This window comes from Euleptes europaea, chromosome 6, assembly GCF_029931775.1.
Source record: "Euleptes europaea isolate rEulEur1 chromosome 6, rEulEur1.hap1, whole genome shotgun sequence".
Lineage (NCBI taxonomy): Eukaryota > Metazoa > Chordata > Lepidosauria > Squamata > Sphaerodactylidae > Euleptes > Euleptes europaea.
The window spans coordinates 107,254,471-107,475,620 of record NC_079317.1 but is presented as its reverse complement, the minus strand read 5'-3'; the positions used below and the strand labels follow the sequence as shown (position 1 = coordinate 107,475,620).

General features: G+C 45.3%; 5 protein-coding genes across 7 annotated transcripts; 4 read left to right on the top strand and 1 right to left on the bottom strand.

Annotated features, from left to right (window-relative positions):
- Positions 1 to 15,639: 15,639 nt before the first annotated feature.
- On the top strand, positions 15,640 to 21,347 carry LOC130479234 (tubulin alpha-1D chain). The gene is made up of 4 exons (XM_056851598.1): positions 15,640 to 15,728; positions 17,003 to 17,225; positions 18,588 to 18,736; positions 20,359 to 21,347. Exons 1-4 carry the CDS (start codon positions 15,726 to 15,728, stop codon positions 21,340 to 21,342), a joined length of 1,359 nt encoding a protein of 452 aa, XP_056707576.1. The 5' UTR covers positions 15,640 to 15,725; the 3' UTR covers positions 21,343 to 21,347.
- Positions 21,348 to 57,607: 36,260 nt separating this feature from the next.
- On the top strand, positions 57,608 to 76,253 carry LOC130479645 (dnaJ homolog subfamily B member 2-like). Its single transcript, XM_056852039.1, has 7 exons — positions 57,608 to 57,669; positions 59,240 to 59,349; positions 60,594 to 60,647; positions 67,066 to 67,182; positions 72,334 to 72,436; positions 74,039 to 74,109; positions 75,917 to 76,253. The coding sequence occupies exons 1-7, from the start codon at positions 57,608 to 57,610 to the stop codon at positions 76,204 to 76,206; spliced, it is 807 nt and encodes a 268-aa protein (XP_056708017.1). The 3' UTR covers positions 76,207 to 76,253.
- A 4,809-nt stretch (positions 76,254 to 81,062) lies between these two features.
- DNAJB2 (DnaJ heat shock protein family (Hsp40) member B2) lies at positions 81,063 to 160,869 on the top strand. 3 transcript variants are annotated; one of them, XM_056851604.1, is made up of 10 exons: positions 81,063 to 81,083; positions 149,912 to 150,021; positions 151,371 to 151,424; positions 152,070 to 152,192; positions 153,303 to 153,392; positions 153,686 to 153,791; positions 155,859 to 155,929; positions 157,157 to 157,402; positions 159,227 to 159,281; positions 160,665 to 160,869. In XM_056851604.1, the coding sequence occupies exons 3-9, from the start codon at positions 151,415 to 151,417 to the stop codon at positions 159,253 to 159,255; spliced, it is 675 nt and encodes a 224-aa protein (XP_056707582.1). In that variant the 5' UTR covers positions 81,063 to 81,083; positions 149,912 to 150,021; positions 151,371 to 151,414; the 3' UTR covers positions 159,256 to 159,281; positions 160,665 to 160,869. The 3 variants fall into 3 exon arrangements, with proteins under 3 accessions (XP_056707582.1, XP_056707580.1, XP_056707581.1); XM_056851602.1 differs by lacking the exon at positions 81,063 to 81,083 and adding an exon at positions 146,025 to 146,112; XM_056851603.1 differs by lacking the exons at positions 81,063 to 81,083; positions 159,227 to 159,281 and adding an exon at positions 146,025 to 146,112.
- On the top strand, positions 121,460 to 134,858 carry LOC130479644 (dnaJ homolog subfamily B member 2-like). Its single transcript, XM_056852038.1, has 9 exons — positions 121,460 to 121,507; positions 122,911 to 123,011; positions 123,886 to 124,082; positions 125,422 to 125,481; positions 127,119 to 127,235; positions 130,185 to 130,289; positions 131,221 to 131,323; positions 133,397 to 133,467; positions 134,332 to 134,858. The coding sequence occupies exons 1-9, from the start codon at positions 121,460 to 121,462 to the stop codon at positions 134,856 to 134,858; spliced, it is 1,329 nt and encodes a 442-aa protein (XP_056708016.1).
- A 2,326-nt stretch (positions 160,870 to 163,195) lies between the features above and the next one.
- On the bottom strand, positions 163,196 to 192,882 carry PTPRN (protein tyrosine phosphatase receptor type N). The gene is made up of 23 exons (XM_056852037.1): positions 192,855 to 192,882; positions 191,003 to 191,053; positions 190,247 to 190,360; positions 189,911 to 190,016; positions 188,684 to 188,867; positions 187,744 to 188,059; positions 187,492 to 187,608; positions 185,969 to 186,003; positions 185,006 to 185,331; positions 184,360 to 184,446; positions 181,995 to 182,074; positions 180,835 to 180,899; positions 180,153 to 180,365; positions 179,231 to 179,446; positions 178,457 to 178,604; positions 178,045 to 178,118; positions 176,699 to 176,776; positions 175,315 to 175,434; positions 173,890 to 174,056; positions 164,798 to 164,851; positions 164,109 to 164,173; positions 163,798 to 163,871; positions 163,196 to 163,305 (listed from the first exon to the last, which is right to left on the bottom strand). Exons 1-23 carry the CDS (start codon positions 192,880 to 192,882, stop codon positions 163,234 to 163,236), a joined length of 2,790 nt encoding a protein of 929 aa, XP_056708015.1. The 3' UTR covers positions 163,196 to 163,233.
- Between the last annotated feature and the right edge of the window lie 28,268 nt (positions 192,883 to 221,150).

The window sequence follows — 221,150 nt, the reverse complement described above, 5'->3', positions numbered from 1 at the left end:
TATCTAATAAGGGCCTCTGCATCTGACAAAATAGGCTCTTGACCACAAAAGCTTATGGCTGGAAAAAAAAACCCAAACACCTTAGTAGTCCGTTTAAACTCCTGTTTAGTCTTGCAGTAATAGTTCACTGTAAGATTGGCAAACAGAGCACAGGAAGGGGAGGAACAAACGTCCTGTATTATTTTGATGGGCCAAGTCTTCCTGTTTTCATGCATCTCAGTCCTATGCATATTTACTCAGAAGTAAATCCCACTGAGTAGAATGAGACTTACTGCTAGGGAATGTGTTTAGGATTGAAGTCCGGAGCAATCTTGAGGGATTGAATGGTCTCAGGGAGAAAGATATAAATAACGTTTTTTTAAAAATCTCCCAGCTAACCGCTTAAATACAACAGTACTTTTCCACTTATAGGGTTGCCAGCTCTAGGTTGGGAAATACCTGGAGATTTTGAGGGTGGAGACTGAGGAGAGTGGGGTTTGGAGAGGGTGGCACCTCAATGCCATAGAGTCCAATTGCCAAAGTGGCCATTTTCTCCAGGGGAACTAATCTCTGTCACCTAATCTCAGTTGTAATAGCGGGAGATCTCTAGCCACCACCTGGAGGTTGGCAACCCTATCCACTAGTCCTTTGAACAGCGAAACAAAATGGTGAATACTACAAGGCTACATTGCTAGAATGCAGGGGTGCCCCAACAGTTTTATGGACCCTGCCTGCACTGTTTTATCCCATAAGCCACCCTGAGCCTTAGTGAGACGGGAGACTACAAATAAATAAATAACCAAATGAATCTCTTTAGCTGTCTGTTTTTCATGCAGAAGAACCTTAGATTTTTTTAAAACCTTTTGTATACAAGCTGTTCAATACCCTGGATAATTCTGCCCTGTCTCCAAGTATCTTTTCTGAGTTGTTTAAGTCTGTAAATGGCACAGTATCCCTTTAAAAAACGCTTGTTAACTGTGGGCATCAAGCATGGAGGGAAATGTAGTTTGTAAGAGGACATGCTGGGAGTTGTAGTCTGGGCAGAAGTTCCAGTGGTTGTAAAGCCATCAAAACGTGCCTGAGAAAAATCCGGATAGCAGGAAAGGCCTGCAATGAGAGTATATCGGAGAAGATTATAGTCTGAGGAAGAAAGAGAAGGAGACAGTAGTTTTTGTTCACTAGGAATGTATCTTAATACAAAGAAACCCACCTCTGGTTTTAACTGACTTGCCTTTTTAAGAATCATACAATTGGAGGATTGCTTAAAAAAAAAAAAGATCTAAACAAAGTTATAGAAAACTGGAATGTGATTTATGATGGTTTTCATCCCAAAAGTTGGCAAGAGGTGCCAACAGTGAAGGAAATGCCCTATTGTGGTAATTTGTGAGTCAGCTCCACATGCTGCCATAGATGTTCTCTAAAGCAGGAGAGTTGCTCAGTGTCAATATCAGTAATGGTGGGCAAGTTTCTTAAAAGACAGCCTGCCCACCATCGCCACAGCCTTCTCTAGTGTGTTAGGTATACCCACGGTTCATACAGAACAGTGGTAAGGCCCAACACCTCTTGGTCATACTTACTTGTATACTTAGGATGGGGATTGCCATAATACCAGAATCCCCATAGGACAGAAGTTAAACTGCTGCTCGACAGCATCTAGAACTGGCCAAACTGGATATAAATGGCTGATTGACATGCTCCGTTGGAGAAAGACTGTGTACATAACTTACCCCCCAAATCTTCAGCCTCCAGCCTTCTTTTCTTTCCCCTCCCCCTGAGTTGTAAGTTCAGAGAGGTGTGCTATCTCCCTCCTCTGTGCACCATTACCAGGCAAAAATCTGCTGCATTCATGTGCCTACAATGCTCATTGCTTCAGACTGGAATTGGACTCTGCCCTACCCATACTTTCTTCTGCTGTTCCAGATAAGATATCTGTTCACGCAAGCGTGTATTTGGAGGAAGGCAACAAATGGTTAAATCTGTAGATAGGAAATATAGATTCTACACTGCCTGACAGAATTCTCTGTAGAGGGTTCTACCTGGGCTGGGGTGTCTGGAGAGAAGGAATCGCACTGCAATAAGGGAAGCTCGAATGTTGTCAGCTTTTATGGGGGGGGGGGTGCGGGGCAAGGGTTAGGCTCCTGCACATTTCAGAAAAGCATAAAAAAGAGCAATGCAACAACTACAGCTTTTCCTATCATTGCAACTGTTTGCCAGGAAGGAGCTTCACACAGGAGCTTTGTCAAAAAGAAGGGAAAAAAATCATCTGCTGTAAATTCCAGGGATGTAGAGTATAAATCTTCAGCTTTGTTTTGCTAGGCAATACGACTCCCATCAGGAATGTCTCAAGGCACTGGCAAATATCCCATTACTTTTACTGCTGTATGACAGTCAGGAGTTCAGTTAGTGCAACTTTTTCATTCTGACGAATTTCTGCAATTCATGATATTACAAAATAGGGGGTTTGACCCTTCTTGGATTCATCACTGTCTATGAGACCTGATTTGTAAATTGCAGCTGCATTGTGAGTATACCTGTGTGTGCTACATTTGAATTTTATCATCTTAAAAACAGTTCAGTGGACGAGGCAGTCAAATGAGACACCTGGTAGCTGTAAACTGCCAGTGGATGGTGGGAAGGTCCCTCCACCTGCTCCCAGTGAAAATAGCAGGGAGGAGAGGCCGTTCTGGCTTTGTAACTACAAGCTGGTGGCCTGTCTTGGGCAGTTCAAGGGGTTACATGAAGAGCTGCAGCGCGTGCAGGGGCAAGTAGATCTTGGATGGGGGTTGCTCACCCGCTCCTGTGGGAATAGAGACTCGCTGACAACACCTCTTCAGTAAGGTTGCCTGTGAGCTCCTTTAGCTGTGCAAAGCTCCTTTTCAAGCAGCCTCCCACTCAAAGCTTTATCAGCAAAGTTGTTTCATCCCTGTCTGAGTTTGCAGTTAGTTCTGAAAAGCAAAGGGAACCTTGTAGGAAACGACCTTCCTCCCTGTTCTCTGTCCCTGATGGCTGTATTTTTACTGCCATAGCTGACAGATGTGCAGAATCCAGTGTTGTGTAATCGGCCTATTCACCCCCAGCAGAGCAGGAGGAAACTGTGCCCTCCAGCCAGGCCTGCCTATCCCAGAGGCCTGAGCACACAGGCAGCCTTGGAGAGAAGGAAGAAGTGGCCGGGCAGGCTGCCAAGATCAAGGGGAGGGCTCCAAGAGGAAATGATTGATTAGCTAGAGAATTTTGTTTAGTTCACAAGCAAGTAGAAGCAGTAGCTTCTATTACCTGTACTTAGAAGCAGCCTTCTGCAATAATAAACATCTGGGGAAAACAGAGGCTGCACTGAAGCAGGGATCCTCTCTAGATTTAGCCAGAAAAGGCTAGGAGATACATTCCTCCATATGCTCCATGCTACCAGGAGCAAACTGTAAGGGGACAACTGCAGCTGAAGCAGAACAGCAACTGGAAGCTTATTTAGAGTGGGACCTGCAATTTTTTAAATTAATGGTTATTTATTTATTAAAATGTTTATCCCACCTTTCTACCTTTACAAGGGCCCCCACCAAATAGGCTTGCCAAGTCCCCCCTGGCCACTCATGGAGCATCAAGGGCAAGGCAGCTAACAATTTAAAACATATATGATAAAATCACATTTTAAAACCATTACAATCAACACACATCATTAAAACAATTAAAAACAAGAGTTAAAATGCCTACAAGATAATGCTGTAGTTCTAGCCAGTGTAAAGGAATATGCAAAGTGGCAACCATTTTGGAGGAATCCACTCCAGGTTTTGTACTGAACTAGCAAAGGATATGGCCAGGAGTCAGCTCACTGTGTTGTTCTGTGAGGTGCAAGATTAAAGTTGTCTCAGTCTATTTTGTCTTGTTAAGCCTACTGACAACATCATTAGTTTCCCAGGGCCTTGGACACTGGGGCACAGCAGAACTCAGCAAGCAATTCTCCACAGTATCAGATCGGCTGCTTGATTAGCCCAGCTAAACATTGCACTGGGGAACTGGGGTGTTTTTTTTAACCCTGTGTCTTGCACCGAATGCCTTCCTGAGAATTGCTGCTGGTCTCACCTGGAACATCTTCCTTAACAGACAAGTAAGCACATTTCACAGACGTCCAGAATGCTTTGTGGGCGGGGGGGGGGGGGAGCACTAGTTGTGGGGAGAGGAATTGGGTTGCACTAGCCAAGGGCAGGATACCCGTTTCAGGACTTGCCATTGTTGGATAACGAGATCCGTCAAACCCACTGGGGGCTCTCAGCTCATGGAATGCTGCGCCCCCTTATATCTATGGTGGTGGTGGAAAGCGCTGTCAAGTCACAGCTGATTTAGGGCAACCCCGCAGGGGTTTTCAAGGACAGATGTTCAGAGGTGGTTTGCCATTGCCTGCCTCAGAGTGGGCGGAGAGAGTTCTGAGAGAACCGTAACTTGCCCAAGGTCACCCAGCAGGCTTCATGTGTAATGCAAACGTCTTAAAAATATTTTGTATGGTGGCAGCAGTGGTAAAGGAACTTACAGAGGCTCCAGCTTGTACGAGCTGGTTTCTTTCCACTACCATCCCCTTTGCAGCTTGTTAGGGTTTCATCCCATTGTTCCTAGAAGAATTTAGAACCATGTAAAAATAGTCCTAAAGGACCACCTAATCCAGCATCCTGGTGGCTAGGCAGATGTTTCTGTGAAGTCCACAAGCATTCCATGTATTGTTAACCCTCAACTATACATGAAATGAAATGCTGCAGAACTAGAGAGTACACATTTTGTACTCAGGCCCAGAAAATCCTGCTGGTATTTCTTGCTGCTAACGGTGCATGCTCCTTTAATCCTAGTGAAATGATTATTCCAGGTTTTTAATTTACAAAGAACCCCAGAGCTGCAAAGTTTGCCTGCAGGAAAAAGTCAGGGCTTCTCATTTGCATGCAGAGTAGGATCATCGCTGACTTTAGCAGTTACCGGAAACATTCCTTGTGACAAATTACTATAACCAGGCCCATTTTAAAAGCAGCTAGGTTATGACCCTAAACCAGAACTCTGGGATTTTTCTGTTCTTGGGTTAGTCTTCTAACTCTGGGAAGGGGAAAATGTCTTAGCATATAATTAAACTTGAGGTTAATCTAATATATAGTTCATATGAACTGTTACATGGGAATATATGTTCATGATACTGGCCATATTAAAAATACTACACCTATATACTAAATCTATGCAATATTAATGCCACAGTTCTATTTTCTGGTGAGCTGAGATGAATAAGATTGCAGTACCTTGTGCTGGTATAAAATAATCTACACTACCATCCTAAACAGAGTGAAACCCTTTTAAGCTAGGGTTGCCAGCTCCAAGTTGGGAAATACTGGGAGATTTTGGGGGTGGAGCCTGAGGCGGGTGGGGTTTGAGGAGGGTAGGGACTTCAATTGGGTATAATAACATAGAGTCCAGCTTCCAAAGCAGCCATTTTCTCCAGGTTAATTGATTTCTATCGCCTGGAGATCAGTTGTAATAGCAGGAGATCTCCAGCCACCACCTGGAGGCTGGCAACCCTATTTTAAGCCCATTGACTTGAATGGATTTGGAAGGGTGTATCTCTGCTTCATTTCCATATCTGGCTGCTATGCAAAAGAAACAGTGGTAAGGCCCCCATAGAAAAGTTAGCAATCCCAGTCCTTGGTCAAAGATCAGAAGACAAATATACCAAATAAATAAATGTAGTTCGATGTCTGGTGTTCTGATAGTCTTACTGGTAAGCCAGACACTCTTAGGTCCTCCTTTCCACTCCTAGGGAAAAGGAAACGTTGTGGATGGTCTGGCCAGCCAGGGGGCTCTAGTCCCACTGCAGTTCTGTGATACTTCTGCAGTTGCTAATGCCAGGCCTTGCAATATAGGGATGCCCCCTCCCTTGGTGCACACAGAATCATAGCCAATTGTGGTTTTCAGTTTAATATTGGAAGTTCAGACTGTGTGTCAAACTCAACTCTTTTTCTTACTCTGTGACCCTGGCCGGGAGGGAGGCAAGACAGACAAAGGTGAGAGTTCTTGCTAGAAGCTGAACAGCTGCTTTCTTTCCAGCAGGCTGTTGAAGGAGATGGGAATTAAGAAGCCATCTTGACCTCGTTGACCTGACCAATTATACACCAGTCTCAGATTTGAATAGCCTTTAATGTGTTCTTGACCTCCAGATCGGATTCCTGTAAGGCTCTTTTCACCTGGACCTGCCCTTGAAGACGGACTGGAAAATGTAGCTAGTGCAAAATGCCACTGCTCAGTTGGGAGTGAGCTGGAAAACATGCCAATTTTGAAATGGCTATGCTGGCTTCTAGATTGTTTTCAGGCCCAATTCAAGGCATCAGTTTTAACCTTTAAAGCCCTAAATGACCTTGGTCTTGAGGATCTTCTCCTTCCGAAAACTGCTTCAGAAAATCTTCTGTCAAAGCCCTGCTTCATGAGCCATCTTTCATGGAGGCGAGAATGGAGCTCCGCTAGAAAGAGTGGGACTTTTTCTGTTGCAGCCCCAGAGTTCTGCCCCAAGTGAATTTCCATAGGAAATTGACTTGACTCCCCCCTTTTTTCTTTGTGAAGGCAAGAGAAAAACTTTCCCTGTCCAACATGCCTCTGGCAATTGGGGAGGGGGTTAATTTGTATTTTGCTGTGATGTCTTATTCTGCCTTTATTCAGTCATTTTGTTTGTTTGTTTGGTTTATAATTTTGTGAGTTGCACTGTTTTTAAAGTGGTTTAATGTTGTTTTGAACAAAATAAACAAACTAGCAAAAGTAGCTCATTATGAAAATATATAAACACGAAGGGTTGAATCCAAAGTTCAGTTTCTCTTAACGGAAGGCCCATCCATCCACAGAAGAGAACTCTTCTGCCTCCTCCTTCCCACTGATGTCCCTGAAATGGTCTCATCTTCTGGGAGCTGAATTTGGGAGAGAAATTAGTGGGCTCTGGCAGGAGTGGCAAGGCAGAAATTTCCATGCCATTAATGCAAGCACCTTCCATTAATGAAAAATTTAATCTGGATCCAACCCATAGCCCTACATATGCCTCATGTTCAAGTATTTAAGGGGCTGTCATATAGAGGATGGTGCTGAGTTGTTTTCTGTTGCCCCAGAAGGTCGGACCAGAACCAACGGTTTGAAATTAAATCAAAAGAGTTTCCGTCTAGACATTAGGAAGATTTGTCTAACAGTTAGAGCGGTTCCTCAGTGGAACAGGCTTCCTCAGGAGGTGGTAAGTTCTCCTTCCCTGGAGGTTTTTAAGAAGAGGTTAGATGGCCTCTATCAGCAATGCTGATTCTGTGACCTTAGGCAGATGATGAGAGGCAGGGCATCTTGGCCATCTTCTGGTCACTAGGGGTGTGTGTGTGTGTGGGGAGGTAGTTGTGATTTTCCTGCAAATTGCATGGCTGAAGGTCTTGGAACAGATCAGATAGCAGAGCCCCCCCCCCCCCCAGGTGCTAATGCAAAGATGATCACTATCATTGTTGAGGCTTTTCTGGATAAAAAGGTTATATTATTTGACAGCAACAAGCAATGGTGAGCCTGATCTATATACGTAGCAGAATGAGCAGGTATAACAGACTGCACTATTTCAAGTTTTAAAGTGAAGGATGCCAATGTTGACCGCACTCCTAGTTAAAAACAACAACAACACGATAATTTTAAAAAATATTGCACTGTGTGCAAAGTTCTAGCCCGGTCTACAGAGCTAGTTTTCTGTTAGCAGAGAGGTGTTCAATAATGTCATATATATTATCTAACAACATCACCCCCCCAACTGTATTTTGAAGTGGTACAGCTCATTCCATACACACACCCCTTCTGCAGCAGGGTAGGCAGAAGAGTTTTCCAAGCCATGCTATTCCTGCATCTGCTGCAAACATGTAACCACTAGGGGGTGTTACTGGATCAGCATATGGAATATCTCACTGGGACTTTCCCACCAAAGTCCTTTCAACAAGAAACCAGAGTATTTGGAGAGGGCACAGTGAAAGAAGGCCATAATGCCAAATGTCAGACAATCGGTTTCCAAGTTTCAAGGAATAACTTCCTCTTTACAGTACACAACTCTTTCTTTTGACATTAAGAAAAATAATTTTTAGGCACTGACATATAGTACAGCATTTGCCAGGTTGTGAGTGTCCTCCGAGACTGGGTTTAAGGAGAACAACATCTTTACAAGATAAACTCATACCAGCTGATCTCAAGGAGAAAATCTCTTCTACCTTGTCTACTTTACCTGCCGATGAACATAAACATGGACAATGTGCAGTATGTGGCTTATCATTACAGGTGAAAAATTCACCTGTTCCAATACGGGGTTTCATTTCAAGCTCACAAAATTCAGTAATTGTGAATCCAAAAGAGTGATTTATATTATCAGAAGCTCATGTAACTTGCAAAACGACTAGGGCAATTAAATATAGGATAGGTGAGCATAGATCACGTATTAGGAATAAGGTAACGGAAGTGCCCATGGTCCAACATTTTGTTAACAAGGGACACAGTGATAATGATCTTGTCTTCTTTGTTGTATTGCAGCTGCAAACTAATAGATTTACTAAAACGTAGAACGCACACTCCTGAAACAAGAAGCGAAGTTTATCCATTTGTTTAACACAGTGTAACTGAATGGTTTGAATACAGCAATAGACTTTACCAGTTATCTTTAAAAAAGAGTGATGGTCCCTTTAAATTACCACGGGGTTCAACACACGACTATGAATATAGTCACCCAGGTGCTAGCCATTAGATAAGGATTGAGAGTGCGTTTCGCTAATACAGACCTCTATTCTACTAAAGGAACTGTATGTGGAAAGAACCACCAAAAACACATCATATTGTGAGTATAATCTTTATTGTAAAATAGAATGATTGTGTGTAAATACAAAGAGGATCTTTAAATTATGCTATGTATTATGTTTGTGCAACAGCTATACGTGGTCCATCACTATCTTCTGAGGAAGGAATCAGGTCGAAATAGGTGGATATCAGAAACCTGTAAAGATGGACATGGCAATTATGTTGGCATAGAATGCTGAAACACGGACCTTGAAATAACAAGTTTTGTTGGTTCATCTGAAGGAAATTTTTGTTCTATGAATTGAATTTGGTATAATAGAAATGAATTTTGAACTGTAATAGTTATATAGCAATTGTTGAAAAGATTGTGAAGGAAGACTTTAAGAGATATATAATCACTGGATTCTTTAATGTGAATATAATTTCTTGAATGTGAATATAATATCCTGCATTGGAGGGAAGATGAGCTTGGTTTCTCAGCAGCAACCATGAAGGCATGTCTCTGTCTGTCTGTCTGTCTGTCTCTCTCTCCTGAAAATGGGCCTCAATTCTTCTCTAGCTCTGTGCTCTCTCTGTTGAGACTTGCCCGTTGCCTTGGAAATGCAACCAAAGCATGCCTAATTGGCCACACAGCCCAGCAGGGGACAGCATTTGCTGCTAAGCTATTGTCCCGGAAAGAGAACGGAGATAATGCAGCAGAGGTGGGCAAATGATGGTGGTGGGAGGGCACATCTGCCCTACAGGAGCTTTTCATCAGGCCTTAGAGCTGCTTAACTATTTGGAGCACTGCTGGCTTATCTGAATGTTACCTACAAGGGTGACCTACAAATGATGTGAGGCTGCCAGCAATGGAAATAGTAAGCAGCAATGTCCACCTTTGAGCCATCTAAAATGTGCCTATTACTGCTGTGTAAAGTCTTGGTAAGAGCCCCGTGGCACAGAGTGTTAAGCTGCAGTACTGCAGTCAAAAGCTCTGCTCACAACCTGAGTTTGATCCTGACGGAAGTCGGTTTCAGGTAGCCGGCTCAAGGTTGACTCAGCCTTCCATCCTTCTGAGGTCGGTGAAATGAGTACCCAGCTTGCTGGGGGTAAAGGGAAGATGACTGGGGAAGGCACTGGCAAACCACCCCGCAAACAAAGTCTGCCTTGGAAACGATGTGACGTTACCCCATGGGTCAGGAATGACCCGGTGCTTGCACAGGGGACCTTTACCTTTTTAAAGTCTTGGCAGGTACTACCTATTCCTATCTATAGCTTTCGCTGTGACAGCAGGTGAAGCATGCGTGTAGCGGAAGGGGTTTGTCTGTATGTACTGGCAGCGTCTGGAGCAAGCTAGACAGAAAATAAAAGAACTGTTCCACCCCTTCCTCATCTTATCATAGTCTCCATGGCCACAGCTCAGTTGACCAAAAGCTCCATCCTAAACTCCAGCTCAGAAGGGTTTAGGATGGTGACTAAGCCCGGCACTGGCATATCTTTGAGCTGTGCCAGCAGCAAGGTCTAGCAGTGCTGTGCTGGCACCAACCAGATATACCTCTATGCTGGCACAGAAACGGGTGCCATCAAGAGTGTGGCCTTGGCAGAACAGTCACCTTCCTAATCCCCTTCAGCCCCAGGCATACCCCCAACGGGCATACCCCCAATTTTACATCACCAAAACCCCTGGAATATCTTATAAACATCCCATAGATGCAAGGAGGAAAGCCATGAGCCTACCCAGCCCACCATGTCTGTTCCCAAGTAGCTTAGGATACTGACTAAGTCAGCAGCAGTTTGTGCTGTCTCTTAGCCTTCGTCTTCAGAGGAGGGCTACAGAAACACCTCCCCCTTCTCCATCTTACAACTACAACAGCCAAGACATGCTTTCCTGTATCTCCATACCTCCTAGTTTAGAATGCTATCTCTGTTATTTTACGCCGCCTCCTTTCTTACTTTCAAGACAATCAAGAGATCAGATCATTAATAAGGCCGGGCAGTATTTGGTGGACTTATGCTCTAGTCTTAACCTTGCTATTTGACATGGTTCTAGCCAATATGACCCTCAAGGGGAATATACCTATGTTTCCCCTCGTGGCTGCAGTGTTGTGGATTATATTATTACTTCCAAGGAGCTGAAGGATTTCATTACTAATTTTAAAATAGGTGATTGAACGGAAAGTGACCAATCCTACTGTCCTTTAAGTTCGGTTATGATCCAGAAAGCCCTTCTTCATCCTGTTTGGACAATCTGTACTATCACAACCATACAAGGATTAAATGGACATCTGATTGCCAGACTCAAGTTAATCAATGGCTGTCCAGTAATAGTGCTTTCCAGCTACATTTTAAGCTATCTAGCGCAAAGAACATGACAAAAGCTCTCCTAATTTATAATTCATCATCACAAATTTGGAGGCCTTCTCACAACCCATTAGAGTTAACTCCAAGAAAGATAAGGTGTGCCCTTGGTTTGATAAAGAATGCTTTAACACAAAAAAAGGAACTACGTTTATTGTTCCGCTAAATCTGCTCTGGATCATGTACCTGGCCCATCTCCAGATACTATGAACTGAGGAAGTCAAGTCCTTTTAATTCAAAAGAAACACACCTGCTCCTTAGAGAAATGGTCCCAACTTCACATTGCATTTAAAAGCAAAAACAATAAAGAGTTCTGGTCCATACTATCCAGGACATCCATTTAGTGGGAATTCCAATTTTTCAATATCAGCCCAGAAATGGGTCTCTCACTATACTACTCTTTTTAATGATCCTCTTTCTGTTGGTTTCGATAGAGAATCACTAGATTGCCTAGATATTCCTGAATGGCCGCCTGACTCCTCAAAAGAGATATGTGATCTCATAACTAGCCTTAAATCAAACAAAGCCCCGGGCCCCTGATGGTATACCTGCAGAACCTATCAAGAATAATATTGATTGGTGGGTGGATCCCCTTGCTCGACTATTAAAGTTGATTGATAAATATGGGATCCTCCCAAATTCTTGGTTAAATTCTATTATAATTCCGATTTTTAAAAAAGGTAACCCTACAGCGCCTGAGAATTACCGACCAATAAGTTTACTTTCCATATTAGGGAAACTGTATTCTAAACATCTGCAATTAAAGCTATCCGAGTGGATGAGCGCTCAAAATCTTCCAGGGAAAGAACAAATCGGATTTGGAATATGCCAATAAAGGTCATTTGATTTGATTTAAATCGGATTTGGGTTGAATCATTCAACCTTAGACCGCTGTATCACACTGTCTTTCCTGGCTGAAAAATACCGTCACTTCCCCAAAGGGAAGCTATACGCTGCCTTTATAGATCTTCGGGGCACTTTTGATTCTATCAATAGGCCTGCCCTTTAGGAGAAATTGCAAAAATTGCTCGTCGATCAACGCCTTTTATGGCTATTGCGTAAACTCCATCTTTTAAACACCTGTCAGGTTAGAGTGGGTAATAAAGGTTCACTGACTAAAAAAGATTCTGGTGACTAAAGAAGTGAAGCAAGGCTGTATTTTAACACCAGCCCTGTTTAATCTATTTCTCTTTGACCTCCCCTTTCATATGTCTAGACCGGAAGATCATGCTCCGAAACTGAACTGTTATCATGTTCCCATCCTGTTGTATGCAGATGACGCAGCGGTGCTTTCCTATACTAGAATAGGTATGAAGCATTCTTTGTTAGCGTTTACATCTTACTGCGATAAAATTTTTCTAAACATCAATTATACCAAAACTAAAATTTTAAACTAAAATTTTTCCAGATCATGGAAATGGGCGGTTTGGAGAATTGGTGATAGGAAAATCGAACAAGTTAAATCATTTAGATATTTGGGGATGCTTTTTTCTCATCACCTGATCTAGTCTATCCATAGAGAACGTTCCCTTGTCTCAACCAAGAGTAAGTTGTCAGCTATTACCTGGTTTTTCTATCAAAAAGGAAACCAGTTTGTACCAGCGACTATAAGAATTTCCCAGGCCACAATAATTCCACACTTATTGTATAGTATCCCTGTGTGGATCCAGGCTTTCAAGAATGGGGTGGAACGGACAAATTTGACTTTTCTGGGGCGCATACTGGGTATACCCAACTCAGTTGGATACCTTACACTTTGCGCAGAGTTGGGCCTCCCCCTTATTGAATCCAGAGCCTGGATCTCTACCATTTTCACCTACATTTTCGTGCTCCCCTAAACAGCCTCATAGCCGGTTTGGTTGCGGACCCTTATGTATCCAAATGGTCCCAATTTATAGTAAGGAAAATCAGATTTTTTGGTATTGATATAGAGGCATTGGCAAACTCTGGGGAAGCCTATATTCTTTGGATTCTTTGGATTACAGGGAGAATTTGGGACATGGAATTGCAGAAAATAAATGCCAGAGCGAATAAGATCTGCTCACCTACCTTTTTTGGCCTTACCTTTCCTAAAAGAACAATGGCTGAATATTTCTCCAATTTAGTCCATCCCTCCCACCGCAGAGTCTTTATGTTGGCCAGATTAAATACATTTCCATCAGCTATAGTTTCTGGTAGATATAGGGGTATTCCTCGGAACAAAACACTGTGCAGCTGTCAGTTGAAAGAACCAGCATCAGTAGAGCATATTCTCTTATATTGTCCCTTGTACTATAAACAACATCTAGAACTAATTAACCCTCACCTTATGTCCTTAAAAGATTTAGCATATGATGGCATCAAATTTTTATCAGCGGATAGGATACCTGCTGTTTCCGAACATGTGGCAGAGTTTCTGGCGATTGTTATTAAAAATAAAAATAAGAGGGTAAAGGAATAAATAAACAATAAAACCAACGGAGGCAGTCTACAGACACTGGGAAGAATACATAAAAGGGTACTGGTATTCGCTGTGCTGTACAATAGGTCCTGGTTCCCATTTGTCATTTGGGAGAAGGTATTATTACAGAATTTAAAACTGAAGAGTTTTAAATTGATGGTTAAGTTTTGGCTATATTGTTGCACGTGAGACTCTTTTGAGCGAGTATGGAGTTTTATGTATTTCTGTTATACTATTATTACTATTATCATGCCAATAAAGGTATCTGAAACTAAACTAAGAATGCTATCTCTGTTCTATCCTGAATAGAATGTTCTTTCTAATAAAGGACTCCTCTTAGTTTATTGCCCTGACCTGGATGGCCCAGGCTAGCCTGATCTCATCAGATCTCAGAAGCTAAGCAGGGTCAGCCCGGGTTAGTATTTGGATGGGAGGCCACCAAGGAATATGTCAGGCCTAGCCTGTGCAGGAAATGCCAGGCATGGTCTGACAGAGGATGTTGTGCTTTCTCCAGGTGCTGGCCAAGGTCAACTGCCAGCTATGTGTTTTGACTCTGGACACTGTGAAACTATGTGAAACCCTTGCCTCAAGGGGAGGGGAGTTATCATAGCATCCAATGCTTCTGATTTGTTCTATGCCCTTTCATATATGCCCTGCACCAGGCTTTTAGTTCTCATTAGTGCCATCTTGACTCTTAGCTGCTGTAATCCTGTGGCTCTTCCAATAAATCAACTCTCTTTTGGACTACTTGTCTGTGGATGTTGTTTATGGGATTGTCATGGGACAAGTGCTCACAGAATACCAGGGTTGCTATGCAAAGAAAAGCAATGGCAAACCACCTTGCTAGTCTCTTGCCTTGGAAACTCCATAAGGGGTCTCCATAAGTCAGCTGAAACCTGACAGCACTTTACACACAAACATGAGTTTACTAAGAAAAAAAGGTTCCATGTGAATTGTATTTCCTCAAGGAGTCACCTAATGCAATTCCGCTGTGCCATGTGCCCTCTGCAAATCGTATCACCAAGCACTGTATAAACCCCAATCAGGACACCCATAGCCCAGGTGCTAGCATGTGCAGCATGAGGCTATGATACACACTTTAGTGATGGACACCCCCCCCAAAGGGCACTTTGCACAACAAGGCGGCACTGAACACAAACAGCCAAGAGAGAGAACAAACATTGTAGTTGCATATTTCTAACAAGGCTCAGAACCCTTACAAATACTATTTCAGGACAAGGACGCTGAAGGGCAGACCCTGCATCCCAAGCAAGGTTGCAAGGAAAGTGCACCCCACACAGATAAGCAAGGGAGGGGTGTTCTGCCCCATGATGGAATTGCTGCAACAACAACAACCCCCCGTACTCTGTGGCAAACCAGCCCCCCAACTGTTGCCAGTTAAAGCATGAGCCCTGCTGAATTACTATGCTGTGAGCATGAGTCCATGCTGGTGTAACCCATTCCCCTGCGCTGGGGTGGGATGGGATGCAGGAAACTCAGCTGATGGTATTTATTAAGCAGAGGACTTTGACCCTGACCCAGGCTTGTTTCCTTCTTGTTTGCTAAATGGTCATTGTGGTCTACTCAGCAAAGCTGCAACCATGGAGACTACTTTGAGGTGCACAGGGGATGAGTCATTCCTTCCTATGTGCTGACCCAGAGAGCCTGGACTGCTCTTCACCTGCACAGTCTCCTCTCTGCTTTGCCCCCATTCTGCCCTCTAGTCTATTAGCTAGCTTGCTCGGCTGACATCATAACGGATGATGGAGGAAACTCATTAACAAACGTGCAATGCCTATTTTAAAAAGTCCACTGAAATCAGAACTAGCTTTGCTTGGGCAGCTTGGCTAAACAAGGTTTCTGTGCCACACATGAATCTCTGGGGAATCCTGCAAAACACACCCACAGTCACATCATGTCCTAATTATGGATTTGTTTGGTGTAACCAAGGACTCGGGGCGGGGGGAGCTTGCTCTGCTTTCACAGTTGGTGTGTAGCCCAGAAACCATACAGAAAAGGGCTACCCCGTGTCCGTCTCTAACAACAAAGAATCTCGCTTGCAAGGGGTTGGGCTTTAGAAAACTATAAAAACAGCCACTGTGAAGCACCTCCATTCCTGTCCTTCGTCCTCTGAGCTCATTATTGCTGGGTTGAAGAGAACTCCTGCAAGATGGTGAGTCTCGCTGTGGCTGGTTAGCTACCCTGAAGGGGAGAGAGTGAGGCTGTTCCATCTCTCCCATTTGCCATCTCCTTGTCCTTCCTTTGGGAATGCCTGGTGTGTTTAGATCTCTGTGGTGGGGTACATTTCAGAATATTAAAGATACACAAAAGAGAGGAAGGAACCAACATATAATGGAGAGAATCAGTAGTCATGGCGGTAGGAAAGTTGTTGGTTTCCCCCCTAACTTGGTCCACCGTTTGACTAAGCCTCAGTTCTTTAGTATACACTGAAATAGTTTGAGGGAACTTTGGCTGCCTGCTATGCCAAAAGCGCACTGTCTTTGCATACTTTCCACCATGTAAACATGTCCATTTGATTGCTTTAAAGAAAAGCCTTTGTTGTATGGTGGACAGAGTGCTGGATTCAGATGAGAGGCCTGGATTCAGATCCCTCTCGCGGCATGTAGTTGCCTTATTCAAATTTCTGCTTCTCAAGGTTGTTCTGAGAATAAACTTTTAAACCTAATATTTGCCACTGAAAATAACCACCCTGCTATAGAAGAATGGTATATGTTGGCTGCAGTACTGCACACAAGGTTTTTCATTGAACCTCAGATTCAATGGACCTCAAAGACTATAGCTCAGTAACAGAACATTAGTGGTGAGGATCTTTCTCTGCCTGAGTCCCAGGAGACCCTCCTGCTGGTCAGAGCTGACAGTCGTAAATGTAATGGACCAATGGCAGCTCTGTAGGTGCAGAGGCTTATGGTCTTTAAAACAAACAATGAATAAAACAGGATAATCCCATATATACCATCCTGAGTTTCTGGAAGGGGCTGGGGTGGGATACCAATGTGTTAAAATTATAATAATGAAGTAGTATGTCATTTAAAAGCAGGGACATGGCTTCTTTTTTACACTAAGTATGCAACTGGGAATGAGTGTTTCAGCTAGTTGAGAAGATGCAAAGTAAATGGGAATGGGAGTCAAGCTTACAGTCAGGCACAGCAAAGAGTCAGAAAAGGCTATAAGGAGAAGGAGGGGGGCAGCTTATGAAAGCTGGGAGAAAGAAGGTGGTCTGAGGCTTTCATCTTGGGTGATCTGTTGTGAGGGAGCTGCACACATCCCCTTTAAGACTGGGGGGGGGGGAGATACATTTTTTCTTGCCCTGAGAAAGAAAACCCAGGCCCATCACTCTCAAAACCTGAGGTGGAAGTGGCAACACCTTGCAGTCCTAGGGCGGTGTCGTCACTTCTAAACAGCGACTGATTTGTCTTTCTTCTCCAGCGTGAGTGCATTTCTGTCCACGTTGGCCAGGCCGGTGTGCAGATTGGCAATGCATGCTGGGAGCTCTACTGTCTGGAGCATGGGATTCAGCCGGATGGGCAGATGCCCAGTGACAAAACCATTGGAGGTGGAGATGACTCCTTCAATACCTTCTTCAGTGAAACAGGAGCCGGGAAGCACGTGCCAAGGGCTGTTTTTGTGGACCTAGAACCTACTGTGATTGGTGAGTGTCCCATCACAGGAGAGGGGTGAGATTGTCCTAGGAAAGGCTTCTGGGCACTCTGGTAGGATATTTCTCTGAATTCAAACATGGCCCAAGTTATTTTGTTGCCTCTGTGGTGATAAAAATAGAATAAACCAAATGCTAAACCATTGGTTGCTCTTCAGTGGTCTCCCCCAAATCAGCTGCCTGAGTCAGGCTGCTCCACACTATCTAATGCCAGCTCTGTCTGAATCTGTCTAAATAAAACAAAGTACAGGAATCTCTGACACCCATTTCCTAAAGCCCCTGAAAGCATAGTGTTATTTTTTTAAAAAATCAGTAGAAGGTGTGGGGCATGCATGCAAATTTGAGGGCTTCCTAAGTGAAAGTCATGCTATGTCTCAGTGATAATTTCCAACAGCAGCACTTCAGACTGTTTAAAGCTGGGCTCAAGCCTGACCTGAGGAGTACCAGGGAACTGTGTGTAGGCCTCCCCCAACTGTTTCCTTCAGTTTTACTTTATAAACCACAACTAATTCAGAATCCAGATTCCTTCACTGTATTATTTATGATATAGACATGAGCAGGTTTACTAAATATCTGCATAGTGCAAGTTTTATATTGGCTCTGTGTTGGTACATTTGTCGATAGACACATGAGAAGAAAAACGAAGGTTGTGTATCAACTACATTCTAGTCTATAAAGAAGCACTCAGATCCAAACAGTAAGCTGGTATGTCTGCAGGAATAATTGGTTTCCTGGCATCTGCATTTCCTGGTGTTCAGAGCCAGGGGCCTCTTGTTCCATCCCTGGTTTAAGAGGTATAACATCTACTGCGTTCTTCCTGTACCGGAGAGCCAATAAATGAATCTGGGCCACGTGGGACCTGGCTGATTTACATTAATTTGTGCAGCAGAGTGGTGAAGAAAATAATCCAGTTTGGTGCAGGGTACCCATTTCAAATGGTTATGAGCTATGTGTTGCCATACAAGTAAATTTAAAATGACCACGTACTGCCTGCCTCAAGGGTGGCTCAAAGTGACAGCAGCAGATAAAGAACTACTTGAAACCATTGCTGTAGTTCATGGCTTTCTCCAACGAATTTGCTTGTGTTGGTTTATACCTGAGAGTCCCTTCTCTGCGTATGTGTGTTGGGAGGTTTGCTACAAACTCTCAACATCTCTTGGAAAGATTCTCAGAGGAGAACTATGACTCTATCTTTCCTATAACCATGAAGCCCAGTTTCTAGCAAGCCTCAGTCTTGGACCAGAGCAGTCCTTGTAGATACAGAAAAACAGAAGACATATTTCAAAAAGATAGGATGAGACAGAGGAGACTTTCAGTATGCGAACAAGTTGACCTGTTGCATATTATTAATTCTAGATGAGGTTCGGACTGGCACATATCGTCAGCTCTTCCACCCAGAGCAACTGATCACTGGAAAGGAAGATGCTGCCAACAACTATGCCCGTGGGCACTACACCATTGGAAAGGAAATCATTGACTTGGTGCTGGACAGGATCCGGAAGCTGGTAACTGGATTTAATGGCATGGGACACATGGGGAAGTGATGGGGGTGAACTTGGGATCTGGAAGGGGACTCAATGAACTTAAAGTGAATGTCTAGTGTACGTGCTTCAGTTTCCAGTGGCTCATTAGGTAGAGGAGAGGTGAAAGATCAGCACATAGAATTGCCTCAGGCAAGAGCAGAGACAATAGTGATGCAGTAGTCTCTGTCAATGGGAACCAGCATTGATCTCTTGGAAACATGTTTCTGCTCTCCTTGCAAAGATATACCAGGAACTCTGTGGGGGGGGACTATTGTTGAGTAGGAAAAGAGCCAGCAGGGACAGGGGCAAGCTCCCCTTGCCTGCTGACTCTCAGATCAAAGTTGCCCCTTCCCCAAACTGCTTTTCATTTTTAAAATGATGTGGCTTCCTGTAGGTAACATGCAGTTTGTCCATCCAATCCCAGGTTGATGGGCTAACCAATACAAAGCTCTACCTCAACTAAGGTAAAGGTAGTCCCCGTGCGAGCACTGGGTCACTACTGACCCATGGGGTGATGTCACATCACAATGTATACTAGGCAGACTATGTTTACGGGGTGATTTGCCATTGCCTTCCCCAGTCATCTATACTTTACCCCCAGCAAGTAAAGTCAGATGTGACTTGATGGCAAAAACTAACAAAGAAGAATGCAAAACCTGGAATTACTCCTCTATTAGCTAGAGAAATCGATGCTTCTCTATAGTCCTGAGGCCATGTGTATTCTATAGATCATGCCTCATTTACCTGCTGACCATGACATATGGAACCACTAAAAGTATGGCAATGACTGTAGTCCTGGTATTTTCAGAATCTTTGCAGGGCAGCATATGGGGCAGAAATGTTAAATATATTTCTCACTTGATGTATGATATTAAATGAGGGGAAATTTATTTAATTGTATTACTCATCTGATGTAGATTATTGTTCCAGCAGCATCATAAACAGCAGCACATCCAACACTATTAAAACATGAATTAAATTAATAAAGGTTCAAGTATGCACAGAATGTTGGCAGCATAAGAAAAGTCACTACATTAAGGATTAACTATGTGCTCCAGAGTACTTGTATCTGTGGCTGACCAAAGAGGAGGAAAAGAATGGGCATAATCCAATAAGCAATAGGATGGAATTTATGGCATAATCCTATGCACACTTGTTTGAGAATAAATCCTATTGACATACAATGTGAGATTTACTGTAATCTCACGTGGAGCAAACCTCACTGAACTCAGCAGGACTTAATTCCAAATAAACACACATAGGATTGGGTTATTAGTCATCACTAATTTAGTTGTAATTAACTTCAACTGGATTATGCCTTGTGTGTTAAGAAGAGAATAGAGATTTGTGAGAAAGAATAAGAAGAGACTTCTACATGCATAGTAGCAAAATCCACTAAAGCACAAGACTTTTCTAAAATGAAGGATTCTTCCTACAGACTAGCTGGTCAGGGGTAGTACTGAATTCCAGCGCTCAAATTCAGGGATGTAATGATGGCACTTCTTAAAGAATTCAGAAAGAGAAAGAAAGATCAAACAAAACTCTACAGCACTTCAACCCACCACTCCCAATGTCACTTCCTTCCTTTATTTCCTGTTCCACAGGCTGACCAATGCACAGGGCTCCAAGGATTTCTCATCTTCCACAGCTTTGGGGGAGGCACCGGCTCAGGCTTTACCTCTCTACTGATGGAACGGCTTTCCGTTGACTATGGCAAGAAGTCCAAGTTGGAATTCTCCATTTATCCGGCACCTCAGATATCAACAGCAGTGGTGGAGCCCTACAACTCCATTCTCACCACGCACACCACCCTTGAGCACTCAGATTGTGCTTTCATGGTGGACAATGAAGCCATCTATGACATCTGCCGCAGGAACCTGGACATTGAACGTCCAACCTACACAAACCTGAATAGGCTGATAGGCCAGATTGTGTCCTCCATCACTGCCTCCCTACGCTTTGATGGAGCTCTGAATGTAGACCTGACAGAGTTCCAGACCAACTTAGTGCCCTACCCACGCATCCACTTCCCTCTGGCCACATATGCTCCTGTCATCTCTGCAGAGAAGGCCTATCATGAGCAGTTATCTGTGGCTGAGATCACAAATGCTTGTTTTGAGCCAGCCAATCAGATGGTGAAATGTGACCCCCGCCATGGCAAATACATGGCTTGCTGCCTTTTGTACCGGGGTGATGTAGTACCCAAGGATGTCAATGCTGCTATTGCTACCATTAAAACAAAGCGCACAATCCAGTTTGTGGACTGGTGTCCCACAGGCTTCAAGGTGGGCATCAACTACCAGCCCCCCACCGTGGTGCCTGGTGGAGACCTTGCCAAGGTGCAGCGGGCAGTGTGTATGCTGAGCAACACCACAGCCATTGCTGAGGCCTGGGCCCGCCTGGACCACAAGTTTGATCTGATGTATGCCAAGCGGGCCTTTGTTCACTGGTATGTGGGGGAAGGCATGGAAGAAGGGGAGTTCTCTGAGGCACGGGAAGACATGGCTGCCCTGGAGAAAGACTATGAAGAGGTGGGAACAGATAGTATTGAGGGAGAAGGAGAGGAAGAAGAAGGTGATGAGTATTAGTGCAGCCAAGACTCCTTGGTGTGGGAATAAATATTTCTGTTTCTCCAGTCTCGGAGGAGTCTTCTCCCAAAATAAAATATATCACTAATTAATGGTTTTGTGGTTTATTTACTCCTTAAACAACCTTTCAGTTATGCATAGGTACTTGGACTCATGGTCGTCCCCTGTCTGACTCATTCCCTGGAGTTCGGCATGAGTTTTCCGTCCATTAGAAATGACCTCGCTGCCAGCCCTTGCAATGTCCGGATCTTCCCATTCCTCTGTTAACCCTACTCTTCCCTCTCCCCTGAGCTCAGGCTGGCTGAAATCTCTGTGCAGAAGGCAAAGCATTGGATACAGAAGCTTGGCATCTCTCACAGCCAATCACAAAGCAGTGTGTAAAGACGTGGTGATTCAAATACTTCCTGCTTCCTCGGAGCTCTTTCTGAGCAAAAGAAAGGCTTTTTAAAACCGAGGTTTGGATTCCCCCCCTTTCAGATTGTTCCGTTTTGTTTTGTTGTTCTTAAAATGCTTTTTATGCGGCAATTGGGTTTTTTGGGGGGAATCTTCTCTCACAGCGAGTACTGCAAAGTAAGCCAATTACAAAGCAGCATTTAAAGGGGTGGGACTTGATTTGAGTTTGGAGACTGCTGGTGCAGAGATTCCCAACTGGAAAGCGTGGGTCCAGCCAGCAACAAACCTCAGGTAAAATTCCCATGCGTAAATTACCTTTAGTCTGGTTTGTTAGTATGAATGCAGGAGCACAGGAGGTTACCATCTTCTCTCAGACTAATGACTGCCACACCTAGGAGGCCTGATCCAAGGAAAACAGCTACACTTCTCCCTGTGACTTGTAATTCTGATTGCCACTGCTCCAAATTAAAAATGCCAGGATACTTCTGAAGGAAGCCATGATAGTTAAATTGGTATAAATTCAATATACAGTTGTCGTGTAAATAGGTTGTTGTTAATTACTTGAATAGACATAGGTTAAAGAGTGCCGAATGTACTACTTGTGATAGTAGGAACACATCCAGGATTGTGGAAGATAACTTCACTGTCACTAATTCTAACCGGATTCTGCGGAATTCATGTTTTTGTTTCTAGAAACCAAAAGAAGCCACACATGAAGGAATGTGGGAACGAAATGAGAAATTTCTGAGGTGATAGAATGGATTGTACCACTTCAGACCAGAGCTGTAAGGGCACATTTTTAATGCTCCCCTGTGAAATATAAATAGTAAATAAAAATATCAAAGAAAATATACAGCCTTTTTAATTATTCAAAAATGTTTAGATGTTCCCCAGGCCACTGGGATAGATAAAACTATGACCAACCCAAATAATATCAAACCCATTTTCAAGTCAGGAGTAACAAAATAGTTTGATAGGTAAATATAACCTTGGCAGCAGTTAAAGGTGAGAGTGGGGCTATATGAACCAAGAACTAGCAAATAAGGTGTTAACTCATATTTTCCCGAATGAATAGCCTTTTGTGCATTATTTTCATCTCCTATCCTTAAGGAAAGCATAAAGCTCTGATGTCACAATGACCCTCAAATTCCCATTGGCTGCTGCAGCTGTAAATAATCAGGGGAGGGAACAGGATTGGGGTGCTGATGAACTCTGATCTCCCCCAAGACAGTAAGTGCCCAGCAAGCCATCAGGTGGAACTAAAGAACACGGGCAATCTCTGGATGAGCTAAGGTACAGTCACACTAGGTGGCATTTAAGAGACTGGGGCAATATCACATGACAATGGGGAGCACTGAAGTATAGAAAAATGGGGAAGGTGTAAAGTTAAAAGGGGTATGCAGGAGAGTTTGGAGCTTGAAGGATCAAGAAAGCAATGGGTCTTGATGGAAACAGGAAATGAATAAGAAGAAATACCAACCAAGTGGAGCTGTCCTGAGTTAAGCTAGGGTTGGTACTTGCTTTCTGGAAAGGTCCTATCATTGTGGTGTCTTATGCGGAGGTCTTAAAACCCCAGCCCTACTGTATAAAACAACCTCCAAAGCATCTCCATTAGATCCTACCTGTCTACCTAGGCATGGAGCAAGAGTCTAGTAGCCCCTTAAAGACTAACAAAATTTCTGGCAGGGTATGAGCTTTCGTGAGTCACAGCTCACTTCTTCATAACTCTGAAGAAGTGAGCTGTGACTCACGAAAGCTCATACCCTGCCAATTTTTTTTGTTAGTCTTTAAGGGGCTACCAGACTCTTGCTCTTTTCTACTGCTTTAGACAAACTAACACAGCTACCCATGGCTGAGTGTCAGATAGGGCTTCTGACAGCTCCGTCCTCAAACAAGATGGTTCCCCTGCAAACAAGATGGAGTTCTCCGTGCACTCCTTCCCCCCTGGTTTTGCACACGAGCTCCAGTCAGAGATTTACAATTGTATTTGGACCCGCCCGTGTAAATCTTCGATCTGATATCGGGTCCCGCGCACAAAGCCGAGAGCTCGGCCATCTCCTCCACTGATTGCCCATGATTGTTTCTGTTTCAGTTTTACTTAAGTCGTTACTGGCAGGAAACGACTACATTGTCTCTTTGTTTCTTTAACCCTATTGTATCAGCCCTATAAATGTATCCCCACTCCCCCTGTCATGTATTCCAACCTTGAGTGTCTCTTACTGATATCACTGACTTCTGAAATAAATCTTTGAATCGCTGCTCTGCCTGGATTGAAGGTCTATTGCTGAAACACTGTGAAATTGCTGAAGCCTGACATTAGGTTGGAATCCATCTTTTTTATTTTCTACTAGTTAGTTCTTGAGAAAGATCAGGGATGAGGAGGATGGGATATGCATTCTTTTCAGTCACTGCATTGAGACCCCTATAGTCCACACACAACCTGAGGTCCGAAGTCCCCTTCTTCTTTATAAAGAAGCAGGGTGAGGAGAATGCAGCCTTGGATGGACAGATGAACCCCCTAGCCAGATTCTTGTCCAGAAACTCCCGCAACACAGTCTTTTCCAGGGGGCTCATGGGGTAAACCCGGGCTTTGGAGGGCTTCATGTCTGTGGTGAACTCAATGGCACAGTCCGTAGTGCGGTGAGGGGGTAGCAAGTCACAGTCCTTCCCCTCAAAGACATCCGCAAAGTCCTGATATTCCGGGGGCAGTATCATGGGGGTTGCTGTCGGGGCAGTCACCCTCCCCCCATCGGGCATGTCCTCCCGGCAATGCCAGTGGCATTGTGGAGACTCAAAAACCACTTGACGCTGTGCCCAGTCAATGCTGGGGTTGTGGCCCGCCAGCCAGTTGCTTCCCAGAACCACTGGGTAAGCGATCCCAGGAGCAATGGTAAGGCTGATCTGCTCCCAGTGATCTCCCACCCCCAACAACACTGGGTCAGAGCGCAAATGAACGGGGGCCCCCTGGAGCTCGCTTCCTTCCATCTGGCGGAAGCGCAAGGGTTAATCCAATTCCACCGCCCCCAACTGCAATCGGTCAAACACCCCCTGGTCTATTAAAGTCCTGGAACAGCCAGAGTCCAAAATGCCCACTACTGCAATTGGATCCCCTTCCTGGGGATTTTTTAACACCACAGGTACAGGTAGAGTCTCTCCCTGGTCACTCATTACTACACAAGGTGTCTGTTGTGGGGGCAGGAAGGGAAGGAGATTGTAATCTGGTTTGATAGAGAAAGGTAGAGAAAATTGGCATATAAAAAACAACTCTTTTTCTTCTTCTAGTCTGACACTATAACCATTATGCTACGATGGGCTCTCTGCACAGTGAAGAGATTTCAGCTGTGCTTTCAAATGGGACTAGTAGCTCTGGGAGCCAAGGGTAATAAAATGCAGAAAATACAGCTGAGTTGTCATTTAAATTTCAAACGTAGTAAAGAAAAGTACAAGGGCTATTCACAATAGTAGTAATTGGTGATGACTCACAATTTCCCTAGTTTTGCTCAACAATTAATACCTTTAGTCCTTGGGAGATGCTGCCAACTTTCTTGGTGAATTCTGATTTGGCAGTCCCATGCCTGCGTCCCTCTTTTTACTGGAAAATGGTGACTTTTAGATAAGCAGGAGAGTATTCTGGGAAAATAAAAATGCTCTCCCGTTGATTTCTGAATATTGCCTGACATTTTGACTTAAAGTGCTGAATACTGACATAAAAATGGCAATACATTTGAAAATATATAAAACCTGGCCATGTAAAATAAGCAGCTGCTGTGCAAATGGTCTGAGATGAACTTGGGGCACAACCATCAAGGCCATCTGATTAGGAGCTTTGCCTCATGTGTAATTGAGGGAGATGAGCAATGTACGCTTGCCTGGCCATTATTTCCATGCTGAAGTTCACAACTTGCCTAGTCATATATGGAGTCAGAACTGATGCACATTCCCCCCCCCTCCAAAAAAACCCACTGAGATTGAATTAGGTGAAGCGGACCATACAGAAACGGGGTTTTAATGCTCCAAACCAGTGTTCCATCCTCCTAAATGCATTCTGTTTTGTGTAGAGCAGCCAAACAACAATTTTCCATGCCCTGTCTTTTGGACCAATGAATGTGACACTCTCGTCTGGTTTGTGGTGGGGTGGTGGTGGTGCTGTCTCTGGTCTAGAAGTGGGTTAAAAATAAGACAGACATGGATCCTTCTGGGGGAGAACAGTTTGGTGGAAGTTTGAGCTGGTATAAATCAATATCTAGGTCTACCTCTTTGGAGAGTGACCACCTTGCCCCTCCTCTCTGTGGAGTCAAGTGGAGTGACTGGTTTGTCTGGGGCGCCGTTCTGTTCCCTCTCCCTCAGGGCCTGTTGCCCACAGCACCACCTCCTGCTGTGCTGTGAGGAGCAGCACAGCCAAGAGTGCGGCCATGATCAGCCCTAGAATCAGCTCAAGCTCCGTGGACGTCTGCTGTGCCGCCAGAGACACCGTTCCCCTTGCAGCTACTTTCCTTCCACTTTTCTGCTACTGGGTTCTGCACCAGACAGACGAATGGCTGCAGTGCCGGACTATTATAAACTTTTAGAAGTTCCCCGGGATGCCTCAGACAGTGATATTAAAAAGGCGTAAGTCTTTCTTTTGAACTTTTTATACTGTCCTGTTCTGAGATCTTTTCTATGGCCCAAGCCATGACTAAAAGACAGGTGAGGAGATTTCCAGCACCACTTGGAATAACGTACTGCATTAACGTGTGACAATATATCTGTACATAAAGGGCACTGACTGCCTGATTCGATTTATGCCGATGAATGGGAGTTCTACAGATGTATCCTGCTAGACCACTATGGATTCTGTGTATTTCTTCAAACCAGATTCAGTCTTTAAACTTACAGTTGGAATCCAGGGATTTGCACATGGATCTCTTCATGGATCTGGCGAGTTAGCAGTTGTGAAAAAAATGGAGAAATTGGGCATTAGTTCCCCATTGCTGGGCTGTGGCTAGTTAGATGAGATGATGGGTGTCCTGTGATCAGAACTCCTATAGTTTTTCAAAACCGGGGCAGGGAATTCATACCATTGCAGGGGGGGAGTTAATTCTTCTCCCATGCTGGTTACACAATGCACATCACCTTGCCTGGAATTGCTGTTTGCCTTGTGCGTGTGTGTGTGTGGGGGAGGTCATAACTGGTTTTACGTTTTGATTCTTTTTTAGTTTTGACAAGAGTGGTTGATCAGATCACAGAGCACTTACAATCTTATCTAGTTTGTTCCTCCAAATCTTCTTGAAATGGCCAGATACAGTTCTACTTGGCCAGCAAGCTCATCTCCTCAAACTTAACCAAATTCTGAGTTTCTCATACCCAAACAGTAAGGTGCAGCTAGTAGCAAGAGTATGTGCTTCCCTGGAAGGCGCAGTATCTGACTATGACTCCTGAGGAAATAGCTGTCCGGAGTGGAGATGTAAACACGGGGGTGAAGGTGGGGAAGGAAGATATGGAGAAAGAACAGCTAGATTTGATTCCAGTAACAGAGGCCAACAAGATTTTTGCCATATAAGCTTTTGAGTCAAAGCTCCCTTCATCAGACATCCTTTGTATCTGACAAAGCTGGCTTTGACATTCCAAAGCTGACACCCCAAAAATCTTGTTGGTCTCTAAGGTGCTACTGGACTCGAATCTAGCTGTTCTACTGCAGACCAATATGGGGGCCACCCTCTGAAACGATCTTTATGGAGAAAAAAGTCATCCCTCCCGTGAGCTTTTTTCAGTTTTTCTGATAAAAGATTTGGGGGAGCACTGAAAAAAAAATCTCACATGAAATATTTGCTCTTTAAGAATAAGTAAAATACTTCTTAAGGCCAGGTTTTTCAGACTCAAAATATGTATCATGAAAGAGTAATGGAAAAACTGAAAAATTCTGAGAAGTTTTGGGGAGGAACCTCCTATAAAATATTTTTGAGTGAGAGAAACCTTATTTATATTATTTATATTATTTTATTTATTTACATAATGGGTATGCAGCCTTCTGCCCTTACAAGGGCCAGCGTGGTGTAGTGGTTAAGAGCGGTGGTTTGGAGCGTTGGGCTCTGATCTGCAGAACCGGGTTTGATTCCCCACTCCTCAACATGAGTGGCGGAGGCTAATCTGGTGAACTGGATTTATTTCCCCACTCCTACACACAAAGCCAGTGGGGTGGCGCTGGGCCAGTCACGCTCTCTCAGCCCCACCTACCTCACAGGGCATCTGTTGTGGGGAAGGTAAGGTGATTGTAAGCCAGTTTGATTCTCTCTTAGGTGGTAGAGTAAGTCAGCATATAAAAACCAACTCTTCTTCTTCTTCTCCTGGGACTGTGCAGGTACAGGAAGAAAGCCCTGCAGTGGCATCCAGATAAAAACCCAGATAGCAAGAAATATGCTGAGCAGAAGTTCAAAGAAGTTACAGAAGCTTATGAAGTGCTGTCAGACAGTAAGAAACCCCTAGTCTGTTTACTGGTCACCTTTTCTTCTCACTCAATTAGGAATCTTTAGGATTCACTTTATTTACTTATTTGTAATTTGAATTGTTTATTTGCATGTCTCCCTGCACTTTGGGACACTAATTTGCACAATACTTGTTACTCAGGAGCGGAGTGATGGGCTGTCTTTAATGTCCTTTCTGGAATCTGTCCCTTGATCTTCTACTATAGCTTTTTAAGAGGAATACCAATATCTGAGTCTTGGAGGATGGGTGTGTGGTATATATAATCTGATACATAGGGTTGCCAACACCTAGGTGTTGGCTGGAGATCTCCTGCTATTACAACTGATCTCCAGGCAACAGAGATCACTTCACCTGGAGAAAATGGCTGCTTTGGCAATTGGACTCTATGGCATCAAAGTCTCTCCCCTCCCCAAACCTCGCCCTCCCCAGGCTCCACCCCAAAAACCTACTGCCCGTAGTGAAGAGGGACTTGGGCAACCCTACTGATACAACAGGACACCCCAGCCATACCACATCCTGCCTTGTGGATAGGGCTGTTGAATTAAAAAAAATTCGGTATAGTTCGGATTCGGCTGAATTCGGCCCATTTAGATTCGGGATATGCCGAAGTCCAAACTCCCCCGCTTCGGGTCCGTGCAATTCGGCGGCAAAGTTCGGGGAAAAAATTCGGCCAAATAAAGCCATTAAAAACACAACCGCCCCTTTCCGCGGCTCTGGGGGGCATTTTTGGGGGTAGAGGTCCCAAACTTTCAAAGGACGTTTCTTGAAAGACCCCCCAAGTTTTGTAAAGATTGGGTCAGGGGGGGCTGAGATATGGGCCCCGAAAAGGGTCCCCCCATCCTTAATGTGCATGTCTGAGCAGAGCTTGCCACCCACGCACAAAGCTCCCAGCCCCGACAAACAGCTGAGAAGTTTGCAAAGCATTGCAACACAATTGCAAAGCAACACAACTGCAGAGCAACACAACCTTGTAAGCAACACCTTTGCAACTGTGCAAAGCAACACCTGTGCATGGGACTCCAAATGCATTCTTTAAGTCACCATTTGAAAACCAGTTTTGAGCAAGCATCCAAATAGACCTAACCGCTCTTATGAATGAGGGAAAACCTGAAGACACACAACTGAAACCCCCCCTCAAACCAGGGAGAGAGAGACTCCAGGGGGAACACCCCCCCCAGGCAGAACCGGCAAAAGCCCCCTTTGGCTTCCCCCCCACCCACAGAAACTGCTCTCTCCCCACACACACACAGACTCTGCTTTCCCCCCCCACACACACACACAGGAGAAAAATTATAGATTAAAGCCCCCAAAGGGGTCTTACTGTGGCTGTCTTCTGTTCCATCAGGAGGGGCTGGGGAGAACTGGGTAATCCAAGACAATTCCATTTAGGCACGGGACGTTTTGCTCTGGAGATGCAGCTGATCCATTCATCCCAATAGGGAAAAGGGGAAAGGGGAAAGCCCATATCTCGGGACCCCCTGACCCAATGTTTACAAAACTTGGGTGGTCTCTTAAGAAGGTTTGTCTGAAGCTCCACTCAAAGTTTGGGATCTGCACCCCCAAAAATGCGCCCCCTGCAGCCACGGAAAGAGAAAAGGGGGGGAGCCGATATTTCTGCCCCCACTGAACCCATCTTTACAAAACTTGGGTGGTATCTTAAGAAGGATTGTCTGAAGCTATGCTGAAAGTTTGGGGGCTGTATCCCCAAAAAAGCGCCCCCTGCAGCCACGGAAATGGAAAAGGGGGGAGGGAAAAGGGGTGGAGCCCATATCTCGAGACCCCCTGACCCAATGTTTACAAAACTTGAGGGGTATCTTAAGAAGGCTCATCTGAAGCTCCACTGAAAGTTTGGGGTCTGTACCCCCAAAAATGCACCCCCTGCAGCCATGGAAAGAAAAAAGGGAGGGAGCCCATATCTCGGGACCCCCTGACCCAATGTTTACAAAACTTGGGTGGTCTCTTAAGAAGGCTTGTCTGAATCTCTGCTGAAAGTTTGGGGTTTGTATCCCAAAAAACATGCCCCCTGCAGCCACAGAAAGGAGCAAATGTGCACAAGCACCCCCCCCCCACACACACACACGAGGATTTCCCTCTCTCTCTCTTCCCCCGGCCGGGCCGCACATCAGCTGATTCCTCCAGTACTCAATCCTGACTGATTGGCCAGAAGAAGACCCAGCTTGGCCACCGATTGGCCGGGGGAGGAGAATGCTGCTTACTGACCGTTATGCTGCTTACTGACGCCCCGAATTGGCCGGATTTATTCGTGAACTCCCAAACTCGCTGAATTCGGCTCCCCGGTTGCCCGCCATTTTTGAGTTCGGTTCGTCCTGAACTAAAAACCACCGAATCAGGGGAAATTCGGCTGTTTTTCAGTTCGGGCCGAACCGAATCAACAGCCCTACTTGTGGACAATACTAAAATTTACTGCTTGGAACAGCCAAGCAATTTGAGAGCAGCCTTTAGTCTGATGAACAGGTTACAGAGACCGAAACAAGATGTGACTTGTGAATGAGCCAACCTTTCTTTCTTTCTTTCTTTCTTTCTTTCTTTCTTTCTTTCTTTCTTTCTTTCTTTCTTTCTTTCTTTCTTTCTTTCTTTCTTTCTTTCAGAGCTCAAGCGTGAACGTTATGACTGCTATGGCGGTGTTGGCCTCTCAGCAGCAGGTAAGGAATAGCCCTTCTGCCATCCAGTTCGCACACCTGCCAATGCCCACCATTAATCTTGCAATAAGGCTACATCTGTCTAGTCCAGGATCCTTAACCTTTTTGAACCTGCGGGTACCTTTGGAATTTTGAGAGGGGGTGGAGAGCAGCACCCCAAAATGGCTCCACCTCCTGTGGCAAACACAAACTGGCTGCTGCAGGAGGTGGAGCCAAATACATTACCTTTCTCCTCACTTTTCAAAAGAATCACAGAAGGGGAATATAAAGTAATGAAGGAAAGCCTGAGGGGAAATGAGAAAGAGAGGGGACAATAAAAAGAAATGAAGGAAAGCCCAGGAGGAGGAAGAGAGAAAAAGAAAGGGGACTAAAAAAGAAGAAAAGGCTGAAGGGGGAGTTGAACCACACACTTAGGAAAGACAGGGTACTTACCAGTCCACTTGATCCTCCAGTAGCTGCAGCTTCTATTACAGCTACAGAAAACCCTTTCATTTGAATGATAGCAGCCAATAACAAGCCCTGCCTTACAATGGCTCTCTGCCCACATTCTGAAAAACTTAGCAGGCACCAGAAGAAGTACTGGCAGGCAGTGCAGCACCCACAGGTGCTACTCTGGGGAACCCCGGTCTAGCACCTGGTTTTGTACTCAGGACCAAAGCCACAAGAGACCAGCCCATTCTCCTACAACATTGGTACTTGTTCTGGACAACTATGCAAGCTTTGGATGGTGAGTTTAAAAATACTGTCTCAATGACAAAGTAATTGATTAAAAACAGTTGACCACCCTGGACTGTTTTTGGTCCTTGTTGTCCCCAGGATGATCTTGTATGAGTTGGGAGGCAATTTGCAATGAGCTTTTCAGAACAAAATACCAATGACAGGCATACATAGCCCTTATCTAAGGAGACAGCACTTGAGGGTCCCCATGGTAGAACAATTCACTCTGGCCTCAGTTTATGTAAACACCCATAGTGGGAGGATCCCAATATCGTGATGATTTATATATGAATTGCTATCCTTTCCCAATAGTTCCTGAGGGAGAAGATTTGAACTTCACCTTCCGTAGCCCCTGGGATGTTTTCCGAGAGGTGTTTGGGGGCTCAGATGCCTGTTCTGGTAAGTTTTTTTTTTCTTATTAGACATTTGCTTATTCTTTGAAGATGCAGAGTTTTTCAGAGTTGTTAGGGATATTGACCTTGTCTCCATAGGAATAAAGGAGTCCAGGTTTCAGCCCGGCTCACTTGCTAATTGCCTTGGGTAATTCATAGCTCCTTGTGGGTACAACTGGATGAGATACAAGAGATGCACAACTCAATTTCCAGTTGGCACAGCCCTGATTATAACCACCTCCTTTTAGATTGATGCTTTTCAATGAAATGAGACATCCAGGTTGATTTTTGAATCTAGGTGTGCCATACTTTTGTCTAGGAAACTGTGCACCGCACCCACTGGAGGTTATAGCCTTGCTGTTTTTCGCATTGTGGGAGTATCCGATGACCTGCTAGAGTTTACCACCTCAAACATGGACCCTGACTAGGGCTGGGGGCAAGGAATAACAGGGAAAACAAATATTTTTTGGTAGAAACCACAGCTTCCAACAGTCATTTGTTTTTAGGAACCCAGACAATATTATCGTTGTTGTTGTTTGGGGTTAAGCATCCTTCCCCCATTGTAACTCTCAAGATCAAGGGTATTCATTGTAAACAAATAAATAAACTTGCCCAGCAAGGCTATTCTTCCACGATGTAGGGACAATATTATATTATTGGGGAGGGGACATGGCTCAGTGGTAGGGCATCTGCTTGGCATTCAGAAGGTCCCAGGTTCTCCAGTTCTCCAGTTAAAGGGACTACGTAAGTAGGTGATGTGAAAGACCTCTACCAGAGACCCTGCAGAGCTGCTGCCAGTCTGAGTAGACAATACTGACTTTGATGGACCAAGGGTCTGATTCAGTATAAGGCAGCTTCATGTGTTCATGTGCTGTGGACTGGCCATAGGGCAAGCAGGACACTGAGATCATTTATGCATGAGTACTTGGACTCACATTTGCCCCCTGGCTGACTCGGTTGTTCCTTGGAGTTCTGTATGAGTTTTCCATCCATTAGAAATGACCTCGCTTCCAGCCCTCGCAATGTCCAGGTCTTCCCCTTCCTCTGTTAACCCGACTCTTCCCTCTCCCCTGAGCTCAGCCCAGCTGAAATCTCCATGCAGAAGGCAAAGCACTGAACAAAGAAACTTGCTTTCTCTCACAGCCAATCACAAAAAAGTGGGTAAAGAGGCGGGGATTCAAATACTTCTTGCCTCCTGCTTCCTCGGAGCTCTTTCTGAGAAAAATAAAAGCTTTTTAAAACCAAGGCTTGGATTTCCACCCCCCCTCCTTTCAGATTTCTCCGTTTTTTGTTCTTAAAATGCTTTTTTATGCAGCACTTGGGTTTTGGGGGGGTTTTCTCTCACTGAGAAGTAAGCCAATTACCAAGCAGCATTTAAAGGGGCAGGGACTTGATTTGAGCTTGGAGACTACTGGTGCATAGATTCCCAACAAAGTGTGAGTCCAGCCAGCAACAAACCTCAGGTAAAACCTCCATGCATAAATGACCTGAGAGACAAGTGTGCATTTTAATCACACTAAAATGTCCTTTAAGAAGGATTTGAAAGAGAAAGAGGAGATTATTCATTACACTGAGAACACCATGAGGGGAGTGGTCTGAACGGAGAAAGTGGGAAGAATGGAACTTGCATTTATCCACCCCTCTATATTTTCAGCCACAAACGATGACCATATTCCATGGTACTTAAGAGGTCCCTTATTTTCCATCTCTATTTCAGAAGACTCAGGTAGGATATGATCAACCTTCCTTAAATCAGAACCTTTAGTATTATCCTTGTGCCTTTCTGCTGCTCTTGGATAGTTTGCTCTAACTTATTTTTGGTTCCTCTTCTATTTTGGCAACTCTATGTGTTTTTCATTCTCCTCAAACCTGAGAAAGTTACTACCTTGTTGGATCAGGGGAATGCTGTAGACATAGTTTATCTAGATATCAGTAAGGCTTTTGATAAGGTTCCATATAATATTCTTGTTGGCAAATTGGGAAAATGTGATTTAGAGCCTGTTACTGTTAGGTGGATCTGTAATTGGTTGACAGATCGCACCCAAAGAGTGCTTGTTAATGGTTCCTCATCCACTTGGAGAGACGTGACTAGTGGAGTGCCTCAGGGATCTGTCCTGGGCCCTGTGTTGTTCAATATCTTTATAAATGATTTGGATGAAGGAATAGAGGGGATGCTTATTAAATTTGCAGATGAGGGGTAGCAAATATGGTAGAAGACAGCCAGGATACAAGATGATCTTGACAGGCTGGAAAACTGGGCTAAAACCAATAAAATACATTTCAACAGAGATAAATGTCAAGTTCTGCATTTAGGTAGGAAAAATCAAATGCATAATTATAGGACGGGGAAACTTGTTTTAGCAGTAGTGTGTAGGGCTGTTGATTCGGTTCGGTCCAAACTGAAAAACAGCCAAATTTCCCGCAATTCGGCGGTTTTTCAGTTCAGACGAACAGAACTCAAAAAGGGGGGGAAACCGGGGAGCCGAATTCGCCGAGTTCAGGGTGTTCCCGAATAAATTCGGCAAATTTGGCCCTTTTAAACAGATCTGCGCCTTCCAGCTGTAAGGCGCAGACCTGTTCCCCCCCCCCCGGGCGTGCCCTTTAAATAGATCTGTGCCTCCCAGCCCGGAGGCACAGATCTATTTAAAGCCCCCCGCCAGCCCTGCCGGGAGTCCCGGGAGGGGGGGCGGGGGTCTTTAAACCCCTCTGCACTGCCTGCGCAGACAGCGCAGAGGGGCTTGTTTAAAGGGCCCTTCAGGGGGCTTCTCTGAAGGCGCGTGGTGGGCCCTTTGAACAGATCTGCACCTCCCAGCTGGGTGGTGCAGATCTGTTTAAAGGGCCCCCCGCGCCCCTTCAGGGAATCCCCCTGAAGGCACGCAGGGGGCCGAATTTTCCCCCGAACTCCGGATCCCCCCGAATTTCCGGGGATCTGAAGCGGGGAAGTTCGGACTTCGGCACGGCCCGAATAAAAACGGGCCAAATTTTGCCGAAGCCGAACTATACCGAATTTTTTTTTCAACAGCCCTAGTAGTGTGTGCAAAAAGGATCTTGGGGTCTTAGTAGACCTAACACTGAATATGAGTCAGCAGTGTGATGTGGTAGCTAAAAAGGCAAATGCAATCTTGGGCTGCATCAACAGAAGTATAGTGTCCAGATCACGCGAAGTGATGGTATCACTTTGCTCTGCTCTGGTTAGACCTCACCTAGAGTATTGTGTTCAGTTTTGGGCACCACAATTTAAGAAAGATGTAGACAAGCTGGAACATGTCCAGAGGAGAGCGACAAAGATGGTGAGGGGTCTGGAGACCAAGTCCTATGAGGAAAGGTTGAAGGAGCTGGGTATGTTTAGCCTGGAGAGGAGAAGACTGAGAGGGGATATGATAACCATCTTAAAATACTTGAAGGGCTGTCATATAGAGGAGGGTGCCAAGTTGTTTTCTGTTGCCCCAGAAGGTCGGACCAGAACCAGTGGGTTGAAATTAAATCAAAAGAGTTTCCCGTCTAGACATTAGAAAGAATTTTCTAACAGTTAGAGCAGTTCCTCAGTGGAACAGGTTTCCTCGGGAGGTGGTAAGCTCTCCTTCCCTGGAGGTTTTTAAGAGGAGGTTAGATGGCCATCTGTCACCAATGCTGATTCTATGACCTTAGGCAGTTCATGAGAGGGAGGGCATCTTGGCCATCTTCTAGGCATGAAGTAGGGGTTGCTGGGTATGTGTGTGTGGTATGTTGTTGTGAAATTCCTGTATTGTGCAAGGGGTTGGACTAGATGACCCAGGTGGTCCCTTACGATTCTATGATTCTATCCTGTTGTAGGGATGGCCCTCATTTCTGTTGTAGCCTGTCTGGGTGTTTTTTCCAGTCCAGCCGTTGACTATGTCCAAGCTAGCGAGTATGGTGCAGTAGATAGAGTGTTGGACTTGAACTGGGGAAAAGACTGGTTTTCACATTCTTGTTCCTCTATATCTTATGCTAGTCATTCTATTCTTCTTGTGGGGATACAATGCCCTAAGGTCTCTGGCAGGATACAAACGTGTTAGATTTTCTGTGTTGCTAACTCATATTAGACTGTGGTACTCTCATGGGCATGCTTTGTCAGTGATTGTTTTATTGACTGTTTCAAGTACTGTTTCAAGCACTTCAGACCTCTTTAGTCTTGAGATTCCTAAGGCTGTCAGAAACTGGCTTATGGCCAGTGCAAGGTTTGTAGGCAACATCGTTGGCTTCCTTGCCACAGTAAACAGAGGAGGCGGCGGCCCGGTTAAAGGTTTCCTGCTTTTTGAAAGGATTCAAGTAGTATTTGATAGTGTCTAACCATCAAAACAGTGTGATGATCTCTGCTGCTCACAGCCATTGGTCAACAATTAATTAATCTTCTTCTAGCAATTAATTTATCTTTTTCTGTAGGTGTTTCAATAACATTTGGCCCCAGAAGATCACTATGTTTCTTCACTCTCAACCCCAAAGTCTTCAATTTAAAACATCTCCTAAACAGAAGGTATGGTGGGATTTGAGCCTCAGCTGTCCCAAACAGCCAGGAGAGTCAGTTGGTTTTTAACAGTGACAGTAGGAGTGGGATTGGGCTGGGAGATGACCCAGTCGATCAAGCAAGCTTTTGCTAGTGAATACATGTGAATCTTGGGGTGGGGGGTGTCTCTGTGTGCTGTCAAGTCACAGCTGACGTATGGCAACCCCATAGGGTTTTCAAGGCAAGAGACATTCAGAGGTGGGTTGCCATTGCCTGCCTCTGCATGGGCTGAGTGAGTTCTGAGAGAACTGTGACTGGCCCAAGATCACCCAGCAGGCTTCATGTGGAGGCATGGGGAATCGAACCCGGTTCTCCAGAGGCGAGTCTGCCATTCTTAACTACTATACCACGCTGGCTCTCCTAGGCATGCTCCCCCATATCCTCAGTGAATTTACAGCCTGCATTTCAAACTCTCCTGATACTATAACTCAAGCTAGAGAGATGCATGTACATAACACACTCAAGGTAGTGTGAGTATTTCCCTACCAGCAGTGAACCATTTACAAAGCAAAGTGAGCCCTTCTCCAAGCAGCTGGCATCTACATGCGAAGTGGGATATGTCTGAGACCACAAGGTAGCTAGATACATCCTTTTATGCAGCAAAAAAGATTTCTGAAGTTGAAACTAGAAAACACAGTGCATATGACAAGCCGTCGCTGCACTCACAATGACCCCCGCTCCTGCTTCACTTCATTGACTGAGGCTCAAAGAGCCAATAAGTCTCTCGTAGTTGGTTGACATAGTAATACATGTTGTCTTCTACGAGACATCACTAGGAAAACCTACAATGAATGCTCACCAGTAGCAACTTCACATCCCTGGAACATCTAGTTCAGGCCTCAAGGTCAATTTAGAAATACACCTATGAGAAAGTGGCCTTACACTGAATCAGACCACCAGTCCATGTTTTGTCTGTCTGCTCTAATTGGCAGCAGCTCCCCTAAGACCTTACAAGAACTTAATAAGAGCCCTGCTGGATCTACTCCAACATCATATTTCCTGCAGTGACCAACCAGACCTCTCTGGTAGGGTTGCCAGCCTCCTGGTAGTAGCTGGAGATCTGCCACTATTACAACCAATCTCCAGCCGATAGAGATCAGTTCACCTGGAGAAAAAGGCCAGTTTAGAAATTGTACTCTATGGCATTGAAGTCCCTCCCCTCCAAAACCCCACCCTCCTCAGGCTCCACCCCAAAAATCATCAGGTATTTCCCAACCCGAAGCTGGCAACCTACCTCTCTGGGAAGTTCATAAACCAGGCATGAAGGGCCTATTCCTGGTTTTGTCTCACAGGAAGGTACACTGAACTCTTTACATGGAGATTTAATAAGGAAGACTAGGGTGCTACTTAATTATCCTTATGCTGGAAAGAAAGCAAATAAAGGCTTTTAAATTCATAAGAATGATTGTTATAGCATCAAGACCATTGTGTGTGTGTGTGTGTGTGTGTGTGTGTGAGAGAGAGAGAGAGAGAGAGAATTTTTTTTGCCAAGCAGAGCCTGGAATTCTTCCAGATGGGCCAAGGCAATGATTCTAATACTTTCTGAAAAACAGATGACCATTTCAAGTTCTGTGGGAAAAGAGAACCCACCTGTCTGCCATTTGTTGGGTAACCCCAATCACTTAATTTCCAGGAATGCAGAAAAGGACGCTGAGCAAGTGGAAGCTAAAGATGACATTGAGTTGAAATCTGCTGAAGCTTGTGGTAAGGAGCAATGATTTGAGGCCAAAGTAAGACTCGTGGTTCTGGTAATGATTCCAGACCAAATGACAATAGAGTAGGCCGTATGTAGGTCCGTTTAGCTTCATATACAGCACATACCTTTATGACCAGACTTCAGTAACTATCATCTGTTGGCTCTGTACTCACAGTTATTAATCTGAATTAGAATCTCCACTTTCATAAGCATGGGCTCAAAGGGTGGAAACAGACCAATCCTTTACCACCATGTCACCACCCTGAAGTCCATTGTTTCAATAATGCTAGAGCATAATCAAGCTATATTAAGGGATTGTGTTTGCACTCATTGGCATCTTTCTAATTCGACCTCTTAAGAGGGAGTGTGATGAGGGAATGGGCTTGTTCCACTACATTTTTAATTGAGGTCTGGGCTAGGATGGTTCTTTGCAGTGACCTGGTCCATGTATGAAATGATGACATTGTATGAGAGGCAAAGCAATCAAGGCAGCTGTTGAGGCGCATGTCACTTAGTTCATGTCTGGAGGCTTCCTGCTCACAGCAACAAAGGAGCTGAACTGAGCTCTGGTCTGATGGAGCAGCTTATGGCTTGCACACTTTCTTTTGCTCCTCTCAATACCCAACAACTTTATTCAGGAAACATCATTAAGAATGTATCTGCTTGATAATGAAAACTGGTCAGAAGAAAAGCCAGGAGAGAAGTAAGATTAAAACACGGTCAGTCCTGCCTCTCAAAGAGGTAGAGTTGGCAGGCTTGCTAGTTATGGGGCTCTGTTTGTTTTTTTTTAACCTATGGTGGTCTTTCCATTGGTGAAAACATTAGGAGTGCAGAAGTAACATGAGTTGTTTGGGGTTTTCAAAAATAACATCAAATCTGTTGCTTTTTGTGGTTATAGGAGAGCAAGGAAGCAACCACCCAGAAGAAGTGGCCAGTGAGAAAGAGGCAGAATATGAGTCAGCACCAGAGTACAAGGAGCATGATGCATGTGAGTTGGAGCCTGAATGTGACTCTCCTGATGAAGAAGATGATGAGACTCTGGTGGGATATGAGCCCTATGATAGGTGGAACAACCCATGTGGGGGATATGACATGGGGAAGGATGAGGTGCCTTATGACTACTCTTCCATGTATGAATCACAGTATGGATGCCCCTCATATCCTGCTTACGGGTCACCTTGCAGATGCACATCTCCTTCAACATGCACAAGGAAAAATGGGGCAGATTATGAATATGCCTCCTCTGCTGCGCATGAAACACCAAAAGCATACGAGTGTTCTCCCATATATGACTCACAGTGTAGCTGCGAATGCTCTCCTACTTATGAATCACTGTATGAGTATGAATTCTCTCCTACCTATGAGCCACAATATGCACACGAGCCCTCCATGAGGCACAAGTCACAGTGCAGGTATGAGACCTCACCTTACGAGTGGCAATACGGCTATGAGTCCTCTCCTGCATACGAGATGCCATATGGCTACAAGTACTCCCCTGTGTATGAGACTCACTATGAATATGGATCCTCTCCTGTATATGAATGGAACATGGGGCAGACTGAGCAACAGCCCAAACCTGCTTCTTCTCTGAAATATGAGGTACCCACTAGCTGGTCCAAATTACAGAAGGAGTGTAAGTCACATGCTGGGGGCAACGAATTGCATGACAAACTGGAGCCACCTTCTGGAGATGAAACTCAAGGGCTACAGGAGGTAGTTGCTGGATATAGGCCGGCTTTTGGAAGTAAGGTATCCTTGGCTCACAATGACGCAGCACTCAGCTGCATCAGGGTTGGAAGTACGGCACTAGCTTTGCCTTCTGATGATCAAGGCAACAGTCAGCAGAGTCTGCCATCAGATGCAACAAGCAAGCAGTCATTGGATGGCTCGGAGAGATTCCTGGGTGGCATGAAGAAGGTCCTGGATGGAACCAAGAGGCTCTTGTTCAGAGGAAGCCAGCCTTCCAAAGATCTCATCCTGGAAGGAGCCCAGTGGACTAGTGGTGTGAGCCAGCTTCCAAACATCAAAAGCCCACCTCAGAGAGGAATAAAGCAAATGCCGAGTGGAGTAAGCCATCTCCTGAATGGAAGTAATCCCTTTCTAGAAGATTTCAGCTGGCCTAGAGGTGAAATGAACCCACACATGAGCACAGCAATACAGCCACATGTCCCAAGAGGAGCCTACTGGCCACGAGGGGGAACAACTCATCTTCCAGCTATTACTAGGAGCTTTCTGGGCAGAGTAAATAGGTACCCCAGCAGGTACAAATTATCTGCCTTTCCCTCCCATTCTGGCTGCTCCTATAACTCCTAGACTGAGGAGAATCTTATAAATCTTGGAGAGCTGGAGAGATGCATAATAAAAGGTGGAAATGAAAAAAAATTCAACCTGTGTTCTGCTGTCATTTAATGAAAAGCCAAGCACAGAGAAGCAAGTTCCTGGAGGCTTGTCCAAAGGTTACGTAGCCCAGATTGTGTGATCCAAATGGTGATGTGAAAAAAAAATACTAACCAGCAAACGTGCATATGTGCAGGTCCATCTGCATTGTTTGCAGAAACTGCAAGCTGGTTTTTTTTTTTTTTTTTTACTTCAGACTACGAAATGTTGGGTTCGGCTTTCTTCCTGGGACTGGAAAATAAGGTTTGGGGGACATAGGAAAGTGGTTGGGTAGAGATGGAGGACTGGAAACCATGAATAGGAAGTGATGGTAGTTGGGCTCCTCTTGGAAGCGCTTCCCAACATCCCTTCCAGAAGAGTGCCAACCAAGGGGTGAGAGTAGGAGTCTCACTGGAAGGTGTGAAGCTTTGCCTCAGCTATCAGAAAGGGCTAGAACAGTAATGGCTATTCTTCTGCCAGCTTGGAGGTCAGGGTTATTTATTATATTTTTATCCCTTCCCCCTTCCTCTGAGCATCTCAGGGCGGTGTATATAGTTTTCCTTGTTTTATCAACACAACAACCCTGTCAGGCAAGCGGAGAGAGGATAAGTTAGGCTGAGAGAAAGTGACCTAGCCCAAGGTCATATTGTGAGCTTCTTGGCTGAATGCAAATTCGAACCTGGGATTCCCCAGTCCTAGTCTGACACTCTAACCACTGCACTATACTACGCTGGTGTTTTCTAGATGAGAAAGGCCTTTTAGTCTAAGACATTAACACTACGTAATCCTTAGGAGCCCATAGTTGTGGACTGCATGACCTATGTGGCCCAATAAGATTAGCATAACTAGACCAAGGGGAATATACATACTGGCAAGAAACTCAGGCTTATGTGTGGATGCCATGTTAGGACACATACAGTTGATGGCATAGAGATGCTTGAGACATCAAGTTAAAACAATGAACATATAGATCTGCTTAGTAGCCATTCTAAAGCAGTCCAAAAAGTAGAGATAAAGCAGAGACACTGGTTAACAGGGACCAATTGGAGCCAAAGAAAAGTAACTGCTCATGAGTTGGTTCTGAGTGACTTTCCTAAGGTAAGTTCTGTTTGCTAACTCATACTTATTAATGCCCTTCTAAAGGAAACGGGTATGGTTTGCTATGACAAAGCATCAAGCACACTTGCAACAAAGGGGTATTTTCACACAGTTTCCCTGTAGTTTGACTGCAATGGTTTTTCTCCCAGCTCCCTAATCACAATGTTTTCCATTTAAAAAAAAAACTTTCTGTGGTTCCTTTATTGTTTATCCTTGCTTTCCCAAATCTGATCAAAGGTGGTTTGAGAAATTATGGAGAAAAAACAAGGAAACTATGGAAAGACAACAAATAGAAAAGGATGTTATAAGAAAGCTCTGAGAAAAAAGGCTGCAGTTTGGCACCTGAACATTCATGGGAAAACATCCATGTGAAAAGGCCCAAAAGCAAGCCTTCTACAGTAGGGACAGCCATCAGCCATTACAAGCACAACAGTTGCATCCATTTTCCTCTGCTTTTGATTCGCAGAATAACCCTTTCCATTACATCTCCCAAGTTTCCATTTGTGTAGTTGTTAAGTCCACGTGGGAAGGATTCACGAGGGAGTTTAACAAGACAGCTTTATTTGATTTCAGCACAGAACTAACTTACACACTGAACGTGCCCTGCTTATATGCCCCCTTGGCCACCTGATCCGTGATAGGGGGGGAATACCCTCTCGGTGACCAATGGGACATATGGCTTAGGGCCAATAGGATCCGTTTGCTTAGCCAATGGGGCGAGCAGGGTTTAGGATCCTTCATGCAGAACTCAAGCTCCTAAGTCTCCCCTTGCTTACTACCCTACTAAATACATACACAACAGTAGTCATATGTATCAGGGCACCATGACCTGGAGGGCCCAGGCTAGCCTGACCTCATCAGATCGCAGAAGCTAAGCAAGGTCAGCCCTGGTCAGTAACTGGATGGAACACCACCAAGGAATAACAGGGTTGTTGTGCAGAGGAAGGCAATAGCAAACCACCTCAGTCTCTTGCCTTGTAAACCCTACAGAGTTGCCATAAAGATAATTCACAGTGGGTAGCCGTGTTAGTCTGTCTGCAGTAGTAGAAAAGGGCAAGAGTCCAGTAGCACCTTAAAGACTAACAAAAATATTTTCTGGCAGGGTATGAGCTTTCGTGAGCCACAGCTCACTTCTTCAGATACAGCTAGAATGTGAATCCATCTGTCTTTAAGTAGAGGAGAGTGAATTCAGACAAGCATTAGTGTGTAAGTGTTAACAGTATGTAAATGTGAATAGTAGGCGTGATGGGGTTAGGGGTGGTATGCAGGAGAGTCTGTGATGTCCAGGGGAGAGATGGGGGTGGAGAAACCAGCATTGGTAATGAGCCATGAATGCACGGTCTTCATTCAGCCTGGGTAAATGCATTGACTTTAGTTTGAATATCAACAGAGAAACTGCTGAATTACAGTTGATATTCAAACTAAAGTCAATGTCCTTCCGTGTTACTCCTCTGAAGATGCCGGCCACGGCTGCTGGCGAAACGTCAGGAAAGAAAATACCAAGACCACGGTCACACAGCCCGGATAACCTACGAGAACCAACGAACTCTGACCGTGAAAGCCTTCGACAATATTTTAAAGTCAATGCATTTACCCGGGCTGAATGAAGACCTTGCATTCCTTGCTCGTTACCAATGCTGATTTCTCCACCCCCATCTCTCCCCTGGACATCACAGACTCTCCTGCATACCACCCCTAACCCCATCACGCCTGCGATTCACATACTGTTAACACTTACACACGAATGCTTGTCTGAATTCACTCTCCTCTACTTAAAGACAGATAGATTCACTTTCTAAGCTGTATCTGAAGAAGTGAGCTGTGGCTCACGAAAGCTCATACCCTGCCAGAAAATATTTTTGTTAGTCTTTAAGGTGCCACTGGACTCTTGCTCTTTTCTACTAGAGTTGCCATAAGTCAGCTATGACTTGATGGCATTTTACACATGCATGTATATTAATGCATTCATTAAGAGAATAGCACCATGGGCCAAAGGACCACCTCCCTGCCCCCCCCCATCCCCTTGACAGCAGTGGTTAGTTCATAATCTCCTGAGGGAAACATACAAAGAGGTGACATCATAATAAGCTTGAGCAGCTCATTGGCTGCTGCTGCGTTTAATCAGCAGGGAATGCGATGGTAGGCGGCTGCTTGAGCTCTTTTCCCTTTCCCCTCCCATCAGGCAGCAGCTGTGCCTGAGCAGGTGTGGCCTGGCACCTGCAAGACCTTAGAGCTGTGCCCACCATGCAGCCAGGACAGTTTCTCTTTACACAATAAGGTACGGCTGGTGCTACGTTTGGAGGATTTAGAGCAAGTCATCTATTTGGGAGAGGAAGAGCCCTGATACTGGAGCAGCTCTGTCATTGATCATAAAGCAAGGGGTGCTTAGGAAGGAGGTCTCTAGCTTTCTCTAGACATGGAATAGGCGGTTTGCCAATATCTGTAGGTCTGCTCCACCTTGACAGTTCTTTCTATGCAGCATAGTATATCGTGCCAGTTAGGACCATATACCTGTTTATAACGTCCGGCTTAAACTCTTCATAGCATTGTTTGCTGAGAGCTTATTGGTAAGATTTTTTTTTCTAAGTTCACCAGTATAACTGGCTTAAAAAAAAGACCCACCCCCCAAATCTTCTGGAAGCAGTATGACTCTATCAGTCTCCATCATACAGCTAGTATAGTATGGTGTATAATTAGAACACTCTTTTGGGTAGTAGAGCATTGGATTAGGATGGGAAACCTGAATTCAAGCAGATGGTACCAAGATCATGTGTCTCTGCTCCACCTGTAAACTGCCAACTGCAGGCTTGTGTTCGTTTGCTGCAGGGCCACACAAGGAATGGGAGAGGGTGTTTGGGTTTTGCGATTTGAAATGGAGCCCCCTCCTGTGAAGCTGGCACCATCACTCTCTCAGCCTAACCTACTTCACAGAGTTATCATGGTAATATGGACAAGGGCAGAACAATATGTACCATCCTGAGCTCCTTGGGAAAAGGACAATAAAAATGCCATAGCTGAGACAGCAGACTTTGGCAAAATTTCCTCCAGTTGTTGAAACCTGGTTGTGACTAACACTATTGCTCCAATTTCTATGCCCTTCTTGTGAAGCATTTGGTCCTCCTTACTGAGATAGCATACTGTATTTGCCTTATTAAGGTCCAAAGATGGGCCAAAGTTCCCCTGGAAAAAATGGAGCTTTGGACCCTATGGCATTATATCCTGCTGAGGTCCCTCCCCAGGTTCTACCAGGTATTTTCCAGGTAATTCCCAAATCAGAGCTGCTGCCAACCCTATCTCCAACTCTTATAGGAAAGAAGAGGAATGAATATGAGTTTAAGGCCTTCGGCCCAGAGGATAAGATAGAAGTCACAAATAAAACCTAAGGTTTGGAACTTCTTGTTTGCCTTGTGAAAGGGAGTGGGGGATTTGAAGGCGCACTAGCAAATCCACCCCCCTATTTTTAAACTGCCATAGTTCTTCCACTTGTTTGCCCCTGGAAATGTCTTTCAGCCCAGCCTTACCTTACTGAATGCAATTTTGCAACATGCATTTACTTAGATTATATGCAGGGGTAGTCTTAGTGATTCTGGGGCCCTGGGCAAAAGTCTAGGATGGGGCTCCAAAATTACTGCCATCCCCACCAGGGGAAAGCAAGGGGTGGCCCTCACCCTGTGTGAGGCAGGTGGGAGCCATCAACAGAAGCTGGTTGTGTGAGCCCCGGATGGACCAGGCACAAGCAGCTGCCACTGCCCCAGAGGCTCCAACCCCCGGATGGGATGGGTGCAAGTGGTGGTGGTGGTGGTGGTGGGAGCATGCTCTTTTTCTTCTCCCCCCCCACCTTTCACCAGGGCTGTGGGCAACTGGCTCCTAAAAACATGGGGCCCGGGGCAGCTGCCTGTGTTGCCCACTGGCTAATACCACCCCTAATTGTACAATGTTCTGCCCTTGATGTGTGAACATAATCTAATATGAATGACAAAAGGTATGTCCCATAAAAACATGTCTTTTCTCCTTTAAAATGTTAATAACAGACTGGAGAAGCTGATTTCAAAGGCTGAAATAGAGTGAAGGTTGAAGGGCTAACCTCCTTGCATTTTCACACAAACCAGAACTGGTGATTTTTGTCAGTTCCATGTGCTAAGCCATTCTTTTTCAGTACTTTTGTGATCTCACTGTGATAATGAAGTAAATCTATGTACTTACATGAATTGCAGAATGTAACACAACTTCCTTTACTGCAAGTACAAATGAGACTAACAAAGAACTGAACACAAGAAAAGAGAATAGTCCAGGGGATGGCGTTTTCCTCCATCCCATAATCAGGTTCTAGTTAACTCTCTACTATCTATTTTACTACAAGTACAGTTGCTAGATAGTTGCTCTTTAAGCAACTGATGGTGCTGGACAGAAAGCAGCTGAGGAGCCTCCTGTTTTGTTTCACTCTTTACTTTGAAATCTACCAATACAGATGCTGCTGCTGCTCCCTCTTCCCCAAGTCTTTTTATCTGTCCCCCTCCCCCAGCTAGAACTAAAGGTGCAACTTGATACCGGACAGAGCCTAAAGGGCTTAAAACAACATCTTTTTAAAAATCTAGTCTGCTGGAGAGTTCTGACACAGCTTGAAAACTTACACATTGGCCTTTTATGCATGGCTGTTTCCCTCGCGGTCACACCCCCCCACACACACACTACTTGAGGCTTTCTTTTGATTATGTATGCATTTTCCGGCCTTTGGAGGTCGCCTGTTTAGCCAGCATCCTGAAAATGCAGAGAAAACACACAGGGAGAGCTTGGCAACCCCTGAAGGCTGGAAAATGCATGCACAATCAACACAAAGCCCAGAAGTTGTGTGTGTGTGTGTGTGTGTGTGTGTGTGTGTGTGTGTGACCACAGGGAAATAGCTATGCATAAAAGGTTGGGTTGCCAATCTCCAGGTACTAGCTGGAGATCTCCCGCTATTACAACTGATCTCCAGCCGATAGAGACCAGTTCACTTAGAGAATGCCAAAGGGCTCTATGGCATTGAAGTCCCTCCCCTCCCCAAACCCCACCCTCCTCAGGCTCTGCCCCAAAAACCTCCTGCTGGTGGTGAAGAGGGACCTGGCAACCTTAATAAAAGGCCATTGTTTTGTTCTTTTGGGAGGCTTCCATATGTTGATTTTGCTCTGGTTTAGCATTCTTACTGGAGGTAAAGTGTAGATGACTGGGGAAGGCAATGGCAAACCACCCCATAAACATAGCCTGCCTAGTAAACATCACCCCATGGGTCAGTAATGAGCCAGACTACCTTTACCAAGCGTTCAAACCACAGTGGGAATTTTTTGAGTCATCCCTTATCGTCCACTTTCCCAGTTGTCCCCTGCAACAATCTTTTCCAAATCTGTTTTGGTAACTATCTTTTTGGGAATATTGTACTCTAACCACATGTGCATATGCCTAAAGGCAGGGGAAGGTGAACATTTTTGCAGTCCCTGCTCCTTCTGACCACACCTTCCTTGCCTCAGCCTCCACGGTCGACCCGTCCCTCTTCCACCATCAGCCATAGCACAATTACATTATAATGATCTAACACCATGATCTACTAATTCACCCGAATTCCCAGCTTTCATTTTTTTAAAAGTGCCTCTGGCCCTTTTCGTCACACTGCAGGTGTTCTAGCAGGTGCCCAGTGGGCTGAGGCAAGAAAAGTGGGAGGAAAACTGTCCTGTGGAAATGGAGCTACCACTGAGCATGCCTCAAGCTACATGGAGAATCATTGCCACGGGGAAAAGGAAGGCATCTGTGGCTTTTGTTTTTGTACTCTCCCTCCAGTTGTTGTGCAGCTCACCTGCAGTCTTTTTAACTACAGGAGACAGGAAGTCCAAAGGACTTAAGGAGGGGAAGAAACTGACCTGAAGCTGCAGTTCATTTCATTGGCAAAGAGTGAGCTCCAGGCTTCACCCTGCAAGCCTATTGAGGCCATTTTCCAGTCACTATTACTCATGTGCACATTTCAGAAAGATATGGACAAAACTGCACTGTGGAGCACAACAGACGTGCACCAATATATGGACATGGGTGTTACCATTTTAATGAAAGGTTCTCCTATTTCTAAAGCGCCGATAAAGGTTATTTAAAAGGTACACACTGTGAAAAGGGAATTTGTGCACACAGTAATCTAACATGAAGGAGCCAAGCCATGATGAAAGATAAAGGGATGCCGTGGAGGGAGGGCATGGGAGGGGCTGGGCTCAGTGGTGCAGCATCTGTTTGGTATGCAGAAGGTGCCAGTCCAATCCCTGGCATCTCCAAGCAAAAGGATCACATAGTGGGTAATGTGAAATACCTTTACCTGAGACCCTAGAGAGCTGCTGCCAATCACAGTTAACAATACTGACCTTGATAGACCAATGGTATAAGGCAGCTTTGTGTGTTCAAGGATGGGCAAATGGATGATCCGGGGTGTATGTGCAAGTCTGTATTCTGAAGAAAAGATGACCCAGGCCACAGGACAAGTCAGTGAAGATGGGCCTGAGCAAATACAAATTGGTACATATAAGAGGCAGCAGAGAAAATAGGTAGAGTTCAAAGTAATCCAGGAGGCTGCTCAAAAAAGGTGTCTGTATGAGACAGAAAGCTGTGTCATACAAAAAAGAGAAAGAAAGTGAAGCCTAGAAAAACAAGGTGGTTCTTTGTTCAAATTAGCCTGAAAAGGGGTCTAGCTGTCTTTGAACATGAAGAATGGATTGTGACCACAGATCCAAGAACTGACCTAGCTGAACCAAGACACTTGTGGGCCCAAATCCTCCCGGGGTGACTATTTCACAAACAGGAACTATTTCACAAGCTTTCACAATAGCACAAAAAACTCAGCATAGCTTTCAACATTTTACTTCATATTTAACTCTCCCAAAGATATCTGGATGACACCTTCAAGGGCTGAACAGGTGTTAAAGTCAAAGCACCACTCTTGTTATTCAACTTACAATGTTCCCTAAGGTTATTATTCAACCCCATCTCCTTCCAACCACTATTATTAGAGTAACAGAGAACCAAGTCTGTGGCACAAATGAATTAAGGCTAGAGCTTCTCAATAATGTAAGCAAAATGGAAAATCTTTAGAAAGGAAACTATTTAATAAGGGAAATGAGACTATAACATAAATCCAGTAGAGTTACCAGATGCAAAGGAGAACATGGGTCCTGTATCTTTAAGAGCTGGGTAGGATAGATTTTCAACAGATGGAGTTTACCATTATGTACATAAGTGTTATCAAGTCACAACCAACTTATGGTGACCCCAGCAAGGAGCTTGCAAGGCAAGTGGGAAGCAGCGGTGGTTTTGCCATTGCCTTCCTCTGAGGAGCCCTCCTTGGTGGTTTCCCTTCCAAGTACCAACGCTGCTTAGCTTCTGAGATCTGATAAGATCGGGCTATATACATGTCACCTCCCCTCCCATTTTACCATTGGGGGATGAGGACAGCTGAGTATTCCAGCCTTCCTTCTTCTATATTTCTATTAAAGATACAGAAGCCCTCTTCTCCTTTGCATCTGGTCACCTTTAAAATAAGTAAATTAACATTTTAAAGCGTATGTTAAAAAAACTCTGACTTAGAGACAGAAAAATGCAAGTTAAGATTAGTGCTTGGATTTAAGAAGTTTTTACTAATACCTATTTGAATCCAAAAGACCATTTTGCCCTCTGGAAAGTCATCACTTAGTCTAATTACATATGCTTGATGGCCACAGAAGCTGGCCACTTAAGTATGGAAGACTTGAAGTGCCATCCTAAGCAAGTTACAACCTTTTAAGCCCATTGATTTCAGTGGACTAAAAAGGGGGTAATTCTGCTTAGGATGGCACTGTGAAGAACTCAGGGTAGCCAAAAACACACTCTTTATCTATGAAAAAGCACTCTCTAAGATCTGGAAGAAACAAGTCCTGTTTCTTTTAGAACTAGTAAAAAGATTTTGGTTGTTTTCAAAATCATAGGATGCCATAATGGAATAGAAAGGGGCTAAGAGATTCCCCTGTTGGGACGTATCTTCCTAGGGTGTCTGGCCTAACAGCAAACCTGAAGTTACAACACACATACAGAGAACAAATGAGAGTTGACGGCAAAATGCTTTACCTTTATATCCCCCCCCCATATACAGAGAACCTGGCCGCACTTTGGTCAATAAAGAGATCAACATTAATTTACAGGAACAGTGTAGTTCCATTTTCTCCACAGCTGTATTTCCCTTTGAACATGGAGATGTTATATATTTCACTTACATTTGTTGTTTTCCGTGTGCCATAGGAGCAACTGTTCACACTACTGCCTTTTGCTACTCCGCATGGGGTTGCCCAGTCTGGTGGATGGCCATGAGCAACTCTAATCTCAGCTGAGGACCCAAAGACTTCAACTGAACACCTAGAAACAACCTGCAACAACATACTGTGTGTTTACATTCTCACCGGCTTCTGCAGAATACATCAACTCATCATGGTAGAGTACTATGAAGCACTGGGCCTCCCCCGCAATGCTTCTTTAGATGCTATTAAAAAAGCGTAAGTACCACTTGGTCATGTCTAGCCTCACCACTCTGTTATCCTTTCCCATGTAAAGGCTCATGCTGGACCTCAATCAAGATACTCGGATCTGCAGTTAAATAATCAGTTCAGGGGGGAGTATGCATTTCATTTTTTGTAATTCCTTTTTTTCACAACACTCAGTTTTCAATAAATCTGTGTTTAGTTGGAAGCCTTTCAAAGTCAGAAGGTAAAACTTATCCTGTGTGTTGTGTGGGAGGGAAGTATAGGCTCTGTGTTTTCATATTTCACCCATGAAACTCTTTTCTAAAATAATTTTTTTATTGTTTTCTTCATTTCATTAACAATATATAAAAACGTCAATTATTTAAAATCAACAAAATAATAAAAAGAAAATAATTATATCAATTACAATATAAAACAAACTCCCCCCTCACCCTCTTCCATCCTAAGTTAAAATTTTTTTTATACTTTTGCTAACAGCTTTAATTCCTATCCTGTTAATTATTTTATACTTATTCTAACTTATCATCTAATTATTAATTCAATATCTTAATCTTAATATAATCATAATTCAAAGTTGTCAAAGGGATTAAATCAAAGAATATCCTTTAAACGGTCCCGTTAAAAATTGCTTCTCACAATAAAGTCTCCACGCCTCCCATTCCCCCCAAAATTGTACATTATCATCTGATTTATCAACGCCGTACGTTTTGCCATTTATGTCAATTCTAGCATCTTATTTATCCAGTCCATTTTTGTCGGTATCTCGTCAGTCTTCCATTTAGCTGCATATATCAAACGTGCAGCAGTGGTGGCATATATCAAAAAGGTTCGGTAAGTAAATATTGTATCCGGTATCATGCTTAAAAGCATCATTTCAGGTGTTTTAGAAATATTTTGTTGTAGAATCCCTCTCAATTCTTGATATATCCCAAAATTTCTTGGCTTTTTCACCGGTCCACCAACATGGTGGAAAGATCCTACTTCCTTGTTATATTTCCAACAGTTCGGTGACATAGAGGGAAAAGATTTTGCCAATTTCTTTGGTGTTAAATACCATTTATACATCATTTTGTATACATTCTCCCTTAATAATTGTGAGAATAAAAGTTTCAAATCCTTTGTCCATAACCTCTCCCATTTCTGCAACATTGTCATGACCCAACATTTGTGCCCAACTGATCATGGTAGGCTTTATTCGTTCTTGTTCAGTATACAATTCTAGTAACAGCTTGTACATCTTAGATATAAGATGATCATTTGTATCCAATAAAAGTTTATGTAAAGTTGATTTAGTTTTAGAAAATCCCGTTTTCAAGTCTTGTAAATAAACAAGAGTTTATTTGGTAATACTGGAACTACGATAATACATCTTTAACTTCTTCATAGTCTTTAAGTGAACATTTTGTGCCTTCCCATCTCAGAAGATCCTGGTAGGTTACAAATTGAGCAGGTCTTAATGGATGTAAAGTTAGCATTTCTTGTGATGAAACCCATAATGGAGTTCTTACTTCTAGTAGGTGTTTATACCTAGTCCATGTTCTATAAAGGGACGATTTAACCAAATGTTGTTGGAATGATGCATGAAATTTCACTTTATTATACCACAAATAACCATGCCAACCACTTCTGTTATCAAAACCCTCTAAATCCAGTAATTGTATGTTCTTTAAGTCCATCCAGTTTCTCAACAATACTAAAGCAGCCGCTTCAGCATACAATTTAAAACTTGGAAGTGCAAGTCCACCTCTCTCTTTTAAGTCAGTCAAGTATTTATATGCAATCCTTGGTTTCTTACCATGCCAAATGAAAATCCTTAAGTCTTTTTTCAGGTATCAAAATATTTTACTTGGGATACAATCGGAAGATTTTGAAACAAAAATAACAATCTTGGCAATACATTCATTTGTACTGTCGAAATGCGACCTAATAGGGATAAACTCTTATTTGTCCAAATCATCCTATCCCTCTTTATTTCTTCCCAGAGTTTAACATAATTATTTGTAATCAATTCCACATTTTTCATTGAAATTCAAATTCCCAAGTACTTCACTTTGCTCACTTTTTGCCAGCCTGTTGCAGCAATAAATTGTTGTTGCTCTAAACCAGGAACATTCTTAAAGATTGTTTGAGTTTTTTCTTGATTAATTTTGAAACCCGAAACTTTACCGTAAAGATCCAATATCTCTTTCAGTTCAATTGCAGATTGATTTGGATCATCCAGAATCAATAACAAGTCATCAGCAAATGCCCTCAGTTTAAACTCTTGTTTGCTTATTTTTAAACCTTTTACCTCCTTGGATTCACGGATCTTACAACACAAGGACTCCAATACTAAAACAAAAAGTAAAGGAGAAAGAGGACATCCTTGTGTTTTCCCTTTTTGTATAATACAGTCTCCTGACATTGATTCATTTACCAATATTTTTGCTTGCTGTTTGGTATATATAGCATCTATAGCTCTTCTAAATTTTTCTCCAAAGTTCATTACCTCCAGTGTTTTTTTCATATAATCCCAAGACACCATATCAAATGCCTTTTCTGCATCTAGGAAGACAAAGGCTGCTTTATGTTGTATAATCATTAATCATTTGCATGAACACAGTAGGAGCCCCTGTCAATCCGAAAGGCATGACTAAATACTCAAACATTCCAAAGCAACAAGATAAAGCAGTTTTACATTCATCCCCTTCCCTAATCCGGATACAGTGGTACGCTTTCACTAAGTCCAGTTTAGTGAAAATCCGGCCTTCCTTTAACTGGAATGAGAGGAAGGGGGTAGGCATTAGACTGTGTGACGTGTTCAACCTGCGGAAGTCTATACAGAGTCTTAAATCACCAGTTTTCTTCTTCACAAAGAAGGCGGGTGCCGAATCCGGGGCTTTGGACTGCCGTATGAAACCCCGTGCCAAATTGGTATCTAAATAGTCCCTTAACACCGCCTTTTCCTTGGGGTTCATCGGGTAAATCTTTCCTTTTGGGAAAGAACGTCAAACACATCAGCATACTGCGCATATTCCTTAGGAAGTTGGGGCGGCCTTTCGGGCGGATGCTCCACCGCCGCAGCCGCCAGCGCCTTGGAAAGAACCCAGTCCCGCTCATGCCGGTCACATTGAGCTTGCGAGAACATTATCGTGCGGTCTTTCCAATCAATAATGGGACTGTGACCCTGTAACCAGTTCATGCCCAACACAACGGGGGTTTGTATGGGGGCTATGGTGAAGTGGATCTGTTCCCAATGTTCTCCCACTCCCAAGGCAACCCTCGCGGTCCTATGAGTAACAGGACCCCCTTGGAAATCGCTTCCGTCCATCTGGGAAAACTTAACGGGCTCGGGCAGCTCGACCCGTTTCACTTTTAACGTCTGGGCAGTCTCTTCATTTATTAAGGTCTGAGCACAGCCCGACTCAACCAACGCAGTCACCCGCAGAGCTGGTCCCCCTTTGGGCAACATGAGGGTTACCTGAACATACACATTGTCCTCTTGATCGCTTACCATCGTTGGAGCTCCCTGCTCACGGTCCGGTGTGGTCTGCCGAGGAGCCCCCTTTACAGCAGACTGATAGCGTTTTTTGCCTGTGATCCTCCCTCTTCCTCATCGCTCGAGGGGAAGGAATCTGAATTTGTAATCCGTGACTCCGTTGAGTCAGATGGCAAGTTTGTATTCCGCGGTCCCGATGGACCGGTTGCTTTTGGCTGGTCTTGGGCGAGATGAGCTTGCATGGCCGACGGCGTACCCCGCCGTCCTGGCAGGCCGCTGCGACGACGTGATGGGGCTTTGGTACGTGCCCTCTCGGAGTCTTCTACCAACGGCTGGGAAGGTCCCGGTCTCTCAGGTCGGGATGGACAACGGGCGGCAAAATGCCCCAAACCTCTGCAAACGAGACAAGCCTCAGACTCGAAGCGCTTGCGGCGTTCAGCCACAGACTGCCCCCCTCCCTGACCGGGACGGAGGTCCTTCACGGAACCAGGCTTGTCTCCACGGGGTTTGGTGTCCCGCGCTATGCGCTGTTTGGAGATCTGCAGAAGCTGTCTGCGGTTCTCGATGTCGGCTGCGTGCCGCACCCACCCCTCCACATCCGGAGGGTTTCCTTGCATGAAGGCCCAGTGCTGCAACTCAGGATTAAGGCCCTCATGGAAATACTGTACCCGGGTAGCCTCACTCCAGTCCAAGATTGTACTGGAGAGCAGTTGGAACTCACTTGCATACTGCACCACCAACTTAGTCCCTTGGCGCAGCTGCAGCAGGGCAGTCTTAGCCCGCTTTCCCCGGTGTGGATCCTCGAACCGGTTCCGGAAAGCGATCATGAAGTTGTCAAGACTACGCAACACTCAGGAGCGGAGTTCATACTGCTGCACCATCCATGCCGCTGCCTCTCCTTGCAGCAGCGAAGCAACGTATTGAACCCGGCTTTCATCGGAAGGGAAGGTATTCCCTTGCGCTCGCATAAAAACATCCACTTGGACTAAGAAAAAAGACAGCAGGTCACTCGACCCATCAAACGTGATTTTCAAGTCCCATCCATGCACCGGAGTTGGAGCAGGGCGCTCCCCAGGCGGCGGCGCAGGCACAGCCGGCTGCCCGGCTTTTATGGGCTGCTGCGGCTGTGGCGGCCTCTGTCGCAAGGCATCCAGTTCCCATGCCATGTCTTGCATCACAACGTACATAGCATCCAAGCAATCCGACATCTCTTGCCTCTCAAACTGCATGTGCTGACGCTCCTCTTCCCACTCGTGTCGTAAGAGGGTCTCACATCTGGCCGCATCACTTTCCAACTCCTCCATCCTGGAGGGCACCAGCTTTCGCCGTACGGTAACCCTCGACAGGGCCCATGAGGGAGGAGTGTCCAGCCAGGCACTGACCCGGGACACCTTCTGCTTAGTCCCAGTGTCCGCCCCGGCCGGCTTCTTATCCACTGGCTTCCCATCCACCAGTTTCTCCTTCCCAACGTCAGGATCAGGCACACTCGGAGTCATTTTGTCTCCTTCAGCTGGTTCATCCCTGTTCCCTGCCATAGCCACCCTAACGAAAGGATGGGAGCGAGGGCGGAGTATTGATTAGCAGCTTAATGTCAAGTTCTCCAGCCAACCTGGGCAATTCCCAAAAAGCTCAGACAGCCAAGTCAGAAGCAGGTTAACTTTATTGAAAAGGCAACAGGTGCAGCTCAGGTAACTTGCAGAATACAAAGCTGCTAATGAGCTAGCCAGACTACAGAGCCTAGTTAAAACGTGGTAGCATGATTACATCACAGGTGCACATTCTAGCAAGCCTGGGAAAGGAATTGATAACAACACCTGGGGGGAAGGAAAGGAGGATGAGGGAGAGTGGGAAGACACAGCTCGTTAGCTACTCAAGGTTACAGCGATGGGCGGAGGGGAATCGAGGGTGAGATCAGCACAGCAAATATGTAAACAACTGAAACCAGGCCTGCACTCATGCCAGGAGCCTAACAGCTTGTACAGGCCGGCCCCAGCATGAGACACAGGCTAAGGAAGAAAGGACGGACACCCCTGACAAGTGTGAATCATGTCTTGCTGAGTAAAAGGTAAATTCCTTAGCTGTCGAATTCATTGTTCTTCAAATATCTTGTAAATCCAAATCAGCCATCATTTGAAAGAAGGACTTCGGAAGGGTTCCTTCTTTTTCCCTCTTGGCTTGAGTTTTTTTTGTCCAAAAAGGGGGAAACTATTCCATTAAAGTCTCCCATCAATAAAATCTGCTCTTGAGCATGTTGAAGTAAGATCTCATGTAATTGCTCATAAAATTTAGCTTTCCCTTCGTTAGGTGCGTAGATTCCTACCACCAGTGTTTTTTTACCCATAATTTTTGTTCTAATTATTATTATACGGCCTTCTTCATCTTTATATACCAGTTCAGGGCTCAAGCTAGGATGTGCATAGACAACTACTCCTTTAGTTTTGGTTTTTGAGGACACAATAAAGGCTTGACCCAGGGATTTTCTTTCCAAATATTTCCTGTTTTTTGTTGAGATATGAGTTTCTTGTAGGCACATCAGTGTATATCTTTGTTTTTGTAAAAATTTGAAGATCCTTTCTCTTTTTACTTTTTCATTTAGTCCATTAACATTCCATGAAATTACTTTAGCCATGATGATTCTCTAATGTGAAATAATAGTCTTATAATCTAGTTCCTCCAGTTGCTCCCTTCAATGCAAGATCCTCTTGTTCTTCCTCCTCCTCTTCCAGTTGGTCAAGAGAGACATCAGCAAAGTCTCTTTTATATTTTCTCATGAACTTGCCAACGTCTTGTAGTGAGGTAATAGTTGTTCTGACTCCTTTATACAAGAAAGTCAACCCTTGTGGTAATATCCATCTATATTTTATTCCATTTTCCCGTAATGTTGCAGTGAAATCTTTGTAGACATTTCTTTTTGCCATTAAATGTCTAGAGTAGTGTCCCCTACTGTCATTGGCTTGTCATAGCGAAGCTTCATAATTTCATCCTTCATCCTGATATCATAAAAGGTAATCATCACATCTCTTGGTTTAGTTTTCTTCAGTCTCATCGGTAGGGGAATCCTGTAAATTCTATTAACTGCATGGTCTAATGTCTGTTCAATAATTTGAGTTAGGTCTGCCAAGGTTCCTATCAAAGCCTCTCTGGAGTCACCCAGCTCTTCATGGAGATTGCACAAACATAAATTAGATTCTCTGTTTTTCATATCCATCATAGCCAGCTGGTCTTTCACTGTATCTTCTTGGACTAAAATTGCATCTATTTGTCTATCATGACTGTCCCCTTTCTTTTTAACATCCTTCTGGTCCTCCACCACTTTCACATCTGTGGTGATTGTATTAACCTGGGTTTTCACTTGTTTCAAATCTTCAGTTACCTCATCCATTTTCTCAGTCATAGTCTGTGACAGGTTAGTCATCATTGTTGTCATTTGTTCCATCTGTTTTGACAGCTGTTCATGCTGTTTTGCAAAGGCTTCATTTTGCTTTGCAAACATTTCTTGCATTTTCTTCTCCATATCCGTTTCTTGCGAGGTTTCCTTTTTAGATGTTGCAGGCGTATGAAATGATCCAGATCTTTGACGAGTTTAAGACATTTAAATTTGGTGCCCTATTTTGACGGTTTTGGCAAGTCTTGAAAAACCAGCTTTCAAGGGTGTGGGTAGATTAACAGTTCGTACTGAGTTGAATCGGCAAAATATTTTTTCAAAAAACTTCAAAATTCAAGTAGAAATCAACTTTTAAAGTTTTGAGTACCAATGAGTTTTACAGACGCTCTAGGTCGGCATGAAACCGGAAGTAGGAAGTTGGCCGGAAACCATGTAGCCACGGACCGTCCGTCGACCCCGTTCTGTAGTTTTCGATGTCAAACCTTGCATATGGTGCACCAGGGGGACGTCAGATCCGGTCCTGCGTGTTTCGATACTTCCCTTCTCCCTGATGACTAGCATTCGATGGTAATCCTAGATGTCTTCCAGCCCCAAATTTCCAAAGACTTAGCAGGAGGACCGGAGCGGTAAGGTGACCAAGGGGAAGGAGGGGTTTATTTCTCCTTTCCCCTCAAACGTCACAGAGTCTCATTGGTACTTATTCTGTCCGTCAAATGTAGTATTGTTTAGTCTACCCGTAGATGGAATTGATAGAGTCCTTGCCACTTTATCTAGCAGTTTATCTTCACAAAAATGATCTTGCAAGAGGGGGGGGAGCATGCGGAGTTCCCAATTGTTTGCTAGTAGCCAGGTCTTCTATTTATCTCAGTAAAATCAAAAGTATTCTTGTTACTCACATAGATATCCGAGGGTGAGGTCTTCTGTCATTAAATAGTTCATTAAGTGGTTATAGGTAGTGGAAGCCCAAGCCTAATGCCAAAGAAACGCTGGCGGCAATGCTTTCTCCCCTCAATGCCAAGCGGGACAGTCATCCACACCTCTGGGGGACTTAAAAAAGCTCCCTCGAAGAGTATGGGAGTCACACCGCTATCTTCTGGCTGCAGAGGAATTCCTGCATCCCGGTCCACCGTTTAGAACCAGGTTGGTGTAGTTAAAACCACACCAATTCAAGCGTAACTTGGATCCCCTTGGGAACTCTCCCAAGGGACGTCTGCTTAGGGCTAGCTCATTACCCTCACCCCTGAAACTCTTGTCCAATGTGTGTTGTAATACAGTAGGAGATCACAATCATTTTGTTCCTTTGGTGTTTTTTTTGGGGGGGGGGTATTTTAAAACTGCCTGCATAGAATCATAGAGTTGGAAGGGACCACCACGGTCATCTAGTCCAACCCCCTGCACAATGCAAGAAATTTACAACTACCCTCCCCCCACACCCCCAGCGACCCCCAGAAGATGACAAAATTTCTGGCAGGTTATGAGCTTTTGTGAGCTACAGCTCACTTCTTCAGATACCAATCTGGCCACATTGATAATTAAATATATTGCTGATATTGTTAAAATAGCAACATAGATTGAGGCTTGACTACATATTTTTCAATGCTTCTCAACAGTGATTCCCTCCTTCAACTGCAGATTCACCCTTCATCCAGTCTCTGGGGGGTTCCCTGTCACCCAAGAGCAGAGTATTGGGGAGCCCTTTTTGTGCTGCTGCAAGATGAGAGAGGCTAGAAAGTCCCATTCTATTGAAGGAAATCTTTTCTACTGGATCCAACCCAATCTCCAAGCTTTCCACTTTGACTGCAGCTGAAATCATAAGAAAAGCCCTGCTGGATCAGACCAAGGTCCATCATGTCCAACTGTCTGTTCACACAGTGGCCAACTAGGTGCCTCTAGGAAGCCCCCAAACAAGACAACTGCAGCAGCATGATTATCAGTGCAGCTTCTCTGTGAAATTTTGCAGTTTTTGTAATGTTATGTATCTCATTTGTTACATAACATTTAAAATCATTTGGATTCTTTGTGTCATGATATTATTCTTTCTTTTAACATTATGCAATATTTAATGTATTGTTGATTTTTCATGGTCTTTTCTCTTTGAAACTTTCCTGGGTCAGAAAAAGCAGCAGGTTGCTCTTCTAGCAGGTTCATGGTAGGTATGCTAACTAATAATTGAATTTGTTTCATGGTCCCATGAAGGTACAGGAAGAAAGCTCTGAAGTGGCACCCAGATAAAAACCCAGACAACAAGCAGTACGCAGAACAGAGATTCAAGGAGATTGCAGAAGCATATGAAGTGCTTTCAGACAGTAAGAGTTCCACTTCTCTAATCCCCCCCCCATTTGTCTACATCAATGGCCACGTGCTGCACTTTTCTATCCTTGTTGCTCCTATTGTTTTTCAAGAGCTGCAAAAATTATACATTTTCTGAGGATATTTGATAAAAAATTTAAAAGAATATTTTTTTCTGTAATAAAATATTATTTGTGCCTTTAGGAACAATGCCCATATTCAGAATAGTTTTTTAAAATGTAGGAAAAAGCACAATGGAACACTGAGATGCTTATTTGTGAGTAGGTGCAGTAATGTGCAATTTGGAAGATGGGGAATTTAGTCCCTTGTGGTGTCTGTGTTAACATTAAGGCTTCTATGAAGAAGTACTAATTTTCCTACACAGAAATTCTGACATAAAAGAGCAACATTGGAGAGAGATCTCAACAGGAAGCACAGACTGTACCAGCAATTTGCAGTCTGCCCTGCCACTTATCACATGAAAGAAAGGCTGGTGCAGACAGAACTTTGTTCATTACAGGCTTTTCATGTGTTCATTACACTCCTTGGTCTTTGTAGATGCTGAGGGCCCCTTAACATATGGCAGGGATTTTCAGGCACATGTAATCACAGCAGAACAGATCTGTGCAATCTTTACACACAGGGCTGTGCATGTTTGCTTGTTTGGCTAAAACCTGTGAAAGAAAATACTCATGCTTTGAAGTGGATCTTTCTTAAATGCAATGTGGGTAGTGACTTCTATGGCTTCTCACTTGATTCTCAGTCAAGGCTTACTGCTAACTGAAGATGCTGTCTCTACATGTAAAAGGCTGATGGTAACTCATCTCACTTTTCACCTGTCTCTTCTGAAATCTCTTGTTCGTTTCAACTGCAGTTTCTGGAAAACTGTTACCAGCCAAGTAGATTGGGAGATGTTTCCATTCACTCATGTCCTGAACTGAATGCTAAAGTTTGTAAAGATGCAAAAACCTTGTGGGCCAGAAGAGGCTATGTTAGTCTCTATGACAGACCTAGGGTTCTTCTATTGTCCTAGCATTATTCATTCTGCCATGCTTGGTCTATTTTGGCTATTTCTAAGGTTCTTATCAATTTTCAGTTCCCAAACTGTCTGCCATTATTGCTATGAAGCAACCCAAGTAGTCACTGGTTTCCACTTCTGATGTTACTTTTATAGTTTAGGACTGCATGACTGCTGAAAAAAATGCCTTCTTCTGACAGTTAATAATGGGCTGATTGAGTTCTTATCTTTTCTCACTTTCAGAGAACAAACGTGGTATCTATGATCACTATGGAAAGGATGGTCTTATAGGAAGAGGTAAGTGACAGCCAGAGACTACTTTCTCATCATAGCTGTAGAAGGCAATAAGACTCAAATGAGGTATTTAATGGAGTGCAGGGATTCTTTCCTCTGTGGCTTTTTAAAACACAAAGCAGCACAGAGTGGGCTGTTTTATGCAGAAATCTGAGCAGAAACCATTATTTTCCTGCTCAAAATTTCCTCCCCAAGCTGCTGTTTTCACTGGGGTAGGGTGGAGATACTGCAAACATGATTCATTGGGGCTTGGAGGTTTCTCTTACCCTGTGATGGGTTTATCTTCTGGATTTGCTGGCCCAATAATTATCTAGGGTTGAACCAAGTAAAGATGCTAATTTTAGCTCCAGCCAATATTCAAAAAGATCCCATGGTCTGGTGACCTGGCCAGTTGGATTAGGTAAGTCTATTGTTGCTGCTGCTAGACCTATTGGAAGCATCTGATGCAATCAACTATAATATTTTGGAGGATCAACTGCAATCTATGTTTGGAGTAAAGGGAAAGCCTTCTATTGGTGTTACTAATTTCTTGATGGCAGGAAGCAATAAAATATCATAGGAAAGGTGGAATCAGCTGCATAGGGATCCATTTTATTCCCAATGCTCTTTAATCTTTATGTAAAACCTTTGAACAAGAAGATCAGGAGCTTCACTGCTGTCACCAATATGAAGATGACACCCAGCTTTATATATCACTATGTAAGCCTTCAGAAAACAGCTGTGAAGGCCAAGCCTTGAACCTGTGGTCAATTGGCTGAGGGTGAACAAACTGAAGCTTAATCTAGATAAGACAGAGGTGATGCTGGCTGGGATGGCAGAATGATGCTGATCTACCAGCCTTAGATGGGGTTAAGCTGTCTCTCATAGATGAAATTAAGAGCCTGGGGGGGGGGGGCAGGGGCTGGCCCCGATAATAGGTAAGAAAGTCCATGCTGTTTAACTGTGTATTAGTTTAAACGTCTCGGACACACAACTGTGTTTTGCAGCTTTTGCTGTTTTGTTAGCTGCCTTAAATTTGCAAAGATATGGTGAGGTTATAAATATTTTAAATAAATAAAACATTTCCTCAGAAACTTGCCTTCACAATATTCTTAACGAATCCTCCACTTTGGGACACAAAAAACAACAGTAATGAAATATCTAAACATCTGAAAATTCAGCAAGTCTATATTTTAGTCCTACATGATGTGATTATTTTTGGTTTGCCCTAATGTGTGTGTAAAGTGCCATCAAGTTGTAGTTGACTTATGGCGACCCCTTATGGGGTTTTCAAGGTAAGAGACTAACAGAGGTGGTTTGTCATTGCCTTCCTCTGCACAGCAACCCTGGTATTCCTTGGTGGTCTCCCATCCAAATACTAACAAGGGAAATTATTTGGGACATTTGTTTTGCCACTGACTAACCCCTGTCTAAATGTTTTCCATAACATGTGAAGAATTATTGGGAAATATTCATTTCTTCCCCCTTTTGGATGCATACCTTAACGTGGTGAGGGGGGGGGGTTGTGTGTATCAGGGAAGCTGAGAGCAATACCATAAGGGGTCTAGACTCTATCAAGAGACTAGACTCCCAGCAGAGTCACTCAAGATGCAATGGTCTCAGCTGAGACACCAGACAAAGATACATCCACCCCCTTAAGGGATCAATGGCCCCATCCGCAGAAGAGAACAGGCAGTTCCAATGGTGGTGGGGCAGAGGAATCCCTGAAGGTTAGCTACTGGGCAGCAGCAGTAGTGGACGGTGACACTGGCGGAGGATCTTTTGTAGACAACGGCATGTCGCGATCCGTGCCGTTAAGGTAGCCCAGCTCCTAGAATTGACCCCTTCCTAAAAAGTGATCTGTATCTATTCAGCCCATTACCCACTTAGCAGGAATCAACACTTTCCATCTCTCACGAGATAGACTTTCTATTGAATTGTTCCAGTAAAAATATGAAAAGAATATATAGATAAAAATATTATTTATTTCACATAAAATATATGCATGTAAATAATTACAGAAATAAAAACTATATTAGTTAGTTCAACAGGAACAAAATATTATTCTAGGTATGCAAGCAATATTTAGCAATATCAACAATCTCTATAACTTTATGAGAGTTTTCCAAGTATATATTTCATTCAGGAAATAATACAGTTTACAGAAATCTTGTAAAATAAGGGTTAGTGCATTGAATAAGTATTCTACTTCAAAATATTTAAATATAAGACATACTTTACCCAGCTATGTCATTGCAGAGTTTCTGTAAGGATTCTATGAGTTCATTTAGAATAGTTAGATTTCCTTCAGGTATTCTCTAAGTATTATTCTGTTATTTCAGTGCCTTTAGTAGGAGAGATCTCTTTGGTTCCATAGTTTCATGTTAGAGCTGGTTCTATTGCTCTTCCAGCAGACTGTTTGTGACTGAAGTCATGAGACCACAGAGTCTCTGTATATTTGAGGTTTCTGGGTCTGAAGCCCATGTTCAGATTAGAAAAAGCTATGTGAAAGCCATTTCTAAGCATGCATTTGATGTAAGCATTGCTGTATAGCTAAGAGCCACTTTGATGGTTTAACTATACTGTAATTAATCAGTATTTGCTGTTACTATGTGTAAAGCTTAACATTATGTGTAGAGTATAAAACTCTATTCCACAGTCTCTCTGGCAGTGCCAATCTTTAGAGAGATACTGAGTATAGTTCAGTTTAAGAGCATAAGGCTCCATGGATCTCCATCCATGTATTTCCAATTATATGTATTCCAATTAGAGCAATTCTATGTGTAAGCCATTGTTGGCTGTAATGCATGTATATGTATGCATGTGTATGTCAGACAGTTCTGTGTCAGACCTCAGTCTTAGAACTGACTGCGGAACATATTCAGTGCTCTCACCTTGTGTAGAGAAACCCCTGAAATATGCCCTGGTAATGGGCTTCTTTAGAGAAGCTGCATTTACATCTTGTCTATCAGAACTATGAAGTCTGTATATAAGATAGCTCTTATGAGAAGACATTAGTTTTGTTAGAACAAATGAGTTCTCAATGTCACCATATTCAAAGATTCTAATCCTTAGAATATAAAAGCCTTCATCACATTCAGGATGAAGCATTTGTACAGACAGTTACTCCAGACAATCAAGTCTTCAGAAAGACAGACTGTGTGGCATAATAACTCTCTTTGTAAGAGTTCTCCAGAAACAGAGACAAGAATAAATGTAGTTCTGATTCATGCAAGAATCAGTTTCCCAATTCACGCAAGAATTAGGCTGCCAAGAGTTTTACATCTCTGGTAGATGGAGGAAGTCCATAGGTCAGCATGTTCAGACCATCAGGATCTTCTCTAACCTATAGTCAGAGAAAGGTCTCTATTAATATCTTCCCAGTGTCCTTGGATTGATACTGATCTAGTCAACAGTAGGCTTACAAGCAGTACTCGACTATGAGCTTGCCTACCTCCAACAGTCAGCAGTTTAATAATAGTTAGACTATGCACCTAATTGACATCTGCATTGGTTGTCTAACTTAGTGCTTCTAAGTGCAGCTATGACCTTCAGCTGGGTCAATAGTAACATGATTTTGAATGACATAATAGGTTACCAACCTTGAGCTTAATACTGTCACAGGTATTTTAGTTTATTTTAGTTGACAAGAACCTTGGATTTCTTCTATTGAATAACTATAACAGCAGAATCTGGCTTGCTACTTCTAAATAGCAAGTAAGCCTCGAGCTTATTCAGTCCCAGTCTGTGAAGTGATTACATCTTTTCAATACATTTAATTCTTATGAAACCTAATGGGACATGCTTTCATATAAAAATCCTGGTTATATGGTCGCAGCCCATGACAGGCAGTGCCGATACAGCTAACCCTGGTTAGTACTGCGCAGAAGAAGGCACTGGTAAACCACTTCTGACCAACCTTTACCTTGAAAACCCTATGATGAGGCAATCCAAAATAAAAAAAAGATATAGTGCTGGAAGAGGGGACCCCCAGGTCGGATGGCACTCAGTCAGCTACTGGGGCAGAGCAGAGGACAAGGACAAGTGCGCTGTTCTTAATGATGAGATTGGACTAAAGCTGAAAGGACGTTCACAGTGGTTGACATGAATAGATGCAAAAGGAAAGTCCGAAGCCGTTCATCGCATATAATAGGAACATGGAATATGAGAAGCATGAATCAGGGTAAGCTTGAAATTGTAAAACAAGAAATGGAACGTTTAAACATTTCGATCCTGGGAGTAAGTGAACTAAAGTGGACTGGATTAGGACATTCTCAATCAGAAAATTACAAAGTGTTTTACTCAGGGAATGACAAAAACAGAAGACATGGAGTTGCGTTAATAGTGAGGCAAGATGTAGCAAAGGCAGTCACGAGCTACAATGCAAAGACTGACCAAATAATATCAATCAGGGAAAGCCTATCAACATAACCATCATTCAAGTTTATGCCCAACTACAGATGCTGAAGAGGAAGACACTGAAAGTTTTTATGCAAGCGATCAGGAAGAAATTGATCACACACCTAAACAAGATGTGCTGTTAATCTTAGGTGACTGGAATGCAAAAGTAGGAAACAAAGCAGAATCAAATGTTGTTGGCAGATTTGGACCAGGAGCACGGAATGAAGCAGGAGAATGACTCATAGAATTCTGTGAAGACAACAATTTGTTCATTGCAAACACATGTTTCAGGCAATCAAATAGACGATTGTATACATGGACATCACCAGACAGCCAGTATAGAAATCAAATAGATTACATAATTGGAAGCAGAAGATGGAGAAGCTCTATTCTCTCCGCAAAATCAAGACCAGGAGCCGACTGTGGTACAGATAATGAATTGTTAATATCGAAAATCAAGATAAAGCTTAAGAAAAAACACTGGAACATTCATAGCACCAAAATACAATCTAATCAATATTCCTAAAGAGTTTAAAGACCATGTAAAGAACAGATTTGCATTACTGAGTTCAAGTGAATGTAAACCAGAAGAACTATGGGTGGAAACTAGAGATATTATCAAGGAAGAATGTGCAGAGACTATTCCTGTAGCCAAAAGAAATGAAAAAGCTTGATGGATGTCTGAGGAAACTCTTAAAATTGCCAAAGATAGACGAGAAGCAAAAGTAGAAGGTGACAGAAACAGAATCAAAAGTCTAAGTGCAACGTTCCAGTGACTCGCACATAGAGACAAAGAGAACTATTATAATAACCAGTGTAAAGAAATAGAAGAGAACAACAAAAAGGGAAGAACAAGAGATCTGTTCCACAAGATCCAAGAAATCAAAGTGAAATTTAAAACATAGTTAGGCATGCTTAATGATCAGCATGGAAATACATTAACTGAACGGGACAAAATAAAGAAAAGGTGGGAGCAATACACTGAAGAACTTTACAGAAGAGATGAAAGGATGACAGATTCCTTCCAAGAAGAATATTTTGAAGAAGAATCTACAATTATAGAAAGTGAAGTGAAAGCTGTACTGAGAGCAATTGGGAGAAACAAATCACCAGGAGCAGATGGGATATCAATAGAACTATTCCAAGCCACAGAATCGGAGTCCATCAAAATCTTGACAAGAATATGCCAACAGATATGGAAAACAAAACAATGGCCCACAGACTGGAAACGATCCATTTACATTCCAATTCCCAAGAAAGGAGACGTCAAAGATTGCAGCAACTATCGGACCATCGCATTAATTTCTCATGCAAGTAAAGTGATGCTCAAAATCTTACAGCAAAGGCTGTTACCATATATGGAACGAGAAATGCCTGATGTTCAAGCTGGATTTAGAAAGGGAAGAGGCACTAGAGATCATATTGCAAATATATGTTGGTTACTGGAGCATACGAGAGAATTTCAGAAGAAAATCAGCTTGTGTTTCATAGATTACAGCAAAGCTTTTGACTGTGTGGATCATGAAAAGCTATGGCTGGTTTTTAAGGAAATGGGTGTGCCACTACATCTGATCGTTTTGATGCGCAATCTGTACTCTGGACAAGAGGCCACAGTTAGAACAGAATATGGAGAAACAGAATGGTTTCCAATTGGCAAAGGTGTCAGACAAGGATGTATTTTATCTCCCTACCTCTTCAATCTGTATGCAGAACATATAATTAGGAAAGGTGGATTAGATTTAGATGAAGGTGGAGTGAAAATTGGAGGCAGGAACATTAACAATTTGAGATATGCCGATGATACTACATTACTGATTAGCTAACCTTCAAAGGAATCTTCATAGAAAACAATGCCCTGTAAAAAGCACCACCCTTCTGAGCCTTTTTATTCTTGCCAAAGGGCACTGAGCTATGGAAAAGGAGTGGGGACCTTCTGTTCTGATGGACTTCAGGCTATGTTGTCGTACCTATCACTTCTTTTAAAGTTTGGAGTTGAGGTTTTAAAATTTTCTTTTTCTTTCTTTCCTTTTTTTTTCTCCAGCCAGGCCTGAAGAAGGTTCTAGGACCAACATGGGGGGTGTCCCTGAATATATGTTCCATTTCCGCAGTGCCCATGATGTCTTCAGGGACTTCTTTGGGGGACGGGACCCTTTTTTTGGTAAGGCTTAATCCCATTTAAGATTGGAAAGAACCCAACATCCATGTCATTTTCTTGCCATCTATCAGCTCATGAACTCCAGCCCATAATATGTCACAAACAGAGAGCTATGCTACACACTACAAGCAAAATCTTCCAATAACCATTCCAACCTGGTGGGAAATTATCCCCTAGCTCCAAATAATCAGCCTGATTATCCACCAGATTATCCCAAAGCTAGAGAATTTCCTCTGGCTAGGATGGTATATGTCTGCTGAATATGCTTTGCTGTGTTTATTTTATTTTTTCAGTTTATATCCGGCTCAGAGCGGCTTTCAACAGGTTAAAGTATGCATAATAATGTCAGATAAAAACAATACATAACAATTAAATATAGAGTAATAATCGGTAAAAGGTAAAGGTCCCCATGCAAGAACTGAGTCATTTTTGTCAGGCCATTACAGAAGAGTTGGTTTTTATACCCTGATTTTCTCTAACTTTAAGGAGTCTCAAACCGGCTTACAATCACCTTCTCTTCCTCTCCTCATAATAGACACCTTGTGAGGTAGGTGGGGCTCAGAGAGTTCTGAGAGAACTGTAACTGGCCCAAGGTCACCCAGCAGGCTTCTTGTGGAGGAGTGGGGAAACCAACCCAGTTCTCCAGATTAGAGTCCACCGCTCTTAACCACTACACCACTCTGGCTCTCAGTGATTATTTTACTGTAGGGAAACATGTATTTTCAAAGCACATACTAGGAACTGGAGATCCAAGCTCGAGTTTCACTCTTCTACTGAAACTTGAAGAAATTAGTTTCAGAATTGCCATGTTGGTCTTCTAGTAGAAGAGCTACATTCAGGTCCCAGTAGCACCTAACCAAGGAAGTTTTGATTCTGGAGACCTCCGGCCCCCAAAAAATCTTGTTTAAGGTGCTACTGGACCCAAACTTAACTCTAAAAGCAGCTGTACAGCCAAATCAATGACACAAGTAGGAACAGGTTTCAAATTGAGCGTTCTGTTTCCCAACCTCAAAGAGAACATTGATTGGGGGTGGGGGGGGAGTGGGGGAAGAAAGCATGGTTACCAAGCATAACACTAGGGGGTAGCAGGTGAAATACGAGGTATTAGGCTCCATTAACATAAGAACATAAGAAAGGCCCTGCTGGATCAGACCAAGGCCCATCAAGTCCAGCTGTCTGCTCACACAGCGGCCAAGCAGGTGCCTCTAGGAAGCCCCCAAACAAGACAACTGCAGCAGCACCATCCTGCCTGTGTTCCACCGCACCCACAATAAAAGGCATGCTCCTCTGATACTAGAGAGAATAGGTATGCAGCATGACTAGTATCCATTTTAATAGCCATGAATACCCCTTCATGAATATGTCCACTCCCCTCTTAAAGCCCTTCAAGCTTGCAGCCATCACCACTTCCTGGGGCAGGGAGTTCCACAATTTAACTATGTGTTGTGTGAAAAAAATACTTCCTTTTATCTGTTTTGAATCTCTCACCCTCCAGCTTCAGCAGATGACCCCGCGTTCTAGCATTATGGGAGAGGGAGAATAACGTCTCCCTGTCCACTCTCTACAAACCATGCATAATTTTATAGACCTCTATCAGGTCTCCCCTTAGCCGCCTTCTTTCCCAGCTAAACAGCCCTAAGCGTCTTAACCGCCCCCCATAGGTCAGTTGCTCATTAAGTCCAATGAAGTGCCATCATGCCTGGCCTGCTGCCCTATTAAACCTTCTAGCTGGCTGAGATCTGGCTTTTTATCTGCTTTTTTGAAAACATGTCATTATTCTAAGCAGTAAACTTATGTTTTTATAACTAAAAACATTGAGGTCCATTTCATAATCTATCTAAATCGAATGTCTTAATGTGGAGTAAATTGCATATATGAACATATGACACTGCCTCATTCCATTGGTCCATCTTGCTCAGTATTGTCTGTTCTGACCAGCAGAGGGCGCTCTCTCTCTAGATCAAAGGAAGGTTTTTCCTCGCAATGTGCTACCTGACAGCCAACTAGATATCACAGGGTTTGCACCTGGTGCCTTCTGCATGCAAAGCAGGTGCTCTACCACTGAGCCACACCCTGTCTTTGGGCAATTTTGCTCCTGTTATCTTAACCGATATATGATCCTGCAAATGCCTGTGCCGAGTGTGTACAATGTGACTAGCCATTAATTCCAGCAGCTATTAAGCACAGACAAGTCACTACAAACAAAAAACTGATTTACAGTTTGGGCTACAAAATGGGTGTAATAGATGCAGGGCAGATTCCTTCTCCTGAACAGAGATTTTGGAGAGGGGAAAATGAGGAACTGAGGCAAATAGCGGTAACAAGGCAGGAAGTCCTAGAACGTCTAGACAAACTGCAAACTAACAAGTCACAGGGACCAGACGGTATTCATCCTAGAGTTCTTCAAGAACTCAAATGGGAAATTGCTGAACTTCTAACAAAGATATGTAATATGTCCCTTAGATCAGCCTCTGTACCAGAGGACTGGAGAATGGCCAATGTAACACCCATTTATAAAAAAAGGTTCCAGGGGGGACCCAGGAAATTACAGGCCAGTTAGCTTAACGTCTGTTCCAGGTAAATTAGCGGAAAGCATTATTAAAGATAGAATTGTCAAGCATATAGAAGGGCAAGGTCTGCTGGGCAAAACCCAACATGGCTTCTGTAAGGGTAGGTCCTGTCTCACTAACCTATTAGAGTTTTTTGAAAGCGTCAATAAGCATGTGGACAGGAATGAGCCTGTGGATATTGTGTATTTGGATTTCCAAAAAGCTTTTGACAAAGTCCCCCACCAAAGACTGCTAAGCAAACTTTATAGTCACGGGATAAGAGGAGACGTCCTCTTATGGATTGAGAGCTGGCTGACAAATAGGAAGTAGAGAGTAGGAATCAATGGTCAGTTCTCACAATGGCGGGATGTGAGCAGTGGGGTGCCTCAGGGATCCGTGTTGGGACCGGTGCTTTTCAACCTGTTCATCAATGACCTGGAGTTGGGGTTAAACAGTGAAGTAGCCAAGTTTGCAGATGACACCAAATTATTTAGGGTGGTTAAAACAAAATCGGACTGTGAAGAGCTCCAGAAGGATCTCTGCATACTGGAAGAATGGGCATTAAAATGGCAAATGAGATTCAATGTGAATAAGTGTAAAGTGATGCATATTGGGACAAAAAATCCCAACTTCACATATACACTGATGGGATCTGTGCTGGCAGCGACAGACCAAGAAAGGGATCTTGGGGTGGTAGTGGATAGCTCAATGAAGATGTCAACCCAGTGCGCGGCTGCTGTAAAAAAGGCAAATTCCACGCTGGCCATAACTAGACGAGGAATTGAGAATAAAACTGCTGCTATCATACTGCCCTTGTACAAATCTATGGTGAGACCACACTTGGAATACTGTGTACAGTTCTGGTCACCACACCTAAAAAAGGATATTACAGAGCTTGAGAAGGTGCAGAAAAGAGCAACCAAAATGATTAGGGGACTAGAGCAGCTGTCCTATGGGGAGCGGTTAAGACGCTTAGGGCTGTTTAGCTTGGAAAGAAGGCGGCTGAGGGGAGACATGATAGAGGTCTGTACAATTATGCATGTCTTGGAGAGAGTGGCAGGGAGAAGTTTTTCTCCCTCTCCCATAATACTAGAACATGAGGTCATCTGCTAAAGCTGGAGGGTGAGAGATTCAAAACAGATAAAAGGAAGTATTTTTTCACACAACGCATAATTAAATTGTGGAACTCCCTGCCCCAGGATGTGGTGATGGCTGCCAGCTGGAGGGCTTTAAGAGGGGAGTGGACATATTCATGGAGGAGAGGGGTATTCATGGCTGTTAGTTAGAATGGATATTAGTCATGGTGCATCCCTATTATCTCCAGTTATCAGAGGAGCATGCCTATTATATTAGGTGCTGTGGAACACAGGCAGGATGGTGCTGCTGCAGTTGTCTTGTTTGTGGGCTTCCTAGAGGCACCTGGTTGGCCACTGTGAGAACAGACTGCTGGACTTGATGGGCCTTGGTCTGATCCAGCAGGGCCTTTCTTATGTTCAGCCTTTTCCAGGGTCAGAGTTTCTTCTGGACAAGTAGTTTGACAAACCTCACTCACTCAAGCTGTCTTGTGTCAGAGAAGTGATGTAGGAGGGGTGCAAATTGTGTGTATGTAAATTTGTTATACTGTTTTGCAAAGCTAGAAAGTCAGCTGCATTAAGGTTGCCTGGCAATACAGTGTAGCATGCTCACTGCATTGCTAAGCTAAAAGTGAGTAGGGCCAAGGTTGTTCTTGTTCTTCATTCATGAGAATTTTTGTGCTGGGGTCACTCTTTTGGACCCCCCCCCCCCCCCGCCTATGATCCTGCAGTCATGGCTGTGTCATTCTGGACATATCTGTGCCACAGACTAAAACTGATTAAATAGTTAATCTTTCTTCCTGAGGAATCCTGGAAACTGTAGTTCTGCAAGGGCTAGGCATTGCTAGGACAGAATTGTCAACACCCATGCAAAAACTACAATTCCCAGAAATCTTTAGTGGAAGCCATGAGAGTTATATTGGTTTTACATCAGTTTACATGTGCAGTCACTTTGACCATCAGCCATTAAGTAAGGAACCAGCACATTTTCTGTGTGGGGCCTGTGGATGGCAGGTGCTAATAATGCTTCAACAATGAGGCTCTGAGGTTGCTGGGGTGTGGGAGAAGCACTGACTGTTACTGTGTCTCCTTTGCAGAGGCACAGCAGTTCACGTTCTGTTGCCCCGTAGATTTTTTTCTTAATCCAAAAACTGTTTTAGAACAGAGGGTAATGTTACTGTGTCTATCATTATGATGAACTACCATTTCCCCTACTCATTTTACCCCTTCTGTGTGTCCTAATTCTTTTGTTCCCCTGTCACTCTCAGGTTGGATACAGATAACAGTGCTTCCAAATTTCTGATGGTGGTATAAACGAGGGATCATAAGTATCCCCATTCCACTCTTGCCTCTTTGACCAGAGATGATGGGAACAAATGTGTACACCTTGAGAAGCAAAGCTTTCAAACAACTTTCTATGGTCTATCTCAAGACAGGTTTTCTAAGAACAAGGGTCCTAAAGAGATGTGCATACCACTTGGTTCTCTCACCACAAGTATGTGAGGCCTGATTTAGCCATCTTGTTTTTTCAGGGGAGCCGATGCCTTTCAGTGCTTGTGCCAGTGGAGGAAGAGGGTTTCGTTTCTACTCATCATCAACTAACTTCATTGATGGAAAACAAATCACCACCAAAAGGTGAGGGTGAGTCAGCACCAGTTGCAGCAATGACCAAACATTAATGAAGTAAGGAGTTTGCATGTTTCTAACCCTGCTCTTTAATTTGGCAAGTGAAGCTTTTCCTCATAATTCCCCCTGAACGTCATTTTGACGTTTCAGGCTGTTGTGTGGGTGTTCGGTGAGGAATCACACAGGACCAAGGTCACTACAATAGTTGGTTACCCTATGCTCATGGACAAACAAGAATTGAAATATGGGGGATGGGGAGAAGCAATGAGCCACATAAAGATGAGTCCAAGGTCTACGTTAGGAAGCAGCCCTCCTCCTGGCATTTGTCCCGTAAAGCACCTCCGCTTTCTGTGCGCACAGCATCTCCCCTGCCAAAAATCTTCCACAGATGAAAGTGTGTTTCTGTTCGGACGGACATGATCTGTCCTGGTGCCTGCTTTCCTGACTTTTATTTTTCTTATCTGCCTTCTTGAAAAATAGATTTTATTAATTCCTATCACAAGTTACATCAGACGTTTAGCTGGTTTTCTCTATGACTACCATAGTAATAACTAATTGTGTGTGGGTTATATTATGCACCTGCACCCAGATGTTTTGGGATATACATGGGCATCGTGTTAACTGCCCCAGTTATAACAGGAGCTCTGTTCATGTAGGCAGGAGGCTTCTAAGTAAAATGTAAGAGTGGATAACACTGTTCACGTTACTTCCTGAATGTACATCTGTTTGTAAGAAAAAGCCAGCACACATTCACTTTGCAGTTGAAACCAAGGACTAGTTCCTGGACAAATGTGATGTTTATACCGGGTGTTCTGTTGAATGTAACCTGAGAATTATTCAGCACATATTAAAACTATCAAGTGTATGCTGTACATGGATTGTATTAAGTGTGTTCACCATAACCCACGAACAGGCCACATATGATTCAATGGATACTGTTTAGTTTTGATGTGGGGTATGCTCAGTCATAAAGCCACACTTGAAGGCCTTCTGCATCATTATCAGCTGAGCCTTTTCACAGAGCTATTGTGAAGAAATCAAAATATTGTGTGGATACCCTTAATAGAGACTTGGGCCTTTTCTGCACTCTTTTCCCTCATCTCGAAGTTTCTTATTCTTCAGTGTTTTTGTTAAAGTTCTGCATGTGTTTTACACCCTCTAGTGGTCCATTCGATATAGCAGAAGATTAAATCTAGTTTATTTCCCTGCTGATTTAAGCAGCAGCTTTTTACTGTTGGTAAAATCAGGTGTAATAGTGAATCAACTTCTAGAGGGAACAAACCACGTGCGGAACTTAAAAAAAACACTGATGAAACAGGAACTTGGAGAGGAGGAAAAAGAGAATGCAGAAAAGCCCTTAGTTTGCTGCAGCTATTGGTATTTTTTACTTTCTCCAGGTAAAGAGCATGGCAAGTATAGCTAGGTTTTTAATCACAACCTTTGCTTTAAATGTAAAATGGCTGCTTCTCCCACCACCAGTCAGTTCTTCTTGAAGTTCCCTCTATAAATGTGTGAGGGGATGTCAGCATGGCTTAGATTATCCCAAAATTCAGATAGTTTCCCCTTTCCATTGGCCATATAACTGTTAACATGTTGTTACCTCTTTCCCAGAATTGTTGAGAATGGACAGGAACGAGTGGAAGTTGAAGAGAATGGGGAGCTTAAATCTGTTACTGTTAATGGTAAGGAGCAAAACCCTCAAGAACAGAACATGCTTTGATGCATCTGGAGTTAGGAAAGGCCATATAGGGTTGCCAAATCTGAGTTGGGAAATACCTTGAGATTTTGGAGGTGGAGGGTGGGGTTTGGGGAGGGGAGGAAGCTCAGCAGGGTATATTGCCACAGAGTCCAACCTCTAAAGCAGCCATTTTTTCAAGGGGAAATGTTATGAGTTATTTGGAGATCAGATGTCCAGGCCCCACCTGGATGTGGCAACACTAGCCACGGGTGACTAGAGGGTTGGTTCAAATCCCTGCTCTGAGCCCCATTAAAAATCTTTGTTTCAGGGTGATTTTTACCCAGCCTTGAAAACTGTTAGGCTAGTCACTGTCTCTCACCCAACTAATCTCACAATTGTGAGGATAAAACTGGGCGAGGGAAAAGAGCCTTTTGTGAGTTGCTGCAGTGAACCTGGGAATATGCTGGGAGGCTCTTGAAATGCAAACAGAGCATGACTTTGTTCAGAATAACCTAACACAGTGTTTCACAAACTTTTAAAAGTAGAATCCACTTCTACTCTATTTTTCAGAACTTGCGGAGTAACTCTATGTTAGTTTCCCTCTTCACAAATCACAAGAATATCTCATTAGTTAACAGTAAACAAATTTTAACTTTTAACTTTTAATATTTATAACAGGCTGTATTTCATGGCCTTCTGCATATTATGAAGAGCGAAGCCCGAGCTTGCCATCTGGCCTCCCAGGTCACCCTATTTCCGCATAGCTTCCCTGGCCTTGCAGCCCAACTGTGGGAGAGCTTGGACCCACTCTGGTGTGCCCCACCCCCCACCCCGACCCACAGTGTGAGAGCAAGGAACAAACAACAAACAACAACACAAACAAAGAAAACAGACTGAGGTCCACCTCACCCCTTCTTTGCAGTTTGGCTAGAACCAATCTGTGGAGAGCCATATGTAAAACCTGGCTTGGAATTGATCCATATTCTGGTATTCTGTATGTGTGTGTGTGTGTGTGTGTGTGTGTGTGTGTGTGTTAAGTGCCGTCAAGTCGCTTCCGACTCATGGCGACCCTATGAATGAAAGTCCTCCAAAATGTCCTGTCTTTGACAGTATTCTGGAACTATAATAAAACATGAAGGGGATATCTGAATAGTATATCCTATTCTGAGCTCCTTGGAGGAAATGAGGTATAATATGATTGACATATGCAGTAGTCCTAACACAATATGGTTTGTCATAGATTTGGAAAGGATTACTCTTCTAGCTTAATGGAGTTTTAGTCAATTTATGCTAGGCATCCCCTCTGAGAGGCCCAGGGCAGATTCTATGGCTAAGGGAGGTGAAGCAGGTTCACAGAGCAGCCCCATGGCTTGTATACCTTTGAGTATTCGACAGGAAAAAATGTATAGACTTGTTTTCTAAATTTATCATAAAACGAAGTGCCCGTTCTCTTGACCTTGAAGACTGAAGAGCCAGGAACTCAAATGACACAAGCCCAAATAACACAAGCTGAGACACTTGGGTATGCTCCCCTGATTTTGCCCCAATAGGTATCCTCAGCTGTGTGGTTCTTGAGTAAGATTTCTTGAGCACTTTTTAAGGCATTGCCATGCTACAATACTAGCAGCAAGGTCAAGAAAAATGCACCTCCATTATGAATATAGCCTTACAGTGACTTGGGTGGCTATTTGAACCTGCTTCTGCCACATCGGACACTCAGCTGAGGCAGGTGGCTGCCTTTTTGTTCCTAAAGGGCAGCATGATGCATAGTTCTGGATGCTAACAGAAAGAGGTCTCCTCCTTTCTTGCAGGTGTGCCTACTGATAAGGCATCCATTAGGGAAGAAATGCATCATAAGGTTCATGGTGAACCCACCAGGTACAGATCAGCACCTGAGTTCAGTTACCATGATGAATATGACTCTGATCCCATCTATGAAGTGCGTACCGTGAGGAAACTATTCCCTTCCAAAAACAACAACTACACAGCAGGAGATGAGTCCTCAACGGTGGACAATGATTCTCACACAGACAGTGAGTCTCACCAAGAGGATGATGGGTCCCAGACTGGTGATGATGAATCCCACATAGATGAGTTCTAGCAGCATGCTGCATATGAATTACATCCCATATATTGGTGGCAATTCAGGAGGAAGGTATGGTATGTCTGGTATGATGGATACAATTAAGACACTGATGAGGAGAAAGAATCAGCCAGTAGACAACAACTTGGAACTAGGCACCTGTGGTGTGGAAGAGGCTGGCTACCAAAAAGCATGTCATTGCAACCAAGAAGGAGAGGGGAAGAACAGAACATCAAATGTTGAATGCAGCCCCTTGGTCAGGAAAAAACAACAGTCTCTCACCAATGGAAATAGGTTCCCTCCCACAAGCCACCAAATCAACTCCATGATGGCTGAAGAAGGGGAAAAAATGTACTCTAAGTCTACCTGCTTACCAATATAGTGAGAACTGAAAATTATGGGATCCATTGGGAAGGAGGTTTGCAAAGGGCAATAGGCTGTTTAATAAAGGCGGGGAACAGTGATGTTGGTTTTGGTATCTTTGCCACTTGCCAAGGAGATAATTGGGTTCTTCAAAACAAAAGCATACAAAGGTTGAGATTTCTGACTCTGCAGGGGTGGAACGGCCCCTACAATGCAACCTGTCATACATCTGGTCTTCAGACAGCAAAACTAAAGACATGCAAAAGAGATCAGACTTACTTGCTTTTGTGCCAAATTTTATTTGGTACCTTGAGATAGCTGACATCCTTTACTGCTGTGACTTTGTGTGAGTGTGTAAAGTGCCTTCAAGTCACAGCCGGCTTATGGCGACCCCTTATGGGGTTTTCATGGCAAGAGACTAACAGAGGTGGTTTGCCAGTGCCTTCCTCTGTATCGCAGCCCTAGACTTCCTTCGTGGTCTCCCATTTAGACCAATCATAATATGCTTCACACGCTGACCCAGATTAATTAGCCTTGGAAATTAAGAGAGCAATAGGGTATTGTAGTAGAAGTCAGAAGCACCACCCGCCCACCAATCCGATTCCTTGGTATACCAACATAACGTCAATTTAAAAATTCTTTTAAAAAATTAAGAATGAAGGAGCACTTGGGAGATGTACGGGCATTCCAGGCAATGGGGGACATGTTCCAGAGTTTCCCTGAGAGGGAAATGGGAGGGTGGGAGGGAAAAGTGGAATTGGGGAGTGTCGGAAGGAAGGGGAGTCGACCTGCGCACTACATGCACCAGCAAGCAATCGCTATTGCCGCGATTCTTTATTTACTTTCGGGACAAGATGAGATTGGAAAACCAGGGGAAGTCTCACAACGGAAGTGGGTTGGACCCGCAGGCGGGAGACGACCATGCGTTACAACGGAGATTCACTACCTTCACGGGAGAATCGCAAGACAAAACAGCTATGCATATTCGACCAGAGTGTTGGATTAGTCCTGGGGAAACCCAGGTGCAATCCCTAGTTGTCATGAAACTCTTGGAATGACCTTGGGCAAATAATTCCCTTTCAGCCTGTGGAAAAATGCACTCCACTTTGAGCTACATCACACCACTGAGAGTTTTGGGGCTACAAAACCCTCACATTCATTCCAATAAGTTTCTCTGTTGGTAGAAAGATAGGAAAACAGGAAATTAACTGCTCTCAAGCATCCCCATACCATTGATGGATCTTACAAGCATCTACTACTTACATCTTGGTTATGCAAATGCTTCTAGCCAGCAGACAATAATCAAAGGGCCATATCACACCCTGGCAAGAATGTGATACCTAGGAGGTGTCAGAGACTTGGGGATGCCAAATGCTAGATAATATATCTTCTTGGGAAGGACAAGAAGAGAAGGATTGACTCAAGGGTGGGGGCAGCTCTGGATGCAAGGGGAACAGGGTCCATTTGGTGTTATTTCATCTGGGGATAACTTGGAGAAAGGAGTTGTCACACTTGGGCTACATCTTGATGGCCAGCTGGCAATGCATGAAAAAAAATCCATGGAGCCTGTTCACAATTTGCTGAAAATTAACTAGATGGGTTTTGTTTTTGTAAATATCATTTAATAAGATACGTTTTGTCTTATTGGAAATCTCACCTTTGAAAAGAAATTTAGGAAAATTATGCCCATCGACATCTTTTGGCACTGACTTTTCTAGTGTCCACTTTTCAAAAGTCAATGCAACAGACAGAACAGTTTGTTGGCAAATAGAGCTGTTTGTTTGTAGGCTAAAGTCCATGACCTTTGGGGGTGGGGGGGAGGGAACTGATACTGGAACACAACTCTCTCTGGCTTTTTTTGCAAACCTTCTGAATACGGCAGTGCTGATTAGGTATCTTTTCAAAGCATGGGACCTTAAAAAAATCTATGCCCCTAATTAATGTGTTGTTTGAACAAAACTTCAGAAGAACATAAGAGCCCTGCTGGATCAGGCCGGTGGTCCATCTAGTCCAGAGCACAGAGAACCTAAGACAGCAATGGGGCAAACTGGCTTGCACTTGATAATATAAAAGCATTGAAAAAAGCATTCAACAGTACAGTACAGCTTCAAGAGATTACAGATTACAGACAGCACAAAGGCGCCGTGGTTCTCACGGACTACTGTCGGCTTCAAAGAGTCCAAAAATGCAAAACAAATCTTGAAGGCAACTTGGTGGGAAAACGAAACTAACTGAGATACAGACCTGACACAGCTTTGAAAAGAATTTTCCATAGACTATAATGGGCCCGATTTTTTTTGGTAAACCCGGAAATAATCCCAATACTTATATTTACCAGTATGGGTGTTTGACTTATTTTGTGTGTGTAAAGTGCCGTCAAGTCGCAGCCGACTTATGACGACCCCTTTTTGGGGTTTTCATGGCAAGAGACTAGCAGAGGTGGTTTGCCAGTGCCTTCCTCTGCACAGCAACCCTGGTATTCCTTGGTGGTCTCCCATCCAAATACTAACCAGGGCTGACTTATTTTGGGTTTACAAAAAACAAATCGGGCCCAATAAATCCAAACCCAAAATTTACCAAAAATGTTTTGGCACAACCCTAGGCTATTCCGTTCCCTAGCAAGAACACCTCACTGAGTCCTAATATTTGTCCCAATATTGGGATAATTGTGCCTCATGTAGGCCCAGAATTCCCCTCAGCTTAGGAAAGTTCACCATGATGTGGTCAGAGAACTTTAAATGTGGCAAGGTTGCCATTTCACAGAAAACAAACCCCTAGCTCTTTTTTGGGGGGGGGGGGTCATGTGATAATTCTTTTAGAACAAGGGCTGGTTGTACTGTGAAAACAGTTGGGCGATGAATCACAGCAATCTCTGCTAAACTTGGGCCTTTCTGCTTGTAAATGTCATGCTCCTGACTCTCAAGGTAACTTTGAATTGGTCCATGGATAGACAATTTGGACCAGAGATCCCCAATCACTTTGAGCCTGTAGGTATTTTTGAAATTTTGATAACAGGAAGTGTGCTTGGCACCACCACCAAACGGCTGCCATAGGGTGCTGAGGCCATTCACAAAATGTTAGGAAGTTGTAAGGAAAGCATCTTCCTGTGATGGAGTCACCTATTTCTGAAAGGTTTCTCCCTGCAGACCCAAAGAACTCTGCAGATCCTCGACTCTTCTGAAGTGCTTCCATTTCTAATGAGGCAGAGGAAAGCCTGGCTTGGCTCTTTATTTTAGAAAAGAGATGCTTTACCAAAGAAGCAAAAAAACACACACCCGGAAACCCTTTGGTGAGTGCCATGGTGCCTAATGGGCACCATGTTGAGAATCACTGATCCGGACTACTGTTAAATAGATTGCTAGCTTAGCTGAAGCTGTAAGCTTTGTTTCAGCCTATATATCTTTGTGTGGCACTACTGATGAATACGTGTGCAAGGGACTTACCATGTTTCTTGCTTGTTGCTAACCAACCACAAACCATGAAGGCAGAGTGTGAAGCCCCTGACATCACAATTAACTTCCCCTTTCCTTATGCCAGGCTGGATCCTTCAGAGAGATATGGCTCTGCCTACATGGAAAATGGTAAGACAAAAGGACGTGACAATAACACAGTTAAGAAAATCTTGCCAGGTAGGGTGTGGGTTTTACCCAACAGTTCAGAACTTATGATGCTTTGTGGAATTGTCTGGCAAGGCACTTTCAGGCATCACAAAATCGACCTGAGTTGGCTGTCTCCTGAAAATAATTGCCCTTTGATAAATAAAGCCAGATTCAGTGCTGCTAAGTAGAGTAGGAGAGCCAGAGCAGTGTAGTGATTAAGAGTGGTAGACTCTAATCTGGAGAAGCAGCTGACCCCGCCAGCTGACCCTGACCCTGTGCTTGACTCAGCCGCAGTGAGCTGCAGCGTCTCCCAGAGGGGCATGGGCCCTGTTGTGCCTGGCTCAGCTACAGCAAGCCTTGGCATCGCGTCCTCCTGTGTGCTCCTCCTGAGTGCCAGGAGCAGAACCTTGGGCACACCCTGGCCAGCTGCCATCTGCCCCGACAACCCTGGTGAGTTGCGGTCTCGTCGGGGGTGTGTGTGTCAGGGGATAGTTCCAAACTGGGGGCAGTGGCATCTGGTGCAGGAGACAACCTCTCAAGGGTCTTTCTCCAGATCTCAAGCTTTTGTCTGACTATTATAGCTTTGGGCTATAATTCCCAGATGTTTGCATTACTGATGATGTAGGTCAGCTGCTGGTCAGACCAATGACTCAACATGAACCCAAGATGATTTTATAATGTAAAGAAGCCTTCAGGGATAATAATGTGAAGGCCAACTGTCCACTTTCTTCAACAGCTGGCTAGTTATTGCTGTCTTTTCTGTCTCATAGGTCCAGGTGTTAACAGCACCAACCTGTTTCCATTTTGCATGGGTCTGCCAAGACTCCCCACAATCACTTCAAAACTCTCTACAGGATGGGCAAAAGACAATACAGACTATTACAAAGTCCTGGGCATTTTCCAAAGTGCTTCCCAAAATGACATTAAAAAAGCGTAAGTCAGTCCAACATTCCAGCCGTCCCTGTACAACATGTACCTTCTCTGCACCCTTCTTGATGTTTTTCAGTGACTGACACACCCTGCCTACAGAAATGGATGCCTGGATCCCCAGATATATAATTTAGCAGCAAAAAGCCGAATGGATGGTCGATCTGTATTAGGGCCATGGTGCTAGGGAAGATGTGGGGTTAATTCTTTCACAGCACCATTTTCACTGTTGTACATGCACCCTCCCCAGGCTACATTAAGCTCCAGGTGGGGGAAAAACAGGCACAATATAGGCAGATGGGCCATCATTTTCCTTTTAAAGTAAATAACAGCCTGGGTGGTGGTTTTGATTGGTGAAACTACTCAGTGGCTTAAAAACAAATAAGCCCCTTCTGAATTGGGCCCTTGCTACATGGCTTCTATTAGCATTTAAAATTTTTGGGAGGATCTGGAGATGGATTTTTCATCCTCCTCTCTGTTTTGACCCTAAGGGAAGCTTGGTGTGTTTTAACAGGTTGTTCCTGACAGTCTAATCTGTTTGTGGTCTTTCCTGGAACCAAACAGCTACAGATTGCAACTGAAGAGGTGGCACCCTGATAAAAACCCAGATAACAAAAAGGAAGCTGAAGAGAAGTCCAAGGAGATAATGGAAGCATACAAACTGCTGTCCAATAGTAAGGGGAAAGCCTCTTCCTTTCCTTCCTACCCCCCCCCCTTAACCTGGTGTTTTCATGGTAATACATAAATTGATCCTTTCTGTTTAGAGACAGGGTCTTTTTAAGCATTGCTTGGGGGGATTCTTGCTGTGTGTGTGTCTTACAACACTACTTGCTAAATGGAGAAATCTTTCTGACCATATGTACAAGAGATTTATGCATTTTTGCATTCCATTCCATACGATACCTATTTGGAACCATCCCCAAGTAAATGAACCATGGGAATATGTAAGTTCAACTAGGCACGTTGTCATGTTACTAGCTGCCAAGGGCACCTAGTAATTAGAGATTATTAGGGTTGCCAACCTCCAGGTAGTAGCTGGAGATCTCCTGCTATTACAACTGATCTCCAAGCAACATAAACCAGTTTCCCTGGAGAAAATGTCCACTTTGGCAATTGGACTCTATAGCATTGAAGTCCCTCTCCTCTCCAAACCCTGCCCTCCTCAGACTCCTGGAGGGCCATGAGCAATCACAGGAGGAGGGATCTGGAAATCCATCAACTCAAAGATCTGCCCTTCCATGTTTCTATAAGGAGCATTAGTGTTCCCCCCTCCCCCTTCTCTCTGTGTGTGGGTGTGTATGTGTGTGTTCCCTCCTTTAACTGACTCTCAATTACTATTAACATTCCATGCCTTCTGGAGCATGCTCAGTTCTCATCAGGCTGTTTCTCGTGGATTTTTTAAAACTTGTGGTTAAATTACAAAAAAACATAGCTTTCTGTATATCTGGAATGTCCCCAAGAATGTACCGACCCGTACATACATCATGTGTGGGTGGCCTGGTTTTGCTGCTTTTGTACAAGTGATCCTGCCATAAGCCTGCCGGATGTAGTGTCACCCTGCATCTCCAGGCATTTTGAAAGTCTCCTGTGTTGCTGTCTACTATAATAATGTTAAATAGCTTCTCACTGGGAAAGAATACCATGGCAAATTCATGCCTCTTCTGTCTGAGATGGTACTGGAGGGTGGTCAGAATCCTGAATGAAGTGCTTCAGCTTTCAAGTGCACAGGAAGGTGGCTAATCTCAGGATGTATCTTTTGCTTTTCAGAGAACAAGCGCAACTTGTATGATTGCTCCCTCAAGAATAGGCAGAAAGAAACAGGTGAGGGATTTAGTGAGTCAGTCCTCTCTCCTGAAGTCCCAGATGAAAGTGGGGGAAAGTGTGTGTCGTTGTGCTTGCTGGGGTGGTGGTGGTGGTTCTGAGTATAAGGATGTCATGTTACGTGCGTTCTTTAAATTGTACTGGAGAGATGAAGGTCAGCAGTAGCCACGTGTTCCTTGTAATATATACTTTGGAAGTTAGGCACTAGAGTATAAACCAAAAGATAGCCTTGAGGATTGTATTCAGTATTGCTTTAATCTCATGGAGATGGTTTGCTCCCAGGAGGCTCAGTCAATCTGTATTACATCTTGGTTAGCCAGATGCACCCCAATTAATATAACAAAAATTTTGTTGCCTCTGGTTGATAGGATACACAACAGTGATCATCTGGAGCATAATAACTCAATGTCCTGGGAATGCACTAAGTTTACAATGTGAACATATCAAGTTGTTCCCCAACTTGGCTGGAGTTGACATGCTTTCTAGTTCTGCGGAGACCGCTATCTAGGGTTACCAATTGTGGGTTGAGAAATTACTGGATATTTGAGAGTGGAGCCTTGGGGCGGCAGGGTTTGGGAAGAAAAGGGACCTTAGCAGGCTATAATGCCATAGAGTCCACCCTCCAAAGCAGCCATTTTCTCCAGGGGAACTGATCTCTGTAGTCTAGAGATTAGTTGTAATTCTAGGGGATCTCCAGGCCCCACCTGGAGGTTGGCAACCATACTGCAATCACACCTAGCTTCCTCAGGAACGCCATTCCTAATCATTTCAGCTTTTCAGAAGTCATTGCCCACAACATGGTTTGCTCCATCCAGTGCTCTTCCGCTTGCATCACCATTCATGTCTTTATACCCTTGACTATGTAGAATTTCCCTTGAAGACTGTTCTAAGGCTATGGTTAATGTTGAATGCAGCAGCTGGCTCCTTATTGTTTTCAAAGTACAATTCCAATGCTGGTGTGACCCACAGCAAGACTTGAACAGCTGGTTTATCTAACAGATTACCTTCTCTTCCAATGCAATGTTAGTCAATGTAGTGCAGAGATATGGGTTGAGACCCGGGGCTCAAATACCTGTTCATTCGTGAAGGTTCCTAGGTGATCTTCCAAGCACTTCGTCAGGAAAAATTAAATGCCCTTACATTTTCTGAAGCCCACTGAGCCCTCTTTTTGTTCCTGGGGATCCTTAGGAACAGCATAGTGTGGGGTCTGCAATAGCAAGAGTGAATCATCAGAAATCACCACCATCCTCCTAAGAAAACTAAGTGCCCTTAAGTCTTTGGAATGTTGTTGAATGCAGCCCCATTGTCTGCACAACCTAGCTCACAGATCCTTGGAGAAAGACAGGATAAGAATATATGAAGGAGAGAAAACATGAGACATAATGTCCCGTGCAAATAGCCATTCTCAATGGCTGTGCCCCACATATAGAATGCCTCCCTCTGGAGCTTGAGCATTTTCAAGAGATGATGCTGAGAATAGTCTGGTGGTGGTGTATTTTTATCTGCATCTTTAACTATAATTTACTTGTGGTGTTTTAAAACAGCTGTTCCCTATGCTGGACCCAAGAGACAGAAGGAGATAATAAACAAATAAACCACTAGAACTTTCTTGGCCATTAGCACAAATTCTCAACCGGCCCTAATGATTGGAACTCAGTACAGCCGCTGGGTGGGCAGAGGTCTGCTGAGGTAAGGAGCTACTTAAGAAAGGCCTGAGTTACCCTGAAGTGCTCTTCAATTAAGACTGTAATATTCCTAGGCACATTATTTTTGACTGCTCAAATGCTCAGATGAGATGGCTAAAAGTGTCAATTACTTCAGGCCACTGACTGAATGACTTTTTAAAGAAGACTAAAATGCTAGTTTCTTTCAGAAGATGGCAAGATCAGCATGACAGAGAAGGAACCTCGTGCCAAGGCAGACAAGCTAAGTTCTGAGGATGGCAAGTCGAGTCCTGAGAAAAGTAATGAGTCCTTCTCTGCATATGAGGACTCATCCTTTGAAACTTGTTGTGACGAGCTGTATTCAGAGGACAACCTTAGCCATAAGTCTGAAGAGTTATCTGAACAGTCTAGTGAGTCAAGTTCAGAGTCAAGTTCCAAGTCTAAAAACCTGAACTCAGAGTCAAATTTTGAGTCAAGAGATACAAGTCCTGAATCTAACAAGTCCCTTCAGTTATGTGAGTACAGTAAGTCCCATAAAAACCATCAAAAAAACAAATTGCCCCCTAGGAAGAAGGATTTGCCAGGCAAGAAGTACCAGTCCCAAGATGGGAGAAGTGGACTGCCAACTGGGGAGGAAAGCCTACCAGCTATCACAACTGAATTGCATACCAAAGGCAAGTCCATTAAAAAGACTTTTCCTGAGAATAGTGAGAGCTACATTTGGAAGTGTAAGACCCAAACTGAGAAGAATAAGCCCTGCCCAGAAAAGAAAAAGCAGAATGAAAATTGGGAGAACAATACTGGGGGGAACAAACTTCCCAAGTTAAAAACTGAGCCTTGTAGCAGGGAGGATAAGCTCTATACCAGGAAAAAGAAACAACATAATGGTAAGTCTGAGCTGCATGCAAAGAACAAACTTCTGAAAGGAAAGGCTGATGACCACATTAGAAAGTACAAGTTGCAGATCAAGAAATCTCTGGCTATGAAGAACAGGTCTTACACAAGATTTGAACGTATTAAGGTTCCTGATCACAATACTGGGCAGAAAGAATTACTTGATGAATCTGAATCAGGTTTCAGATACTTGAGGTATACTAGGAGGAAAGTTTCGCCATCCATAAGACAAGATACACAGCCTGGGAATACTAAGTGGCAATTCCAGAACAGTGAATTGCAAGCTGGAAACAGCAGAACACATTTCCAGAAGAGTGAGCTGCAGACAGAGAGAAGCAAGTTGGATGTCCAAATTAGAGAATTGCTTTCTAGGAATAACAAGACCAATGTCCAGACAAAGGATCTGCATAAAGAGAGGAACAACAAGGAGGTGAGGCAGTTGCATGATGGGAAGTGCAAGATGCATGTCCAGAACAGTAAACTGTGCAATGGGAGAGCTAACAAAGCTCTTCAGTGCAAAGAACTAATGACTGAGAGCAACAAGCCAGATTATTCGTGGAAGATACCAGCTACTGTTTGGTTTCCTCCAGAAGAAAACACAGCCAAATTGTTCTTTGGTGAAACAACACCACTCTCTGGTAGCCAAGCCCCTCTGCTTGGTAAGAGAAGACCATGTAGAGCAACCCAGACCTTGAACGGAAACCAATGCCCAAACATCCAGGCGTGGAACAAAATATATCAATTGCACACACAAAAAAATCTGCTTCCACATATCAATATGCAGTCTCAGAATAGAAAGCATTCTTTTCCATATTTAAATAACCAAATATTATCAAATACCCAGGTTGAAATATTAAATCCACCAGTTTTATGTTCCTGTTCAAGATGCTCTCAGGGCTGGTTCAAGTGGTTTCCTCATGACCTCTGAAAACAAGCATAACATCACCAGATGTTTCCAATTATAAGTAGGCCATAGCAAAGAACTGTTTAATAAAGGCGAGAACTCATCTTTTTCCTTGTTGGTGTGAGGGTTCCCAACCTCCCTGTGCAAACTCCATAAAATCACTTGCTCAGACGGTCATGCAGAAACAAGGAACTTTATTGGAAGCTTCAGGTAGTACAGGCCTTACACTGGTAAAGTTGCAAGTGCTCACGATTTCACAAAGACAGAATTATAACCCCTACAGGGAAGCAGATGTCAAACGTATATTATGGGAATCTACGAGATAATTGTGCATGGTACAAAAACATCAAAGACCTCAGGGAGCTCGTTAGTGGTATCTACCCACCAAGGCCATAGCTGGTGGGAGGGAGTCAGAGAGAGCAAGGGAGATGGACGTGGGAAGAGACATTCCAACCTGGGGCCTGTCAGACGCAGCGCCTGAACCAAGGAAAGGCAAAAGGCCTGGACTGCTTTTACGAGTCCAGGGGGGGGGGGGAAACACACAAGGCAAAGGCATACAGACCCTCACATTCTGCCCCCCTTAAGGCCCCCCTCCCCCGAGTCCGGGCGGACGAGGCTTGTCCGGATAGGCAGAGTGGAACTCTCGAACCGGGCGGGGAGCCGCCACATGGGGAGCGGCCACCCATTCATCATGGGCGGATCCCAGGTGCTTCCAGCGGATCAAATAGAACAGTTTTCCCTTTTTCAGCTTAGAGTCCAACACTTTAGAAACTTCAAGATGCGATTCTCCCCCCACAACCACAGGAACTTCAGACTTAGGGAGGGGGTGGAACTGAGGGGCAGCGACGTACAGTTTAAGTAGGCTGATGTGGAACACTGGATGCACCCCTCGAAGAGACTTGGGAAGTTCCAACTCTACCGTGACGTCATTGATCACTCGGGTGATGGGGAAAGGACCTACATACTTGTCACTAAGCTTTTTGCAAGGCCGAAGTGAACGTAGGTTCTTTGTGGAAAGGTAAACCTGCCCTCCCACCTTGAGTTCCCACCCCGGAGACCGATGTTTATCAGCCTGGTCTTTGTACTTGCGCTTGGCCCTTTCCAGGTTTTTCTGCAGCCAGGGCCAAGTGGTCTGCACCACCTGTACCCAATCCTGGACCTCCTGCACCCCTTCAAGTTCAGGAGTGATGTTAGGAGAACCAAAGGGCCCAAAGTCCTTTCCATAAACCACATGAAAAGGACTGAAACCTGTGGAGGAATGGGGGGCATTATTATAGGCATATTCAGCAAAAGGCAGTAGGTCTACCTAATCGTCCTGGTGGTAATTGACATAACACCTTAGATAGCATTCTACTACAGCATTGACATGTTCGGTCTGACCATTGGTCTGGGGGTGGTAGGCTGAAGAGAGTCCTTGCTCTTCCACCCCCATGACTTTCAGGAAGGCCCTCCAGAATTTGGCTACGAATTGGGCCCCTCTGTCGGAGAGGACCTTCCTCGGGATTGAATGATGCTTCACCACGTGATTAATAAACAGTTTAGCCAACTTCTGGGCCGATGGTAGCCCCGCACAAGGAACAAAGTGAACCTGTTTAGAGAATAAGTCTGTTATCACCCACAGTACAGTTTTCCCCCGACTTGGGGGCAAATCAGTGATAAAATCCATGGCGATCACTTCCCAGAGCATGGTCGGGGTCTCCAGAGGCTTTAAGAGTCCGGGGGGCTTTCCCATCCGTTTTTTGGCAGTGGCGCAGACGGGGCAGTTGCGCACGTACAACTCCACATCGGCTCTCATACCTGGCCACCAAAATTGACGCCGCAATAAATGCAAAGTCTTTACAAACCCAAAATGCCCCGCCAGTTTGGCCCCGTGAACCATTCCCAGCACCTCTTTTCGGAGTACTTCGGGGACATAAAGCCTACCCCCCTGCAACCACAAGGAGCCCTGTTGGTCGAGATGTGAGGGGAGAACCTGCTGATCCGCCTCCCTCAGAGAAGCGTCTCGGAGCCGCTGTTGAAAAGCCTCCGGGACTCCCTTGAGGGGAGGAACATCCTGGCGGTGGGACTGGGACCGGGTGGTTACTGCAAGTCCCGAGACTTCCCCTCTCTGTTCAGGGGTAAACAAGGAATCCACCGGCCGGTCAAAGTCATTGCGGTATTGGGGGAGCCTAGAAAGAGCATCCGCTAACGCATTGTCCTTCCCTGGCACATGTTTCAGGACAAAGCGGAATTTGGCAAAAAACTGTGCCCAACGAATCTGTTTCGCGGTGAGCTTTCTAGCCCCTTTTAAGGCCTCTAGGTTCTTGTGATCGCTGCAAACCTCAAAAGGGATCTCTGCCCCTTCCAGAAAATGCCTCCAAATGGTGACGGCATGTTTAACAGCAGCGGCTTCCTTCTCCCAAATGGCCCAGTTGATTTCGGATTGGGAGAATTTTTTAGAAAAATAGGCACAAGGTTTCAGCTGACCGTTCTCATCCCGTTGCAAGAGGGGGCCCCCCATGGCAATGTCAGAGGCATCGACCTGGACCACGAAAGGTTTTTCACAATCAGGGTGCGTGAGAACGGGTTCGGACGAGAAAAGCAGCTTGAGCGTATCGAAAGCCTGCTGGCAGTCCGAAGTCCATTGCAACCTAGCAGAGGGCAAGGCGGCTCCCGCCCCTTTCCCTTTTGTGCGCAGGAGCGAAGTGAGAGGGAGCGCTACCTGGGCAAAGTTAGGGATGAAGTTTCGGTAAAAGTTAGCAAAGCCCAAAAACTGCTGTAAATGTCTGCGCGTGGTGGGGGGGTCCCACTCCATTACCGCCCGAACCTTCTCGGGATCCATCTCTAAGCCTTGATGGGAAATCACATACCCCAGGAAAGTGATGGAGGGTTGATGGAAATCACATTTAGAAACCTTAACAAACAGTTTGTGCTCGCGCAGCCGCTGCAGCACCTCGCGCACCAGTTGTACGTGCTCCTTCATGGTTTTCGTATAAATGAGGATATTGTCCAAGAAAACCACCACCCCGCGGAACAATAAATCATGAAGTACTTCATTAATCAATTGCATGAACACACTCGGAGCCCCCGAAAGCTGCAGTACCATCCAGTACTGCAGTACCATCCAGGCGGCTGCCTCACCTTGTAGGAGGGACGCCATGTATTGGACCCGGGATTCTTCCGAGGTAAAAGTCCGGGCCTGTTCGCGCATAAAAATGTCCACTTGCACCATAAAAAACGTCAGCTGGTCACTCGACCCGTCATACGTGATCTTCAGATCTCGGCGGGCTGGTGGAGCGGGACGGATGGGAGGTGCGGGAGCCACAGGTGGGCCTGGTTGCTGCCCTCCGTCCGCCGGAGCCACGGGTGGAGCCGGAACCTTCAGGTCGTCCATGGCTTGAGCCATGTCCAGAATCACCGCGTTCATGGCATCCATCCGGTCCAGTAATTCCTGGCGCTCTTCCTGCCAGCGCTGCCGCTCCTCATCCATCTGGTGAAGCAGCAGGGCTTCCTTTCGGGCGGGATCGTCCTCGAACCCCAACCCGTGAACCGCAGTCCGTCGTGACCGCGCGTTGCTCTGCGGGAGCGACCAACCCCGGGGAGATTCCAGCCAGGTATTCAAGCGGGTAGACTTGGGCTTTGTACCCAGACCCGATCCCGAGTCAGCTCCACTGGGCGTCTTCCCAGTCGACTTCCCTTCCGAAGGGGCCAGGTCGGGCTGCTTGGGTACGGCGCTGTCCTTCTTGTCGTTGTCATCCCCGTTGCCTGCCATAGCTGTCCAAGAACGGTACAGGAGCAGGACAACGAGGCAGAGGACTTGCAACTTAATGTGAGGGTTCCCAACCTCCCTGTGCAAACTCCATAAAATCACTTGCTCAGACGGTCATGCAGAAACAAGGAACTTTATTGGAAGCTTCAGGTAGTACAGGCCTTACACTGGTAAAGTTGCAAGTGCTCACGATTTCACAAAGACAGAATTATAACCCCTACAGGGAAGCAGATGTCAAACGTATGTTATGGGAATCTACGAGATAATTGTGCATGGTACAAAAACATCAAAGACCTCAGGGAGCTCGTTAGTGCTATCTACCCACCAAGGCCATAGCTGGTGGGAGGGAGTCAGAGAGAGCAAGGGAGGTGGACGTGGGAAGAGACATTCCAACCTGGGGCCTGTCAGACGCAGCGCCAGAACCAAGGAAAGGCAAAAGGCCTGGACTGCTTTTACGAGTCCAGGGGGGGGGGGAACACACAAGGCAAAGGCGTACAGACCCTCACAGTTGGTTCATAACTGGCAAGTTACATTTCAACAACTGTGACGGGCATCAATAGAACTCACAATACATAGGAATGAAGTGGACACGGGCAGCTTAGCTGTAGAACCATAGGTCTATCTACTATCCTCCTCCTTTTTCCCTGACACCCGTGGCACGAGCTACCATGCTCAACCCAACCTCTGATTGGAAAATTCCTCAGACTACCTGGGGTGGTGGTGGTAGTGGTATAAAGCCCTTTTAATCTGACAGATGCTATAGAAAATATTAATAATGCTGAACATAAATAATACTGTAGGTGCCAGTGTCTGCCATCATCATTTGATTTCTTGGTTGTTTTTTGGATCAGTTTTATTGGGACCTTACTGGGATTTTTAAATTGTGCTGTGTCCCCTTTATTTAATAATTATTGTAAGCTCCTCTGAGTCCCACTTGGCTTGGCAAGGCGGGAAATAATAACAATAACACATCAATAGTTGGATATAGATCTGGGAGACTTGTATTCAAGTCCCATTTCTATCATGGATTCATTGCATGGCCTTGGGAATGTCTCAATTTCTGTTTAAATATAAAAAGGAAATAATTTCAACAGGATTTTTGAGGAAACCTACAATAAAGTGTTAAAGGTGAATTCCCATGCTAACAGAATCACACCCTATATGATTAAAAATATAAAGATTAATTCGACCACCTCAGTATTAAGTCTGAATTTGGAAGGCATAGGTAGTCTTCAATGAGAGAAAACAGCTTTGGCTGTTATCTAGGACCACCAAAAGGAATATCTAGAATCAAGTCAGGTAGCACCTTAGATACCAATGAAGGGAGCGTTGACTCTCAAAAGCTCATAGCCTGAACATCTTGTTGGCAACCCTAGAAAGGTGGACTCTAAATATAATAAATAAATAAATAAATAAGTGATTTAGGGTAACAAAATGCTTGGCTTTGATTTGAGTAGCATGTAATTGTAATACATTGAACTTGATGGATTTTAGTTCTGAATAAAACTGTGAAGATCAGAAAATACTCTGGTTGAAAGGATTGGGACTCGGGCCTAACCTGGTCATAGGCAAAGTATGATTCAATACAGCCTCTGTTCTTATTTAAATGCAACTATACCAGCCCATAAACGCGCAGCATTCATATGGGTTGGATTGGGCAGATACAATTTTGACATATTCCGCATGCATATAGTTCAGTACCTGTAAGAGCATTAAAATGAGATGATGACCATGTGGTAGGCTTACATGGATAAGTGCTTTGCTTGTGGTCAATGGCACATTTAAATCAGATCATAAACAACATTAACTTGTGCAGACCAAGCCTATTCATACTTATGCGGTTGTATTTTGCACTACATTCAATGTGACTTACTACCCAGCAAAATGGTCATAAATTTGCAGACTTGGGTCAAATCATACATATATTTTTCAAGCACATTTGAAATCACTAGGAAATCTTTCTTGCTTCACCTAGTGCACACTACCACAAGCTATATTTCTCCTGCAATGTCACCATTTCCCTTCAGCTAAGCACAGGACAAGATGCTCATAACTTGCTTACCCTATATGGTAGCCTATAGTGCCCGTGGTTAGAGATTGATGCAATCCAATAGAATAATGATTGGACAAATTAACAATGCATAATTCCCCACTTTCTGCATTACCTTCCTAAACGACAAGGGCAGCTGAATCCTTGCCAATTCCACCAACTTGTTCCCCCCACTCCCCTCTAAATGCTTGCAAAACAGCATTGGTGCACGTAGTTATACTTTAATTTTTAAAAAACTGATTTGGTGGACAAGGATTTTCCTGACCTTAGAGTCCACAAAGGAGGAGAGGGAAGGATATTGTATGGGGGAAATGGCATTTTTTTAATGTGTTAGTTTCACTAAAGACGGGGTGGGGACTGAGAATCGTACAATCATAGAGTTGGAAGGGGCCATACAGGCCATCTAGTCCAACCCCCTGCTTAATGCAGGATCAGCCTAGAGCATCCCTGACAAGTGTTTGTCCAGCCTCTGCTTAAAGACTGCCAGTGAGGGAGAGCTCCCGAGGTAGCTGATTCCATTGTCGAACAACTCTTACTGTAAAAACCTTTCCCCTAATATCCAGTCAGTACCTTTCCACCCGCAATTTAAACCCATTATTGTGAGTCCTATCCTCTGCTGCCAACAGGAACAGCTCCCTGCCCTCCTCTTAAGTGACAGCCCTTCAAATACTTAAAGAGAGCAATCATGTCCCCCCTCAACCTCCTCTCCTCCAGAATAAACATTCCCAACGCCCTCAGCCTTTCCTCATAGGGCTTGGCCTCCAGGCCCCTGATCATCCTCATCGCTCTCCTCTGCACCCTCTCCATTCTGTCCACATCCTTTTTGAAGTGAGGCCTCCAGAACTGCACACAATACTCCAGGTGCAGCCTGACTAATGCAGTGTACAGCGGAACTATGACATCTTGCGATTTGGATGTTATGCCTCTGTTGATGCACCCCAAGATTGCATTAGCTTTTTTTATTGCTGCATCATGCTGGCTGCTCATATTTTACGGTCCACCTGCACCCCAAGATCTTGTTCACACACACTGCTGCCTAGAAGTGTATCCCCCATGTGTATGCATGTCCCTCATTTCTGTTACCCAGATGTAGAACTCAGCACTTATCCTTGTTGAATTGCATCCTGTTCACATCCGCCCACTTTTCCAGTGTGTTCAGATCTTGTTGAATTCTATATCTTCTGGTGTGTTTGCTGCTGCTCCCAATTTGGTGTCATCTGCAAATTTAATGAGTTGTCTCTCCACACCCTCATCCAGATCATTGATAAGAATATTGAAAAGTACCGAGCCCAGAACTGAGCCCTGTAGCACCCCACTGGACACTTCATTCAGATGAAATGCCATTGAAAACTATTCTTTGAGTGTGGTTCTGCAACCAGTTCCTTATCCACCTAACTATCCTAGGGTCCAGTCCACACTCCTCTAGTTTACCCATCAGAACATCATGGGGAACTGTTAGAAATCAGAGTCGATGAATTGTGATTGTGGTTAGAAAGAGTATGATCAGTAGGGTTGTCGATTCGGTTCGTCCCGAACTGAAAAACAGCCGAATTTCCCTTGATTCGGCGGTTTTTAGTTTGGATGGAACCGAACTCAAAAAAGGCGGGAAAACAGGGAGCCGAATTCAGCGAGTTCGGGGTGTTCGGTGAATAAATTCAGCAAATTTGGGGTTCGGCGCAGCAGCATAACCGTGGCCAAGCTGGGTCTTCTTCTGGCCAATCAGTCGCGATTCAGTGCATGATCCCAGCTGCTCCGAGGCCTGGCCGGGGAGAGAAAGAGAGAGTATCTGTTTGTGTGAGAGAGAAATCCCCGTGGGGGGGGGGGGTTCTTGTTCACATTCCTGATGGAACAGAAGACATCCACAGTAAGACCCCTTTTGGGGCTTTAATCTATAATTTTCCTCCTGTGTGTGTTGGGGGGAAGCAGAGTCTGTGTGTGTGTGGGGAGGGAGCAGTTTCTGTGGGTGTGGGGGGGAAGCCATACATCAAACTCTTCCGTTTGTTCATCATCACATTATGGAATTTGCAAAGTACTCCGGTTATAAATTGAACAAAACCTGTTGGGGACAAATCCATGCTGACTTCCCTGGATCACCAAGTTGTCCTTCAGATGCTCGCCGATTGATCTTTTAAATACCTGCTCCAGTATCTTCCCTGGGACAGAGGTCAAACTGTAGTTTCCTGGGTGACCCTTCCTTCCTTTTTTGAAAATGGGGATAACATTTGCCCTCCAGTCTTGTGGCACATTTCCTGTCCTCCAAGAGGTCTGGAAGATGATCTGCAAGCTCTCTACAAAGTTCTTTGAGCACTCTTGGGTGCATACTTTGGTGCATACCATCTGGCCCAGGGGATTTGTACTCATCCAGTGAAGCCAGGTGCTTTTCAACTACCACCCTGTTCATGTCAACCAGAAGCCCAGACAACATGCCTTGCCTACTATTATCTCTAGATGAGCCTGTTCTCTTTTTCAGAGGAAAAACTGAGGCAAAACAGGCATTAAGCCTTTCTGCTTTCACTCTGTCAGAATTTCTCCATTTTCACCCAACAGTGGGCCTATGGCCTCTTTTCCCCTGCGTTTGCTCCTCACATATCTAAAGAAAGGTTTTTTGTTGTTGTAGTGAGCCTCCCTGGCCAGACTCAGCTCACTTTGAGTTTTGCCCTCTCTGATGGCTGACCTACAGTGCCTAGCAACCTGCAGAGGCATGACTTCTTCAGAGGTATGTCCTTCCCTCCATTTCTTGAACATGGCTTTTTCTCCCTTAGCTCATCATGGAGTTCTCTGTTCATCCATATTGGTTCTTGGATCCCCTACCATGTTTTTTTCTTGTTGGAATAGTGAGGGCTTGAGCTTTCAAGAGCTCATATTTTAGGAGAACCCACGCTTCACTTCCTCAGTCTTGCCCATAGAATGATTCCCATCAGGCCTCTGAGTTTGCTAAAATCTGCTCTACCAAAATCTAACAGACACGTGTGTGGCTACGAGCTTCCTTCGTCCCCCAGAACAAAACGAATTCTAAGAGGACACGGTCACTTCCCCCTAAGGTCCCCACCACCTTCACCTCATCTACCATCTCTTGCCTGTTGGCCAATATTAAATCGAGTATGGCTGAGCCCCTCGTAGCTACCTCCACCATTTGATGAAGGAAGTTGTCTGCCAGGCAGGTGAGGAACTTGAGTGACTGTGGTCGCTTTGCAGAGTTGGTCACCCAGCACACATAAGGGGAGTTGAAATCTCCCATAACTATTAGCTCTTGTCATTTGGATACCCTGTCAAGCTGCTCAAGGAGGGCAGCATCCACCTCCTCACCCTGGTCAGGAGGTCTGTAGCACACTCCAGCCACATTACTGCTTGTCCTTCCTTCCCTTATCCTCACCCAGATACTAGGCTCTCACCCTCCTCCTCCAGAATTTCGTGACAAGCAATCCCTCACCTTGCATACACTGCCATTCCGCCCCCTCTTTGACTTTTTTGGTTGTTCTTGAATAACTCATATCCATCCACTACTAGATTCCAGTCATGGGAATCGTCCCACCAAGTTTCTGCAATGCCTACTAAATCATATCCCTCTGACTGCATTAGAAGCTGAAGCTCTTCCTTCTTATTCCCCAAGCTTTGGGCATTGGTACATAGACACCTGAAGCTCCTCACCTTTGGCTCCTTTATACCTGACCCTTCCAAGTGGGTCTCTGCTGTTTGCTCTCCTGCATTTAAATCCCTACATTGATAATCTCCTTTCCCTTGCGGTATCAGTTTAAAGCCCTCTTGATGAATCTCTCTAGATTTCTTCCAGAAACATTCTTCCCCACCCTTGAAAGGTGAATTCCATCACATGCTAGTAGGCCATCATCCAGAAAACCTAGCCTGTGATCCCAGAATCCAAATAGCTCCTGCCGGCAACACCAATGCAGCCAGTGGTTCACCTCCATTATCTTATGTTCCCATCGTATTCCCCTTCCTCTGACAGGAAGGATCGAAGAGAACACCACCTGTGCCCCCATTCCCTTCAGCTTCCTCCTGAGAGCTTCATAGTCAGCTTTAATGTTTTCAATCATGTTCATGGCTGTATCGTTGGTTCCCACATGGACCATCACAAATGGGTAATGATCCTTAGGGATGACCAGTTTTGGGATCCGGTCTACAATATCTTTAATTTTCGCCCCTGGCAAGCAACACAGGAAAGGGAATGCAGAAGATGGAAAAGGACAAAGCATGACCTAACATTTCTGGTTGTTATGCCTGTTAATAGTTACCAAAGAGACACACAAGAACAGGGAAAAGATGAGGGGACAAGCTATTCTCAAATATGTACAACTCCATGGGGGGTGGGGGGTGGGGGCTAAAATATGTTCCACACAGAAAGTTATGTTGACAGATGACATAAAAATCACACAAAATTTGAAATGCAATTATAAATTCACCTTCTTGCACAGTCCTCAATGTTGGAATAGGCAATGTCTGGTATACAAAGAAGAAGAGAAAAAGACCCTGCAAGTGAGCTGCAAGAGGGCAGTTAGACAGGATAGTGAGGTCCCACACTTTCTCTCCTGTTAAGTGTCATTTGTTTGTCTCCAGAATGCTGCTCTTAGGGCAATATTCTCTTTCTTCTCAGAAGTTCCACACTTAATTCATTTAAAAATCTGATACAAATAAATTTAAAACTGCTTTTTGAAGAAGAAGAAGAAGAGTTGTTTTTACGCCCTGATTTTCTCTACCTTTAAAGTGTCTCAAAGCGGCTTACATTTGTCTTCCCCTCCCCACAACAGACACCTTGTGAGATAGGTGAGGCTGAGAGAATTCTGAGAGAGCTATGATTGGCCCAAGGACTTTTATTACATGCACTTTGGTTTTTTATAACATGGATGCTAAGTGTGGGAAAGGCTCGAAAGCTCTTCAAATCTGCTTCCATGTGGAAGATTTCCTTTGTTGTCCCCTTGAAACCGAAGTGGTTCCTTTTGGGGCTTCCGCATGACTTTGCTGTACCATCACCCTCCTTTTGGGTTTTCCCTGGGTCTGCTGGGGGTTTCCCCGAAGCTGTTTGGATACGAGGGTCCGGAAAGATCATACTCAAAGTAGGGTTGAAGAAAGAGGGGATGGGAAGGTGCCTCTATGCCCACATTCACGTGTGCCTCCATGCCCACATTCACCACCATTCACACCCTTCACACCCACCATTCCCCACCACCACCAATGGACTTTGCCAACTGTTTTTTTCTTTGCTTATTGAGATGTCACTACAGTGACCTAACACGATAGAAATATTTCTACTATTAATTTTTCAAAGCAGCAACAAGCTTGCCAGAGGCAGGGAAAGGGGAGGCAGGCATGAGAGGAAAGCAGGGGGATTCTCCCTGTGCAGAAGCTCCACTACTGCTGCAAAAGCCGTTGTATTCACAGCTGCAATAAGATTAAAACAAGAACGTGCAGAAGGGCACATGAACATACATGAAACTGCCTTATACTGAATCAGATCCCAGTTGGTCCATCAGAGTCAGTATTGTCTACTCAGACTACTCTGAAGAAGTGAGCTGTGGCTCACGAAAGCTCATACCCTACCAGAAAATATTTTTGTTAGTCTTTAAGGTGCTACTGGACTCTTGCCCTTTTTGACTACTGCAAACAGACTAACACGGCTACCCACTGTGAATTATCAGACTAGCAGCGGCTCTCCAGGCTCTCAGGTTAGAGGTCTTTCATATCACCTACTTGCTGTCAGGCTGTTATCTCGGTTTCTCTGTTGCCTCTGTTCCTTGGCTGAACCATTCAGACTTCAAGGACAACTTCACATACCAAAGCCTGGGAACGCTACTTCCTGGGAAAGTGTGCTCTGTTTATGCTTTGTGTGTTCTGTAATCACCCGCCTTTTTCAAGCCTTATATTGCCAACTAACGAGCAAGACCCTCATAGCTGTCATTTTATTCTATATGCACTGTAATACCTATTTGACCAGTAAAAGCCATCTGCTTGGACTCTGACTGTCTCTGTGGTGATTTCTGGTTCATTGGGTCAAGAGCTGACATTATGACAGCTATCTCTACAATTCTTCTTCAACGATCCACTAGTCAGGCTAGAGCCCTGGAGGGTTCGCCTGCCACTCGGATAGGAGCTAGGAGGTCGCTCTCCGAGTGAACCGGGACTACTACTTCCTGGAACCCTGGAGTCCTCATGTGGGGATCCTACCCTTCTACAGGACATAGTCGCTGAACATTTTAGGACTACTCTAGAGGCTTGCCGCTTGGAGGGACTAGTACAGACACAGTGGCAATCTCTAGTGAAAGTTCTCTGGATGTTAACCTCGGATGATACTAATACTCGTTTAGATCTCCAGGATTTTGATCAGTTGCTGGATGATGCCCGGCTGGCAACTGAGGACTTACAGGTACTAACCGGATTATTGGACGAACTTATTGCCCATGAGTCTCTCCCATTCACGGCCCCTACTACCCGGGGAAAAGGTACCATGGCAGGAGCCTCAGGTCTTTCCCTGATACCCGATGCAGCTAGTTGTCAAGCTGAAGCCAAGCGGGTCGCTGTCCAGACGGCCCTCCTCTTTGCGGATTGTACAAAGGATACTACGGTAGCCACCTTGGCCCAACGTTTGGCCTCGACATTTGGGGCCGACACACCCGCTATCGCGGTTCGGATACAACCATTGCTGGGCGGGGAACTTGACCCCATACTCTTGCTCCTGGAAACAGAACTTTTGCCGCACGTTACCACAACTGAAGCTCTGAAACTCGAAGCCCGAAAGGTTCTCGAGGATAAAGAAGCTGCTGAAGCGGCTAAGGCAGCGGCCGAAGCCCAAGCCGCAAGGGATAAGGAGTTACAGTTGGCTGCGGATCGTGAGCGAACCGGCGGTCGCCCTAAGGACACTGTAAAGAGCGGCCCTCCATTAGGTCTGTCTTTCTCCCTGGTGTTTGCCCCGTCGCGCACGACCCAACGCGCACGCCGCCTTGCAGACCGACCCCAAGACTCCGGAGAGTCTGCAGACGAGGACCTATATGGGGACAGTTCTCAATGGGCCACGAGTTTCCGGACAAGTAAACCTCATCGTACCGGCGGCCCAGGAGAGGATGTTCACCTGTTACGAGCCCAGAATCGAGAGTTATCCGACCGTGTCGATCAACTCCAAGAGTTAATGGAACAAATGCTGCAGGACAACAGGCAGTTGCAGCAAGCCCTGATAGCCCAAGCACAGCCCGTCCCGGGTCAGGGGGGACCAGTCCAACCTCCTGCACCACCTCCACCTCCCGGAGCTCCCGTTCTACCTGCACCCAGAGCCCCTGTGCAACCGGGTCAGCCTGTGCCACCGGGTCAACCCATACCCGGTCCTTGGAAACAGCTCAAGTTGAAAACTACGTATGATGGATCTCTTGAAGCTCTCCCCTGTTTCTTGCACCAGGTGGACAGTTATATGCGAGAACAGGGACAATTATTCCCTACCGAGGACAGCCGGGTGCGCTACGTAGCTTCCCTTCTGACAGGCAAAGCGGCCGACTGGATGGTGCTCCAATTCGACACCCGATCCTGCTCTATCCGTTCCCTCAACAATTTCATGACTGCTCTACGTAGGAGGTTTGAGGACCCCTTTCTGGGGGAACGGGCCAAAACCGAACTGCTACAACTAAGACAGGCTCGACTCCAGTCCGAGAGTTTGCCGATGAATTTCAAAGACTGGCGAGCAAAATTGTGGGTTGGCCCGAAGCCACTCTAATTCACCATTTCAGAGAAGCCCTACACCCCGACGTCCTGAACTGGTCGTACATGCGGGGCGATCCCGATACTCTCGAGGATTGGATTCTATTAGCCGAAGAAGTAGAAAGCCGCCGGCGCTTCGTTTCCCTTGTCCGCCAAAAACACAAGGAGAAAAGCGCCCCAAAGCCCCAGCCCAAGGCACCACCCCCCGCTATACGGAAGCCGACGCGTCCACTCCAGGATCGCGAAACCCGATTTCAAAGGGGTGCCTGCCTCATTTGTGGGGAACAGGGCCACTTTGCAGCGGTCTGCCCTTACCGCCCTGAACCTTTTCATCCCAGCACGGCAACTCGAGCTAGGGGACGACCGCAACGCAGAGGCACCGCGGCCACCTGCAGCGCAGCGCCGGGAAGACCCACACCCTCTGCACTTCACGCTGGAGACTCATCCGTTCTGCCTGCATCAACTGACCCAGCCGGGTCTCGGATTACAAGTGCCCCATTGGGGGACAACTTTCCTTCTTCGGACGAAGAGAACCCATGGACCTCTCCGGCTTTAAACCTAGAATCTCCCCTTGACTTGTCAAAAAACGGCTCCGGTCTGTGGTGAGTGGAGCGTCTCCACAGACCTCTGCAGATTCTCCTGCTAAACCGACAGCTCCCACTAAAGTAAAGGAAGTAGAAACCACCGTTTATGTAGATGCCATTCTACAACATCACGAAGGTGGCCCCCAACTACCCGTTAAAGCACTTATTGACTCTGGTTGCAGTCGCACTCTCATAAGTGCAGCCACATTTACAGCACTCAGTCGAGTCCGAGGCTTTACCAGCTCCCGTCCAATTTGCCCAAATGGATGGAAGCCATTTCAAAGGGGGTCCAGTTGACCATCGCACTATAGGGGTGGCAATGGGAATTGGCTCCCACTGGGAACAAATCGACTTTACCATAGCCCCTATTCAATTCGAGGTGGTCCTGGGAATTAACTGGATTAAAGGTCATTGTCCCAGTATCGATTGGGACACGAACACAATTTCCTTTAACAATCCCAAATGCGATCAACACCGACAACAAGTTGCGATGCTGTCTCCACCCGCTCCGGCATTACTCTCCGAGATCCCATCAACACCAGCCCTCCCTGAAATATACCAAGACTTCGCGGATGTTTTTAACATTAAAGAATGTGATGCCTTACCCCCTCACCGGGGTACCGACTGTGCAATTGAAGTGGTGAAAGACTGCACATTAACCAAAAGTAAAATCTACCCAATGAGCACTTCCGAGCGCACTGTGCTTCGGGACTTTTTGGACAAAAACCTTGCTAGAGGGTTCATTCGCCCATCGAATGCTCCCAACTCAGCCCCCGCATTTTTTGTTCGAAAGAGGGAGGGCGACCTACGCCTCTGCATTGACTTCCGAAAACTCAATGCAGTTACTCAAACCAACGCCTATCCTAAACCATTAATTTCAGATATCTTGGGACAACTACAAGAAGGACGTATTTTTTCTAAATTGGACCTGGTAGAAGCCTACTACCGCGTCCGCATCCGAGAGGGGGACGAACCCCTCACTGCCTTCTCTAGCTGCTTTGGAATGTTTGAATTCCTTGTGATGCCCTTCGGGTTAAAAGGGGCCCCGGGGGTCTTCATGCAACTCATCAATGAAATCCTTCATGATTTGCTGTACCGCGGGGTGGTGGTTTATTTAGACGACATTCTCATTTATTCAAAAACCATGGACGAGCATGTCACATTGGTCCGAGAAGTTCTACGCCGTCTACGCACCCACCAACTCTTCGCAAAGCTGGCTAAATGCGAATTTCACCAAAGCAAAATAACTTTCTTGGGATACATAATCTCCCACCATGGCCTTAGCATGGACCCAGACAAGGTCCGTTCCGTCCTCGAATGGGCACCTCCCTCCAACCGCAAGCAAGTACAACAATTCCTGGGCTTTGCTAATTTCTACCGCGGATTCATTCCAAACTTCGCCCAAATAGCACTGCCCATCACCGACCTTCTAAAAACCAAAGGTAAAGAAAGCTCGGCCACATTGCCCTCTGCTAAAATACTGTGGACTGATCAATGCCAAGCCGCTTTTGTGGCTCTCAAACGGCTTTTCACATCAGAACCGGTGCTAAGGCACCCAGACCCTAATCGAATGTTCATTGTGCAGGTCGATGCCTCCGACGTAGCCATGGGGGGGGGGGGGGCTGCTGCAAAAAGGACCTAATGGTCTCCTTCATCCTTGCGCGTATTTCTCTAAGAAGTTTGCGCACTCCCAATTGGACTGGCCTATTTGGGAGAAAGAAGCCTCAGCTGTTTACCATGCTCTTACCCTTTGGCGACAGTTCCTGGAAGGGTCCAAAGTCCCCTTCGAAGTTTGGACCGATCACAAGAATCTGGCCGCTCTCACAGGAACCCATAAATTATCCGCAAAACAACAACGTTGGGCGGAATTCTTTGCTCAGTTTCGTTTTGTCCTGAAGCATGTCCCAGGAAAACAAAACGTTCTCGCGGATGCTCTCTCCCGATTGCCTCAATACCCAGCAAAACTCGATCAGCCAACAGACTCTCTATTTACGCCCGCACAAAGAGAAGCCCTGCCCGTATTGGCTGTACAAACCCGATCTCAAACGCTGCCCCAGCGACAACACACAGTTACCAGCGGGCAAACTCCTCCAACCCTACCGGCCACTCTCCTACCTCAGCGACGGGACGCCACGATGGCCCCGGCTCCGACTCCTCCAACTCGACCGGCCGCCCGGCCGCCTGAAGTCTACGCACCGCAACACGTAAGCGTTTCCCCCTCGCCAACCCCCCTACCTGCTCCGACTACTATGTTAAACGAGGGGGGGGGTTCCCATCTCTGATTCTTTCATAAAGTCCCTGCGGGACCACTGCCTTATGGAACGTTCTAAACAAACCCTGCCTCCTGGTGTTATTGAACAAGGGGGCTCTTGGTACAAAGACTCAAAATTGTATGTACCCAAAGCGCTCCGAAAAGACGTCTTACACTTGGCCCATGGAATGAAAACCGCAGGGCACTTTGGGTTTCTAAAAACCCTTCACTTGTTGCGCAGACAGTTTTGGTGGGGGGGGGGGAATGCGTTCTGTTATTGACTCATTTATTCGCAGCTGTCCTATTTGCGCCACAGTCAAGCGATCTCAAGGCAAGCCCCCAGGACTACTGCAACCGCTTGAAATACCCTCCAAACCCTGGGAAGTGATTGCTATGGATTTTATGACGGATCTCCCTCTCAGCGGGGGAAAAACTGTACTATGGGTTATCACTGACTTATTTTCCAAGCAAATACATTTGGTTCCATGCGCAGGGATCCCCTCCGCTCAGAAATTGGCCCGCCTCTTCGTGTCACATGTCTTTAGACTAAATTCGTTTCCGCGCAAAATAATCTGCGACCGCGGCAGTAGCTTTGTTGCAAAGTTTTGGAAAGCTTTTCTCAAATTGGTGAGGGTGGAGCAGGGATTGTCTAGTGCATACCATCCCCAAACGGATGGCCAGACCGAACGTGTTAATGCTGTACTTGAATGTTATTTGCGCTGTTATGTCAATTACCACCAAGATAACTGGGTAGAACTGTTACCTTTTGCAGAATATGCTTATAATAATGCTGTACACCAGTCCACTGGTTTCAGCCCGTTTTATGCGATCTATGGACAGGACTTCGGTCCTATCCCCCCTGTGGAGGATGTGGAAGGGGAGGGGGATGCCGACATTGCCTCTTGGGCACACACCCTCCGCACTACGTGGCCCTGGCTGATTAGCAATCTTGCCCGAGCCAAGCGCTTATACAAAGCACAAGCCGATAAACATTGGTCCCCCGGTGGGGATCCACAAGTAGGTGACCTGGTCTACCTATCCACCAAGAATTTGCGTTCCACCCGACCGTGCCATAAGCTCAACGCTAAGTACATTGGCCCATTTCCTATCACTCGCATCATAAATCCTGTCACAGTGGAACTATCTCTCCCCAAAACCTTAAGACGTGTGCACCCCATTTTCCACATCAGCCTCCTGAAACCCCATATTGCTTCTCCGCAGTGGCATCCAGAACTGCCTCCCGAGCAGCCCATAATGGTGGGGGGGGGGAGAACATTTCGAGGTATCCAAGGTCCTAGACTCCCGTATTCACCATGGAATTTTACAATACCTAGTTCGCTGGAAACACTTCCCCCCTGCCTATGACGAGTGGGTTCGTGCACGAGATGTCTCCGCCCCCAAGCTCGTCAACGCCTTTCACGTTGCCTACTCAGACAGACCAGCCCATTGCAGGATGGGAGGGGGCCCTAAGGGGAGCAGGATGTCAGGCTGTTATCTCGGTTTCTCTGTTGCCTCTGTTCCTTGGCTGAACCATTCAGACTTCAAGGACAACTTCACATACCAAAGCCTGGGAACGCTACTTCCTGGGAAAGTGTGCTCTGTTTATGCTTTGTGTGTTCTGTAATCACCCGCCTTTTTCAAGCCTTATATTGCCAACTAACGAGCAAGACCCTCATAGCTGTCATTTTATTCTATATGCACTGTAATACCTATTTGACCAGTAAAAGCCATCTGCTTGGACTCTGACTGTCTCTGTGGTGATTTCTGGTTCATTGGGTCAAGAGCTGACACTTGCCTAGTACCTTTAATTGGGGATACCAGGGATTGAACCTGGGACCTTCTGCATGCCAAGCAGATGCTCTACCACTGAGCCCCAGCCCCTCCCCAGTCTAAGACACATGTGTAAAATTGGTCTCAGACTCTCAGTCTAATGTTGGTACAGCTGCTTGCAGTTCCCATCCATAAATATATTGATTCCTTTATTAATTGCATTAAACTCATGACCTAGATAATCAGTAGGACAGAGAATTTCACTGCTAGTTGATTGCCTGGACATTTAAAAGGTTTGTTCTTGTTCTTTTCTGCAACACTACATCAATTTTTATGGATAGTTGCCATTTGCTATTCAGCAAATAGAAACGGAGCACAGCAAAACACCACATAGGCGATTATCTTTTTTATAGTCTGACTCAAGCTCCCTTCAGTGTAAAAATTAATGGTACATCATGTGCACTATTAATTATGATAGCTACATCTACAGTTTGACTTGAGAAAACTCATAGAGTATTTTCCCCAGAGATGAACAAGAGCAGAAATGAAAACAAAGACTATGGCCATTAACCCATGGGCAAGATGTCACTGGTTTATCTTTCTCCCATCTCACACCATTTTATTCTGTGATGGTGAAATTAAACACATGGCATTTCCCATCCCACATTATGTGGGCCACCTGAGGCTGCCATGCGTTTGGTACATGGGGATAACATGGGATATGGAGGTAGTGTTGCACTGTAATTTACATCACCACCATGTAACTGTATGTGGTTGATCTCTTCCTAATTTTTTTTTTTTTTTTTTGGTGGCAGTCTGGTATGCCTGTATGCCAACAAACCAATCGACAGGTTCCATAATTTTTTTTTTGCCGGTTTCCCCTGCCCAGGGGAGGACTGACTTTCCCACACACCCCGACTGCCTCCACCCACTTTAGAGAAAGCAAGGAAATGGCGCCCTTCAGGCAGGCAACTTCCCAGAGAACAAGCAACAAGGTGACCGATAAATGTGCAGATCCAGCCCCCCCCCCAAACCACTGCCCTTCATTGCCCTTGTCCCCACTTTACCTTCAGGCAGGCAGCTTCCCAGAGAATGAGCAACATGGCGACCGATAAATGTGCAGATCCAGTTATTTGCCAGAGCTATGTGCCCATTGCTTATACATTAAGCTTCCTACTGCACACTATTATTTGGGATCTAAAAAAATGCTTCAGCAAACTCATTGCCCTTCTTCCCACTTTACCACACCGTACAGGAGCGACACTCAACCCCCGTCCTACCTCAAACGCTTGATGTAAACAAAAGACACTTTAATTGAATGGTAATGGGGGGAGAAGAGGGCACCATGGAAACAGGAAGGGATACACCTGACAATTGGATGGCTAGTCATGGAACCAATTAACTGTTATACTGGCATCACAACAAAAAACACATGACGAGGGTATTGAGAAAAGGGCTGCATTGTGGTGAATGGTAGGCGGCAATGGCAGCCACTCATCTCTGGCAACAAAAGTTGGGAGGAGTAGAGGGAAAGGCCAAAAAAATCTAATGGGATGGGTGTGCCAGCGTGCCGGCCTGATGGGATATTGACCCGGAAGCTCACACATGACCAAACAGCTGGAATTATTGCAAAAGTGAATTCACGTTGGAAGACGGGGTTTGGAAAACACACAGGTAAATTGCACCAGAAGTGAATTGGATGTGCAGACCGGAGACGGGAAAATTGCTACATTGGGGAGGGGGGGGGTCGCAAGACAAATCGGCCATGCATTGACGGCCTATAATGGCACCTTATGGACTGTCTAATTTATTGCAGCACAAGCTTGTGTAGGTACCAACAGGAATGACTGGTTTGGTTATTTGCCAGAGCTATGTGCCCATCGCTTATACATTTAGCTTCCTACTGCACACTATTATTTGGGATCTAAATGCTTCAGCAAGCTCATCTGTTAAAAAAGCCAGCCTAACGCCTTCACTCGTTTTATTTTCAAAATATACCCCTTCTTCACATGTGAATGAAATTCCCAGGCCACTGATGGGACATGTGTAAAAAGATGAATTTCTAAAGCCAGAGAGCCACAGATCAGGCTGACATGGAAGCCAAACCATCTGATTTGAAATCCCTGCTCCTTAGTCCCAGATACAGGGGATACATGGGTGGTAATTCCCTTCATGGTGAGAGGACACACTGTCTGTTCAGAGCACATTCTGTGTTATTAATTTACATATGCTACGGTGAGCCATGTTACTGAAAAAAACTTTTATGACTGGGTTATTAGCACTCGCACATGGTAGGAAGCCAGTGACAAATATATTTTATTTATGTATTTATTTGATTCATTTATACCCTGCCTTTCTCCCAAATGGGGACTCAAAGCAACTTACATAATTCTCCTCTCCTCCATTTTATCCTCACAACAACCCTGTGAGGTAGGTTAGGCTAACAGTGTGTGACTGGCCCAAGGTCACCCAGAGAGCTTCCTGGTGTGAGTGGGGATTCAAACCCAGGTCTTCCAGATACTATTCCAACACTCTTCACCATTATACCGCACTCGTCAATGATATTGTATGGATTTGCATTGTTGTAAGGTCTGAGTCCACCTGTCAAATCCCAAACAACAGACCATCCAGACAGAGTCGTCTAAGAAGCAGTTTATTTGGGAAGCATAAGGTGTGTAGCAGCAACTTACAGGAAAAGGTACGAGGACTCAAGTGGGGGGAAAGTGGGCAGGTTGAAACATATACATCAGAAAGGCACCGTTGGATACCAGGCTGAGCCTGGTTCCCATGATAGATTACACTTATCGCTCTGGGGTGCAGGCCGTCAAAACAAACCTCTGAGCTACTCGACCTTGACTCCAGCTGCGCTCTCAGCCTGGAGCTCACAATTGTAGAGATGATGTTTAACAGTTGAATGTATACTTCAGATTATATTGAACAACACAAATGGAGAGCCAGCATGGTGTAGTATTTAAAGTGTTGGACTAGGATCTGGAAAACCAAGGTTCAAACCCCCACTCTGCCATAGAAGCTTGCTGGGTAACCTTGGGCCGATCACACACTCTCAGCCAAACCTACCTCACAGGGTTGTTGGGAGGATAAAATGGAAGAGAGGAGAATGATGTAGGCCACTTGGGGTCCCCACTGAGGGACAGGTGGGATGAATAAAGTAAATAAGATATTTTCCTTATAATTTCATATCTATGGCAGTGATTATACCCAATATCTAGGTCCCAGTCATCACACTGTGACACCAACTCCCAGACTTGGATTTCCCCTCCCTCAACTACTTTCCTGATAGTTTCCACCTTTACCTTGAGCAGAAGCAGGTATCCTCATACTCCTGACATCACAATCTGACCAAGCTAGCCATTGGCTACAGCCTATGACCATCCAGAGAGAGAATGTAAAAGGATGATGGAGAACTCCTACTGTCCTTTCCAATGTCAACGGTAGCCAGAGGCAGAAACAGGGGGTCTCACAGGTATGAAGCAGCACAATTACTGAGCCCATGATGCAGCCAGCATGCATTCTGTCTCTATCTCTAAATGAATTTTGAATACCAGAGCCAAGAGGGTCAAGAAATGGATCCTGAAGAGAGGGTAGAATAAACCATAAACCTCCAGGGACACAGATACAAAAAAGTAGGATGTAGTGGTCCTAGAATTTCAAAGTCAGCATTGGGACTTCGAACTTTCTGGCTTTTGAGGGGTGTAATCCATAACCATGTTGAAATGACAGTTCAGATGTGAATGACAATGGGTAACTGGTCCAGATATATGCAAAGTAAATGCTCAAACTCACACAGCATGTTTTTGATACAGCTAAACTCTAGATACATTTGCATAGAAGAATGTCTCATTGATTTCAGTGGAATTTCCTTCAAAGTAAATATACTTAGGATCAACTTGTCAGTGTTCTTAGGAATCTCTAACTGTATTTTGTTCTTGTACAAAATGCATAATATGAAATACCACCATTTCATTGCAGATCAGTGGTCCTGCTTTGTGTTTGCATCAGTATAACTTTTGTGTATAAGGCTTGCTAGATTTCCAGGAGTTGCCTTAACAATAAATAAATCAATTATCTTTTCCAGTATACAAGACTCCTTTCATCCTGTACATAGAATGAGTGTGTAAAATGCTGTCAAGTTGCAGTTGACTTATGGCAACCCAGTAGAGTTTTCAAGACAAGAGACTAACAGAGGTGGTTTGTGTGGGGCCAGTGTGAGCCAGTGTGGTGTAGTGGTTAAGAGTGGTGGACTCTAATCTGGAGGACCAGGTTTGATTCCCCACTCCTCCACATGAGCGGCGGACACTTATCTGGTGAACTAGGTTGGTTTTGCCACTCCTACACATGAAGCTAGCTGGGTGACGTTGGGCTAGTCACAGCTCTCTTAGAGCTCTCTCAGCCTCACCTACCTCACAGGGTGTCTGTTTTGGGGAGAGGAAGGGAAGGTGATTGTAAGCTGGTTTGATTCTTCCTTAAGTGGTAGAGGAAGTTGGCATATAAAAACCAACTCTTCTTCTTCTTTGCCATTGCAAAGCAACCCTGGTATTCCTTGGCGGTCTCCCATGATTTGGAGATCTTGTCAGATCTCAGAAGCTAAGCAGGGTTGGCCCTGCAAATACTAACCAGGGCCAACCCTGCTTAGCTTCTGAGATCTGACAAGATCAGGCTAGCCTGGGCCATCCAGGTCAGGGTGAACATAGAATACTCAGTAATAAAACTGTTCTCATCCCTTATTCTTAATTAATTTTCTACCCCCTATAGAGCTATTGTCATCTGTGCATTGATGTGAGACTGAGAATCTTACATCCTTTCACTTACCTTCACCACTTTCTCAATTCTCTCATGGTCTACTGGTCATAAAATCTGGCATTCTAATTCAAGGCTGTGGCTTCAATTAGATGAACTTATTCTTAGCTTTGGGTCTATATGGAGAAAGGCAGAACAAAAATTAGTTAAATACATAAAAATATTAAAATTCTTAATTTGTTTAGCTTCCTACCTCACTATTCTACTAAAATAATACTCAAGACAGCTTGCTGATAAATGTTTTTAAAACTAGTACGATAATATAAATATTTCATACTTAAAAACAGCAAAACCCCAGTAGGAGCAAAAATCAGTAATAAAAACAGCCATCAGCTGCGAATTCAGAAGATCAAGAGAAAGCACAAAAGGATGAGTTTCCTGGGCAGGGAGTTCTGAAGACTGGAGGCCACAACTGAAAGAGCCCCTGTCAGGTGAGTTTTATTGTGCTTTTGGTTTTCTTGGTGCAATAGCAGTTCAAAGAAGGATAACTTTGTAATTTTCACTTGCATCAACATGCAGTGGCGAGACCTGGGGAGCAACTGGGCTGATCCTTGAGGATGTGGTTTCTAGTGTTGCACACTTATGCACATCCCTCGTTCTTTTTAAAGACATTGAGCACTGCACCTCCCTTTACAGTTCTTTTATCATAACATTGACATTTCTGCAAGTATACAAATAAAAAAAATTAAAAGGCTGGGAGAGAAAATTGATACAGACTGTTGCTTCTGGTGATGCTGTAGCTGATTTGAATTAAAATGAAGGAAACTGAAGCAGGGAAACCTACTCCTTTAATTTATTTATGGCATTTGTATCTCAATCTTGCTCCAAGGAGCTCAGCATCAGGTTTTCTCCCCACAATAATCCCAAGAAGTAGGTTAGGTTGAGGGATATGACAACCCTATGTGTTTTTCTGATTTTTCAAGCACTGGAATCGGTTCCCCACTGTTTCACACTAAGGAGCAAATACTTTTAACACCAAGTCCTCTTAGTACAATGCATCATGGCATTGAGGTTGTATGGATATGGTTAGATATGTACAATACAGGAAAGATACAAGATGGATGTCTGTTGCAGTGCAGATCTTACAGCACTTTGCATCATGTTGCATTAAATGGCCAATGCTGACATTGCCAAGAACCGCCAAGTTCTTTAACTGGGAGATTTGTTGCCAGAGGATGTTGTGACGGCCACGGCCACAGATGGCTTTAAAGGGGGATCCAATGGATTAATGAGAGACAGGTCCATCAATGGCAGGGATGCCAATTCCAGATTGGGAAATTCCTGGAGATTTGGAGAGGAATTTGGAGAGGAACCCCAGTGGGGTATACTGTCATAAAGTCCACCCTCCAAAGCAACCATTTTGTCCAGGGGAACTGATCTCTGTCATTTGGAGATCACGTATAATTCCAAGAGATTGCCAGGCCCCACCTGAATATTGATAACCCAAACAATGGCTACCAGCCCAAAAGACTAAAGGGAGTATCTATGTTCCGCTTCAGTGAATGTCTGGATACCAGAGTTAGGTGGTAACATCAGGGGAAAGCCTTAGCCCTTATGCTCTGTTTGTTGGCCATAATTCAATGGGAATTTTGTAAATGGGTTTGAGGTACAGTGCTAACCTCTTAATTAGGGTTGCCAGGTCCTACCTGGCCACCGGCGGGAGCTTTTTCAGCACCGTTCTGCCTAGGACGATACGTATGCATCTCACACAGGCTAAAATTAGATCACATTTAAGATGGCTTAAAAATGGGAAGGCCGCTGGAGAGGATGGAATTCCACCTGAGCTTCTTAAAAAACATGAAGACTGGTGGGCCCCGTTCTTGGCAGCCATGTTTACATACATTGACTCCACCGGACATATTTCAAAGGACTGGGGTAGTGCAGTGGTGATTCCTTTTTATAAGAAAGGGAATAGGAAGGACCCCAGTAATTACAGACCGATTAATTTATTAAATATCATTGGGAAGGTCTATGCTAGACACCTGCTGGAAAAGCTTACAGCATGGCTAGACCAGGAGAAGATAATAGTACCGGCTCAGACAGGGTTCACAGAAGGAAGAGGTATGATGGAACACTGCTTAATTTTACAACATCTTATAGAGAAATACAGCTCCAAAAGTGCAAACCTCCCTCTATGCTACCTTTGTGGTTTCAGAGCAGCCTTTGATTCAATCCCTAGGACCCGCCTCTGAATCAAACTAGGAAAATCCTCCATAGATAGGAGGCTTCTTTTTCTTATCCAGGCCTTGCACAGGCATACGTCAATCAGAGTAAGATGTAATAGGAATGGGTGTCTTATTAGATCCCATTCCATCGGTTAAAGGTGTTAGACAAGGCTGTTTGCTTGCCCCTTCGCTGTTTTCATTTTGTCTGTTAAGTGCCGTCAATTCGCTTCCGACTCATGGCAACCCTATGAATCAAAGTCCTCCAAAAGGTCCTATCTTTGACAGCCTTGCTCAGGTCTTGCAAACTGAGGGCTGTGGCTTCCTTGATTGAGTCCGTCCATCTCTTGTTGGGTCTTCCTCTTTTCCTGCTGCCCTCCACTTTTGCTAGCATAATGGTCTTTTACTACAGTGACTCTTGCCTTCTCATAATGTGACCAAAATACGATAGCCTCAGTTTACTCATTTTAGCTTCCAGGGTCCGTTCAGGGTTGCATAAAAGTTGAATAAATTTCAAGTAGAGCCAACGAGCTGGTTAGGTAACAATCCACAGATCAGCTCTTCTATCACCAAAAGAGTACCATTACGCTACGAACTGCTCCAGAGAGTCAAATTGCTAGTCAGCGCTGCATCAGGAAGCGCTTTTTTCATTTTACATAAATAATATAGCAGAATATCTAAGCTCTGAGGACTTGCATTGTCCTAAAATTGCACATCATAGTATCCCTCTACTTCTCTAGGCAGATGATGTTGTGATCTTGTCTCGAACCCAGGTTGGCATGAAAAGAGCGTTGGGGAGACTGGCTGATTTTTGAAAATCTGAATCTCTCACCATAAATTATAAGAAAACTAAAGTGTTAGCCTTTGGGCGCCATAGAAGAAAGGGCAACTGGTCAATAGATGGGAATGGCATAGATCAGGTCAAGTCGTTTAAATATCTAGGTGTAACATTCCAGGCGAATGGGCTCTGAGCAGAACATCATAAACAAGTGGCGCTAACTGCAGAGAGATTCTCCTATAATATACTAAATATTTTCAGGACAAAAGGAGCCTTTTACACTCCCACGGCTCTAAAACTTTTCCAGGCTAAATCAATTCGCCAAATGCTATACAGCACAATCCTAGGCTCAGCTAAATCCCGTTATATGCCACTGGAGAAGGTACAGTCCAAATTTCTTTGGGCGATTTTACAAGTCCCCCGCCTCGTTTCACATTTCTGGGTTCGCCTGGAAACGGGCATGCTAAAAATGGAGGCAAGAATTACCCTAGCCTCAATTTCCCTTTGGTTAAAGGCTCATGAGGCATCAGAGGGATTTTTACCACTGCTTAGTTTGGACAATTATAGATCTAGATGGTGGACGCAGTCTGTAAAAAAAAAAAAGGAGAGTCTTGGTTAAAAGAAAGTGAAGACACTGCACCATGCGCATACCATGCACACAAATCTCCCCACCCCTCAGCTGGCCTACTTCTGCCCGCTGACCAGTAGAGGAGAGACAGGCAACCTGGTGAGTTGGCAGGCAATTGCCCGCCATCACCGGGCAGTTGGGAACCCTACTCTTAATCCTCTGAGGAACTGTGGGGGATTGTCAACAGCTCCTACTTATTCTGGCCACATTTAAGGCCTTTTTTGCATGACCAAAGCATATCCCCAACTACACTTTAGACTTTGTGTGACAGTCCCATAAATCTCTTTTTAGAGCCAATGGCATTATATTCTGTCTGCTTGTAATAGATAACAAAAGTGGGGAAGATAGCCTTGTTAGCTCTAACGTCTCTAAGGAGCAGGTGTGTTAGCTCTAACATTTTTAATCTAATCAGTTGGGTACACATTTCAGTACAGGACAGGAAGATAACACACATTCTGAAGAATTAGCAATAACAACACAAAACATTCTCAAAATGCTGGAGCATTGCTGTAATATGTAGCTTTCCTGCTCTTTGCCACGTAATAATGGCAAAGAGTTCACCATGATATGCTAAAAATGACAAAAAGGAGAGTTCACCTAAACAATCTCTTTTTTCCTGTCAAGCAATGCTGATTCTATGGCCGTAGGCAGATCATGAGAGGGAGGGCATCTTGGCCATCTTCTGGGGGTGTTGGGGAGGGGAGATAGTTATGAATTTCTTGCATTGTGCAGGGGGGTTGGACGATGACCCTGGTGGTCTCTTCCAACTCTATGATTCTATGATTCTAAGTCACATCTGACTTATGGCGACCCCTGGTGGGGTTTTCAAGGGAAGAGACGTTCAGAGGTGGTTTGCCATTGTCTGCCTCCACATTACAACCCTGGTATTCCTTGGAGGTCTCCCATCCAAATACTTGCTAGGGTCAACCCTGTTTAGCATCTGAGATCTGACAAGATCAGGCTAGCCTGGGCTATAAAGAACCTTTAAAATACCCACATACCTATGTAGTGGCTTTTCAAGAAGGTTAATAAAATGGTACAGACATATTCAATCTGTATGCAGAAAATATCATTAGGAAAGCTGGATTAGATTTAGATGAAGATGGAGTGAAAATTGGAAGGAAAATTGGGGTGACGAAATTGGGGAGGGAGGAAAATTAACAATTTGAGATATGCCAATGATACTACATTACTGGCAGAAAATAGCGAAGACTTGAAACGACTACTGCTGAAAGTTAAAAGAGAAAGTGCCAAAGCAGGACTGCAGCTGAACATCATGAAGACAAAAGTAATGACTACAGGAGAATTACACAACTTTAAGGCTGACAATGAGGAAATTGAAATTGTTGAAGACTTTCTATTCCTTGGTTCCATCAGATTGAGACTGGGAAGGGCAGCCATGAAGGAGCTAGAAAAGATTCTTAAGTGTAAGGATGTGTCACTGGCCACCAAGTTTAAATTAATTCATGCCATCATATTCTCTATTACTATGTATGGGTGTGAGAGCTGGACAATGAAGAAAGCTGATAGGAAGAAAGTAGATTCCTTTGAAATGTGGTGTTGGAGGAGAGTGCGATGGATACCCTGGACAGCCAAAAAAAACAAATCAGTGGGTTATAGATCAAATCAAGCCTGAACTGACCCTAGAAGCTAAAATGACTAAATTGAGGCTGTTGTACTTTGGACACATTATGAGAAGACAATCATAATGGAAAAGACAATCATGCTAGGAAAAGTTGAAGGTAGCAGGAAAAGAGGAAGACCCAACAAGAGATGGATTGACTCTATAAAGGAAGCCACAGCCCTCAATTTGCAAGATCTGAGCAAGGCTGTTAAGGATAGGACACTTTGGAGGACCTTGATTCATAGGGTCGCCATGAGTCGGAAGCTACTTGACGGCACTTAACACAGAGAGAGAGACATATTAGGAGAGGGAAAGGAAAAAGGAGCTTGTGGCATTCATTACTAATTCTGTCACAAAGAATATCTAAAATCTTCTTCTTAATTACTGTTTTCATGATAAGAGTCATAAACGGCGAGCAATCACACACTAAAAGGGAAGCCTAAGGTTTACTCCCTGCGTTACAATGTGATTTAACTACATCCACCAAAACTTTAGCCACACACAAAGTCACTTGTCTTCATCTCTTTCAGCACATTCCTGAGATGCCCTGGCGGCCTGCTCCAAAGGCCTTTGGAGGCCGGCAAAGGCCTCTGCCAGTGCAAGGGCCCACAGCGCTGGCATCTGGGCAGCGCACACCGGCGTTTGTGGCCCCAGCCGTGGCAGCGCAGGGCCCGAATGCTGATGGAGCCTGCTGCCAGCATCTGAACGCCGGCAAAGGCCGCAGCGGCGTCCCAGGAGGCGTTCCTGGGGTGTCCCGGCACTGGCCAGGGGGCGGACCGCCGTTATGGCTTGGGAACGCCCCCTTTTCCCTGGCCCTATGGGGGTTGCACGGTTTTTGGGTGCCGGGTGGAGGTTTTGGCCAGGCCGAAACCACCTTAGAAGGCAGCGCCCCTGCGTTGCTTCCTAAGCCCAGCGCAGGCATTCTGGTCAGGAATGCGCTGTTAGTAACCAAGAAGATTTAGCTTCTAGAGAGATAGAAATAAGTGTTCTTGGTATTGTGTAATCACACTGTGCACAATAAACACACACACAGCAGCTGCATCTTGGACAACAACAAAACACACACAAGATTTTGACCTTTTCTGGTGCCACCACAACAAAAGCACAGTCCTGAGGGAAGATGTAAGCCTGTACACAACAAATGAGAATGTATACATTTATGACACACAAAAATGGATGGTGTGCAAAGGACATTCTGATTAATTATCTTGCTTTTTCAAACCCCAGGATCAAAATGCCTTCTGTAATACAAACTCATCTCAAAAACAAACTGCTTTCCTTGGAACTCTGGTCAACTGACTGTTAACTCCCATCTCTTCTGCAGGCTCCCCTTTAAAGTTCATTCTAGGGTTGCCCCTAGCAACCTGGCCCTTAACTTTAGTCTTCCATACTATCTTTTTTATTTTTTAAAAAATTATCTTTAAAATTTACCCTTTGTGCTAGACAATGGGCCTTTTGGATATGTTTAATCAGCTAAAGTAATACAGTATATGGAACTTAGCAATTGCATCTGCCCTGCTTTGAGAGAAGTGACTCTGCCAACTCTACTGTCTCCCCATCATAGAGTTGCCAACCTCCAGGTAGTAGTATTCAAAAACAGCTATTAAGTGCTTACAGGAGGTTAGAATTCAAAATATGGCACTTAAACAAAAGATCCAAATCAGGACAGTCACAATGCAAAACTTGCAGTTAAAGCAATGTATTAGAACATTAGAAACAAAGCCACTTCTAACACAACAAATCCAAGCCGTGTATTGTGGAAGAGAGCTGGCGAAGGACTTGGCTCATAAGATGTAGGTGTGTTAAACAGCCTCGGCCAGAGTGTTCCTAGGTTGTTCTCCTGCCCTTGATCAAATGGAATCACAGGCCTGCTGATTCCAGAAAAGTAATTTGCATTAATAGAAGAGTACAGAGAGAATCACTTGGAAATGGTCCCTGCTTATCTTGGTTGCTGTTTTTTCCCCCAGTATCGCATGAATATTGCACGGAACTTTCAAAAGGCTTGAGAAAGTCTATACGAAATGGAATTTTACCGGATATCCATTGCTACTCTACTCTTGGTTTCTGGTGCTGCATGAAGTGACTGTTTAGCACACTACAGATTACGAACTGAATCTCGCCGAGCGTTGCCGGCATATCCTTAGAAATTATATTAGTAATTGTTTTGGAACTCTGCTCTAACTGTATTTGTTGTGTTAGAAGTGGCTTTGTTTCTAATGTTCTAATACATTGCTTTAACTGCAAGTTTTGCATTGTGACTGACCTGATTTGGATCTTTTGTTTAAGTGCCATATTTTGAATTCTAACCTCCAGGTAGTAGCTGGAGATCTCCTGCTATTACAACTGATCTCCAGACAATAGAGATCAGTTCACCTGGAGAAAATAGCCACTTTGGCAATTGGACTCTATGGCATTGAAGTCCCTCCCTTCCCCAAACCCCTCCCTCCTCAGGCTCCGCCCTAAAAACCTTCTGCTGGTGGCGAAGAGGGACCTGGAAACCCTCTCCCATCCAGATCCCTCCTTGACACTCAGGGACTCCATCTTGTCCATAAGCAGGGAAGGGAGTTTCAAACAGAGTAAGTGCTACAACTTAAGCAATCCCTTCCCTCCCTGCAGTTCAACCACCCCCAATGACAGGTTCTTTGGGGCTGGCTGGGGCCATGCTTTCTGGTTATATGGGAAGCAGGCCTGGGTGTGGCTTTGATGTAGTAAGCAAGAGCAATGTAATGCATTGCAGAGGGTTAAGGATAGCATAAGACAGTGACTGGGTTGACTGGAGTACATCTTCTTTAGAAGATTTGTCCATAACAGGAACTGAAAAAATGGGAAGGGAACCAAATTTATGAGTAGTAATTGGGCTGCAATGAAAGCTGCATATGAGGAAGAGATACATGTACAGGCCTCTCTAACATGGGCTTGCCTAATATTACATCCATTCATCTGGTGCCGCTTGAGGTTTGTTTCTTGATTTCTCCATCATTACATTTTTAGTTAACTCAGCTTCTGATCTGCTTAAGAAAAGTCTAGGTGCTGGGTTTAATGGGTTTTATGTAGCAAGTTTTATCTAGTTTCATCCTTTGTTGCTTATGTATTTTAATGTGTAAGGAAACCAACTCGAAAGGATTATGCTGAAAGAGAAGGCTAATAAATGTTTTAAATTAAATAAATATACAGGAGTCCCAGTTTAGATTTCAGCTGGGGTGGTGGGGGGAGATTTCAGTCTGGGGAAGGTGAGAGAGCAAGATTATCTGCCAAGTTAAAAGTCTCCAATACATTCCTTATAAGACCATGGATGCTTCGGTAAAGAAGATGGCAGAAGACCTCAAAGAAGTTAAGAAGAAAGTGGATACACACGATAAACAACTGGAATTGCTGCAGATGCAAGAGGAATCTACGAAGGACCAATTTGCTTTAATGGATTTGAAAGCCAGAGAGTCTAATCTGCGCCTACGAAATTTATCAGAGGATTGTGGCAGCACCAGAGAATCACTGATTACAACTTTGGCTGGATTATTCAGTATTGGAGAACAAGATTTAGACCACGCCATCAGGAGAATTTATAGGATCCCTTTACCACCCAATATGAAAAGAGCAAAAGCAAGAGATGTTATGATATCCTTTTATGATATAAGGATGAAAGATATAATAATGCAACAGCACTACCAAGATCCAAACGTAATAGAAGGTAATGCTCTGATACTCTTGAAGGATATACCAAGACACCTGATGGTGAAGAGAGGCATGTTTAAAGAATTTGCTACATCTCTGAGGAAAAGTGGAGTTAAATATAGATGGTTGCTACCACAAGGGTTGGCATTTACCTATAAAGACGTGAAATACACAATCACCACAAAAGAAGACGTTGGAAAATTTCTGAGAAAATACAAGAAAGATCTTGTAGGATATACATCAGAGCAGAAATACGATGTATATCCTGTATTCTGTTGGTAAGAGTTAAAATAGGTGGACAAAAGATATTGATAGCAGGGATATATGCTCCAAACGAGGGGAAAGCTCAATTTTATAAGCAATTGTATGATATTTTATTGCAAAATGTAGAACAACAACTATTGTTAATGGAAGACTTTAATGGAGTTATAGACACTACGATAGACAAGAAATCAACTGCAAAGGATGAACGAGAAGGTTGCTTACCAAAAAATTTTTTTCCAATTAACTGAGGAATTTCATATCCAAGACATTTGGAGGACAATGAACACAACAGCAAAAGAATATACTTTTTATTCTGCTAGACATAATTCACACTCCAGAATTGACATGGTATGGGTGAGCAAATCTGTTTTTATCCAATTGAGGAAGGTGCAAATAATCCCGAGAACATTTTCAGATCATAACCCGGTTGCCTTTGAATGGTATACTAGACAAGCATTCAGGTGGAGGCTTAATGATAGGTTACTGAGAGATGAAAAAACAAGAAATGAAATACAGGATATTGTTGAGGATTATTTTCGGATCAATGTGAATGGAGAAGCCAGTTTGAATGTTGTATGGGATGCTTTTAAGGCAGTGCTAAGAGGATATATGATTCAGAAGAATATGGCATGGAAGAAAAAACAATTGCAGCATACGAATGACATTCTTTGGGAATTACAAAACCTAGGAAATTCATTAAGATAAGAGGAGACAAATTGAGACAAAAATCAAAGTAGCTAAACATCAGTTAAATTTGGTGATTATGGAAGAAATGAATAAAAATATGAAAACTGCAAAACAGAGATATTTTGAACATGCAAATAGACCTGGTAAATTTTTGGCAAGTCAATTAAGAGATTCCATGCAGAAAAAGGTAATTAGCAAAATACAAACTACAAAGGGACCGGTTTATATAACAACAGCTATATTGAAAGAATTTGAACTGTTTTATACGAAATTATATCAAAAAGACAATATCGCTGGGGAAAAAATGGATAAATTTTAAAGAAATGTCAAGGTAAATAGACTTTCCTCTGAACAGCAGAGGTTTTTGGATGCACCAATTACAATGGTAGAAATTGAAGAGGCAATAATGAAACAAAAAACAGATAAAACACCAGGCCCAGATGGCATTACAGCTTTATTTTATAGGACATTTAAGGAAAATGTCAAAAATTCTCTTTTACAGGTATGCAATTCAATTTTGGATACAGGACTAGCTCCAGAGACTTGGTCGCATGCTTATATATCATTGATCCATAAGACTGGAAGAGACATGGAAAAGGTGACCAATTATAGGCCAATTTCGCTTCTAAATATGGATTATAAAATCTATGCTTCAATTTTGTCTAATCATTTGAAACAATCCATAATATCTTTGATACATGAAGATCAAGCGGGATTTGTATCTGGATGACAGATAAAAGACAACTTGAGGATATTATTGGATGCGGTTGAATACTATGAGCATAACAATCAACATAAGGCAGCTTTTGTTTTCCTGGATGCAGAGAAAGCATTTTAGAAGCAATGAATTTTGGATCAAGGTTCCGGACAGGAATTGATGCGATATACACTACACAAAAAGCTAAAATATTAGTAAATGAATCAATGTCAGAAAATTGTGAAATACAAAAAGGAACCAGGCAAGGATGTCCGTTATCCCCTTTGCTTTTTATTTTGACCTTGGAAACCTTATGCTGCAAGATTCATGAAACAGAAGTAATCCAGGGCTTAAAAGTCAATAAACAAGAATTTAAACTGAGAGCCTTTGCAGATGATTTATTGCTCATGATGTCTGATCCGAATCAAACCGCTAATCATTTAATGGACTTATTGAAACATTATGGCGAAGTTTCTGGCTTTAAGATAAATCAAGATAAGACTCATGTTTTATTAAAAAACCTTTCTAAAGAAGAACAAAAAGACTTTTTGGTCACGACAGGTTGGGAAAAGACAAATAAGGTGAATTATTTAGGTATTTGGATTACAAATAAAAATAAGGATCTACTGGAGAATAACTATGTGAAACTCTGGGACTCTGTTAAAAGAGATATGATGATTTGGTCCAATAAAAACATTTCATTACTGGGCCGTATTTCAGTAACTCAAATGAACATTTTACCAAGGTTACTCTTTCTACTTCAGAATTTACCGATAGTGGAGCATTCCAAATACTTCGAGGTTTGGAGAAAAGATTTGCTCAACTTTATATGGCAAGGGGAAAAACCTAGAATTGCCTATAAATACTTGGTTGACACTAAAGAAAGAGGAGGATTTGCTTTGCCAAATTTTAAACTTTATGTGGAAGCATCAGTACTAGTGAGGCTAAAAGATTGGATACAATTGAAAAACAATAGACTTTTGGACCTGGAAGGCTTTGACAATAGATACGGATGGCACGGTTACTTATGGTATGACAAATTAAAAATACATAAGGGCTTTCAGCATCATGTGGTTAAATCCTCATTAATAAAAACTTGGCTAAAATATAAACATCTTTTGGAATCTAGAACACCACTATGGATCTCCACGCAAGAGATGTTGACATTGAGACCACTGAGACCAGCACAATTTCTTATTTAGCAAGATTTATTAGTATGGAAGGATAATAAATGTGCCCTTAAAGAATATGGAGAAATGAAGGAATATATTACTTGGCTTCAGTATTATCAATTACAATCTGTATTTACGCAAGATATGAAGTTAGGTTTTGTAAAAGATAAATCACTTTTTCAGCGAATGTCGTTGGATAATAATGAACATTTAATATCAAAAATGTATAAGATGTTATTGACTTTGTATATGGAACAAGACCTTGTTAAACCAACAATGATAACTTGAGCGCAAACTCTGGGACATGATATTCATCTGTATAAATGGGAAAGACTCTGGTCAAAAGACATGAAATATATCTGTTCTCAATCATTGAGAAAGAACATAGGTCAGTCCTACAAACAGTAAGGCCGTTTGGGCCGCTACATCCCGTGCTTCCTTCAAGCACAAGTTGGGATCAGGAACAGTAGAGATCGAGACCTCTTCCGCTCGTGTTCCCGGCATGGATCGGGGCGGATTGGGGCCGCTGTCGGCTCCAGTTGCACCTCAAGTACAGTTAACCCCGCTAACAAGCGGGTCAAGGCTGCTAAATCCTCCTGCGCCAGTCAAACTTCTTCCAACAAACTATCCAGTATACGGAGGTCGTGCTGGGCACTTTGATCTGCGTCGGTGGTCGTCCAGGGGGTCATGTTAGCCAGGCGATGCCACTGAACCCGAATAAGTACAATTAGGTGATTGATCTCCACATCCGTCCGCAGCGCCTCAGCAAGAATGTCATTCAGCAGAGAAGGGTCATCGGGGTACTCGTCCGACGGTCCCAACAGAGGGTACCAAGGTTCAGGACCCTCCAGGGTTTCGGCTAGAAACCCTCTACCCGGGGAGCGCTGTCTCCACTCCCACCCGGGGCTCCAGCCACAGGCAATTCACTCGGAGAGCACGTTCCCTGCTCCCATCCGAGACCCCAGCGAACCCTCCAGGGCTCCAGCCAGGCAGGAAACAAAAATAAAAAATAGAGAGGGGATTCGTGCCAAAATGTGAGCATTTGTCCCCGTGGTAATCCCATAAACAACGTCCACAGACCAGTAGTCCAAAAGAGAGTTGATTTATTAGACAACCTACAGGTATACAGAGCTAACAGGTAAATTGGCACGAATGGGAACTGGTAGCACAGTACAGGGCCTATATGGGAAAGCATTATTCACAACGAGTCATGGCAACCCCCCTCCTAACGAGGAGCCATTCCCACGGGAGATAGCGCTGGAACAGGAATTCAACAGTTAGCAGGCTCGGCCTTGAGATGCACCTGGTGGAACCGAAACCAAAACATTCTCAGTCTGTCAGGCTGCTGAGAGCAGTGGAAAGCAGGCCTGACACTGGGCTATCCAGTTCAGGGCATGCTTTGCCTAGCTCCCAATAATAACCGGGCTGTGGTGTTCTTCACCAACTGTAGTGTCTGAGTTGATTTTTAGGGGAGACCTATGTAGAATACATTACAGTTGTCTAGCCTCAATATTATCATGACATAGATTCAGGTGGCCAGATCGGCCAAGTGAAAATGGGGGGTCATCTTCCGGGCTAAACAAATTTGGAAAAAAGTGGGTTTTGTGGCTGCATTAACTTGCTTCTCCAGGAGTAATGCTGGGTCCAGTGTAACCCCTAAGACTCTTAACTGGACAGCAAGGATCAGCTGAACCCCGTCAAACGATGTCATTTAAGACCTCAGTTCTTCCCACCCAGCATTACTTCTGTCTTGTCTAGGATATAAACTGTGTGTTCCTGACAGCCAGCCCTAACGACAATGAGGCTGCTGTGATCTAAACCAGTTGCAATTTCTGGGTTGTCTTCAAGGGAAGCCCAATATAGGGTGGATTGCAGTAGTGCATCTATGAAGTTACAGAAGCATGGATCATCATTGCAATCCATGTCCCAACAACCACACTGTGTTCTTTTCAGATTTACAGCTGGCCTCTGCACAGAATCAACAGCACCATGGTCGATTACTACCAAGCACTGGGTGTCCCACAAACCGCCTCTTCGGTTGACATTAAAAAGGCGTAAGTAGCCCTTTCTCAGATCTCTTTCACCACATTCAGTACCATTGTATTATACCAAGAACTAAAAGCATTCTTTGCTGTTCCCAGTGATCTGTTGCAGCGCGTGGGGGGGAATAAGAGAGAGAGACAAATGCTACGTTTTGTCATTCTGTGGCTGTGGAAACGTTGCCTCGGACTGCCCAAGATTGTTAGTTTAACAGTGCAGAGTTACTCTAGTGACTAGGCTGATCCTGCATTAAGCAGGGGGTTGGACTAGATGGCCTGTATGGCCCTTTCCAACTCTATGAATCTATGATTCTATGTAGGAGTAAAGCTGATAAAGACATTGTAGTTCAAATCAAGCACCAGAAATTTTCCCTGGAAGACAACACAGAGCCAGTACAGTCACTAGAGCACTGATCCAATGTGCTCTCTGATCCACCACAGCAAGGAAGTAAATAGTAGTGTTTTGTATCAACTGATTTTTTCAACTGATCAAGGTCAGCCAAACATAGAAAGCATTACAGTAGCCCAGACTTGAGGTTATGAAGACACAAGTGACTGTTGCCATGCTAAACAAACTGCTTCGCGCTACTTGAGTACCAATTCAAGAACATCATGGGGCTTGAATGTGCACTGTAGCATATCCAGTATACACCCTGTCCCTAAATTAGAATAAAATCCTCCTCTTGGGTAAGGGCTCACTCAGAGGGATTCAGCAATCTGAAAAACTGGGATTAGGAACATCCCCTCCAAATCTGATTAATTTTGCTGTCAAGGAATAAATATCCCAGTAGGAAGGCAGGGCTCCCACTGTTGGTATCGTTTGAGTGTGGTGATGGTTTATTGTAATGGTAAGGCTACAGTCAGGTTTCTTTCCCCTGGAATATTGCAGGTACAGAAAAAATGCACTGAAATGGCACCCAGATAAAAACCCAGGGAATAAGGAATGTGCTGAGAAGAGGTTCAAGGAGATAGCAGAAGCCTATGAGGTGCTATCGGACAGTAAGAGATCAGCTCCTTTTCTCCTTTCACATTTTTTTGCAGGAATTCCAGGAACTCATATATCTGAGAAACGTCCAGTGTGCTCTCGTTCCCTACTTTTGTTCAGCAGCATTGTCGTTTGTACAGATATGCTTCATGACCTCTTGCTCGCTCTGCTATAAGATCTTATTTCTGCAGGTCATGGAAATGATGACTAGCCCAGAATGAGTGGTGGCCGGCCGACATCAGAGATCTTTGAGTGGAGCAGATTGTTTAGATCTGTTCCAATCTGGTTTCAGGCCTGGTTATGGGACTGAAATGGCCTTGGTTGCTCTGGTGGATGACATCTACTGGAAGATGGATGAGGGAGTGAGACCCTGTTAATTCTCCTGAACCTCTCCGTGGCTTTTGATGCCATTGATCACGGTATCCTTCTGGATCGCCTTTTGGGACTGGGAGGCACAATTCTGTGGTGGTTCCAGTCCTACCTCGAGAGCAAGTTTCCAAGTGTGGTGCTATGTAAAACTGCTGGGAGAGGTCATAGAGAGGTTTGGACTGAGCTGCCACCAACAGGCCAATGACACTCAGCTCTATTTTGCCCTACCAGGGGGCCATATCACGCCAGTCTTGTTCCACCTATAATGGCTTCCTACCTGCTCATTTGGTCAACCTTGGAGGCCCTGCTTCAGCTGCCCCTGCCATTTGAGGGTAGATGGGTGATGACCTGAGAAGAGGCTTCTCTGTTATGGCACCAAAACTTTGGAACACTCTCCCCAGGGAGAGTCATCTGTTTTCTTCTATTGGTGTCTTTGACCAGTAGGTGAAAACTTTTTTGTTTCTACTGGCATACCCCAAGGGTTGCCTGGTCTGGCTTGGAAAATACCTGGAGATTTTAGGGGTGGAGCCTGAGGAGGGTGCAGTTTGGGGAGGGGCAGGACTTCAATGGGGCATAATGCCATAGAGCCCACCTTCCAAAGCAGCCATTTTCTCTAGTTGAACTGATATCTGTTGCCTGGAGATCAGTTATAATAGCAGGAGATCTCCTGCCACCACCTGGAGGTTGGCAACCCTACATACCCCAATAACAGTTTTTGATTCTCCGTCTCATGTTGTTTGCTTATGTGTTTTAATTTTATCTTTTAATGGTATTTTAATTGTTTAAATGTTTTAATATTTCCCCACTTTGTGGACCCTGATTGGGTGTAAAGGTGGCATAAAAATGTTTTAAATAAGTAAATAAATTACAATCTACTCACTATAAATTCTATTCAGTCTCCACCTCATTCACATTTCCTCCCATTAGACTGGCTTATTGCTAAGCTTTCCTTCTTTCACTCCCTTTCTCTTGATAAGGAGAGAATGGGAACAGTGCTGCTGAATGCTTATATAATCAATAAAAACTTGATTAAAATTCAGGGTTCGTTATCTTCTTCCTACTCCCTTCCAGATTATAAACGTGATCTTTATGACCTCTACGGCATTGAAGGACTTATAGGTGCAAGTACAGGTAAGTGCCAGATTCAAAGGAATTGTTATGCAGGGACACAATCCCTGTGATTGCAGGGATTGCAGCCCTTCCTGAAGCAGGGTAGTTAGTCAACCAAAACAATATGAATTTTTAAAAACCTGTGAAAACCATGGGGTTTCACAGGGCTACGCCACCTATTTTGCAGACGCAACTCTACACCTGCAAAATGGCACATTCCCGGGGCAAAGGCATTTTGGAAGCTGCCTGAAGGCAGCTCCGCCCCTGGGAATGCCCCCCTGGAAGCCAGCCCAAGCACTCGCAGTAGAAAAATGCAGTTGGGGAGGCACTTGCCAGCACACAAGGCTTGCGCTGCTGCGTTGCTTCCTGGAGCTGGCATAAGTCGCCCTGTGCTGGCATCCATGCCACTTTGCACAGTGCAAGTGGCATGGACACCGGTGGTGGGGTCATTCCGGCTCCTAAGTGCCCCCTCTTCAGGATTGCATGGATAATCTCTGTGTATGTATGGGATGCACTTACTTCTGAGTTGTTTTCATTGTTAGTATGAACAAACTAGTGGGGACTCTGCCTCACACCCTGAAAGCCGGTGAATTTTGTTCAGCACCACGGGCTGCAGGCCAACCCGACATCATTCATCTGGAATTTTTCTTTCCTGCTGGACAGCGGCATAACAAAGATGTCTGGGCCCTGGTGCAAGGCATATTTTTGGAACTGCTCTGCATACACCCACTTTTTGGGTGCATGTAAAGAAAGTGATTATTTCAAAATGATGTTCGTATTCGATAGTATTCCGTTTTCCTCTTCTGCCCCCCACAAATTTTCAACAGAAATGTGTGATATCAAAGTTATTTATTTATTTAACTTCATTTATTTACATATAAATCATCTTACTTACCCAAAGTTGAGTTGACAGAACCTCCCTTTGTATCTTCTTGTTGGCAAATACCTTTGTTTTCCTGTCAAAATCCACTATTTTTGTACACTCTTGCTGAATGTTATCCTGTCCGCCTCTCTGAGACAGCAAAAGGGCGCTCCCAGTGGTTGGAAAGAATCATGGCAGGATGGGGACTGCAATTAATAAAACTACACTGGGAGTGTTCAGTTAGGGAGGGGGAAACCTGAATAAACCTGGCACAGCAGTTGTGCATAGCAATAGCTTGTGGAAGCCACTCCACCTTGTCCTATGGGCCCTATACCATTGCTGCTGGAGGCAGAACTTTCATTGTATTATAAATTACCCTGATGAAGAATCAGTTGGCTCAAAATGCGGCTAATGGTATTTCCATCTTGAGTGATAAACTCTTCTCTGTATCCCTGACATGCCATTTTTGCTATACATTTACTTTGGTGGCTTCCTTCTTGTTTGACCTCTGTTCTTAAAAGATGCATGCAGGGAGCCTGCCCTTTTAATAAAGTGGAATAAAGCATCTTGAGAATCATGGTTTTCCTAAGTTGTAATCACGTTCATGTGACTAGGGCTCCTTCCCCATCTATCAGCGACCTTTTCTTTTTGGCTCAGTAGCCTGCTTTGGGCAAAGGAATAATTGTCTGAAAAATTGTCCTCCCCCCTTTACCTCTTTCTTCCCACCCTTAAAGGCACAATGGCTTGCTGAAACTATGTGGCCCGAACATAAGATATCTGATTTGTTTCTTGAAAGGAACTGATCATTATCAGAGCACAGGCGAGACTCCTGACTTCATGTTCACCTTTCGTGATGCTGATGAGGTCTTCAGGGAATTCTTTGGGGAACAAGATCCTTTCACAGAACTCTTTGGTATGTGCTAGCACTTGGAGGGAAATGAAGAACGCATACGACACACAGTCTGACATAGGTGAAGCTAGGCCAATTTGCAGCAGCTCCCTAATAGTGAAGACAAAGGTCTTCACCAGCTGTATCATCACTGGGGATGCCAGGGACTGAGTCTAGGATTTTTAGCATGCTCATTACTAGCATGTTCAGCTAAAGCCCTACTCATTGTTCTATATATCTCTGAAATTGTTTGCTCTGCATTTCCTCAAAACCACAGCAGATTTTATTTTGGCTTCCATATGACATTGCCATACTTTGCCAAATGTTGAGGTTTTCCCTGGCTCCACTGTGGCTTTCTTCCAACTTGCTTTGGCATGAGCGTTCCTAAAAGATCATAACCAAAGTGAGTTTTGGGAAAGTGTATATGGGGAGATACAGATTTCTGCACCTCCCTTTCTATGTGCCATTCCTCACAACAACCACTAGCAGGTTTTTTGAGGTGTATATTAAAACACTATAGCAATATAGCATCAAGTGATTAAAAAAAAAACCTGGCAAAAACCTTCCTGCGGGTGGTGGAGGGGTGTGTGTGTGTGTGGGGGGGAGTGGCAAGTAGGAGGGGAAAGCACAAAGAAAATTTCAGTCCAGAGACTGTTTTGTCATTGTGACTGTCTTTGCAACTATAGAGGCAATGACAGGAGAAACAGAAATTGTCCACATGCAGAAACAACATAAGAGTACAATTGGCAAGGAGTTACCACTAGCTGGTCCAAAGTCAAGCAAATAAATACTCCCACTTTAGAGATGGGGAGCAGAGGCTTACACACTGCGGCTTTCTCGAGGAGGTTGTTTGTGACTGGGCACATGGCTTTGAACGCAGGTCTAGACATCTAGAGTTTAGACCGTGCTGGATACTACTGTCAGAAACCCAGGAAATGGAGCAGGGTTGCTAAACCTTAGAGGCTACAACTTGCCTATCATACATGCAGAAAATGCCAAGGGACCCACCTAATTCCGAAGCCTGGAAGGAAAGGTAAACTTGAAAGATAAGGGTGGAAACTTGGGCTGTTTCCACACAGATGTTTTGCTCCATCTTTGCTTCCTTACAACAGCATTGTTTTCAGGAGCATCTTCATGATGCCATAGGAAGTGTTTCCATATTTTCCCCTGCTTTGCTGCAATGTTTCCCCAGCCTGGTTTGTTACAATCTTTTGGGAAAGATCACAGTCAAAGCACCTTTGGATGCCATGTGGTTGAGAAGGGGTGCCTTTTTGCAGCTTCTAAGCACATGGGGTCATTTTCCTTACCTCAGCCCCCCGCAACTGCCATTTCCTCCACAAACACTGGAGGGCTTTAAAAAAACAGTAATGGTCAGATTGCCTTGGGCAGCCAGTTCAACCATGGGATCAATTCCTAGTACTCCAGTGGTTCTAGTTAATGTTTTTGTGTGTGTTGATTCAAAGCATTTTGTGTGGAACGATTCAAATTGTGTGCTTGAATTTCTGGGTTCAAGACTACGGGATCCTGACAATAACCATGAACCTACACGACAGTCCTATTAGCAACAGTTTTAAACCCTTTCATGACTGTACAAATGCATACAAGTTCATGAGATAAATAGCTCTTAGAGAGGCTAACAGATGAAGCTTGAGGATATGTTGTTTCTCTACTTTCTATGCAGATTTATAGTTAGTACAATCTATAGGAGTGTGCAGGAAAAAAAAAATTCAGGAAAATTCGGATTTGTGTATATTGGACCCAAAATTTTCAGGGTTCCCAATTTTCCTGAATACCCATAGCGGTATGGTTTTTATCAGAAATGCCAAAAAAAAATTCAGCTCCATTATAGCTTACAAGGAATCTTTCCAGGGCGGTTCGGCGGTGGGCTGTTTTTAAGGTAGAGGCACCAAATTTTCAGCATAGCTTCTGGTGACTCTCCTTACAACCCCCTCCTCCAGCTATGGTTAATATTGAGTCAGGGAGTCCAATTTTATGGGCCCCCAAATGGAGGGAAAATGGGACCCCCTAAAATTGGATCCCCTGACCCAATCTTTACCAAAATTGAGGGTTCATGTATGGAGAGTCACCAGCAGCTATGCTGAAAATTTGGTGCTTCTCCTTAAAAAACAAGAGCTCTAGAAAGAGCCCCCCCCCCCCAGAGCTCTAGAAAGATTTCCCATAGGCTACAAAGGAGCTGAAGGGGTGGGATTTAAATCCAAGTGCCCCCACTTTTTTTATATGGGTTTCTAGTGTTGTAGCTAGTGATCCCAAAATGTTTCTGGGGGGGGGGGGATTTGGGCTTTTTCGCGATCGGGATTACCAGCTAGTTTAAAAAGCCATTCTTTTCTTGTTTGACTTGACTTACCGCTACGCTTACCACTGCATAGGACATATAACTTTGGAAATGTGGGTAGAAAAGAACAGAGGAAGGGTGCCAGGCCTCCTTACATATAGGTTCCTCTCTAATCTTGCAGTCCAACTAAAAGATCCTGCTTTGTTTCCCGTTCCTGGAATGTTACAGAGGATTTTCTTCTTCCCTTCCAGATACAGAATAATTGTCCATTTGTATCGTTGAATTGTAAAGCACAATTTACTGAAATAAGTTTATCCATCCTCAGGTATCCTAGTGAACTGGTCCGTGTATTATTATTTTTTGCATTTATGCCATGCTGTCTTCCTCCCCAATGAGGATCCAAAGTGGCTTACATAATTCCTCCATTTAGTCCTCACAACAGCCCTTTAAGTTAAGTTCGGCTGCGACTGTATGATTGGCCCAAGGTCCCCCAGTAAGTTTCTTTGGCAGAGTGGGGAGTTGGGATTTGAACCTGGGTCTGCCAGATCCTAGCCCAACACTCTAACCATTTCAGTACACTGACTCTCAATTATTAATTTTATGATTACATTGTACATTGTGACATTAAATGTGATTTCCATTGTCAGAGCACATCTAATAAGTCTATCCCTGTTTTCCAGATGACTTTTCTCCATTTGTAGATCAGGATGACGGTATGTCTCAGTTGATCATGCCTGGAGGTGTCACCTACTCCTATTACTCCCATACTTCCCCGGGCCAGACAGGTAAGGGTATGCATTGCCCATTGTAGAACCCTGTGACAATCTATCTCACACTATTTCTACATGTACATTGCAGCCATTGCCAGAAGCTGTCTTCTGTGATTTTCAGTCTTTAGTTTCTACTTTTTTGGAGGGTCCCGGCTTCTTCTGTTTCTATCAGCTCATAATAACTCATCTCTGCTTTTCAAAAACGTGAAGAGCATTTGCTCCTATTAAATTTATACCTGCCCGCTTCTTTTGCTGTGACTCATAGCTCAGGAAGGCCTCTACTGGGTTTCTTGTGGCCTGTTAGTTGCATATGTAGAAGAAGAAGAGTTGGTATTTGTATGCTGATTTTCTCTACCTTTTAAGGAGAAACAAACCGACTTACAGTCTCCTTCCCTTCCTCTCCCCACAACAGACACCTTGTCCATTTTTGCATGGTAATTAGCATCGCATTCCAGGCAGAAGTGCCCCGCATATGTTTTTGAATTTTGCATGCTGAACCTTCATTCCGTAAGTGACTGCGAAGCCGGGGCATACCTGCTTCGCATTACAAAAGAGCCCATTTAACTCGACCTTTGGTGTTTGCTGCGAAGAATCTCCCTCAAGGAACAACTCAAAACAACAGAGATGGTTTAGCTATGTATATGCTAATGGATATACAAACAGGAACAAAGGAGCAGGCGAGTGGGGGAAGTGGAACTTCTTTTGCATCAGAACCATGAAAAGGCATTTTTAAAGTCACATTTTAAAAGAGCTTTGAGCGAGCATCAAAATTGACCATGCAAAAATGGCCCTTATGAGATAAGTGGGGCTGAGAGAGCTCTAAAAGAACTGTAACTAGCCCAAGGTCACCCGGCTGGCTTCATGCGGAGGAGCGAGGAATCAAACCTGGTTCTGCAGATTAGAGTCCATCGCTGGCTCTCAGTGATGATGCTCTCCTGTTTTCTAGACTTCTTCACTACCTTTGGACCCGGTGCTGAAATGGGAATTGGCTTCAATTCCATCGCTACAACTACCAAGTACATCAATGGCAAGCGCATAACTACCAGGAGGTGAGGTGACAGGATGGGTCCCGTGACCCAGGCTACTGTGTCTCATAATCACACTGCAAGTGTGGGCCTCTCTTTGGTCTGTGTGGTCTACAGATGACAGCATCTAAAAGCCAGAGGAGTCATCTAGCACAGCCTGCCCCCTTACTAATGGACAAAGACACCTGGGTGGGGCTCTACATAAAGCTTCTTCCAGCCAACCCAATCTTTTTTTGACTAGTGTCCAAGGGTGAAAGTTCTCTGGCCTCTACAGGGACCCTGTGGTTCCTTTCATTGTTGAATTCTTATGACAGGAAGTATTGCACAGAAGCCTTAAACCAATTTGTATTTAAATAGATCTGTAATGTGAATGTAAAACCTACAGTAGCTGGAATGGCCATTTGAGTTCTCTTCTGCAATTTGTCTCTCATTAACTGCAGTTATTTTATTTTATTCAGTTTATACCCTGCCCTCCCCTGGCAAATGCCGAGTTCAGGGTGGCTTCCAACAAATCACAGTCAATCATTACAAAAATTCATTCCAGCAACAATTCTAACAAAAACTCTTCTAATCACTAATATTGCTTCTAACTAAAATCAACAGGTCTACTTCTTTGTAACAATATGGTGCCTTCAGCATTGCGCTCAGATATCATTTCAGGAGGGATGAAGGATAAATAGTGGGAGAGAAGCACGAAGTCACTTTTTAGTCTTATGGGTAGAAAATTCTTCCTAGTACTTAGACTAAATCTACTTCCCTTTGTTTTGGTCTTGTACCTCAATTTTCTTTCTGAGAGTGTTTTTAATAATTAAAACTGTCATCATGTTTTTCCCTTTCAACTTTTAAACTTCTTTTGATGAGGCCAGATATCTTTAAGCTCGTCTTCATGATTTGTATCCAAGACCTCCTTGCAACATGTTTCTGAATCTTTGTGATTTTTTTGTAACTTGCAGTGTCCAGAATGAAACACCATAATGAAAATGAAGCTTATCATTTTGGGTAGAGGGTAACACAGAATTTTGGGTAGAGGGTAACACAGAATTTGCACTTGTTAAATTTCCATTTTCTTTCTGCTCATCTTTCACTGTTTTTGAGATATTTCTGAATTTACATCTCTAGAATGTTTGAAGCCCTTCCCCCATTTTTTATAACCTACAACTACGGTATGTTAACTACTTTATTCACTCCTATGTGCAAAACATTGATGAAGGTACTGAATGATACACTGATGCTCAAAGAATAATTCTTACCTATGACCCTTTTAATATTATCATTAACGAGTATTTTAAATTACACAATTTATTTCTAGAGATTTGTAGCCTGGCCCCGCCCATGATATCTAAGAACTGGGGAAGCCCATTACTGAAGTGGGGGTAGATTTACGGCAGCCAAGAGTAGTGCAAACACACCTCCTCCTCAGAGGTTTCCCAGCTGCTGCTGAGGCAAAAAAAAGTATTTAAAAAACCACAACAGAAAAAAGGGGGAAATGTCCCATTGCCAGTGGCGGACTTACATTTTTGGGACCCTGAAACTTGAACTGTTATGGGGGGCTCCTTCGCAACGAGCAAAAATAGGGCACACCAGCGCGGGTTTTCCCTTCCAGGAAATCCCTGCCGGCACGGCTGCACTGGTGGTGGTTCCTGGGCACCGGTGTGTTTGCCCCCACACTGCTGTAGGTGCCACTTTATTCCATGATAAAGTGGCACCTACTACAGTGTGGGGTCATGCTGGCTCCTAATCAGCTCCCCCCTTCAGGAATGGGCTCTTAATGTATTTTTAAAAATCCACTGAAAACAAGTTGATAGTAATTACATTAAAAACTTTCACCTCATGTCACCTGAACACTAACCATCAAAAGCCAGCACATAAAGATATGTCTTTCAATGTTTCTGAGGGATACTGGAATTTCGACAATACGGCGAGCTTCCAGGAGGAGGGAGGTTCCATAATGGTGTGTGTGTGTGTGGGGGGGGGCAGTCATGAAGGATGCTTCTGTGTGGATATGTGGGAAGTGATGGCATGCTTGGCTGACAAGAATGCAGTGTGGCAAGTGCTTCACATCATGCAGCTGAAGAAACTGTCTGACATATTTTGCAGAATTTTTGAGAACAGACAGGAGAAGGTGGAGATTAATGAGGACGGGGAGCTCAAAGTGGCAGAAGTGCATGGTAAGAAACAGAATTTGGGGAGCATGAGAGACATGTCCTGCGATAAGAGGCCCAGTCTAAAAAGGATCTTGGTATGAGCTCTCTTAACTTGGAATAGCTTAAGGTGGACCATCTCTGAGACAACCACTTAATACCTCTTTTGCTCTTTCCTGGTTTGACCATTATGCCTGATCAGGTATAAATCACTCCAGATTAGGGTGATCCCTGGAGTGAGGACAGCATGCTACTAGCTTATGTACTGTCATTAATACAAGGGATAGAATATTTGGGGGAAGGTTTTAGTTAGTTAGTACATGTTTCTTCCGCCCTGACCTGGATGGCCCAGGCTAGCCTGATCTCGTCAGACCTCAGAAGCTAAGCAGGATTAGTATTTGGATGGGAGACCACCAGGGAAGACCAGGGTTGCTGTGCAGAGGAAGGCACTGGCAAACCACCTGTTAGTCACTTGCCATGAAAACCCCAAAAAGGGGTTGCCATAAGTCGGCTGCGACTTGATGGCACTTTACACACACACACACACACACACACACACACACACACACACGTTTCTTCCATACTACACTAATTCAGAGGTCTGATAGTCAGGATTCCCTTCTCGCACTGAATGTAGACCTTGGGTCAAGATTGTGGATGCATCACTGACGAGGAGGAGCTCCCTGTTCTATGCTGCCTCTATTCAGATGCTAAAGAACCCTCACACCCTCTCATCCTTATGTAAATCCCACTGCTACAAGCTTTGCAGTGCTGCACCAAGACCAAATACAAGGCCCTCCTTAGACGTGGCTGGAGTGGGCCTACAGGAGTGGGCGGCTGCAGGGAGCCTCCCGTGCCTTGCTATCTCTTCCCTCCCCCTTTGCTTTTCAGGCCGTGGCAACAACATGAAGGCCAGAGAGGAACAAATCAGCCAGGAGCAGCCAGAGGTCCTGAGCTCTGCTATTGACATCCTGGTTCCAGTGCGCTCGCAAAGTGCTGAGTCCGCTCGTGTCTACCCTGAGGATGATGACAAGGACCTGCACCGGGCCATGGCTTACAGTCGGTCTGAGATGGAGAATGTGGGGGCGCACCCAGTTAATCCCCACAGCCTTAAGAAGAGGCGAGGCAGTACTCGGCGGGCACACAAAAGAATACTAGGACCCAGTGAGGAAGTGGGTGGTCCTTTGGTCTCTTGCACCATGGCCATCAGAGCTAAAAGTCCAGGTGGGGGAGACAACAAGAAGGGAACAGAGGACAAGGTGGCTGAAGGACCAAAGGCAGGAGGCAGCACAGGAGCACCAAGGAGTCGTCTTGTGCGCGAGGAGAATGATTCTGCTCTTAGGGGCATCCAGTGTGTCATTCCTGAGATAGTTCCTGCCCGCAGAGATAGGGAATCTGTCATGTGCATCATTCTCTGAGCCCCAAAATACAAGAGCAATGAGTGTCCAATAAAGGTCACAGTCTGGCTGTTAGTCTCCACAATTGTGTTATTCACTGGGGAACGACAGGTTTGCCCATGGGGTTGGAGCAGCAGGTACTATCAGGCTCAGTTGCATGTAATTTGAATAATTTATTTACATCCCAGAAGTTGACTTTTCTAAGAGCAGAAATGTAAAGGCTGGCCCTCATAGAAAGGGCGCAGGTAGAACAGTCATTAAACCAGGAAAGCAGAGGAGCTTTAAGCATCAGTAATGGCCTGATATATGGCAAGGAATCAATATGACTGGAAGCACCGCTTAGTTTATGAGGTTGGTAAGAGCTGGAGGGATCAAAAGCACAACTTGTTGAACTTCCTGCCACAAACCAGAACTATCCTTCTAACAGTTCTCTCCCAAATCAACTCACCCAATCCCAGGCCACTGTACCACAAACAGCAAGCAGGGCAAATACCTCCAAATGTGACTCAGACAAGGGATTCCAGACAGATATGCCAAGTCCAAACCAGGAAAAGGTTTCCATACAAAAATGACTTAGTTAAAAGAAGAAAGGAAAATTCCATCAAGCTATGGCTTCTCTTGTTACTGTAGTGGGGAAATTCTGGTTTCTCTGCATCTCTTTATAAAAATTCTTCTTTTAGAATCTGAGTTTGGCATTGGGCTCCAGTTAAGATTCATGAGAACAGAAGTTCATCCCTCACGCGTTCAAGTCATGAACACGGCGAGATTATTTGCTCCCACTTGTTCCAGGGAGATTGTTCCAAAGAAGAACAGTGCAGCAGATCAGGCCTAGATGAAAGCCGCACCCTTTGACCCAAATACAGAGAGAGAGAGAGAGAGAGAGAGAAAGAGAGAGAGGTGCTTTGCACATGTGCAAAGGTTCAGAATCAGCCTGTACATTAAGATAAATACAGTCCTGTCTAATTATGGTATAAATAGCTGACATATCACACCAGCAGAACAGCCAACCAGTTGAACCAGTTGATTTAAGTTTTATTCTCCAGTATACCCTGGAATGCAAGTACTAGCATCTGGAAAAGGTGCTCCTAGTTTCACTTCCATCCATGAGAAATGACTAACACTTAAATGGGTAACAAAGCTATCAATGGCTGTGCAGACTTAGCTGGCTCCTCAGCAGCAGTGCCTGAAAGGGCTGAGTCACGGCAGCTGGCTTCTCCCATCCATTTATCGTTTTTTTTGCTCTTTCCTGCAGTTTCGGTATCATGTCTCAATCTTGTTGCTACCCACCAGCTTCCAGCAGTTGATTTTCTGGTATTTTTCTCAGCTGAGCTACTACTTCCAGGGTATGCCATTTCTGGAGTATCTTCCAACCAGTAACCCCCTTACATGCCTTTTCATGTAAATACAGTTTCTGTAACATGAAATGAAAGGGTTACAAACCTATCGGGAGAGGGCATTCTCTTACCTGGAATATTAGATTTATCGGAGCTGTTTGCAGTTTCTTGGTGGAAAGAGAAAGACACTCTGCATATTTAAAAACCATCTCTCCATTATTTCTTTAGCTGTTTCAGGGATAAGCACTGGCACTGAAAATAGGGTGCAACTCCTAAAGACCCTTGATTTGAAATGAAATCATTTGGAGGGGGGGGGGTTCTCCTAATCTGATCCTGACACGGCAAGGGGTCTGTTGCCACACTTTCAAGTGCAAAGATTTCTCCTCTTCAGGACTGCAGTTCTGTGGCCGTTGACAGAAGTCTTAGAGAGTAACACTTATGTTACCCCTGCAAATCAATCATCTCATCTGCCCAATGCAGAGAAGCTGACGATCCAGTGCACCAGCCCTAAACATTGGGGTGAAATAGTATTTAGTTGTGCTGGGAAGACTACATGCATTAATGCAATGAATACGAATCGAATTTAATGTTGTAACCAGAGGTCGTAACATAACACAACCATCCGATAGATGGTTCTTAATGACCTCTGTTCTAAATGACTAGCTTCAGTTATGAAACTGAATATGAATTTTAGATTGATGTTTTGTCCAATGCATGCACATTAAAGAAATGGCCATTATTGGAATTCGCTGCCCGGAGTCCATGTTCCTAAAGGGCTGTGAGAGTATCCGTCAGCAGGATCGAAGAAACCCTACAGCTTGAGACCCGTGGCTGTTCGAGGGTCTCCATCCCGAGGGGCAACGCCGCGTCGCTTTTGACCGGGTCCTGAGTGTAGACCCTGCCAAGCGGGCGCCTGCCCCTGGGAATCCTTGCGCCTGCTGACTCCTGGGCGTCGGGGCAACCCCGCAGCGGCCGCGCGCGCCACCGGGCAGGGGCTCCCGCGGCTCCCGACACAGGCCGAGCCCCCCCCCCCGAAGCCTTACCTCGCCCGTTCCAAATGCAGGGCTCTGACGTCACAGTGCCAGTGCGGCGTCCCATTGGCCAGGGCCCCTGCCCGTCCGCAGGGCCGAGCCGGGTTCGCGAGCAGGAGCCGGCCTTGGGTTCCTTGGACAGGCGCAGGCGGAGACTCCAGCGGCGGGGGGCCGGAGCCCGTGGCCATGGTGCAGGCCGGACGGAGCCTGCTCAGGTGGTGAGGTGCGGCCTAGCTGTTGCTTGCGGGGTGGGGTGGGGTGGGATGGGGGGTCGGGGGGAGCGAGCCTATCCGAGCGTGCGCTGGCTGGCTGGCTGGCTGGCTTTTCCGGAGCATCTTCTTGGGCGCCCCGCAAAAGCGAGGGGTTGGGCCGGACAGCAGTTTTAATAAGGGAAAGGGGGTGGGGGTGTGTGTGGGGGGGGAGAATGCTCTCTGTCCCCCGCTAGCAATGCGCAGCGCTCGCGAGGCGTGCTGCCCCCCACCCCCTTCCCCCAAAGAAAGCAAAGGGGGTTCCCAGCCGGAGGCTCCGACGCGCGCAGCGGGGAAAGAGCCAGAAGGGGGGCTGGCGCTGTTCTCGCGGCCGCGCCATTGTCCCCAGGGACAGTTCTGGGAGGCAGAAGCACGTCCGGCCCCCAGGCCGCCCGCTCGGCCCCTCGCGCCTGAGACGAGCCCCATTGTGCCGCCGCCGCCGCCCCGCGCGTCGGGAGGGGCGCGGGCGCGGGCGCGGGGCCGGCGGGCGCTTCGCATTCCGGACCCACCGCCGAAGGGCCCCGGTGCCTCCGCGCCTGGGTCGAGGGACTCCGAGCTGGGCTCGCGCTTGGAGGGGGCTGACCCCCCGCCCCCCGCCCCCAGGAAAGAGGCGTTGGCAACCCGGCACGGCCCGCAACGGCCGGGCGCGCTTTGTCTCGGCCGGGGGGGGGGGGTGGGTGGGGGGAAGCGGGGCGTCCAGCGTCTGGCCCAGCCGGTCCCGGGAGAGGCGCTGCTGGCACAGTCGAGAAGCTGAAAGGCGATCCGGGGCCGGCCGGCCGGCGGCACAAAGGGGGCTCGGGGGTGGGTGGGGGCATGTGCGCGCGCCGGGAAAACAGCCCAGAGCCCGGCGAGCGTGGGGGGTGGGGGGGTGGGGGAGCGCCCCCTCCTCCGGCTGCCCCCTGGGGCGCGCGCGGCGGGTGCCTGCCGGCCAACGCGGCGCACTTCCAAGGGGACGGCGAGAACTGGCCGAGCGGGGAGGGGGACGAGGAGGAGGAGGAGGAGGAGGAGGAGGGAGCCCCCGCCCCACTCGCTGGGCGTGCCTCCGGGGTCCTCGGGACCGGGGGTGGGGGCGCTCTGGCAACCGCTTGGAGACCCGGCTGGGGTTGTGCCGGGGCTGGAGCCTGTCTGGAGGGCGGCCGCGCTCTTGGGGCGGGCGGCCCAGGCCTCCCGTGCCAGATGTGGGGGGTCCAGAAGGGAACCTCCCGGGTCCGGAACAAGCCTGTTCTGGCGCTCAAAGATGTAGAGCACAGTATCCTTGCAAGCCTTCAAAAGTGGGGTTTCTTTAAGCGGTGGAGAAGACGCACACGGACTCTAAGGAGGCCCATGGAGCCCATGCTCTCACAGTTTGCGTGCATGCATATTCCAGGAGATGAACCTTAGTTTGGGGCACTGGTTCTGGGATTGAGTCCTGGCTCCAATTACACTGTTTCTTTCTCTGCCTCCTTATACAAGGAGGTTTTGGAGTGGAAATGGGGACAGGTATACCAAGGGGGACTCTTTCTGCTTTGTTTCCAGAGGAGGAAAATTCCCTCCCTGCTTCAGAAGAAGCCTTCGGTGCCTCCGGGATCCCATCAAGGCAGCGACGACGAGGTAAAGGAGGGACCCAAAACTCAGTGGCACGGGGTCTGGCTAGCAGCTAATGTTAGACAAGAGGGGGATATTCAGAATGAGGATAGCCTAGCATTTGAGATGGGATTTCCAGTGAATGGGACATTCCTCTTCTACCCCACCCCCAATTCTGCAGGAGACAGATTGGCAAAAAATGAGCAAGCTGGAAGGAGAGGAGACCAAAGGGCATGGTGGAGTTTCTTGGAAATGAAGGCTGGCTGCACTAAGAGTCAAGATTGGGAAGATCAAAGCAGACAGAACATTAAAAAAAAAAAGGCAGGGAGACCATCTCATCAATCCAGCCACTTGACCTATGAGGGGCCTAATGTATAAGAGCAAAGGGTAGTACATGGCAGGGTAGAATTAGGTAGCACACAGTGCTTTGAATGCTGAGGTCATAGAACCATAGAATCATAAAGTTGGAAGGGACCACCAGGGTCATCTAGTCCAACCCCCTGCACAATGCAGGAAATGAACAACTACCTCCCCCCACATCCCCAGTGACCCCAACCCTCCCCACGCCATGCAGGATCCCACAATCAAAGCACTCTTGACAGATGGCCATCTAGGTCTCTCAGCTGGAACTGCAAGCATACTGAATGTGGCAAGAGGGGCTGCAAACCAGGCTGTAGAAAGGTTAGATTGATAACCTCTGTCAGTGGTTTCCTGCCTAGTGTTGCCACCACAGCTATTCTTGTTCATGGAAGCTTCTAAGCTGTTAAAAACATAATGGCTGCTAAACTGCTTAATGCGTAAAGATACTTAAAAGGAAGGCCTGGGCCAGCATCCTTCTGGTGCAATGGAGCAGGGTCAGCCCAGGTGTTTAGAATTGCTTCCCAGTGGGCCCTTGATTATGATGCTCTTGATTATGATGCTCTCGGTTAGTTGCTGCTTTGAAATAGCACTGTGAGGATGCCTTGTCATATGATGAGCTACTCATTGGGAAGTGGCTTCCTACATTGTTGGGAATTATTTCACCCACAGAAAGCATCATGTGGATGCGGAGGAAACAGTATAAACAGTTTGCTCTGGGGAGCTGTAACTTGAACTGTTCTCTGTGATTGCACATGTGAATTGGTCCTAAGTGTCCAAATAGCAGAGAGCAGCTTCAGTTGCTGTTGCACCTTGGACCAAAACACTTTTTCAGGTGTAGTAGGCATGGGCCAGGTTTGCTATGTGCTTGTAGTTGTCAGGCTGCTATCTCGGTTTCGTTATTGCCTCTGTCTCTGCGTTGTATTGTCTGCCCCCCAAGGTCGCATACCTAGGCCTGGGAACCCAGCTCCTGAGAAACTGTATTCAGCCTGTACGTGTAATCTCCCGCCTTCCCTGCCTTATAATATCTCCCAGCTAGTGAGCCCGGCAAAACTTTGCTCTGCTATATCCGCCCGTTCCAGCATTAACCTCTACTGCCCCAGCACCACCGGCTCTACCCGCTGTATACCGAGACTTTGAAGATGTCTTCGACCTTAAGGAATGTGATGCCTTACCCCCCCACCGGGCCTCAGACTGTGCGATTGAAGTGGTAAAGGACTGCACATTAACCAAGAGTAAGATTTACCCTATGAGCGCTTCCGAGCGCACTGTCCTCCGGGACTTTTTGGACAAAAACCTCGCCAGAGGGTTCATTCGCCCTTCGAATGCCCCAAACTCGGCCCCCGCGTTTTTCGTCCGGAAAAAAGAGGGCGACCTTCGCCTGTGCATTGACTTCAGAAAGCTCAATGCGGTTACCCAGACCAATGCCTATCCTATCCCATTAATATCCGATATTTTGGGACAATTACAGGAAGGCCGTGTGTTCTCTAAATTAGACTTGGTGGAAGCTTACTACCGAGTCCGTATCCGCGAAGGGGATGAGCACCTCACTGCCTTCTCTAGCTGTTTCGGAATGTATGAATTCCTTGTGATGCCGTTCGGATTAAAAGGGGCTCCGGGGGTCTTCATGCAACTCATCAATGAAATCCTACATGACCTTCTATATCGTGGGGTGGTGGTCTACTTAGATGATATTCTCATTTATTCGAAAACTATGGACGAGCATGTGGCTCTGGTCAGGGAAGTTCTGCAACGCCTGCGTAACCATCAACTTTTCGCAAAACTAGCTAAGTGCGAATTTCACCAAAGCAAACTCACGTTTTTGGGATACATCATCTCCCACCAAGGTCTTCGCATGGACCCCGCCAAAGTCCAAGCCGTCCTCGATTGGACTCCCCCCACCAACCGGAAGCAAGTACAGCAGTTTCTGGGATTTGCAAACTTCTATCGAGGATTCATCCCTAACTTCGCCCAGGTGGCTCTACCCATTACGGACCTACTGAAAACTAAGGGAAAAGTAAGCTCAGCTGCCTTGCCCTCCGCGAAAATCCTATGGACTGAGCAATGCCAAGCCGCCTTTCTAGCCCTCAAACGCCTCTTCACTTCGGAGCCGGTGCTACAGCACCCAGACCCAAATCAAATGTTCATTGTGCAAGTCGATGCTTCCGATGTAGCCATGGGAGGGGCTCTCCTCCAGCAAGGACCGGATGGTCTTCTTCACCCTTGCGCGTACTTTTCAAAAAAATTTGCGCACGCTCAATTAAACTGGCCCATCTGGGAGAAAGAGGCCTCAGCAGTTCATCATGCACTGACTCTATGGCGACAATTCTTGGAGGGGTCTAAAGTCCCCTTTGAGGTTTGGACCGATCACAAAAATCTAGCTGCCCTCACGGGGTCCCATAAGCTATCGGCGAAACAACAACGGTGGGCGGAGTTCTTTGCGCAGTTCCGTTTCACCCTGAAGCACGTCCCTGGGAAACAGAACGTTCTTGCGGATGCCCTCTCCCGTTTACCACAATATCCGGTAAAACTCGAAAGACCCACCAACTCTCTGTTCACCCCTATGCAACGTGGGGCTCTACCTATGCTGGCTGTACAAACTCGATCCCAGCATCAACACACCTTACCCAACGTACAAGCTCCGCCAGCTCAACCGGCTGCCCAGCCGCCACCACAACAAACCGGAGTTCCCGCCCTTCCTACCCCTCCGACCGCCCAGCCGCCTGCAGTCTGCGCGCCGCCGCACGTAAGCACTAGCCCCATAACTGTTTCTAAGATCTCCATGGCCGACGGGGGGGCCCCCTCCAAAATCCCCATCTCCGAGTCCTTTTTAACTGTCCTTCGGGACCAGTGCCTTTTAGAACGTTCCGCTCATACCCTACCTCCTGGTGTTTTGGAACAAGGAGGATCCTGGTACAAGGACTCGAAATTATATGTCCCCAAGGCTTTCCGAAAGGACGTTTTACATTTAGCCCATGGAGCCAAAACAGCTGGGCACTTTGGGTTCCTGAAAACCCTTCACTTATTGCGCAGACAGTTCTGGTGGGGGGGAATGCGTTCCGACATTGACTCCTTCATCCGCAGCTGTCCCGTTTGTGCCGCTGCGAAACGATCGCAGGGCAAACCCCCGGGACTGCTACAACCTCTTGAAACGCCCAGCAAACCTTGGGAAGTGATTGCTATGGACTTCATGACTGATCTCCCTCTCAGTGGGGGTAAAACTGTGTTGTGGGTTGTTACTGATTTGTTTTCTAAGCAAATACATTTGATTCCATGCGCAGGGATCCCCTCTGCTCAGAAACTGGCCCGCCTCTTCGTGACGCATATCTTTCGTTTACATTCGTTTCCGCGTAAGATAATTTGTGACCGCGGCAGTGGTTTCGTTTCTAAGTTTTGGAAAGCTTTCCTCAAGTTGGTGGGAGTGGAACAAGGGTTATCTAGTGCATACCATCCTCAAACTGATGGTCAAACTGAACGTGTCAATGCTGTACTTGAATGTTATTTACGCTGTTATGTTAACTACCACCAGGATAACTGGGTAGAACTGTTACCTTTAGCAGAATATGCCTACAATAATGCCATGCATCAATCCACAGGTTTTAGCCCATTTTTTGTTGTGTATGGACAAGATTTCAGTCCCATCGCTCCTACAGATGATATAGAGGGGGAGGGGAACCCCGACATTGCCTCCTGGGCACACGCCCTCCGTACCACTTGGCCCTGGCTCGTTAGCAACCTCGACCGAGCCAAACGTAAATACAAAGCACAAGCTGACAAACATCGCTCCCCCGGGGGTGATCTGCAAGTGGGTACTTTGGTTTACCTTTCCACCAAAAATCTCCGTTCCACCCAACCGTGCCATAAGCTCAGTGCCAAATACATTGGCCCTTTCCCCATCACCCGGGTCATAAACCCTGTCACGGTGGAACTAGCTCTCCCCAAGTCCTTGAGGCGTGTGCATCCTGTTTTCCACATTAGCCTCCTCAAACCCCATGTTGCTTCTCCACGATGGCATCCGGACCCACCTCCTGCGCAACCCATCATGGTGGGGGGGGAGGAACACTTCGAAGTCTCCAAGATCCTTGACTCCCGTGTTCACCATGGCAACCTGCAATATTTGGTCCGTTGGAAACATTTCCCCCCTGCCTATGACGAATGGGTACGCGCACGGGATGTCTCCGCCCCCGACCTCGTCGACGCCTTTCACATTGCTTACCCAGATCGGCCAGCCCCCTTGCGAACTGGGAGGGGGCCTTGAGGGGAGCAGAATGTCAGGCTGCTATCTCGGTTTCGTTATTGCCTCTGTCTCTGCGTTGTATTGTCTGCCCCCCAAGGTCGCATACCTAGGCCTGGGAACCCAGCTCCTGAGAAACTGTATTCAGCCTGTACGTGTAATCTCCCGCCTTCCCTGCCTTATAATATCTCCCAGCTAGTGAGCCTCTCATAGCTGTCATTTTATTCGTTTGCACTGTATGCCTAATTGACCAGTAAAAGCCATCTGTTTGGACTCTATATGACTTTGTGGTGATTTCTGGTTCTGTGGGCCAAGGGCTGACAGTAGTTCAGAAGTACACATGCCCTTGCATCTTTACATTCAATACGATAAAGTTTATTGTTTGCAGCTGAAGGCCATTACTATCTTTCATATAAAACCTAGTAATACATAATAACGTTAAAACAGTCTGACCAAAAAATGCTAGTCATTAAATGCATTAGATGCCCTGATTAAATACAGCTTTAGCCTGGCTAGAGCACATGTCCTTGCATCTTTACATGATTTGGCAGGGACAACTCAAAAGCCCCGTGTTGTATATCACCCTTTTCCAGTGGAATACATGGAGACATTTGGCAATAACCCTTCTCCAGAGTCTTTTATACAGCTAGATGTCTTTCCACCCATCAGCTGGATAGAAGTGCTACCCACTGGTGCCACTTCCCTGCAATTAATGTAACAGCATGATTGCACCACTGTATTTGTGGATCAAAGCTGTGGTGGCTGAACTCAGGCTTCCAGTGTGGTGATGGAATAGGGTTGTGCCTATATATAATTTTTCAGACTTACGTAAGGCTTTCTGTCTCTTGTGGTAGCATCTTCTGGCCCTGCTGTCTGCTGAGTCACATTTATACACCCATGTTGCTGACACCCAGGAAGAAGCATTAGGCTGGGATCTGCCTCATTTACTCTGGCAATAGCGGGTCCCATTTAGGGACTATTTATTTAGATATTTATAGTTCACTTTTCTCCACAGTGGGTACCCAAAGTGGCTTACAGCATCATGCTCCGCTCTTCCATTTTATCCTCACAACTCTAAGATAGGTTAGACTGAGAGTAGACTGGCCCAGGGTCACCTCATGAGCATACAAGGTAGAATGTGGGGATTTGAACCTGGGTCTCCCATATTCAGGTCCTGTATTCTAATCATGTGACTTTTGGAGGGTATGCTAAGAGCTTCTTTTCATCTCTAATGATCACTCTTGGCCATGGTTAGGCCAAAGTGGGGAATTAGCAACAGTGAGTACAACCCTGATTTGAGACTCAGTTGTGAATGCTTCTTGAGAAGTTGAGAAAAAATGCCACACTTTATTCATATGTGTTTCTTTATTTAAATTGATGCAAAGTTAAGGGCGTTCAGAGCTTAATCAGGTTGTATGGAAGAATTACAATTTAGTTTAATTTAAAACAAGCTGGTTTGGAACTCTGCCCTGCAAAGAGCATTTAATGTGTGGGGCTTGAATTGCCTTTGTGTTTCACTCACTACTTATGTTGTTAACATGGAGGAGAAAGCAAAAGATGAAAGTGAATTTCCATCATCCTTAGTTAAAGGAACTGTTTTTTGTCTATAGAAAAACTCATGGAAAAACATCTCTGCAAAAAAGCAACTTCAGTTTAAAACATTGCAGGGATGGTATAAGTTAATAAAGTCCTGGCAATAATCTGGCATGTGTGTTACATCATTTTCTTGCATTCTCACAATGTGTTTCTTTGGAGCTCTTCAATGGCAACTCTAGAGGCTTCTGACCAAGATAAGATTTTTTTTTTTTTTGCATTACCAAACAGTTGATTGAAGAGCCTCTTGTAGAAGCGCCCCAGAGACCTCCTTCCCTTGGTGAATTCTTACATGCCATATTCAGGCCTAACTTGTGGGAGTGCGTTCAGATTCTTCGGGGTGATCCTGACAACAAGGGAGAGCTTCACTTAAGGGGAATGGATCTTTCTCAAGGCACACAATGAGCAGTGCCAAACTGCCTGTTGTAAAATGCAGAAAATCCGAATGTAATGAGCAGACTTACAGTCAAATGAGGAGTTTGCTAAATTTCTTAACATATTACTGACTGCAGCTTCTTTTTTTATAAATGTTTTGGATTTTAAAACTTGTTTAACATTTGGTAGTTTGGAATTGGAGTGGTAGAGGGGAAGTAAAGAGGGAGCATTTTATGGCCTATTGGGAAAGGGCTGCAGGTCACAAAGACTGGGCGTTTTATGGGGAGCCTTTCTATGTACTGGTGTGTTTCCTGGAAGGCTTAGGCTGTGTGTTAAGCTGTTCTGTTTGTGGGGTGGATGGGAAGGCTGTCATTTGGATGGTGCTTACTTGGACATTACCCAAGCTCAGCCAAAGGTGCCTGATGCTATCCTTTGCGTTCCACTCCAGTTTTCCAGCCCAACATAGGTAGACACCATGGTGGATTACTATGAAGCACTGGGGGTGCCCCACAATGCCTCTCCAGATGACATCAAAAAAGCGTAAGTTGCATTCTCTCGATTTCTGCCTGAGGTACCAGTACTGCCTGTGCTTTGGGTTGAACACATGAAGGTGCCTTATACCGAATCAGACCGAATTATACCCAGTCCATCAAGGTCAGTACTGTCTACTCAGACTGGGGCTGTCATAACGTAGGAAACCAGGTAGAAATTTAGAGCCAGCTTTTTTGTGATCCTTCTGCTGTCATATGAAAGCTGTCTTGGTTTTGTTCATTTAAAGGCTGTTGAGTGCTTTGCTTTTATGAGCGGAGTGAGAAAATCTTGGTCATTTAAATCACCAAAACAAAAAGACCAGTTTAAATTACTGAATTATATCAAGCTACAAATATTTTGGTGAGCGAAATGAACCATTTTAATATAACCATTATAATAGATGGAGTTATTCCATAGGAGGTGAGTTAAAATCTTTGCTCATGCACCTGACATTTAATGCATTTAATAATGCAGTTGGGTTGGGATTGTAGAAAGGGGAACTAGAACAACACATGCATCTGTTTAAGGCAACAGGACAATCGGTGTAGGCATGACTTTATCCCTAACAGGAGAGAGAGGAGCCCTGTGGGTCCCAGTACCTTTGAGGACTTTTCAGATGATTGGCACCTGGAATTGAACCCAGTAACTGATTGGTAACTAATGGAATTACAGAACATATGCTTAGAGCCGTGCCTAAAATTCCTTTATCCGTGTTTAGGTTTAATGCAATTTGTAGGCCTAAAGAGCTCTGTTCCCCCAAATCTCTCTTCCCCCCCCCCCCATGCGTTTGTCAGAGGAACATCCCCTCCACATTTGTGCTAATGCAGGCTGGGTGTACTTTAAGGCTTGGGAAGGGGCTGTGGCTCAGTGGTAGAGCATTTGCTGGGCATGCACAACGTCCCAGGTTCAATCCCTGGCATCTCAAGTTAAATGGACCAGGAGGTGATGTGAAAGACCTCCTCCTGAGGCCCTGGAGAGCCCCTACTAGTCTGAGTAGACAGTACTGACCTTGCTGGACCAAGAGTCTGGTATAATATCAGAATCAGAAACATTTATTGCGGCATTGCGCCAATAAAAATTAAGAACATAGCAGCAATATTACAGCGGATACATTGATATTGTTTAAAAGTTGTGTCATGTTAATTTAAAAGAATATATATAAATTAAAATGTTTCACGATTTGGATAAGAAATAAACACAAATGCAAAATAAGATTTTTAACTTGGTTATTTCTTTGACCTTTATTTTACTAAACTTTGACGAAGTTTGTAGATTGCTGTGCAGAATTTGACGACCTCTCTAATTTGTAAGGGAATTTCATCTGAGAGGAGCTTCGTAACCTGAAGTTTTTCGGAAAACCTGAGATTTTCTCAAGCATGGACCGGGACAGCTTAGAGCGGGCATCCTTATAGAATGAGCATCTGAAAAACACGTGTTCCATTGTTTCTATTTCTCCAGAATTGCATGGACAAAATCTCTGATCTTGTGATCTTGTTATACCTCCCTTGTAAAACCGCAGAGGGTAGGGCTGAACACCTAGCTAAAGTGAATGCTCTTGTATTTCCAAGGTGGATCTGGTATAATATTAAGGCAGCTTCATGTGTTCATATCCATCTCAAGATAGAGCTGTCAGTGAAATTCCATTATGCAGCCTCCTCTAAGGCACTTTTTAAAATAAATATCCAGACTCTCTGCTTGTTTGTCATGTGAGAGCCTGAGGGCCAAGCCTTGTATAGATCTTGTGTTTTGGAAATCCATTCAACCATGTCTTTAAACAGCTATGGATTGGTTCTCATACCTTTGGTAAATTGTGTTACTGTGGGAGTAAAGTGCTCCCTAGTGGAGGACAGAGAGTAGACCGAGGCTGTCAGCAGAGGTAGGGGCTTCATCTATGTTGGCGCTTGATCCAGCCCAGTCTGGCTTCAGAGACTGCTTTAATAGCCCTGGTTGATGACCCCAGGATTCAAAGGGTGAGTGTGTGCTGCTGATTGTATTAGATCTGTCAGCAGCATTTGATACAGTTGACCATTTAGTCCTGGTCAACCACCTAGCCTCACTGGGGGTAAGAGGTGCTGCTCTTCAGTGCTTTGCCTCCTTCCTCCAAGCGTGGTCATTGGGGAAAGGGATTCATCCCAGCGGGAACTAAATTGCAGGGTCCCTCAGGAATTGATCTTGTCCCCATTGCTTTTAAAAAATAAGCACCCAGCTTGCTGGGGGCAAAGGGAAGATGACTGGGGAAGGCACTGGCAGACCACCCCGTAAACAAAGCCTGCCTAGTCAACGTCGGGATGTGAAGTCACCCCATGGGTCAGGAATGACCCAGTCCTTGCACAGGGGACTACCTTTACCTAGTGGATGTCCTCAGGAAGTTTGGGGTTGGATGCTACCAGTATGCTGATGACGCCCAGCTCTACCTCCTGCTTGATAAACAACCAGAAGCAGATAACTCCTTCCTGGTCCAGTGCCTGGATGCCGTGGTGGAATGGCTAAGGAGTAGCTGGCTGGAACTAAATCCTTTGAAAACTGAGGTCGTGTGGCTGGGAAGCACTCTGGCCATGGGGGATTTTTCACTTGATGTGGACTCTGTGAAGAGTTTTGGGATTTAGCTCGATCCTGAGTTTTCCATTAACAAAGAGGTGTCCATGGTGGCTAGAACAGCATTTTCCTGTCTTCGCTGGGCCTGACAACTTTCCCCATATCTATCTCAGTCCAACCTTGCCACATTGACCAATGCAATGGTCACCTCTTCTTTAGACAATTGCAACCTGCTCTATGTAGGGCTACCCTTGAAGTTGCTTTGGAAACTCCAGGTGGGTCAGAATGTGGCTGCTAGGCTGCTGACCCAGTTCAAAGTGTTGGTTCTTACCTTTAACAGTCTGGGGCCCTCATACCACCTCTCCTGTTAAGTCCTCCTGCTCCCTTCGTTCATTTTCATGGGGCTTGCTAGTGGTCCCAGGTCTGGAATGCACTGTTAGAAGATACCTGTGCACAGCAGGACCTGATGACGTTTCGGAGACTCTGTAAGGCAGAATTATTCTGGTGTGTTTTTGGCTCATTATATCTCTTTATTGTATAGCATAGTTGGCTGGTGGGTACTGTAATATCTGATGTCATTTGTAGTGTTCTTATGGTTTTAGGGTTGGGATTATATTGGTTTTATGTATTTTGTATTATTTTATATGACTGTGCAGGATTTATTGGATATTTACTGTTATTTTTGTACCTATTTTAATTGATGTAATCGTACATTGTTGTTGTAAACCACTTTGAGCTCTTAAACCAAAGAGAAGCAGTATAAATAAATTGAAATTTTTAAAAAATCTAATGACCCTGTGGGAAGGGGGAGAAACAGAAGGAGTATCTCCTTTACTCAAGCCCAAGCAGAGCTTGACTTTCTCTTCTCACAAAATATTAATGTCCTGTGGCCATTAGAGGGAGTCCAAAGGAAAACAGTATGCAAGAAAAACAAAGAGTGTTTGCAACGGAGGTCCCCGGCCTGCACTAATCCTGCTCTTGACATCTGCAGCAAGAAATGCCATTGGAGGACTAGGGAAGGAGATTTGCTGTTTTCTTTGTCTGTTAAGATGTACTGCCAAAGATGTGCTTGGCCCAGTGGCATTGTGAGTTGTGAAGGCAAGGTGCCAAAGGGCAGACAAGTGTGTTTGGCCTGAACAATGTGCCCGTGCCTAGAAGCAGTGAGATGGAGGAATGGAATGGAGTGGAGGTGGCAACATTCCCCATGGCTTTGGATCTGGGCAGGACAACACTGCACACTAACGATGGTTGTCTTTTGGGTACTATACGACAGGTACAGGAAGAAAGCTCTGAAGTGGCACCCAGATAAAAATCCAGATAACAAAGAATACGCTGAGCAGAAATTCAAGGAGATAGCAGAGGCCTATGAAGTGCTGTCAGACAGTAAGTGCTTGGCTGGTTTATTCCACCCACTTGTGTCCTCTGTGATTATTTTTATTCCTTTTGTTTCCTGGCCCTGGACGTGGGCCATTTCTTGTCCTGCTTTCACACAGTGACGATTCTCCACGTAGCTCTTGTTGCCAATGGAGCATCCACATGGCAATTATTCCCACGCTTCCCTTGCCTCATCCTTTCATGGCTGTCATTCCTCCTCTCCCCCCTCCATGCTACCTTAAAAAAAGTGGCAATTGCTAGGTTGCATTTTTTTTTTTAAAAAGGGCCTCTGGTGGTGCAGGGGAAATGGTGGGTGGGGCTGAGGCAAGGAAAATGGTGCCGATGTGAGTGTGATCTGCAAAAATGCACACCTTCCTATCCATCTGGCATGCCCAGGCTTTTGGACTGCAGTCTTTCCAAAAAGATCATATCAAACCAGGTTTGGGAAAGATTGAATGAAATTGGGGACATCCCGGAAAGTGGACAATTAGGGGACAATGTTGCATGGATCCTAAAAAAAAAAAAAAAACCCTGCTCTTGTTTGGATGCCTTGGAGCAAAACTGGAGCAAAACCTCTGTGTGGAAATAGCCTAGGAGCGTGTTGGGATTTGTTCACATGTGTGGTTTAGGGGCTTAGTTACATATTGAAGGGAAATATCTGGTTATTGTAGTATAACAGCCTGCAGTTGGAGATGAAGTTTAACATACTTCCTTAAACTTGGGAGGGCAAGTGACTATTGGAACAGGCTGTCTAAGTAAAGCAGGGCTTCCTTTGAAAGGTGCTCTGAATTAAACAAACTGTGTTAGACTACACTCTCTCAGTTTATGCTACAGATGGAGATGATAATACTTCCATTTTAGGGTCTAATGATTTGGGAGTGAAAGTGAATTTTTTTTAGCATGCTCTGTAAATGTGTGTGTAAAGTGCCGTCAAATCGCAGCCGACTTATGGCGACCCCTTTTTGGGGTTTACATGGCAAGAGACTATCAGAGGTGGTTTGCCAGTGCCTTCCTCTGCACAGCAACCCTGGTATTCCTTGGTGGTCTCCCATCCAAATACTAACCAGGGCTGACCCTGTTTAGCTTCTGAGATCTGACGAGATCAGGCTAGCCTGGGCCATCCAGGTCAGGGCTGCTCTGTAAATACTATTTATGATTAACACAGGTAGTATCCATTAGTAACTGGGAGGGGTGCCATGGTTTTGGTTAGATAAGACATGGGTGAAGCTAGTTAATCTAAGTAGCATTCTCTAATCCATGGGCATAGCATGAATGTCTCTCCATGGCAATGCTAAGGCTAAAGCCATAGACATCTGTTGTGGGGACAGCTGCCTAACCCATGGGCTTTCTGATTTCAGAGAACAAGCGTGAAGTCTATAACTGTTATGGCAAAGAAGGACTCATGGGTGCAGGTAAGCAGCTTTGCCATGATTTGAGCTACAGTGTGGTAAGACAAATGCTGTCTGATTTCAAAAGAAGCAGCAATCTTGTGTCAGTTTTGTGTGACCGCAAAATGCACCGGCTTCCTTATTAGCTGCTTTTGCATTAGCATCATAGGGTGATTCACCGATCAGTCCTCAGGAGAGACTTGCCAGGGCTGGGGCTGAGGAAGTGGAACATGGCTGAGCCCTCAGCCAGTTGCCAGCACAAAGCCAAGGCAGAGAAGTGGCGCTTATGGCTTAGCCAGGCCTTGCACAGACCAAAGAACGTAGAAGTCTGCATGTGAATATCTTGAACCTCAAGGTTTTTTGTCTACAGTTCTCACTGGCATTTGTGTGTGTGTGTGTGTGTGTGTGTGCATGCGTAAAATAGGTTTCACAAGCTCATTTCTGCTTATCCTAGCCTACTAATAATTAATCACAGCCTGCCAAGTTTTGATAAATTATCTGCCAAGGCTTGCCAAAACAGCAGGAAGCAGTGCACAGCTGGCAGGCTGGGGATTTGATGGGTCTCATGTAAAAGATCTGGTTACCTAAAACCCCACAGCCTCGGCTTTGGTAAACAGGCTGAGTCTTATTCCGCCCCTTGTGAACATCTGGTCTCTGCCTCTTCCCCAGGTGGACCCTGTGGGACCCGGCCTGGTCCAGGGATGCCTGAATACACCTTCACTTTCCGCAGTGCTCGTGATGTCTTCCGGGACTTCTTTGGGGGACAGGACCCTTTTGCTGACTTCCTTGCTGGTATGTATGGGCTTTATATGTGAAGCTGGTATGCCGGGGGTGAATTGTGAAAGAGAAAAGACTATATTTCTCGCCTCCTGACCCATATTCATGAGGATAGTCATTGAAGCCCCAAAGGCAGAGCACATTTGAGACAGGCAAAGAAAAGGTGTTGCATAAACAGGAGCTAAGAGTCTAACTGCTGTTCAAATGGGGCCAGACCAACCTTTTTTTTCTCCAGATGTGACCAGAGTAGGGCCATATGTGGAGAGTGCAGTAGAATGCCCCGGCCTGATATCATCTCCAACATCTGCACACATATACCTTACAGGAAATTCTGTGAACGACATGCTACTGCCCAAGTTTGGATCTTCCTGATCAGATGACATTTTCTCATTTCTTTTCCATGTATTCCCTTCATCCTTAGGGCACTTGGAGTGGGGATTACATAAGACTTTGGGACAGTTCCAGGCACAAGTGAGGCTGAAGCCTGCTTAGCTTGATTAGTACAACAGCATCATACCCTATATTCCCAGACTATTGAGCCTGCTGAATCCTATTGCGTGCTGAAGGCAATCATTTACAATTCCAGTAGGGATAGGAGGATAGAACTACATCAGGGAGATGAAGGCTAAAGCCCACAGTGAGAGGGAAGGGTGTAAAGTCCCTTCTTTTGGATCAGCTACAGACTCCAGATCTTTCCCAGCATATAGATTAGTTGTAGGCAAGGTGCGGCCATTGGCTTTTGTACAGAGCATTACTTCGGAAATATCTGTGTTAGGGAAGTGCCTCCTTCTGCATGATGGGGCTGGAACTGCTATGGGGTTAATCAGTTCCAGTGCTGCACATTGTTGGTTTTCTGAACTGGGGAGACTGGAGACTCAGGAAGGCAGTTTTGTCATATAGACAGACTGAGAGATGTAACACAGATTGTTGAGAATCCCTGGTGGTATTCACAGCCTACACACCTGCCATTCCCCCCAGTGCCCCCAAGGCAGCATCCATAAAGCAGATCTCTGGGTTGGTATATATATATATATATATGGGGGGGGGGTGACACAGGTGCACACTCCTAGGAGGCATCTTTGCCCTGGAGTCCTACATGTTGATGACTTCTTGATGCGTTTCCAGATGAAATATCCCCATTTTCAGACATGCGTGGAAGTGGACCTCGACATCCTGGAGCAGGAACATTCTTCTCATCCTTTGCAGCAACACCAGGTAAGAACGGGAAAGGGCTGGAAAAATTTCCTCCCCATCTGTAACTCATGGTAGCCTCCACCTTTATTCCTTGGATCCAAGATCCATTGACCCTGTCTCATTCCTTTGATTGTGGTTTCATTCTTTGCAACAGGTCTTAGTGGTCAGTTTACCAGAATCCCTCCCACGGAGTCTCAAATAAATGATTTGCTGCCCAATATCTCCTTTCCTTTGTTGCTTTTTGTCCCTGTTTTTACTGGTCCACTACCACCTGTTTCTGCCCTTGCGAGTGATTCTGGTGCTGTGTCTTGCAGAATTCTTTTCTTCTGGGCTTGGGCCAAGTATCAATATGGGAATGGGCTTCCGTTCCATCTCTACATCCACTAAATTCATCAACGGCAAGCGCATCACTACCAAAAGGTAACTTTGACTCACCCTTTCTTATCTGCTGTTTACCTACATGTGGTTTTATTTCATTCCATCTTTTGTTGGTCGTTTAGCACAGATTTTTGGGTTACTTCTCCAAAACCAAGTTTTCCTCTCCTGCTTACTTCTGTTCTCCTATATCTCTGGAATATATAGCTAATTCCCTTTCCACATTAGTGGATTTCTGTTCTTCCTGCATAGTCAACAGAAAGAAGAGATATAGGAGCTGCCTTAGAATCAATCTGATTCACCCCAGTAGTCCATCTAGCCCAACGTCTCATGTTCTAACCAGCTGCAGCTTTCTAGGGTCCCATAAGGGGTTTTTCTCAGGCACTGATACTGAAGACCCTTTAACTGGAGGTACCAGGTGTAGAACCTGGTAGCCTCTGTGCTTTCAAAATTGGTCTTGGCAATGAGCTATAGTCTTTCCCCAGAAGTGGTAACTCACCAGGTTTTATGGAGTTTGTTAAAGGACCGTCCCTGTCCATTGGTTCCTTCTCCACTGGTTCCATGGCCTTGTTTTCTTTCAGCACATTTTCAGCAGTCTTTCTGCCTTGCTGCTCACTGTTCCCTATTGATCCAGCTGTCTCTTGAATGCTCTTCCATCCCTTTTTGGTGTTGCTTAGGACAGCACAGCAATGTTTCTCATACACTTTTAATTGATGGGGAAAGGACGTCTTATGTTAGCTTCTGCCCCAGCTCAGTATCAGTGATTTCTTTCACAGGAGGATGCAGACAGCCTTGCACACAATTTTTAATAGATAGCTTACTCTGCATGCAAGCAATCTGGGGAGTGGGATAGTAATGTAACACTGGCATTGGAAGAAGAAAGCACAAGAGGTCTCTGACCCCCTCCTAAAGCCAGACAGACATGGAAACCTGAGGGCAAAGAAGCAGCTTTTTCTGAACTTCCTTCTTTGCAAATAGGAAGATGAGGCGGTAAGGGTATGGTCACCCCCATTAATGCAGTGTGGATCAGTGAGGGCCCACTGCCGTGGACATTGTCTACTCATGTCTTGGTTGGTGAGGGAGGAAGTCCTTCCCAGATGTCCCATGTCCCTCAGGTAGGGCCTGCCAGAAAGTTTGAGAATCCACCAGATAGGAACAGTAATATCAGGTAATAGACTAGAGTCGGCACCTCTGTGAGTGGAGTTGTACCTCTGACCTCCACATCATCCCTTGGCAGGAAGTTCTACATGTTGTTTCTCCTTCTTCTAAACTGTGTGCTCTACCGCTACTACTAGTTGTAGTAGCAGACGTTGCATGTTTTATTTGTTCAGATCAAGATAATACCAGAGGAGCAAAATAAGAGCAGAAAGGAGTCTCTTATCATAACCATGTACCCCATGGATACTAAAAAATTAGGATGTCCAGTTGCTGCTAGAAAGGAGAAGGAGATAATGTTCCTTGGTCACTGAAACTGGATCAGTAGTCCTTTCCATGTAGTTGATGGTGGTCTTTTTGTTGTGGGAGAAAAGTTAACTTAATCTAATTTCAGTTTTGGTTTCTTGTGTGTATGGACACCGGGGAGCCAAAGCTTTAACACTGCTGAGGGGGTGGATCAAAACCACCAGCTCTTACCCAGGTTTATGACTCATTTGCTTCTTCCTAGTACCTTCTTGCTTTTAGGTACCATATCCAACTGAAGGGATTCAGTGGTGCCTCTGCTATTTGAGCCTTTCAGATGCACATTCCACTTCTGTATGTCAGAGCTATTGGCTTATTTGTCTTGTTTGTTGAGCCACCGACCCTCTTGTGGTCACCTGCTCAAAGACATCCATGTAATTGCTCAAGAACTGACTGCAAAAGTTGATATAACCTCTCCCTGACCCACCCTGCAAACTGGCTGACATGTGGGGGAGAGGATTTCAGGTCAACTAACTGGTGAGTTACTGCTCTTCCCCATTCATCTTCAATGGAAAGTGTTGCTTGGAAATATCAGGCTGGGGATAAGGAGAGGTTAACAAGCCCGTTATAGGTCTGAGAACAGGTAGGGTGTGGGTTTATATGATTTCTGCATTCTTCCCAAATCACTTCTTTTGCTTCTTACATTATCTCCAGGATTGTCGAAAATGGGCAGGAGAGGATGGAAGTGGAAGAAAATGGGGAGCTGAAATCTGTTCATATTAATGGTGAGTAGGTAGACGGGGTGTCCTTTAGTTTCTTGAGCAAAGTATTCTGCATATTCATCAATGCATTGCTTCCTCCAACCTGACATCAGAAATTTGAGTTTTCTTGGGTGCCTGGTATCTTCTTCATGATCTCTTCTATCTCCCAGGAAATAGAGCACAAGACCCTTGTCAATACAGGTTTTGTTCTCAGAGTGGCATTTGATCTACATTTATGATAAGCTGTTGTGAGAAAGGTGTGGTATATGATCTTTCTATCAAATGGTAAATTGGTAGATATCTGCAGATCGTCAAATATTTGGGTCTGAAATGATCTGCCTAGTGATTCCATGGCCTCTTTCAAAAAGGGGCAGGCAGAAGGGGAGGAGGTTCAGACTTTTCGTGGAATAGTCTAGATTTAAAAGGAGGAGGATTTAGGACCTAACTACACCGTTACATTTTACACATTTCTGCCATAAAGACTTTTAGTCAGACATGCATCACCCATTGGGAACTTAACTCTCAAGTAGGTGGGTCCACTATTTGCATCAGGATCATGGCTACATGTACCTCTGCCAAAGGGTAAATAGTGCCCCCCGACTGGGGGAAATGGCATGGAGGGCCCACTCACTGTGATCCCAATCTGAATCGTGGCCCTGTTCCCTTCAGAATTGAGTTCCTAACAGGGAACTCATAGCTGATGTCTGTAAAACATAAATTGTAGATAGGTCCTTATACTACAAAACTGGGGACTCAGGCTGCCAACTTCCAGGTGAGGCCTGAACTTCTCCTGGAATTACAACTGATCTCTGGACCACAGGAATCAGATCTCCTTGGAGGAAATGGCAGCTTTGGAAGGTAGACTGTACAGCATCACAACCATTCTGAGTTCCCTCTCCTCCCCAAACTCTGCTTTCCCAAGGTACTGCTCCCATATTTCCAGGATTTTCCCAAGCTGGAGTTGGCAACCCTATTGAGGACTGAGGAATGGCAGAGAGCTATGGGAGGAAGGCTTTGACATGGTGGAATGTGGGAGTTTAGACCTGGAAGGTTTTCAGATGGGCTTCTATCTGTGGCTACATTCAGGGCACCCAATAGGCCAATAAAGTGTGGAGTAGAGAGATTGTCTCGGCAGTTCTGACTGGAGCCATAGTCAAAGGGGACAATTCATGGAGCTAAAGCAGTGTGGGGAGAGGCTGCTGGGGTCAGGGCCCCCCAATAGACTGATGGTTTCCCTGACATGTCTTGCAGGCGTTCCAGATGACTTGGCACTAGGCTTGGAGCTGAGCCGGCGGGAGCAGCAGCAAGACCTCCAAAACCGCAAGTCTTCATCTCCTCCTCCGCAGACACCTGTTCAGCCCCTGCCTCCCAAGCGCCCGCCTCCCAGTTCGTCCCCTGTGATCTTGTACACGGACAGTGAGGAGGAGGATGAGGACCTGCAGCTGGCCATGGCCTACAGCCTGTCTGAGATGGAGGCCAAGGGCCAGCACAGAGCAGGTGCGAACAGCCCCAAGAAAAAGCCCCAAGGAAAAACCCAGTTGTCACAAGGGAGTCCTGCCACAGAGACACAGGCAGGAGGGCCATCAAAAAGCACAGGGGCTGTGGGAGGGAATGGGCGGGGAAAGGGCAAAGAGAAAGACTCTTCCCCCAGGAAGAAGAAGGAGGCACGCTGCCATCTCCTATGAGTCAGCTTGCGGCAGGGCCTTCATTGGCCAGGGTCCTGAGTTCATTGGCCAATGCAGGAACAGGTGCTTGAAGGACTGATGTGATCTGACAATTGCAGTGTTTCCCAGAGGCCCATCCAGTCCAGGTGATGGTGCTGCTGAGTAAAGGGCAGGAGCAGAGTCTGTAATGGTGTGTGTGTGTGTAATTGCCATGGAGAGGCATCACCCAGGCATCTCTTGCACTGTGGAACCCTGGTGCCTTGTTCAGATTCAGACTGCTGCATTGTCTACCTTGCTGTTTTATCGCATGGCTTGGCTGAATGGCTCTTTCTTTCCCCTGTATCAGATAGATTCACCCAGGGGGCTTGGGCATTATGAAGAGGAAGTGCTGCTTCTGCCCAGGATTTTGCACCAGCTGGCAGAGTTGGATTCTGCCTTAAAATGAGGTTTTCTGTCAGGTTGGCAGCCATCGTGGGCCCACGCGCCCTCTAGCTTTATGCTGGTGCAGGCAGGAAATGGGTGCCTTTTCTCCAGTTAACTTGATTTCGCTTCCCCTTAGACCCAGTACAGAGCTTTTATGCCTCCGCAAACTACCACAAGAGCAGGAGTGCGTGCGTGTGTGTGTGTGTGTGTAGGGGAAGAACAGGACTTCTGGGTCTCAGTGACAACCAGGAACATAGCACAGACCACCCTTTCAGCCCATTAGACCATCCCTCTAGTATGCTGTCACTAGGACTGTACTGAGGTGCCAAGGGTGTAAAAGTACACCCAATCCAACAGGAGTATTCCTTTGCCTGTTGTTTAATCCACAATTCAGGCTACTTTTAATGGACACCTGAAGCATTAAGATTCACAAAATAAGTCTTAATGGCTGAATATCCTGGGCAAAAAAGGGAGACACCAAAGCAGAAAGTTGTTCATGCTAACCAGCTCCATTTGGCATTGCTAACAAGGGGCCCCATTCCCAATGTCGTTTGAGAAGCACTTCCTGTTCCCAGATTAATGCTGGGGGTAGATCAGCTTTCTGTGCCCTGGCCCTATCACTCAAATGTTGGCTTTCAAATGGAAACAGGAAGTTGGGATTCCGTGTTACTCTTCTCCGCTGCTTTTTTCTCTATGGCTTACCACTTGCAATGGCACCTTCCTTTACAGGCATGGTCAGTTATTACCTGCTCTAAATTCTGCTTGTTGGTGTCTTGCATTACTTGCTTACACGGCTGTCACCTCCCATCTCCTACTCCCCCTCTCCCCCCCCCCCCCAAACTGCCTGAAAGGGCCTAGTGTCGAACTCAGTAGTTACGAGGGCCGGATACGACATAAATATCATTTGGTCGGGCTGGGCCGTGCCTCGTCAGCCCAGATTTAGAATGGAGGGAGGGGCTGGCTGGGTTGCAGGCAGGCCTGTTAAGAGCTCTTAAGGGTCCGGATCCAGCCCACAGGACTCATGTTTGACACCCCTGGTCTAGTGGGTTTGCAGTCTCCTGTCTGCCTTTCCTTGCGTTGTACCCCCTGGTGGCAGGCCCCCGGGTAAGGCTTCGGTAGATGCTTGATGTAGGAATGTAACTTGTTGGTGCCCTCTCTTTCTCTCTGCTGCCGCCGCTGCCACCGCTTGTCTGCTCACTGCCCATCCCTCCCTTCCGTGCTCTCCATGCCACAGACCCTGACGGACAGGCATATTCTGTCTGACGCCCCTCCATGCTGCCTCCCTGCAGGTAACCCTCAAACACTGATTTTCCCTGAATAGTTGGAGAGCAAAATTCTTCAGGGGTTGTGTGTATTCCATACCTTCCTAAGGCTGCTGTGCAAATGCAACATTGCATGCTATAGTACCTCTTATCATTTGGGCTGTTTCCCCCTCCCCCTCCCCGGAGCTCAGTTCCATTCTCCACTATCACTTCTTCCTCGCTCCCAAAATAGTCAGCTAATCTGAAAAAACTTCATTGCAGGGCTAGAAAAAATCTACATAAAATACATGTGGATAACTTAATATGCATCATTCTGATTACTGGCCTCAGGTTTTGTGTTTGCCCAATTTGGGTCTGGGATGAGGGGGTGTAGAATATGCACAGCCCTGGTAATTTTGCTGGTGGGAAGGGACCTGCCCTTTATCCTCTCTCTTGGCTCCTCTGTTACCCCATAGACCTTATGCTTCATCCTTTGTTTTTTCTTAAGAGAATGCCTGTCTAGGATACCTTTTTGAAGGTGGGGGGGGGGAAGAGTCAGTCAGGTTGCTAATCCTACCATTTCTTAGGGATGATTTTTATGGCTCAGTGGGCAGAGCGAAAAATGGTTTGGTGACAAATGTGACTGTTTCAGGTGCCACACTCTGCCCCCTGATTTAGCAATCCATTGTTCAGCTCCACATGTGTATAAATAACTTACTTTGTCTGAGGACCAAGCTGTGGTTCAGCTGCCCAAGCCGGCCTTGAGCAGTGCCCAAAACAAATTCAGGCTACTCTGAAATCCTTGAAGGAATAACTTGAGTAGATCTGGTGAGTGTGCCTCATTGCTGTACACCATTTGAGGCTTCACTTCTCCACAAGCACAACTCTTGCCCATATGTGCCCCATAACTGTTTCTTTGGCTATAAAATGCCCCTCAGTAAAAACCAACTTGTAGGAGGGCCGGTTTTGCTTTGGAGCAGTTTGCAACAGACGCTTTTGGCGTGAACAGTTAGGTGTAGTCTTACCGTAAATCCTGGCATGAGAGGGAATACTGCTGGTCACCAGAGCAACATCCCAGCACTGGCTCTACCTGTGTCCATTCTTTACTTTGCATGCTCTTGTGCACACCTTCCTTCCACACCTTATTTAAGAACCATGGCTGCTTCATGCCTGGTGATTTTTAAGCCTGTGTCTGCTGCAGTTGGGCCTTGGTGGTTAAAACAACAACAACCCTCCCCTTTTCAGTACTGTAAGTGGCAACTGGAAATGGGTGACTCCTGCTCAATGGCCCCAGTACTCTGGGGAATGGACCACAGCCCAGGCACCTCTTGCTGTCACACACTTTTCACTGTTGTCTGATTCACATGGTATCTATGTTTTTTCCCCTCCCACCCCCCTTCTCCTGTCCCATTCCCTTGCTTGTTTTCCCAGGTGTGTTCTGAGTCTGGAAGAGCCGTGGGGATTGCCTCTCTAGCATTCGTGCTTACAGAAGGCTACTCAAGCCTGGACTTCGCTTTCTGTTCCCTCCCTGAGCCCTGCCCTAGGCAGACTCCAAGTGTGTGACTTCCACTCCGTTAGTTCTCTGCTGTGGGTCACTTAGCACCCAGTAGCTCGTGAGGGTCAGGCTAAGCACAGCCTTTTGTCTGTGCTGGTAGCTATGCTGCTGCTCCTGAATTAATGCTGCTGAAGGCATCCTCCGGGCCTAGAGATCCAAGGCCTCTTATACCTGCAGGCCACCTTTGCCACTACCCTCCTCCCCTTCCAAGAACAGAGCCTGGGGCATGGCTGAAGAACAAGGACCTGGCTGTAAGGCTGAACATGTGGAGCATTCATGGGGGGGGGGTAGTGGGCATAAAAGAGAAGCCCCCTACTAAGCAAGGCTGCATGCATTTCAATCTTCAGTGTCCTATTTGGCTCTGGGAGGGATTTGTTGTGTGCAGTGCTGGATTCTTCATGTTTCTACAGGTGTGGGCCTGGGGTGTTAAGAGACAGGTGAAGGAAAGGATGGGCTTCTGTCCCATCAGTCTGAGGCTCCCTTTCTGGGTGTAGAAGGTCTTATGCTCCTAAAGCCAAGGGCCATAAAATCAGGCTCTCTCAAAGAAGCAGGGAATTTTTCTAAGTAGGCACTGCAAAGAGAGAAAGGAGAGCATTAGTCTCTTCCCACAGAATGAGAGCCACAGACCTATCCTTTCTCACTTTGGAGGAAATCCCTTCCCTGAAAGTAACAGGGTTCAATTAATAAAAGCCTGCTCTATGAGTCTAATTCTGGGGTGGGGAGAAAAGGGAAGGAACTGATCTCTTTTGTAACTGAAGTGCTTGCCTGGTATAGAATGGAAGATGTTGTTAATAAACTTCTTTACATTTAATGCTGTTTTTGGTTTCTGAGTAGGAGTGAGTGAAGAGTTTTACTAAGAATTTTAGCTTTATTAAACACACACACTACCACCACAACTGGTGTAGAAAACTGCTTAAGGAAACTAACATGTCTCTCTCTTTCTCCTTTTCCATATGCATCCTGAAAATGATCTCGGTAGGAAAAATCTCCCCTTGATCAGTCAGATATGTATATATTACCCTAGGAGCCCAAAAAAGTCAAGGTGGATGTGGGCTGGCTCTCAGAGGACAGGTGTGTGTGTGGGGGGTCTTTCCCCTCACATTGCTAATTAAGAGAGACCCAAAACATTTCCCTCCTTCTGCTGTGTGTTGAAAGTTCAGCAACCACTTACCACGGTCCCATTGTCCAGTAAGGTGTTTTCCCTGACTCTGGGTGAAAATCATAATCCTAAGATTTGAGTATTAGCCATTCTTAACTGTCTCAAGTACTTGTTGGAAAGTACAGGAAGGCCCAAGCTCTAGGGCAATCACGCTTTGGTTGAGTCATATTTGCATCTCCTCTCTAGAAGAAACTATCTGAATGAGTAGGTTATACTATTTTATCTCACAGGAACACTGCATTGGATTAGACCCAGAGGCTAGCCTCAGCCTGCCAGTGAGTTCATGGCTGAACAGAGGTTTGAACCCAGGTTTTCCACATTCAATATTCTAGCCCCGTAGCTGTGTTCCTAGTATATAATTAACACACACACCTTGGCCCTTCTCAGTTACACAAACAACATGAGTAGGCTGGGCTGCAGCTGCACAAACGCGACACAAAAACTTTATTCACATCAAATACAAAATTAGATTTTCTAGAAATGTCTGTTGATGTAAGTAACATGAGGAAGAGAGAGGAACAACACAATGGAGAGTAGCTGTGGGCCCATTCCCCTGTGGTGCCCCCTTCCACCCTTTAGGTAAGGGATAGAATTGCTTGGCTTCATCCTGAAGAAAACCAGGGGGAGGTAGGCAATGGACAGTGATTTTGGTAGTAGCAGCATCTCTTCCCCCCCCCCCAAACTGGCACCCACTCTGAAGCTCCCGTGGACTGCCTAAAGGGTCAGACAACAAGGAAGGAATCAAAGGGGAATAAGGATGGCAGGGTCCAGCCACAAGCCAGCCTTATGCCACTGAGGGCAGCCAGCAATCTGTAGCATGAGTCACCCTACCAAGGGCCATCTGCTCCCCCACACCTGCAGAATGCAGCACGCATACAATGACTGTGAACAGAGGCACCCTCGGCACTACAGATTATACTTGATGCTAAGGATGTCTAGTTGCAGACTGGATTGTGGCTCTTGGTAGTTCATGGAATGTGCCATACAGAATGCTCAGGCCCCTCAGGGGCAGAAAACTGGCCTCTGGGAGTCCAAAGGGCAGAGGAGCAGCCAAGAGTGAGTTCCAGAAGAACCCAGGTGGGATTGGGGCTTCAGGGAGAAAGACAGGGACCCAGAAGGGAAGGAAGCTAAGAGGCCCAGCATCCCCGCAGGAGCTTAAAACACTGCCATGGCCAACAACATGGAGATGGTCTTAATGAAAAGAGAACACCTCAAGCAAGGACAGACCACAGCAGAGGTGTAGTGTCATGGTGGCTCACAAAGCTAGGGTGCGCCGAGGGTGGGCATCATTGTGGCAACGCCTTCAGGATCGCATTCACCTCCTCTGCCACAGCTGTCAGCGCAAACTCAAACTGGTCCTGGGGGGCAAGGAGGCAATTGCTTAGAACAGTTTATGGACAAAGACAGCCAAGTACCCACCTCCTCTGTTTTACATCCTTGGCCCCCCACCTCAGGTTACAAGAGACAGCATCCTGTTAGCCAAAACGCCCGGTTATGAATTGTTATAAGCAACCCATATCGTAACAATCCTCTCCCACTACAGCAATGTGGTTGGGGATTAAAAAGCCAGGAGGCCCTCCTGGTTGACTCCACTCCTAGGCCTGAAGGCCAAACCCAGGCACCTCAGCTTCCAGATGCAAGGTCTCCCAAATTAGGATGCCAAACTACCCCTTGGAATAGGCCAGAGAAGCAGGGGTAGCAGCTTCACTTGCCTCACTTCTGCTGCTGGCCTCCCTCGGCCTGGGGACCAATACTCTCCTGAAATCAGGTTTTTGCAAAGCATAACTTCACAGCTGATGTTTCTATTTTTGGTGGGAAGGAACACAAAGGGCTACAGCTCAATCCAATACCTTAGTCTGCACCATGCCGGGCCGCTGATCACGCACATGCTCTAGGGTGGCAGCGATATCAATCTCCTTCACACCTAGCAAGGAGAAAAATCAGAATTTTGTGGAGAGGAGGGAGAAAAACAAACCCACTAAGTAGAGCTCATGCAATGGAGGGGTGGGGAAGCAGAAAAGAGAGGGAAAATAAGTTGGAAGCTTCCAAAAATAATCAGAAGTGGTGCTGCTTATGCACTTATGGCCCTTCCTTGCAGCCCAGTGGACCCACCTTCCTCCCAACCCTCCCAGCCGGGATTATTCCTCCCCCACACACTCACCTTTGGCCATTCGGTTCAGAACCATGTCAATGAGGATGTAAGTCCCAGTCCTCCCGGCACCATCACTGTGAGAGACAAGGAGACTTCACACTGAGGAAGACTGGCAATACCAGGGCACAAAACACTCCCTTCACCAGTATAGAAAAGGGAAGATCCTAGACCAGCAAGTTATCTGCTGAGTCCCCCAGATATGTGGCTTTATTCACACGAATGACAGGGCTCATACAGGCTCATTTTTTAATACCCTTTATCATTCTAAGCACTTTTCTTTCCAATTCAGCTTGTTTCTAGTGCCAGAAGAGGCAGGGCACAAAAGTGCTTTGAGAAATGGAGAGAGCCAGGGAGAAAGTTGTTTTAGCTCCCCATACCACAGGATTCCTTTTCATGTTTTCCCCCCCAAAAGAGAGATCACCCCCTCCCACCTTGCTTCATACACACAAGCCTGTGGATCCCTCTATCACATGTCTGTTGATCTTAACTGGTATTGTTAGTCAATAGTTCATGAGCAAAGCAATTACTGGATGCTTCAGCTGGGTAAATTCCTCACCCTCCCCAGCCCTCAGGCATCACCTTTCCATGTGCTGTTCTCTGTACCTCAGCAAGGTGATGTTTCCATGGCAACACCACAACCTGAGTGTTATGAGATTCAGACTCTTAATTATCCCCCCTCCCCCTTGCCAGGGCATTACCTGCAATGTACAATGATTGGGCATGAGCGACCCCGGTAACACTTGTTCACCTTCCTGCTGGGACAAGGAGAGGAGGGGGGTCAGACAGCAGACACATTTAGAATCTTACTGAACTCCTGGGAGGCACATGGCAAGCACCTCGGATGAAGCATCTTCCCCTCCCCACACAGCCAAGTCGCATTCAGGTATATTTGAAGGCAGCCCCCAGTAAGCTCCTAAGGAGTTTAGTGACAGGGAGAAACAAAATAAAGACTTCTAGCTATGAGTTGCTTGCTGCACACTGAAGTTGTAAGCGTGTAGAAGTTTGAAAATCACCCAGAAGAGTCTCCCACACAAACACAGCTGATGGGATGCGGTTCAAAATGGCCCAGAAATGCAAGAGCAGAAGTCACCCAGGACTACACAGAGACAAAATGTTGCTTTGAAGGCCATAATATCCCTCTCCAACCCCTCCCCAAATTCTACCTGTTAAGTCCGCGTGGGAAGGATTCACGAGATTGGAGACGGAGTTCAAACAACAACCGCGTTTATTGATTACAGGAACAGAACTGGTTGACACAACGAGCAACCCCTGTTTATATGCCCCCTTGGCCGCCTGCGGCCACTCCCCCTTGATCCGTGATAGGGGGACATAACCTCCTGGTGACCAATGGTACATATTGGCTTAGAGCCAATGGGGTCCATTTGCTTGACCAATAGGGTGAGCAGGGTTTAGGATCCTTCATGCAGAACTCAAGCTCCTAAGTATCCCTTGCTTACTCCCCAACTATATACATACACAACACCCCTCCCCCCTAAGTCCGAGTGACCCTTGCTGTGCACTGGGAGCGCACAAAGTCCTGGAGGTAGCTCGGCCGCGATCGATCCCGCTGGGAACGGCGCGCTGCTGGGATGGGGGAGGTCGGCTGATCCGTCGTTGCCAGATCAGTCTCACCCTCGGTGGCTGAGTTGTTGTCCACCGGGCTGCTGGTTGTCGTCCGCCGGGCTGCTGGAGGAGTCCGTCGCTGGCAGCAGCAACTGTTGCTCCGGTCGCTCCGGCTACCTTGTGACAGGAATCGGCAGCGGCACTGGAACCGTGGCTGCTTCCGGCAAGTGGGTGGGGCGGCGGCATAGCTGATCGATGTGGTGCCGCAGAACGCGCCCCTCCGGGGTGGTGACCCGATAGGATACCGGGCCAGTGGCGTCCTGGACTGTGGCTGGAATCCAGGCGGGGCCCGCTCCGTAGTTTCGGGTGAACACAGGGTTGTCCTGCTCAACAACCCTTGGTGTGGCTGTCGAGTCCTTGCGGCCCGGGTACTCAGGCGCCAGGTCGTGGTGCAACCGGTTGAGCAGAGTTTTCGGCTGGCGACCCATGAGGAGTTCCGTGGGGCTCTTCCCGGTCATGGAGTTGGGAGTGGTGTGCTGTGCTAGGAAGAAATCCACCAGTCCCCTGATCCAGTCACAGCGGTCGATGCTTTGCAACGCATCCTTGGTCGTCCGGACCATCCGTTCCGCCTGTCCTTGGGGTCAGGGTGGAACGGAAAATTGACCAGCGGAGCATCCGGGGCGACAGGATCTGCAGCGTCTGGCGATCCGGAATGAACAACCCCAAGAGCGGTTTGTGGTCAGTCACAATCGTGAACCGGCGGCCGTAGACGAAGTCGTGGAACTTATTGACGCCGGCCACGACGGCAAGGGCCTCCTGGTCGATCTGCACGTAGTTACGTTCAGCCGGCATGAGAGTCCTGGAGTAAAAAGTGATTGGGGCTTCCCGACCGTCAGGCAACCGGTGCTGCAGGACCGCGGCGACACCATACGGAGAGGCGTCGCAGGTCAGCACCACCGGCAACTTCTCGTCGAAGTGGACGAGCAGGCTGGACGAGGAGAGGAGGCCCTTTGTGGCCTCGAAGGCTCGCTGTTGCGGCTTGTTCCACGACCATGGAGTAAACTTGTTCAGGAGACGGTGGAGGGGCTTGGTGACCGACGCCTTGTTGGGCAGGAAGGCGTGATAGAAATTCAAAAGTCCCAAGAATGCCTGGAGCTCCTGCTTGCACTTGGGCGGAGGGGCGCTGTGGATCGCCTTGACTTTCAATGGGGTCGGGTGGATACCAGCAGCATCGATGAGGTAGCCCAGGAACTCCATCCGTGGCAGGCCCAGCTGACATTTCTTGCGCTTGACGGTGAAACCTGCGGATCTGAAACGGCGGAGAACCTGGCAGAGGCGGTCCAGGAGTTCCCCCTCGGAGGTCGCAGCGATCAGGACGTTGTCAAAGCATGGAACGACGCCAGGCAGGCCTTTCAGGAGGTCCTCCATGATGTTTTGGAAGATACCCGGGGCTGTGCTGACCCCAAACTGCAGGCGGGTCACCCTGAACGCGCCCCGGTGCATGACGATGGTTTGCGCCTCCGCCGACTCCGCGTCCACCGGCAGCTGTTGATACGCCTGGGCCAGATCCAGTTTGGCGAAGACCCGGCCCCTGGCGAGGGATGCCAGAAGGTGGCTGACGACCGGCACGGGGTACACGGTACTCTGAAGGGCCCGGTTCAGAGTGCACTTGTAGTCCGCGCAAATGAGGACGTCCCCGTTCGGCTTCATGGGCGTCACAATCGGAGTCTCCCACTTCGCGTTGGGCACTGGAACCATGACGCCCTGGGCAATGAGCCAATCGAGCTCCGTGTCGATCCGGTCCTTGAGTGCGAAGGGGACGCGGCGGGGCTTCAGGTGGATGGGGGTGGCGGTGGGGTTGATGAGGAGGTGGACAGGTGGCCCCTTGTAGCAACCCAACGGTCCTCGCCAAACATCCTCGAACTCGGACCAGACGGAGTCGAGGGAGGCGAGGCTGATGAGGTGGGAGGCCTGTGATTTGAAGTCCGAGGACCTGGAACCACTCAAACCCCAGAAGGCTGGCGCAGGGCCCCTCGACGATGACGAGGCACAGGCGGCTGGTGAGGGACCCGTAGTGCACGTTCACGCGAGCGACCCCCTTGACCAGAACACGGCGGCGTTGGAAGTCCGTGATGATCAGGCTGGAGGGCTCCAGCTTGGGCATCAGGGTGCACTTGGCCAGGTCCCGGAAGGTGTCTGCAGAAATGATGGAGAGGGCAGACCCGAAATCCACTTCCATTTCGCAGGGCGTCCCTTCAATGAAAACGGTGGCGGAGAGCTTGTCGACGCCGTGTACCTTGTGCAGGCCGAGGGTGTGGACGCGGCAGCAGTTGCGGCGGTCACGGCACGGGGACTCGGAGTCGTCGTCGTCGGAGAGAGTGAGGACCAGTCAGGTGGCGCCATCTTTCTTCTCCGGGCGAGACGGCTTCCTCGACGAGCGGCAGACCATGGCGATGTGGCCGGATCGAACGCACGCCTTGCAACAGGCATCGCGGAATCAGCATGTGCGGCAGTCATGGGGGTCGCTGCAGCTGGCGCAGGCGCTTGACGCCGGGCCCCGTGGCTTGGGTGCCCTGATGGACATTTTGTGGGTCTCGTGGCGGTGGGCTAATACCGTGGGATGCGGGGTGAAATGGCCGCCCAGCGCCTTCATTATGGTGTCGAAACTGGTCTCCTTGAGCTTAGCGGGGGCCACGAGGGCCTGGGCCAGCTGGAACGTCTGGGGCCCGCAAACGCTGAGGAAAACCGCCTGCTTTTGCTCGGCGTCCGTGAACTTGTTCACCACCATGAAGAAGGGGACGCAGGAAGCGTAGCTCTCCCAGTCGCCGGGGCTGGAGATGTCGAACGCTTCCAACGACCCAGTGGTGGCCATAAGTGCGGTGTGTTCGTCTCACCCGAGAATCCAAGTGAATCAGCAATCGGGCCGGGCTACCTACCGGGCCCAGCGAGGTCGTGGAGCGAGGCGGTAGCTGTGGGACAACCGGCGTGTGATTCAGCAATGCGGACCGGGCTGCCTACCGGTCACTGTGAAACAGCGGAGCAGGAGTGATTCAGGTCAGCCGGGTCGCTCTCCAGTCTTCGTCGCCACTGTTAAGTCTGCGTGGGAAGGATTCACGAGGTTGGAGAAATTACAGGAACAGAACTGGTTGACACAATGAGCAACCCCTGTTTATATGCCCCCTTGATCCGTGATAGGGGAACATAACCTCCTGGTGACCAATGGTACATATTGGCTTAGAGCCAATGGGGTCCGTTTGCTTGACCAATAGGGTGAGCAGGGTTTAGGATCCTTCGTGCAGAACTCAAGCTCCTAAGTCTCCCTTGCTTACTCCCAACTATATATATACACAACAATACCTTTACCAAAAAAGACCAAAAAATGTTTAGAAATGTAAAGCATCCCCCTACCAGCCAACCACCACTAAATAATCCAAACACCAACTTCATATAATCCGAATAACACCTGCGGGACCTTGAGGAATTCTGCAGGGCCTGCAAGATGGAGCTATTCCACCAGGCTTATTATGGTTGAGGACAGCTATGGTATTCTATCAGTGCAGGCCTCCCTCCCCCCTCCCCCGGCTCATCCATCTTTACTCTGATCATTATATGTGGGGGGTTCTGACTGTGTGCAGGCCTTGCGAAAGCATGTATACTACAAAAGAGCAACATCTTATCTACTTATATATTTATTATGAATCTTATCTATTGATTGGTTCTTGTAGGTTATCCGGGCTGTGTGACTGTGGTCTTGGAATTTTCTTTCCTGACGTTTCGCCAGCAACTGTGGCAGGCATCTTCAGAGTATTGATGTTAATGGGCTAGTTTTTATTTATTATAGGAATTATTTTAATGTGATTTTATGAAAGTTATTCTATGTATTGTATGATTTTGTTGTAAGCTGCCCTGAGCCCAGCTTTGCTGGGGAGGGCAGGATATAAGAATGATAAACAAACAAACAAAATATGTATATTAGGTTCTCTGAGTATATTCCTCACCATGGGTCAAAGAGTTTCACATATCATGATCGATAATTAAATGGGATCATGCAAGGAATTTTAATATGCACATTGTAACAAAATAGCACTGTCTCTACGGCTGGTGTCACACTACAATATCATCGAGCTCCCTGCTTTATTAATGTCTTTCTTATGCCCCTTCTTCACAGCTTCCAAGGAATGTACCAGAAGCTACGCACCTGAGTCCTCAGGCACTGGGGCTGATGCTGTCATCTTCATTTGAGCTTAGTTATGGCAGGTGGGTTTAGTTGGCTGCAGACTTGTTACAAGGAGGGTGAACAGTTTTTCCAGTGAAGACATTCCCTCTCAATAAACACTTATCCACCATGGTGCACCAAGCTGTATGCACCATGATACTGAACATATCAAATGAGCCTAATGCTCACAGGAAAGTGCTACTGAATTTCTCAGGAATTTTGCTGCATGATGGTTAAAGATCAGAACCATTTTACTTAACAGTGCATCGCTTAGGTGGTTTACCATTTTTGAGCACTGAAAAACTTGGTGTGGCAAACCAGATTTGAAACCCTCATATTACAGCCCTCTCCTGGGTAATTTGCACGCTTCCACCTACAATATGCTACAGGTAGCCAGAAGTTAAAATATTTTTGCATACACTCCTATAATAAATGGGATAGATTACTACATGCACTACCTGTTACAAGCAGAAAAGGTTTGCTTAGCTGGTGGTGAGCAAGGAACCCCCCACCAGATCAGACTGACCCCACTTTCCACTTGCAAGAGCCCCTCTGCTCATGGTTGCAGAGAGTCATGGAGGCTGTTTGCACAGGGAACAAATCCCACGAAACCAGGACACCTCCTGCCGGCACAGAACCCCCGCCCACCCACCCAACTCCACGCACAGCACCCACCCACTCCAATGGAAGTGTGTATGTGAAAGAGATCGGGGGGGGGGGGAATTCGGTGTCTCTCTCTCTCTCTCTTTTTTTTGCCCTGTTGGACAAGGGGATCAGAGGTGGGCAGCAGGTGGGTCACAACAGTGCCCAGGCCCTGTCCTGTTCCATGCAGCCAGCACGGCAGCCAATGATCACTTTTGTGACTATGCAACTGGGCCAGGATTACTAGCTGCAAATCACAAAAATGACACTGGCGGCTGTGAAAGAAAGAGAGAAAAGGAAGGAAAGAAAGAGGGAGGGAGTAGTGGCGGTGAAGGAGAGAGAGTGAATGGCATAACGCAGGCAGAGAAGAAAGAGCTCTACAGTGCACTCCAACAGAGCCGCATGGAGAAAGCAGCATTGAGAGGGTAGGAATGGGAAGGGAGGGAAAGCCAACCTGAGAGCCTCTTAGATTTCAGCTTGAGAGGTCACAGGTACACTGGGCTTCCCAGCTGCAGCACCTCCCAGTTTGTGGGGGTAACTCAGAAAATAATTGGAACCCTTGTCCTCTAAGGAGAACCATGAAGGTCCTCTCCTCCCTACCGTCTTCCAAGCCCGCAGCCCCAAAAAGAGTCCTGGAAATGCACAACAGTCAACAACAGCAACAAAAAAATGTTTTCATGCATGTCGAAGATGCCTCCTGTAAAGCTTCCTAGCAAGACAGAAGCCCCAGATGCACACCCAGTGCCAGAGCCTCCACTACCATATGCTTCAGAGTCAACAGGAGTTCCCCCTTGCCTGGCTGGCACACGTGGGCGAATGCAGGACAGAGGAAGACGCTGGTTGGAGCACATGGAAGGGACATGACAGAGGGGATAAAACAGGTTAGAATAATTCTGAATACAGGTTGTATTAAGACAACGCCCCCTTCCCACAGGTGGTAAACAAGGACTTCAACTCGGATTCCTTGACAGTCTTCTGTGCCCCATTTAATGCAGTTGTTCCACTCAGCTAGATTTGGCTTCAGCTAAACTCAAGAACACCAACCAAGGCTGAAATTAGGGATCAATGTATATTTTGTTCCCCAGCTATTGTCAGAAAAATGAGGCATAACTGCACAACCTGCATCATTTCTTCATCTGCATAAAAGGCCACTCATTTGCTTTCCTGTTAGCGTTGAGTGAACCTAGCTGGATAGTTGGCCACCTTGCCCCCCAACAACCCAATGCAATGTATTCAAAGTTACATTGCTAAAAATACACACACTTCAAGAATATCCGTTGTGGTTGCACTTTGTATGTCAAAATAACCAGAAATAATTAGATGCGAAACACACAGGAGTAAACTAGGATTGCTAGCCTCCACATGGGGCCTGGAGACCTCCCAGTATTACAATTGATCTCCAGATGACAAAGATCAGTTCCCCTGGAGAAAATGGAGCTTTGGAGGGTGGACTCAATGGCATTATACCCCACTGAGGTCCTTCCCTTCCCCCAAACCCTACCCTCCCCAGGCTCACCACCAAATTTCCAGGAATTTTCCAACCTGGAGTTGGCAACCCTAGAGAAAACTGCCTTTCCCCACCCTTGTGGAGGGGCAGACTTCAAAGTCCAGACACACTGCCTTATTCAGTGTGTTCTGCCATCATGACTGGTTTCCTCACCAGGGGGTAATCTGGAGTCATCCCTGTTAACTCTGATCATAAGACCCACTTTTCCTTTTGGCACTGCAGTGACAGGATTCCAAGGACAAAGTTTTGGCAAGAGGCAATCTGAGTTTTCATTCTTGTCTTACCGATAAATTACCTCCACAAGTATAATTCCCCCAACCTCTGCTCAGCTCTGCTCCCCAGATCATTAACCAAAGCATAGAAATGCAAAATTACACACCCCCATTGGTGCCTTTTGGGGTCACCCTGTTCCAGTCCATTAGCTCACGCTCCACAACACCCCACATACATAGGAGGTCAGTATGATGCTGAGGTAGTTGCTAAATGCCTCTCTGCTCTCAGATCTTCAGCAATCCTGTCACTACAGCCAGAGTTACCATCGTACAGCAAATTCCCTAGGGCACCTTGCCCCATTATCCAACCATTATGAGGACTTCCAGCAGGATCGCCGTCCCATTTTGTCAGAGAATTCCTTCCAGCAAAGGGGTAAAAAAAAATACCAACAGCTGTTGACAGTTAAAAGAAAACCATACCATGTGCTTCAATGCAATGTGCTTGAAATGAAACCTCAGAGACCCCAGTGGTGGGTTAACTGCTGGGGAAGTATAAACAGCTGCTAAAGAGGCCATGATGGCTGCCTTACAGCCATTGCCAGGCAGTGAAAAACGAAAGCGCATTAAAGAGCTTGATTATAACAGCACTACTTTTCGTGCTCGTCGCGTCTGTTCATCCCAGTTCTTCGGAATACCCCCTCCACGTGGTCTGCCTGCCTATACATATTATCTGACAACTCCTCGTCTCTGTAGAGCTTTTTGCTTGGCTAGATTGAATGCTAACCCTTCTATGGTAATGCAGGGCAGAATTCTGAATATACCATACTCAGACAGGATCTGCCCTTGCTCTTCTGGCTCTATTGACTCATTAGCCCATGCCCTTTTGGAATGCCGCTTTTACGAGGAACTTTGATCCCACTATATTTCCCCCCTTTTAATATACAAATCCAATGCCTCTGTGACTGACATAATGCCTTTTTTACTAAACGATAGGGACCCCAAGGCTACATTGTCAGTGGCAAGATTTGTTTCAGTCCTTATATCCCTCCAACACTAGATATATGCTGCTCAAGATCAATTGATCAAGGAGCTTCTAAGGGATAAAAGGAAAGGAAAGGAAAAGGAAAAACAAAATGCTGAATAAACATTCCTTGCAAAGTTGGGTAGGGGAAAAAGGAGGGAAGAAAAATTCTCACACATTGTGATCTTCCATCCAAATTATTACTGCTTCTATTTCCCAAACATAAATCAGATCCTGACCCTCTGATGCTCATTCGAAAAGAAGACAGGCCTGGCTTCTCATTCTCAATGTCTCCAGCAGTAGAGCAGCAGGTCATTTCACATGGCTCCATAAAATGGTGACAGACACCTATTCCTGCAAATCGCAAAAACAAGCAGTGCTTTTCTCCAGGTTGTCCACTACCTTCCTCCTCAACAGGAGGAGTTATAACATTGCATCCAGGACTCCCACTTTGCCCATGTTTTGCTGTAGGGAGAAAATGCCTTGAAGAGTTTTGAAGCCTGCACAGCACACCTTCTGGAAGTCGAACGTAAGTTGTGACCCCAAGCTTTCTTCCCCCCACAATTCAAAATATAACATGCCCAGCCCTACCACCGACACTTCATGCTAGCGGGAGCAAAATCCCTCACCTGCGGAAGTCAAGAAGGGGCCGTGTGGTGGTGGGAATGCCCTCTGCTGGCCAGCTCAGGAAGTGAAACTGTGTCAGGGTCCTTGTCTCCTGGGACTGTACATTCTTCAGGTAGAAGCTGCGCACCAGGAAATCCTCACACCAGATGTGTTCTGATACCAAGTTCACCTGTATGGAGACCCCAAGGGGTTTTGGGGGTGGGGTGAAGTAAACACCCATGTCATAAAGCCCTGTCATCTCTGCCACATTTTTATCCCACTGAGCAGATGGGACCTGGAGACCTCCCACAATTACAACTGATCTCCAGATGACAAAGACCAGTTTCCCTGGAGAAAATGGAGCTTTGGAGGGTGGACTCAATGGTATTATACCCCACTGAGGTCCTTCCCTTCCACCAAACCCCACCCTCCCCAGGCTCCACCCCCAAATTTCCAGGAATTTTCCAACCCAAAGTTGGCAACCCTAGAGAAAACAGGGCAGCATACATGATCCTCTCCCCAGCCTCACTCCCATTCTTTACAAAACACCCAGTCACCAGCTTCTGTTGTATTTTGTCCCTGGAGGCCATTCAACTATTTCTAGAGCAGCCAGAAGAAGCTCCCCAGCGAAAGTGGAACTCTGTTCAACACAGAAGTGATGACACCCACACGAGGCCTGTCTTGCTCCTTCCCTACAGCCAGCTCCCAGGGGGGTTTACACAATCGGGACTCACATCAGAGCCTTGAGTGTGTTTCAGCTATACAGCCCTTGCAAGACTTCCTTGGAAGTCACCAATCACTTTTTCCCCTGCGGAAAAACTGTTTCTGAGCACCAGAGATAACTTTTATTTTCATGATTTCTTGGCTCAAAGTTGGCTACTATCTTACACTTAGGTACAGCAGTATGATTATCATCCGACATCTTGGGAACTGGCTGTCTCGTACTTTCAGAACAAACTTAAAAGCCTAGGAGTCAGGTGAGTGATGGAAGTGGTAGAGGCAAGCTACCCAGGCTCAGGAAAGAAGGCGAGTGTGGCAGAAGCATCATCAAGCATCATCACCTCCAAGAGAGCCAGATATGACCTGCAGGGAGACTGTTTGTTCTAAAGGCGAGGATGGCCAACTAAGCTGAATCAAGAGCTGCCAGCCTCACCAGAGACCAAGTAACTCTTTCCATGCATTATAACTCACCCCTTGAATCCATAAACAATCATAAGGTTGCAATCAGAAAGGAAGGTGAAAGGTGACAAAGGAAAGAGAAAAGGAGAAAGTCTGAACACATCAAAAGAGGACAAAGGGGAGAAGAACTCTTGAAAGAGATAGGGAAGGAGTATGGGAAGAGTCAGGATTCGAGGCGTATCAGCAAGCACCACGGCATCCATGGGCTACATAGTGAGTTCAGGGGTTCTTAATGCGAAGGTAACCAATGGCAGCAGGCCTAAGCTCACCTCATATATATGATAGAGTGAGGAGCCTTCATCAGGCCAGTAGCGGTCACATTGCTTGACACCATCCTCCACGAGGGGGCTCAACATTACAATCACGGTGCAGCCATTCTCCCACACCATCTACACACAAGCAAGAGGCATTATCACAGCTCCAGTATGGAAAAGGGTAGAATCCAGCAGCCCATTGCCAGGTGCTAGGAATGTGCAGAAGGTGGTATCATTGCATGACAGACAGCAAAGCAGCTCAACTGGTAGGAGGCAAGTGGCTGTATGCCTCTCTAGTCAGACTGGGCCCCGTTCATACCCCAGGACAGGCAGGATGTGAATCAGACTGGTCCAAAACCAAACTCCGGCATGCATGTATGCAACCTGAAAACCCAGTATAGATTTTTAAAGATCTAGCTTCCAATTTAAATCCAAAAGAAAGCATGTGACTCAATCCCTTGGATGTAAAGAAACAGGCTTGGCAACGTATGGACTGTGTCTAGTGAATTCTCACAATGCAGAATTTCCACTGGGTATTGTTCAGTGCTCTACATAGCTTGTCCCTCTTTCCCTAGTCATTGCTAGCAGAAACCAGATAAATTATGCAAAGGACAGAACACAACACACACCACAAAATAAGCCAATATTGGTAAAGCTCAGAATTGTATGATTTATTCACAGCACAGTATTTGCTGTTTCTTAGTGTGGGACCATCCAGCCCTGCCCAGACCTTCAAGCATTAACAGTTCAGAGGCCTGGTCTATACCATGCAGCAGAACGAGGTGGTAAAATACTGTGCCACTGCAGACCCTAGGTAGGGGAATCATATTTTTATGATCTCCCTGAATATAAAAAAATTGTTTCTGTTCCCTTTGTTATTTCATTCACTCATTTGTATCCTTTCCCCATGGGAATGAGGCCACCGCCTCCTCCTCCACCGCCTCCCACCCATCCTTAATATGCTGCATACTAGAACAGCTGCTGCCTGCCAGACAAGCAGGGCTGGGGATGAGTAAATCCATCTTCTTCTTTGCCCCCTCCCAGTACTTTGGATGCTTCTTGCAAGACACCATGCCTCAGGGAATGAGGCCCTTTCCCCATTCATTTCCATTCCTTAGACGAAAGAACAGAGCTTTTCTCCATTTGACTGTTTTCACTCAACGTTTTCATGTGAGGGGAGCATTAAAAATGGTATCCTGCAGTTTTTTATTCAATCGATTCTACCCTCTTAGTACCTCAGTCTCTTGCGTGTGTAAACACAGCCTTGACAGACTGGCCATGTCTCCCTTGGGGACCTGTGTGTGTGTGTGTTCGTCCTATTTACCCCATGTGGGAATAGGGTTCACATATACCCCCCATTCTTCTTTGATTAGTTCACTATAATCCAAAAGTGCCTTACCTGCCAGAAGTCAGCAATGGTGTGGGAGAGTGGCCCCTGCGTTGCAATGTATGCCGGCATCCGTGGGTCATGGTCAATCTGTGATGGAAAAAGTAGGTGATTTAGTCTTTGTAAAAGCAGACAGGGCAGAACTGGGTGTAAATTAGAGCAGGCTCAAAGAGACAGGACCCTCAGGCAGAGTGATGCCTGCTTAGGAACTGTGAGATGTTTAGAGCCTGTCCTAATTTTGGTCACAACAGGCCACAGTAAAATGCACTTTCTGGTCTGAGATCTTGTGCCAACAGAGCATCTGAAACCCAGAAGTCTTGGTAATACTCCAAATTACTAGACAAAAAACATGGACGTGGAGTAGGGGTCACTGAGGGTGTGTGGGGGAGGGGAGGTAGCTGTGAATTTCCTGCATTGTGAGGGGGTTGGACTAGATGACTCTGGTGGTCCCTTCCAGCTCTGTGATTCTATGATAATCCAATCCTTTGATCTGCCCGTTGCTTAGGTTCAACAACCTACAAGCAGGCAATCAATGCACCCTAACTTAGTTTGGAAGAGCTGTAATTATGAGGCTGAGGAAAAGAAAAAATACAATCAAAATGAAGAGCACGCTGTCCCAGTGTGACCCCCCCCACACACACACCACAGCTTCAAGCGCTGAAACGGCTGCACCCTTCTCCCATTACAGCTGTTTTGGCACTTGAAAAGGTGGCAGCGGGGACAAGAGCAGCCCAGTCTGCTGAGCTGTGTGCCTGATCCTATGGCATTTTTAAATTGCTTTAAAATGGCAGCAGCGTCTATGGGTCTGACCTACAGCCACCGTCACATCTAGTTTGGCCATGATTAGTGTGCATTGATTGTGCATAGATACAACTCTCATGCTTGACTGAAAAAGAAATAGATGCATAAAGCTACCTCCAAAAACAAGTAATAAAAGGGGGACAGTGTAGGTTATGGGAGCAGAAGTCATCCCATTCTAATATGGGGAAGTGAAAGACTTCACACCAAGGAGTGAGAAAGTGTACCTGTTCCTGGAACATAGGTGAGAGACAACTTCTGGAGGGGCCTAATTTCCCCCACCCATTTTGGCAAGGCTAGGGGGGCACATGCAGAAAAACAAGCTTCTCAAACTAATCTGAAGAACCCTTGGCCAGGGACTGGCAGGTGGATGTTTCCCTTTTGACAGGCCTGGTACATACAACGCCATGGAAGGAGCTGAGGGGCTCGAGGGGCATCACTTACAAATGAGCAGTGCTGGGGTGAGGAGGAAGGCACAGGGGAAAAAATTGCCTCTGGTACTGGGGCAGTGAGAGTGCAACAAGGTGTCAGGGGTGCGAATCTGGATGCCTGTCACTCACAATGGGACTGGCATTGATGAAATCACTCCGGGATGGGTTGCTCTCTGCTCTCAGCTTGATGCGTGCGTGGTCATCTGGGAAACAGCACAAAGTACAATAAGGCAATGTAACAAGTTTCACTGGAACAGACATAGATGTGGGGAGTGGGGGGCGGGGTGGGAAAAGCACAGTATTCCTAGCTTCACCTGACCTGATGATGGAATCTTTGTGTGAGTGTGTGTTGGGTGGGAGAAACTATGAATCTTCACCCAAAGCCCAAACATTGATTGGTTGATCCCACAAATCCATCCCTATGCCACAGAGTCCCAGTTTCCATTTGCCTTGTTAAAGATGCCAGGGCCATCAGGAACAGGAGTGTGAGGAAGAAACCTTATTTCATGCTGCACGTGTGTGGCAGTTGTTATGTACTCACAGGGCAGATAATCCGGGTTACGGTTTTTCTTGCTGTTTGCTTCATGCTGGGCTGCATCGCAGGAATTAGGTTCAGCCTGGTATGCACATAGTGCTTGCCACTCTTTGGCTAACCGATCACGGTTGCGCAGATGGTCCTCCATGTACGCCTGGGGTGGGCAACAACATAGCTATCACCTTCTGAATATGGCAGTGCATTGGAGTTCATATGCATATGGCAGAAAGATTGCTAACAACCATGGGAATAAAGGCAGATTGATCACTGCTACTACTTGAGATTAGAAGGGCATGGGCAAGCATGGTGTAGTGGTTAAGAGCGGTGGTTTGGAGTGGTGGAGCCTGATCTGGAGAACTGGGTTTGATTCCCCTCCTCCGCATGAGCGGCGAACGCTAATCTGGTGAACCAGGATGATTTCCCCGCTCCTACACACAAAGCCAGCTGGGTGACCTTGAGCTAGTCACAGCTCTCTCAGCCCCACCTCCCTCACAGGGTGTCTGTTGTGGGGAGGGGAAGGGGATTGTACGCCGGTTTGAATCTCCCTTAAGTGGTAGAGAAAGTCGGCATATAAAAACCAACTCTTCTTCTTCTTCTTCTGTTAAGCATGAGGCCTGATAGAAACTCCCACCATTTCAACCACCACTTCTACATGAGACAGTGACAGATCTGTGGCATCCTCAAGTTTTGGGGAAAAGATATTTGGCAGCCTTGCACCTTCACAAGCCTGTCCCTGCCCACCACATTTACATAAACACAAAGGATTCAGCCATATCTCACCAAGATCATGTGCCCAGTGGAGATGTCCATGTTGGATTGCACAGGCTCCTCACACCAGGATGGTGTGCTGCTGTGGGAGCTGGGGCTGGCCTGGGGTGCATCACTGAACTGCGAAGAGACACTGCTCACACGGGAGTTCTCAGCTGGGGCAGGGACAGGGGGTGTCTCTGCACGGCCAAACAATGACTTAGCAGCCATGTGCTGCCGACACAGCTCCTGTAGGAGAGAAACAGCTGCAACTACTATTGCACAACAGCCTTAGGGATGGCAGCCCCCAAAGGGAGAACAGGGAACTAGCCAGAAGCAAAAAAAAACAAAAACAAACCCCAAGATCATCCCAATAGCAGGAAAGTAGTCACAATTCTCAAACTGCTGAGGAGTTATGGGTTCTGTATCCAGGTCTCCAATTCCAGATATTCATGGAGAAATCAAGCCTTATTTTAGCCCAATTTCCAGACCATTTTGGGGACTGAAACAGCCTTGGTCACCCTTAGGCACTTTCCATGCCTGCCAGGCCAACATATGTTGCTTCAGCACCTGATTACACATGAGGGCAGCTCCTGATGGGGTCACCTTGCTGCTCCTTGGCAAAGGTCATCTGAAGCACAGCACTATGCCAAGCAGCTTTGCATCTGTGCAGCAGCTGCTTTTCCCAGTCTTAGAATTAATCGTCTTATCTTCCAGAGAAGAGGCCATGTCCCTTGGTCTGGTAGCTACAAACCGGCACGACAAAGAGAAGAATCCCTTGGCAATCAGCAAGTTTTGAGGCAGGAACACAATATGATCTCTCCTTTCTTCAAGGGTTTGTCCTTGATGCTGTGTGCCTCTTGCCATTCTCAGTGGCCCAATTCTGGGCCAAATTTACTATGCATTTCATCAAGACAGGGTATGTGTGTCTGGAATACTACCCCCACTGCAATACCTGGTACTCAAAGGTGCTATCAGCTGCTCCTTCAGGCCCCAGCCCAGCCAGCCGCTCTTTCTCACGTTGTTTGGCATGCTGACGCAAGCAGAAGACCACTGCAGCAGCAATGACAACGCCTGCCACACAGGCCAGTGCCACGAAGGTGAGCAGCACTGAGCGAAAGGTGTCACCGAAATGCACGGGGCGTGGATATGTTGCAGCCTCATCGCGCTGTGGGAAGACAGGCATCAGAACAACTGAGCTTTAACTGGGCAAAGGAAGGACGCTCGGTGGCATGCAAGAGAGTGTCAATCAGGGCTCATCTCAATCAGCTGCCACCTCCAATCCTCCCCCTGGAACAAACACCATTTGTTCCTCCATCATCCTTGTAGCATGAAGCCACATCAAAAGTGCTGCTGCTCCTTAGAGATGAAAGTTCTAATTTCTCCATTCTCAGCCCCCTAAAACGAGCAGTTTCCACTGGACTTTCACTCTGTAGTTCACACACAGCTAGCACATCTCCTCCTCATCATGGCATGGCATATTGCAAGTAGGACAAACTGTTATGTGACCCTCTCCTGGTCTTCAGGTACCAGCGTCTCCCCTTTCCAGCTGGCAGAGGATTCAGAGTGCTCTAAGCCCCATTTTCCCCAATGCCCACCAGAGCCCAAGTGCCACAAGCCAGTTCTAGTTGGCTTACCTGCCCCACACCTGTCTGTAGGATCTTCACTCCCACCTCGGACTCCAGTTGTGGTTTTACCAGAGCTAGATTGGAAACCGGAGCAGAAAAAGTATTGTTATGGAAGGTCTGTCCTTGGGGGAGAAGAGGCATGAATGCTGGAAGAATGGGAGCTTTAGCCTTCTCTCTCCCAAGACAGTCAAATCTACTGTCTCCAAATTGTCTGATACTATGTGTTTGATTCTCTTACTTAGACGGCAAAAAATATAAGGCTACCAACAAATGTTCTGCATCCTGAGAATTCTTCTTAAAAGAGCCGGTGGGTCAATAAGGCCCTGAAGTCATTGTCCATGTGGCAATGCAGACAGCATTTCCAGGGTCCTTGATGAACAACAACCAAGGAGGAGTCCTGCGCACTTACCAACTACCACCATAGAGCATTAACTGAACAAGGAGGCCACCTTGGAAATTCTGATCTGCCTGGCACAGGTGCTGTTACATTGCACCTGCCCAGATACAAAACAGTAACTTCACTAACCAATACAGACCAATGCAGACCTCTACACAGGCTCAACACTTGTACTATGTAGGCAAGGCCATTCCCTCCACCCCCGTCAGTATGGCTCCAAGCCAAACTATGAACAGGAGACTGGGTAATTGAAGGGGTTGGAAATATATTTGTCTGAATTTTGTGCACAAGGTCACCACAGAGCCTGGGAAATGGGAAGGTGCTACTGGAGGACAGAAGCGGCATACCTGTTCTAATCAAGCTTCTTGTGTGTGTTTTTCTGAAGGTGTGTATGTCTGCATGTGGAGGGGGTGGCATGATGGTTCTTGGCAGCCCTGAAGGCAGGAAATTATAAATGTGAGCATACCTGTCTGCCCCAACCTCTCCATGCCTTCTAGCAACAATACGTGTACTAAGAAAGAAGCCTCACCTTGCAGCCAGTCTGCCTGCAAACACACCATTATGACAGGCACAAGGTAATGTATACCAACACAAAAGTGATGGGGAAGTCAGTTCATTGACAGCAACATAAGTTTTACTAAGTTATAATGTTGGAGGGCCTCCCACATCCATTTGACTGAAAACAACTGCCAGGCTCCAGCTACAGCCAGATTGGAGAGATGACTCTGACACCCGAAGACTTCTCATATTGTGCCGCCATTAGTCAACTTACCAGCCCTGTTGGCCACATCGCCCAGTGATAGGTTTTGGTGATTCTGACGGATGCGGAAGGTGAGGGCTGGGCCCACAACACTGCAGAGAGAAATGTCTGAGGTTACAAAGATATTGTTTACCCACCCAGTGCCCTTCTCTGTCTCTGGCTGCCGAGCAGGATGATAAGCTATAAAAAGGAATTTTCTTTCTTCCTTCCTGCCTTCCTTTCTAGAAGCTTGACTCAAGGCATCATGTTAACTTGCTTAAGTTACTAAGAAGAAACCAAAATTTGTTTTACCTAAGACCCACTGTGTTTTACCTCAGGGTAAGAAATTATACCACAATAATTATCTTGAGTACATAGAGCTGGGCCAAGTTCCAAATTCACCCCCCCCCAAAAAAAACCCTATAATCTGAGAGAGGGAGGATTGGGCTGGGTTATCTACTCATGTAAATAAGAGTTTTTTATTCAAGATAACAGATGAATTAGCAGCTCTCAAAGCCATCTCAGTTAACCCAACTAGACCATGACTTGATTATTTCTTTTGCTCTAGTAGACAGCCCAAAAAATTAGGAGCCAAACTTCAGTATTTTGTATTTAAATGACCATATTTTCTAATTATTGTTACCCTAACCTCTTCAGAGCTTCTCATAATTTTATTGACATTATGACAGAAGTGTTGTAGTATGTGTAAATACAGGCATAATCCTGGTGATCATCACCTCAACAAAAAGAATCAACCTCTAACCCAGCCTAATTTTTCCAGTTTCTCATAATTCTATTGTTTGTTTGTTTGTTTTTAAAAAAACACTTACATGAATATTGAAACCAGTATACAAAGCAACTGGTTAAGAAACAAATTCATCCACCAGTGACTAGTGGAGAGCCTCAGGGATCTGTCCTGGGCCCTGTGTTGTTCAATATCTTTATAAATTATTTGGATGAAGGAATAGAGGGGATGCTTATTAAATTTGCAGATGATATACTAAATTGGGAGGAGTAGCAAATATGGTAGAATCAGAGCCAGGATACAGGATGTTCTTGACAGGCTGGAGAACTGGGCTAAAACTAATAAAATGCATTTCAACAGAGATAAATGTAAAGTTCTGTATTTAGGTAGGAAAAATCAAATGCATAATTATAGGATGGGGGAGACTTGTCTGAGCAGTAGTGTGTGCGAAAAGTATCTTGGGGTCTTAGTAGACGAAACACTGAACATGAGTCAGCAGTGTGATGCGGTAGCTAAAAAGGCAAATGCCATCTTGGGTTGCATCAACAGAAGTATAGTGTCCAGATCACGCAAAGTGATGGTATCGCTTTACTCTGCTCTGGTTAGATCTCACCTGGAGTATTTTGTTCAGTTTTGGGCACTGCAATTTTAAAAGGATGTAGACAAGCTGGAACGTGTCCAGAGGAGGGCAACAAAGATGGTGTGGGGTCTGGAGACCAACTCCTATGAGGAAAGGTTGAAGGAGCTGGGTATGTTTAGCCTGAAGAGAAGAAGACTGAGAGGGGATATGATATCCATCTTCAAGTACTTGAAGGGCTGTCATATGGAGGGTGGTACAGAGTTGTTTTCTGTTGCCCCAGAAGGTTGGACCAGTACCAATGGGTTGAAATTAAATCAAAAGAGTTTCTGTCTAGACATTAGGAAGAATTTTCTAAGAGTTAGAGCGGTTCCCCAGTGGAGGTGGTAAGCTTTCCTTCCCTGGAAGTTTTTAAAAAGAGGTTAGATAGCCATCTGTCAGCAATGCTGATTCTATGACCTTAGGCAGATCATGAGAGGGAGGGCATCTTGGCCATCTTCTGGGCATGGAGTAGGGGTCACTGGGGGTGTGGGGAGGGGAGGTAGTTGTGAATTTCCTGCATTATGCAGGGGGTTGGACTAGATGACCCTAGTGGTCCCTTCCAACTCTATTAATCTATTATTCTATGATTCTATCAATGAATGGTGTAAAGTTTACATATAATCAAGAAATGATAAGAACTTTGTGCACATTATTTTTTATGTCACACAACAAAACATTCTGAAGCAAAATGATAAATAAGCTTTGTACTTCTACTGAGAACTGCTGAGAGATGCTTTAACAAAATAATTGCTAAAAAATACTTGGCACCGCTATGAAATTTCTAGATCCTGGGGCAACCTGGCACCTGGGATTTATCGACCCCACAGCTCCACAAACATGCCTTCACTGAAATTGAGGAAAATCATTTGCAAGCATTGGGGATCCCCAAAGACCCCTCACTCAAGCATCTTCCAGCACTCTACACCCTGCCTCTCCAGGTTATTTCCCTCTCTTGAGGCACCAGAGAACCACACACTCTAGTTCCTCATGGATCATCCCAGGACTACTCAGCTAAGATTTTACCCTACCCTCACCTGATGTTGATGAAACTGGCAGTTGACAAGTGCACATGTTCAGCCAGGATCTCCAGAAGCCGGATGCCAGCAGCAAGGCCCAGTGGCCTGCGGGTGGTAGAAGAGGAAGCAAGGAGCCAGAGGGGCAGCATTCATAAGAGACACAACAGGTGGTGGAGAGCAAGTGGATAACAGCTTGTCCCCCACCCCCCTTATCAGGAATGCCCAAGTACCAGAGTAAAAAGTTTTAGGGCTGTGTGTGAATCAGCAAAAAGGGGAAAACATTCCTCACTCCCCTTAACCAGGTGCCTCATTCAACCCAGCTCCTTGTGGCTTTCAGATTACATCCACATTATATCATTCCTCCCCATTTTATAAAGCACAAGCCACATTTTTTGTGATTTTTCCCAATCCCTCCAACTGTACTTGATATTTGCCTTACCATCCTAAAGGGTCATCTGTTGGCAATATATCAATGCATGGCTAATACCAACATATCTGCCTTTTAGGATGATATAATACACATTTATCCAATATCTCACAGCTATATTACCCTTGTTTATTTTCACCTCTTAAATGTTTGAAGATACCCCTCCCTCCCACACCAATTGACCCTGTCTTTTTCTTGGCCCCTCCCTCTTTTCCATGCCCTCCCCCCCACTCTCACTTCTGGTCGGTGACAATGTAGCCATATTCCTCAGCAGCCAACGCCGTCTCTGTCCGTTCTTCGGCCCGGCCACCGGGCCCCCCGACTGGTGAATGGCTCTTCTTCACAACCGCCTGCCTCTCAGGACCAGTTTTGTCCCCCTCACCAGGGTGCAGGGGCTCAGGCTGTTCTGGGGAAGCCGTTGCTGTCCAAGCCAAAGCCTTGGTGGGGCCAAGTGCCTCAACCTGAGCCAGAATCTGCCCCTCAGTGGGGCCAGAACTAACATAGCTCTCTTGAGAGGGTGGCAGTTCTGGCTTATCCTCATGTTGCATTTCAGCTTCTGTCACCTGAGGAGAATTATAATGATAATTAAAAAAAAAATAGCATTTATGCCAAATTTTTGAATGTAAAAAAACACTCCACATATATTTTATTGTAAACCTTACAAGAGTCTCGTAAGGTAGATCATTATTATTCCCTTATTGTGGCTTGAGGCTGAGGCTGAAAGAGAGTATGTAACCTAAGACAACCTAGTGAATTTGGGGCTGAGAGGAAATTTAAGCCAGGGTGTTCCTGAACTAGAACTCTTGTCTCTTTGCCATTACACTATACTGGAGAAAGGCATAATCACCCGCCAGCATCCCACAGCTACCACAGTGATCCTACTCTCTGCTCTAACCAGCTCTGCAGATCCCCTGAATCTGAAACAGAAGCCCTTCAGTCAGCATCTCTGGGCCAGCCAGCTCCGCCATCAGTCTTGACGTGTGATGAACCACACACTTCCTCCCTGTCACAGGCTGCCCACCAAGAAACTGGTTCTCAGAAAACAAACAATAAAGCCAATCTTGGCAAAATTTACACCTCAGAGGAATATATTAATTCATCAGTCCCGTATTCAGATAACCACTTCTTCACAGGGAAAGGAATGTATTTTAAGAGGTCCTTAAGAGACTGTCCCAGACAGTTAGGAGAAGCTGCACTTACCCGCTTAGACTCTGGGGCCTCTGGTCCAAGCCCACCTGTTAGGGAGATAATTTGACATGAGAAGAGCTTCATTTTAAAATGATCATTATATATAGAGCCAAAGCTATCTGGAAGCAATCAAAAGAACAACTCCTCCCAGATGAACCCCTGCCCTCAGTTAAGACCACCCTCCAGCCTTGTGAGACATGCCCCCACTTTCAGAACCAAGATGGGTGGGCATCAGGGGTGGGGGCCTTATCTGTTGTGGCATTAAGACTCTGAAATTTTTGAGACCCCTGTTCTAGGCCTTAGGCAAAAATAATTTTATTTTCCCAAGCCTATTGTTGATTTGTCTCTTTCCATTTTCTTTTTGCTGGCTAATTGATGGTTACGTTGCCTAGTGTTTTTGTTTTTATGTTTCTAACCTGAACTCTTATTGATGCTTTTAATGATAGTATTATCACTTCTGTTGATTTTAGCGCTGCTGGGTTTTTACTTCTGTATGCTTTAATGAATATTGCAAGCTGCTTTGGAAATACCTTATTCAGAATGAGGGAAATAATTATTTTAAGTACAGAATAATACATAAGAGGAAAGATTTTGGAGCGTAAGCCTGCCCAAAAGTCACACTGTCCACTTGGAAACTCTCTACATTATTCCCAGAGTGGGGTTTGCAGTTCCAAACAGTACAGGAACCACCTGCTGCACAAGTTCAGACCTAAGGTCTGGCTCCTATTAGGAGAAGATCCTCAGCTTACGCTCCAAACTGCCAAGTTCTGTGCTGTTGCTATTAAAATACGCAGAACTTTATTAGAGAACGATCGCTAGAATATTTTACAATTTTATCAATTTTAAGGCAATAATTTTAATCAGGGGTTGTTTTTATTGATCTTACATTTTATTGATCTTTATGCCTGAACTGACCCGAGAAGCTAAAATGACTAAACTGAGGCTGTCGTATTTTGGTCATGTCATGAGATGACAAGAGTCACTGGAAAAGACAGTCATGCTAGGAAAAGTTGAGGGCAGCAGGAAAAGAAAAAGACCCAACAAGAGATGGATGGACTCAATAAAGGAAGCCACAGCCTTCAATTTGCAAGATCTGATCAAGGCTGTCAAAGATAGGACATTTTGGAGGACTTTCATTCATAGGGTCGCCATGAGTCGGAAGCGACTTGACGGCACTTAACACACACACACACCTTTATTTGTAAGGGCAGTCTGTGATTCTGTGGTGCAAAACTATTGAGTCTGGAAATTTTGATGTGTTGGCATGTGATTGGTCAGTTGACTGTATTAATGAAATTTGAATTTGACCTAAGGTCTGAGATTGAAAGACACATTCCAGGTGAAGTTCTCACTCAAAATTAGCCCTGGCCTCAGGGAGCTTTGGTCAGATTAGTAGCAGCATAAAATAGCTTGTTCCCTTATAACCCAGAGGTGTTTCATCCTAGACACAGCCCTTCCCTGCCTTCCCAGCTATAGCCATCCCAAGGGCCCACAGCTTTTCTCCCAGATCTTTTTATACACCTCACCATTCTTACCTGGACTTTGGAGGAGCCGGAGTAGACTGATGAGTGAGCTGAGCTGCTGGGGCCTGAGGTCCTGTAGTCTGATCCCATAGCTGTCAAGCACTGCTGAAAGTCTCTGTATGGCTTGGTCTACAGACAGAGTGGTAGAAGAGATTAACATTTTGTTGTTGCTTTTCTACAGTCACCAGGCCTTCAGCACTCAAATAATAAGCTATTCGGGTGCTTAGGAGGTGTTTCATTGCAACACAGGGCGAGAGGCCTTACTTGGTTCTTCCGGGGGTGTCCAGGGTTCCCCTCCATCTTCAGAGTGGCTACCATCGTCCTGAAGGGAGCTTTCTGTTCTGGAATCCTGTTTGTGCTGATCCCTAGTGCTGGATTGACCCTTCTGCTTCTGTGTCAAGTAAAGGGTTCCCAGATCTTGAAAAAGCTGGCCTCCATCCAGTCCCTGCTGCCCCCTATATGAAGGGGCAGTGCTGACTCCAAACAGGCTCTTTGAGGCAGCAGACCGGTCCAAGAGAATGGGGGCCTCAGGGCTCCGAGGACTGGTGTTGTCCTGGAAGGGGCCATCTGGGTAGCCAAACTGAAATAGGAACAAGGAGAGAAGAAAGCCCTTAAGTGCCCTGGGAAAAGAGGCCACCAGGCAAGGTTCACATGAATCTCTCTGCCATGCCAGGAGACAGGCTCAGGGTATCACATCCAAAATTAAAATTACATTTCAAATGCATTTAGAATAAGTTTGACATTTGAATTTTAAATGGAAAGTGTAAACTACAAGTTAAAACCATTTAAGTGGAGAAATACAATTTATCTATAAAGAGCTTGTATAAAGTTATATACTCACTTCCCATATGCTATAGCTCATTAGAGTTATACTTCTAGGCAGGCTTTCTTTTCAGGTGGAGCCATAGCTCAGTGCTAGAGCAGCAGCAACATGCACCTTGCCTGCGTAAGTGCCCTGGTTTAATCCTTGGCACCTCCTGCTTAAAAAGGGTACTCAGAGTAGGTGAGACTCAGCCTGGTAAACCAATCAATGCTTTGAGTCAGGATGAAGTCAACTTCACATGCATAAAAAAATCCTTATATTTTAGTGAAGTGGGTCAAAAATAAAAGATAACCCAATGATAAACATATAGGCCAAAGCTTTCCATCAGCAATTCCATCTGTTGGCTGACAAACTATAGCAGCAGCTTTGATGAAGACACACCTGGTAGTGGGGGTAGGAGGAGAGAAAAGCCTCCTCATAGCCAAACTCAGGATGAGAGGACAGCAGCAGCTCCAGATACCGCTGCAGGAGTGCAGGAGGGAGAGGGGGCTGGCGAGCAGCCTGGAAAGAGGCAGGCTGAGGTGGTAAAGAAGACCTCCTGGGAACCAGGTGGATTGGTGAGAACCTAGGAAGAGGACATTCAGTCAAAGGCAGGATACTTGGTTGCCATAAAAAATGCATATTTTTCCAACCCTCCAAGAAACATACTGAATGCTGAAGCAACAAAGAGTCTCACAGCACTTTCAAGACTAAAATGTACTTTTGGGATGAGCTTTCGAGAGTCAGAAACCACTTCAGTGGGAGTGATCTATACATATTCTGACGGGAGCATTTATTTTTCGACTATCTTTTTTCAACTGTGCTATGTAATGCAATCCAAGTTCTGGGATCCAGGGCCTTCCAGCCTCTCTTTGTAATAATCCTACTACCTACTACCATGGTCACACAGCCCAGATAACCTACAAGAACTGATGAATCCTACTAAACTTTTTCTGTAGCAGATTTGTGTACATATGTATCCTATTTCTCTGCCAACAGAACACAACACTTCATGCATCTGAGAAAGTGGGCTCTAGCCCATGAAAGCTTTTGCAGCAATAAATTCATTAGTATCTAAAGTGCCCCAAGACACTGTGTTCTTTTGGCTTCAACAGACTAGCTTATCTACCATTTTTGAATGTATCTTGCTTGCTAGAATCTTATCACAGCCAGTGCCTCTAAACTCATGCTCTGCAGGCAAGATATCCCACCAATATAATCAGCATTCTCAGGCCAGTGTCCATTGCTTGGAAAATGGGAACAACATTATGGGAATCTCTGTTTATACTGCATCCTTCTAAACTTCTATAACACTCTTTCTCTGCTTATTGCCCCATTGATATCTAGGTTCACATGATGGTTCACCACCTCCAACTCAGCTTGGACATTTCCCTTTCCTTGAGTATCAACAGATTTTACTCTCAGCTCAGGAGAACACAGGCCAGAATGGTTTCTCAAATTGTGTTGGTGTCCCTTTTTAAATTGCCCTTCTGAATAACAAAGGAATGGTTATCAGATAGAATCCACTTATTCTCCACTAGGTACCCCCACCCAATTCTTGCCTGCAGATATTGGCTAAAAATTAACAACAGCTACCCTCACATATGTTTTCCAAACTGTTCACCTGACCTGTCCTCCGACACCAGGTCCCACGATGGGGGAAGGTGAGCTGTGGGTATACGTTCCATTTCCTGGGAGATCACGTACTGTGTGATGTCATCCTGCCATGATAAACCTGTCATGAAGATGAAAAGTCAAGACTGTGGCCAGGAGGAAGCAAAAAAGCCAGGCACTGAGTCCTGTCCTTACTGGACCTTCCCACGCAACGTTTCCAAGGCAACAGGAAGGCAAGAAAAACTTCCCCTCTGAATATTCTTCCAAGCTTTGTGCAACACTGGCCCTGTTCCCCCCCCCCCCCCCCCGCTCATATGCCCATTCCTCCTTCTCCAACTGATGGCCACTCACCTTGTGCCATCAGGTGCCGGAGCACAGCCTGCAGACGCTGCAGCACAGGTGCTGTGACTTGGAAGTAGGGCCGGTTTTGTAGTGAACTTTCCTGGCACTGACCAAACAAGCCATCTGCAAGTACAACATGGCCACAGAGTCAAGCTGCCAGGCAAGCAGGATGGTAATGAGCGGCTGTCATGCAACCAAGGAGGAACATCATTGTAGTGTAGTGAATCTATACCGAAAACATAATATGGTTTAGGCCAATGGCAAAAGGGTGCCCCTCTTGCATGTGAGGTGCAGAGAGACAAAGGGGAAACCGTTTCAGAGGATAGTCACGCTGGTCTATAGTAGAAGAGGCCAGTAGCACCTTAAAGACCAACAAGATTTTCGGAGTATGAACTTTTGAGAGTTAAGCTACCTTCATCAGGTATGGAAGGAAAACAGTTTTGTCCTGGAGGGGTAAACAAAGTACCATTCCTTCTCTCTGCCCAAAGTGGAGTTATACTATTACATTGCAATAATTAAACTGTGATATCAAGGAACATTTGAAGAGTATGTCAGCTCCACAGGGGATAAGCTCTGGGTTTATCCTGTAGGCATAAAGCCTTTCAGATCAGATGCTGCTATTCGCAGTGTCATCCACCACCTCACCCCATCCCAAATATACTTCAACAAATTGAGGAAAGCCAACTTACAAAACTCCCAGGAGATGCTTTGCACCTCCACAGCAATCTCAAGAACCAACCTGTAACCCCACCTCAATTGACTTACCTTGCACGCAGACCTCCTGCCCAGAGCACAATCTCCTGTCAAACAGGCAGCCTGGAAAAAGACACAAGGACAGGTCAGAGTTCCCTCAACTGAGAGACAGGGAATTCCGGAAAGATATTGCTTTTTTTCATAGTCCACCTGTCCCACTGTGAGCCAAGGCATTTTACTACTAAAAATAATGCAGTAAGCACTGTATAATAGATGCAACCAAGCCTGGCAGAGGCAGGACTGAAAACACACCCTAGCATGCACCTTATCCCTCCAATCAGTCTTCTTCCAGCCTTGGAACCTTCCTACAACTTGAACAGCTCTTCTGCTGAAGAAGAGGAAGAAGAAAAATAGTTGGTTTTTATACCTCCCTTTTCTGTACCTTTTAAGGAGTCTCAAAGCGGCTTACAATCACCTTCCCTTCCTCTCCCCACAACAGACACTTTGTGAGGTAGGTGGGGCTGAGAGAGTTCTGAGAGAGCTGTGACTAAGCCAAGGTCACCCAGCAGGCTTCAGGTGGAGAAACAAACCCAGCTCACCAGATTAGAGTCTACCACTCTTAACCACTACTATACCACACTGGCTTTCTGGAAAGTGCCTTAGGCTTGAAAAGGGCTTTAAACTTGGTTGGACTTGAATTTAGCTCTTCTACTGCCACTAAATTAAAGCTATTACACTGACAGTGCCAATATCTTTCAAATCCAGTAGGAATGTCCTTGTATACAAACATCTTGGATTCAAGGGTCACAAGTCATTTACGAAATGTTGGCTATGGATTCATGTTTTAGTTACTACCTTTAACACAAACTACTTGGATAAGAATTATCAACATAAATTCTATTGTGAAATAGAAGTTGATATAAAAATGTGAATGTGACTTATATTTATTGCATTATGTAAGGATTAATCAAGGTACGGGATGTTGCTGAAATAGACAAGGTTAACAGATAAAGTAAACAGAAGGGACCAACATGCACGCTCAACTGTGGAGAAAAAGAGACACCACTTATTTCCTACTAAAAATACACACACTATAATTTTATATAGGTGGCAAAAAAGAAACTATTAGACTGCAATATGCTAGGTAAAATATACATCTAAAATTATCTTTGATGCCAGGGTTGTCCAGGTGCCCCTGTCACCACACCATAGTAATTAGTACAGTTAGAAGACAGGAAGTTATTAGCTTCCAAATGGAAGTGGATAATACAAGTATACAAAGTGATTATATTTTTAAAAATAGAAGTGAATTTTGACCTTTTATTTTTTGACAGCTATGAGAATAAAAATCTCACCAGAAACATTGCATGACCTAGCAACTGACTCTCCCCCCACCCCAAGTTATATATAAAACCATAAGCATCTTGCAGAAAGGCTTGTTCCCTTTAAAAGCTACTCTTGGACAGATATGAACAGCAAAGTGTTAACAGGTAATTGAAATAATTAAATCACTGAAAATGGTAAATCTCCAAGTCTGGATAGGTCTTGGATTTAAAAGTTTATTTATTTTTTAAAGAGAAACTGGCACTGCATCTATCAGCAGACGTGAATGAGATACCAAAATGTAAAAAAGAAGAACCCAATACCTGGAAGGAGGCACAAACTGAAGCAATATTACAAGGCAAACAAACTGTTTCATCACTATTAAGCTAGGATTCAGGCATTTGCAAATCAGTTTCAGCAAACAGATTTGTTAAAAAAAAACAAAAAAACAGTTCCCTGATTATATGATCACATACAATGCAAGTTGGTTTGGCAGTTGATGGATAGCGGCAGCAATCAAGAGGACATTAAGCTCATTTATATCCCACTGAAATCAATTGGATATAAGTGCACAGTTAAATGCTTGATGGGGTAGTCTTACAAGCTGGTGTGCTGGCACCCAAGCGCATAGCTTAAGGATACAAGGCTGAAAGGATATCAGCAAACTGCTGAAGCCAACAGAATCTCCATCCAAACTGCCAACTATTTGGTGGCTGGAAGAAGGTGGGGTGCTCGGCCCACATGCCAGGGGCTTTAATAGCCACTCTGCTCTTCCTCAGAATTAACCAGCGGCTATTAAGGAGATGCTGATATGTACCACACCAGTGCCTTGTGCACAACTGTTTCCAGGCAGCATCAAAGGACAACGATAATATGGAAATATTTCATCCATTGCAACAATTGCCCTGGAGCATTTAGCAATAGAACTACAGCTTATCAAGAGACCTGAATGAAATCCAGGGGTTTACTCTAAAGGCACTCCAATGCAACATGGGAGCTGATGGTTAGGAAAAATAATTTAAAGTGGTGAGGGTTTGGCAGAGTGGGTACATGGCATAACAGAGGAACAACCCCTACCTCCAACAGAGACAATGTACATTAAGTCCCATGGACACTGACCCTCAACAGCCCAGGCCAAGATGACATAGTAGGCCACCTTTATTTCCAGTTCACCCAACTCTAATTGCTTTACAAAAATGCTATAGTGAACCTGCTTAGCCCCCAACTTAAGCCAACCCGGAAAGAGGTTTCACATGGGACCATCCCAGAAACTGCTGCGGTTTCTGTATTTGTTGTGCAAAAATAATAATAATAATAACCCCCCCCGGTAAATTTCAGGTTCAGGTTTATTGGCCCCCCCCCTTTTGTTTTTTGTTTTTTTGTAAACCCGGAATAAGCTGAATACCCATACCAGTAAATTTCAGTGTTAGGGCTATTTCCGGGTTTACCGAAAAATTCAGTCCCATTAGAGTCTATGGGGATTTTCTTCCAAAGCTCCTGGGGGGGCATTTTTGGAGGTAGAGTCCTCAAATTTGCAGCATGGCTGCAAGGAACTCTCCTTTGATGGTCACTAAAGTCTGGTGAACTTTGGGACAGGGGGTCCAATTTTATGGGCCTGCAAAGGGGTCACCTTCATCCTCTAGGCATTTGAGAGCTGAAGCTGTCCATCCGTTTTCAGGTTCAGAAGTTCAGCGTTAACAACGACTGGCAGAAAGAGCCAATTGGCAGCCTGGCACCTCAAAGTCTGGAGGCTGCCTTCGTATTTGGGGCACATAGCATGATGTCCATGTAAATTATCTTCCAAACTGAGGGAAAGGGCTTAAATGCAAGAGAAATAATGCAAAAGAAATAAGGCACAGAAAACACAGAAAACATCCTGTGAGCAGTCTTTTATTGTGGTCATCAAAAATCTGATTTCAAGAGATGGTCACGGTGTGGCGAAATGAAGCCTCTATTCGGGGCAACCTTCAGTTTCAGAGAACGTTTTCGGGGGGGGGTGATATCGGAGCCAGCCAAAGTCTCAACCATGGGGGCTGTCTGAAGGAGAGTGCTCATCCGTGCAGCTGAGAAATCTCCTTTAGAAGCCTGGTGGTAGAAGCAGTCAAAACTGGCACTTTTTAGTTGGAGGGTATTTCCCTACTGACGGGACTGGGTGAGCCCCTTCTTTTAAAGAAACCTTATGCTCGATCCAGATTAACTCACTGAATGGTGATGTACGGATGGCAGTGTGGTTGGATGTTGGTCAGACCAAGTCTTCTGTTGGGTGATATACCAGGAAAGTTGGTTAGACCAAGTTGGCTCTGATTACATGACCTCTACATCAAAAGGGCCCTAACAATGGGGCCCTAACAAAACCAGTCAAAAGAAAGAAAGAAAAGGGGAGAAAGCACAGAGCTGTGCCTCTGAGCAAAGGTGAATAGCCAAACCATGTTTTGGTGTTTAATAAACCCAAAGCCCGAAAATTACCAAAATAGCTGATTTTGGGTTTATTTTCGATTTGGGTTTATTGATATGCACAACCCTAGTATTTGTTCTCTGGACTTTAGACATGGATGTTGTCATTAAGTCTCTAGATCTTGACATCAAAAAGGAGATGATCACTTTGGTGTGTTGGACAAAGCCAGAAAGCGCTTTATATAGGTCACCTTCAGGAGCCTGAATTAAGCATGGATAGCTACAAGTAGGTAGCTAACATGTTAAAGAATAGACATGCTTGAAACAAGCCAACCTCAACAGAATGGAAAACATTCTGCACCAACAAAAGCAAGAAAAAATCAATTTTGCATGTGTGTGCAGATATGTAGCCACATGTCACCAAAATGATGGAAAAGAAAAATAGTAATGTTCCTGACAGGAACAGATCCTGACTACAGGTATATTTGTTTCATGTACACAGGTCACTGAATACTAAATATGGCAGCAGGCCACATACTACTTGGATATAATCCGGAAGGTATGCTCTCAGCCTCCAATCAATTCAGCAGCAATGTTAGTGCAGGCAAGCCCCAGCACAGGAGTGGAATGGCAGTATACCAAACCACTGTGACTGGCACAGCAGTTCCCTTGCTTCATCCTCAAAGCAGAGATGTAGTTGAGTCAGGCCAGGCTGGAGCACATTTCCAGGCCTGTTTTTAGGCCAGAATTCTGTCCAGCCCTTCCCCAAGTAAGTGCCAGCAGCCGTCCCCATACAGCGGATACTGTACCACACAGGGCATAGCGTGCGGTTGCTCAGTATACTCAGACTGATGTGGGAGGTGGGCCAGCTGCAGATGCAGGGCCACCGTCTCTCTGAAGAGCAGTAACGGTCACATCTGCCACTTACTGCCATCCAGGTGCCTTCAAGCAGAATTGCCTCTGGGACCAGAACAACTCTCATCTATCCCACACAGCCCCTGGTGCTGGCACATCAGCACCTTTGCAGCTACACACTGAAGTTCATTTGGCACTCATGCCTACCCCTAGTTGTGTTGGCAAACCTATGGCACGCGTGCTGCAGCCGGCATGCCGAGCCCTCTCTGTGGGCACGCGCGGACCCATCACGTCTGCCTAGGGCTGTGCCGTGTTGCCGTGGTGAGGGCGCTAAGTGGGGTGCTCCTTCTCCCCAAGCCCATGCTCCCCAAGCCTGCGCTGGCGCCCTCCCTCTCTCTCAACTGAGCTGGCCGCAGCTCAGCTGTTTGTCGGGGGCCCCGCCCTCTTCAGTTTGGACCGGGAGGCTGTGGCTGAGCACCTTGCCACGCCCCCCTCTCAGCTGAGCTGCGCGGGGGACCCGCCCGTCTTCAGTTTGTCTGGGGCCCCGCCGGTCTAAAAAAGCATTTAGAAAATTCTACAACATTTGCAGACAATCCTACAAGCCATCAGGAAATCTACAAGGAATTTTCTAGCATTGTAGCAACTGCAAAGGTGAATTTCAGTAACAGATTTTTACAGTTCCCTAAGATGGAGACAACCCTGTGTTTTCTTACTTCTCCAGATAAAGCCAAATTTGAAGAACTTGATCTTTCCTGCCTACACTGGTTAGATTTAGAAAATCTGGAAATGGAGCTAATAGCATTTCAAGAAAGCTCTATCTGGAAAAATAAATTCTATGACTTGCGTGAAACACTTGAGAAGATAGAAGGGATGCCAAAGGACAGCACAGTTAGTTCTGAAAATGAAATCCTTAAAGTGTGGCATTCTCTGCCGGATAATTTTAAGCCAATGAAAGCACTTGGGATTGCTTTCCTTACTTTGTTTGGATCATCTTATGCTTGTGAGCAGCTGTTTTCAGCTTTGAATTATATCAAATCTGACACCAGAAACAGGCTAACAGATGACCTGAGTGCTGCATGTGTTGCTCTCAAACTTACAAAGTATGAACCAAGGGTAGACAAATTATCAGCATGCACACAACAGCAAAAATCACATTAATTGTTCAAAAAATTTGACGAGGTCCTCAAAGATGTCACACAAAAATGGTGAATTACATCATGGCTCGTGCTCTGAATTGTCGACAGTTTCAAGCACTTCTTGAGGAGGTTCAGGCACAGTATAATTGTTTACTTATGTACAATAATGTCCGGTGGCTGAGCAGAGGACGAGTCCTGGAGAGGTGCATGCCAAATGCAAACTTTTACCTTTCAATAAAAAGTTGTTTGTATCATTGAAAGCTCTGTTGTGTTTTTCTTTTAACGCAAAATATGTGAATGTATGAGTTGTTTTTTCTAAACTAAAACCTCAGTATTCAGGTTAAATTGCCGTATTGGCACTTGGCGATAAATAAGAGGGTTTTGGGTTGCAGTTTGGGCACTCGGTCTCTAAAAGGTTCGCCATCACTGCCCTAGTTTATGGCTTAGTATAAATACGACACCAGCCAGCTGATAGAGCTGGCCATGGTGCTGAAACAGATCAGCAACCATTTTTGCCATTACTAGTGCATGGAAAAAGGTCATTAGCAGAAGGGGGAGCAAATAACAGATTTTGTAAGCACTAGTGCTGGTTGAGGTAGTAATTGATTTACAAATTCAGAGAAAGTCAGGCTAAGTCAGGGAGACCTGGGTTGGAATCCCCACTCAGGCCATGAAGCTCACTGGGTAACTTTCAGCCATTTACCCTCTTTTATTCTAAGCTACCTCACAGGATTCTAGGGAGGATAAAAACTGGTAACAATCTGCATACACCCTGAAATCCTTTTAAAAAGGCAAGACAAACATGAGGAACAAATGAATTTCAAACAGCACCTGTGAATGCTTGACGAACGAAAAACATAACATGCTTCCCCTTTTCAATTCAATGTTAGTACACATTCCTTCACTGCTGCTTGTAAACTGTAATACAGGGAATGTGGGGGAAGTAATACCCCAGGCAACATAAGATTTGCTTTTTCATAAGGTCGGATTCACATTATGCATGTCCTGCCCTTAGGGCATACTTTTCTTACTTAGAAGTCTCCAACAAAATTGATTTTTGGAGTCAAGAAACTGCATATTGGTTCATTAATTCTCATTTTTAAAAGTGTAAGTCCGTTAAAACAATCAGCATTCACCAACTCAGCAGCTGTGGTTGATAGAACATCATTTGGAGCATGCAGAATATGGGAGCTCAAAAATTGGCACATAAATTGGTAATCTCAATTTTTATATTCTGAGCAGACTATAAGGGAAAGGTGTCAGGTTCTAGGACTCCGTTGCCTCTCAGGAATCATCCACTTTACTCCAGACGTTAGCAGAGAGTTTAAAGTAGAATTTATTTGAAAGGAAGGGTACAGTAACCTATGAAACACAACGTTACAATGGCGCCAAATCATTTGGAGGGTATTCTTATAGAGTACCCACACTAGCATGTTTACAAGTAACATCTTTGAAATGCAAAACATCAGAGGTTCCCCAATACCAAGAGAGAGAATTCACACCTTAAGATCAGAGCAGGATTACAATCAGGAAGTCACTTTGAAGTGGAGATCTCTCGAGCCTTTTGGCTGTTGCCTCTTCCTTCCCACGGGAAGGAGAGATGAAACGAAAGCCACCTCGCTATCCCGGGTCCGATTGCATGCCCTCGCTGACACTCCGCCTCCCCAAAGGCCCCCCCTCCAGATTTCCTGGTTTGTCCGGGTAATGGCGATGGAAATCCGCTACAAGGGTTGGAGCCTGTACGTGAACAGCGGACACCCACTCATCGTGACTGGAATTTAAATGTTTCCAACGCACAAGATATTCCAGTCGGCCCCTGCGCCTCCGAGAATCGAGCACCCTGGAGATTTCAAAGTGCCGTTCGCCCTGTACCATGATGGGAGTTGCCGCTTCGGGTTCGGGGTGCCATTCTGGTGCTTGTAGAAAGGGTTTTAGTAGACTCACGTGAAACACCGGGTGCACCCCTTGTAAGGATTTGGGTAGCTCCAGCTCTACCGTAACCTCATTGATAACTCTGGAGATAGAAAATGGGCCCACAAACCGTGGGCTCAATTTTTTACACGGGCGTAAAGACCTGAGGTTCTTAGTGGAAAGATACACCTTTTCTCCGACCCTCAATTCCCACTGAGGTGTTCTGTGTTTGTCTGCTTGTAGTTTGTACCTATCTTTAGCCTGTTCCAGGTTTTTTACAAGCCAGGGCCAAGTGTTCCTCACTGTGTGAGCCCATTTAGACACCTCGGGGGGATCGCCTTCTGGCGGGGTGGGTACAGCCCCTAATGGTCCAAAATCCATTCCATAAACTGCTTTGAATGGGCTCACCCCGGTTGCAGAGTGCACCGAGTTATTGTAGGCATATTCTGCCAGTGGCAGCAGATCAACCCAATTGTCTTGGTGATAATTAACAAAACAACGCAAATAACATTCCATCACCGCATTAACCCTTTCGGTCTGCCCATCCGTCTGGGGGTGATAGGCAGATGACAAACCCAACTGCACACCTACAATTCCTAAAAACGCTTTCCAGAACTTGGACACAAACACGGAGCCCCTGTCACTCAGGACCTTCCGTGGAAATCCGTGCAATTTGAATATGCAGTGCACAAACAAGCGAGCCAGTTTATGTGCAGATGGCATCCCTTCACACGGTACGAGATGAACTTGCTTAGAGAAAAGATCCGTGATTACCCACAGGACAGTCTTCCCCTGACTGGATGGGAGGTCTGTTATGAAATCCATCCCAATCACTCGCCAGGGTGCCTCGGGAGTTTCTAGGGGCTTTAATAATCCCGGGGGTTTTCCCATCAAACGTTTACTAGTTGCGCACACAGGGCAGGATTTGATAAATACTTCGATGTCTTGGCGCATCCCAGGCCACCAAAACTGTCTTCTTATTAGGTGTAAGGATTTAGCAAACCCAAAATGTCCCCCTATTGTTGAACTGTGGCTCCGTTCCAATATCTCCCGCCTCAGTTCCCTGGGTACGTAATGTTTGTTCTTACAGATACCGTTTTTGTCCGTCATCTGGGACGGGATAGATTCTTCCTCCCGCTCCCGTTGAAGAGCCTCCCCCCACCTTTTCTTGACTACCTCCGGGAGGCTTTCTGGAACTGCCCAGAGGCGGGGAATGGCGACATCCGACCCCGGCAAGGGGGTGGGTACCGGCCCTTCAGCCTGTTCCCTTCGCTCTATTTGGGAGATTCCCCCCCCCTCCCCAGCGGTAGTGGTTGAGAGTTCTCCGGGGACTGCTGGGGATGAGGAGGTGGGAGCGACCACTTCACGAGGGGAACTCGAACTCGAGTCCTGTGCCGCCGCGCGGCTTTGCGCTCTGGTCAGAACTCCTGCACTATTCCCCTCTGGAGTCAAACCCAGGTGTTCCCGTGTGAAAAGAGAACCCACCGGCCGCTCAACCTGACACTCATATTGCGGCATGCGAGACAGTCCGTCTGCTAAGCAGTTTTCTTTCCCAGGCATGTGTTTGATGGTAAAATTAAACTTAGAGAAGAAGGTAGACCAACGCACTTGTTTGGCTGACAGCTTCCGCTGACCCAAAATAGATTCGAGGTTGCGGTGATCAGTACATACCACAAAGGGCTCGGCAGCCCCCTCCAGGAACTGTCGCCAAACCGTGAGTGCATGTTTAATCGCCATTGCCTCTTTTTCCCCAATTGGCCAATTGAGTTCAGGGCCAGAGAACTTCTTAGAAAAATATGCGCAGGGTCTAAGCCTCCCTTGATCATCCCTCTGAAGGAGTGCGCCTCCCATCGCCTTGTCCGAGGCATCTACCTGTAAAGTGAATGGCCTGGAGCAATCTGGGTGCGCCAGAATGGGTTCAGAGGTAAAGCGCTCCTTAAGAGTTTCAAAAGCCGCCTGACACCTGGCGGTCCAAGGTACCTGGTATTGTGCAAAAGTGGCCCCTTGCCCCTTCCCTTTGGTTTTAAGCAAATCAGTAATAGGCAAAGCTATTTGAGCGAAATCCTGAATAAAATTTCTATAGAAGTTCGCAAACCCCAAGAACTGCTGAACCTGTTTGCGAGTTCTGGGAGGTTCCCATTCTAACACTGCCCTCACTTTCTCCGGATCCATGCTTAACCCTTGTGGCGAGATCACATAGCCCAAAAACGACAATTGGTCCTGGTTGAATGCACATTTTGATAACTTAGCATACAAATGATTGTCCCTTAGACGACGCAACACCTCCCGCACCAATTCCCTGTGCTCTGCGGGATCCTTGGAGTAAATGAGCAAATCGTCTAAAAAAACTACCACACCTTTAAATAGGAGGTCGTGTAGAATCTCATTAATTAATTGCATGAAGCACGAGGGCCCCCCAGACAGACCAAACGGCATGACTAAAAATTCAAACAACCCATAACAACAAGAAAAGGCTGTCTTAGCTTCATCCCCCTCCTTGATCCGGACCCGGTAGTAGGCTTCCGCCAGGTCAATTTTCGAGAAAATACAACCCTCCTGTAACACACTCAGGAGGTCTGGGATTAAGGGAAGGGGGTAGGCATTAGTTTCAGTAATCGCGTTAAGCCCCCTATAGTCTACACACAGTCTGAGATCAGATGTACCTTTCTTCTTCACAAAGAAGCAGGGAGAAGAAAATGCAGCTTTGGACGGTCGTATGAAGCCCCGCTCCAAGTTCTTGTCCAGAAATTCTCGCAGCACTGCTTTCTCTTGAGAACTCATGGCATAAACTCGGGCCTTGGACGGTTTAACGTCCTTAATCAGTTCGATGGCACAATCCGTAGTGCGATGAGGAGGCAATAAGTCACAGTCCGTCCCCTCAAATACATCTGCGAAATCACTATATTCTGGGGGCAACGTGGGTTCCTCCAAGGCAGCGGCGCTTCCCCCTTCGCCCCCGGGTAAATCATCCCGGCTGTGTTTTTCGCACTGAGGAGCTCCAAACACCACCCGCCTTTGTTCCCAGTCAATGCTCGGGTTATGTCCCGCCAACCAATTAACGCCGAGGACCACCGGGTAGGAAATCTTAGGCACTACCGTGAAGTGGATCTGTTCCCAGTGGTTTCCCACCCCCAGCCACATCTTGCGAGTGTGCAAATGAACCGGCCCCCCCCGCAGGTCACTCCCATCCATTTGATGGAAATGTAAGGGTTGATCCAGTTCTCGAGTCCCAATTCTCAGACGTTCTACCACCGCCTGATCAATTAGGGTCCGGGAGCACCCGGAGTCCACGATAGCCACAACGGCCACCGGTTCCCCCCCTTGGGGATTTTGTAATACAACAGGTATCAGCAATGTCTCTCCCTGGTCACTCACCCTACATGGAGCCGGTTTGGTTTCTTCCAAGGGTGCCCTCTGTGCCGGTTCCCTCACAGAAGGCCGTCCTCGTTTTTTGCCGGTGAGGGGCTTCGGAAGCTATCTCGGGTGCCACGATCCGATGAGGTTTCCGCTTGCAGGGCCGCCGCCCCCCGGCGACCGTTCGTCCCCTCCGCTCTCCTGTGCTCCAGGTTCCGAGGTGGTGTCGCCTCCCGCTCTTGTGTCGCCCTGTTGCTCGTCCCTTCTGACGGCGTGTTGGTACATCTTGCTGCAAAATGACCCATCTTCCCACACTGAAGGCAAGCTCCCTCCCTGAACCGACGTGCCCTGTCGAGACTGTAGACTCCTCGATGTCTTCCCTCTCGCCTGGGACCTGCTGCGCTGTCCCCTCTCGTGGGCGGGATAGGGATCGTCTTCGAAGGACGATCCTTGGAGAACTGGAGGGTAAGCTTGCGGTTCTCCACTAGAGCTGCCAAATTTACCCACTCTTCCACGGACTCTGGATCTCCCAAAGTCAAACAGCCATCCAGCACTTCCCACCGCAACCCTTCGCGGAAATGCTGGACCTTTGTGGCCTCACTCCACTCCCTTATCTTGCACGACAAAGATAAAAAGTCCTGTGCATACTCACTCACTGAGCGGGTTCCCTGCTTCAAACGACGCATGGCAATCTTTGCTTTTTCCCCCCGGTGGGGGTCTTCGAACCGGCGTCGTAGAGCGCACAAGAACTCATCCAGGGATGCCAAAACTCGGGGCATAGTTTCCGCCGCTGTCACTGCCCACTCCACTGCCTCCTTCTCCAGCAGGCTGATCACATACCTGACCCGAGCTTCTTCCGAGGCAAAGGTCTCCCCCTGGTCCTTCATAAAGCCGGAGATTTGGAGTAAGAAGTGAGACAACTGTGAGCTGGACCCGTCGAAAGATACCTTCAGGTCTCTGGCCGTAGGGCGTCTGGGCGTGGGAGCCTCCCCAACAACGAGCGGTCCTGTAGTCGGCCGTGAACCCGTTTGGGATTGTTGCACGGGCTGTCCAAGCCCCCTCACTGCCCCTAGAACGGCTGCCAGGTCTCGCTGCAAGGTATCTAGCTGAGTCTGCAGGTCCCGATTCTGCAGAACGAGCATCTGATTCTGTCCGCGTATCAGAGTGGCCGCTTCTGCAGTGAGGGTCGGGGTGTGAGCGAGCGTGGGGTCCTTCCACCCTTCCCCTTCTCCATACCAAGCGGCCAGCGGTCCCCGGTAGAAGTCGCCTCCTGGTTCTGACGCTGCTCTCTGCCGCTGCCCGGTCTCCGAGAATCGGGGGGTCCACGTCGGCCTCCCAGGGACATCGGTAGGCCCGGGTGGGCGCTGCTCCGGGGTCGCTGCTCCTTGACCAACCTCAATATCAGCGGGAGTCTGCCGAAGCTCCTCTCCCGCGTTGAGCGGGACCGAGGGTGGTGCCGACATCCTAATACTACTTCTAACCCGAAAACAAAAAAGGTTGTGATTGTAACGTACTGTCAGGTTCTAGGACTCCGTTGCCTCTCAGGAATCATCCACTTTACTCCAGACGTTAGCAGAGAGTTTAAAGTAGAATTTATTTGAAAGGAAGGGTACAGTAACCTATGAAACACAACGTTACAATGGCGCCAAATCATTTGGAGGGTATTCTTATAGAGTACCCACACTAGCATGTTTACAAGTAACATCTTTGAAATGCAAAACATCAGAGGTTCCCCAATACCAAGAGAGAGAATTCACACCTTAAGATCAGAGCAGGATTACAATCAGGAAGTCACTTTGAAGTGGAGATCTCTCGAGCCTTTTGGCTGTTGCCTCTTCCTTCCCACGGGAAGGAGAGATGAAACGAAAGCCACCTCGCTATCCCGGGTCCGATTGCATGCCCTCGCTGACAAAAGGGGGTTCACCACAGAATATGGTGAGTAGATCAAGTTGAGTAGTTTCCAGAAAATTGGATTTTTTAAATTGGTTTTAAAATTTTGTTTAGGTTTCTGCTATTGTATATGCACTTAAAAATAATATGGTTTAAAATTAAATCTGAACATAATGCAAGCAATCTTCTAAAATTTAAGTTATGACCATTATGAGTTTACGAAATGCTGTTTTTCTATGCATTCAAAAAAGCCAAGGGGAAAAAAATGCCAGCCTCCGGATAGGTCTGACCAATCTCATGTTCTGACATGAGGCTTGCTAGTGGAGGCCTGGGACTGGCAAGTCAACCCAAGAGTCACCCACTGATCTCTCTTGATGACCTTGCATTCCCACGTGGTGCTTAGTAACTACCTGAAACTGGCTTAGTATTATAAACATTTGCTGTTAAGCAACATGGACATTTACCATCTCTTTCACAGAAATCATCCATCTGGCTGTGCTTCCAGTTAAGATATTGGAGGTACAATGTGGTTGTTATATAAGAGACTAAAAGCAGATGAAACCTGAAAGGAACACTGGGAAGAATCTCCTTCTAATACCATTCTAAAGTACCTGTCTACAAATATCCATCAGGGCTGTAGGATGATCCTATTTGGTGTTATGAGCATTAAATTACATTTTTAAAAGTTATTCATTCCATGTAATTTTATAAAACAGTAAAGGTTAAATATTCCTCAATGACAGCAATGGATTTAGAAGGGTGTAATACCAATTAGAATTGCACTGTAATAAACTTGCAATATGCTTTCTGGAGTTGCATAAATGATCCATTACATGTTAAGGCAATATGATTGTATGGCTATAGTAACAAAGTTGAGATGCACTTTTATTTAGGACGTTTCAGGTGGGTAGCCATGTTAGCCTGCGGTAGAAGAACAAAATCTGAGGCTGGTAGCACCTTAAAGACTAACAAAAATGTCCAGGGTATAAGCTTTTGTGAGTCAAAGCCCATTTCATCAGATACCATTTAGGAAGTTTATCTAAATCAGCGTGGTGTAGTGGTTAAGAGCGGTGGTTTGGAGTGGTAGGAGTATGATCTGGAGAACCGGGCTCCTAATCAGAAGTTTGAGTGTTTACTGGACACAAAAATTGTTCATCTGCAGTTGAAATCACATGCACATTTTGAAGTACTTAAATCATTACTTGGAAATGGTGGTAATGTGTATTAAATAAATGGGGGAAAATTTTCTAAGTTATGCTTTCTCCAGTTTAAATGTCAAACATATGTCTAGTCCAGTGATGGCGAACCTTTTAGAGACTGAGTGCCCAAACTGCAACCCAAACCCCACTCATTTATCGCCAAGTACCAATACGGCAATTTAACCTGAATACTGAGGTTTTAGTTTAGAAAAAACAACTCATCCATTCACATATTTTGCTTTAAAAGAAAAACACGATAACAGAGCTTTCAATGATACAAACAACTTTTTATTGAAAGGTAACAGTTTGCATTTGGCATGCATCTCTCCAGGACTCGTCCTCTGCTCAGCCACCGGACATTATTGTACATAAGTAAACAATTATACTGTGCCTGAACCTCCTCAAGAAGTGCTTGAAACTGTCGACAATACAGAGCATGAGCCATGATGTAATTCACCATTTTTGTGACATCTTTGAGGACCTCGTCAAATTTTTTGAACAATTAATGTGATTTTTGCTGTTGTGTGCATGCTGACAATTTGTCTACCCTTGGCTCATAGGTTCTGTAAGTTATCCGGGCTGTGTGACCGTGGTCTTGGTATTTCTGTTACTAAAATACCAAGACCACGGTCACACAGCCCGGATAACCTACAAGAACCAATGAACTCTGACCGTGAAAGCCTTCGACAATACTATGGCTCATACTTGGTAAGTTTGAGAGCAACACATGCAGCACTCAGGTTATCTGTTAGCCTGTTTCTGGTGTCAGATTTGATATAATTCAAAGCTGAAAACAGCTGCTCACAAGCATAAGATGATCCAAACAAAGTAAGGAGAGCAATCCCAAGTGCTTTCATTGGCTTAAAATGATTTGGCAGAGAATTCCACACTTTAAGGATTTCATTTTCAGAACTAATCGTGCTGTTTTTTGGCATCCCTTCTACTCAAGTGTTTCATGCAGGTCATAGAATTTATTTTTCCAGATAGAGCTTTCTTGAAATTCTATTAGCTCAATTTCCAGATTTTCTAAATCTAACCAGTGTAGGCAGGAAAGATCAAGTTCTTCAAATTTGGCTTTATCTGGAGAAGTAAGAAAACACAGGGTTGTCTCCATCTTCCAGAACTGTAAAAATCTGTTACTAAAATTCACCTTTGCAGCTGCTACAATGCTAGAAAATTCCTTGTAGATTTCCTGATGGCTTGTAGGATTGTCTGCAAATGTTGTAAAATTTTCTAAATGCTTTTTTAGATGGGCGGGGGCCCCCACAAACTGAAGACAGGCGGGCCCTGACAAACAGCTCAGAGGGGGGAGCCCAGCTGAGAGGGGATGTGGCAAGGTTCTCGGCCACAGCCTCCCCCGTCCAAACTGAAGACGGGCGGGCCCCAACAAACAGCTGAGGGGGGCGTGGCAAGGTGCTAGGCCACAGCCTCCCAGTCCAAACTTAAGACGGGTGGGGCGCCCCGACAAACAGCTGAGCTGCCGCCGCAGAGAGGAAGGGGCTTGCCCAGTGCAAGGAGAGGAAGGGTGCCAGCGCAGGCTTGGGGAGCATGGGCTTGGGGAGAAGAAGCACCGCCCTCAGCGCCCTCACCACGGCAACACGGCACAGCCCTAGGCAGACACGAAGGCTCCAAGCGTGCCCACAGAGAGGGCTCGGCGTGCCGGCAGCAGCACACGTGCCATAGGTTCGCCAACGCGGCTCTAGTCAGTGTGAGAGAAGACATTTCTCCAGTTTATTGGGCCCTTCAGCTAGACTTTGATACAATCCCACAATACAATGTACAATCATGCTTTCTACATTAACCTCTCTTCTAGCAGCACAAAGCAATTGCCTTGTAAACAAAGCAATGTATCTCATCAACTTCACTTCTACAATCCCTAGTAACATTTTTATTTTAAAAAACTATGCATTCTACTGCTGGTGCAGACACATGGACTTTTAAACAATGACAAAAAAAATCCTTAAAAGTATTTGGGGTGTGTGGAGGGAGAAAGACCTAGGCAAATACTGGATAGAGTTCCCAGACAAGATCACAGACACCGAATAATGTGATGTGCTAATTTGCCTTGTGTGTGTGTGTGTGTGTGTGTGTTAAAAGTCTGAAAGACTGGATGGATTTAAAAATACTCGTTTATTGGATTTAGAAGGGTATGACAATAGAAGTGGATGGCATGGTTATTTGTGGTGCAATAAAGTTAAAATGCATGCATCATTTCAGCAACATATGGTTAAATCATCTCTCTTCAGGATATGGACCAGATATAAACAATTGTTAGAAGTAAAAACACCATTATGGATTTCATCACAAGAGATGCTAACTTTACACCCATTACAACCTGCCCAGTTTTTAACTTATCAGGATCTTTTGAAATGGGAAGGCACAACATGTTCACTTAAAGACTATGAAGAAGTTAAAGACTCACTATCTTGGCTCCAGTACTATCAAATACTTACAGGATTTATTTACAGGATTTGAAAACAGGATTTCTTAGAACTAAATCAACTTTACAAAAACTTTTACTGGATACAAATGATCATCTTATATCTAAGATGTATAAACTACTGTTAGAACTTTACTGTGAACAAGAACGGATAAAACCTACTATAATTGTTGGGCACAAATGCTGGGTCACGATATAATGTGGCAGAAATGGGAAAGGTTATGGACAAAAGATCTGAAATTTATATATTCGTAAATATTAAGGGAAAATGTATACAAAATGATGTACAAATGGTACTTAACACCGAAGAAACTAGCAAAATCATCTCCTTTAATGTCACCAAACTGTTGGAAATGTAATAAAGACATAGGTTCCTTTCATCATGTTTGGTGGACTTGTGAAAAAACTAAGAAGTTTTGGGGATGATACATAACGAAATATGGAGGATTTTACAACAAAATATTTCTAAAACACCTGAAATGATGCTATTAAGTATGATTCCAGATACTGTCTTTACTCATCGAACCTTTTTGATATATGCCACCACGGCTGTACGTGTGATATATGCAGCTGACGAGCTGACGGCTAAAAATGATTGGATAAATAAGATGTTGGAATTTGATAAATCAGACTGATAATGCACAATTTTGGGGGGAATGGGAGGCGTGGAGAATTTATTGTGAAAATCATTTTTCAATGGGATCGTTTAAAGGATACTCTTTGATTTAATCTCTATTGTAGATTTGGTAGTGTGATTGTATTAAGTTTTAAAATTAATATTCATAGTTAAGATAAGATAAGCATATATTAATTACATAATTTAGGGATTAAAATGTGTAATCAAAAGTACATACAATTAATTATTGGATGGAAGAGAATGAGGGGGAAGTCACTATATTTTTAAATTATTATTCTTTTTCTTGTATTAAATGAAGAAAATAATAAAAAATTTGTTAAAAAAAAAAGTATTTGGGGTGTGTGGAGGGAGAAAGACCTAGGCAAATACTGGATAGAGTTCCCAGACAAGATCACAGACACCGAATAATGTGATGCGCTAATTTGCCTTTTGTGTGTGTGTGTGTGTGTTAAAAGTCGTCAAGTTGCTTCTGACTTACGGCAGCCCTATGAATTAATGACCTCCAAAAAAATCCTATTACCAGTCTTGCTCAGGTCTTGAGGGCTGGGGCTTCCTTTATAGAATCAGTCCATCTCATGCTGGGTCTTCTTCTTTTCCTGCTTCCTTCAACTTCTCCTAGCATTATTGTCTTTTCTGGTGAGTCTTCTCTAATGTGACCAAAGTATGATAGCCTCAGTTTGCCTTTATTACATACATATTTTCTTTGAGGAAGGCAGCATGCATACACATATGCATGCAGAGAGACATGTTTGTGAAGGCAAAGCCAGCAATAAAGCAGTTTCTGCTGCACTTCCCCCGTCAGGCTGACTTTTGGATTCTCCGTTTGCCTCCAGCTTCAAGGTTGTTTACCAGAACAGCCTCCAGCTGGCATAGCTTCTCAGGGCCTCGGAGCTCTGTAGGAGCCTGGTAGCGTGAACTGTATTATCTTGATATGACTGTATTGTCTGGGTTTCTCCATATAACCGAATGTACACCCTTCCCCCTTCGTACCTGCCTTTTGATTTCTAAGCTCTGCATACCTGTGATGTTACCAATAAACCAACTCCTTTTGGACCACCGGTCTCTTGGTGTGGCTATTGGGAATTCGATGGGAACAAGTGCTTACACCCCCCACCTTGCTGATCTGGCAGTGTTCCCCTCCCCATTATTGAACTATTTACCAACACCTGTTAGTAGTGACTTAACAGAAAAGTGAAAGGAAGGGGCAAAAGAGAGAAAGCTCCCTAATTCTTGATTCATATTTTATGTAGCAGCTGCCAAATATTTGCTGCTGTCTCCCAAATATGAACAGGAAACTCATGCCTCTGAAGACTCAAGGGCACGCAGCAGATGTGTAACCACCTAACTTCTATGAGCTGCAGCTTCCTGGTGTACATCTACCACCTGTCTGCAGTCCCATATTTCCCCTTCACATTTTGTGGCATTCACTGAGGCAAAGCAAGAGATACATTTCACCATGTAAAGAGCAAATCAGACCAAATATGCTTGGGCAGGTGGGGTGACTGGTTAGAAGAGAGCAGCATGTTATAATTTCCCTACCCAAATTACACCAGACATATTTGGACCGTGTTTGGTCCCTCCTGACATTCCAACTCTTTCCAACAAATTCTGATGGAGGCAGCTGGATGTACTACTGCCAACCTTCCAAGCAGCAGCTCCATTAGAACAGCTGCACAGACCCATCTGCTCTCACGGTGACAAAGCTGACTGAATAGAAACTTCCGGGTCGGGCGACCCCCCCGCCGCAAGCGCGAAGCCGCGCTCCTGCTGCTCGCTGCCGCGGGGCTTTAAATCAGCCCCCGAAAACATCCGGCAAGCGGCACCCCTCGGTGAAAGAGGGGGTGCAGAGTCGGGTGCCGGTGCTGGAGCCGCCATCTGAGCGATAGCCGTCGAGAAATCGGCGGCGGTTGCTCTGGCGGTCTTCAGCGAAGAGCCGGCGCCATCTTAAAGAGACGGCAGGAGAGAGCGAGGTGGGACCCGATTTTTTTTTCTTCCTTTCTCCAACTTTGGACTTTAAATAAATTTTATATTCTTCACAAGTATTAATTTGGGGTATGTGGCATTATTCCTTTTTACAAGAGACATTTCTGAACTATCTATAATTCAGTTACGCTCTGTGATTTCTTCTTTTGGCTTTTTGCCAGTTGGCTGACGCACATTGGAAAGAAAAACACTTTGCCAAACAAGATCTGAGAAACTAAAAGCAAGAAGTGGAGAATAATCAAGTGACATGGCTTAGAGCAGTATAGATGTCATAGTGATTTTTTCTCCAAACTGTTTTTTTTCTCCATCTGAATAAAGTTTAAAATGAGCTAAAAAGAGACTTTTTGCCCCCCCCTCCTCCTTGGACTACAAATACCAGATTTTCTTCTAGTGCATTAATGGCTGAGAAGCATACTAAGGACATTCTTAAGGACACAAAGTTGGTGGTACAGCCCCCTATCAGACGTTCTTCTGTAACCCAAATAACTCAGACAACCAAGCTGACAACTTCTCCAATAGCATCTACATCTATAACAGCTAAGATGCCTTTAAAAACTAAACCTGAATCAAAACCTGAAGTGACTCTGAACTCTGTGTTTGAACTGCTAACTAAGACTCACCAGGATGTTACAGAAATGAAGCAGGAATTATCCCAAAATACAGTTGTCACAGCCCAGAACTCTGCTGCAATAGCTGCTCTTCAGGACTCAATCTCTGCCCTATCTGTCAGACAAGATAAGGTTGAAACCAAGCTCAAAAAAAATTCACAGGAGATTAAAGAAATCAAGAAGAAGGTGGATACCTTGGAAATGTCGATAACATCTGCAGATGACAGACAAGAGATACAAAATGACCAGATGGCAATGATGGAACTCAAGATAAAGGAATCCTCCTTACGTATACGTGGTTTGAGAGAGAAAATTGAGGATCGGGACCTACGTGGCTATCTAACAGCCCTCTTGGCAGATTTTCTACAAGAATCTGAAGAAGTCATTGCAGGGATGATAGTGACAACTTACAGAATAAATTCGGTATATGCGACAAGGAACAAAGTACCCAGAGATTGCCTGCTCCAACTGTTCTCCAGAAGTCACAGAGATTTAATACTTAACACTCATTACAAGACACCACTGAAGGTTGGAGATGAGTCTCTGAGATTGATGAAAGAAGTACCTGCAAGGTTGCTGAGAAAAAGGAAGGATTTTATGGAGATTGCTCAACGCTTAAGGCTCAGTGGAATACAATTTCGATGGGAGTTCCCACAGGGTCTATCCTTTACTTTCAAGGCGAAGAGGTTTAAGTTCACTGATGTGGATAAGGCAGACCAGTTCTTACGAAGATATGACACTGAACTAGCCAAACCTTCCAAAGCAGCTAAACAATATCCAACCAGAGAATCTACAGAAGAAGAAAAGGCATCTGAAGCTTCTGGAGGTGGAGATACACCAACAATTCCAACAGAGGACTCTCCAAATGATGATACAGAAGAATGAATAAGAATGGGGGGTAGGGGGTGGTAGTGGTCGGTGGTATGTATACAAAAATTGATTGTGGGAATATGGACTCTAATTGAAATTTGATATGTTACAGGTTTTATCTTGGAATGTGAATGGATTGAATTCTCCCAATAAGAGGAGGAAAGTATTTCATCATTTACGGAAAACTAATGCAAGTATTATTTGTTTACAGGAAACGCATATACTCCCAAGTGATGTATTTAGACTAGAACAAACAAGATTGGGTACTCTATTTACAGCATGTAATGATAGTAAGAAAACTAATGGTATTGCTATGTATATCCCTGCTTCATTGCAACCAAAACTTATCTACCAAGATACGGAGGGAAGGGTTTTGATGTTGGAATTATTATTTAATTTTCAAAAGGTGCTACTTGTGGGAATATATGCACCTAACATAAACCAGAAGTTATTTTATGAAAAACTAACTACATTATTAGCTGAATTTGCTACTGAAAAAATGATATGGATGGGAGATTATAATGGTGTTAAGGTACCTAAGATTGATAGATCTGGGAAAAAGAAAAAAGCAAACAATGAAGGAAAACTGCCAGAAATTTTTGACACTCTTGTAGATCAGTGGGATATGTTTGATGTCTGGAGGCTGATGCATGGTAATAAAAAGGGATATACTTTTTTTTCACAGAGACATCTTACATATTCCAGGATAGACATGATATGGTTGTCAAAGGGCCTGGTAGAGAAATCAGAAAATTCAGAGATTCTGCCAAGGGTGTTATCAGACCATAATGCGGTTCTAGTTAAAATAGAAATGGGAAATGGAGGTTATAAGCCCTGGAGAATTAACGATTTTCTTTTAAAAAATAACAAAATAGTTAATAAACTGAAGGTGGACATATGTAATTACTTTAATGAAAACATAGATAAAGGTACCAGTAAAGAAATAGTTTGGGATGCTGGTAAAGCAGTAATTAGGGGAATTTTGATTCAACAGAATACTAGATATTATAGGGAAAGGGAAAAAAAGAAAAAAGGTATACTAGAGGAAATAAAACATGCGGAACGAGATTTGGGTAGATTGCAAGATAAAGAAGCTAAACAAGAGCAATTGAACAAGATTAGAAATTGGCAACACCAGTATGAATTTTTAATTGCTGAAGAGATAGAAAGAAGAGTGATGTATAATAAGCAAAGATTTTTTGAACATGCCAACAAACCGGGTAAAATGTTAGCTTGGCAACTCAAACAAAAAGAAAAAAAAGTACCAATAACCCAAATTAGAAGGAATGGTAAGATAACAAGAGTTAAAGGAGATATAGTTGATACATTTGTCAAATATTATATAGATTTATACAAAAAGAATTTAGTTTCAGAGGAGGAGATGGAAGTTTATCTTACTAAATGTGATTTGGGAAAAATAACACAGGATCACAAAGAAGGGTTAGATTCCCCAATATCTAAGGATGAATTGGAACAAGCAATTAATAAAAGTAAACTGAATAAATCTCCGGGACCAGATGGTTTTACAGCATATTACTATAAAATTTTTAAAGAACAGTTAAGTCCCTATCTTTTGGAAGTGATGAATCTAGGTTTGAAAAAAGGTATTATTCCCCAGACATGGACTCAAGCAAATATAGCACTGATACCAAAGGCTAACTCTGATCCATTAGAAGTTAAAAATTATAGACCAATTTCACTATTAAATATTGATTATAAATTATATGTAGCAATTTTAGCTAATAGATTAAAAAGAGTATTGAATCAATTAATACACGAAGACCAAGCTGGATTTTTACCAGGTAGGCTGATTAGTCAGAATGTCAGGGTGGTAATAGATCTCTTAGAATATGCTGAACAAGATACAACACCAATAGCTTTAATATTTTTGGATGCTGAAAAAGCTTTTGATAATGTTAATTGGCAGTTTATGATTAAGGTTTTGGAGATTATGGATTTTGGTGAAAGTTTTAAAACTGCTATAAAAGGTATTTATACATATCAAACAGCTAGTTTGATTGTAAATGGTCAATTATCACCAAAGATTGAAATTCAAAGGGGAACGAGGCAGGGTTGTCCTCTTTCCCCTTTACTCTTTATTTTAGTGTTAGAGATTTTATTGAATAATTTTAGAAAATCTAATGATGTAGTAGGTTTACGAATTGGGAGAAATCAATATAAACTTAAGGCTTATGCTGATGATTTAGTATGTTTTTTGACAGATCCGATTGAACAGTTTGATAGATGGAATAAAATTTTGGAGGTTTATGGAAAGCTTTCAGGTTTCAAAATTAACAAAGCTAAAACCAAAATATTGGTTAAAAATATGACTCTCTCGCAGCAACAAATATTAAGCAAAAAGACGGGACTCAGTATTGATAATAAAATTAAATATTTGGGTATAGTGATATCGAATAATAATCTTAATTTATTTCAGGACAATTATGTAACTCATTGGAAACAAATAAAAAAAGATTTGATATGTTGGGGAAAAGTACCCTTATCACTTTGGGGAAGAATAGCTGTAATTAAAATGATGGTATTACCTAAAATGCTTTTTTTGTTTCAAAACTTACCAATAGTGATAGGTACACAGACATTTGAAAATTGGAAAAAAGATATTATGGCATTTCTTTGGGGTAAAGAAAGACATAGGATTGCATATAATAATTTAATCGAATCAAAGGAAACGGGAGGATTGGGATTACCTGATCTAAAACTGTATTATCAAGCTGCATGTTTCACCTGGATTAAAGATTGGATCCTATTAGAGAATCCAAAGTTATTAGAATTAGAAGGATATAACCTTCGTTTTGGGTGGCATGCTTATCTATGGTATGAGAAACAAAAAGTGAATAAAGAATTTAACTTACACATTATTCGGAAAAATTTATTACAAATATGGAATAAATATAAAGTTGTTCTAGAAGCTAAAACTCCCGGATGGCTAAATCCCATAGAGGCATTTATGCGAAGAGGTGCACATTTAAATTTGGATTGTGGAAATTATAGAGAAATGTTAGATTTCAGAGATGGGGTATGGACACTGAAGACACGTGAACAACTTCAAATAAAAGATTGGTTTATGTATTATAAATTAAAAGACGTTTTTCTTAAAGATAACAGACTGGGATTTAATTGTACTAAATCTAATTTTGAGGTAATACTTTTAAAGGGTAATAAAGGGTTGATTGGAAGGATTTATAAAATACTCATAGAACTGAATTTAGAACAGGAAAGGATAAAACCGGTTATGTTGAAGTGGATGAGAGATTTGGGTTATAATATTGACTTGGAAATTTGGGAAAACTTGTGGAAAAATGAGTTTAGGTTTACTATTTCGAATGAAATAAGGGAAAATCTATATAAAATGTTTTATAGATGGCACATAACTCCGGTTTTACTAAGTAAAATGAGAAAACATGATGAAGCCCTCTGTTGGAAATGTAGCACAGAGATAGGTACATTCATGCATATATGGTGGTTTTGTGGAAAAATTAGGAGATTCTGGCAACTAGTTGTTAATGAGACTAACAATCTGATTAAAGTAAAAATTAAGAGAGATCCCGCTTTTTGCTTGTTGGGTATACCACAAAAAGACTTGAATAAAGCTGACAGAGTCGTATGCCAATATAGTTTCGCAGCAGCAAGGATTGTTATTGCTAAAAAATGGAAGCAAACAAATAAACCTTCAATTAAAGAGTGGAGAGAAAAACTATGGATGTATATGCGGATGGCCAAGCTTACATTGTCTTTACAAGCTAAAGACATGGACGAATTTAAGAATACATGGTTAAAGGCCGCTGCATATTGGGATAAATTGGCAAAAACAGAATTTAAAAATATAGTTAACGAATTATAGTATATTATGATTTCAATTAAGATAAAATAAAGTGATTTTTTCTAATGACACGACACTCCATCGGAAGTTCATGGGTGATGGGCACGGTGGTGGGGGTTGTTTGAATTTGGGCGCAATATATATACTTATATGAATAATAATGTACCAGTAATTATGCCCTATAATTGTATGTATTATTATTACTTTTTCTTCTTTTTTATGTATTTTGTATTTTTTTTGTTGTTTCTTTGTTTTTTTTATTTCATTTCATTATTTCTTTTTTGTTGTTATAAAAAAAAAACAATAAAAATTATAAAAAAAAAAAAAAAACAAAGCTGACTGAATACACCATAGCTGCAGAAAGAATGGCTCTAGCACAACAGAGCCATTGCCTACTGATCAATAGGGTCATAGACACTTTAGTTCTCTTTCACATCCCACAGAGGACCCTAAGCCCAGCTGATCATAATCTACAAGCTGCAATAGCTCATACACTGCAGGATGCCAGGCGTGGAGGGTCACAGCTCCACGGTGATGATGCTTGGTGCATGCATACCTTAAGGGTCTGGTATGCTTAAGGGTCTGGCCCATATGGTCCCAGGCTAGGCACCACCTATTCAGTACAATAAGAATTCAGATACCACATTGCCTACCAACCAGGTAGATTGGCCTTGACAATCTTTTCTAAGAGAGTCCACCCCCACTTTCCTGAAGGCCCTTGTAGCATCGCATATGCATTGGTGACTGCTTGCTCAGCTGCCTTCCCTCCGGACCAAACTCTGCTTGTTTCTCTGTTACTGAAGCAGTGCACCCAGTGGGAATGTTGAGAGGTGGCACGGGTGAAGACAGTTCAATAGTGGCAGCTCATCTCTCTACCAGTGTAGTGCCAGGTTTGAATCCCCATCCGCCACAAAGGTTCACTGGGAGAACTTGCCTAGTCGTTCTCTCTCTTAGCATAAAGGGTTGATGATGGGAGGATAAACTGGAAAAGGGGAGAATGGTACTGTAAGATACTGGTACTGTAAGAACTTAGCTCAACCTGGGAATAATGGAGCAGCGGATGCAATAGGGGAATTACAGCATAGTATAGACATAGTATAGGGAATGCTGTAGATGTAGTGTACCTTGATTTCAGTAAAGCCTTTGATAAAGTCCCCCATGATCTTCTTGAAACAAAGCTAGTAAAATGTGGGCTGGACACTGCTACTGTTAGGTGGATTGGTGGTTGACCAACCAAACCCAAAGGGTGCTCATTAATGGCACAACTTCATCCTGGAGAGGAGTGACCAGTGGGGTGCCACAGGGGTCTGTCCTGGGACCGGTACTATTTAATATTTTTATAAATGACTTGGATGATGGAATAGAGAGCATGCTAATCAAATTTGCAGATGACACCAAGTTAGGAGGGGTAGTTAATATCCTGGAGGGTAGGGTCAGAGTTCAGAATGACCTCGACAGAATGGAGAGCTGGGCCATAAGCAATAAAATGGATTTCAATAGGGAGAAGTGAAAAGTACTTCACCTAGGCAGAAACAACATAAGGCATAGGTACAGGATGGGACAGATTTGGCTTGACAATAGTACACGTGAAAGAGATCTGGGAGCTTTAGTGGACCACAAACTGAACATGTCAACAGTGTGATATGGCAGCTAAGAAGGCCAATGCAATTCTGGGCTGCATCAATAGGAGTATTGTGTCTAGATCAAGGGAAGTAATACTACCATTGTATTCTGCATTGGTCAGATCTCACTTGGAATACTGCAACCAGTTTTGGACTCCACGGTTTAGGAAGGATGTTGACAAGTTGGAGCGTGTCCAGAGGAGGGCGACCAGAATGGTCAGAGGTCTGGAATCCATGCCCTATGAGGAGAGACTTAGGGAGTTGGGTTTGTTTAGTTTGGAAAAGAGAAGGTTGAGGGGAGACATGATAGCCATGTTTGAATATTTGAAGGGATGTCATGTTGACGAGGGAATTAGCTTGTTCTCTGTTGCTCCAGAGACTAGGACACAGAGTAATGGATATAAACTAATAGAAAAGCGATTCCACCTAAACATTAGGAAGAACTTTCTGACGGTGAGGGCTGTTCGACGGTGGAATGCGCTGCCTCGGAGGGTGGTGGAGTCTCCGTCTTTGGAGGTCTTTAAGCAGAGGCTAGATGGCCATCTGTCAGGAGTGCTTTGATTGTGGGATCCTGCATGGTGGGGGGAGGATTGGGGTCACTGGGGATGTGGGGGGAGGTAGTTGTTAATTTCCTGCATTGTACAGGGGGTTGGACTAGATGACCCTGGTGGTCCCTTCCAACTCTATGATTCTAAGATGCTTTGTGTCGCAGCTGTGGAGAAAAAGCAGGGTATAAGTATCTAATTTAAAGAAATATTTCTTTTTCAAGGATTCCAGTGATGAAGGACCAGTTACAACAGAAAAGACACTGTGGTTCACAAAGGAAGGAGGATCTTAGCACAGCAATTCCCAGAGATGGCATCAGCGTGCTTGTGGGCTCTGTGTGTTTGGGTGGGATTACACAAGCAAGCTGCAATGTTGGATGGGTAAATTGTAGCAGTCTCTCCTTCTCATCTATTTCTGACCCAGTTCGGGGGTGGGCACAGAACTTTCACTTCTGTTCAACCCTAGCCTTCTTGAATGAAAACTAGAGGGAGCCAAGACGTGGAAATAATTGGCCTTGCCTCCCATCAGGGACTTCCACAAGGAACAATACAGCTGCCAAGTCAGTAAGTCAGAATAGACCACAGCAACACACTCACGCTACACTACTACTGACGTCTTTGCCAGCATGAGTCAGAGGCCCCCAGAGAGAGAGAGGAGTCTACAGTCAGGCATATCAAGGAGGGCTCTGGCTTTATCAGCGCACCTGATCCAAGGCCGGTTCCAGCCACACATTCAGCAGATTACTAAAGAATCCAAACTGCTTTCCAGACAGGGATTACTCAAACATGGATTCTTCTTGCAATTCAAGATGATTGTTGATGGATCCCAATGCTACCTAGTGTGTATGTGTGTGGGGGACGACGACCATGGTGGCACCTTTGAACACCTCCAGCCTCATTCCACACAGTATCTGGAAGGAAGAAGCACACATCCTGCCAAGCTGGATAGGGTCTGTAATTGCAGAGAGGGAGATAATCTAGATGCCCATTTCACAAAGCCCCTACTACACGGTAGGCAGGATGGGAAGGGTCAAATTCCTTTGGGGACGTGCTCTTCTAGCACTTTCCCCCCCATTTACCCCCACTCAAGTGAAACATTACCCACTCTTTGAATCAACTAGTAAGCTACACTCCCCACCTAAGACTAAAAGAAGAACACAGTCAAGAACTGCAAGGACATGTCTCATCAGCCCCTGCTCTGAAGCACCTTCCAGAGTGTCATGCATTTGAGACCTCATCTTTTTACCACTCCAGGTACACCTTTCTTAGCTATCTTAGCAGTGCAATCCAAACACATCTTCCTTTGGGATCCCAAGAACCTGGCTTGGGCTCTCCCTCCTTCTCATCTAAACATGCCCTTTCTTAGGACCTAGGAGGCAATAATAGAATGGCACCATGCAAATACTAACCAGGGATGACCCTGCTTAGCTTCCGAGATCTGATGAGATGAAGCTAGCCTGGCTATCCAGGTCAGGGCCAGTCTCCTTGGGACTCTCAAAAAGAACAGAAACTGACTTTATAAAATGAATTATGGAGCTCCCTGCCCAAGGATATGGTGATGGCTACCAACTTGGAAGGCTTTAAGAGGGGAGTGGACATGTTCATGGAGGAAAGGGGTATTCATGGCTACTAGTAAAAATGGATACTAGTCATGATGCATACCTATTCTCTCTAGTATCAGAGGAGCATGCCTATTATTTTGGGTGCTGTGGAACACGGGCAGGATGGTGCTGCTGCAGTTCTCTTGTTAGGGGGCTTCCTAGAGGCACCTGGTTGGCCACTGTGTGAACAGACTGCTGGACTTGACGGGCCTTGGTCTGATCCAGCAGGGCTTTTCTTATGTTCCTATGAATATTTCCCCAAACCATAGTCTCATTGCCTTGACCAGAGGAAGGGCCATGGCCAGTGCTGCTCAGTATATCAATACCCCAGGATGTTATTCACTATGCTAAAAAGAACATGACCAAACAAAACAAACAGGAGATGCAATTTAAAACAGTTCCTCAAAACAGCATTTCCACCCTCACCTCCCTTTTCTGGTTCTATTACATTAATCAAACTGATCAGTCCAACTTTTCAATCCTCATCAAATTGGGCTTAAGTAAAAATGACTTTTAAAGGTCATGGTTAATGCTGCATTGAGGCCAAGAGGGAGGAAAACAGCTCTAGAGAGTCCTACATGTTTTCAGGCTCAGAAAGGATCTTCATAAGCACAAGTGTCTGAATAGCTAGCCTAAGCCACTGGGGACCAGTAGGATTTTGGTTCTCAGCACAGCAACTTGGTTTCTCAAAGACTCACAGTTTCTGTTTTTAAAAATAGAGAATGAATCCAGAATGTTTCTAGCACTCATGGTTGTGGCAAAAAAGAATCAAATGGGAGAAGAACACAGTTGCTAAAATCTCCAACATTACATGTGCCTCCAGCTCTACACTTTGGCCCCATCCTTTTGGGCTACCCCAATTTCAACATCTTAGCATACCTATATGTCATCTTGTTCCCAAGTATTTTGATATTAGGAGACTAACAAAGCTAACCTAGGCAGCACTGCCTCCAATTATCATTTCTGCCAAGAATGAATGACATATGAGTCACACAAATTAGATTATATTGTTTCACTGGGTGAATAAGACAATCATTTACCAACTTGAAATGTATCACTCTGCATTTAACCAGTTGGGAAGCTGTGCTCGGCCTGTCAATCTTATCACTTCTCAGCTTCCAAGCAGGTGCAGAAATTTGGTTAGCCTCTGACCACAACTTGATACGGTGATTGTATTTTCCTGCCAAATGGTTACATGCACCATGTTAAGTTACCACTGGGCTAATGCGCAACATCTTTAAAAACTGCATAAATTATTTAGCACATAGCCAGACTGCATAATGATGATTTTGTAATACATTAATGTCTGAATTCTGCCCAGCAGCTACACCAAGGAAATCAAGTCAAGGCAGGACTGCCTGCTCCAAGAGCTCCAATGAGGCCTCTCTCCTATAGGCGACTTAAATGTAACCCCACGCCTCGTCCCTCTGAAAGCATATGGGAATATGAATATTAGCTTGGGATTTTTCAGCAGCCGAGGCTGACAGCGCCGTGACGCCCACACGCCCGGCCGGCCACGCAAAACGGTGACCGCATCGCTTCGGCGGGGGGGCCAAGAGGCAGGCAGGCATGGGGGGGGGGGAGACACGCCGGCCCCTGCGCCCAAAGGCACGGAGGCAGGCAGGCAGGACGGGCGACCCGTCCGGGGGGGGGGCGTTGCTGTCGGGTCCCGCCCTGACCCCACCCGCCGGCGGAGCGAGGGGCAGAAAGGGGTCCTCCCCAGGGCAAGCCCGCTCCGCCGCCCCCCCCCCCCGCACGACTCCACACGCGGGCGGGGGCTCCTTCCCAGGCCCGGGGGGGGGGCTCAGAAGACGCAGCAGGGGAGGAGCGGCGCGTCCTGCCATATGGGAGCGAGGGGGCCGCGCCCGGGAGGCCGGGGGGGGGGAGCCGCGCACAGCTCTCCCCGGCAGGCAGGCAGGCAGGCAGGCAGGCAGGCATGAGGCAGGCGCCCCCCCCCCCCCGCTTTGCCGAAAGCCCCCGGCCGCGCGCCCCTCTTCCCCCCGCCTCACCG

Bases quoted from the DNA above. Each gene is read 5' to 3' on its own strand.
- LOC130479234 (XM_056851598.1), top strand. The intron at 17,226-18,587 runs GTGAGTGTCCCA...TATTAATTCTAG, and splicing joins CCTAGAACCTACTGTGATTG to ATGAGGTTCGGACTGGCACA. The intron at 18,737-20,358 runs GTAACTGGATTT...CCTGTTCCACAG, and splicing joins TGGACAGGATCCGGAAGCTG to GCTGACCAATGCACAGGGCT.
- LOC130479645 (XM_056852039.1), top strand. From the start codon at position 57,608: ATGGTAATCCTAGATGTCTTCCAGCCCCAAATTTCCAAAGACTTAGCA. The intron at 67,183-72,333 runs GTAAGGCTTAAT...TTGTTTTTTCAG, and splicing joins GGGACGGGACCCTTTTTTTG to GGGAGCCGATGCCTTTCAGT. The intron at 72,437-74,038 runs GTGAGGGTGAGT...CCTCTTTCCCAG, and splicing joins AAACAAATCACCACCAAAAG to AATTGTTGAGAATGGACAGG.
- LOC130479644 (XM_056852038.1), top strand. From the start codon at position 121,460: ATGGATCGGGGCGGATTGGGGCCGCTGTCGGCTCCAGTTGCACCTCAA. The intron at 127,236-130,184 runs GTATGTGCTAGC...CCTGTTTTCCAG, and splicing joins TCCTTTCACAGAACTCTTTG to ATGACTTTTCTCCATTTGTA. The intron at 131,324-133,396 runs GTGAGGTGACAG...CATATTTTGCAG, and splicing joins AAGCGCATAACTACCAGGAG to AATTTTTGAGAACAGACAGG.
- DNAJB2 (XM_056851602.1), top strand. From the start codon at position 146,048: ATGGTGGATTACTATGAAGCACTGGGGGTGCCCCACAATGCCTCTCCA. The intron at 146,113-149,911 runs GTAAGTTGCATT...ACTATACGACAG, and splicing joins CCAGATGACATCAAAAAAGC to GTACAGGAAGAAAGCTCTGA. The intron at 153,792-155,858 runs GTAACTTTGACT...CATTATCTCCAG, and splicing joins AAGCGCATCACTACCAAAAG to GATTGTCGAAAATGGGCAGG.
- PTPRN (XM_056852037.1), bottom strand. From the start codon at position 192,882: ATGCGCTTGGGTGCCAGCACACCAGCTT. The intron at 190,361-191,002 runs GTAAGTCAATTG...TTGTACTTGCAG, and splicing joins GCAGGAGGTCTGCGTGCAAG to ATGGCTTGTTTGGTCAGTGC. The intron at 174,057-175,314 runs GTGAGCTTAGGC...GTCTCCATACAG, and splicing joins CACTCTATCATATATATGAG to GTGAACTTGGTATCAGAACA.